Source organism: Nyctereutes procyonoides, unplaced genomic scaffold (assembly GCF_905146905.1).
Source record: "Nyctereutes procyonoides isolate TBG_1078 unplaced genomic scaffold, NYPRO_anot_genome, whole genome shotgun sequence".
Classification (NCBI taxonomy): Eukaryota; Metazoa; Chordata; class Mammalia; order Carnivora; family Canidae; genus Nyctereutes; species Nyctereutes procyonoides.
This window is the reverse complement of record NW_026575128.1, coordinates 4600054-4880063: the sequence shown is the minus strand read 5'-3', so window position 1 is coordinate 4880063 and position 280010 is coordinate 4600054. Positions and strand designations below refer to the sequence as shown.

Genomic DNA, 280010 nt, shown 5'->3' with positions numbered 1-280010 from the left:
GCAGACCACGTCCCTCTGTTCAGTGAACAAGTTCCATATAAAAATAGATCTGTAGAGGGCTCCCAGGGAGCCATCAGCCTGCGTCTGCAGGGCAGAGGTCTGGGACCCCTCAGGATTGTGGGACCTCACTCCTCAGGGGAGGGGAGGTCTACCCTGGACACCGAAGTCCTACCAACACAGCCAGGGGGCCCCTCCGCAGCACAGCCAGGGGAGGATGGGGAGGGGCCCTGGACCTTTAGAGCATGACTGCTACAGCTGGAGATGGGGATGAGGCCCCCTCCACCCAAGGCGGGGCCCCTGGTCCTCTCGCCAGGTCCTTTCCAAGCTTGTGGGGGGAGGGGGCAAGCCCAGAGGGGAGCTGGCAAAGGGACCGGACCCTCCAGCCCCATCAAAGGTGGAAGCATTATCTCAAGCTCCCCCTCCCCACCCCATTCCCTCAACGTCACTGGCTAGGGCAGGTGCTTGGAGGGAGGGTGCAGAGGGAGGGGCCCCAAGGAGAGAAGAGCTGCTGCTGGCAGGGTGAGGCCAAAGGCACTGCTGTGAGGCACTGTCCCCCACCGTGGGTGCTCCCCAAAAATCTGCTGCATCTTCCTGCCCCCAGGCTCCTTCTCATGCTAGTCCCTCTGCCTGGAGGCCTCCTGTCCTAGGCGCTGCGTCTCTCGGCCTGCACAAAACTCCACCCCGCCCTCAGGAGGGACACCCCCACCCCACCTCCAAAGCCTCCTTCAACTTCTGCATCAGCCTCTCAGCCGAGAAGCCTTTCCAGACACAGGTGCATGTATGCGAATCACAAGGGTGTCCATTTGCCCACCGACCCAGAGGTCTCCCGTGGGGCCCGGGGCACTTCTGGAAGGTGCCCTCGCCCCACCCCTGTACTTCTCAGTGCCTGAGCTTCTCCGCCCACCTAGGCTGAGCCCTCCACGGGCCAGCTTGATGATCTGTTCACCCCCTACTTCTCCCCCTGTGGCTTCTCCTTCCCACCCATCCCACCCCCACCCACACGCAGCCAAGTCCAGGGTCGGCATAGGTCAGGGTCGGCATAGGTCCAACCCAGCCCCTGGAATCCCAGCCAGATCCAGCTGCCTTCCTGCCGTCCTATGAGAGCCCTGGCTTCATGATCTCCACCACCTTGGGGAAGCCCTTCTGGGTCAGGAACTCTGGGGTTAGCCCAGGGTGGCCACTCCTGCCAGAGTCCCCCAGAAGCCAGAGGGAGAGGGTGCTGCACAGGAGGCTGAGTGGTGCCCAGGAGACAGCTTGCAAGAGGCGGCCACCTCAGAGTACCCCTGGGCTACCTCAGGGAAGGGAGTTGGCATCACAAGGTAGGACCAAGGACTCTCTCGCTCTCCAGAGCCAGGCCCAGGCCCGGACTGGGAGTCGGGGGGCATGGGTTCTAACCCCAGCCCCAGCCCTGACTCTTTGACCACCCTGCCCCTTTCCTATCTGCACAGTGTGGCTTGGAGCCTGTCAGAGAGAGAAGGTCCACCTCTGAGGGTCTCTTCACCATCCCCTGAGGCTGGAGAGCAAAGCTCACAGGTTCTCCGGGGAGAAAACATCTCCCCTCATGCTCCTCTCAGATGTCCCCCCTCCCCCCACCCCAACCAGTTGAATTTATAAAAGGAATGCACAGGGGAGGCCTAGCTGGGTCTCAGGGGAGCACCAGAACCTCATGATGGCCTAGCCAGGACCCTCACCCTCACCCTGAGCTGTCGGCCCAAGGGCAAGGGAAGCAGAAATCAGCTCCTGAGTCTAGGGCCTTTGGGGTCCAGCCCCTGAGCTCAGCACCACCTTCTTGGCCTGGGCCTTACCACCAGTGTGCAGACAGGGCCAAGCCCAAGCACAGGGAGCAGAGGACCTTGCCCCTCCAGGCCCTTCAGGATGGGCCACCAGGCAGCTCTGGTCCCTGCTGGGTCTCATGGGAGCATGTTAGGGACCCATGCTGCCAATAGGCTGAGAGGTCTGTGCGAAAAAGGGGCACCCCCTGGGGTGGGCCCCAGGCCCCAGTGGGTGTGGAAGACAGAAAAACACGAACCAGGTGATTTAAAGCTACGTCTTCCCTCCCCGTCCTGTCCCCCTTGGTCCCTGAGGCCCGGCATCTCCTCCTGCTAGTAGCTCAGGGGTTCTCCCCAGGGATTTAACCCCTCTGGCCAAGGTGTTCAGACTGGGGCAAATGGGAAGACTAGGCAGTGAAATGAGGGGAACGTGGTCCCGAACAAGCTCTGGGCCGCAGTGCAGGGAGAGCGTGCTCACTTCCACACCGCTGGGGCCCAGCCTGCCGGGGTCCGAGTCAGGGCAGGGGTCCTGGCTGCGAGGACGCACCGCTCACACCTGCACCCCCTGGCCTTGCAGCTGGAGCACCCGTGCCCGCAGGGCGCTGATCCCGCTGAGGAGGGCCTCTCGATGTTCCGCCGACGAGATGCCCAGGTTCAGCAGGTCCCTGAAAGAAGGGCCGCTCAGACCCAGCCGGCTGAAACCCCCCTCTGCTCTCCGCCCCCGACCGCCAGCACAGGGAAGGACTCCCAGGCAGGTAGGGGCAGGGCCCCGGGCTCCTGACTCACTGGGCAGCCATCGCGGCCACGGCCTCCAGGCTCCCGTAGCCACCTGCAGCGAAGCTGTCCTTGTAGCGGCCCAGGTCCAGGGCGTCCAGCCACGCGCCCACGGAGCCGAAGGAGGGAAAGGTGGAGAAGGCACGGTCCGCCAGTGGGGTGGGAGGCCTGGGGAGCAGAGGAGCTGCGCTCAGTCCGCAGCAGGGATGGGTGCCCAGACTTGGTCACTCTGCTGAGGAGAGGCCAGCTGAGAAAGGATGGGTGACCGAGCCCCCGGGCAGACCTGGCTCCACGGGGTGCGAGGCATCACCAGAGCAGGTGAGGGCTGCAAGATACCTGGGCAGGTAGGTAGAGAGAAGGTTGCACCTGAGCCCTGTAAAGGTCCTGGGCATATATGGACCAGCCTGGGTAGGGTAGGACATTCCTAGGATGCTTTGGGAGGTGACCCATGTTATATTTGGGACAACTAATGCTCATTCCACTCATTTTATAGTCGGTGGTCACTGTACGGGACGTGTGAGGCAAAACCCAGGACAAGTAGAGTGACTAAGAAGGATAAAAATTTATATGTGTCTGAGGCAAGCAGAATATCAGATTTATCTAGGGCAACTGGGTATGCAGTCATACCTGGACAGGTGTGGTAGGCTGGGGTGGGGTAGGAGGTGGGGTAGGACTGGTGGGGTAGACGAGGTGAGTTTGGACAGGTGGGGTAGACCAGGTGGGGTAGGCTGGGGTGGGGTAGGCCAGGTGGGGTAAATGAGGTGGGATAGGACATGTGGGGTAGGACAGCTGGGGTACGACAGGTGAGGTAGGCCACGTGGGGTAGGCCAGGGTGGGGTAGAGTAGGTGGGGTAGGCCACGTGGGGTAGATGAGGTGAGATAGGACAGGTGGGGTAGGACAGGTGAGATAAGAGAAGTGGGGTAGACGAGGTAGGATAGGACGTGTAGACGAGGTGGGGTAGGTCAGGTGGAGTTGACCAGGTGGGGTAAGCCAGGTGGGGTTGACTAGGTGGGGTAGGCCAGGTGGGGTAGGGGGTGATTGTACCCTGGCCATGCAGGGAGGCCACCCATGGAGAGGTGAGAGGTCGGCCGTATCTGGTGGTTGGGGATAGACGGGAGTGTACCTGGGACAAATGAGGCTTCAGCTGTACCTGGGAGAGGTGGCCGTGGCACACTTTGGGGGTTCTGGGTCCTGCACCATCTTGCTCAGGATACTGTGGATCTGAGAGAACCTGGGCCGCTCGCCCGGGTCCTTCTGCCAGCAGTCGAGCATCAGTCGGTGTAGCAGGGAGGGGCAGTGCCTGGGGGGTGGCAGCCGGAAGCCGTCCTCCACTGCCTTGATCACCTGCGCCGCGGAGGTGGAGGTGAGGGGCAGACAGGAAGCTTGAAGTCCCTCTAGCACAGGCACACAGCCCATCCGAGGGAGCCCAGGCAGGGACCGGGCAGGACCGGAAGCAAGTGGATGGACAGCGAAGAGGGGCCTGGGGCCAGGGGTCAAAGGGCAAGGGGCAGAGGTTGGGGGGTGGGCCCTGAGGTCACTCACGTCTTGGCCAGACATGTCCCAGTAGGGCCGCTCCCCAAAGGCCATCACCTCCCACATGACGACACCAAAGCTCCACACGTCACTAGCAGAACTAAAGTGTCCAAACTGAAGCGTCTCGGGGGCGGCCCACAGCGCGGGGCTCCGGCCACTCTGCGGACGGGGGGCAGGTCAGGGCCAGCAAGGGATGGGCCCGCACACCCAGGGGCCCACCCCACGGAGCCCCAGATCCAGCCCCACCTGCCACCCTCCCAGCTGCATCTCCAGGGAAGGCCCCCCGTGGTGTCCACACTGGCCCTTATTTGGGGCCAACTGGGTGGAGGGGCAGGGACGCCTCACCATGGTGGTGTAGACAGCCTCTGCGCGGTCCCGGGGGCCCCGTCCAAAGCCAGAGATCTTGCAGATAAGGCCGCTGGTGACTAGCACCCGGCGGGCCGCCAGGCCCCGGTGGACGTAGCCCATTTCCGACAGATACTTCATGGCCGACGCCAGCCCGGGTAGCAGGCCCAACAGCTGCCCAGCCGCCAGCTGGCCTTCGTGCCGCTGCAGGCGGAAGGGCCACACATTCAGTCCCCTGGGGCTGCGTGACCCCGGGAAGCCCGCTGGCCCTACCTGGCTCTGCCCCAGGGCCCACCAGCTCAGCCTGGCCAGCGGGCAGCTTTTTGGGGAATGATGCCGAGTGCCAGTCCCCCCAAGGAGAAAAGTGAGGGACGAAGCACAACAGGGTCAGTGGTCGCCCCTGGGGCCCAGGCCACTCACCCGCAGGAAGCCGTCCAGGGCCCCATGGCTCATGTACTCGGTGACAATCATCAAGGTGCTTCCTGCGCCCAGGGATGGGGAAGGCGCACTCTAAGTTGCCTGCTCCCCTCTGCACGCACACATGCACCCTCCCACCCCCTACCCCTGCCACCTGCCCCCCACTCCCCACCAGCCTCTGGCCAGCCTCCCACATGGCCCAGGATCCCCTAGGCCAAAGAACAGAAGAGGGGACATCTGGAGGAGGACAGGGGCCAAGGTCGAGGAGCTGCAATAAGTCTGCTAGGAAAGGTCACCCGAGGTCCAAGCGACACACTCCCACAGCGTCACTGCAGGGCGGAAAGGTCATTCAAGGTCAGAAGGGCTGAGTCAGTGAAAGAAAGCTGCAACCTTGTCTGCACACTGGGCAGCTTAGGGGCTGGAGAAAGGGCCTAGGGGACTAGGGGCCCCCCTGCCACCCCCAGGCTTGCGGAGCACGCGGCCCTACCTCGGGTGATGACACCCTCCAGCCGCACCACGTGGCTGTGGTCGAACTGGCCCAGGGTGAGGGCCTCGGCCAGGAAGCTGAGCCTCTGAGAGTCAGAGCAGCCGTCCCTCAGCGTGTGCACGGCCACGGGCAGCTCCTGGCGGCCGGGGAGCTGCAGGCAGCCGAAGGACAGCTCCCCGAAGCGCCCTGTGGGGAAAGAGCACCTCAGACAGTCCCCTGGAGCTCACTCACCCCCCGCCCCCCTCTGCCAACCCAGGCAGGGCGAGCAGCTTCTGGATCATGCGGGCAGTTCATGGCCTGGGGCTCAGAGCCCCCAAGTTCAAACCTGGTGAACTGAGTACCAGCCATGTGACGCGGGCTTCGAAGTCGCCACCTTGGCTCTGCACAAGGCAGCTGTCGTGCCCGTTTTACAGACAAGGAACGGGTTCAGAGCATCGAGGCATGCAACTCTGGTCACACAGCTGGGCAGTGTAGACCAGGACTAGCACTCAGGTGTGTCTGGTCCCCAAGTTTGCAAATGCTCCTCCCCAAGCCACGAAGACCTGGGACCACACCTCTGCCAGTGGCAGCCTGCAGAGGCTGGCCGGGACAGGGCTAGAGTGACGGGGGCATGGGGGCACCAGGAGAGGGCAGGAAGGCAGGATCACAGACCCCTCCGCCATCCCCTTCCCCGTAACCTGGTGGCTGCAGGTCCCATTTGGTGCAGAGCTGGCCCTCCTGGGCAGACCAGGACTGGGGTGAAGGCAATGAGGGAGGGCCTGGGGGCAGAGGTGGGGTCGGGGGGCAGGTGGGGGCTCTTGGGATGGACAAGGCTTCCTGGCTGCCCGGCTTGCCTGCTCCTAGGCTTTTCTCCAGTGTGACGGTTTTTGCATCCAGCTCCTTGGCAAACAGATGAACGGCCTGCAGTGGGTCTCCACAGCTCTGGGGGTCTAAGAACGTGCGGCGGGTCGGGACTTTGACTGGAATGCAGGGAGAGACAAGGGTGGGCTGGAGGACGGGGGTCGGCCCGGGGGTGGGAGGGGTTATAAAGGGCGGCAAGGAAGAGGGCCACAGAGGGGCCAGGCGACAACTCACAGTGGAAATACAGTTCCTCCTCGTCATGGGCATCCTGACCTCCTTTGCCATAGCGGCAGGGCCTGGGGAGGTGCAGAGTCATGCTTTGAGCCACGCGGCCCCAGCCCTTCCCCTCTCACCAGCGCCCAGGGTGGCAGCACCTTATCCCTCCAAGAACCTTAAGGTCTGTGCCCTCGCGGAGGGACCTTCTCGTCTTATTTTGAAAGCTCCTCCCCACAGCTGACAGACAATGCCAGCCCCAGACCTAACTCCTCGCCCCGATCAACACTTCTAATTAGTTGCACTCGGAGCCACAATTGCACACTCTTGCAACTCCCGATGCACCTGAATCCATACCCCCTGACCTTGAACCCAAGCCGCCTGCCTGAGAACAGGTGAGCAATTGGGCGGCCCTGGCACTCACGGGCAGCCACGGTCTAGCCAGGGAAACAGGCCCTGAGGGTCAGTGGCAAGACCGCTCACAGGTCCAAGTGGAAAAGAAGGGCGATGTGCTGGGGGGACACATAGCAGATGGGCCTGACTCGTCCCAGAGCATCCAGGATGGCTTCCCGAGGCAGATGTGGCCATGGACCAAAGGACTGCGTCACCATCAACAGAGCCACTGGCTGGCGTCAGGGGCTGCTGAGCAGGGCCTCGCTGGCCCAGAGGAGAGCCCCCGGGGGCGCTGAGCAGGTGAGCGCCGTGACTCAATCTGCACTGTAGGAAGACCACGCTGGCGTAGCTGTTGTCCCTGCAGGACCTGGCAGCGGGTCGGCCTACAGTGTGAGCATGGGCTCAAGTGACGTGTAGGTGCTGGGGCCGCAGGGCTGCAAGCCTGCTAGGAGGCAGAAAGGAGGAGGGAGGGAGAAGGTAGGCATGGCTCTCGTGTTCTGGGTTGCCTGACAGTTGGCGGTGGTGCCATTTATGGGGACGGGGAGAGGAAAAACTCGAGCCCAGCCTATGGGAGTCTGCAGAGCCCACGGGATAAGAAGGGAGGGGTGCAGGGTAGGGAGTTAGACGTGAAGGTCAGCAGGGGGTATTGGAGGAGAGGTCTGCTCTGGAGCTCCAGTGCAGGAGCTGGGGCATCGTCCAGGAAGAGGACAGAGCCTGGGAAGTGGGACTGTGAACAAGTCTGCGGATCCCGACGTTTAGAGGCCGGGTGGAGAGGAGGAAGAGGCCATGGAGGAGGTCACAAAAGACCCGCCAGACAAGTGGAAGGGAAACAGAAGGCAAATCAGGGGTGGCGACGGACGTCACAGGAGCGAAGGAAAGAAAAAGTGGAGCAGGGGAGGGAGACAGCGGGAGGGCCATGTTTCTAGATGGATGGGAAACGGGGCAAAGGCTGTCATTTAGGATCAAGTGGTCACGATGGTGGTCAGCAGCACGGGCTCTGGGGCCTCACGCAGGGACCGGCTTCCCAGCTGCCCCTGCTCAGTAGCTGCAGGATTGGGTGGCTCGGATTTCTCTTTAATAAAATCGGGATAAAAACAAAAAAAACCAAAACATAAAAAATAAAAAAAATTAAAAAAATAAATAAAATCGGGATAAAGACAGCCCTGCCTGACACAGCACAGGTGCGCAGAGCTTACTAAGCACTCCATAAGTGTCCGCTGTTATGTGGGGCAGAGGGGGACATTAGAAATAGTAGGGGATCCCTGGGTGGCTCGGCAGTTTAGTGCCTGCCTTCACCCCAGGGCATGATACTGGAGTCCCGGAATCGAGTCCCACGTCAGGCTCCCCGCATGGAGCCTGCTTCTCCCTCTGCCTCTGTTCTCTGCCTCTCTCTCTCTCGAATAAATAAATAAATCTTAAAAAAAAAAAGGAATATAGGATGCCTGCGATGGAGAGAAGGGGTGGGCTTCAGAACACAGCAGGGAGGGCTAAGAGGAAGGCACTTCCCCTCGAGCAAAGGGAGTGGATGGGCGCAGAGACAGCTGGGTGTGCGGACCTGGGGACCAGGAGCCAGGCGGCCCATGATGCAGCAAAGGAGCAGGTGCAGCAGATATGGCCGAGGAGGCAAGTGGAAAGGACAGGCCACCTGCGGCGCATAAGCGGACGGGCCAGACGCAGTACCCGGGGTGATGGCCGGGTCCGTGGCAGGAAATGGGAGAGGAAGGTGGAGGTGGAACGAAGACAAGGTCCTTGGGAATGAGGAAGCCAAAGAACTGAGAAGCCAGGGGGTGGGACGGGTCGTCTAGGGGCCACTGAAGTCCCCAGAGTGGTGGCGGAACCTCCACGAAGGAGGAGAGCATCCAGGAAAGGCGGGTGGGGAGGAGGGGGCAAGGCTGAGCTGATGGAGGAGTCGCAGAGGACCCGAGAAGCTTCCCCTGGACAGCACCCTCCGGCGAGAAGTGGGATGAGCCAGCGTGGAGCAGGGAGGGGAGGCGGAGAGGAGGACACCCCGCACACAGCCCGTACTGCAGGGACTCAGAGATGTCAGCCCGAGCGGCGCAGGACCACCACCTGTGCCCATCAGCACCTGACCCGCAGATCCTGCCCATTTCTGTGCCATTGGATTTTGAGCAGGTGCGGAGACCGACCCCCGGCTTACGCTACCCGCCTGAGCGCACCTGTCTCCCAGGTGCCCGTGGGCAGCTGTCCTGCACTGTCCCTGCCCGGAGGGGTGTGAGGAGCCTCCTCCTGCCCCCCCTGAGCCCCTGAGCCCCCAGCCAGGACAAGAGGCTCTCAGCTCCTGTCCATTCCTGCTTTTCCAACAGGCCCAATACGGGTGTCTAAGCCCCAGAAAGGAGCTCCCTATTCCTGCCCTGCCCTCCTGACTGTCCTGGCCCCCGGCAGAGGGGCTCCTGCACCGCAGGTCAAGGTGCTCCCCTCCTCGGTCACTTTCAGCGCTTCACAGGAGGCGAAGCTGCCCCTGCAGCCCACCCACAGGCAGTGAGACGCCCAGGGGCGGAGAGGGCTCCCCAGCAGCCATCCTCTCCTCTGCTCCCCGCCCTCGCTCCAGCTCATCACATGCAGACCTTCTGGCCCCCAAGTCTGCTGACCTCAGCCCCAGCCGGGCACCTCTGTGTGGGACCAAGTGTGGCCCCGGGGAGGAGGCGGATATACATGCCATGAGGTTTCCGCTGCGTGCAAAAGGACTGGAATCTTCTCTGAACCAAACTCAAGCTCCCCACCCTTCCCCCTCCTCCCATCCCCCTTCTCTGGCCACTCTCCTGTAGGCTTCCTTCTGCAGGGGGTGGCGGGAGGGGCAGCTGGTGTATGAGTCCCCCTCCTGTCCTCCCCCCTCCCACACACACAATTTTTGCCTTTCTTCCCTCTGCCTGTGTTCAAGGGCCTCAAGATCCCTTGCGGGCAGGGGCTGGGGGCCTCTGAGCGCCTCTGGAGAATCCTAATCGCACCGGAGCAGCCGGAGCTGGATTCCATCCTCAGCGATGCCTTCTGACATTTAATGAGTTAAGGAGCTAAATCCCCTTCATCCCAGAGAGGCTGAGGCTGAGCGAGCTGCAGGCTGCCGCAGGAGCAGGGAGTGGGGGAGGGGCCTGGATCTGCACCGCAGCATGCTGGCGTGTGCAAATCTGCATGTGTGCAAACACAGGTACAGGCCGCGGGGCCGTGAGCACACGTCCATGGGCACGGGGACCCCACCCACCGGGAGTCAGCCGGGCGCACGGGGACCAGCCACCTACCTTCTCCACATGGCCAGCACACTCATCACAGAGCCCAGGACCAGGAGGGCTGAGACGGTCACCACGGTGACGACAACCGCAGGGTTGTGGTCCCTGGGCCCGGAGGCAGCTGGGGATAAAGCAGGAGGCTGAGGCAGGCAGAGGGCCAGGCTCCTGGGGGTGCCCTGGGGCCCAGGGAGCTTCCTCCTCTCCCAGGCTCAGCGCCTCCACTGCGCTCCAGCTGTGCAACAGAGGACCCCGGGGTCTGGACAGGCAGGCCTGGGCCTCCCTTGTCGCCTTTCAGTTGGACACCGTAGCTCTGTAGGGGGAGCGGCCACTCACGGAGCTCCCAGCCGCAGGCAGTTACAGTAAGAGTTAACATTTAAGATCCTGTGCCCCGGGGCCTTAACTAAACCACCCCGTTGCACCTGCACCTGCATCACAACAAGCCAGGCAGGCCGTGTTGTCTCCATTTCACAGCTGGGTTGACCGACATTGATATAAGTCACCTGCTTTGTCCGAGGCCCCACGACTAATAAAGGGTGAACCTAAGACTTGAACCTGATTCCAAAAGCCTCTACTGTGAACTATTTCCCCAAGAGAGGGGCCCCGAAGACCCCAGGCTCTCAAGCCCATCTATCCATCCCTCCATCCCTCTATTCATCCATCCAACATGTGGATGACAGGCTGGCGCCAGCCCTCGAGACACAGTGATGAATGGCCCAGAATCCCTGCCCCAGAGGAGTGCCCAGACCAGGGAGGGAGACAAAGTCCTCGCTGCAGAATGAACTGACACAGAGAGCTGAGCGGAGGCTCACCCGTGTCTTCCTGAAGCCTGAGAGGAAGGCTTCACAGATGAGGTGGGGCATCTGCCTTGGGCCTGGGAGCCCGGAAGGGTTTGGTGCCCACGCTAGGTCTGGGAAACGCAGAGCCTCCCCGTGGCGCTGGGAAAACAGGCTGCGTGGGGGCCCAGAGCGGCCAGATGTGAGGCTGGACGGGGGAAGGAGAAAGGGAACCGGGGGGCAAGACAGCATCTGAAGGGCCTGGGATGCCAGGCCAGGGAGCCGGGACGTCATCCTGAGGGTGATGGGGAGCAAGGGAGCCACAGACAGAGTTCCTGGCCCAGGGGAACAGGACGATGCTATCTGCTAGTGGGTGGGCAGCAAGGATGGGCAGGAGGGGCCCGGGAGGGGTCCCGGTTTGGGAAAACTATTGAGGATGGGGAAGATGTCGCATAGCCCTGAAGACTCCATTGAGACCAGATGAGACATGGGACACAGGACTCGGGCCAGCTCCGGGCTCCAGGCTCAGGGACAAGCAGGGCGGGTGCTGCGCAGCGTCCAGGGATCGAGGGTCAACAGGGGGAGGGGAGGGGTATTTCCTAGCAGAGGATCCGGGGGGGCTGGGCGGCTGGGCCACAGGGGGCGGGGAGGGGGCTCACAGCTGGGAGATGAGGTCAGATCCCCACGGCTGTTAGGAGGATGTCACAGCCACGTGACACGGGACAGAAGAGGAAGGGAGGGTCAGAGACCAACAAGGCCAAGGTCAGTGAGGGGATCGTAGAGCCCACGGTTGCAGAGGTGCGGATGGGACCGGGGTCTGGCCGGGCCCGAGGTGGGTGGAGCTGCCAAGAACTGTTTGAGATGCGGTGTCCACGGTGTCCACGGGGACAGGCCTCTGAGACGCGCCGGGGATTCCCCACCTCTTGGTATTCAGTCCCTCAAGGGTGGGTTTGACATAGTGACTTGTTTCTAATGAATAGAAGGCAGCCAAAGGGATAGGATGTCACCTCCAAGATGAGGCGACAAAAGAGACGGTGGTTTGGCTTAAGAAACCCCCACCCCGGGATCCCTGGGTGGCGCAGCGGTTTGGCGCCTGCCTTTGGCCCAGGGCGCGATCCTGGAGACCTGGGATCGAATCCCACGTCGGGCTCCCGGTGCATGGAGCCTGCTTCTCCCTCTGCCTGTGTCTCTGCCTCTCTCTCTGTGTGTGTGTGTGACTATCATAAGTAAATAAAAAACTAAAAAGAAAAAAGAAACCCCCACCCCCAGTCCCTCACTCGCAGTCTCTGAAAGAATCGAGTTGCTGTGTGATGAGGAGCCCTAGGGAGAAGCCCAAGGGGCGGAGAACTGCGTGCATCCAGCAAAAAACAGCCTGTGAGAACCCAAGCCTTGAGATGACCGCAGCACGAGGGGCCCTGAGCCAGTGGCGCCCCGTTAAGCTGCACCCAGAGAGGCCTGGCCTGCAAAAACCACCAGAGAACAAATGTCTGCGGTTTGCAGCCCCTCGCCTTGGGGTAACTCGTTATGCAGCAGTGGGTAGCTGATACGGTCCTTTATCATGCTCCTGCGTTAGGGTTCCGGCTCACTGGGGGAAGGGCTCTGCAGACCGGGAGACCTATTCCCCCAGAGCCAGGGCCACAGCACAGGAGGTCGGGGGTCCGAGCAGTGTCTACTCACCGAGAAGCACCAGGTGAACGGAAATCATCAGCCCATTCCAGCTAACAGCCCCCAGCTCCTGCCCCGACCTCCCTCGCTCCTGCCAAACCTGGGCGCCTCTGCTCGCATGGGATTCCTCTACCCAAAATGTTTTCCCTGCCCACCTCCACAGGTCGAATGCTCCCCAGCCTTCAAGACGGGGCTCTAATCTCCCCCTGCCAGCACCTGGCCGAGGTCTGGCACAGACAGGCGTTCCAGCAAGAAGTGCTGTCTCTCTTCCCAGAACCCAAACTCCCTCAACATTTTATCTCCACCTCCCTTTGGGCTCAGAGCTCTTCCTATCTTGGATTAGACTCATGTAGCAGGTTGGAAAGAATTATTATCTTGACAGCTGGTGTCAGAATGCCTCTTAGGGGGAACTGCCTTTGTCCAGGAAAATACTTTCATGAACTGCTCGGGGCAGATAGAGGTGAGACCCTGAGGGCAGGGTTAGCAGCAGGCAAAACCACCAAAGCCACAGCTAAGCAGTTCATCTCTCCCCATGAAAGGGGATTTGGGGGTGGCTGGGGGAGAAGAGGAGCCAGGGGACGGAGGTGAAGGGACCAAGCGGGTAGCACAGGGTATCTGATGTTCAGCTTTTGTTCTGTCGTGTGTCCGGGTAACAGCATTATTGGAGAAATTATTCGCGTAGCATACAACTCCCCCCACGGAACGCAGGCAATCCTCACTTTGTGTTGTTTTGTTTATGGCCGTAGCGCAACCCCTTTGTGTCCCCAACCTTCAGTGACGTGTGCTTCTCACTCCAAGGCCCAGTGGGGAAAGGGGTGGCATCCCACGGTTGAGTCTATGTCACGGCTGAGAGGGACAAGCAGAACGGGAAAGAATCTAGCCGTCAGAGCAAGAAGGGACCAGGAGGCTAAACCTCCTCCCAAGAAAATAGCAAGAATCTTGGAGAGAGCACGGGATGTTTCTAGAAGACATGGGAGGTCCTGAGAGGCTGGGAGACCACAGCTGAGACGTGGCTTCTGCAGCCCCTACCCCGTGAGCTCCCCCAGGACAGGCCCCCCATTTAATTCACAGCATGAATAGGCCCTAGTGGGTGGATTCCAAATTCATTAATTATTTAGGTTGTCGTTAAACCGTTCTGCAGGCTCCCTTAATTGCACAGATAACCACCCCCTCCCCAGGCTGTGTCCCCACCCCAGCCCCATCCGGGGAAGAGTTTTCCCTGCCCAGACCCTGCCCACTCACGCACACCACTTACCCTCCCCTGGGGTCTGCACTTCAATGGAGGGATTGAAGCTCTGGGTCTCCCAGGAGGGTCCCGGGGAAGCCGCCCGGATCTGAAAGACGTAGCGGGTAGCCGGCTTCAGGTTGGTGACAGTGACCGCAGGTGCCCCTGTCTTCACCGTGGAGTAAGTCTGTTCACTCTGACCCTGAGGAAGGACCAAGATGTGAGGCCTGGATCCAGGGCCAGACCTGAGCTGCTTGGAGAATGATGGGGGGGGTGGGGTGGAGAAGTGCCTTTAGTCCTTAGTTGAGCTCACAGCAGGACCCTCCACAGTCTGGGGAGGGTCCCCACAGGTTTCTTCCGTAGGCTCCCCAACCCCTCTCTCCATCCAGGCTCCCACCTGCAGTCAACAGTCCCTGAGGCTTAGAGCAGTAAGAGAAACTTTAGAGAAGACACTAGACCCCCTTCTTGGGGACGGACATCAGGCGCTGGCCGTCCAGAGGCTGAGTTGGGCCTGATGCCTCAGAGGAATGAGAAAAGGCCTGACACCTGCCCGGCCCCTGTCGGTTCACAAAAGCTTTTCCTTCTCTTTGTCATCTGGTTTTCACAAGGTCCTGCAAGTCACGAATTCACAGACAAGGAATCCGGCACAGAAAGGTAGAGAGCCCACCTGAGGCCCCCACTGGACAGTGGGGACAGTGACAACTGTCACGGAGTGAGCATCAGCTCACTGCCAGCTGCTATGCTAGGCTCTTTAGAGGCCTGGCTACATACAGCGCTCACAACAGCAATTCTTTCTTCTTTGGTAGGTGACAGTCACATCAAGGAAGGGTCAGAATGACACCGTCTTGATGCCTTCAGGTTGCGTGCTCTATCTCTATATCACACGGCCGCCAGCGCATCTGATGCTGTGTCCTGGAGACGCAGCCATCATTTCGTCTCTGCCCGCCGCCCTCCCACCTTATTAGAGCCCCTGCCACTCCCACGGCCCCCTGTCATCACATGGCCCAGTTCTGTGGCCACCGTATTCAGGCTTGGGGCAGAAACTGGGCCAATCAGCACCTCCCTTCCAGGTATCTGACTGGCCATGGAAAGATAGTGAGACAGTGGCTGCAGGTGGGACCTCTGAGACTGGTGAGGGGGGTGGGGGTGGGCGGAGCAAAGAGGCAAGGCTGCCAACCCGGGCAGCTGTCACGTGCCCTGAGCAAGCCCCCGGGCAGAGGACGCAGGACTGGTGTGCACACAGAAGTGCAGGTGAGGAGCAGCCTCCGACACCTGTGGTCCCTGGGTTCCGGGCGATGCCCCTGCAGCCCTTGAAACAGAGCTCCTGTTGTACAGACTCTGCTTTTCAAGGGTTCTTGTTCCCTCAGATTCACACCCCCTTAGGGCCTGGAGTACCCAGCCAGCTCAGCTTCGGGACTCTGTCTCTATGCCCTGACAACCCCCCCCCCCCCCCCGCCAGTGTCGGCTCAGCTCCCAGCCCTATGCTGAAAGGCCCCACCGCTCCTTCTCCCAGGACAGGCCTCTGCCTCGAGCTGCAGACCCACAAAGCCCACCCAGAGGTGCCAACACTGCAGCGGCCAACCCAAGCTCACCCTCTTAACCCAGACCTGCTCCTCCTCCTCAGCTGGTGGCACCTTTGCCCCCTAGATCATCCAGCAGTGACTCAGGAGTCCCTCCTCCTTCGTGTTTGCGCCCCACCCCCCAACTCACAGCTCTCAGTAGACTTCCAGTATTCAAAAACTATTATCTGATTCAGCCAAGAAGTCCCCAAGAGTCACTAAGGGGTGAGTGAAGTTCTGACACATGAAATGCTGAAGATGAAAGCAAGGTTTCGCTTGGATGAATAAAATTTGCACCAAGGTGAGAAACACTATTAACTCTACGTATCAGGGATCCCTGGGTGACGCAGCGGTTTGGCGCCTGCCTTTGGCCCAGGGTGCGATTCTGGAGACCCTGGATCGAATCCCATATTGGGCTCCCGGTGCATGGAGCCTGCTTCTCCCTCTGCCTGTGTCTCTGCCTCTCTCTCTCTCTCTCTCTCTCTCTCTCTCTGTGTGTGTGACTATCATAAAATAAATAAAAATTTAAAAAAAATTTAAAAAAATAAAAATAAATAAATAAATAAATAAATAAACTCTACGTATCATATTCAGAGACAATAAATGTATGGGGCAAAGAGATAGTGGGTCGGGACACAGCTCCATTTGTCAAGTCGAGGCTGAACTGCAACCACAGATTTGACAACAGAGATACAAGAAGTCAGCAGAAATGGGGAAAAGCATCCTATAAGGACCCGCGGGCTGTATAAGGAGCACCGTGTATCTTTTCTTCTTATTTGTAAAACGATGTATGACACACCCTGTGTATCAGTAACATTGTAATAAGAATTCATCATTCATTCATTGCTCTGGAGGCCAGGGTGTTAGACATTCACCGGCAGCAGCACACCCGCCAAGTTCTAGGGGACGCCTCCCCTCGGTCATACATTTTCGTGAATTTTGAAACAATATGGTATTTCTGCATTCTTTCTCTTAAATAGTTGCAAAAATAAAAAATAAAAAATAAAAAATAAAATAGGGTTGCAAAATTGCACGTATGGCGTCTGGCCACGGGAGACCTGCATCAGCCCCCAGGGAAGGTTCTCAGGGGGCTGCAAACAGCATACAAAGCGGTGACGATGGAGGTTGCAGAGTGGTGAGGAGCGAGGGGGGGACCAGCAGGTGGGCGGCCGCGCCCTGCACCCAGCGGGAGGCCACCTAGAAGGCCGGGGATTTGCTCACGACGGAAGGTAAGGAGGCTTTTGCAGAGAGAAGGTAGGGAAGGAAGCAGAAGCGCCGAGGGGACCGACCTCAGCCCCCGAAGGCAGCCCCAGGTCCCGCCCCAGACCCCGCCTCACCTTCTCGTAGTATCGGATCTCGTACTCGGTGCCGTTAGCCCCCGGGGCTCCGGCGGGGACAGGCTCCCGCCACGACAGGGACACGCTCTGGGGCTCCACTCGGTCCCTGCGGATCTCATCCTCCTCCCAGGGCGCTGAAAGTAAGGAAGGCGGGGGCGTCTCCGCGGGATCCCGCCGCTGGATGCCACCGCGGGGCAGGGGGCTGGAAGGGCGGGCCTGCAGGCAGGGGCAGGGGCCAAGGGCAGGGGCGGGCAAGTGGGCGGGGCTGCGGACAGGGCGGGGCCAGGGGCGGAGCGTGTGGGTGGAGCGGGGGCCAAGGGGCGGGGCATGCACGCAAGGGGCGGGGCGTACGTGTGGGAGGCGGGGCCAGAGGCTCCTGGGGGCGTGGCCTCCGCTGTCCAGTCCTGAAACCGGAGGGGAGGGAGGCTGCTCACCCCCAGCTCTCAGCTCGCCCTGTTTCTGCTTCTGGGGGGAGGGGGGGACGCGGGCAAGCCACCTGCTGCCTGCCCACCCCCTGCCCTCCAGCAGCCCTAGTGGCGGCTGGTTCTAACTCTCCAGGTTCTTTCTACACTTTTTGTGGTTTGGAGACATCAAAGAGCACAGGAGGCAGGTAAACAACCTCCTTAGCTCTTCTAACAGTCTGGTCAAGAGGCAATACACTGGGCGCACTAGGGACCGCAGGAAACTACTTCGTCATAATAGAGACCATATATGAAAAGCCACAATGAATATGCTCAAAGGTGGTAAACTGAAAGCCTTCCCTTGAAGATCAGGACCGAGGCAAGGATGTCCACGCTTGCACTTCTATTTAACATAGTACCGAAGTCCTAGCCAGAGAGCTTCGGCAAGAGAAAGAAACCAAAGGCACTGAGATTGGAAAGAAAGAAGTAAAGTTATTTCAGTCCGCGGGTGACATAATCTTGTACATAGAGAAAATCCATAATCTTGTATGTAGAGAAAATCTTAAGAATTCCACAAAAGCCCTGTTAGAAATAAGTGAATACAGCAAAGTTGCAGTATACAAAGCCAATAGACAAAAATCAGTGGTGTTTCCACACACTAACAATGAACAATCTGAACAGGAAATGAAAAAAAAATCTCGCTTATAATTGCAGCAAAAAGAATAAAATACTTAGGAATAAACTACACAAAAAATGAGCAAACATTGCTGAAAGAAATTAAAGAAGAATAAATGGAAAGACATCGTGTTTATGGAGTGGAACACTTAATATTGTTACAATATCCTTGCTACCCAAAATGACCTACAAATTCAGTTCAGGTCCTATCAAAACCCCAAAGGTGTTTTCTGCAGAAATAGAAAAGAAATCCTAAAATTCATATAGAAAATCAAAGGACCATGAATAGCACTATGATCTTTTTTTAATTAATTAATTTATTTATTTATTTACGATAGTCACACGAGAGAGAGAGAGAGAGAGGCAGAGACACAGGCAGAGGGAGAAGCAGGCTCCATGCACCGGGAGCCCGACGTGGGATTCGATCCCGGGTCTCCAGGATCGCGCCCTGGGCCAAAGGCAGGCGCCAAACCGCTGCGCCACCCAGGGATCCCAGCACTATGATCTTGAGACAGAAAAACAAGGCTAGAGGCCTTGCACTTTTTGACTTCAAAAACATTGCAAGGACACCATAATCAAAACGGTTTGTCACTGTGTATAAAAACAGAAATACAGACCAACTGAACAGAATAGAGAGCCCAGAAATGAGCCTTCACATATACAGTCAAATGATTTTTGATAAGACTGCCAAGCCTACAGTGGGGAAAGGACATTCTTTTTAAGAAACCATGCTGGGAAAACTGATTATCCACATGCAAGAGAATGAAGTGGACCCTTACCTCACACCACATATAAAATCTAGCATGAAATGAATTATAGACCTAAATGTACGACCTGTAACTATAAACGTCCTAGAACAAGAAAATAAGTAAAATTTGCCATATAGAAAATGAGAGGGGTGCCTGGGTGGTTGAGTGTCTGCCTTTGGCTTAGGGCGTGGTCCTGGGGTCCTGGGACCCAGTCCCACCTCGGGTTCCCTGCAGGGAGCCTGATTCTCCTTCTACCTGTGTCTCTGCCTCTCTGTGTGTCTCTCATGAATAAATAAAATCTATAAATAAATAAATAAATAAATAAATAAATAAATAAATCTATCTATCTCTTGGAGAAAATATAGAGGGGTGCCTGGGTGACTCAGTCAGTTAAGAGTCTGACTTTTTTTAAAGATTTATTTATTTATTTTAGAGGGAGAGTGAGAGAGCGAGAGCAAGTGGAGAGGCAAAGGGTGAGGTGGGGAGAGGAGAGAGAGAGAGAGAATCCCCAACCAGACTCCCTGCTAAGCTCAGAGCCCTGATGCAGGACTCAGTCTCACAACCCTGAGATCATGACCTGAAGCAAAATCAAGAGTCGGACACTCAACTGACTGAGCCACTCAGGTGCCCCTGTGTCCAAATTTTGAACTCAGGTCTTGATCTCAGGGTCATGAGTTCAAGTCCTGTGCTGGGCTCCTGCCGGACTTGGAGCCTACTTAAAATAAAATTAAAAAATATTTATGGGGCACCTAAATTGCTCAGTCAGTTACACATCTGACTCCTGATTTCTGCTCAGGTCACGGAACTGCTCAGTGGGCAGTCTGCTTCCCCCCCTCCCTCTGTCCCACTGCTGAGTATATAACCCAAGCAAATGAAATCACTACCTTGAAGAGATATCTTCACTCTCATGTTCATTGTAGTATCATTCACAAGAGCCAAGATATGGAAATTACTTCAGTATCTGCTGATGGATGAATGAATAAAGAAAAGAAAATGATATGTGCAAAAAAAAATGCTATTCAGCCATAAAAAAAAAGAAAGAAATCCTGCCATCATCAAGAACATGGATGAACCTTGAGGGCATTATGCTAAGTGAAATAAGAAAGACAGAGACAAATACTGCATGGTTTCACTTATATGTGGAATCTAAAAATAAAACAAAACTCATAGAAACAGAGAGTAGATTGGTGGCTGCCGAGGGCTAGGGGCTGGGGGAAATGGGAGATATTGGTCAAAGGGCACAAACTTCCAGTTAGAAGATGAATAAGTTCTAAGGATCTAATGTACAGCAGGGTGACTCGAGTCAACAGTACTCTATTGTATAATTGAAAATTGCTAAGAGAGATCTTAAATGCTTTCACCACATACACACACACGCACACACACACACACGGTAACTACAAGAGGTGATGGATGTGTTAACTGTTTCATGGTAGTTATTCTACAATATATACACATACTAAATCATCTCACATGGTACACCATGAACACTAACGAGTTATGTGTCAATTATATCTCTATAAAGCTGGAGAAAAAAAAGAAAATGTGATATAGGCATACAACGGAATATCATTCAGCCAAAAAAAAAAGAAGAAGAAAGAAAGAAAGAAAGAAGAAAGAGAGAAAGAAAGAAAGAAAGAAAGAAAGAAAGAAAGAAAGAAAGAAAGAAAGAAAGAAATCCTGTCACAGGCTAGGACATAAATGAACTTGGAGGACATGAATCCAAATGAAATAAGCCAGTCACAAAAAGACAAATACTGCATGACTCCACTTATATGAGGTATCTAAAGTAATTAAGCTTAGAGGGGATCCCTGGGTGGCTCAGCAGTTTGGCGCCTGCCTTTGGCCCAGGGCACGATCCTGGAGACCCGGGATCGAATCCCACATTGGGCTCCAGGTGCATGGAGCCTGCTTCTCCCTCTGCCTGTGTCTCTGCCTGCCTCTCTCTCTCTATGTCTATCATAAATAAATAAATCTTTTTAAAATTTTTAAAAAATAAAATAATTAAGCTTAGAAACAGAAAATAGAATGGTGGTTTCCAGGGGCCCTGGGGGGAAGAGGGCGAAGAGATGTTTTTGTTCAACAGGTACAGAGTATGAGTTTTGCAAGATGAAAGAGTTCGGAGGTCTGTTGCACAATGATGTGCATATAGGTAACACTACTGCATACTATACACTTAAAAATGGTAAAGTTGGTAAATTGTATATATTTATTTCCCCCACAATAAAAAAAAATATTGGTGCCCGGGTCACACAACCCAAAACAATTAAATCACCTTTGTAGAGGGGGACTCATGCATTAGCATCTTTTTCTTTTTAATCTTCTCAGTGATTCTGATGTGCAGATAGCTTTGAGAATCATTAGTCTAGATAATGTTGGATGGACAGTACTTTAAAAAAAAAAGGTAATAATGCCTGATCTAAGGCAAGGACTGCCAAGTTACTGGGAGGTAAGATCATAGCCTCCCTTTAGGTGTGTTGAGCAGAGGGGTTTCCAAGAGAAGATACTGGATAGGTGGTTTGGGGGCTCACAAAAGCCATCTGGGAGTGAGATGGAGATCCAAGAGCCATCACAGGGTGATGGGATGAAGCTGCCCAGGAGGACGCAGAGAAAGAGAAGCTTTTAGGAAACAAGAATTTAATTTAAGAAGCAAGTAAAGGAGAAGGAGCTCAAAAATGAGCAGCCAGAGAGGTAGCAGGAAAACCAGGAGCAAATGAGATCACAGAAGCCCATGGAGGAGAGCATCTAAGAAGGTTCCCTTCTGACTCTTCCGGTTATTAGCTAGTGGTCCATGAGCAAGAGTCTCTGTTTCCTCACATGTAGAATGGAAAGAATAATGATTTTCCTAGGCTCACTATGAGAATTTTATGAAGTAATGTATATAAAGAGCTTAGGGCAATACCCATCACAGAGCAAGTGCCCCATGCAAGTTTACCAACAAGAGAAGCCCATGGTTGGCAGTGTTATATGCTGAGAAGAGACAGGGTAAGACTCTGATTCAAAGTGTCCTCTGGGTTTAACAATGTGGAGGCTCCTGGTGACTTTAGGAGATTGAGGGAAGCAGATACCAGGTGGCAACAGGGCAAGGAAGTGGAGACAGGACATATACAGCTCACTCTTTGAAAAGCGCATGAATATGGCTTCTAGTTTTAAATGGTAACCATCTAGCAGCCTCCACCTCCAGTCTCTCCCAAATTCTGATTAAAACAAAGGTACAGAAAGAGTTGGAAACCCAGAACATCACCATAAACTAGTCTTGACAGCTGATTGCCAGAATTGGGGGCGGGGGGCGTAGAGTGGCATGTCTCCACCTAGGAGAAAGCCAGTGCAACCAGATTGAAAGTGCAATTGTAGTGAACCCCCAGGCTACGCTGCCCACAGAGTGACACTGCCTCCCATCCTAAAAATAACTTGAAAGACCTTTTATCCCTCCTCCCACTGTCTGACCCTTAAAAAAAGGCAAGGTCTTTGTCAACTGGACAATGCTCAGCCATCACTCTCCTGCATGGTTGCTCTAGAGGAAAAGTGTCCTTCCTCTATCCCCTAGGAGGGCCTCTAAGCCTAAGTCCACCTGGAGATGGTAGCTCTCAGAAAAGACGTGGGTCCAAGGTGGCAGGAGTGAGGAGGCATCCGAGGAGGAGGCACAGCCCCCTGCAGATACAGATGGACAGCCCAGATAGGAAGAGGCTAGGAACGTCATTTTTCTTTGGAACTGCGTCTGTTGAAAGCATCAGATGGCCAGTGTACAGAGGCAGGAGAAGGCTCCATTTCAATCCTACAGAGATACGTTAGATGAAAGCCTGATCAATCCTGAGGATGGAGCTGAAAACCGAGCCCAAGCACCTGCTCTCCTGCTGCAGGTCAATGATGAAACTCGGCCAGCGCCCAAGAGGGACCAAGAGCACAGCAGACACTACCAGAAAACTATCCAACAGCCACATCCCCCTACCCTGCCTGTGGAGCCCAATGTTTGATTTGGGGTCTACTGTCTCCCCCCGATGTAACTCGAGTTCATTCTGATCATCCTAAAATAATCTGTGCGCGCTCATGTCCTGTGCCAATGGTTGGGGTCGGGCTCGTAACCCAGGTCTGGCCAACCACAAGAAGTCAGCAAAGGGGAGGACAGATTCTGGGAAAGATTTCTTGCTCTTTAAATAATACCTACAGAGAAGAAACAGTTCTTTTTCTGCACTGGAGGGTGAGGATGTGATGTCTGCTACATCCAACTTGCCACCTTAAGGGAGCCCGGCTAACGTGATAAGGATGGTGCAGTAGGAAGACAGAAAGAACCTGGATCCCTGAGGACCCTGAGAAGCTGCTGGAGTAGCCGTTGTCTAACTCCACCCTTGGGTAAGCTAAGAAATCATTTTTAGGAGGCGCCTGGGTGGCTCAGTCAACTGTCTAACTCTTGATTTCGGCTCAGGTCATGATCTCAGGGTCGTGAGATTGAGCCCCATGTGGGGCTCTGCACTCAGCATGGAGCCTGCCTGGATTCTCTCCCTCTGCCCCTCCCCTTGCTCTCTCTAGCTCTCTCTCTCTTAATAAATAAATAAAATCTTTCTTAAAGGGCAGCCCGGGTGGCTCAGCAGTTTAGCACCACCTTCAGCCCAGGGTGTTGATCCTGGGGACCCGGGATTGAGTCCCACATCCAGCTCCTACATGGAGCCTGCTTCTCCCTCTGCCTGTGTCTCTGTCTCATGAATAAATTAAATTTTAAAAAATCTTTTTTTAAAAATCACTTTTAGTCAAACATCAGCTGGATTGAGGTTTATTTTACTTGCAGCTGAAAGCCTTACAAACCAACCCAGAGGACAATTCACACATTGGGTTTTTTTGTTTTGTTTGGTTGGTTGTTTTTTGTTTTTTGCTTTTGTTTTTCTTTTTTTGGCAAACACCAGCTATCTCCTTGTTTAAGAATAAGGAAACAGAAAACACCAAGAAATCGGGCTCATGAAAAAAAGCTTTCAGAATAAATGAACAGTAAAGTTATTCTGAAGCTCCAGGACGAGCAGCTTCTTCAGAAGGATTTAGTGTGATGGAGAAACAAGTGAGCCAACTGTCTGGCATCTGCAAGGAGATGAGAGAAACCCCAGTTCCACGAAGTGGGGGCAAAAGGCCATGAAGGGACAACAGGGAGAGAGGAAAAAGAGGATGGGGTCAGGTAAAAATGGAGAGGATGAGAGAGGCCCGTGGGGAAGCTACATGTGCATTAGCAAAACTGAAACATTTAAAAGAAAATGCACCGTAAACAGAAGGAATTTTGACAGACTCACACTCAGGATGAGAACATCAAGTAGACAAGAAGAAGGCAAGAAGTTATATTTAACTTCTACATGCAGAAAGCTGGGGGAAAACTGCAGTACGAAAACAATACATTGCTTTAAAGTAGCCATGAAATAATTAAAATATTTACCCTATCTTGCACAACAAAGAGGAACTCAGTGGTTCTTTTAAAAAAGGAAAAGCTGTACAAACCTCTTTCCCTTGAGCGTGGAGCAGTAAAATCAGAAACAAAATAAAAGTATATCATCCAGAAATTAAAAACACATCCTCTAAAATGAATTCAGGCAAACACTAGAAGAAGAACATAGGTCTAAATCTTCATGCCCTTGAACCAGACAGTGGTTTCTGAGATAGGAAACCAAAGGCACAGGCGACTCAAGATTTTATCAAAATGTAAAACTCAGAGGTTCAAAAGACACTACTCGGGATCCCTGGGTGGCGCAGCGGTTTAGCGCCTGCCTTTGGCCCAGGGCGCGATCCTGGAGACCCGGGATCGAATCCCACGTCGGGCTCCGGGTGCATGGAGCCTGCTTCTCCCTCTGCCTATGTCTCTGCCTCTCTCTCTCTCTCTCTCTCTCTCTCTCTCTCTCTCTCTGTGTGTGTGTGTGTGTGTGACTATCATAAATAAATAAAAAATAAAATAAAAAAAAGACACTACTCAAAGTGAAAGACAGGTGTCTGGCAGAGGTATGACTGGGGGGGTAGGCAAGAATGGGGGAAGGTGGGAAAAAGGTACAGATGTCCAGTTATAAAATAAATAAGTCCTAGGGGTGCAATGTACAGTATGTGACTCTAGTTAACAGCACCATGCTGTGGGGCGCCTGGGTGGCTCAGTCAGCGAAGCATCTGCCTTTGACTCAGGTCATGATCCTGGGGTCCTGGGGTGGAGCCCCACTTCTCAGGCTCCCTGCACAGTGAGGAGCCTGCTTCTCCCTCGCCCTGCTTGTACTCCCCCTTCCCCTCTCAAATAAATAAATCTTTTTTAAAAATACCATGTTGTATATCTGAAAGTTGCTAAGAGAGTAGACCCTAAAAGTTCTCATCAAATAAATGTGTAACTACGTGTGGTGATGGAAGTTAACTAGACGTCCCGTGATGATCATTTTGCAACATATACAAATATCAAATAATTACGTTGCACCCAAAAGGAATATTATATGTCACTTATATCTCGAATGTTTAAAAAAGTGACTGGTAATCCACAGAGTAGGAGAAAGATTTTGTAAAGCATGTATCTGGCAAGAGTGGTTATGTGTTGTTGCATTGTGTCCCCCCCTCCAAAAAAAAAAAAAAAAGAAGATTGAAGTCCCAGCCCCTCTAGAATGTGACTTCCTCTGGAAATCGGGTCTTCTCAATGATAATAAGTTGAAATCAGGTCGCTCAAGTGGGCCCTAATCCAATAGGATGATGTCCTTCTGAAAAGGGGAGATTTGGACACAGAGAGGGGCACTCATAGAGGGGAGACAGTATGAAGACACACAGGGAGGGGAGGCCATGTGACTGGAAGATGGATCTGCATGCCAAGGAAGGGCAAGGACTGCCAGCAAACACCGGAGGCTAGAAGCAAGGACGGATCCTCCCCTAGAGCACCCAGAGAGAGCACGGCCCTGCTGACACCCTGACTTCAGTTCCCAGCTTCCAGAAGTGTGACACAATACATTTCTTTTGCTTTAAGCCATCTAATGTTTGGTACTTTGTTACAGCAGTCCTAGAAAACTAATACAAAGGCCAAATATCCAGAAAATAAATATTTTAAAAAGAACTCATAACTCAATGACAAAAAAGAAAACCCAGTACATGAAAAGAGGTTCAACATCACTTAGTCATTAAAGAAATGCAAATCTAGGGGCACCTGGGTGGCTCAGTAGGTTAAGCATCTGCCTTGGGCCTTCGGCCTTCAGCCTTCAGCTCAGGTCATGATCTCAGGGTCCTGGGATCAAGACCCCCTATTGGGATCCCTGCTCAGTGGAGCCTGCCCCTCCCTCTCCCTCTGCTCCTCCCTCTCCTTGTGCACTCTTTCTCAAATAAATAAAAAAAGAAATGCAAATCCAAGCCACAGTGAGATCCCACTTCACACCCACTAGGATGGCTGTAACCAACAAAAACGAAAACCAGTTTCGGTGATGATGTTGAGAGACTGGAACCCTTGCACGTTGCTGGCGGGAATGTCAGATGGTGCAGCTGCCTTGGAAAATGGTTTGGCAATTCCTCAAAAAGTTCGTCGGTTTCTCAAAAAAAAAAAAAAGATAAAAAGCTTCTCTAAGGGGTAGTGGAAAGAGAGGTGGGTGGGGGGTTTGGGTGACTAGGTGACGGGCGCTGAGGGGGCGCTTGATGGGATGAGCACTGGGTGATATGCTATATGTTGGCAAATTGAACTCCAAAAACATAAAAAAAAAGCTACTCTATGTTTTAGTCAGCTCAGGCGACCATAATGAGACACTACAGACTCCATGGCATAAGCAAAAAAATGAATTTTTTTTGCACAGGTCTAGAAGCTAGAACTTGCAGATCAAGGGGTCTACAGATTCATATCCATAGTCTCCTGGGAAGGGTTTTCCCCCTGACCTGCAGACAACCGTTTCTTGCTGTGTCCTCTCTTGGCTATCCTCCCATGTACACACACACACAGAGCAAGGGAGCTCTGGTGTATCTTTCTCTTCTGTAAGGACACCAGTCCTATGGGATTAGGGCCCCATCCTTACGATCTCATTGACCTTACTTCCCTAACAGTCCCATCTCCAAATACAGTCACATTAGGGTTTCAATCTATGAATTTGGAGGAGACACAACTCACTCTATAACATCACAGGACCTAGCAATTTCACTCCTACATATATACTCAAGAGAACTGAAAACATGTATCTACGGAAACGTGTACATGCAATTCATAGCAGCATTATTCATAATAGCCAAAAGGTAGAAAAACTGCCCATATGCTGATGACCGGATAAACAAACTGTGGTATACAATGGAATATTGCTCAGCCATATAAGGGGAGGATGTACTGATGCACATTACAACATGGATAAACCTTGAAAACATGCTAAACAAACCAGAAAAGGGCAGACACAAAAGTCCACATATTGTCTAAATCTATATTTATGAAATGCCCAGAATAGACAAACCTATAGAGACAGAAAGTAGATTAGCAGTCACTAGAGGTGCCAGAGGGGTGGGAGGGCTGGGGAGTAACTATTAATGGGTTTCTTTTGGGGATGACGAGAATGTTCCGGAATTAGATACTATGGGTTGCATAACCATGTGACTATATGAGAAAGCCCTGAACTGTACACTCTAAAAGGTATGTGAAATTGCAGGGTACATGACTAGCTCCAAAAAAAGTGACAATACTAAGGATGCGATATATTGCGTGTAAAAACACATTGGATGTGACCAAAGTTATACTCAGAGGAAAATTCATAGGCTAAGCACTGAACTCTCCTAGAAAAAGACTTCAGGAAAGCAAGACAAGGGATCCCTGGGTGGCGCAGCGGTTTGGCGCCTGCCTTTGGCCCAGGGCGCGATCCTGGAGACCCAGGATCGAATCCCACGTCGGGCTCCCGGTGCATGGAGCCTGCTTCTCCTTCTGCCTGTGTCTCTGCCTCTCTCTCTCTCTCTCTGTGACTATCATAAATAAATAAAAATTTAAAAAAAAAAAAAAGGAAAGCAAGACAATGATATTAATGAAGGCAAAACCATAAAATAAATGAAAAAAGTACAAAACACTGGAATTGATAGATTCAAGAACTGATTCTTTGTCATAACCAGTAAAACAAACTGCCGGCAAGGATAATTACCTAAAATGAAATCTCAAGCTTATAACACGAAGAAAGGAAAAGCAAAGTTCACTGCAGATACCGAGGACAGTTTTAAAATGTACATTTCTCGGCTACTGAATAAGAAAAAGATCATTGAAATATTTGCTACAAAAACACAAATTAACAATACTGACTCAAGAAGTATGGACAAGATTAAGAATATCATCAAACTTTCCCCCAAAGAAGATGCAGGGCCCCAAAAGCGGTTTTGCATGCCTTCAAAGAATGATCATTATATTATGTAAACTGTTACAGAGCAGAGAAAAAGAAGAGATTTTTCCCCGAGGCCTTTCCCAAAGCCAGCAAAACTTGGCGAATGCTAAAACTTGACAAAGAACACAATGAAAGAAAGAAAGAAAGAAAGAAAGAAAGAAAGAAAGAAAGAACTAATCTCTTTTGTAAATGCACATGGGAAAAATGTTAAAATATAAGCAAATTAATTCAGCAAAATATTAAAAGAATAATACATTCATATCCAGTGGGGTATAATCTAGGAATGCAAAAAGAGCTCACACTGAAAAATCCACAAGTAGGATTCATCATGCCAATATGTCCAAGGAGAAAAAAACATGCACTTATCTTGAAAGATGCTTAAGAGGCATTTTTAAAATTTTTTTTAAATTTTTATTTATTTATGATAGTCACAGAGAGAGAGGCAGAGACACAGGCAGAGGGAGAAGCAGGCTCCATGCACCGGGAGCCTGACGTGGGATTCGATCCCGGGTCTCCAGGATCGCGCCCTGGGCCAAAGGCAGGCGCCAAACTGCTGCGCCACCCAGGGATCCCAAGAGGCATTTTATAAAATTAACATCCATTCCCAATTTTTTTTTAAAGTTGAGTAAAAAGTGAAAGCATTATATGGCCAAGGGCTGAAAGCATAGGGTGCGTACTTACTAGCTGAGTGACTTTCGACAATTCGCTTGTGCTCTCAGGTCTCAAATTCATTATTTGAAAGATGATTATCATTGCATTTAAAATGAATGAATGTAGGCTTCTCCCTCTGCCTGTGTCTCTGCTCTCTCTCTCTCTCTCTCTCTCTCTCTCTCTCTCATGAATAAATAAATAAATCTGAAAAAAAGAATTAAAAAAAATGAATGAATGTAGAAAATCATATTGCACAGTGCCCGTGCCCAACACAGAGCAGCACTCAATCAGTGGAAGCTTAGTTTTTTATTAGTAAAATAGAAAAGCATCTCCTCAACATGATTTTTAAATCCATCTATATCAAAACAGGACTGTTAATATGAAATACCAGATAAAAATCTCATACCATATATATTATACAAAAGGGATTTTTATAGTAGATAGTTCTAGATATGGATACAGAGATAGGAAAAAATGTGGAAGGATATACCCCCAAGATATTAATAGTTGTATAGCTCTGGGAAACGGGATTACGGGTGCTTTTTTTCTTTTTCTATATTGAATTTTTAAAAAATGTAAATGCAATAGCAAATGTTAAGTCACAGTAGAGATAGTAAAAAAAAAAAAAAAAAAAACAGAACAAAACTGTTATTCCAGAAAACCAGACCAATTGGAAATCTCTCCCAAAAGGCAGAGAAAATGGATTAAGAGCTAAAAATGATAAAAGGTGTGACAAGATTCGAGAATCAGAAAATGGATGTACAACCTCAGGCTTAGAGAGATTCTTCGAAAGATATTGGAGCTATCAGAAATTCTAGTCAAAGCAGTAACTGGAAGAAAAAAAAAGTTCTTTTCCAGGAATAAAAGCTGTGTGCAGATCAGAAAGTTTTACTACGAACCAGCCAAACTCAGTGAAAAGAGATCGATGTTGGTTACATTTTATTTCCACTAGTAGGTGAAAGAATCACACAAGCACACACGCCCAAGCACACTATTTGCACAAGAATAAAAATCACTCTGGTCTCTGACCTCTCGGCCACCCAGCTGCAGGGAGACAGGGAAGTAGAGTCACAGAGCCACCCGGTCTCAGAGATGAAAAGACCCAGAAACCACGCGTCTCACTTCTCCTTCGTGCACAGGAAGGTGCCCCCCAGCTGGGGAAAGACCGGGGGAAAGCGAGTGTGGGGACTGGGGAAGGTGGAGCGCTAACCGGGGACTGGGGTCCCTGTTCCAGACTCAGAAATGTGACCAGTGCCTTCTGCGGTCCCTGCACTGTGACCCTGCTGTGCCCTCTCCCCGGGACCAGAGAAGAGGGTGGCCGCTGGGCGGGGATGGAGGCTGCGGGACCCAGCCCTGTGTTCTGGGACAGGGGAGGAGGAGGGATGATTCTGGTCCTCCAGGTGAAATTTTTGGACAGGGCGGGCGACAGGTTGCCGGGCGGGGCAGGGGGCTCCCCGCAGGCTGGGGAGCAGGGGCGCCCGCTGGCCCCCGCAGGGCCCCCCCGACCCCCCGCGACCGCTCCGGCCCAGGCGCCCCAGGCCCCCGCGTGCTCAGTCCCTCCCGGGTGCGTGGGGGGTGGATGGAGGGATGGAGGGATGGAGGGATGGGGGATGGGGGATGGAGGGACGGGGGCCCCGCGCTCCGGGGTGTTTGCGGGGCACCTCGCCTCCCGGAGAGACGCGGGGCGGGCGGCCTTACCCCCGGGCCCGGTGGACACCGTGACCTGCGCGTACGTGGCTCCCGCGGCGGCCGCCGGGCCCGACACACCGTTGAGCGCCGCCACCCGCACGGTGTAGCGCGCCCCGGGCCGCAGGTGGAGCAGCGTGGCGGCGCGCTCCCGCAGCCCGGCCTGGCGCGGCACGAAGGCCACCCGCGGCCCGCACGGCTCGCACGCGCCCCCCGGGCCCTCGCGGCCGCAGCGCAGGCACAGCAGCGAGTACGTGACGTCCGAGCGGCCCCCGGAGTCGGCGGGCGGCAGCCAGCGCAGCCTCAGCGCCAGCGGCGAGCGGCTCAGGCTGTACTGCAGGTCCCGCGGCGCCGACGGCGGCCCTGGGGGGGAGGAGGGGGAGGGGGAGGACGGGGGGGGGGGGAGGAGAGGGAGGAGGGGGAGGGGAGGGGCGAGGATGAGGGGGACGAGGAGGGGGGAGGAGGGAGGGGGACAAGGGGACGAGGGGGAGGAGGGGGAGGAAAGGGGGGAGGAGAGGGAGGAGGGGGAGGGGCGAGGAGGAGGGGGACGAGGAGGGGGGAGGAGGGAGGGGGACAGGGGGAGGAGGGGGAGGAGGGGGAGGAAAGGGGGGGAGGAGAGGGAGGAGGCGGAGGGGCGAGGAGGAGGGGGAGGAGGAGGGGGGAGGAGGGAGGGGGAGAGGGGGAGGAGGGGAGGAGGGGGAGGAAAGGGGGGGAGGAGAGGGGAGGAGGGGAGGGGGAGGGAGAGGGGAGAGGAGGGGGGAGGAGGGAGGGGAGAGGGGGACGAGGGGGGAGGGGGAGGAAGGGGGGAGGAGGAGGGAGGAGGGGGAGGGGGAGGAGGAGGGGGAGAGGAGGGGGGAGGAGGGAGGGGGAGAGGGGGAGAGGGGGAGGAGGGGGAGGAGAAGGGGGGAGGGAGGGGAGGAAGGGGGGGAGGAGAGGGAGGAGGGGGAGGGGGAGGAGGAGGGGGAGAGGAGGGGGGAGGGAGGGAGGGGAGAGGGGGGAGGGGGAGGGGGAGAGGGGGGAAGGGGGAGAGAGGGAGGGAGAGGGGGGAGGGGAGGGGAGGAGGAGGGGGAGGGGGAGAGGGGGAGGAGGGGAGGAGGGGAAGGGAGGAGAGAGGGGAGGGAAAGGAGGGGGGAAGAGAGAGGGGAGGAGGAGGGGAGGAGAGGGGGAGGAGGAGGGGGAGAGGAGGGGGAGGGAGAGGAGGGGAGGGGAGAGGGGAGGGGAGAGGAGGGGGAGGGAAGGGAGGAGGAGGGGGAGAAAGAGGGGAAGGGAGGAGGAGGGGGAGGAGAGGGGAGGGTACCGTCAGTGGGGGGTCGGGCAGGAGGGGGCATTGTGGGGACCACAGGGAGGGCGGGGCCCAGGGCGGTGGGAGGAGGGTAGCAGCTTGGGGAGGCGGCTGGGGATGCAGGGCTGAGCACCAGGAGCCCCCCTCCTGGCGGGGGCACACGGCGGGAGGGGACTACCCACTCCGCCACCTGCCCTCATCCCTCCGTCGTGGGTACTCTGGTCCATCCTGGTTCTTCCACCCCGAGGCCCCGGGGCCCGCACCCCCACCCTAGGCTCCCCTCCCTCCACCCCACCCCGCCATCTCCATGGGGTGGCTGGTCCCCGCCCCCCGCCCTGTCGGGGGCACTCACGGGTGCAGGAGGCCGAGGGCGGGTCGGTGGGCGAGCGCGCGTAGCTGTCCTGGCACACGCAGAACGTGGAGGCGTTTTCCAGGGCGCGGCTGTGCTCGGGGCACGGGGAGCAGAGCGGACGGCGCGAGGACAGCTTGTAGAAGCCTGGGGGACAGGCTGCGGGGCGGAGCCACGTGAGAGGGGCCCTGTCCCCCACTTCCCTACCTGCCCCCTGTCCTGGAACTGTGCAGGCGGGGGTGGGGAGCAGCTGGGAACCCACAGCCTAGGACTACCGACCCTCAGTAAGCACCTACTGTGTGCAGAACACTGTTTTACTCTAGTAATTCACTTAATCCTCACAACAGCCTGTGACGTATGTCCTTTATCCTCATTTCTTAAATGAGGAAATTAAGGCTCGGAGACTTGCCCAAAGTCTCACCGCCGGTAAACGGTGGGGTTCCAGCCCGAGCAGACACCATGCTGCCCCCATGCCCGTTGGGAGACAATCAGCTAAACTGTCCAGTCTTGATGTGAGGCCAGAAGAGAGGTGCCTCCAGGGGGTGTCCCCCGGCCCCCCAGGGACAGACACCAGGCTCTCTAGCTGCGCGGGCACACACTGCTGTTAGAGCCCATCCCCCCCCCCCCCCCATGCATCACACATCCTCAACTGACACACCCGGCTGCAGTTCGGAAGCGGAGCCAGCTGGGTGCAGGGGAGTGGCAAGAAGGAGGTTCCGGTCTCGACACCCTGACACCCTCCAGGGGACTCTGCATCTCCCGCCTCACCCAGGGCACAGGTTGTCAGGAGCACAGGCTCTGACAGCTGGTCAACCTGGGTTGGCCGCGGAGCCCTACCACTTAGTTGCCAAGTTGGCCTCGGCAGAGAGGTTGACCTCTCTGAGCCTGGTGTGGAATTCGCACCTCAAAAGGGTTGTTGGGGGATTAAGTGAGCAAAGTGTAAGCCGCTTAGCCCAGCACTTACGACAGGCACACAACAGTGGCAGTAATTACCGTTCCTCCATCTCACGCCCGAAGTGGAAACTGCTAAACACCCACTTGAAAACCATCCTCGCCAGCTGGGCCAGGCAGGAGGGGGGCAGCGGACTCCCCGCCCTCCTCTGGCAGTTGGGGTGGCCTCACCTTGCTCCCTGCCCCCACCCACCCGACCTCCTTTCTAGGTTAGCAGTTTCTGGAAGGCCGGCTGTGCTCCGGCAGGAGCAGACACGGAGGAGTGGGCCGAGGGGGGCTGCGGGGGTCCATCTGGCGGAGGATGGGCAGCTTTGGGCAGGGCCTCTGAAGCCCGGGGGGCCTCGGGAGTATCTGCCTTCAGAACAGAGCCTGGGACTCACGGCCGTTGTGGTCTGGTGGCGGCAGCAGGGACTCAGGTGGCCTGGGCTCCAGTGTTAGCTCTGCTGCTCCCTATGCCTCTCTGGCCTCAAGAGGCCATCGGTCAAGTGGGGACAATAACCATGGCCCGCCAACCTCCGTTGCCAAGTCAGATCTGTTCGAGGGATCTCACTGCAGAGGGGGAAAAGGTACCAGAGGCTCCCTGTCTGCGGGGCGTTTGTGACACCTGCTGTCCCAGAGCTGTGCTTCCCATCAGAGACAGCAGCGGTTATCTCTACTTTGATGGGCTCTGTTTCGAAGAGGTTTGTGTTAATGGCCAACAGACACATGAAAAGATGCTCCACATCGCCCGGCGCCCGGGAAGTACAAATCAAAGCCACAATGAGATGCCACCTCACACCGGTCAGAGTGGCTAAAATGCACAAGTCAGGAAAGGACAGGTGAGGGCGAGGACGCGGAGAAAGGGGAGCCCTCGTGCACTGCTGGTGGGAATGCAAGCTGGGGCGGCCACCCTGGACAAGAGTTTGGAGGTTCCTCAGAAAGTTGAAAATAGAGCTACCCTACGAGCCAGCAATTGCACTACTGGGGATTTACCCCCAAAAATACCAATGTAGGGATCCAAAGAGGCACCTGCACCCCGGTGTTCACAGCAGCAGTGTCCACAATAGCCAAGGGATGAAAGAGCCCAGATGTCCATCGACAGATGAACGGATAAAGATGTGGTCTCTCTCTATATATACAATGGACTACCAGTCAGCCATAAAAAAATAAAAATAAAAAATAAAAAAAAGTGAAATCTTGCCCTTTGCAATGACGTGGCTGGAACTAGAGGGTGTCATGTACGCTAAGGGAAAGAGGTCAATCAGAGAAAGACAGTTATATGTGGAATTTAAGACACAAAACAGAGGATCGTGGGGTGAGAGAGAGAAAAATAAGACAGAAGCAGAGAGGGAGGACCAACCATTAGAGACTCTTCATCACGGGAAACAAACTGAGGGTCGCTGGAAGGGAGGGGGGTGGGGATGGGGTACCCAGGGGACGGGCATTAAGGAGGGCCCGTGACGGGATGAGCCCTGGGTGCTATACAAGCCTGATGGATCACTGACCTCTACCTCCGAAACCAATAATACATTATATGTCAATTCATTGAATTTAAATAAAATTTAAAACAAAAAAGAAGAGGTTTGTGTCGAGGGGCAGCCTCCTGGAGCCCACCCCTCTCTCTCTTCCTAAAGGTCAACCTAGGTCAACTCCGCTGGCCCTGTCCTCCAGCGGCTTTCCTAGCAGGGGCCACAGTCTTTGCTCAGAAATGGGGAGCCCACCTTCTTCTGAGGCTGTCGCGGGGGGTCCTGTGTGCCCTGTGGAGCTTAGAGAGCACACCTGCTCTGGTCACTGTGCTCCGGGGCAGTGCGACAGCGATGTGAAGACATTTGTCGCTGGACACCCTGATTCCCCAACCCCACCCCCTGGGAAACCCCCAGTCTTGCATGTACCTGGGAGACGGAAACGAAAGAGAGAAACAAGAAACAAGAGGGAGGACCACGGTCGTTCTACCCCCTCTACTCCCCAGTCCCCACCCCCCCGGAGCCACGCTAAGCTCTTCCTCTCTGGCCTCTGGGTCTTGCCCTATAATGCCTGATGCCCCTTCTCTTGTTCTCTTGAAGCCCTCCCTGGCATCCTCCCCGGCTCCCTGCTCCCCACGGCAGAGATGACGCTGCCATTACAAGTGGCTTTTGTCTAGTCTCAGCTTAAATCAGAAGCGGGACTGGGGTCCTGTGTGTGTGTGTGTGTGTGTGTGTGTGTGCTTGTGTGTGTGTGATTGCGTGATCGCCCACAATGTGTATCCCACCTCACCCCACCCCGACCCTGATCCATTCACTGAGTGATTTTTTTAGCATCTACTGTGAGCCAGGTGCTCTGGAGCTGGAGTCCGTAAGACAGATCAGGATCCTACTCACCGCTGGTCCAGATGCCCTCCTCCCACCTCACCGGGAGAAGAAAGGCTGTCAGTTGGTAATTCCCTCAAGGTCAGCCCATCGAACCCACAAACCTCCATCTACACCCACCTTCCCCTCCTGCTCCCTTCTAGGCCTGGAGGAGGGGATGAGCCACCTCGCATTGAAGGCCTCCAGCCCCTCCTCTTCACTCTGGGTCCTGCCCCGTGTCCTCCACCCAGGCTATGTCCCATCAGTCATATGGCTCCTCATTCTCACATCACTCCTTCTCTACCAGCTCTTCCCAGGGACAGAACAAGGGAGTGGGGCAGGAAAAGCGGCCCGGTGAGGGTGTAGACACTAAGGGCATTATCTATAGAGTATCGAAAACCAATAAAACATAGCCTCATCTTTATCAGCAACAAGCATCAGCAAGGCTAAACCATGTCAGTAATAAAATACACCCCCCGGGCCAGGCTGCTCTCACCGCACCCCACTTGGTACCCCACTGGCTCCTTCCCTCAGCAGATAAACAAGGCTCCTACTTGCAGTCAAAACCTCTCTCAACGCAGCGTCCTCTTCTCCCCTTCCAAACCCAGCCTCCAGGACCTGTGGACATTCCCTGACCATAGCTCCACATCTTCCTTCACCCCAACCTACGCAGCTGGTCTTCTGTCTCTGTCTCTCTGTCTCTCTGTCTCTCTGTCTCTCTCTCTTCATTACTCAACAGAAACTGCTTTTGACAGGGCCACCAAACAGGCACAGTCCACACCTTGCCCCACCTGGGTGCTCACCAACACTGGAAGCTGTTCCCTCCTGGACCCTTCCATCTCTGGGCTGCCACCAAATCACCGTCTCCTGGATCTTCTCCAACCTCTGATTCTGCCTCAAAGACCTTTTCTATGGGCTTCCATTCTTCTACAGCCTCTTAAATCCTGCTGTTGTGCAAGACCTCATCATTGGCCCTCTTGCTTCTTACCTCACCTTGGCCTGTCCCAACCATACCCACAGCTTCAAGTAGCACCTGTCTCTCTGCTGCTGCGCTCCAGACTTCCTTTCCAGCTACCTCCACTTGAACGCACCATCAGTTCCGTGTCCATCAGTGTCCCGTGTCCTCTACCCCAGTGAATGATCGTCTGTCCATTCAGTCCTCTAGAAGCATACAAATCAAAAAAGACTCTTCTGTCCTCCCGTGTCACATGGTCACCAAGTGCTGTGTATGTGCCTCATTATCACATCCGTCCTCATGTCTCAATGATCTTTGCTACTGCCTTCCTTCGGACCTTGTGCTCTTTCTCCTGGACTACTGTAGCATCTTGTTCTGGCCTTTAATCCTAGAGTGATCTTTTGAAAATATATATCTGAACATTTCAGATCCCTGGGCACCTGGGTGGCTCAGTCGGTTAAGCGTCTGCCTTCGGCTCAAGTCATGATCTTGGGTCTTGGGATTGAGTCCACATTGGGCTCCCTGCTCAGCGGGGAGTCTGCTTCTCCTTCTCTCTCTCCCTCTGCCCGCCCCCCTGTTTGTGCTCTCTCTCTCATGCTCATTCTTTCTCCCCCAAATAAATAATTTTTAAAAAATGAACATGTCGGATCCCTGCTTCAAATCCTCCACACTGGTCTACAGCATAAAGTCTAAGCTCTTTATCCTAATGTTCAAGGCCTTTCAATGTATATACCTGCCCCTCTCTAGCCCTATCACTCCTCACACCCCCAAATACCCTCTGTTCCTATAGCCCCAATCATGCTACATTCTCTCCTGCCTCCATGTTTCTGTAGACAACCTCTTAGGTAAGGATGCTTTTAGCTGCCTGGAAGAAAGGCCTTCTCATCATCTCTCTCCACCCTTAAAGTTGGCTTCTCCCTTCTCCAGGTTTCCTCAACTCTCTGTTGGTAGGGATCACACTCTATGGTGTGTGATCAGCCAGTACCCTTCCACTGGGCACCTACCGTATCCTGTTTTGGACAGTGAGGTTGCTGAGACCAATACAACCATTGCCTGAGGCCAGTTCCTAGTCCAGTGCTGGAAACACAAACACTCCTAAGTAGATCACTGCACGCCATGGGCTGAGTGCAGGAATAGAGGTTGCAGTCAACTACACCTCAGTTAAAAAAAAAAAAAAGCAAGAAGTAGAGGTTGCAATGGGTGCTGGAGAGCAGAAGTGGATCCTAACCCTACTTGGAGGGTTCAGGAAGGTTCATGCCTCCAAGTCCCTTACTAATCCACAGGTTCCCCTGAGGAAAGAGACGGTGACATCATCTAAATAACAAACCCTCCTAAATTAAATGCATTTGGTAAGTTCTCAATTCATATTGAATGGATGATTGAACAAAGGAAAGAGTAAGTTTAGTCATTTCCCCTGTCTCCCCACCACTCTATTAATCCCTCCGTGAGATTATTTATCACCTTGTTGTGATTTTTAAGTTTTTACATTTTTTCATCTGTAGAGCTTCTGAAGACTGAGACTATGCCTGACTCATTTCTTTTGTCGGCACCTAGAAAAGGATGCAGCTTAGAAGAAGCGTCCCTTGGTCTTTCTACATTCAGGGTCCCATCTGTACCCTCAGTCCTCAGAGCCCCAGATCGGGGGTGGGAGGAAGGAGAGGTCTGGTCCGGTGCCCACACAGAACTTAGACCCCAATAGACCCCCCACGAAGGGGTCTCTCTCAGGCGACACAGTGACTCATGGTGCAGAGAGTCGGATGGGATCTTAGTGGTCATCTAGTGTAACCTCTGGACTCTGCAGCTCAAGGACCCGCCCTGCCAGCCTCTGACCTGCATACTGCCAGTGAAAGGGCGCCCACCGTTTATAAGGGGAGCAATCCCACCTGCCCATAGCCTGTGGAGGCGGGCTGCTCTAGACTTCTTCCTCACGCCTAAGGAGGCGGCACCGTGTAATAGAAAGACCTTGACACTTGGGCAAATCCGGATTCAAACCCTGATTCCCCATTTACTAACTTTGCAAGTGAGGTGTTAATGTCTCTGAGCCTCAGTTTCCTCACCTGTGAAATAGGGATCCAGGTGATTGACTTTATTGCCGAGAATAAATGAGAGATCCTTTGTAAGGTGCTTATGGCAGTGACCGAAATGCAAGCCCCTAAGGCCCCCTTAGGTGGAGACACAGTCACCTCCTCGGAACTTCACCCAGTGGTCCCAGCTGGATTCCCCCTCCCCAGAGCCCCGCGGGAGGTCAGGACTCCCGCTCCACGCCTGCAGCACCTCCATCCGCTCCCCCTCCTGTCTCCTTTGTCCAGGGCATACTCGCCCCCCATTGTCACGTGCACGCTAGGCTCCCACGCCCCCCCACGACTGCCACCTGCACGCTAGGCTCCCACGCCCCCCCGACCCCGCGACTGCCACCTGCACTCTAGGCTCCCACGCCCCCCTCACGATTGCCACCTGCACGCTAGGCTCCCACGCCCCCCTCACGATTGCCACCTGCACGCTAGGCTCCCACGCCCCCCCCCGCGATTGCCACCTGCACGCTAGGCTCCCGCGCCCCCCACCCCCCCGCGCGTCAGCCAGCCCAATACCTTCACAGATGTCACCACGTTCCTGGAATCCCGCACTGCAGCTGCAGCGGCCCACGGGCACCAGCCACTCACCGTCGGCGCCACAGTGCATGCGCGGGGGGCTGCCCGGCTCGCCTTCCGAGTGCGCCACGCACGTTCCCGTCACCTCCACCAGCGTGGAGAAGGCGCTCTCGGCCGCGGTGGCTGGGAACGCCGCCAGGCCCCGCACCGTGGCGCGGCACTGCTTGTAGTAGACGCGCACCGAGACCAGCGCCACGCACGCGCCCACGTCCTGGAAGGCCAGGTGGAAACCCCGCCGGCTGAGCGGACCGACCTCGCGCACCTCCGTGTTCAGCTTCATCTTGCGCTCGCCCAGGTCGCCCTGCGTGAAGCTCTCGTCCGCAGCGATTGTGTCAATCTTGCGGGCCCGGCTGCCCCGGGGCGAGGCCGCCCCCGGCCCAGGTCGGCCTCTGTCTCCAGGTAGTACACGTTGAAAGTCTCCTTGCAGGTGCCGGCGGCGCCCGGGATGCTGCTGCAGTCGCGCAGCGTGAACTGCAGCTCCACGAAGATGCGCTGCCCGCGGCCGCGGCTGATCCAGCCCGTTTGCAACCAGTTGTCCTGGTTGGGCTCCAGCACGTTGCACACCTGATACGTGCGGATGGGACGGTCATGCTCGTCCACGCCGCTGATCTCCTCCCACTGGGGAGGAGAACAAAGATGTGGGAAACTCAGAGCCAAGGCGCCCCCAGGAGGCCGGGCCCTGGAGGTGACTAAAGCCGAAAAGCCCCTTCCCCATCACCTGGCATGCTCCCTCCCCCCAGCCTCCGCCCCTGAAATTATAAGATGCAGAGCTGGGAGGAACGTTGGAGACAACCGAGTCCAATCCTTAATTTTATAGCTGGGGAAACTGAGGCTCCAGAGAGAGAGAGAGAGGTTTGACTGGATATGAACGTTGAGGTAGCAGCAGAGCTGGGAATGGTGCCTGAAGTCTCCTGGCTCTCAACCAGGTGCCCACTCAGGGACCGGGCTGCAGTCACGTAGCCACATCTCCCCACCCCCACTCCTAGTTTTCAAGCCTCTTTTAGGATTTTAAATATTGCTCGTTCTATCAATCCATCAGTCAACACTGCTTGGAGGATCTACTACCTGCAAGGCACTGCCCAGCGTTGGCTCACCTAGATGACATGTTTCTGTTGCTAGACACAGCCAGGTTCCCCTAGCTATCTTTTTCTTTTCTTTTCTTCTGGGACTGACTAAAGACTCAACATTTTCTTATAGGCCACCCTGGCTTGAAGCCAGTGCTGCTGCAGACCACGTGCCCTGGGGAGCATTTTGTTCTGCTGTAACCACAAGAAGCCGAAGGATCTGGATCCCAGACCCCAGAAGATTCCTGGGACAGAGCGGGAAAGGCTACACTTACCCCGTTACTTGGCAGTGCAGTCCAGCCCAGCTCAGCCTGGGAGGCTTTGGAATCCAGGAGGACGACTAGGGAAAGGAGGGACAGAGATGTCAGAAAGCCAGAAGGTTAGGAAGGTGGGAGGGACCCCTGTGTGAGTTTAGTGCAAGTTTGCTGAGGGGACAGAGGCAACTTATTCCCACTCCATACCTTCCCATGAGGGGGTGTGGCACAAAGTAGCTCAAGTCCAGAGGGAAGCAGCCACAAGAATAAGGGAAGGAGCCTGTAGTAGTTTCTTGTAGCTGCTATAACACATTATCATACAGTCAGTGGCTTCAAATAACAGTAGCTTGCAGTTTGGAGGTCAAGAGGTTGGAAATCAGTTTCACTGATCTAAAGTCGGGGTGTCAGAGGGGAGAAGCTATTTCCACTAGAATTTTTCAGCTTCTAGAAACCACCTAGACTCCTTGGCTTGCAGCCCCCTCCTCCACCATCAAGGTGCTTCTCTCCAATCTCCTTCTGTGATCAAGTTGCCTTCTCCTCTGGCTCTGACTCTTCCTGCATCCCTCTTATAGGGACTGTTGTGATTACATCGGGACTATCCAAATAACCCAGGATCATCTCTGTCTCAGGATCCCTACCCACATCTGCAAAGTCTTTTGCCATTTAGAATAACATTCACAGGTTCTGGGGATTAGGATGTGGACATATTTGGGGAGTCATTATTCAGCCTGCCACCGAATTCATGGAAGCACTCTAAGATTGGCCCTAAGATGGGGGGGGTAGTGGTGTCAGTGAGTCCCCCTCCTGCTTTCCCAGGCTCCCTAAATTATAACTGAGCGTCAAAAAGAGGGGAAAACGTGAGCGTATTACAGGATTTCTGCATACATCCTGAATTCGTTCATACCCAGGGGCTCTTCTGAGGTCTGAAGTCACCAGGGAGGGGATCCCTGGGTGGCTTAGCAGTTTAGCCCTGCCTTTGGCTCGGGGCGTGATCCTGGAGACCCAGGATCGAGTCCCGCATCGGGCTCCCTTCATGGAGCCTGCTTCTCCCACTGCCTCTGTCTCTGCCTCTGTGTGTGTGTGTCTCCCATGAATAAATAAATAAAATCTTTAAAAAAAAATGAAGTCACCAGGATTGGAAGAGACTTGAACCTCTTTAGTTCGACTCCCAGGGGCCGGGGCAAATGAGTGGAGAGACTCTGCCAGCACAGCAGCAGGTGAAATAAAAATCTCTTCCCTCCTCTGCTGTCAGTATTGGGTCCCAAAGCAGCCCCTGTCTGGACGGCCCAGCTGCAGATCAGAGACAGCAGCCCAGGCTATCCTGAAGTCTTGGAAGATTACAAAGCTGGAGCCTTCAAGGAGGGGGGTGGGGCTCCAAGGTGAGGGTCTCTAAGAGGCTTGGCTCCAGAGGCATCGGCCGACAGCTTCCCGATTGGGGTATAACTGATAGCACATCGGAATTGCATATTGGAGAGCATCAGAGATCCGCCCCCCGCCCCCCGCCCCCCCCCCAATCAGCGCCTGAGATCCCGGCTCCTCGGGGTTCTGCACTTGGAAGTGACGCCTCTGGATTCGGCTGAGTGTGCAGCTCCCCCAAATCCACGACCGGAGGCCGGACGCGGGCAGCGCTCCGGAGTCAGCACTGCGGACAGCTCCCGGCCCCGCCGCGCCCCCCGCCGCGCCCCCGCCCGCGCCGCGCTCCCTCCGCTCGGCCCTCACTCCGACCTCACCTGCACGGCTCGGGCTCCCCCGCGCTCACCCCCGCCCCCACGCCCCCCACCTGCAGCCGCTCAGCCGGTCCGCCTCTCCGGCCCCTGCACCGCCGCCTCTGGCTCCCCCGGCTCCCGGGCTGCTGCTTCCCCAGCCCCCGGGGCTCCAGCCCCATCTCCCCAATGCCCCCCCCCTTTTCCTTTGCTCCGCTACCTTTTTCTCTCTCTTGAGCTCTTCGCTGCCCGCTTGCTTCAAACCCCAATGCGGACTCCAGTCTCTCTCTCCGACTCCTTCCCTCGAGCCCCAGTTCTCAGCCCCTTATCATCCGGCATCCAAGCTCCAAGAACAGCCACCCGCGTCCTCACCTTCCTCGGCCGTCCCGGGCCTCCCCGGTCCCAAAAGCAACGCCAGACAGAGAGGCATCAGGCAGCCGAGCAGGCGCAGCGGCCGCGCGCCGGCGCCGGTCTCCATGGTCCGCAGCCCGAGCTGTCAGTGCGGCGGCGGCTCGAGCCGCGCCAGCCCCAGCGCCGCGGAGCTGCGCCCCCAGACCCGGGCGCCTGCCGGGGGCGGGATCTCGCTGGTTACGGTCATCCGCGCGGACCAATCGCCGGGCGCCGCCGCGGGAGGTCCACCAATCCCCGCCAGCAGAGGGAAAGGGGTGGAGTTTCGGAGGCCGGGGGCGGGGCAGCGAGGCGGAGGCGCGGGGGGAAGGAAGGGGTCCCGCCGATCCCCCAGCGTGGGGGTGGGGCAGCGCCGAGCGAGGGCCTGGCTCCCGGGAGGAGGATGCGCCCGCGGCGAGGGCCAGGAGCGCCGACGCCTGGCCTCGGGCTCCCGAGAAGTAGACAGTGTGGGCGTGGTTAAGGAGCGCGTGAAGCTCGGGGAGGGCCGGGGAGGCGGTGGCACCTGCAGCCCGGAGCCAGCCTGGAAGCTCCCCGCTCCCAGGACTCGCAAGGGGCGGCGGAGCCTCGCGTCCTGACCCCACGGTCTGGGGAGCTCCTCCAGCTCCCAGCTCTTGGCTTCTCCCTGCGTCCGCGGCTCCCGGGGTCTCCCGGCTGGATCCCGCCCCTGCTCTCCCCGCCCTACCCACCCCCCGCCCACGCTGGAGGAACGGGCTAAGCCGACCCCGGGAGCTACGCGGGAAAGAGGAGCAAAGTGGGAGACGGAATCCCACCCTGCCAGCTGCGCCTGGGCGGTTGGGAAACCATGTGGACGCCAGGATGCGCTTGCTGGTAGACGTGGCGTGAACGATTGGCTCCCTAGGTTCTTGCTCTTGCTGCCAGGATGCAGGCAGCGCTCGGACCGACTACCTCCTCCCCAGTCTGCCCAGAGCCTGGAGTCCCCCCGCCCCCCGCTTTTGATCACCCCTCTCCGCCTATCCCGGGGGACTGGTGAGGAGCTCAGCGGCCCGGACGCCCAGGCGCCCGCGACGGAGGCGGAGAAGCCAGCGCTGGAGAAGCTGCAAGGAAACGAGGAGCACGACCTCTATCTCGTGAAGGTCATTTACGTGCAAGCTGAGGGTTTAAGGCGTTGGTGGTGGGATGGGCTGAAGCCCTCCAGGACCAGGGAGGCGGCTATTGAGCGCCACCATCTGGGCTGAACTCGAGCAGAGAAGGCTCCACCCACCCTGTAGCTTTTCAGATCCTTCCTTGGGGGACCCGACCCCTCTGCTTTTGGCAGCGAAAGTAGCTGGAGAACCTTTGAAAACGAGTGAGTCCTGTGTCTCCATGACCTGCGTGGCTTGACTGTGCGTTTTGTAGCTTTGTGCTCCTTACCCTTCGAACCAACGCTCCCTAGTGCCATGCTCTGTGCTGAAAAATACTGGGCGAGGGCAGCCTGGGTGGCTCGGGGTGTAGCGCCCGCCTTCAGCCCAGGGCGTGATCCTGGAGTCCAAGGATCAAGTCTCACGTCGGGCTCCCTGCATGGAGCCTGCTTCTCCCTCTGCCTGTGTCTCTGCCTCTCTGTGTCTCTCATGAATAAATAAATAAAATCTTTAAAAAAGTATGCATGAAAATATTGGGCGAATCTGTGTCTGCCACAGTCCGGACCTCCTTGGGCACCAAGAATAATGAAAATTCGTGGCATCGTAGAATGCTGGTCACTTACAAGCCGCTTTCATGTGTCATTTGTGTGTGTGTGTGAGTGGCGCGCGCGCGCGCGCGCACGAGCGTCTAGGATGTGTACACGCACACTTGCTCGCTCACAGACATACTTGCTGGACAGCAGCAATAGGAGGAGTGGCTGGGAGGAGTTGGCCTCCTTTGCCGTAGAAAGAAAGGTCACCAGGGGGACGCTGGGGCTCCGACACCGCAGGAGACTGAAGCCCACTGAGGAAGCATAAGGAGCTGTGGCCTCTCGCAGGTTCTTCGATGCAGGCGGGGCCTTTGAAATCAGATCTACCTGAAGAAGGGCTCCTATATCCGCACCTCGTTCCATCTTCATTCTTCTCACGCTTGGTTTTCCCCTCCCCCACCCCCACCCCCAGCGTTGGGAGTTGGTATTTTTAGAAGCTGCTTAGAGATCCAGGACTCCTTTCATTTCAAAATGAGTTCTCACTCCACTACCCTACCCTTCTCTTCAAAACCGGGTCCCACCTCCTATGCAGCCTTCAGGCACCAGTCATGGCTTCTCACCTGAGCTCCAGGGACTTCAATCCAGAGGTTTCGACCTGTGTGGTGACACAAAATGCAGACTCCCTCTGAACCTCGAAAGGATCATTCGGGAGGCAAGCAGATGGGGGAAACTATCTGGGGAAAGCCCGAGAGAGGACGCACCAACAAGCCCCAGGCTGTCAGGAGTCCGATTCCACCCTCTCCCACTACACATTCGTGCAAGCTCCTTGGGCCTTGGGGAAATTGCCAGATAGAGAACCTAGCAATGGGGAAAAGAAGAATTGGAAAGAAGAGGGGGGAAATTGGAACAATCCTTTTCTTTCTTCCTCTGAAGGATTCATATATATATATATATATATATATATATATATATATATATACAGAACAGAGAAGCCTCAGTGTATGAGGATGTATGCAAACCAGCAAGACCTTAAGAGCTACTCCAAGGGGGACTCCACTCCACCAAGTGACTGAGGAATAGACATCTAAGTGAACATATTCAAAAGGGCTTCAGAAGGAAACTCAGCCATGGTTTCCTATGAACTTTAAGTGCTGAGGACCAGTCAACCAATGGCCAGGTTCAATCTTTTCCAGGAAAAACCAGCACCGGAGTGGGGTGAGGGTAGATTTCTGGCTTGGTGCTGAGCTGTGAACCCCACAGGCCTGCTTCGGTCTTTTAAAACTTGTTGTCCATGCTGCTGAACCTGTCAAAGCCTGGACCCTCCATTTTCAACCGGACCTGGGACCTCTCCACTCTCTGGATCCAATTCTCAGCCCAGGACTCGCTGCCTGTTCCTCCAGCCTATAACCTAGATCCAGCGATTTGACCTTCCAGAAGACAAGCAGCTTACTCCATGGAGTAGGAATGGAGCAGCTGGGAACCCATCTGGAAACTCCTGTTTTCTCTTCTGCTCCTCCCAAACCCCATATGAGGTAGTTTAGAAAGGATCCTTCTCTCTATTTCTACCTCACTATCTGCAGAATGATGGGGAGAACATGGAGCTGAGCAGCTTAATTCAATGTCCAAATAATTAGAAGTGGTCTTCCAGGGAGCAGGTCCAACTTCACTGCAACCTCTATCTCCAAGTTACTGAAGATTACAAATTTAGGGGCTGAAATTTTGATCTCTTCCTTTTGCACAGATCCAGAAAGTACATTTGACCTGACTGCACAGAGAAGGTGATCTCCTCCATGTAGAAGACTAGGATTGCTTCAGACAAATCAGGACCAAACCCCATCCTCAGCAAAGAGAACAAGAAGGAAGCAAAGAGCACAGGTGAGCCCGACTGCTCAAAGTGATATTTCCAATTTGTCTCTTTCCTCTTCCATTCTACCTGCTACTCCCCAGCTCAAGAAAAAATAAACACACCCAAGGTCAATTATTTTCCAGGATAATAAACTCACAGGCAAAAATGAAGCTCATATACAAACGCTTGAATTGTATTTTTCTAAGATAAAGGAAATATAAAACATTTAATTTATTGACTTTGAAAAGTAAGCAGCAAAAACGTTTCATTATCAAATGCAATATTTAGATTTTATGATCCTCTGCTTTCTCCTCTGTGAAATAAGAATGAAAACATTTCAGAGTTGTGAGGTCAGAATATAATTTATATGTACGTACAGCCCAGCACATGGCACTTGGCACATAGTTCTGGTATATTTTATTATTCAACTTCATGGCTAATTAAGGTGAAAAACAGAAAGAAAAAAAAGGAAAGGATAAAAGAAGGTTAGGTGGTGAAATAGGAGGAGAGAGAGAGAGAGAGGAGAGAATTAGGGAGACAGTCATAGAGGAAAAGACATAATGAGGGATAAAGAAGGAGACAGTCTGTTGAGATGAATGTGGCTAGAAAGCACAAGAGCCTGAAAGCAATGTGTTTGAAGAGACAGGAGTGTCACCAGGGCAGGCTCTTTGGCCAGCTGCCAAGTGGCCTTGGAGGTGACACTTACCTTAGTGAATTAATCATGGTCTAGGATCATAAACTTGACTTTAACAGCACTAAGAAAGAACCTATGTGTTGGAGGGTTGGAAAGTAGATTGTACAAACTCAGCTCCAATCCTGCTTATCTGAGCCAAAGAACCGATGAATTAATACACAATGAGAAATGGAACTGCCAAGGGAGCCAGAATTCTCACATTGCCATGTCCAGCAAATTCTTCCCTTGTAGGAAAATGTGCACAGGAAGCCAATTTATGATGTAAAGGCTGCTTTGAGAGTGTAAGGGGAGGCAGTTGGATGGTTTAAATATTTGATGACATCAGGCTCTGGTAGCCTTGTGCCTCCAAATTCCCAGTGGGGACAAACCTGCCAGTGGCACCTCAGTAACTGTACTAAGGGCCAGGGCTTGGAATGGGATCTATCAACATATGCTTCTCTGACTTTTTAAAAAATCCTGATTTCATTTCTGAGGAGCTCATTTTAAGATTGAAACAGCCCTTTTAAATTTATTTATTTTTTTTTATTTTTTTTTATTTTATTTATGATAGTCACAGAGAGAGAGAGAGAGAGAGGCAGAGACACAGGCAGAGGGAGAAGCAGGCTCCATGCACCGGGAGCCCAACGTGGGATTCGATCCTGGGTCTCCAGGATCGCGCCCTGGGCCAAAGGCAGGCGCCAAACCGCTGCGCCACCCAGGGATCCCGAGCCCTTTTAAATTTAAATGACCAGAGTAATATAAACGAATAAAAATGTTATAAGTAAAAAGTAAAGATATCCATAAAGATACCTAAAAATAAAGGTATATCACCCTCATATAATCCCATTTCACATTTTAAACCTGTTAACAGGTTGATATGTACCCTTCCTGATATTTTCTATGGGCACACACACACACTTTTACAGAAGATGAGTATATCTTTGTGAGGTAAACACTTTTGATTTCCCAATACCTTTTCCTTTTCATATTTTTCATTCCTGAGAAACCCCCAATTTTGTTTGGATGTACATCCACTGTAGTCCTTTGCTCAGAGAAGATGGCCCTCTCCCCAAGTTCAGGGATGAATAAAGATCGTTATTGGTTAATCATCGTCATCCAATTTCATGTGTCAGGGTTAGCTTAAGCATGAGTATATGATACAACCCTGGCCTTCTGAATTAGGGATTCTAGAAAAGATTTTCTCTCCTAATAAAAAGAACTGCATAAAAGGCAATATTCTGCTTCTTTTCTGTATGTCATGTCCACATCTGAAGGTGCTGCAGCCATCTTGACATAATGAAGAGAGAGATCTCAACACTTTGTTAAGAGTTTTCAGTTGTGGGACCCCTGCATGGCTCAGTGGTTGAGCATCTGCCTTCAGCTCAGGTGGTGACCCTCAGGTCCTGGGATAGAGTCCTGCATCAGGCTCCCTGTGGGGACCTTGATTCTTCCTCTGCCTATGTCTCTGCCCCCTCTCTCTGTGTCTCTCATGAACAAATAAATAAGATTTTAAAAAATTTTTTTCAGTTGTATGTAATTGGAAATCTAACCAAAACTGGCTTAAACAAAAAATGATACTTTATTTAGTTTTATTTACACTATTAACTGAATTGAATTAACTGAATGGGGATGATCTGCATACAACAACAACGTTTAGCTTTGGGATTTTGTGGTAGAGTATAAGCTAATCACCAAACTTAGTATATTCTAAATAGGAATGGAATTGAAATCCTAGAACAAAAAAATACAATAACTGTATGTAACACAATAGGTGGATAATCTAACATAGGATTAGACACAACTAATTCTAGGATTAATAAACTGGGAGATAGGTCAGTATATAATATCCATATTGAAGTGTGTAGAGAGAGAAAAGAATAGAAAATATAGATAAGAGAGTAAGAGACATATGGGACATGGTGAATAAGCCTAAATGTATGGAATTAGAAAGAGAGAAGAGAGAGAATGGGAAAGAAGCAATATTTGATAAGAAGGTAGTTGAAAAATTTCTAAAACCAATGAAAGACATCAAGACATATACTCAAGATGCGTCATCAATCCCAAGCAGAATTAATTCAAAGAAAACAACACCTACACACCTCATAATAAAATTACTGAAAGCCAAAAGCAAAATAAAACCTAAAAGCAATTAGAGTGAGAAAAATAGACATTACCTTCAAAGGAAGAAAATCAAAACTAACAACTAACTCCCCAACATAAATGATAAAGTCAAGAAAATGATGGAATAGCATCTTTAAAGTCTGAAAGAAAATATAGTTAATCTAAAATTGTATACCCAGTGAAAATATCCTTCAAAAACAAAAGAAAAATGCATGTTTTCAAACAATCAAAACCTGAGAAAATTTTTCCTCCATAGAGCCACACTAAAAGAAATACTAAAGGGACTTTTCCAAGCGGAATGAAAATAAACTAAAAGGAAGCATGAATATGCAGGAAGAAATAAAGAGCAACAGAAAGGATAAACATATGGGTAAAAGTAAATGAATGATGACTGTATAAAGCAATAACATCTTGTAGAATTTTAAGCATATGTAAAATTAAACCACACCACAGAAATAGGACACACTGTGGGAGCAGGTGAGTAGAGTTAAAGTATTTTAATATCCTTGTATTGTCCAAGAAAGGGCAAAAGAATTAATTTATATTCAACTTTAACAAATCAAGAATGCATGCTGTAATCACCATGGTAATCATGGAAAGATAGTAATATATATATATATATATATATATATATATATATATATATATATAACTAACAAATTAATGTAGGAAAATAATGAAATAATAAAACCAATCCAAAAAAAAAAGGTTTAAAAGATGAGAGGAAAAAGGGACATAGAACATGTGGCAGAAGTAGAAAACAAATACTATGATATCTTGACACTCAAATGTATGAATAGATATTAAATATAAGTGAAATACCCTTAGTAGAAAACAAAAATTGTCAGCTTGGTTTTTAGAAAACAACTCTTTAATGCTTTAAAAATAAATATATACATAGGGGCGCCTGGGTAGCTCAGTCCATTGGGCATTGGATTCTTGATTTTGTCTTAGGGTCATGAGATTGAGCCTCATTTCGGGCCCCTTGTGGGGGTTAAGATTCTCTCCCTCTCCTGCTCCCTCTGCCTCTACATACCCCCGTCTCTCCCACTCTAAAAAGAAAAGTCTTATACATAAGGATTTGGATAGGGCAACCTGGGTGGCTCAGCAGTTTAGCGCTGCCTTTGGCCCAGGGCGTGATCCTGGGGTCTCGGGATTGAGTCCCACATCAGGTTCCTTGCATGGAGCCTGCTTCTCCTTCTGCCTGTGTCTCTGCCTTTCTCTTTCTCTTTCTCTCTCTCTCTCTCTCTCAATGTGTCTCTCACAAATAAATAAATAAAATCTTTTTAAAATTTTTAAAAAAGGATTTGGACATAGTGAATAAAATGGTTGTAAAAGATGCTATCCAGACAGTAACTAAAAGACAGTGAAGCAAAACTAATATTATACCAGTTAAATTTTAAGGCAAGAAGGATTACGAGATGCTGTGTAATGAATAAAATGTCAATGAAATAGGAAGATATAACAATTCTAAATTTGTATACACCTAGTAGCATAGCCTTAAAGTATATAAAACCACACCTGCACATCTACAGTGTAAAAACTAAGATTCCTGGAAATCCAAGAAAAGAGAATTTGGGCAAAAGAATGAACATGGAGGGGCGCCTGAGTGGCTCATTCAGTTAAGCACCTGCCTTCGACTCAGGTCATGATCTGGAGTCCTGAGATCAAATGCTGTGTCAGGTTCCCCCTCCCTTTGCCCCTCCCCCTGCTCTCTCTCACTGTCTCTCAGATAAATTAATATCTTTAAAAAAAGAATGAATGTGGAAGACAGAGTGTACTCAGTGATATGAACATAGCATAAGGATATCCCTTGGCATTGTCAACAATAGCCCAAACGTCCATCAACTGATGAGTGGGTAAAGATGGGTACACACACACACACAATGGACTACTACTCAGCCATCAAAAAGAATAAAATCTTGCCATTTGCAACAACATGGGTGGAGGTAGAGTGTATTATGCTGAGTAAATATGCCAATCAGAGAAAGACAAATACCATATGATACACACTCATATGTGGAATTTAAGAAAGAAAACAGATGAATATTTGGGAAGGGGAGGGAGAAAAAAAGGAGAGAAAGAAACAAGCCTTAAGAGACTCTTTACTAGGGACGCCTGGATGGCTCAGTGGTTGAGCATCTGCCTTTGGCCCAAGTCATGATCCTGGGGTCTGGAGATCAAGTCCCACGTCGGGCTCCCTGCATGGAGTCTGCTTCTCCCTCTGCCTCTGTCTCTGCCTCTCTCTCTGGGTCTCTCATGAATAATTAAATAAAATCTTTTTAAAAAAGAGAGAGAGACTCTTACTGATAGAGAACAAAACAAGGGTTGATGGAGGGAGACGGGGGGATGGGCTAGATGGGTGATGGGTATTAAGGAGGGCACTTGTTTTTTGTTTTGATTTGTTTGTTTGAGAGAGAAAGAGAGAGAGAACATAAGGAGAAGGAGAGGAAGAAGCAGACTCCCTGCTGGGCGGGGAGCCTGAGAAGGGCTCGATCTTGGTCTCCAGGATCATGACCTGAGCCGAAGGCAGACGCTTAACCAACTGAGTCACCTATGCACCCCCGGAGGGCACTTGTGATGAACGCTGGGTATTGTATATAAGTGAGGAATCACCGAATTCTACTCCAGAAACCAATATTGCACTGTATGCTATCTACCTAAAGTTTAAATTAAAGGTAAATAAATAAAAATAAAGTTAAAAAATTGCTTGATGTAATTAACTGCTGGCTGCTGCAACAGATAAATTCCCCCAAATTTCAATGACCTCTAATTCGACAAGTTTATTTTTAGCTTTCATTACATGTTCAGTGTGACTTAGTAGGGACTGTGCTCCATTCACAGTCCTCAGGGGGAAGAAACAGACAGAGGCTTTAACATATTGACCCTGTGATGGGGGAAGAGGGAGGTGTATGGGACACACAAAATTCTTAAGTATCTCAGCCCAGAAGTAACACAAGTCACTCCAGCTCAAACATCATCAGCTAGGCCCATTCACATGGCTCTATTCTTATTTCAAGGAGAATGGGAAATATAGGGGAACACATGGAATGTTTGTGGACACTCTTTGTTATGGGAATTGCCCAGATCCTTAGAGGACAATACAGCTGACCCTTGAACATGCCAGTGTGAGGGGTGCCAAACTCCCTGTACTGTCGAAATCTGTATATAACTTTTGACCAAAAACTTAACTAATAGCCTACTATTAACCAGAAGACTTACAATAACACAAACTGGGTTTTTTTTTCAAAGATTATTTATTTTAGAGAAGGGTGAAGGGGCAAAGGGAGAAGGAGAAAAACCTGAAGAAGACTCCATGCCCAGGGGATGCCTTGGTGGCTCAGTGGTTAAGCCTTCAGCCCAGAGTGTGATCCCAAGGTCCCAGGATCAAGTCCCACATGGGGCTCCCCGCAGGGAGCCTGCTTCTCCCTCTGCCTGTGTCTCTGCCTCTCTCTCCCTCTCTGTGTCTCTCATGAATAAATAATTAAAATATTTTTTTAAAAAAGAGAAAATCATAAGGAAGAGAAAATACATTTATAGAACTGTACCGTATTTATCAATACTTAAGTTTATGTCTGTTTACAAGATGACTCATCCGTCAGTATCTACACCAATATCCTATCACACGGTACAAAACACTGTACATGTGGTATGTTTTACTAACATTAGGCATCAAAAATGAAAAGATACCTTGAAAAAGACATTCATATTTATTTATAGGTATAGTGATCCATGAATGAGAAGTAGCAAGACGATTGTTTTACGGTAGCCTGGTGTCATCAATATGATTGCTTCATGGTAGCGAGGCCTATACACCAACGAATGAATCGTTATAAAATGTTTATGTTACACAGCATCACAGTCATATTCATAATACAGTATTGGACATATTGTTACATTTTTTTAAAACCCACTTACCTATGGTGATAAGCTGATATGCAGTTTCTCCAATTAAGAGAGAGAGAGAGAGAGAGAGAGAGAGAGAGAGAGAGAGAGACATAGTGTATGGTACTCTACTTGTTTGAAAGCAAAGTTATAAAACAGTGAGGTGGGACGCCTGGGTGGCTCAGCAGTTGAGCATCTGCCTTCGGCCCAGGGCGTGATCCTGGAGTCCTGGGATCGAGTCCCACGTCGGGCTCCCTGCACGGAGCCTGCTTCTCCCTCTGCCTGTGCCTCTGCCTCTCTCTCTATGTCTATCATGAATAAATAAATAAAATCTTAAAAAAACCAAAACAGTGAAGAAAACTAACACATTATTAATTGATATTAAACATCACAGGCCATATGCCTGCATAAGGATGGGCCATCGGCTCCCACACAAGTCTTGCACAAAGGGTTTGACTTGACAAATACGTAGGCGATGATGGCGATAATGACACAAAATCCAACACATGATTTCATCCCAAAAAGTCTATGACAAGAGGGAGAGAAAAGGTTCTCTCCTGTCATACAGTTAGTAGATGTTCACACGGAGGCACACACACACACACACACACACACACACAACAGGTAAGCTTATTAACCATATAGCATGATGATTATTTGTTATTCATTAAGTGGAAGGGGATCAGCATAAAGGTCTTCATCCTCATTGTCTTTATGTCGAGTGGGCTCAGGAGGAAGAGGAAGAGGAGGGGTGGGCCTGGCCATCTCAGAGGTGGCAGAGATGGAGGGGAGACAGGAGAGGCAGGTGCACCCGGTTTAACTTCGCAGGAATACGGAGTAATTTCTGTCTAACCCTTTTGCCTTTTCATTTCTCCAAAAGCGTTTCTATCCTCCAATCCTCCTCCCACCATTTGCTTTAGTGTCAGCGCCTAGGCCATAGAAGGATCCACATCCCGGAAGATCGCTTCTGAGCGATCTCGAGTAATCAAACTTTTCTGCCAGACTGTCTGATGTCCACCTGTTTTCCTGGCACGGCTTCCTCACTGCTTCCTCTGGGTCTTCCTCACTGTCCGGCGCGAGCTCAGGAGCATTCGTGGCACCAAGTCATCGTCCGTCACCTCTTCTGGTGTGGCGTCTATTAGCTCTTGAATTTCTCCGAGGTCCATATCTTTAAACCTTTTACCCCTCACCTTATTATTTTTTTTTGCCATAGTCACAATCTTTTATTTTTATTTTTTTTTATTGGAGTTCAATTTGCCAACATATAGCATATCACCCAGTGCTCATCCCATCAAGTGCTCCCCCCCAAGTGGTCACAATCTTTTTCATGATTTCCTTGACTGGCTCGCTCATAAATCCTGTGAAGTTATTATGCATAACATCTGGACACAGTTTTCTCCAGCAGGAATTTATTGTTTATTGACAGCTTTTATGGCCTTTCAATAACAGTGATGAGATAGTTAGTGGTGCAATCCTTCCAGACTTTTGCGACCTTCTCTTCATTGGGATTCTCTTCCATACGGCATTGACGATCCCTTCTGTAGGGTACCATGGGCTATGAGCCTTAAAGGTCCTTATGACCCCCTGATCCAGAGGCTCAAGTAGAGACGTTGTGTTTGGGGGCAAGCGTACCCCTGGGACACCTTTGGCGTGGAACTCACGAGGTTCTGGGTGGCCGGGGGCATTGTCCAATATCAAAAGAACTTTTAAAAAGGCAGTCCCTGGGATCCCTGGGTGGCGCAGCGGTTTGCCTGCCTTTGGCCCGGGGTGCGATCCTGGAGACCCGGGATCGAATCCCACGTCGGGTTCCTGGTGCGTGGAGCCTGCTTCTCCCTCTGCCTGTGTCTCTGCCCCTCTCTCTCTCTCTGTGTGACTATCATAAATAAATAAAAAAATTAAAAAAAAAAGGCAGTCCCTGCTGGCAAGACATTTCCTGACTTTAGAGACAATGCAGCAATGAAAGCGTTCCAGGAAAAGTGTCCTCATTGTCCAGACTTTCTTATTGTACAACGAAGACTAGCAACTCGCATTTATCTTTTTCCTTCAAGGTTTCGGGTTAGCAGCTTTACACAGGAGGGCAGTCCTGATCACAAACCTGACTGCATTTGCACAAAACAGTAGAGTTGGCCTCTCCCTTTCGGCCTTAAATCCTGGTGCTTGCTTCTCTTTCTTACTAATAAATGTACTTCGTGGAATTTTTATCCCCCCAGAATAGGACACTTTCATCTACATTAAAAACCTGCTCAGACAGGTATCTTTTCTTCTCAATGGTTTTCCTAATGGCATCTGGGATCTTGCCTGCCTGCCTCTTGGTTGGCAGAAGCTGTTCCTCCTTTGATCTTAACATTTTTAAAGCCAAACCTCTTCCTAAAATTATCAAACCATCCTTTACTGGCATTAAATTCTCCAACTTAAGATCCTTCTCCTCCCTTTTGCTTTAAGTTGTCATATAATGACTTCACTTTTTCTCAAATCATATTAGAGTCTGTAGGTATAACTTTGTTATAGCAATCCCGCACCCACACAAAAGCTGCATTTTCAATGTGAGATTTTAAAAAGGGGGGGGAATAATAAAAATAAAAAAGGGGGGGTTGCAGCCCAGGTGGCTCAGTGGTTTAGCACCTGCCTTCAGCCCAGGACGTGATCCTGGAGACCCGGGATCGAGTACCACGTCGGGCTCCCTGCATGGAGCCTGCTTCTCCCTCTGCCTGTGTCTCTGCCTCTCTCTCTCTCTCTCCCCCCCCCGTGTGTGTGTGTGTGTGTGTGTCTCTCATGAATAAATAAATAAAATCTTTTTTTTAAAGGTACTTTGCAAAAAAATCCAAGGCTTTTGTGCTTGCTGGCACAGCTGCAGCAGCTGCTTCACAAATTTCCTTTTCTTTCTCTCTCTCATTTTTTTCCCCAGTAGTACTTACAGTGGATTCATTTATCCTGAAACGGAGGGCAACTGTAGCTGCAGACCTCAATCTATGGTACACATCAAGCAATTCGACTTTTTCTTGTAATGTCATACCTTTGCTTCTGGGAAGCACTTCCAGCATCACTAGTGGCATTTTATATGGGTCCCCTGGTGATATTCAAAGTTGACAGTATTGCACTGAACACAAAAAATACACAAGAACCCCGAGAGATCACTTTTTACTGCGATACCCAATCTACTGGGGAGACCAACTTCTCCCTCAGAGATGATTGGCATCAATCACATGTTGCTTTTTAAAAATCGAAGTATAGTTGGGACACAGTGTTACATTCGTTTCAGGTGTGCAACATAGCAATTCTTTTTTTTTAATTTAATTTATTTATTCATGAGAGACATAGAGAGAGAGAGAAGCAGAGGCACAGGCAGAGGGAGAAGCAGGCTCCACTCAGGGAGCCCGATGCAGGATTCGATCCCGGGTCTCCAGGATCAGGCCCTGGGCTGAAGGCAGGCGCTAAACCACTGAACCCCCCGGGCTGCCCCAACATAGCAATTCGACGGCATATCCTTCATCATACAAGGTGATTACAACACCGCTGACTCTGTTCCCTATGCTGTAACCTTTCACCCCCCTGACTTATTCATTCATTGACTGGAAGCCTCCATCTCCCACTCCCCACACCTCCTGCCCCCCTGGCAACCACCAGTTTATTCTCTGATCACAAGCTGTTTTAACCAAATACTAGCAACAGTCGAACTCACTGCAATGGCAACAGGGGGTAGCTACAAAATCATTGTGGTAGTACAGTGTGCACTATGGTTAATTTTATGCAGTTATATGATTTTTACTGCATCTTTACCTTTGTTTACATTTTTCTGGTGTCACATATGGTCTGGAAGTGTTTGTGTGAGTGAGTTTTGATAAGTTTGAGCTTTTAAAAAAGATTTTTATTTACTTATTTGAGAGAGAGAGACTGAGGGTACGAATGGAGGAAGGAGCCGGGGTGTGTGAGGGTTGTGGAAACCATCTCAAGCAGACGGGGCACCTGGGTGGCTTAGTCCAGTAAGGGGCCGACGCTGCATTTTGGCTCTGGTCCTGATCTCAGGGCCCTGGGATCAAGCCCCATGATGGGCTCCATGCTCAGTGGGGAGTCTGCTTGAGATTCTCTCCCTCGGCCCCTTCCCCCACTTGCGTGCACACACACACATTTTCTCTCTCTTTCTGTAAAGTAAATAAATAAATATTTTTTAAAAAATCTCAAGCAGGGGATCCCTGAGTGGCTCAGTGGTTTGGCGCCTGCCTTTGGCCCAGGGCACGATCCTGGAGTCCCGGGATCGAGTCCTGTGTCAGGCTCCCAGCATGGAGCCTGCTTCTCCCTCCTCCTGTATCTCTGCCTCTCTTTCTCTCTATGTTTATAATAAATAAATAAATAAATAAATAAATAAATAAATAAATAAATAAATCTTAAAAAAAAAAATCTCAAGCGGACTCGACCCTGAGATCATGACCCGAGCTGAAACCAAGAGTCAGTCATCCAACTGAGCCATCCAGGCACCCCAAGTTTAAAGTTTTGTAATAGGTGTGTGGATATCTTATGGTATTAAATGAAAACATACACTAATATCTACATATATTTTTTAACTTTTTTTTATTTATTCAGAGAGAGAGAGAGAGGCAGAGACACAGGCGGAGGGAGAAGCAGGGACCATGCGGAGAGCCCGACGTGGGACTTGATCCCAGGTCTCCAGGATCACGCCCTGGGCTGCAGGCGGCGCTAAACCTCTGAGCCACCTGGGCTGCGCACATCTACATATATTTTATGCACACATGACATACCCAACTTTTAATTTTTCTTGATATATCTAAGCTATACAGTTTGTGAGTTTTTTTCAAACGGGCACAAATCTTCAAAAAGTCTTCCAGTATACTTATTGAAAAAAAAAATCTGTGTATAAATAGGCCCGTGCAGTTCAAACCATGTTGTACAAGAGTCAACTGTATGTCCTTTATTGATATATGACATTACTTGGAAATCACGTAAAAAAAATCTTTTTTTTTACCTTTCCAGTAATCTCTCAGTTGTTTTATCTTCAAAATAGCATTTATCTGGGGCACCTGGCTCGCTTAGTCAGTAGACTGTGTGACCCTTGATCTTGCGGTTGTGAGTTCAAGCCCCATGTTGGGTGTAAAGATTATTTTAAAAAAATGAGGGCAGCCCGGATGGCTCAGCAGTTTAGCACCACCTTTGGCCCAGGGCCTGATCTTGGAGACCTGGGATCGAATCCCATGTTGGGCTCCCTGCATGGAGCCTGCTTCTCCCTCTGCCTCTGTCTCTGCTTCTCTTCGTGTGTGTGTCTCTCATGAATGAATAAATAAAATCTTAAAAAAAATGAAATTGTGGGGCACCTGGGTGGCTCAGTGAGTTAAAGTGGCCATCTCTGGATTTCGGCTCAAGGTCCTGAGATCGAGCTCCACATTGGGCTTCCTGCTCCAGGGGGAGCCTGTTTCTCCCTCTGCCTCTGCCTCTGCCTACCAGTCTCCCTTTTTATGCTGTCCATCTATCTGTCTGTCTCTCTCTGTGTCAAATAAATAAATAAATAAATAAATAAATAAATAAATAAATAATAATTTTAAAACTTAAAAAAATTTTTAAAACAACAAAAAAAACAACAAAATAGCAACCTATCCATATTTCTCTTCCTGTGTCTGTTTCTGTCTCTCTCTCCTTTGCTCTCCTTTCCCTACTGTCCTGCAGAGAAGCTTCCTTAGCTTACTCTACACTCCTTGAAGAGGTCCTATGGCGATCCAGGGTTAAAAGAAACGGCTGTATCTTTTCAGATAGCGTGGTTTCAACTATAGACCATAGACAACGATTCAAATACAGGCCCTTCCTCACTCCTTACCCCCAAACATTTATGCTAATAAGGCCAGTAGTGGGCCGCCGCGTGGTTCCACAAAAGGACTGTGGCAAAACTGGAAGACCAAACAATGAGTTAGGATTTACACCTTCAGATGAGGGCAGTCACTTTGTCTTGGAGCCTTATGAGAAGAGAAGTGGAGTCAACATACATCACTCCACAATAGGACAGCGGTCAGGGGCAACATCCAAAACATCGCAACTGCAAGGACATCAGAACTCCGCCAGCCCACCTGCCCATAATACAGAGGAGGGATCTGGGGCCTAGAGAGAGAAAAACATTGGCTTGGGTCCAAGAAAACCACTGCAAGGCTTAGACTAGAACCTAGGCATCCTGTTAAAATTTTCAAGCCTATTTGTTTAGACAACGTTGGCTGGAAGGACAGTGTGTTGCTTTTCTACGGTCTACTAACAAATTACCACAAGCTTGGCAGCTTAAAAGAATGCACATAATGATAACCTCACATTTTCCATGGGTCAGTTCTGGGCACAACTGGGTCCTTTGCTCGGGGTCTCCCAGCCTGCAATGAAGGTGTTGGCGAGGCGGCATTCTCATCAAAGGCTCGACTAGGGAAGAATTTGCTTCCAAGCTCATTCAGTTTGTGGGCAGAACGTATTTCCTTATGGCTGTAGGACTGACGAGGCTGGCTTTTTGCTGGCTGTTGGCTGAAGGCTGCCCACAGTTCCTTGCCATACGAGCTTCCCGAAGTGGCTGCTTACTTCATCAAGCCTACAAGAACCTGTCACCTCAGGAGTACCCAGTCCTTCTCTGAAGAGTCTTTTTCATGATTAAGTCAGAATAACCTCCCTTTTAATTAACTCAGACTCAACTAATCTGGGACCTTAATTACATCTACAGGATTCCTTACTTTTGCTATTTTCTACTGGTTAGAAGCAACTCACAGGTCCTACCCATACTCTGGGGTTGCGGGAGGAGGATTTCAGAATGAGACACACACCAGGGAACAGGAATCATAGGGACCATGCCAGGGCCTATCTGCCACAGACAGAAATATTTAAACCCCCTCAAGTGAAGGAGAAAGGACTTAGCAGGTGGATGGAAATGTCTATCAAGGCAACTGATTTATCCTAAAGAGAGAGAGAAAGAGAAAGAGAGAGAGAGAGAGAGAGAGAGATAGAGAGAAAGAAGAAAGAAAGAAAGAAAGAAAGAAAGAAAGAAAGAAAGAAAGAAAGAAAGAAAGAAAGAAAAAGTCTTTTGCTTGTTTGCTCTCTCTTCCTCTTTTCTCCTGAAGTCAAATGACCTCTGGTTTCTTCTTCTTCTTCTTCTTCTTCTTCTTCTTCTTCTTCTTCTTCTTTTTTTAAGATTTATTTATTTATTCATGAGAGACACAGAGAGAGAGGCAGAGACACAGGCAGAGGGCAAAGCAGGCTCTCCACAGGAACCCAATGCGGGACTCGATCCCAGATCCTGGGATCACGACCTGAGCCTGAAGGCAGCTGCCCAACCACTGAGCCACCCGGGTGTCCCCGGTTTCTTCTTCTTAAAACATAGTTGCTGCATCTTCCGTTTCGTAGACAGACCGCTCATCTCAGCCCTACTCATGGCATCTGCTCTTAAACTCTGGTCTCCCCATGACGTTGGCTTTTCGAGGTCTACCTGGCTTGTCATGTCTAGTCTGGCTTCTGCTGTGTCCCTGAGCCCGCATGACCTTTCAACTTACCTCCCCACAGCTAATTTTGGTGAATTCTTGGGGAGGAATCTAATTGTCCAGCTTGGGCCAGATGTCTGTTGCTGGTCCAAAAGCCATGATCAGGAGAACAAAATGGCCACTTAAGCAAGTAGGTGTGTGTGCGTGTGTGTGTGTGCGTGTGTGTGTGTGTGCGAGAGAGAGAGAGAGAGAGAGAGAGAGAGAGAGAGAGAGAGAGAGAGGGAAGGCATTCCAATTCATATCTTGTATTTCATCCCATTGCACCAAACTGGCAGCAGCAAATGGAGGTGACTCTTCTTGCCCGAGGCCTCCACCTACCCCGGCAGTGGCTCTGGTCACCATGGCATTATATGTAAACTCCTCGAAGGCATGAAGCTGACCTGCATCGGTCCCTGTGACATCTTCAGTACCGAGAACTACGCCAGGACTTTGAGCTTGCTGCTCTCTCTGCCTGGAACGCTCTTCCTCCAAATGTCTGCATGGTTTCCTTCCTCTGTCTTTTTGGGTCACTCTTGCACTGAGGTCTTCCCTGACCAACCTACAAAAATCACAAACCTTCCCCCCCGGCCCTCCTCCGTCAATCCGGCCTTGCTTTTCTCTACAGTGCTTATCATCATCTGACCCCTCTGTTTTATTCACTGATTGATAGACATCCTCCTATAGGAACTGCATAGAAGATGGTATTTGGAGAATTTCTATTTCTATAGTTGTGTTGGAGAGTTTAGGAAGACGTAGAAAACAAATAATAGGGAAAAGGGGAATTATTAACTCCAGGAGAAACAAACATTTTACAAGAAAGGAAGTATAATCATGGTTCACATTTGGCTCACCAGTGAAAAATATTATAGAATATAATGCATCCTAGTGATTTATTTTTTTAAAGATTTTATTTATTTATTCATGAGAGGCACAGGGGGGTGGGCAGAGACACAGGCAGAGGGAGAAGCAGGTTCCATGCAGGGAGCCCGATGTGGGACTCGATCCCGGGACTCCAGGATCATGCCCTGAGCCAAAGGCAGATATTTAACTGCTGAGCCACCTAGGGATCCCCCATCCTAATGTTTTAACCTAAAATAATATACAGCCACATAAGAGGAAAGTTGGGACCAGGATGTCTCTCAATTTCAGTTGTTCCCTGGACACCACCTGCCCCCGGGTATCTTTCTGCTTCTGTTGGGGCAGACTGCTCTTTGGACTTGCCCAGCTGTTATCCTGGGGCTTCGCAAAGCTTTTCTGCTATTTTAGATTTCTTTCTTTTTTTTTTTTTTTACCATATCCCAAATTTCTCCTTACCTTTTTAAATTTACCTTCTCATTATATCCTTTGGTGGCTTCCTAAGAAAGGGGGCATAGAAAAAAGATACTGAGACCTTGGATACCTAAAACTGTCTTTATTCTCCCTTCATGCTTGTTAAACTGGTTATAGGCTCAAAGTTATTTTCCTTAGAATTTTGGAGGTAATAATCCTGCCTTCTGGCTTCCAGTGCTATTCTAACTCCACATCCTTGGGGCATGTCACTTTTTTTTTTTTTTTTCCTAAAAGAAAAAATAAGAGGGATGCCTGGGTGGCTCAGTGGTTGAGTATCTGCCTTTGACTCAGGTCATGATCTCCGGTCTGGGGATCTAGTCCCCTGCAGGGAACCTGCTTCTCCCTCTGCTTATGTCTCTGCCTCTCTTTCTCTCTCTCTCTCTGGCTCTCACGAATAAATAAATAAAATATGATGTTAAAGTTGGAGAAGCATGGCTTTTAGCCATATTTAACTACCTCCCGGGCAGCCCCAGTGGCGCAGTGGTTTAGCGCCGCCTGCAGCCCAGGGCGTGATCCTGGAGACCCGGGACCCACGTCAGGCTCCCTGCATGGAGCCTGCTTCTCCCTCTGCCTGTGTCTCTGCTCTCTCTCTCTCTCTCTCTCTCTCTCTGTCTCTATGAATAAAAAAATTAAAAAATTTTAAAAAAAACTTTAAAAATAAATAAATAAATAAAATCTTAAAAAAAATAACTACCTCCCTTCTTATTTACAGCCGAACACGTTGTAACTGATGGAGTGGGTGCAGCCGACAACTTGGAAGCCGCAAGTCACAACCCCTTGGCTCACTCTGATTCCAGCAATGGTCTCCAAGGTAAGAATTCTGAAGATGCTTCTGCCTCTGAAATTCTTGGCTATTCCTCCGAATATTAATATAGTTCCTGCTTTGAAGGGACTTGGCATTTGGGATTAAGGTTACTAATCAGTTGGCCTTAAAACAGAGAAATTATCCCGGCACATCCAATGGGGGCCAAATTAGCACATGAGCTTTTAAGAGTAGAAGAGGAAGGCGGAGAGATTCACTGTGTGAGGGCTGGGCCTGACGTCGATGGCTTTGAAAATGGAGGAAGGGAGCCACAAACTAAGAAATGCAGGCAGCCTCTGGAAGGTGAGAAAGACCCCGACCTGACAGCCAGCAAGGAAGTGGGAGCTTCAGTTCTACAATGACATAGAACTGAGGTTCTACGCCAACCATCTGGGACGTGGGTCCGTTCCTAAAGCCTCCACAAAGGAGCAGAGTCCTGCCAACACTTTGATTTTGGTCTTGTGGGACTAGGCAAAAAAAACAGCTGGGTCACACCGTGCCTGGACTTCCGACTTACAGAAATTGTGAGACAGTACACTTCCCTGCCGCCTTAAGCTGCTAAGTCTGTAGTAAGTTTTCAGACTTACCTCTCATTGGCAGCATCCCGCTTCAAACATCCGATGTGTCCTTCTGTCTGTAGGTTGGCCTCGGGATCTTCTCTGATACCAGGGGAGCTTACTTGGCACAAAGGAGACCAGAAGGGTGAGGAAGTGAACAGCCCTAGGAAAACACTCAACCAGTGGATGATGGGGGCCAGGAGAGAATTGCCTTGGCTTTTAGCCTTTTAATTCTGGGAGGCATTTGTACACTTCTTAGAAGGTGGACTCGAAGCCCCATTAGCTATAGCAGCAACCTCCATAATGTTACCTTTCATTAGTTGGGCTCTTCTTCCTTTTTTTTTTTTTTTTTTTTTTGTCCCATACTCCTCGATTCCTTGCTCTAGCTTCCTAGATTACCTTCCAAATGGCCTCCCTGTTCCCAAGTCCCTTTATGAGTCTCTGCTTGACATTGATAGGCAACCAGTAAAGTCTACTCCATGAACTCATCTTGCTTGGAATGAACGGTTCATTTACTGGAAGAGTATTTCAGTGTTTCACACCAAAACCAGGCCTCAAGGAAAACTGAAACCAGAGATCCAATACCACTAAGCTCCCTCCTGTTCCTTGTAACTTCTCTAATTACTTTTAGAGAGAAAGATTGCATCTACTACCCTTAGCACCAGAGAGAAAAATCCCAGGGAAGGATTGTAATCGATGACCTTGGGTTGATGTCCATGAAGGGGACAATGGGAAACAGGGCACTCTCATGGGTTCCTCGTAGGTCCGGGTTCTAGCCCTGGATCAAACCATTATGGGTGTGTGGTAGTGTCAGGGACTCCAGGCATGGCTAGGGAAAGCCACCGTTAGATTGCAGGGCATTCCTAGGAATAGGAGAATGACGGAGGGGTGGCAGGAAGCATCCACTAGTTTTCTAAAACCATTACCGTCCACTCTCACTTCTCCTACTGATGTGGGAAACAAAGGCAGAAGAAAATGTGGATAAAATTAAATCTCCTTCTAACCTGCAGCCCATTGACAAATACTTGAGATAGACAGATTATAGAATTCCTCCAGGATCCTGAGTCCTTAGCATATGAAAGTCCTTCTGGACTTTCCCTTATCTTCACTTCCCCCCAACCCCAAGGTATGTAATCAGCTGCTCCTCACAATCCTGGGGAGGCAGGCAGGAGCTCAGCAGCTCTTTCTGCCCACAGGTCCTGTCCCCATCCTTTAATAAAACCACCATTTGGCTTCAAAGACATCTCAAGCAGTCTTTCTTGGCCACTGGCTCTGGACCCCACCAACACACACACAACATTCCAAAACAAAACAAAACAAACTACATCATTACTTCCTCTTTCATGATTCTTTCTCAGCTTCCCTCACATGCTTTCCTTCCCCTGCCCAATGCATAAATGCTGGTGTTCCTGAAAGGTACATCCTTCCCCCCCCCCTTCCCATTCTTACTCATTTCCAGAGTTATCTAATTCCATGGTAGACATCATGGTCTTCCCCTCAACATTTAATCCTCTCTAAACATTTAATCTAATCTAGTTGTGGTAGTTCCATCCCCCTTGGCAGCAATTTGTTTGGGATGAACAGGCCTTAATCAGATTAGATTTATGAGATTTAAGGAGAAGCTTGCTTAGGACTTCTAGGAAAGAGAAATCAGTCTTACTGTTGCCTGTTGGATGGGAAAAGGGAGTGGGCTGGCTCCGTTACCCCGGTAGTCATTCTGTGATAGGAGGGGAGCCAGCTTTGGGGTGAAGTCAATGGTGGGCCCAGCAGAGCGGTGAGACAGAAACATCTCAGGTTCCTAAGGATGTCGTTGAACCAGGGAATCTACTCACTCAGCCCTACCATTGGATTTCCTGCATTGTGGGATGATACATTTCCATATTGCATAAGCCAGTCTGAATCAGGTGTCTGCTACTTTGAGGCGAAGGCATCCTACTTAATTCACACTTACTATTATGAATTCTCTCAAACTCACTTTCCTGGGCTCCAGACCTACCCACATTTGTCAACTTTGCTCCTCCTCTTCCTGGGTTTCCTACAATTCTTTCACTTAAGAAAGAAGAGTCAGGTGCCGACAATGATGCCAAGCTCTGTCTTAGACACTGCAGTTCAAGCAGTTAGTGACACAAGACTGCTGTCCTCAGGGACCACTGAAGGAGGCAGACGATAAATAAAACTATTTTCTGAATAAATGAAATAATACATATGCAGAGTAGGAACTTGGTCAGTGTTGAGTAAAAAATCTAGCATTGCCTATAGAATATCAGACCAGAGACCAGAGACTGGCATTCATGCGGCAGACAGCCCTGGAACCGGGTGTCGGAGGGGCTGTCGCAGCCCACCTGGGAATCTAGAAGGGTGACCAGGACCCAGGGCCTGCCCTCTGGAGTGGAGTCCAGAAAGAACGTGCACGTGGACTGAGTGCTAACTTTGTTAGGCCCTGTATCAAGTGCTTTTTGTTAACTATCTCATCCAGTCCGCAGTGATTCTGGGAGTCTGTCCGAGGACAAACAGCTCTGGACAACAGGCCCAAGACCCAGCGGTCTGGCCAGTGACAGGGGCCTCTGTGGAGCAGGTCCTGACCCTGTGGTTTGGGCGGGGTCCATGTGACTTTGTGCAAGTCACGGTCTCCCTCGTCCTTCCACGCTCTAGGCCGCGGATTCCCAGGGTTTTCCCAGGCTGCCTGGCATGTGGGGTGGGAGGGGGCCCAGGGACCCGGGTGGGGGGCTCCTGAGATCAGCACAGAGGGTGCAAAGAAGGGCCCCCCCCAGATCAGTATGGAGGGTGCAAAGAAGTGCAAATAAGGGGGGCCCCCTGAGATCAGTACAGAGGGTGCAAAGAAGTGCAAAGGGGGTCCCCGAGATCAGTACGGAGGGTGCAAAGAAGTGCAGAGAAGGGGGGCCCTGGGATCAGTAGGAGGGTGACACTGAACTCAGCGGAGGGGGGGAGGTAAGGGGATCCTTGGACACCTTGGCGCTCGTCCCCACCCTGCCCCCTGCGGCCCCCCCACTCCCCCTGGGCTCCGGAAGGGCATTCCCTCCCCTCCCCCCCGCCCCCCCCAGCCCCTGCGCCCCGGCCCCGGGCCCGGAGGCGGCCAGTGCACGGCGAGCCCTGCGGCCGCCCCAGGCCCCTGCGCCGCGGGCCCGGGAACGCGCGCCCCGCCCCGCCCCCCCCCCCCCCGCCGCCGCGCGGTCTGCGCCGCCCGCACCCCGTGTGCCGAGCCCGCCCGCACTGCGGGGGAGAGGCCGGGAGCCGCCCACGCCGCGCTCTGCGCGCTCGGCGCCGCCGTCTCCCTGGGACGCGGGCGGGCGGGGCGGCGCGCGGGGCCGGGCGGGCGGCCATGGCGCGGCGCGCGGGGCGGTAGGGCGGGCGCGGGGAGCGCAGGGGCCGCCATGGCCCGGCGGCGGCGCCGCGCCTGCATCGCGCTGTTCCTGGTGCTGCTGTTCGCCTTCGGCACCCTCATGGGCCTGCGCACGCTCAAGGCCCCGGACGGGCTCCCGGCGCTGGGCCCCGGCCTGGAGCTGGCGCCCTTCGAGCGGCGCCCGGAGGGGGCCCCCGCCGCGCCGCCGCCGCCGCCGCCGCCGCCCCGCACGGCCGGGCCCGCCAGCGCCCCCGGCCCGGCCCCCGCGGAGGCCGCGCCCGCCCCCGGGCCGGGCCCGCGCGTCTACGCGGACCTGCACGCCTTCTACTACTCGTGGTACGGGAGCCCGCGGCGCGAGGGCCACTACGTGCACTGGGACCACGTCATGGTGCCGCACTGGGACCCCAAGATCTCGGCCAGCTACCCCCGCGGCCGCCACAGCCCTCCCGACGACTTGGGCTCCAGCTTCTACCCGGAGCTGGGGCCCTACAGCTCCCGGGACCCCGACGTGCTGCGGGAGCACATGACCCAGCTCCGGGAAGCCGCCATCGGTGAGTCCCTCCCGCCCCGGGGTCCTGGCCCGGCCCCCCGCGCCACCCCTGCGCCGGGCTCCCGGCTCCCGGCTCCCGGCTCCCTGCTCCCTCCCCTCCTCGGCCTTCCAGCTTCCCCCGCCCCCGCCCCCGCCCCGGGGGCCCGGCCTCCGCGAGGCCCGGGGAAGAAGGCGTTTGTCCCGAGCTGTCCCGAGTGGGGACAGCAGGGGGAGGAGCAAGAGCGAGTCTTCATGTCTCTCGGCCTTGGGGCCGGCCGGTGAGGACTGGGCGTCCTGCTCCTGCAGCCGCGCGGCCAGAGCAGCCCCGCTCCAGGCCCTTGCCCTGCTCCTGCCAGAGCAGCCCCGCTCCAGGCCCTTGCCCTGCTCCTGCCAGAGCAGCCCCGCTCCAGGCCCTTGCTGCCTTTGCTGGCTGCAGAAAGGAAAGTTGGCCCCCGCTGCCCGGCGGACCTGCTCGGCGGCCGGGCTGCTGGCATGGGGGGGGGGGCAGGAGCTTTTCTTCAAGTTCTCTGCTGGAAAAGAAGTCCCTGGGAGCCTCTGTGTGCAGGCAGGCTCCGGGAGGGGAGGGGGAGGCTCACTCCTTTCCGACTGTGCCCCTGGATTCTGCTGGGTGTTAGAACACATTTCCAAGTATCTAGGGTTGGCTACTGACGGCGGGGGGGCGAATGGCAGGGACAATGGTGGGAGGTGTTCACAGATGAGCCCCACAGAGGCTATCTGTCCCTCCCGGCTTTACAGTCCAAAGAGGCAGACGGTTGAGACGAAGGTTATTTCCGAATGGAAGCAAAGGATGACCTGTGCTTGGCGCTCTTCTCCCTGCGGGACCTCAGCGGGGCCCCTCTTCTCTAGAGCTAGGACTGTGGCGGCCACATGGGTGTGGCATCATCCACTCGTTTCCTTTTGTTCTACTTCTTGCGGAGGCACGCGGAAGCCCCATCCTGCCGGCCCCCCTCGGGCTCCCTGCCGGCCCCGGGGCGCTTCAGCACCGCGGGCGTGGACAGCTCCGGGACCCGGGGCTCTGATCCGACCGGCGGGGGGGGGGGGGGGGGGGAGGGGACCTGGCAGGAGCCTCGCCCAAGGTTTCACTCAGAAACCATTTTGCAGGTGCAGACGGTTTGTGAGGAAACAGCTCTGTTGCGGGGGTACTGTGCGTCTCTGAAGTAGCCTCTGTGTTGTGTCTCAGGCGTCCTAGTCCTGTCCTGGTACCCGCCCGGCATGGCTGATGATAACGGGGAGCCCTCAGACGACCTGGTACCCGCCATCCTCGACACCGCCCATCAGTACAACATCCAGGTGAGTCCCCAACAGCATACTTGCTCTTTGGCCCGTTCTGGAGATTTCTCCTCCTCTGCCTACAAGGTTGGCTCTCCACGTTAGCCCAGGTACGGCGAATACGCACCTGGTGTGGTGTTGGGGGTGGGTTTCTAACCAGTCGCACCTGTCACTCTTCTTTTCTTGAATTGGGGGGGGGGGATTGGGGAAACTAAATAGAGGAGAAATGGGAGACTGAATAAATACCACTGTGATAGAGGTTAGGTTGGAGACCCTGAGTCCAGATAGAGGGCAGGCAAGGGCCAAATGGGCCCAGAAACTGAACTCCAGCCTCAGATCCCCAGTGGGAGGCCACGCTGGGCCTCCAGGAGTAGAGTACAGGCCACATTCAAGAGGAATGATGGAGCTAAGCTAAGCATGTCCAGTTAATTTCCCCAAATGAACCAAATAACTCATTCCCCTCTCCTGTGGAGATGAGAAACAGCAGAGAGGAGCCCCACTGGTGTTCCTGAGCCCATCACCGACACGTTTAACAGATCAGGGCACCTTTGCCCATCAACACAGCTTCAGCACACTTCTTCCCATCGTTTCAGACAGCTAGTGCCAATCATGTGGGACCGGCACCTAAGCTTAAACATATTCACCACCCAGGGACATCCCAGAAGGACTCCCAGATGCCCTCCTGTGGGAAGTGGCCAGGCTTCTTGCCCATTTTTTTTTTAAGATTTTATTTATTTATTCATGATAGAGAGAGAGAGAGAGAGAGGCAGAGACACAGACAGAGGGAGGAAGCAGGCTCCATGCAGGGGGCCTGATGTGGGACTCGATCCCGGGTCTCCAGGATCACGCCCTGGGCTGAAGGCAGGCGCTAAACCACTGAGCCACCCAGGGATCCCCTTCTTGCCCATTTTTTTTGGCCCCGAGGCAGTGGCTGCTTTTATCTCTGTTATGCCCACCGTTGCCAGGTCTTCTCCCCAAAACCCTAGTGGAGCATGAGCCTTAATAGGTTGTGGCCCCTGGGCACAGACTCACCTGACCAGTCCCTCCTCTGTTGTGGCAGGTGGCCTTCCATATCCAACCCTACAAGGGCCGGGATGACATCACGCTGCATGACAACATCAAGTACATCATTGACACGTAAGGCTGCTGTGGGACCTGGATTTTGATAGGGATCAAAAAGGGGGCGGGGATAGATTTCGAGGGGTACGTCAAGAGACACCCGGGCAGAATGCCTGTGTCCCCAGCAGCTGCTTCATAGTAACAGAGTGTGAGGCTTGGAGGCGGCAACCTGGGTGTGAATGCCAGGTCTGCTGTCTCCAACCTGTCACGTGATGCTAGCCTGTTAACCTGAGTCTTGTGAGAGTTCCACGGGTTAATATATGTGAAAGGGGCTGGGACAGTGCTCGCAGGTCTCATCCGTTCATTCAAAAAATATCTGAGGGCCCTCAGGTGCCCGGGCACCGTCCTAAGCCTGTCGTTCAGGATTGGGGAGGGCTAGCAAAAATTTGTGTTCTAGGGTGTGGATGCAGTGAAGCAGTCGTTCCACGTGAAAAATCCAATAGTTGGCCCACACTGTGAGAAAGTAATAAGAGTAGAGCAGGGTATTGTTAGAGCACGCCTGAGAATGGGGGCTAGACATCTCTGAGATGACCTGTGAGCTAACACCTGAAGGAAGGCTCAGCTCTGCCTGATCTGGGGCAGGCATTAAATTCTAGACCGAGGGCTGTCGATCCAAAGGCCCATGATGGGGCAGGTTTGGCAGCAGAACAAAAGGCGAGTGTAGCTGGTGTGGGGAGACGGGGAGCTAGGAGGGATGGAGGTGGGCTGGGCCAGACCAAGTAGGAGGGGCCTTGCAGGCCTCGGTAGGGAGCCTTCGGACCCAGTTCAGGACCCGGTTCACGCCTTAGAGTGGATTATAGGGAGCCAGAAACGGGAGCCTGGAGACTGATTAGGTGGCTGCCGCGTCCCAGTGGAAGGGGGAGGTGGCGTGCTGCGGCTCGCTCCAGTGAAGGCAGCTGTGAGAGGAGGGTGGGCGCTAGCTTCTAGCTCAGAGGCAGGAGTCATCCAACGGGGGCACTGGCTGGATCCACAATCACCTTGGGCGTCGGGAAAGATCTGATTGGGGGCTCGTCCTGCGGCTGTGCCCGCTGCGCCCACCCCCACCAGGCCTCGGCTCATGTTCTCCTCCCTCCCGCTCCTCAGGTATGGCTCCCACGGTGCGTTTTACCGCTATAAGAACAGCATGGGTAAGAGCCTCCCACTCTTTTATATCTACGACTCATACCTGACATCCCCGGAGGCCTGGGCCCACCTCCTGACACCCAACGGGCCCCACTCCATCCGCAACACCCCCTACGACGGGGTCTTCATCGCGCTGCTGGTGGAGGAGGGCCACACGCACGACATCCTGGCTGCCGGGTTTGACGGCATGTACACCTACTTCGCCTCCAACGGTTTCTCCTTCGGCTCCTCCCACCAGAACTGGAAAGCCGTGAAGAACTTCTGTGATGCCAACAACCTCCTGTTCATCCCCAGTGTGGGGCCTGGCTACATTGACACCAGCATCCGGCCTTGGAACAACCACAACACTCGGAACAGGGTCAACGGCAAGTACTATGAGACGGCCCTGCAGGCGGCCCTGATGGTGAGGCCCGAGATCGTCTCCATCACCTCGTTCAACGAATGGCACGAGGGCACCCAGATCGAGAAGGCCGTTCCCAAGAAGACGCCGACGCGTCTGTATCTGGACTACCTGCCTCACCAGCCCAGCCTGTACCTGGAGCTGACCCGCCGCTGGGCAGAGCACTTCATCAAAGAGAAAGAGCAATGGCTGATGTGAGGAGCCAACGTCCTGGCCTCGCCGGAAGGGGTCACCGCGTGGGGCTTGGCCGAGGTTGTAGGCACTCGCCCGTCTCCAGGTCAGCGGCAGGGCACCTCTGGGTGGGCCATCAGGCCCGGGCCCGTGTGGAACGGAGCTGGTTTCTCGGCAAGCGGGCGCTGGGATGCTCTGCAGTGATGGGAAATGAGGTGGGGTCCCAGAGGCTGGCAGGTGACTGGCCCCAGCCCAGGGCCACTCCACATCCTGTCCTTAACACTTTAAGATAATCCCTTGGAGCTTGGACCTCAGCAGGTGGGCGTTGGGTAGCAGTCACCAGGTCACTGCTCTCGGGAGGTCAGGGCTCTGGGCTCGCGCGCCCTGCTCCCTCGTCAGCCTTCTTCCCCTGGCGTCCGTCTTCTCCAAGTGACGGAACCGTTATCTGAGACTTCCAAGAGGGAAACTGAGCCCTTCCCAGTAGCCTCCTGAACACAATGATCAGGAAATAATCCTGAGCGTTCATACATTCATTAAACACATACTAACGGAGCACCTTACTATGTGCTAGGCACTAGGGAGAAACTTGACCTGGGAAGGTTCCTTTCTTCCAGAAGCTTACAGGATCCAGCTTTCCTTATTTGGCGTGGCCTTGTAGCTAGTACCTGAGCACAGTCTTTCCTCTTCGCAGTTTTGCCCAGTGTTGGGAGTTCAGTTCTTGTTCCTCTGAGAAAATACCTCTGTGCCCCAGAGCCCACATTTCCCCAGATGACCATTTAGCTCCAGGGAGAGGACTAGGACATCCTCCCTCCCTTTAGCTGCCTAAACTGAATGAGGCCACTCAGTAGAGCCATTTTCAGTGCTACTGTGATTTGTATTAATTAAATATGACGTGGTATTCTCAAGTAAGCATTCCTTTTGCTCTCTTCAAGCCTTCCTCTCCCTCAAATGCTGTGACAAACTGACACGTGAGATGAGGTGGCCAGGGGCAGCACACAAAGAGTGAGTTTGCTTAAGAAATGAGAAGCGTAAGCAAGATTTTTAGAGGGGAGGCTTAACAAACCAGTGCTTATTTACAAATACACTAATATACTCATTGCAGGGGCCCTTGAAACAGGTCCTGGGATACCTTCTTGGCAAGATTTAGGAGCTACTTGGAAAAAAAAAAAAAAGTAGCTACTTGTAATATGTGCATTACTTTAAGGGCTCCAGCCTGAATCCTAGTTGTGGGACCAGGGTGCCAGGAAGGAGGGGAGGAAGTGGGGCCTACGGATTACCACAGGACCCCCAGCTCCAGTTAGGTAATGGGCACTGAATGCCACCGATGACAGGGCAGATCGGGGCAGGAGCACGGCGCTGGACTGTGGCCTGCAGAACCTTCCAGGATGGAGAAACACTGGGGCTTCATTTCACACATACATGGTTTGGAAAATACTAAACTTATGGCAAGTTCAGAGCCAGGAACAGCAATTCTCATTCACTGCAGCTTGATCAGTTCTTTCCAAGGCTAATCTGTAGCAAGAGCCATAGAAACGTTCTTACACTTTGACCCTGTAATCCTGCCCTAGAGAAATAATTCAAAAGAAGAAAAATAAACTATTTACAGAACATTTTCTATCAAGGAGAAATAAGGCTCAAATAGCCAATAATCATTCTGTTTAACACTTGGTACACATGTGAATGGAGATACAGGCTTCTGATTACATACCGGATTCAAATAAAGGTGTTGCAGGCATAACTCATTAATTTATTTTATGAATAAATAAGAAAAAAAGCCACAGGCTGGAAAGAATAGTAGATTTGTTTTCCAGCATTCTTTGATTTGGACTTCCCCACCCCCACACCATTATAACTGAGCTCACTTCCCACCCATAGTCCGAAGTAATGACTCTTTCCACCAGGCCTTACCGCCGCCTCTCCAGTTCAGAGGAAATCGTGTCGGGCCTGCGGCTCAACAGTCTTTATCCTACTCTGGTTCTAGCTTCAGGTACCCAAACATATGCCTTTGTTCACTGGAGACTCTTACACAGCACCAGCTGGTGCTCTGGCGGATTTGGACCTTAAAAGCCACCACCACCCCTGAGCGGGGGGCTCTGACTGGACTTTGAATCTGTGCCTCAAATTATCTTTCAAAAAGTTTCCAAAAAAAAAAGAAACTTATTAAAACAAGGCCATCCTAGGAATGTTCTCAAATACAGTCTCTAGTTAGCTTTTGGCTGATACAGGAAATTACAGATAATAAATATGACCTTCCCCACCAGGCGTGAGAGCCTGGTCTACAGTGTTCAGAAAGATAAGTTGCTTTTAAGAGTCAGACTAGTAACATTGTAGCCCCAGTGGCCTCTGTCAATGAGACCTTGCCAGTCCCCAGTGGACAGACACATAGTGTCCAGTACCAGTCCTCCGGCCCTCCCTCTTCCTGAGGTTCACGAGCAGGATCCGTGTGAGGGGAGCAGCCCGTACTTCTGTCGGAGGATGGCTGTAGTACTTTCTAAGGCACTGAGGAAGAAACGGAGGGCAGTTAAAATCTGACTTCTCAAAGCCCTGAGCCCACCAGAGTCTGGCGATCAGCGACCTCTAAATCCTCTGGTCTTGACTATACTCTCTTCCCCAAACCCTTGATGAATCCTTTGAATCCTCAAAAAGCCAGCAAACACCAGCAAACTTAGTCCTCTCCATCCACCACTTCTCCAAACCTGCCCACCCTGCTCCAGACAAGGCAGGAGTGCCAACCTTTATTTTGTTAAGTTTTCCTCCCCACTCTACCCCCCACGCCCCAACCTTCCTGAAATTCTATCCCCATGCCACAGTAGAGACTTACCAGCCTGGACGAATGATGCCAAACTTGCCAGGTACGGACAAGTCAACCACAGTTGAACCCAGACGATACTCAGGGCTCTGACCATCGCCAATGGGTCCCCCGTCAATGACCAGGGATAACTGAGGCCAGAGGTCCTGGAACTCCTGAGAAGAGGAAGAGGAAGAACATGGACACTACCCCTGGTGTTCGTAGGAAGACGGAAGCCGCACCCTTCTAAATCAGGAGGTATCTCCCTCTAAGCAGGGGAAGGAACCTCATTCAGTTAAGGTCAGCTGTGCCAAGGACACAGCCTGAGCACCGAGGACACGGCATCCTATGAGGTTTGGAGCCCTCCCAGGTTACTACCTCAAGTAACACCTCTCTAGAGTTTAACAAAAATTCTGTTGTGCCAGGAGGAAACTCCACACGGGGCTCCTGTCGGAGACGTAGAAGTACAGTGACCGGAGTCCTGGGCGGGTGTCCAAAGATGTAGGCTCTACCCTGAACTTTCACCCAAATTTCTGTGTCACTGCATGCAAGTTACTTCATCCAGGACACTGTGATCCTAGATCTCACAAGAACCCTGGATAAGGGTAGTGAGAGGAAGACACGGAGGACGGACTCTTCCACGTGCATGGCACCAGCACTCAATCTTTGGGCTACAGGAAGGATACCCTCCCCCAAAACCGTGGACTGAATTGTTAACTGTGTGAGAGCATCGCCCACTCTCCCCAGCACCGCCACTCATGGAAACCCTGCAGCGGTGGCTGGGCTTGGGCATTTGGGATGAAAGATCATAACCACCAGTTCCTGCGTTGGACAGGTGTCAACTGTTTGCTGACAAGCCAAGAACACCCCCACCCCCACCCCACTGCCTGGGGCATAACCATGGGGCCCAGGTAAAGCCTGTGGGCCCAGGACAGGATAGGATGCTGGGCTCTCACTTTCTAAGGCCCCTGAAGCTGCTCTCTAGGTCCGGGCATGGAAAGCCCCATCACTGTGCTATATTTTACATTCAAGTTCTGGAAGAAGAAAAATGTGTGGTGGGTGACATTTCTTTGTGTTCTCGTTTCCCCCCCCCCCCCCAAGCTATGCGTTCAAGACTGAATTAGGATGATCCTTTCTCTGACTAGACTGGTAGCCAGGGAAGAGAACGGGGTCGGGAGTCCCTGGGTCAAGCGATTTAACGTTTCAGAGCCAGAACTTTCTTTACAGCACTGTTGTCAAGACTTCTTGCCTAACTATTTTTTCAAACAGCTATCACCACAAAAAGGGGGGGGGGGGGCGGTGGTGGAAAAAATTACACTTACCATGATGTTGTTTTTTTTTTTAATTATTAAAAAGACAGTAGGGGGCAGCCTGGGTGGTTCAGCGGTTTAGCGCTGCCTTCGGCCCAGGGCGTGATCCTGGAGTCCCGGGATCGAGTCCTGCATGGGGCTCCCTGCATGGAGCCTGCTTCTCACTCTGCCTGTGTCTCTGCCTCTCTCTCTGTGTCTCTCATGAATAAATAAAATCTTTTAAAAAAAAAAGACAGTAGGAAAAAAAAAATTCTCCCTGTCACCTCTCAAACACTTTAATGAAACGTTTCCAAGTTCAATTTGGATTCCCCCACCCCGTGCCAACCGTACAGACTTCCCACCGTCGGACCAAATGGATAGAGCCTCCTGCGAGGCACCCCAGTGAACCATCAACCCAGCTGGTTCAGAGGAAACTGTGTGTGTGTGTGTGTGGCCTGGTGATGCTTTGGCGGAGGCGGGGAGGACCGGGTGACTCACCTCGACGGTCAGAGAACTGGCCTGGGAGCTAAGGTTGGCGCTGGTGAGAGCGAGTGGTTCCCCGAACACCTGGGCCAGATCCTGGATGAAGGCGTGGTCCGGGATGCGGACGCCGACAAGCTGGGACACAAGAGCGGCGCAGGGGGTCAGGAGGGTCAGGAGAGGCGGTAAGGGGTGGGGAAACGGCTCTGGCAGGCGCGTGTGGATGCATGTGGACGCGTGTGGACGATGGCAGGGGTCTCAAGGGAGGGGGGGATGCAAGAGCTCAAGATGCGACTCACAGGAGTGCAGGGGTTCAGGTCCCGATTGAGCTCCTGCGAGCGCTCCAACACCAGGGTCACGGGGCCCGGCAGCAGGTCTCTCAGGAGTCCGTCGGGGACGCTCACGCGGCAGTACCTGGAAACACGGGTCGGGGGATGAAGGGTCAGGGCCGGTCCTCGTCCAGGGCCGTGCGGGACCCGTCTCCGCTCTCCAGCTCCCCGAGGGTTTGACACGCAGGGCTCCAGGGGTCTCCCACGGCGGCCGGGTCGCACGAGGCGAGGGTCCTGCCCGGGGCCGCGGCGTCCCGGGCCGTGCTCTGCATCCTCCGCCGTGCGCGCGCGTGCGCGTGCGCGTGTCTAAGGCCGCGGGAGCCCGCCCCGCCCCGCCCCGCCCCGCCGCGCGCGCGGTCGCAGAGGCGCCCAGGGAGGGGCTGGAGGGCGCGCATCTCCGGTTCCGGGTCCCGCCCCCTCCGCCCCCCCCCCCCCGGGGGAGCCCGGCCGAGCCCCTCCCGCTCCCCGCGCCTCGGTCTCCCGGGCATGTCACCGGAAGCCCCTCCCGCGGGGCCGCCCCCAGCGGGGCCGGGTCGGGGCGGCCTCACCTGTAGACGTCGGCCACGCGGCCCAGGCAGACGGCCAGCGGCTTGGCGTGGCTGCGGCCCTTGAGGCGGTACACGGCGTCCAGCGCCGCCGAGCAGCTCGCCGCGCAGGCCAGGCCGTACAGCGTGTCGGTGGGCACGGCCACCACGGCGCCGGCGCGCAGCTCGGCCACGGCGGCCCGCAGCGCCTCGGTCCAGCCGGCGCGCTCCGGGCTTGCGGCCCGCACGGCCCCGCCCCCCGGGAGCCGCAGCAGCCGGCTCGGCGCGCGCAGGAGGCGGCCCCTCCGCGCGGAGCCCGCCGGCCCCTCGCTCAGCCCCGCGCCGGCAGCCACCGCGGCCCTCAGCGCCCCGCACCGGCGCGCCGGAGACATCCGCCCGGGCCCGCTTCCGGGAGGAAGTGACGCGCCCAGCCAGCTTCCGGCCGCGGCGGCCCGGCCCCACCCCCGCGCCGGGCCGCTTAAAGGGACCGCGACCCCCAGGAGGCTTGAAGGAGACCGGTGGGGACGGGACGGGGCGGGGCGCGGCTGTGCGGAGCCCGAGCGCGGCGCTGGGGAGGGGGGCGGCCGAGAGGGGGGCGGTGGTCGGGCCGCGCAGGCGGAGATGGAATGGGGCGCGGGCTCAGACTGGTCGCGGGGGTGAGAGCGGGCCCGTCGGGGCGGGGGGACGGGGCCCGGGCCCCGCGAGCGCGAGCGCGAGCGCGAGCGCGGCGCTGACCGTGCGTGTGTCGCTCTCTCCCGGGCAGGGAGGCTGCCGGCGTGGACCGCGCGAAGGCGGGGCTGGGGCTCGGCGGGAGGCCGCCCCCGCAGCCGCCCCGGGATGAGCGCGCGCAGCAGCTGCTGGACGCCGTGGAGCAGCGGCAGCGGCAGCTCCTGGACACCATCGCCGCCTGCGAGGAGATGCTGCGGCAGCTGGGCCGCCGGCGCCCGGAGCCGGCTGGCGGCGGGGTCAGTGCCCACCGGGCCGGGCCTGGGAGGCGGGGGCCGCCGCGGGGCTGGGCTGGCTCGGGGCTGGGCTGCCCGGGGGTGGGCGGTGGAAGGGCGCCCCCCGCTGCGCGCCCCCGGCTGCGCCCCCCTGCTGCACCCCCCCACCTCCCTTCGTCTGCGCGACCGCCTTTGAAAAAGTCCAGTCCTGGCGGGGCCTAAGCCAAGGCCTTGCCTCGCGGCCTCACTTTTCCTTTCTGTTCCCACCAGAACGTGTCAGCCAAGCCCGGAGCGCCTCCGCAGCCGGCCGTCTCCGCCCGCGGTGGCTTTCCGAAGGATGCAGGCGACGGAGCTGCGGAGCCCTGACCATCCCTGATGGGCGTCCTGACCTCTCTCTCTCCCTCCCGGGGCTGGCGGCTGGACTCCGGACAACCCCCTCCAATAAAGGGGCCAGTCTTCACTGGCAGCGGCTGGTACCTGGCTCCCGGCCTGGGGTGGCAGCTCTGCTGGCGGCCGGGTTCACTCCCACTTCATCCTGGCTGAAGGCAGTGCTGAGCTTTGGAATGTAGCCAGCGAACACCCAGGCTGGTTACCCGGGTTTGGGCAGACCAGCAGCGCTCTCCAGAGTGGCCTGGCCTGCTTTGGGGGATCCAAGTGGTGTTACATGTCCATTTCATGCTTCGGGGGCTCCCGGCCCCACAAAACACTTTTAGCAGAGCCTTGATTAAAAGGAAACCTGCAGACTCTCCTGGTCATGGGCCTTTCCTTTCTGTCCCCTAAGACTCACCTGGGGGGGGGGGAGGGTGCGGGGGGGGGGGGGGGTTGAAATTGTCAACCATGGGAGGGTTTGGGAAGAAATGCCACAGATACTACCAGATTTAAATAAGCATTTAATTAGGATTTCATTAGTATTTAATATTGCTTTTTCAATTCCAAAAAGTTAAATTTTCACTTCTTAGCAGATATTTTAAAGTACAATATTAAGTTTATACAAAATGAGCAATTAAGCAAACACCATTATTTCACATTCTTCAAAAATACAAATTCATATTTACTCTTTTTTTGGGTTTGGAGGTTTCTTCCTTTGGAAGTACTGAACCTGTAACGTTTTCATATCGCTCAGTGGAAGTCCGTTGTTCCCATGTTTCACACTTAAATAAACTTGATAGGCTTTTACAGAATCCAACTAAAACAATTTGAGATTTTAAAACACTGTCACCAAGACCTCCGGCCAATGACTACTAGTGTGTGTCAAAAAAAAAAAAAAAAAAAAGAAGGCTGTCTGTGGGTCTTGCCTTTCCTGGCCAGAAGATGTGAGCCAGAAATTCAGCAAAAACCTGTTTCCAGCCACCTTCCCCCAAAAGGGTCCAGACAGGGAAAGGTAACAGCCACCTTGAACTCTGACCCCCCCTCCACCCTCACATTCTCCAAAACAACAAAGGCTGTAGACTGTTGAATCAAAGGCGCCCTGGGGAGGCCTAAGGACGTGGGAGAAGGGCAAGAGAGGCCTCTGACTTGGCACCACTGCGAGGATAACAAGGATATTGCAAAAAACACCCCTGGGTTTTGGTGAAAAAAAGTTTTATGAAAAATTTTCCCATACGAAAAAGAGTAGAAACTGCATTGAGCTGAGAAAGTGACACTACATTATCACCCAATTTTTGGCCCAACAGGAACACCACCAAAAGGGCAGTGTGTGGTTTTAAACTTTGCTTCCAGTAAAAAAAGCTTGTACTATGTACACATTGACATGAGATCCAGTTTAATTTGCATTTTTCAGTGCAGACTGAGAAGCCCTCCGGAACAGGGTAACAGTGAGAAACGCCCCAACAGTGATCATCAGCTTCCCCCAAGGGCGTGAGAGGAGACACAGGACCCTCTCCCTGTCCCCCAAAAACATGCAAGAGGAAACAGGCTAAACTGACTACCAACCAGAGCTAGGCAAAATTCAGTTTTGTCGCCTGCTCCCACCCCCAACCCCAATATTCGGGAATGGACAATTTCCCATCCATGTCACAGCAGGACCATTTGCATATTGATCTGTGGAAATCTTTTCTGCTTTGGCTGAAGTGTTATTTCAAAACTTCTCTATTCTACAGTAGCCTGAGAATTGAAGATAGAATGGGGAGGGGGCCCCCCACCCCAGACAAAAGAGGAGTATGGGGGAAGGAAGAAAGTCGATAAAGCAGATTACTAACAGCTTTGTTTACTGGATTTAATGAAGGCTGGAGACCTTTTTGCTTAAAGAGCCAACACGGGTGGTGAGGGGAGCAGTAGGGAAATGGCTCATGCTGCCCACTCCCCTCCTACCACCACCATCTCCCAAACAGATTTCTGACTGGTGGTGGAGGAAAATGTAAACTCTGGCAATACTGTTGCAGTTCCACAAATCAATGGTTTCGGTGACTCTGGGGGAAGTCTCTAACGTTAAGGACAAAGAACGTGATTACAAATACAAAAGTCTAGAAGGTGCCAGGTTTCTACCTAGGAACAACCTGTTCCTTCCTTCCAGGCATCACTTTGTAATGGTGAGGGCGGGGCAAGATGGCAAGGGACCACGAAGTGATGGGAAAGGGCCTCAACAGTCCGCAGAAAACAGGACCCGCAGCAGTTCTTCAGAGAGCCTGAGGGGCGCCCTCGGGCACACAGGGAAGGCTTGCATAGATTGAGCAGTTGCTGAGAATGCATAATAGTGTTTCCCTATAGACAGCCTCACAGCACGGGGCTCTGATTGAGCGGAAAAAACGCGGCCAGGCCAGGGCCACATGGGACAACGACCATCAAGCTACACATATTGCACCAAGGTAAGTGCTTTTCTTTTCACACCTCAATTTAACTTTTTATTCTGAGCAAAAAATAAAACTTTGTGGAAAGTATATATATGTATATATATATATATATACACACACAAAAGAAATTGCAGCAATTGGGTTAAAGATAAAATAACCTAAAGTGCTTTTTTATTTTATTATTTCTTTAATATACCAATATGAGGTTCTGCAAACTCATCCCTCTGGACACATTCAGCGTTATACAAAGTCTCTCAGGAAAACCCACCCACCCTCCACGATCCCCCATCAGTCCACTCACTGCCTTGACCCTGAAGGTAAAACTCCAATCAACTGACTTTCCCAGAGGTGGTGGAGAGAAGTCCCTGGCTTCTACCCAGAAAGGTCTTCACACCTTAAGGCCCCTCCTGGGCTTTGTACCATGATCTCCTTCTAAGGGGAAAGGGGTGGAATTTAATAAAGGACACCAACGCCTGTCACCAAACTGGTGATGCCCCCACAAGGCTGGCCAGACGCCCCCCCAGGAGAGGCAGGGCCATCCTCCCTCCATGTCTCACCCGCCTGCTGGGAAGGGCCCAAATCGCTAAGGCAGTTGGAGGGTGCCAGCCCGTGCCCTACCCCTCCTGAGTCTGTGAACTCCAGTCCCTGGTGATGACTACACCATGTAGAGGGGCGGTGTGGAACTGGAGATGCCAGTGGGAGTTGGAAGTAGACATCTACCGGGTGGAAATGGCTAAGGTTACCGTGGGAAGAAAAAAGGCTTGGTTTCACCTTGCCCGAAGTCTGCAGCCCTTCCCTAACCTCACCACAGGTTCGTTCCTGGGCTTGGGAAAGCGCTCTCCGGGACGGCTCATTCCACTTTAGCCAGTGGCCCGCTCTTCCCCAGCGTCCCTGGCACCAGCAGCCAGGCTTTGCAGGAGCTGATGGGAAGGAAAGAGCACCGGAAGAGGAAGGAAAGACTGCCTGCCCTGTGGAAAAAAACCTGCTCTTCACAACCACTCGCTAGCATTTTAAGCACATTCCTGATTTTTCAAAAGCTAATTGGCCCTGATAGTCCCCCTTATAATTTTGAGTCACCCTCAAGAGGCAGATACTTCAACTAGAAAAACCTGTCAGCCTAAATACTGTTTTAAGAGGCTTCTTCATCACTGCCAATCTTTGGAGAGCACAAAAGCCACTGACCTAGCAAGGCCCAGCAGGAGCACAGCCCTGGCTAACCGGAAAGAAGCGATAATGAAACCACCGCCGCGTCCAATGGCCCTGGGTTTCTGTTCCCACCTCGGCTCCCAGGAAACTGAGTCCCAGGTACCCCTAGGATGGGTATGTGGGGAGGTCATTCATGCCCTCCGCTACGAGCTACCTCTGGGACTCCAGCGCGTTGCTCTGCCCTTTCAAATTAATTTAGAAATTAAGCGAGGTTCCTGCCTCAGAGCTTCCCATGGGTGCAAGACCCAGAGACAGCCAAGGACAGCCCACGCTCAGCAACTGGTTGTGCAGGAAGACTAAGCCACCGTGGTAACAGAAGTTTCTTCCCGCCTTATTGACTTCTGCTGTGGTCAGGTGGGCACCAGAAGCCACCAGCCTTTCGGGGACGGGAGTGCAGGAGGTCTAAAAAGAAAGGGACTCTCCCGACTAGACTCCCAGAAGCAGAAGCTCCCACCAGCTGCCTGCGGGGAAAGCCCTTTTCTCCTCGTGGCAGGCACAACGTTTACTACCTCTGCCCTCTGGTCCAACTCTGTCCCTGAAATTCTGTCCAAGGCAGGGCCTCTGGTTCCCACAAAAATGATCAGCTCTGGATACGGTCTTGGCTGGCCCTGAGTGATAGCTCCGAGAACAGAAGAGTGACACATGCAGATCTCTCTACATTAGGGAATGGAAAAAGAAGGCAAAATTATGGCTGCTTTCTGCCTGACCCTGCTGACTCAGAAGAGCAGTCCTGTCTGTGGACCCCTGTTCCTCGCTCAAGGCAGGGAAGGAAGGGGTTCTTGGAGGCAGAGGCCTAGTCTACACCCTGGGCCAGGACTCAGGCCTCATTTCTGGGCTCTGTGAGCCTGCTGAGCACTCATGACTATGTTAATATAGCCGGTTGAGAGAAACTTTTCATCTTAGTGTGAACTGTATTTTAGGTTTTATTTTAAAGAGGCAATGACTTGGAGCCAAAGGCAGACAGATGGATATCATTCTACACACAAATTAAAAAAAAAAATTTCCTGTAACACAATTTAATGAAACATTCCAAATGAGATAACTTATTGCAACATTTCAGGCTTTTTGGTGGAAGGGGGATTTTTTTTGTTTTGTTTTGTTTTACCCTGAGTAGAAGATCATCGTTTTTGTGGTTTTTGTTTTTTTGTGTTTTTTTTTGTTTTTGTTTTTGTTTTTTGTTTAGAAATCACATGACTAAGCTGAGCAAGTCACATCCTTCTTTGCACTGTACTAGACTGTATGCAAAATCCAGAGGGGTGGGAGGCGGGGATGGGAGGGGCAACCAAAAGCCTGGCTAGAACCTGGAACCTGGACACCTGGCCTGCCAATTACATGCCGCCTTAGAAAGAAAACAACAACAAAAAACCCCAAAAAACAAATAAACAAAAAACTCCCTTAAAGCTGCACCTTCTCCTGATAAGCAAAATGCAGCTCTTCTGCTCTGAAGAAGAAAATACCATTAAAGGCAGGCAGACCACCACCCAGCAACTGGCCATAAGCCACATGTCCACTCTAGAACAACACAGGGACATTCCCCCGAAAAATTCACTGCAATCTGCCGGCCCTGGCCAGACCAAAAGAGACAGGAAGAACTTAGGAAGGCAAAGACTGTGATAATGTTCCTAGAGCCTGCTCTGCACATGCGTGGATCAACAGCAGTCAACGGCTCGCCTAGGGCCCCCCACGGCCCCCCCAGAACCTGATCGTCCACACAGCCTCAGGCCAGGCTTTCAGCTACCCACTGTGCTGCAGCTGGCTGCAGGATGACACCTGCCAGAGTCCCAGAGTCCCCCTGAGCTCCACCGACAGCAAGAGCAAACAACAAAACCACCAAAACCAATCCCTGTCCAGCTCACAGCTGTCTGGCCTGCCTTTGCCACAGCCCCCTCTGGTGGAGTGAGGGTCTGGCCTCCCGTGCCCGCTTCCGCCTCAGCCTTAGACTCAAAAGTCGCACAGGGCAGAGGGACAGCCGACCCACTGAGCTCTGCTGCCCAAACCACGAAGACCCCAGTGCAAGTGATGGGCAGCATCAGACTGATGGAATCCACACCCTTTCGTTTCGAATGTTTATGCATACGAGTAACCTTAATTTCCAAGTTCACATGACAATAAGCAAAAGTGACATACAGTGCAGCCAAACAGTTCATTTATAACTTAGCTTTTTTTGTTTTTTTTTTTTGTTGTTGTTGTTGGTTTTTTTTTTTTTTCTCCAAAGATCAGTTCCTTAAAATGGATGCTCCTGGGATATGACTAAAGAAAATACGTCTGAAAGGTGAGGATTTCAAACAGTAGATTTCTTCATCCTTCGAATTGCTGACCCCCCTTGATGGCAGGCACCACTTTCTGCTTCCCGTTTGGCCGCCTCTGCTGGAGGTGAGCGCAGGCGGCCCCCTTTCACTTAGAGAAGCTGGTCAGGCCCATCTCCTCCTCCCCCTGCAGTAGTGCTTCAATGGGAATCAGATTGGACGGGGTGTCCAGGCTCTGGAGGGACAAAAACTCTGACACATCCATGGCACTTAACGTTTCTGTCTGAGGGTCTGAAGGAGTCTCTGCTCGTCTGCTTTGCTCACAGGAAGAGGGTACAGCAGAGGAGGACGACAGGAGGCCAGGGGGCGAGGAAAAAGTCTGCGGTGGTAGCTTCAGGCTGGACCTGTCAGGAGGCTGGGGGCCCGGCTCTGCAGGGGGTGGGGAAGAACAGCCCTTCCTCCTGCCTGCTGCCCGCTCCTTGGCAGAGTCCCGGCACGCGCACTGACACTGACACGCCTCCTCTTGTTTGATGATGATCACAGGAACACTGAGGCCAATCTGCTGTACAGAGCTCCCTGCGAGAGAGGCAAGAGACACTGCTCCTCAAGTAGCCGCAGGCAGGGGCGTGAGGGACGGGGGTATGGTCTAGGGGAGCGCCGAGTGCCTCAGAAGCAGGAATGGTGGCAAGGAAAGATGCCATGCTCTAGGCTTTGTGTTGCCTGACATTCCCCATCCCCTCCACACCAAAGTCCCTTGTCCTTAGAGAGCCAGGCACACCACCTAGATGACCCTGTATTTCCAGCTTCGTTTCCAGCCTTTCTGCCCTGTCCCCTCCGTGCCAGCCACAGCATATGCCTCCCTTTCCCTGACATCTGTTCTTCATACCTCTGGGCCTATGAGCTCTTGCTTCTGCCTAAACTCCCCAGACAGGGCTGTTTCTCCAGAGAACTTCCTCTTCTTTTCTCTGAAGACCCAGCTCATCCCCTCCTCTCCTGATGCTGCTTCCAGCAGGCTAACACCTAGGGCTGCCCATGGGCCCATGAGCTTCCCAACCATATGCATGGAGCTACTGCCTCCCTTCGCACCTCTCTCCACACAGGGTAGGACTTGGGGCTTGTGTCTCGCCTGCCTGAGACCAAGCTCCTCCAGAGCCTCATGCTCCCATCCCCAGGCTCAGACACATGGTTGGTGGGGGGAATCCCCCTGTACACGGTCAGCCTTGCGCTCATGCACATTCTCCTGCTCTTTTGTGCCTGTGTGTGTGTGCTTTGCAGAGTCCCACTGTGAAATCAGACAGGCTTTGTGTGTCTCAAAAAAAGCTAGAGACCAGAGAACAGGAGAACAGAGTGGGAGTCAGGAGACCTGAGAACTAGTGCTTTGTCTCTGCCACAAACTCACTGACAATTTTGGACCAGTCATTTAAGTCTTCAGGGCCCCATTTCTTAATAATAAAATAGTTTGGAAAAAAAGGCACATTTCACTCTATGAGTCTCTGACCCACATGCTATTTCTTCATTACTGTAATTAGAAAAGAGTCCAATGAATTAACACCTGCCCTCTTTGGCATTAACTGTGGGTCAAACTTTCTTCTGGTTACATTTAAAAGCTATATCTGAGAAGAAAAGAACCATTGCTCCTTAAGGAATGTTAAATATAGCATTTATGCCGTAGATATGCTAACTTCCAATAGTTGTGAATATGTGAAATACTCTAATAAATAAACAATACAATCTGACAAATTAGAGTTTTTTAAATCTGGGGCAAAGCAACCATTAACTGTGCCCTAAGGGGCCCAGAGAGTTCACTTTCTTTGAAGGCTAACACACAATTACATACCTGTGCTACTGGCTACTGGTACTGCAGTGGTAAAGAACACCTTCTCAACTTTAGATGCTTGCTGCTGGGGGAAAAAAAGAGGAATCACAATTTATAGCCACTCAAGTATGGCAGATCTCCAAGGACCTGAAGCCTGCCCGATTGTACTAGTCATCCAAGAGGACAGAAGACCCTCAGTGTTCAAGGATTTTTGCACTGAGTGATGTTTTGTTTGTGCTCTGACATGAGGTCACTGCACTGTTTGACATTCAGTGCTGACGATGCAGCCGGTTTTGTCTCCTACTACTTGGCTGTCTCCCAGCTGCCCATTCCAGTAGGTTCTGACTGCCCAAAGGCTCCGCCAAGGTTGCCTTGCTCAAGCTGTGGTCTTCTCCCAGGGATCCCCAGGGCTAGCTTCCCTAAAAGCCCTCCAGTGCTGCCACACCCCAATACTTCCACGAGGCTGGAAAGTTCTTCGGTCTCTTCAAGGATCCAGTGGCACACTAAGGACTGGCTAAGACTTCCTCTCACTGGCACAAGAGTCCCATGAAGGCCCCAGGCGGTGTGCTTTAAGCCACACAGGGTAGTGGCTGCAGGGTGGGCCCTGGACTCAAGTCCACACCCTGCCACCTCTTAGTTGTTAAGGCCAGGCAAATGATTTGACTTCTTCAGAGTTTCAGTGTCCTCATTGGTAAAACGGGGATGATAACCAAAGGACCTCCTAGAGGGCCCTGTGAGGGTGGATGAGAGGATGCCGGTAGAACCTGCGGCATGCGGTGAGCCTCTTGCCCTATTTATGTTATTATGAGGTGGACCGTAGCGTCAGGCCCAGGGGTCATCCCTTTTCACTGTGGTAACACCTCCTGTTACACTGGCTACAGAATTTCTGCTTTCTTCAAGTATTTTCTTTAAAAGGCTTTGTCTTTTATCCCTTTAAGAGGGAGAAAAGTCATCTCTAGGCTGAGTGTAGAAAGAATATGAAAGCTTCTGGCTAAGTTACAGGAGCTGACACGACAAAATAATGGTGGAGAAATGAGACCCCTATTTAAATACACAAAATGAATTATATGGAAAAGGAAAGACACCTTGCTCTATGCAGCTCCCCAGGGCAGGTCCAAGAAAAAAATTATTAAAATGACACAGAGCAGATTGGATTAGAACACCAAAAAGGCCTTTCCAGTGACTCTGGCTATCTAAACATTGAACCAGGTGGCCTCCAGAGGTGGCTGGCACCTGATCTATGGAACCTAAATGCTCTACTTAGCCCTAAACTACTTTCCAGTTTGACAGCGTCATACACTCACCCAGACATTCTCCTACTTAATATGTTCTTTTCTCCACCTATATCGTCCTCATACCTCAAGGCTCACCTGACCTGTATGACCACCCAACAAGCCTCGACTCTGCACCTCTCATCTGGTAATACGAGGTAGCAGTCAGCAGCCTAGGCTCTGGGACCAATCTGTCTATGCTCAAATCCCAGCTCTGCCACCTATGAGCTGCATTACCTTGATCTAGTCACTTAACTTCTCTGGGCCTCACCTCTCCACTGGTAAAATCACACCCACCTCCTAGGATTCTTGTGATGAAATAAACAATGCACTTAAAAGTGCTTAGTTAGCACAGTGGGTGACATTCACACATAAATGTCATATCACTGGTTGCTAAGGGCAAGGGGGAGGGAGGAAGGGATGAATAAGTGAAGAATAGGGATTTTTAGGGTGGTGAATCTACTCTGAATACTGTAATGGGTTTGTCAAAACCCACAGAATGGTGCAAAGAGTAAGCCCTAATGTAAACTATGGGCTTTAGTTAGTAATAATATATCAATACTGATTCATCAGTTGTAACAAATTTGCCAGACTAATGCAAGATGTTACTAATAGGGCAAACTGACTGGGGGTGGGGTGGGCGGGGCGGTGGCCAGGAAGTGTATAGGAATTCTCTGTACTACCCCTTAAAAAAAAAAAAAAAAAATCTAAAAAAAAAAAAGGTAATCTAAAAATAATGTATGAAAGGTAATGATTTTCAAAAAGTGCTTAATCAGCACAGTGAGCCCTTACACATACTAAGGGTTCAATAAATCACTGCTGTTATTTTTTTTATTACCATTTTTGTTATTTGGTACTTTCCCTACTGGTAATGTTAACTTTCTTTGAGGCATTTTAGTGTCTTTAACTAGAATGTAAGTTTTTATGAAAAAGATATCATTGTTTCCACTTTTTTGTATCCCCAAGAGTATATCATGCATGGCATCTGGTGAACACCAGACCTTCAAAATATATTTAATTAAATGACCAAGTCACTTCCTTCATCATCGAGACCAAACACTTGCATAGAAACTGACTCTAGAGGTGGCCCTGGGGGCAATGATTCTCTCTGTTGTGGCCACTGCTGTGTCGGGTTCTACCATGCCCTCACAACGGTCTAGCCTTGGAGAAGAACCCTCTCTCTTAAACTGTTCTTGGACCTCTGCAGTCTAGTGACTGCTCTGCTGTCCTAGCTGGTGCTGGGCTGCTTTACTGCTTCCTTATATAGGTATGCAGCACACCATTCCCTGGATTTCTAGCACTCAATCACGGGGACAACAAGAGGCCAAATCACAGGTTTCAGGGCAGATACGGTAAACATTTTCCTTTACGAAACAAAGCTCGGGACGTGTCACCTACGTAATTATACTTCACCCCGGTGGATCCATTTAGACAGAATACTTACAATTTGTTCTTGGTTTTGTGGTGAACTGGTGGCACCATTTAATATCCACTGTAGGTTCTGTTCTCCCATGACTAGGCTGGATTGCAGGATGGCCGTGCTGGGCGTCGGGGTGATGGTGATGGTGGGATTATGAGTCAGGACAGAGTTGGCGCCCAGAGGCAGAGTCTGGACCATGGCTGGCAGGGGCTCAGTAGTACTTTGTGATTGGGGTGCTGCTGCTGCGGCTGGGGCCGCCGCTGAAGCCCCAGTGACGACAGAAAGTCCTGGTACGATGGGCTGTGGGGCCTGGGGGTGCGGAAGAAACTCTTGATGATTAGCAGCAAACTGTGTGCTGTGGGGAACAGGCACTTCTGGAGGTTGTAAGAGAGCAGAGGGGTTGCCAAATGCAGCTTGCTGGGAACCAGGTCCTAAGGAAGGAGCAGGCGGAGGAGCAGACGGTGCTGAGGCTGGTAGTAGAGGCTGGGGTGGCTCGGAGATGCCAGGCTGCAGTACAAGTGGAAGAGATAAAGATGCTGAATTTCCTGTGGATGGCGGAACATCACTGACTGACTCTGCATCACCATTAAAACTTTCAATCAAGGCAGCTGGCAAGAAAAAGAAATAGAAATATATATACATATCCCAAGCCTTACATGAGCCACAAAACACAGTCATCATGGCTATAGCAAAGACAGCTGAAGACCGTTAGAGCCAATACCTTTATCCCAGAAGGCTGGCTCTCTGCTTTCCATCTAACAACCACTCTGGTTGAAGCACCAGGCTTCATGAGTGACCCCACTTTACAAACGTGAAGAGCTACCATAGGTTTCACCATTTAAAAAAATGTATTCTAAGGCCTTTCTGGAAAAGAGACTAGACATCCTTTTTTGGCATGACCAGTGAACATACTTTCTGACTGCTGTGAAGCTTCAGGGACAGATTTTCATTCAAACACAGAAGCATCTATGCATCCAACGCCGTTCGCAGATCCTGCCCGTTCACAAGCACGGTATCGTATTAGAAGAAGAGAGAGCTCACAGCTCCTCTCATTTTTGAAAGCCAACAAAAGCTTTTCAAGAAGGAGACCCTCTTCTTTTGACAGGCTAGGGAAAACAAGCCCTCAAGCAGACTCTCGCTGAGGGAAGGAGAGGAAAAAATAGAATCGAACAAGAGACCCGCACTTGCCGGACCCCTCACCACGCATACTTCTTTCAAAGGAACTGAAATGCTACTTCACCGTGTCTGCATCGGTGTGTCAACAAAGGGAGCGACCTTGCCCAGTGCAGAGATGTGAGCAGGAAGAGAGTCTTGTGGCACAAACCTGTCTGTTGAGGATCTTCCGGAATTGCCGTATCATCGGCATTCTGGAACATTGATTCAAAGATGATTGCTGGTGAAATTGTGCTGAGGTCCTGGCCCTGTGATTGACAGACAGAGACAAAGACGTGAGACTTGTCATCCTGAGGCAATGCTTCACTGGGAGAGAACACAAAGCAGCAGAACTAGAATGATCTTCTTTGATCATTTTGAAATGATAGCACAGTGGGTGACATTCACACATAAATGTAAAAATGCTTGTTTCTAATCTCTCCCTTTCCAAGGGGACATCTATTTCCTAAACCTTGGACACTTTAGATTTGGGTCCTCAGATACTCTAAAACAGGAGCCTGCAAACTATGACTTGTAGACGACCTGCCTGCTTTTGGAAGTAAAGTTCTACTGGAACAGATGCATGCTCGTTCATTTACTGTCTATGCTGCTTTTATGCTCTGACGACAGAGCTGAGTTGTGTCAGAGACTCTACGGTCTGCAAAGCCAAAAATATTTACTATCTGGCTCTTTCCAAAAAACAAACAAACAAACAAACAAACAAACAAACAAAAAAACCAGCTTCCTGACCCCTGACCTAAAAGAAGACCAAATCTTTCCTAAAAATGGGATTGTATTATATCCATTACCTGAAACCTGCTTTTCTCCTGTAATAATAATATATTGTGAATACCCTTCAGGGTCATTACATAACATCTACAATAGTCTAACATAGATGCATGGTAGTGAATCAAACAATATAAAGAAACTTTTCATGAGAGGCAACAGTTATTGCCTTATACTCGCTATTGTTTGTCACTGCAAGTTTCTTTGTTATTAAGAATTTAAAGGGCAGCCCGGGTGGCTCAGCGGTTTAGCACTGCCTTGGGCCTAGGGTGTGATCCTGGAGACCGGGGATTGAGTCCCATGTCAGGCTCCCTGCATGGAGCCTGCTCCTCCCTCTGCCTGTGTCTCTGCCTCTCTCTCTCTCTCTCTCTCTCTCTCTCTGTGTCTCATGAGTAAATAAATAAAATCTTTAAAAAAAAAAAAAAACATCAGAGGCATTTTAAATAAGATAAAATGTGGGGGGGACCCTCAAAAATACAATGCCTGAGGATCTGACTTCTGACAGGCACCAAATAAAATGGCCATCTCCAGGCTTGTCTTTGTTTTTTTTGTTTGTTTTTTTGTTTTAAGATTTTACTTATTTATTCGTGAGAGACACACAGAGAGAGGCAGAGACACGGGCAGAGGGAGAAGCAGGCTCCCTGTGGGAAGCCTGATGCAGGATCCGATCGCAGGACCCCAGGATCACGACCCGAGCCAAAGACACATGCTCACCACTGAGCCACTCAGGCACCCCAGGCTTGTCTTTGGTTAAGGGGAAGGGACAGCAATTGTTTTTACCTCCAGTCTGCCTCCCCCCACACATTTCATAGGGCAGTAGTGACAGAGGCGAGCACGCCTCCAGGAGTACAGACAGCTAACAGAAGTAAAGCAAGGGTGCAGGGACCCAGGCTGTGGCAAGCTGGAGGGCCTGAGCTCTAGTCACCTACAGTGCTTCTGAGGAGTGTGGCCCTGTCATATGCACAGTGGGGACTTCAGAGCTCAAGAATGGTCTGAAATTTGGATTTTTATGTGAAATCTACTGATTTGTAATTAAAAGCAAGTAACTGAAAACAAAGCACTGTATAGACCAACCAAAATCCATCTTCAGGCCGTATTCTGCATCAGTGCCAACTTGTGTTTACAGGTCATTTTCCAACAACTCTGCTGCTGGGAGGGGAAAGAATCACTCTGGGCCTGGGCAAGTGTGGTGAGTGCAACTGTGCAGCAACCTAGAGGTCTGAAATGAAACTGCCCCTTTGAATCAAAAGAGGCTAATTATTCTAAGCATGATTCCACTGACTGGAAGATGAGTGAATCTGACTGCCAGCATGACACATGCTGAAGACACAAATCTACACCAGGACTTCTGCTTCCAGTGCAGAGGGAGTTAAGAATCACAGGGCAAGGGGAGCCTGGGTGACTCAGTGGTTGAGAGTCTGCCTTTGGCTCAGGTTGTGATCCCAGGTTCCTGGGATAGAGTCCTGCATCGGGCTCCCTGCAGGGAGTCTGCTTCTCCCTCTGCCTATGTCACTGCCTCTCTTTCTGTCTCTCATGAATAAATAAAATATTAAAAAAAAAACCACAGGGATCCCTGGGTGGCGCAGCGGTTTGGCGCCTGCCTTTGGCCCAGGGCACAATCCTGGAGACCTGGGATCGAGTCCCACGTCGGGCTCCCGGTGCATGGAGCCTGCTTCTCCCTCTGCCTGTGTCTCTGCCTCTCTCTCTCTCTGTGACTATCATAAATAAATAAAAAATTAAAAAAAAAAAATCACAGGCCAAGATAGCAGCCTTCCAACTTTTCATCACGATGCAAAGTAAGAATTACATTTATACCCACAAACAATTTATATGTACACACATACATCCCTCACATTACGTAACTATCCGTACTATAACTATAACAAAAGTCTATGAAACGAGGCTTCTCCTTACTACATGCCAGGTCTTCTGATGCTCTCTATTGTGCTGATGTCCTTAAATGTAGACCTTACCCCCTACTTTATAATTCAGTTTGAAAAGTAGTGAGCTAACGACCCCACTACACTGTCAGCTCAACAACTTCCTCATGGTGGTTATTTTTGTTTTACCGGTTTACAAATTATCAGCAATAACACTGTTAAAAAGGAATAAGCCTGTGTAACTCCAAGAGATCACCATGAGAATGTTCCCATCAGCATTATCCTAAGAGCTCCACACTAGAAACTATCCACATACCCAAGGGAAGTAGAGAGAACAAATTGTGGAACATTCACTTAATGTAGGAGAACCAATGATCTACAGCTATGCAACAATATGGATTCATTTCTTTTTTTTTTTAAGACTTTATTTATTCATGAGAGGCAGAGAGAGATTGAGAGAGAGAGAGAGAGAGAGGCAGAAACACAGGCAGAGGGAGAAGCAGGCTCCATGCAGGGAGCCCGATGTGGGACTCGATCCCAGGACTCCAGGATCACACCCTGGGCTGAAGGTGGCGCTAAACCCCTGAGCCACCCGGGCTGCCCAATGGATTCATTTCTTAAACATGACATTGCAAGAAAGAAGCCAGCACAAACCAGTACAACTGGCACGATTCCAATTGCACAAAGCACAAGAACAGGCAAATCCATCTTACGTTGCTAGAAGTTGGGATAGTGGTTATCCCTAAGAGGGAATAGATGTTAGTGGGCATGAAGGGTGGAGGGCTTCTGGGATACTGGGAATGTTCATTTCTTGATTTGGGTGCTGGTTACATGGATGTGATGGATTGTGATCATTCATTAAGCTGTATATTTGTGATAGGTGTACTTTTCTGTATGTATATTATACTTCAATAGAAAGTATTTTCCACACTAAAAAAAAAATGTACTGAGGGGACTAGGACTCAGTCACTGCCAGGCTTCAGGGCACAAACCTGGAGGCAGAGCAAGTTGCAGCAGCTCCCCACAGTAAAGAAGATGAGAACAGGCTGAGCCTCTAGGGCCTGGAGCAGAGAGACCAAGAACCCTGGGAGTTGTCTAGGACCAGGATGGATCCTGAAGCTCAGGAGCCATGAGGCCCAGAGGCCCATTCCTAGCTGCTCCAACCCTCCGTTAACGAAAAATCTGAACAAACTGAAGCTCACTTCCAGGACACATACATATGCAGCTGCCCAGAAACCTAGAAAAAGATGATGTCCTCAAAAATGTATTTGATATTAACAATTCATCTTTTTTTTTTAAGTAGAACAAAGCAAAATTAATTCTATTACTTCAAGGAATTGTGGCCTTAAGAATGAAAGACTAAAAACGAGAGTATTGCCAATTCTGGAATAACTGTTGGGTGGTGAGGGCACACTATGTAATTTGACCCCAAGGGACAGAGCCTCTCTCTTGCTGATGTAAATTGTGGTTTTGTTTTTTTAAAAAAAGGCTTTCCTTCTTCTTCTTCTTCCTTTTTTTTTTTTTTTTTTTTTTAAGTACTTAATGTCCCTCCAAACCAGGATTCCTCATCTGATGACCCGAGGGCTCCAGAAAGCTCTTTAGTCCTAGGTCATGGCCCTGGCCAGGAGTGGACTCTTGAACCATTTAATACACCTCTGAGATTAAAGAGATATTACACTCAGAAATCTTAGGTTCCATAACTCAGAGGGCATTGAGGCCATCCAGTATAGAAATTTCACTTTAAACTATGAGCTCTAAAACGTGAATAGGCATAAAAATCATACGAGGTGCTTATTTAATGTTTCTTTGTTCATTTGGTACATTTCTATTTCTCCGTCTTCAATTTTTTTTTTAAGATTTTATTTATTTATTAATGAGAGACACAGAAAGAGAGAGAGGCAGGGAGAGGGAGAAGCAGGCTCCATGCAGGGAGCCAGATGCGGGACTCAATCTCCGGTCTCCAGGATCACGCCCTGGGCTGCAGGCGGCACCAAACCGCTGCGCCACCAGGGCTGCCCTCTGATGAGATTTCATATTTATTCAATTACAAGCATATTCCTTTAGGTCCTTGAGCATAAAAGAGCTACTCCTTGTTTACTGCAGTGCCTGGCTGGCTCAGTCAGTGGTTCTTAATCTCAGGATCATGAGCTTAAGCCCCATGTTGGGGGCTTTTTTTTTTTTTTAATTTTATGTATTTATTCATGAGAGACACACAGAGAGAGGCAGAGACATAGGCAGAGGGAGAAGCAGGCTCCCTGCAGGGAGCCCAATGCAGAACTCGATCTCAGGACCCTGGGATCATGACCTGAGCTGAAGGCAGATGCTCAACCACTGAGCCACCCAAGTGCCCCAGGTATAAAGATTCCTTAAAAAAAAAAAATAAACTTAAAAAAAAAAAAAACCTTAAAAACAAAAATCCTTGTCTGCTAATTCTAACATCTCACTCATCTTGGGATTCATCTCCACAGATTACCATTGCTCTTGAGTAGGATTAATGTTTTCCTCTTTCTTATGTTTACTAACTTTGGATCACGCTGAACATTGTAAATGATATGCTGTTGAGACTCTGGATTCTGTTATACTTCTGGAAGAGACAGTGTCCGTTTGTCTGCTTGAATAGTCTGTTGGTCTGGCTGTGCCCCAACTGCAAACTTGGTCTTCCCTGTGGGGGACAACAGCTGCCTCTTTGTCCAGTTCTTCAGCCTCAGCTGGGCTGCTAAGGGCCTGTCTCACACACATACAGTTCTAGGGCCAACTAGAGATGAGAACAGTTATACACAGAGCTTGGGGCTCCCACTATGTTGGCTCTTCACTTTCCAGGTGCTGCTGTGGTAGCTCTGAACTCTGTCCTCTGGTTATTCAAGCCGGTGTGCCTGAAAGTTTACTGAGTTTTACCCATCTTATTTGGTGTCAACTGGGGCTTGCCCCGAGGCTGACAAGCTGTAATACTCGAAAGCCTATCTAGTGCCTTTGACATTGTCCACATGGTTCCTTCTTCCGAGCTTTACCTCTGCCTGTTTGGGGGTTGCTCTTTGGTGCCTTCAAGTAGTTGTTCTTGATCGTTTGCCTAGCATAGGTAGTTGTTTTCTACAGGAGGGTTGGTCTGATACCAGTAACTCTGCCATTACTGAAGAACCCAAGCCTTGGGGTGTTTATGTAAAAAGACAGTGTCAGAAGCCATTCCCAGGGGATACTGATGAAGCAGGCTTGTGATGAGGCCCAAGCAGCTATGTCGCCAGAAGTGCTGCAGATGACTCCACTGATCACACTTTGAGAAACAGCACACATTTCATGGCATTTCCGAGTCTTTCCATCTCTGCTCAAATACTTCCTACCACGTTGATTCCTTTCTACTTATGCACATACTCCTAGAAAATCTAACTCAAGCTATGTTTATTTACCACAGAAAAACTACAAACAATTTACAACAACCAGCGTTGCTGACACAGTAAAGCACGGATCCTCAGGAAGGAGTATAACCTCAGGTTTCATGCAGTGGCCTGCAAGGCACATCATAGAGCCACAGGAGTGGCAGGGAAGTTCCAAAGACAGTGAACTGAAGCCATCCAATCAAGAAACAGTAGGATTGTCCTTTAGAAGAAGGCTTATAGGGATCCCTGGGTGGCGCAGTGGTTTGGCGCCTGCCTTTGGCCCAGGGCACGATCCTGGAGACCCAGGATCGATTCCCACGTCGGGCTCCCGGTGCATGGAGCCTGCTTCTCCCTCTGCCTATGTCTCTGCCTCTCTCTTTCTCTCTGTGTGTGACTATCATAAATAAATAAAAATTTAAAAAAAAAAAAGAAGAAGAAGAAGGCTTATAGAGAAGGTTCCCTTTGGGATGCCAATGCAGTGAGCTCCAAGACAGACTCTAGTCAGATTGGCAGGGCTTGAGAAAGTCTGCAAACTGGAATTCTGGGTGAATTCTGGCTCCCCCTTATAGTTGACTAATTTTAAGCTCAAGGACAGACCACACCTAGTTTTTTACCACTACAAGCTCAGTACCAACACACTGCCCAATGGATTAGGCACTCAATAAATATTTGCTAGATGAACAAAAGAATGAAACTTCTAGGGCCAGAGGTTATCAGGTGAGTAAAGGCATCAGGCATTAGAGAGAACAAGCTCTCCCATGGAGGCTCTATGAGGAAGTAAAACCAAAACCAAAACAGCCCTAACGGGTCAGTAATTGGACACAACCAAGTCTGGAAGACTGCAAAGGTTGGCCTCCCTCAATTTTCCCACCAAAGGGAGTGCTCAATTCTTGAACTTATTTTTCTCACACCCGTATCAGAGGTACACTTACTGTAGAATTTTCTCGAAGTTCAGAATCTGTGGACAGAAGGCTCAAGTCACTCAGACAAAGTGAATGATTTGTATCCTGTGAAGGAGAAAAAATTCGAATTGAGTAACAAAAAAAATCAGGATTTATAGTAGCATAGCATGTAATAAAACAGTTGATCACAATGTCCCTACAGTTCCAAATGTCTAGATTTATTACTTGGAGAGGTAAAAACCATCCAAAGCAAGGGCTCTGTGAATTATTTTAATTTTTAAAATCCTGATATTCTTAAAAGAATGTCTTATGTTTTTTTAAAGAATGTCATATTTCTTAAAGATGAATAATAAAGAGTTTAAGAATTATCTCATGACTCAGGCTCCAGAGTAACAAAAGCTGTAATAATAGCAAATTAATAATATTTGTATAATCAGTCATACCATTTACAAAGCAATTTCACATGATCTCATCTGCTATTCATATAAACCTGAAGTATTATTTTATATTCCCTTTTTAAATATGAGAAAGTTAATGCTAAGACTGGTAGTGAACTGTCCAAAATCACACAGCTAATTAGCAGAACACAAACCCAGTGCTTCTGATGAGAAGTCCATCTTCCATTGCATCACTGTGTCCCCAGCACCTCAGGGATCCTTACTCAGAGCAGAATTGAGGCTTTATACTTTCCCACTATGACTGCCTAGACTAACTCTGAACTTTGGATTCCTAGGATGCCAGCTGCAATTTACTACACACTTTAAGTGGTAACTCTGCTTACCTCATGGATCAGATGTTCCCATTCATACATGCGTTCAACAAATATTCGCTGAGCGTCTACTATGTATTAGGCACCGTTCTAGGCCCAAGGATACAATAATGAACAAAACAAGGTCCCTGCCACCACAGAGCTTACATGGGAGGGGTGAGGGGGGATGAAGAGAGGGTGACAAAATCCCCGAAGAATACAAGATGATGCTAAATGCTATGGAGGGTAAAGGAAATAGAGACGGCTGGGGCAGGAGATGCCCTTTTATTAGACCAGGGAAGGCTTCTGAGATAAGCTGGCATTTGGGCAGATACTGAAGAGAAGAGAGCATGGGTCATGCACACATCTGGGAAAAGTGTTCCAAGCAGGGGGCACAGCAAATACAAAGGCCCGGAGGCAGGGATTGGCTTCCCTTGTTCCAGGCACCACAAGGAGGACAGTACAGCTAAAGTGAGAGGAAGAGAAGTAAATGAGGCGAGAGACCAGAGTCTATAGGGCCTTGTGGGCCACTGTACAGATTCTGACTTTTGCTGTAAGTGACGGAAGAAGCTACTGGAGAGTTATGAACAGAGGACAGAAGTTATTTGCCTTATGGTTTAGAAAGATTGCTCTGGGTGAAATATGTAGACCAGTCTGTGTCAGGGCAGGGTGGGAGTGAGGAGAAGGGGGAGGTTCGAGGAAGACCACCTAGTGGTTACTGCAGTAATCCAGACAAAAGCTGACACCAGCCTGAACAAAGTATCAGAAGTGATCAGATTCCACATCTATTCTCATGGTAGAGCTGAGACTTTGTTGACAGATGTAGAGTATGAGGGGGGAAAGAAGACGTATCAAGAATGACTCCAAGATTTTTGGCCTGTGCCACTGGAGACACTGAGGTGCCATTTACTAAGGTAGGGACCCACAGGCTAAGGAGGTTTGGACATATCAAATTTGAAAAGACTGAGGATTTCTGGGTTGAAAAAGGAGGTTGAATATATATTATCTTCCTCAACTTACAGTGCAGCTATGTCCTGATAAACCCATCCTAAGTCAAAAAATACATCGAACACCTACTTTTCCAAACTTCACAGCTCAGCCCAACCTACCTGAAACGCACTTAGAACACTTACATTAGCCTATAGTTGGGCAAAACGATTTAACACAAAGATGATTTTATAACAAAATGCTGACTAGCTCGTGTAATTGATTGAACACTGTACTGAAAGGGGAAAAAACAGACTGGTTGAATGGGTCTGTTGTGTATCAGTTGTTTACTCTTGTTATTGCAGGGCTGATGGGGGGTTATGACTCGTTCTCACTGCCCAGCATCACAAGAGAGGATCATACATATCACAGCTCAGCCTTTTGGCTAAGATCAAATGAAGAGAGGATCATACCACCTGCCGTTAGACCGGGAAAAGATTCAAATCAAAATTCAAAGTATGGTTTCTAGTGAATGCATATCATTTTCACACCCATAAAATCAAATCATTCTAAGTGGGGACTGTCTGTACAAGTGTAGAGTTCAGGAAGAGATCCAGGCTGGAGATCTTTATTTAGGACTCAGAGGCAATCTAGATGGCACTGAAAGCCTGAGACAGGAGAAGCTTCCCACCACTGGGGACTGAGCTGTGAGCCAGAGAAGACAAGACCTGAGCACCATGCACTGGGCATCCCAGTGCTTAAGGGGCTGTCACCAGTTAAAGTGTCCTTGGCTTGTCACATGAATAAGAAGACTGATCATGACTTAATACATGCAGCTTAGTAAGCAAAGACTCTCAGATCTTAGTATTTTTATCTGGCTTTCCAGAAGAAGAAACCAAGGCGCAAAAAAAGCCATTTGCCTAAAGGCATCCATCTGATCGGCAGCAGAGCTCCAGAGGCCACAGCCTTCACAGCTCATGTTATTTTGCCTCTCACAACATAGGGGTCAAGAACCAGGCTCTGGAATCAGACTGCCTGCCTAAATTACACTAATTACAAACTCTGGATACTCAGGCAGGTAATTTAATTTCTCCCTATCTCAAAAGTTTCTTTATTGGTAATATGAGGCTAATAATAGCACTGACCTTACATAGCTCTTCTGAGTGAGACAGTCCATATTAAAAGCACTTAGCATCAAATTTGGCACAACGTAAACACTCAGTAAGTGTTAGTTATTATTACTAATAAGATACATGGGCAGAAATCTGTTGGAAGGGATCTTCTGCTGTTTAAAAATTGGAAACCACAGAATTTAAATATGCTGTCTCTCCAAAATCGAAATCAGTATTACCTAATGATTCAAAAGGGGGACAGTGAGCTTCAGTTTCTTTATCTTTGAAATAGTAAGATAATAATACTCACTTCCTAGGTTTAAGAGACATACATAAGTGTCCACCACCACAATAGAAGTAAAATCAGTAAATTTCTCCCAGGACCTCTCCAGAACAGAGCTGCAGAGGAGAGGGAGATATGGTGGAGGGACTTGGCAAAGAACAAACTGTCCAAAACTCTGCAGAGGCATGTTCTGTGGTTCAGCACTTCCCACCAGTGCCTCTCAAACCTTCTGGCCTATGGACAATTCAAAAGGGCAAGAAAGCTTCCAGACTCTACCTGGTTCTCCAATGACAGATTAAACAGACATGTGAGGCAAAACATTAATCTGTGTTCCAAACGCAACCACAGATGTACATTTCATAAACACAAATGAGAAAATGAGACCCATTTAGAGCATATGGTTGACCCTCTGGAAACATGTGAGACCTCTGGTTTCAAGGCATACCTGATGGGAAGGAGGCAGAGCTGAATCAAAAGCTGAAGCACAGGGCACGGGCTGAAATTTCTGCTTGCACCACCCCATCACAAAGATACAGATCTTGACCCTGATTTCTTCCCTCTCACTGACAGACACATAGAGAAGACATTTTGCCCTTTTATTTTGATATACAAACAACTGTTGCTGTTCTGTGCTGCCTAGATCAAAACAAGAGACAAAACACTGCGCACCTCTGATCCATTGTGATTTGGAAGTGCATTGTATGAGTTTCCTTTGTTGTCATGACCTTTCATGTGACTTTTGAGACTGTATTGAGTGCTAAATGTTTTCTCACAGCCATTACTGGGGCAGAAGAAGGGTCTTTCACCTGCAAGAATGACAAGTAGTATTAGTGTTTCCATAACATTATTTCACTGGATTCAGACATCTACTCTTCCCTAACAGGGGAAGTAAATATTCCTACGAGGGTTCAGGTAATAGTCGTTAAAAGTTGGAAAAATTACATGTTAACCATCTCCGTCCTAAAACTTAATGTAGAGCAAAATGGCCTGCTCCTGGCAAGTTTAAAGACAAGAGTAGTTTTTTTTTTCCCTCACAGGTTCTTTGAGAATCTCTGTACTGGTTTCACTTCTTTTTTCTTTCATTTCTTTTTTTTTTTTTTTAAGATTTTATTTATTTATTCATGAGAGACACACAGAGAGAGGCAGAGACATAGGCAGAGGGAGAAGCAGGCTCCCTGAGGAGAGTCTGATGTAGGACTTGATCCCGGGACTCCAGGATCACAACCTAAGCCAAAAGCAGACTCTCAACCACTGAGCCACCCAGGTGCCCCACTGGCTTCATTTCTTAAGGCTGGATTCCTGAGTACAACTTTTACATCCTTTTACCTCTGAAAGAAACTCAAATATTATAGGTGAAGGCTACGCTGATTTAGGCTTGCTCTCTCCATGAAGCTCTACAGTTCTCCAAAGAAACATAGCTTGATGAAGGTTAAAAAAAAATCAGCTTAAACTCACCAGTATGTGTACGGACGTGAGTTTTAAGGTGGTGGCTTGCTGCAAATGCTTTCCCACAGCCATCATGATCACACCTAAGTAAGTTGTTTAAGCAAAGAGAAACAGCAGTCATTAGGTAAATAGGCCTTTATCTTCAACATCTCTTATAAATACAAGCTCAAACTAACACAAATGTTCAGAACACTGAGATCTGATTGAGGAAATTGGTTTTAGAGATGGAAAATGAAGACAGGTCATTGAAAAAAGTGACAAATCTGGGAACAGAGGGAACTGATGGTCCAGGATAAATATTTCTTCTCCTACAAGTAAGTCACATGTTGAGAGCTCTGACAATAAGAGCTTTTTGATGAATTACTTAACAGAATTCTATTGACAATCAGAGCTGATACGGAAAATCTACTGCCAGTGGAAAACTAGGAATGTCAATAGTGGGTAGAGAAGCTCTCACAAAGGCAGGAAGCCTAAATATAACACCAAAACAAAATCACTCCCAACTACATTGGCCATATGATATATAATATATAATGGTTGTAATGACTTATTTATAACCTTCAGTGTCAAGACCCACTTCTCTCTCTTTTACTTTCTTGATAACCAGAGCTGGAAGAAATCTTTCCCTCCTGAGAACTCCTGAGCCATTATCTATGTTCTTCTTTTATGGCACCTGTAATTTCCAATATTATTTTATCTCTATGTGTATACATTTGTTATCTGTTCTCCTAGATTATAAACTCTGAAGGGCAGGGTCCAAGTAGTCCTTTATATCTGCCGTAGTTCTTGCACATAGCAGGCTTGTAGTTCTTGCATATAGCAGGCTTTCAATAACTATTTATATGAATGAATGCATTTTCTTGTAAGCCAAAGTATTTTATTTCTTTAAGTAGAAAGCTTCTCTGGAGCATTTTACTTCTTAATAATCATAATCATTGTGTCTAAAGTCCCATCTAATATTCAAGAAAAATTAGCAGTTTTAATCATCACAAAAATGCATGTGACTGAATAGAAATTAGAGTCCCCTCGACAGCCTTATGGGGTAAAAAGTAACCCAAGCTTCACAGAATCTGGAGAGTAACTAACTAGAATCTAAATACTCTCGCTTTTAGGGATGTCTGGTTGGCTCAACCCACAGAGCATGCAACTCTTAATCCGGGGTTGTGAATTCAAACCTCATGTTGGGCATACAGCTTACTCACTCACTTACTAATTAATTAAATAAGTAAATACTCTTGCTGTTAGAGGGATTACAATTCAGGAATGAAACTTTAATTTTAGAACACCATTCCATTTAATTGGTATTTAAGAGTGGACTGTCCCTGAAGACAGGGGCACCATCAAAGGATCCTGATAAGGAGATGAGAGACTTGAGAGGGGAAAGGTAGCCCATGTGATGCCATGTATGTAACAGCAGTCTCTTCTGCCACAATTTGGAGACAAGGTTTATGGGCAATTTTTAGTAATACATCTATTATATTTAGGGGGAATCCTTACAAACTGATAATCTTATTAAGAAAATGTCATATTAAAAAAGAAAAGAAAATGTCATATAATCATCCCAAACTTGTTTTTGAACCCCTACTGAATGCCCAGAACCATGCCACATGCTATAAGCAGAGAAGAAGGTAGATCATACAAGTCCTTCCTTCAAAGTTACACATTTATGTGTGGGTACATTCAATATACATATGTGCACACATATATAGAGACTGAAATATACAAAAATGGATGCTCCTATATGTGTGTGTATACACACACATTACAAGACAACAACAAGCAACAAAATACCTGCATTCTTATCCCCTCATTTCCCCTCTCATCTCCTCCACTCCCCACCTAGATTTTTAGGTTGCTCTCCCTTTTGCTGTGCTCAAAGCTGTGTGGGCACCTCGGTCTCATATACTGTCTGGTTACTTGTGGTTCTTTCTCACTAGATGATGTTCCCTAGAGAAGAGCGTGTCTTAGTATTTCTCTAGCACTGATAAGTGCCTCCCATGTTGAGTTTCAACAAATGCTCATTGAAAAGGGGAAACCCTGCGGCAGAAAGGCCATCATCACAGTCCAAAAGAAGGATGCTCTTAGAATCCGTCATTACTCCTCCTGTGTGGAGTAGTTGGTTGTAGCTATGTTGGGGAGAGCCAACGCTGCCAAAGAACTGACAGGGGCAGTTTTCATTCTGCTCTGAAAAATGTCAGGGCACATGAAGAGACCCAGCCACAACCTGGTCAGTGACAAAGGGAAGGGAAAATTGTGAGACTTACCGAAATGGCTTTTCTCCTGTATGGGTTCGAATGTGCTTCCTCAGATCACTGAGTGTGGTGAAGTACTTGCTGCAGCCTTCAGATTCACAGTTAAACGTTTTCCCTGTGTGAAGCCTCTGATGTGCTTTCAGCCTGCAAGATGTTCCACAGAGAAAGTCCCTTTGTCATTTGCATAATGTACTACAGAGCCTCCCCACTCATGTCAGCTTAACGTGCTTCGGGATCCAGGGCATAAGAATTCCATATCCATTATACAGCAGCATCCAAAATTGTTTACTTGAAGAGAAATTCAGAAAAGTATGTAGCTTACCAGTAGGAGTATGACTCTGCAGCCAGACTGCCTGGGACTCAAATCCCGGACCCATTTCCTACTGGATGGGGGGGGCCCTGAGCCAGTTACAAAACCTCTCTGTGCTTCCACTTACTTGTCAGCTGCTGTGAGGATGAACACCCAGAATAGTGCTTCACACACAGTGAGAGCTTCTTAAGTGTTAGCTATTGCCGTGTTTGTTACTTTGGACCCAAAGCTGAAGAAGACATGGTTTCCTGATACAAATGGTGTAAAAGGGAACTGGCTAACAAGTGGTAGAAAAAAGTTATCTTCAAAGTGAGAAAGGACCAAAAGTTGACAGAAGCCTCAGTACAGGCCCTGAGCCAAGAGGAGGCAACAGGCCAAGTATTAAAATCCCCAGGCCCATAAAAGCGGTGGTCGCCGTCAAAAAAATAATAATAATAAAAATAAAATAAAATAATAAAATAAAATAAAAAAAATAAAATCCCCAGGCCGGTATTTGAACACAAATATATTATCGTTTTTAATTACCCCCTTTTATGTCAATTTTTAAGTAATAAGTTCCTCCAGCAAATGTTAAACAGTTGAGCACCGCTGTGCTCTTCATTTATTTTATTATTTTTTATTATTTTTTATTTTTTTTAATTTATTTATTTATGATAGTCACAGAGAGAGAGAGAGAGAGAGAGAGAGAAGCAGAGACACAGGCAGAGGGAGAAGCAGGCTCCATGCACCGGGAGCCCGATATGGGATTCGATCCCGGGTCTCCAGGATCGCGCCCTGAGCCAAAGGCAGGCGCCAAACCGCTGCGCCACCCAGGGATCCCTTTTTTATTATTTTTTTAGGTAGGCTCCATGCCCAGCATGGAACCCAGCAGGGGGCTTGAACTCATGGCTCTGAGACCAAGAGTCAGTGGCTCAAGCAACTGAACCTCCCAGGCGCCCCCTTGCTGTGCCGTTTAAAACCCTGGCAGTACACATTTGCACAGGGCAAGGGGAGGGCTCTGCAATCACAAGGCCAGGGTCAGAAGCTGGAGAAGAGGCGTGTACACACCTGTACAGCGTGTTGAATGCCTTCTCACAGCCCTGCACGTCGCACTCAAATGGCTTCTCCTTCGTGTGCACTCGCACATGGATCCTGAGGCTGTAGGAGGTGAGGAAGGCCTTGCCGCAGCCCTCCTGATTACAGACAAAGGTGTACTCTCCTCGGTGAGTCTTCTGGTGGGTGCGCAGGTTGCCTGCTGTGCTGTAGGTGCGGGGACAGCCCTCAAAGGTGCACTGGTACCGCTTTACCTGGCAGACAAAGAACACCTCATCAATAGGACAAAAGAGCTGCCGAGGGCCTAACTCCCTGCAGAGCCTGGCTCCCAGGAAATGTGCACAACACACAGAGGTTTGTATCATAAGCACAAAAAACCACCTCGAACACCAAAGCGGGGAAATCTTCCCATGGATCAAATCATGCCACAACAACAAATAATAAGTCATGGGGATGAGATAAGCTTGTACGCAGATGAATATTCTAAATTAATATAAAAAGGGGTTTTTCAGACTCTGGTATACATCTAGCCTCTAAAGCTGGGCCGCTCATAGTTACCTATACTGAAATAACATTTTGGCTTGCTTTGGGTTTCTTTCTTTTTTTAAAGATTTACTTATTTATTTAAGAAAGAGAGAGACAGACAGACAGTGTATGCGGGGTTGGGAGTGCAGAGTCTTAAGCAGACTCTGTGATGAGTAGAGCCCGATGAGAGGCTCCATCTCATGACCCTGAGATCACCACCTGAACTGAAACCAAGAGTCTGACACTTAACCAACTACACCACCCAGGCATCCGTTGGCTTTAAAGCTTGATTAAACACCCTGCCTTGTGGCACCCCACCTTGACTGGAACTGGCCAATGTTGAACTGAGTCTAAAGCATCCTGACATTGATATGCTCGGTCATCATGCAGTATATCCCTACCATAGTTTCAAGTCTATGAAATAAAAACACTGTATCATGAATTTCTTGGAGTATTTACAGTATAACAGTTCCCAAAATGCCAGCCTCTCCGTTTCACTTTCACCGCCAAACTTCTTGAGAGGGTAGCATACATGTGTGCCTCCATCTCCTTTGATGCCCACATACTCCTTAACAACTTGGCAAGTGGGTTTCACTGCAGGAAATGATTCTCTTGCACTTCCTGGTGGCCAACCCTTCCATCCTTCTTCATTTGCCTTCACTTGCAAAACTCTCTCATCAGTGATGTACCTCCCCCCCACCCCCACCCCCAAAAAAAAAAAAAAAACTTGGCCTTCACAACACAGCAATTCCACAGGGCTCTCTTTATCTTCTTCTCCAAGCTACTCCTTTCCCTTCAATTGATATGTAGGTATATCCTGGAACTTATCTCTCATCTCTCAACCCCTCCCCTACCTGCCCCAGTGCAGGGGAAGCAGACTTAGACATAGCAGGAGGAGAATGAATTTCTGGCATTTATGTTCAAGACCTTCCATAAGTCATTTTGCTTCCTTGAACCTCAGTTCTTTACTTCTCAAAGGAGTATTAATAAAGCCTGCCCTGCCTGTCTCAGTGCTGCAGAGTGGAACAAAATGAGATCAAACATTCATGAAAATACGCTGTAAATGATCTGATACTGTACACACCAGGGCGGTAGTACTGTCTACTCTTTAGCTTTCATGGAACATCTTCATCCTTTGACCCCAACCTTGCTCCAAAGCCTCAGTCCACAACTCCAACTACACTATTAGTGTTCATTCCACATTTACTGAACTATCGGGTCCCAGGCAACAAGCTAGATACCATATCAGATAAACAAGTGAACAAGACAAAAATCTCTGCTTTGGGGGCACCTGGGTGGCTCAGTGGTTGAGCATCTGCCTTTGGCTCAGATCGTGATCCCGGGATTCCGGGATCGAGTCCCACATCGGGCTTCCTGCATGGAGCCTGCTTCTTCCTCTGCCTGTGTCTCTGCCTCTCTCTCTGTGCTCTCATGAATAAATTTTAAAAACCTTAAAAAAAAATCTCTGGTTTTAAAAAATGCCAATTTTAAGGAGGTGGATGTGCACAAATTATTATAAACTGTGCTGAGCCTGACAACACACACATGCCCCAGGAGCCTGGGGATATAAAAAAGGGAAATCTAACCCTCCTAGTGAAGGCTGAGTTTCTCTCTCTCTCTCTCTCTCTCTCTCTCTCTCTCTCTCTGTTTTTTCACATGCCTGTTGTTTTAGGGATAAACTGAAAATGTGTTCCTCAGATAAACCAGTGAACCACAAACATACCTGCAGCATGTAAGAGACTGGATGCAGAAGGATCTAGAAAAATAAGGTGAAGCCTCCTTACTCAAGCTATGGAGTAGAGGAATAAGACAATGGAGACTCATCAATGGGTTTTAACCAAGAGAGCAACATATCAGATCAGCAGTTGAGGAGAGATCCTTCAGGTAGCCTACTAGAGAATGGACTGGAAAGGTAAGAGAACAGAAGAAGGGGTAGAGAGACTAAGAGAAGAGGAACAACAGTCCAGCAGGGACACGAGAAGAACCTGAACAGGGAAGTGAGAGTGAACTATGAGAGATGAATTCCAGGGAGTGTGGGGATGGGCTAGGGAAACAGGAAGAGAAGCCAAAGAGAATGATGACATAGAAGCCTACAGAAAAAGGATCTCAAGGAAAATGAATGATCAGAATATGAAATGACCAAGAAAACAAGGAACACAGGACTGAGGAGACTCCTGGATTCCCAGCAGCTGGGAACTATTAATGGCTTAGCAAAGCTGATTTTAATGAACTGCTGGGGCCTGAAGTCTGGACGAAGGTGAATAAACCAAAGGTGAAGTGGAGGCAGAAATGAGAGACGGACAGCAGGAGCAAGAGTGGGCTTCTGAGTTGATGCTTTTTTGAGTAGGGTAGGGCTGAGCATATTTGTAAGGAGAAAGGACCCAGAAAAAAAGATTCCTTCCAAGAGGAATATAAAGAAAAGGGTGGGCAGCCTGGGTGGCTCAGTGGTTTAGCGCCGCCTGCAGTCCAGGGCCTGATCCTGGGGACCCGGGATCGAATCCCACATCGGGCTTCCGGTGCATGGAGCCTGCTTCTCCCTCTGCCTGTGTCTCTGCCTCTCTCTCTTTCTCTGTGTCTTTCATAAATAAGTAAATAAAATCTTTAAAAAAAATAAAGGGTATTTAAAAAGCTGGTGGAGGGAAAAGCCTCAGGTGGGAAGGGGGACAGGCAGCCTGAGAGCAGAGAGGGACTGAGGTAAGAATGGGTCTACAAGGTTTCTATAACGGGCCAAATTGTGCATATTTAAGGCTTTGTGGGCCATGTAGACTGTTACAACCACTTGACCCTGAAAGTAGCCATCAACAAATATATAAACGGATAAGCCAGGATGTGCTCCAGAAAAACTACTTATGGACAGGAGGATTTGAATGTCGTATCATTTTCATCTATCACGAAATACTATTCTTCTGATTTAAAACAAATCATTTAAAAATGGAAAAACCATTCTACAAATACAGGTATTTGCATGGATTTGACCTGTGGGCCCCAATTTGCCAAACCCTAAAACCTGTGGGTGTGGGGAAGGGAGGAGCCCTAACTCCTCCCATCTCCCCTCCCACTCCTTGTCTCATCTGTCCAACCCCCAGCACAATCTTGCAAAGTGCTCTCTCACTGTTCATTCCACAGCCTTCCCACTGCTACACAGGAGGTGCTCTGTAAACATCTGCTGCACTGAATTACTACCCATCACTCCAGGCGTTCTCATGTCTCAGGGCCTAGGTCTGAAGCCAATCATTGCCAGATTTGTTCTAAAACAGTGATCTAGGGGAACCTGGGTGGCTCAGTGGCTGAGTGTCTGCCTTTGGCTCAGGGAGTGATCCCAGGGTCCTGGGACTGAGTCTCGCCTCTGCCTTTGTCTCTGCCTTTCTCATGAATAAACAAATAAAATCTTTAAAAACAAACAAGCAAATAACTAAAACAGTGTTCTCCACATGCTACCTCTATGCTCAGATGCTAACATCCCTTCACCTGATACTCAAGATCCCCCCGTAGGTCCTCTTCCACCTTCTATGCTGTTACTCCATCACCAGCCCAACAGCAGGCTCTGCTAAGCCTACAGGCAACAGGACTCCTTCCCTAATCGCCACACTGAATCCCTACTTGCCTGCCTCTGCTCCTTCCATTCTTTCTGCTGGAAATGCCTGATTCCTTCTCTGCTTTTCTGAGTCTCTCTCTCTCTTCCTTCCACTCAAGCCTCACTACCTCCCCAAGGCACTCCACAATCAACACACATCTAAGTGACAGTGCCCTTCTCTGAATTCCAATATTTAACTCTACCACTCATTTGGCACTTAGCCTATGTTGTTAATTATCCTCTCGTGCATATATCCTGGTTTCCCATCAAGACTAAAAACCTCTTTGGTTCGGGCAGGCAGATTTCAACACAGTCACTGACCAGGAAGGAGAAGCGGGACTGTGGCTGCTGCAATAGAGCAGCAGCATGTCTCAATCAGAGTGCTTCAACAATGGCAGCTGATAAGAGCAGACTCTCATTCTTAAGATGAGACAGCAGTTGATACCTTTATAAGGAACAGTGCAATCAATCATTAACTACCCCTTCCAGTCTCCTTGCCCGACCAACCTCTACCCCACCCCACCTCCCACCTCCCCACCCCCGCCCCATCCAGGTTTTTCACTTGGCCAGCTCAAGCTTCCATTTAAAAGCTCCTTCCTTGAGGAACTGTTTTATATCATTACCTCTTTAGTTGGTAGGCACAGTGGTAGCCAGAAAACACAAAGCACTAAATGAATACTTGTTGAGCTAAATGAATGAATGGCTGCTCTCCTGGTGGACTGTAGGCTCCATGAGAACAGGGCCCATGTCTGTCTTGGTCACAGCTCAGGGGCTAGCCTCGTGGAAGAATGGCACCACATTCATATTTGCTGAAGGAATGATTGTACAAACAAAACCAAGCCAGCAGGACTTAATGCTGAGGAACACAGTGACAAGGGTGACAAGTGACAAAGGAAGGATGGTCAATAGGTCAAATGTAGCAGAGATGACTACTGAAGCATTTCTTGGGTTTGCCTGATTCATCAGATCATAAGCCTCCCAGCAAGATTAGCTTCACTGGAAGGGTAAGAACAGAAGCCAGAATGTAACAGGCTGAGAAGTTGGAGAAAAGCAAGGAACTGAAGACCATGAATATAACTACTCTTTCAAGGAACTTGGCTGAGAAGAGGGAGAGAGGAGAGAAAGTTAGGAGAGGATACAAACTGGGGAAGGTATTTGTGTTTAAAATGGGGGGAGAAAAATAATAACAAAATAAAGGTGGGGGAGACAGTGGGGACGCCTAGATGGCTCAGTTGGTTGAGTGTCTGCCTTCAGCTTAGGTCATAATTCCAGGGTCCTAGGGTCCAGCAGATTCAGGCTCCCTGCTCAGCAGGGAGCTGGCTTCTCCCTCTCCCTCTGCCCATCCTCTCCACTTGTGAGGTCTCTCTCTCAAATAAATAAATAGATTTTTTTTTAATGTTTTGAAAAGGTGGAGGAGACAGGTTGACTGTCAGAGTCAATGCCTGCCCCCCAATAATGTACTGAATAGACAAGTAATCTCTCACCCCATCAAGAGGGAAGCAGTAAATGGAAGTCATCATTCTGAGTCTTTCAGAATCGTTTTTAAATAGCACCAAATTTCACAAAAGGGAAAACTAAACCTCCTCAAACTGGATCCGAACAGGAAGTTGCAAAAAACACATAAGTTTTCATGGTTACAGAGAAGAGGTATTGCAACACGTGGTACATTTAAATACAAGTAAGGTTTATCATGCTTTCAAAAAATTATGTCGCGGGGATTATATTGTCCAAGGTGCTAGGCAGAGGGAAAAAATAGTCCCTGCTCTTAAGAAGCCCAACGTGAAGAGGAGAATCAAACAAAGAGACAGAAAAGACCCAAAATGAGAAGTTGTGCTGATAATGGAGGTGAGAATAGAAGTACAGGGAAAAAGCATCTAATTTAGATGTGGGGACCACTGAGAAAGACTTCTCAAAGGAGGTTATGCTCAAGCTGAATCTAAAGAACCTGTGAAAGAGGTGACACATAATTCACCTCTCAAAATTAACTAACGTTATGTATAATATGAACACAATTCACTGCCGATTCCACTGGATAATAAAGTATGCATTTCTCTATAAGAGCTGAAGAATCGCATTCCTTTAACTTTCCTGTGCAGCAGATAGGTGGCCTCTAACACTTGTCGATTCCCAGGGTAAGGAGCACGGAGGGGGTGCAGGGTAGGCTCACTGAGGATGGAGTGTAATGTTATAATGGTCAAGAAGCATGAGCTTTCAGAGAACTGCTATTGGTTTGCAAGGTGTTCTGGGTAATTCTAGAGTAGAGAAATCGTTAACAAAGATGACTGCCTGGTTAAACCAACAGAGTCAGAGAAGGAAAGGTAAACGAGACAAGCAAAAATGAGAAAACTAAACACTGGCCTGCAGGAGATAAAAGCTCAAAAAAATTTTCAGGGAAGAGAAAAGGCTGGGTTTCTGCTGGAGGAAAAAGACAATGAGAGACCAAGAGAACTAGATTTGACCCTCCTCACTGGCCCTATACTCAGTGAGGAAAGGGAGTCTCTGGTCCTGAGCATCCGGCACAGGAATGAACATTCTCACAAGTCACGCAGTGGCCGGGCCAAGAGAGCTGTGGGAGCTGCCCATTCCTGCCCAACACTGGGGACCTCCTCCCCGATCCCAGCTCTGTTCCCGGGCTTGCACGGATCTCACTTCTACTCTACAATGTGCAACCACAGGACTCAAAGTGGATGTTTAAGAGCTCTGCGTGACTTCATTCCTTCATCGGGCCTCCCACTGCCCACCACCGGAGCTGGAGTCACACAGTGCTACCCACACCTCAGCCTTTTACCCTCGCAGAACTGACGCCGTCCTGCTGCCCCTCTCCACAGCTCACAGGTGTGCCGGCCGAGTCTCCCCTCTGTCTTTACAAAGGTGGCGTGTTAAGTTAGAACAGCATAGGCTTTGGCATCCAGAACATCTTCAGTTCAAACCTCATTTCTACCACGTGCTGATTGTATGTATGTTTCTAAGCCTGTTTTCTTCATCTGTAAAATGAGGGCTAAGAGTACCTATTTCATGGATTGTTACGAAGATTAAACACACAGCTACATTGAAGCCCTTGACACAGTGACCAGTACACAGCAGGCGCTCAGCAGATGCTAGCGGCCTTGCCCTCTCACCACTCAGCATATCTGGAGTCCTCATTCTTTAGCTCTAAGGACCCTCAGCTCTTAAAATAAGTCATGGGGATGCAGCCTCAGCATGGTGACTACAGTTAACTGTGTCATACTACATATCTGAAAAATGCTAAGAGAGTAGGTCTTAAAACATCTCATCATAAGAAAAAAAAAAACTGCAACTATGTGTCTTGACAATGTTAACTAGACTTACTGTGGTGATCATTTCACAATGTACACAAATACTGAATCATTATGTTCTAAGTCTGAAACTAATATAATGCTACATGTTGATTATCTCTCAGTAAGAGAGGTGGTTTTTTTAAACGCATCCTCAGCTTTGCTGGCTGTTCCAGCTGCCCACCCATGGAATGAACTTTCAGTGGCCAGGTGCTAAGGAAGTCAAAGGGAGCAGATAACCCGTGGCAAGGGCTGGTGTCCACAGAACCCCACAGAAGGACTACAAATATGTTGTCCTGATTACAAAGGGTGGTTCACATTCCATAGTGATATGAATACAACAGCTCAGCTACCTAGGGGTTACTGGGGCTTCTGCAGGCTGTCCTGGAATCCAACCACAATTTAGAACCATGTTCTAAGGAGAAAATGTTTCCCAAAGAGTTCCTAACAAAGGCCATTTTAACCTCTTCTTAAACACATTACCCCAAACCTCCTTCAAGAACCATGTGGGCCGAGGAGGGACAGAAATGAAATGAGCATTCACTGAACCACCATGATCAACCAGACACTGTGCTAAATGTTTTATGCACATACTGTTGTATATTTATGTCTGAATAAATCTCATTTAATCTTCACAAAATGCAATGGGATATTTTTATTTCAGTTGCACAAAAGAGGAAACAGAGCAGCTTGCCCAAGGCCACACGGAACAAAGATGGAACCCAGGTCTAAAAATTATCCCTTTGCACATCACAGAAGAAACAATTTCAAGAATAGGCTTGATTTAAATAAGAGAAAAACATTAAAATTTGGGCTTTTTCTCCAATATCCCACAGTACCAAAATGTTAACAATATCCAACAGGTACAGCTTATACAGAATGTGAATCTGAGACCTGTTATTCCTGCAGTACCATGCTGTAAAACCAATATGTTCAGAAAACCACTCCATCCTTTTTCCAGGCCAGGGAGCCTTCATGATGGAAGTGCTGATGGCTACGGAGAGGTACTAACACACATGCAGGCAGGCAGAGAAGTGCATAAATGGCTTCTCCCAGTGGTAAATGAGAAATGCTTCCTGCCCTGGGTTCCTACAGACCCTGCACATACAGCCTCTTGCAGTCTCCCTGCTGGAGTCCCAGCCCATCAGGGAAGAGACTATTTCTTTGTCCTTTCTGAGAGCTACAAAAGTAGATACTCGGTAAGTAAAAGCTTGTGGAAAAAGAGTGAATGGATCCTCAACACTAGAATTTCAAACAGCAACAGTCCTAGTTCTGAATGGCAATTCCGTGGGAGTTCAGAAGGGAGCCTGGGAAGAAATGTAATCACAGTATGCAAAGGCTAAAAGCAAGTAGTTCCCCTCTGGGAGACTCAGCAATATCCAGGTTTGTCGAGAGTAGATCATTCCACTGCCTGAGGGGCTGATAACGAGGAACGAAATTGGAACGAGGTCTCCCAAAGTAAAGGATGTACTGCAAAACACTAGAGTCAAATTTTTCCCTTTATTCTTATACTTCAAATTTGTTACACAAGGGGGAAAAACCCCCACAAAACTCCTCTTGGAGGGATCCCTGGGTGGCGCAGCGGTTTGGCGCCTGCCTTTGGCCCAGGGCGCGATCCTGGAGACCCGGGATCGAATCCCATGTCGGGCTCCCGGTGCATGGAGCCTGCTTCTCCCTCTGCCTGTGTCTCTGCCTCTCTCTCTCTCTCTGTAACTATAATAAATAAATAAATTAAAAAAAAAAAAGATTAAAAAAAAAAACTCCTCTTGGAGTGTCACTGACTAATATAGCAAGCTGCCTAATTCACAAAGCATCTCTATAACTGTGCTTCTTGGGTGAAAAAAAAAAAAAGATTCTTTTCCAATCAACGCACCAGAATACTATGGCACATCATGAAGAACACATCTGGTATGCGGTTCCTGGCTTTCTTCATACTCCCTGGCCAACTACTGAGCAGAGAAGTGGCAGGGTCAGTTAGTCACAGGGGGTACATTACGTTCACCAGTGTGGTTCGTACAGAAGTGGATAGACAGGTAACTAGACAGACCCAGCAGGTTCTCAGGAAGGTATGGATGCAGGAAAGCTTGGGAAACCATGGACTACGTGAACTGACTAAAGGAAACACAGCTGCTCAGAAACCCAGAGTAGGACATTAAAGGAGCAACCCTCTTTAGACTGCTGATCTTGCGAAGAATGGCACATATTTGACGATTTCTCAAAGCTACCAGCAGCTGGATGGTGGTAAGACAACAAGTGTGAGAATCAGATACATGAAATTAGAGTCAGAATCACCAGTCGCTCTGTGGAAGGAGAAGACAGTATCTGTAGCAAGGTTCTGGTTGGTTTATTTTTACGCAAGACAAGCAACAAAGGAAAAAAGTGAAGTAATAAGTAAGCCAACTACACGCTATAGGAAACAATAGAACAATCTAGGGTAAACAGGAAAATCAGGCTAAAATCTGACTCAGAAAATAAGCTGCTTGGGAAGCCAAGAAGACTAACTAGTTATCAAATGATTTAATTTCTCAAGAGTAACACCTGGCCATGGGATGGAGGAAAAGGACTAAGTCTTTTTTTTTTTTTTTTTAAAGGGGAAAAAAGGGGGACACAGGCATCATGAAAGGTATTATCAGTCATAAACATTGGCCTCTTCAGGCCAATTAAAGTGCTTCCCTCCACCCCAATCACTGTCAAAGCAAAAGCTAAGGTAAGATGGTGCCTCAGGAAGGCAAGTCTCCTGAATGCTTGGTCACTAAGCAACATGTTCAAAGACCTGAAGACATGAATAGTAAACCAGGCTTGCAAGTACAGTCCCCAACTTACGATGGTTCAACTGTATGGTGGTGAAGAAAAGAAGTGATACACATCCAGGAGAGACTAGACTTCAAATTTTGAATTTGGATCTCTCTCTGGGCTGGCAACATGAGGTAGGGTACTTTCTCATGATGCTGGGCAGTAGCAGCAAGCCACAGCTCCCAGGCATCCCCGTGTCACCACGAAGGTAGGCAAGTGATACACTTCCAGCCATTCTGTACCAATACAGCCATTCTGTTTGTCACTTTCAGCACAATATTCAATCAATTACATAAGCTGGTCAACATTTTATTATAAAACTGGCTTTGTGTCAGATGATTTTGCCCAACTACTGGCTAATGTAAGAGTTCTGAGTACGTTTAAGGCAGGCTTGGCTAAGCTACGAGATCAGGAGGTTAGGGATCTTTGACGTACTTCCCATGTTTTCAACTTCTAATGGGTTTATCAGGACAAAACCGCATCATGAGTCAAGGAAGATCCAGAGCACAGAGTGGCAAAGTGACAGCTCATATAAGTGATTGCATAATCATTCCCTCCCTACCATCTCCTCCTTTCCTGCCTAGATCAGCATTTCCCAAAATGTGTTCCACAAAATACCAACCCTGGAAATGAGACCTGAAAATGGTTTCCCAAGTTCAAAATATTTGGAGAAGTCTGCATCTCCTTACTTCGAAAGTATCAGCACATCAAAAGCTCTGATTTATTCTGTAATAAGCCTCTATCTCCATTCATCTTAATGTTTCCCCAACATTTGCTTTCAAAACACTTTCACATAGTAATCATTAACTGAAGATGGCCTGAAGTTTAGGCTCTAAGCCATATTCACATTTTCTGTGCTAAAGAAATGATTCAACCCCCTTGAGCTGCTACTACATCATTACTCTTCTTCCTCCAAACCCCATAGTAGAAACACACACACAAACCAACTTGACACTTCCTGCTTCTGGTTTCCTCACCACCCACTCACTTCTCCACCACTGGAAATCTGGCTTTGGCCCTCAGTGCTCTACAGAAAGTCTTCTCACAGTGTGATCAAAGGCACAGATAGTAAAACCAATGGCTTCCTTCAGGGTCCTCAATCCGTCTACAGGGTCACAGAGGAACAGTCACGCTTTTTGACACACTTCCCTTGCCTTCCACAACATCACATTCCACCCATCTCTTTCACTATGTGATCTTTGGTTCTTCTTTCTCTTTTTAGCGTTTATATTCTCAGACCAACTCTGACCCCTTGAGTAAACTGCCCATGGTTTGAACCTTCAGGAATCCTGAACCACATCCTTGACTAAATTCAGATCCACATTTCCAAATGGGTTTCTCAACCTGTTCACTTTACTTTCTCTCAAGGGCTACACATTCACTATTTTCCAAACAAGCTCACCAGTTGCCCCACCAAACTTTCTCATCCTGATTCCTCCTATGGACTCACCGTTCCTAAATGGTGGGGTGGACAGCAGGCCGCCACTTTCTCCTCAGCCTGACAGGCACCCTGAACAGGCCTCTGTTAAAGTACCCATCACAGTGTACTCTAACTACTCAAAATGCTTCCTGGTCTTTTTTTTTTTTTTTTTTTTTTTTAATTTTTTTTTTTTTTTTAAAGATTTTATTTTATTTATTCATGAGAGACACAGAGAGAGAGAGAGGCAGAGACACAGGCAGAGAGAGAAGCAGGCTCCATGCAAGGAGCCCGATGTGGGACTTGATCCTGGGTCTCCAGGATCACACCCCAGGCTGCAGGCGGCGCCAAACCGCTGCGCCACCGGGGCTGCCCTATGCTTCCTGGTCTTGAAGCTCTATCAATCATCTGTGTGGCCCCTGAGCTAAGAGAGAGAAGAAACCCGACATACTCGGAAAAATGGATGAATTCTTTGAATCATACCAAATCCATGGCTCATTCTTCAGACACCAGTAATATACAAAGTTCTCTTATACCTTCACAAAAGCTCTGGATTCTATTTACAAGGCCATTATCCTTCTTCGGACTCAAATGAAACCCCAAATCTAAACTACAACTACCTCCTAACTGGTCAATCAAGCTACCACTGCTACCAAAGCAGTATTTCTAAAATGCTACCCGAACCATCACTCCTTGGCTTAGACACTTTCAACGGTTTCCCACTATTTCCAGAAAATAGTCCAAACCCCTTAGCACATTATCACTGCCTTCCACATCTGGATCTCTGCTGCCTTTCCATCCTTATTTTCAACTACTCCTTAAGCTCCCTCTGTTCTAGTCTAGGGCTAGGCACACTCCGGCCAGTGGGTCAAATCTAGCCCATTGCCTGTTTTGTAAATAAAGTTTTACTGGAAAACGGCCAGTCAACATTTTGGGCTAGATAATTCTTTGTTGCAGGGGGCTGTCCTGTGCCTTGCTGAATGTTTAATAGGATCACTGGCATCTACCCCTTGGATTCCAGTAGCACTTCCCCAGTGACAACCAAAAATGTCTCTATACATTACCGTCTTATGGGGAACAAAACTGGCCCCAGTTAAGAATCACTATTCTAGAGGTTTGCAAGTACAAGCTCAGAGTAAGTATGATGTCATTGATAATAAAATACAAACTATACGGCAATTGTAGTATAGTGTCTAGATTAAGAGATAAGAGTTGCACAGTGTTCAGTGCTGGCTGCCTCACACTTGGGAGACTGTGCTCAACTGTGAATTTTAAGACGACTTTGGATAACTGGAATTCATATAATCCAAGGTGGCCAGACAGATGAGAAACTGGTGAAGAAAAAAAAAAAGGAAACTGGTGAAGAATGTCACAGAGAAACACTTATGTAAATCAAGGTGTTTAGCCTATACAAGAGAAGATAAAGAAAGCTGTGATCTTTAAATATCTGTTGGTCTATCCTGTGAGAAGAAGGTTTAACTTGCTCACGGAGGCAGAACTAGAGCCGATGGGCAGCAGCTACAGGAAGGCAGGTTTCTGGCTCTATACAAGTAAAAGCTTTCTAACAATCAGAGCGGGCCAACAAATGCACGAGGCTGAGCAGTGAAACCCTGTGCTCTCATCATTTTGCAAGCGTTCAAGCAGAGACCACATGAACTGATGTCAGAGATGCTGTAGAGAAATTCCTGCCTGAGGTGAGAGGTAGGATGAGATGGTTTCTCTCAGGTTGCTTCCAGCTCTGAGAGTCTATGGCTAGCAGTGGAAAAGCCATATGGTATGAATAATAAAAGTCTCCAATTCCAAGCCCTCAATTACAGCATAAGAGAAAAATATTTTGCTAAATGATTTACCCTAAGTCTGTTTGGTAAAGTTTTTACGTTCAGTTCCTGACACAGCAACTACCAGCGATCTGTCTTTTCTAATTGACCTATAATTGGTTCCTAGATAATGTCTATCACTACCTTTAAACCATATCTTTCATTCTGCTAACGATCATCACAAGTACAATTTGTACAATGCTTTACAGTGTTCCAACCATCGTGACATACATTACCTTCCTCACAGTAGCTAATATGAGCATGAAAACTTATTTTAGATAACCTGCTCTCATTTACTGTCTCTTGCCTGAGTTTCTTACAAAAGCGAAGCCTTATTATCCATCAAATATTCACCACAAAAACAAAGCATATTCTAGCAGATACTCATCTCCAAAACAAATCATTTATACACACCCCAGAGATAAGCCAAATCTAGTCCTTTCAGCATCTGAAACATGGACTTACCTCAGTGACATTTCTATTTTATTTCTGATTTGGGGAGGAAAATTTGAAACCTTATCATTTATCTTTCCCAAATTTCAATGTGGCCATACAAACTAAAAGCTCCAGGAAGCAGTCACAACAAAACGTGAAGCATACATGTTGTTGACACACAAAGCCACTGCAGGTCCTCATTCCAGGGATCCTTCATCCCCCAGCTACAAGTGCCAACACGAGTTGTGCAAGGATTTTTCTCCAAAGCGAAACTGGGCCCTCACCCCTTGCTTTACTTACTTCTTTACGTTTTGTTTCTGGACATTCCGACTGCAGAGTGAGAGTTGCACCTTCGATATTTCTTGGCATGGGTGTGGAACCAGGGTTTATTGTTAAGTGAATCTGATCTGGTGAGATAATGTGTTGCACATAACCCTGGGACATTGCTTCATGATCTATTAGGTGAAAGGCCTCTTCACCCCCTACTAGAAAAGGCAAGTGTTCTCCACACTGTCCATCATCATCTTCATCCTCCAAAGTGCCAGGGTCCTGCTCAATGAGAACAGTGGTCCTATCATAAACAGTTCCAGATGAGGAAGGCACCAGTCCGTTTTTATCCACAAACCTGAGCATCTTGTCATCGGGGCTCAGCTCATCTTCCTCTGCCTCAAAGTAGATGATGTTGTTGTCTGGACTGTGTTCCCCCATGGTTCGATCGTGCTCAGCCCAATTGTGAGAAATGGAAAGGTAATGACCTGTCTGCAACAGGACAAAGCTAGAGTTAGAGCCAAACTCAGGGACGTCCTCGGCGACCACAGGGCTCATTTTCCCCCTTGCCTGAAGGATATGACAAAATTAATGAAAATCCTCTTCCCTGGGAATAATTTCTTTTTTTAAGTTTAATTTTGAAACCATCAAGTCATTTTAAAAGAAAAGCAATACCTTTTAAAAACAAAAAACAAAACTGACACCGAAGAAATAAGTAGCAGTTCTTAAGACCTTCCAAATATGCCTTATTACCAAACAACACCTAAAGGGGATAAAAGGGCAAACTCCTTCAAGGTCATTTTAAAGTCTTAAAACTTAAATATCAAAGTTGTTTTAAGTCATAAAAGTAAGAAAACCCCACTCAAATATCCCCCAAATCAGACCATGGGACAGAGTAATCTATTGTGCAAGCAGAATTTTGGAGACAGGGTCACCTACCCACAGATCCCGGCTTTGCCACTGAATAGTTGGGTAACTTTTCTGTGCTCCGTTTTTGGTTTTTGTTCTTGTTTTTTTATGGGTAAGGTGAGACTGGTAGTTCCTTCTCTCAAAAGTTGTTACAGAGTAAAAGAGATAATGTACATTAAAGCATAGTGTCTCATTATAATTGGGAAAACAAGAGGGAATTCATTCCCTCCTTCCTAAAACAAATGTTTCAGCTTGAAGGCGGGAGGGAGGGCGCTGATCCCCACTCAGAGGTATTCAATGAAGAGCATTTCATCTATTTCTCTTATAAAGCAACGTGGTGCCCCCTAAGAACCTGCGCTTGGGGCAGCCCTGGCGGCTCAGAGATTGAGTGTCTGCCTTTGGCCCAGGGCGTGATCCTGGAGTCCCAGGATAGAATCCCACATCGGGCTCCCTGCATGGAGCCTGCCTCTCTCTCTCTCTGATGAATAAATAAATAAAATCTTGAAAGAAAAGAAAAGAAAAGAAAAGAAAAGAAAAGAAAATAAAAGAAAAGAAAAGAAAAGAAAAGAAAAGAAAAGAAAAGAAAGAAAGAACCTGTGCTTGTCTGGTGGGCTCTCTGCGGCGAGAGAACGGTGACTCTTGGGTTTGTTTCTCCTGCCCCCCTAGCACAGTACAATGACACCAAGAGTTCAGGAGATGTCAGCTAAATGAATGAAAAGACTGGCAAATACATCCTCTTGGGAAGATACACTCTCTGCCAAAGATACTTTCTCTTGGGGAAGAAGAAAAAATAAAAATAAAAAGCACCAAATTTGAAGCTTTCCTGTTCTGGATTAGTTCTTCTTCCCCTAGCTGCAGAACACAAGGGTTCCAAAAAATCCGGGTCTGGCCGGCAGAACAGCACTTAAAAAAATAATAATAATAATCAACACATCACTTTTTAGCGTTCGGTCTGGCTTTTGCACTTTTCTTTCTCTTCTGCCCCTGGGTTAGGACGTAGTGGGGCGGCCACCCAGAGAGGCAGCCGCGGTGAGAGACCGAGGGATCGGATCCGGGAGGAACCGGCCCGACGCCTGGCTCTGGCTTACGCAACCCGGCAGATGCACATTTCGCTGCATCTGAGGAGCGATAAGAGCGCCGGGGGCCCCGCAGGGCTTCCCCGGCACCACCGGCGGCTAAGCGGAGACCAAGTGTCCGGAACAAACAAGACCAGGAGGCTTGAGGGTGGCACAGGAGGAGCACAAACGGAGCACCCTTGAGAGAAGGCTGGGAGAAGGAACCCGGCTGGGAGAGCGCCCAGCCCGGGGGGACACGGAAACCTCTGCGGACAGGCTGGGGGGGCTCCAAGCCGGGCGAAGAGGGGCAGGGTCCGGGTCTCCATGGAAACAGGGAAGGGGGGCTGGATACCCATCCCCATGGAAACGGAGGAGGGGTGGGGTCCCTATGGTGACCAGACTGGGGTCTCTCCTGGCAAATGCTTCAGGAGGGAGCCTAAGTCCCGCGCCCCGCCCCCCGCGAAAAGCCCCCAGCCCAAGCCGCGTCTAGTTTCGCCTTTTACCTCCGCGGCTCCCGGCAACGGCGGCAGCGGCAGCTTCTCCCCTCCCCAGCGGCACCATGATTGCCCCCACCTTCCTCGAACGTCACTTCCGCTTCCGCTTTCCGGAGGAAGGAGGAGATACAGGCCCCGCCTTTCCCTGGCGCTCCTGGTTGGTCCAGGCGGCGAGGGGGCGGAGCTCGAGCCTCCAGTCGGCGAGCTGGAGGGGCGGGGCGGGGCGGGGCGGGGCCGCGGGGCCGCCCCGCGCGGAGGAGCGGCGGCCGCGGGAGCAGCCCGCGGGGACTCGGGGCGTCGGTTTGGGGCGCCGGACGCGAGCCGCGGGGCCGAGCCCCCTCCCCCATCACCCCCCGTCAACGACTGGCGGGGGGCGGCCGGAGCCGGAGCCGGAGCCGGAGCCGGAGCTGGAGCCCGAGCCGCGGCAGCCCGCTAGCCGTGCGCGGGCTCCGCGCTGCAGGGAGAGCAGAGCCTGCAGGGCTGTGACCTTCCCCGCTCTGCTGCCGCGGCGGGGGGGGCGGAGGCGGAGGCGGAGGCGGAGGCGGAGGGCGGGCTGCTCCCCGCGCCCGGGGCCGCCGCTTCCCGCGCTCGCTCGCCCGCACTTCTGCAGGGCTCCCGCGGGGCTCCCGCCGGCCGGTCGGCGCCACCTACTTGCCTTCCCCTGACCGTTCGCGCCGTCACCCTGCGGCCTCGCATCCGAGTCCCGGTCCAGGCTGCCGGGGGCGCGGGGGGCGCGGGGGGGCTCGGTGCCCCAGCGCCCGAGAAGCGACTTCGCGCGCGCTTTCCTTGCTCTTTTTTTTTTTTAATGATTTGAGAGAATGCGACGGGGGGAGGGGCAGAGGGAAAGAATCTGGAGCCGACAACGCGCCGACCCGACGGGAGCCCCTACAGGTCATGACCTGAGCCGAGACTCGAGACCAAGAGTCGGGCCCAACCAGCCGAGCCACCCGGGCGCCCCCTCCTATCTTTTTAAAATACCTGTTATATCTGTTAGAACCTTCCAGCAGCTACTGCCTGACTTTCCCATAAGCTACTTAAAAAAAAAAAAAAAAGATTGGGGCAGCCGGGGTGGCTCAGGGGTTTATAGCATCTGCCTTCAGCCCAGGGCGGACCCTGGAGACCCGGGATCGAGTCCCCCGTCGGGCTCCCTGCATGGAGCCTGCTTCTCCCTCTGCCTGTGTCTCTGCCTCGCTCTCTGTCTTTCATAAGTGGATGAATAAAATCTTAAAAATAAATAAATTTTTTGAAGATTGCATTTATTTGAGAGAGGCACGAACAGGGGGAGGGGCAGGCTCCCCACTGAGCAGGGAGCCCGGTGTAGGGCTTGATCCCAGGACCCTAGGATCATGACCTGAGTTGCAGGCACAGGCCTAACCGACTGAGCCACCCCTCCCACCCCCCCACCAAGAGCCCACCAGAGCCCCACCATGAGCCCCACCATAAGCTACCTAAGAGTATCTATCCAGTGGGACAACTCCCAGAGACTACATCAGGGTCAGGCCTTTCAGGCCATGCCTATACATCTCTTGCTTGAAAACTCTGAATAGGGACGCCTGGGTGGCTCAGCGGTTAAGCAGCTGCCTTCCTGGCCCAGGAGGTGAAGCTGGAGACGGGGATGGAGTCCCACGTCTGGCTCCCTGCATGGAGCCTACTTCTCCCTCTGCCTGTATCTCTGCCCCTCTCTCTCCCTCTGTCTCTCATGAATAAATAAATAAAATCTTTGAAAAAAAAAAAAAAAAAGAAGGGCAGCCCAGGTGGCTCAGCGGTTTAGCGCCTGCCTTCAGCCGGATCGGGGGGCGTGATCCCGGAGATCCAGGATCGAGTTCCAAGTCGGGCTCCCAGCATGGAGGCTGCTTCTCCCTCTGCCTTGTGTCTCTGACTCTCTCTCTCTCAAGAATAAATAAATAAAACCTTAAAAAAATAGAAAATAAAAAGAAAACTGAATAGTGATTGTTACCCACCAAACTGCCAAGCAACTACCTCTACGGTCCCTGACCAGCTGCCCCAACACCACAAAAGGTCCAGCTGCCACCTCTTAAGACATAAAGACATGCAAACAACCAGTGTTAAAAATACATTTATCATTAAAATATATTACACATATGTGAGAGGGGATGCATCATATACAGTTCGGAGGATTTGCTGATCCAGAAAAACCCACTTGTTTCACCAGAACACCACTTTCCTCAGTACCTTCGTTTTCAAGCCACAGTATTACCCTCTGAGGCTGAGTGGCCAGCTCCAGAGTTGTTGAGCCACCTCTGAGTAGGACAGGGGGGTAGGGTTTGTATATACATATATATATATATATATATATGTCCTTAGAGCACTGGAAGCATCTAGGGTGGCTGTGACCTGTTTATCCAGCAGATTCTGCTTGCATCTTCTTGCTGTCCAGTTCATTCTCCCTTCAAGGCCCCAAAGTTTGTTCAAATATCTGGTCATGGGGAGCTCAGCCCAGGCTACAGGGAAGGCACTGACTATGCCCTGGAGGCAGGCTGAGTAAGCACAGGAAGTATTTATTTAAGCATCTTTAAAATTTTAAAAAATAGATCTGTGTTAAATAACTAAAGTTGAACATTGACTGTCAGTTTTATTATGGTAGATTTCCCCCACGGCTTCTCAACTCAGAGTAGCAGGGATGTGACAGCCACAGTCAGGGGGCGGGGGATGTCTGGGCTCAGGAAACAGGCAGCTGCCACTTTTGCTTCCAAGGGGCCTCACGTCGTCTTATGGTAGTTCTCGATCTTAAACAGGTAGGGCTGGCAATTGGCTGCCTTGAGTAAAACAGGACAGGAGATAGAACGGCTCAGGGTGAGTTGCAGAGGAATAGGTGAATAAATTCTTGAGCCTTCTTCTTCTCTGCCATGTCAAGCTTTTGGTGACCAGCTGGGTTTCGAAGCAGTAAGCTGCCAAATATGCTGGCTGCAAGAAAAACACAGAAGACAAATGATTCAGCAAAAGCAGCACTACTTATTTTTGTGTTGAGTTGGGAGGAGTGCCCCAAAGCATTATTTTCTGCTTGGAAAAAAAAAACAAAAAACAAAAAACATGTGAGGGTAAATTTGGCCCAGGACCGCAGATTTTAGTTCCACTTCAGTGGTCTTGGGACCTTCTTCAAGCACATTTCTCATAATGAGTCTCTCAGTTTGCAGAGATGCTTTCCACGGACGCTTGACTGCTTACCTAGAATATTCTCATCCAAATGATTTTTTGCTGATTTTTTCAGCAGTTCTCGCAAAAACGCCATCAAGTAATTGAAGACATTTTGGTGGAAAGTGGGGAGGGTAGAAATGACCTGAAAGAAGGAGAATCGGGATTTGTCTTTTCATTCATTCAGTCATTTGTCAGACATTTGCTATATTCCAGGAACTGAGTACATGATCCAAGGGCATGAGTAAGACTGTGCACAGGGAACCCTGAACACTCACCCCTTGGCACGAGTGTCAAAAGAGAAGCACAGATCAAGCACTATGTGAATTTAGACGGCAATATTCTAACCATGTGCTCTCAAAAGGTTTATGGGAATAGAAGACACTTTAAGCCAGGTCTTGAATATAAGACAAGACTGGACTTGCCGAAGTAAGGACTAGGGTATTCAGAGCAAAAAGAAAGTATAAAAAAGGCAAGAGAAGGGATCCCTGGGTGGCGCAGCGGTTTGGCGCCTGCCTTTGGCCCAGGGCGCGATCCTGGAGACCCGGGATCGAATCCCATATCGGGCTCCCGGTGCATGGAGCCTGCTTCTCCCTCTGCCTGTGTCTCTGCTTCTCTCTCTCTGTGACTATCATAAAATAAAAATAAAAATAAAATAAAATAAAATAAAAAAAGGCAAGAGAAGGAAAACTGAGATAAGGGGAGAGATTGAGAAGTCAATTTTAGCAGAAGCACCACTGTTTGAACAGGCACTAAGCCTGGAGAGGTCGATCAGGCTAGAATTCAAGTACTCCAGCTCTCTGCATATCATCATTGCCACTTGGGAAGCTTGTACGAGATCTATTCCAAAAGAGATTCCGACTCAGTGGATGGGCGGTGAGGCTCTGGCACCTGTATTATTTGCAAGTTTTCTAGATTATTCTGCTATATATGTGTGAACAACTAGACCAGACGGTTAAAAGTCTTGAATATTTGTTTAAGAAAATCATTAATTGGCAATAGAGAGCCGAGTGTGGCTTTTGACCAACAGTGACCGGACGAGAGCTTTAGAGCACGTGGTATGATGGCAGTATACAAGACAAATGAGCAGAGGGAGAGCCTGAGTGTGGGGCTTGGAACCAGGGTCAGTGGACGAGAGTGGAAGGAAAGTGACAGATCAAGGGAACTGGGCATGCGGGAGGCAAGCAGAGGCCGACTCAGAAATGACTCAGGTTTCTGGGTTCAGTCACTGGAATTAAAGATGAAGCCATTAAAAGAAAAGAGGACATGAGAGGAAGAACAGGTTCGGGAAGGAAGGCTATGGAGTTGCTAGGACACTGTGTTTGAGGGACTGCGCCCACTTTGTTCCCTCAGGCCCCACGAGGCCCGAGGCTGCAACATGTGTAAATTAATGCTCAATGCTTCCCCTCACCTGTTTACTCGCTGTGTAGTTGCCAGAACACTCCAAGCAGTTATGGTAGGTGCTAAAGCAGATGACAGGCTCTGGCAGGCTCTCCAGGAAAAGCAGCAAGGCTTCAGCTACGGAATGATTGCTGGCGGCTTTTGGCCCATCGTTAAGGAACTGGCAATGCCGAGCCATGGTTAGGAAAAGGCCCAGGAGCGAGCACATGCCAGAAGTGCCCTCTGCTCAGAGCCAGGATGCCAGCCTGACATGGTGAAGGGGCCAAGCTGTTTGTCAGCTTAGCTGGGCCCTCCTGAGTTCCTGCTACAGTGGCTGCTTAAAGTTGTAAAGTCTTCTCTATGCAAACTTTAAGTAAGAAAAATATGGTAGCTGAGGACACAAGATCTGATTTTGAGCCTTAAAATATTCTTTCTTTTCTCTCACCTCTTAATCATATTCACATGCATGCACATGCACACATACACACACACACACGTGCACATGCGCACAAACGTCTAAGGATACAGAGGGTTTCAATCATTCCAGTATCCAAACAGTCCCTGATATGCTCAAATTCCGACCTCAGGCCTGGCTGCTGAAACAGATCTTCCTGCAAAAAGAAAGAAAGTCACCAAATAGTTACATTCTCAGAAAATTAGCCATGATTTCCTGACCTAGAAATATGACCACCACCAAGGTGCAAATAGGGAGCAGCGTAGTGAGGCCTTGGAATCAACCTGGTAAACGATGTGATAGATGCAGGGCTGATGCAGCTAACTCACCTGGCAGGCCTTCCCAAGCATGCTCCCACGACAGGTCTTTCAAGTGATAAAACTGATTATAAAGCTACAGGTAGGGCCTACTGCTCATAACAATAAGGTAAACGTATAGCTATGTTTCCTGCAGTGTTATGGAGAGATTAACCAGGAAAAAAGCATGAGAAAAATACATCATTTATAAGACGGAGAAAGTTAAAAAGGCACCACCTTGCTTTGTGAAAACAAGGTTACGGCACTAAAGGTATTTCCTTTGGTCCTAGCCTGCTTTATATTCATTTGTTTTGTTAAATGACTTAACGCCACATAACTGAATAATAATATTCTGTGTATTGCTCGTTACACTCGGGAGGAGCTCCACAGAGAAGGCTGATCATGGCATGGTACCTAAGAACGTGACCTCTGTGCTCACTTTGGTAGCACATACACTAAAGTGAGAACGATACAGAGAAGATTAGCATGGCCCCTGAACAAGAATGTGACTTCTACGGCCAGACTCCCTGGGTTCTAATCCCCATCCTGCCCATTTATCAGCTTTGGGATCGTGACCAAGTTACTTGGCCTTCTGGACCTCGGGTTCTTCTTCATCTGAGGGCTATCGTGAGAACTAACTGAGGCAATGCTGCTAAACACTTAGAATAGTGTTTGATCCACTGTAGTAATACATGTAAGGGGGGGGGGGTTAGTAAAAAGAGACTGTCCTAAGAACGTACGTTGCTCCCAAGTGGTAGAGCTGTGGTGGACTATAGTTTGTATTAGTCTCCCTACATGAATGAGTCAGTGAAACTGACCAATCTGATCTCATGGAGCTTGCCCAAATCACTCTAGAAATCAGGCCTCCTGACTCATGCCCTGGGGGCTCCATCTGGTCTCCGGCCTCAGTCAGGCTTATCAACAAGTTGGCCCCTCCCATTCCCAGAAACTGGCAAGAACTCCTCAAAAGGATAGCCGACTGACATCCTGAGAGAAATCCGGATGTCTTTCTACTTGGGAGGACCCCAGGGGACAGGGGAGGGAACACGCTGTGCCACAAAGGCCATCCTCTGCAAGGCTGCTTCCCTTGCGGGTAATCAAGCGCTGTATGTACCAGCAAGGTCTCATGGGGCTATGAAACTATGAACCTACCCCCCACTCACTCCTTAGGGAAGAGATAGATTTCCATAGATTCCTTGAGGTTAAAGCTTCTTACACCAAAAGTTCTTGAGGCTGATGCTCTTTCCCAAGGCAGCCTGGCTTCAATCAGGTCTGACTGCTTTTAATCACCACCTACCTGCTGGACAGCATTCTGGTACAGGTAATCAACCATCATCCAGAGCTCTTTGGGGATTCCCAAGGGGTTCTCCAACTGGATCCCATCATCTTCAGTCTGTAGTGGCATCAGAGTCTGAAAAGCAATAAAAAGGATAGGAATGCCTGGGTGGCTCAGCCGGTCAAGTGTCTGCCTTCCACTCAGGTCATGGTCTCAGGGTCCTGGGATTGAGCTCTGAGCCTGCTGCTCCCTCTGCTCATGTTCATTCTCTCTCTATGTCAAATAAATAAAATCTTAATTTAAAAAATAAAATTAAAAAATAAAAAGCATAACACGAAGGTCCACTGATGGAACTTCCAACAGGCTAGTTCCAGGAGAATACATGATAATGGGGGCAGCAAACCCATGGAGGAAGAGAAGCATTTCAAACCCCTAAGCAAACATTCCATAGGCAAAAAAATGAAATCAGGTGGCACAATCAAGGCACAAAAGGTGATTTTTGAGAATGAGGAATGGGTTATGGCAAGCAGTTTCAATAAATCAGATGAAATATGCATCATCTTCTTTGAAAAAATATCCTGCCAAGAGCAGAACCAGGGAGGGATGCCAGACTGGCTCAGCGGTTGAGCAACTGCCTTCAGCTCAGGGTATGATCCCAGGGTCCTGGGATCGAGTCCCACATCAGGCTCCCCACAGGGAGCCTGCTTCTCCCTCTGCCTATGTCTCTGATGAATAAATAAATAAAATATTAAAAAAAGAAAAGAACAGAAACAGGGAGACAGTGTGGCCTAGTGGGGTAAGGACAGAGACTTGGGAGTCTTAGGAGTTCAAAAATCTGAATGCAGGCACCAGGTCCACTGTTAACTTACCATGTGACCTGTGACTAATCACATTCCTTACTGGGCCTCTGTTTTCATCTTATGTAATGGAGAGGATAGAAATTGAGTCCCCAAATTAAAAAATGCATTGGAATGGGGAGAAATGCATGTTACGATAAATCTGCTCTAAAGTAGTCCTCTTGTATTCAAATTGTCTCTGTAGGAGTCTTTTACATCTCAGAAAGTTTAGTTCAGGATGACAGATGCCCACGTGATGATTAAAACAAAAAAAAGGAATAAAATCACGGGCCAGGGCAACTTCATATCTTAGTATCCATGGCTGAGTTTCTCTAATATACTATGTATGAAAGACTGAGAATATCTTGTTTCACTGGCTCGGCTGCTACCATTCTAGAAGCTTCCTTGTGGCATGTAACTCACCAGCTCTCTAATTGTTTCCAGGGGCAGGTCCAAGATCGGCTCCCTCATGTAGCACAATGTATGTATGGGAGATCCGAAACAGCTGGGCAGGTAATTCCCAGACACAGACAGAAAGTAATCCTTTCCCCTGTCCAGGTGCAAAACCAGAATGTCTTCAATCTTGTCTTCACCTGAGTTGAGCTTTGTAGCCGTGGTCTTATTTACAAATAGCTCCAATTCAATCTCAATGGCAGAGTCTGAAGAAAAACATTAAAAGTTAACATTGGCTGGTTGGAAGGCCAAGAGGAAAGAGGGAAAGAGGACAGCGGGGATGTGGAGCAGCCACGAAGGGCTGGGGAAGGGCATCAGAGGTGTCAGCCAACCAACACATATGTATGTGCTTAGCACTCAGAGGACACACGAACAAGTTTCTAGTCCATGTGGAGATATGAAAACAACAAACAAAAACATGTGATGAGGCAACTGCAATGAAAATCAGGTACAAAGGAGCACAGCTCAAGTTCCAATTATTAATACAATCAGAAGGCAGGGATCAAAGAGCTTGCCCTGGGCCAGGTCAGATAAAGACGCCTGATCCAGGAGAAAATATAATGCAAGTGTCAGCCTATAAATTGTCCACAAAACAGGCTTCATCCCTCTGCCACACAGCACGACGCAGAGTGCAAAGGAGAAGTTAGGGGAAAGACATGAATGGTACATTCCAGGGCCGGATATAATCTCTGGATTACCACCCCGTTATCTTTCCCTATAAGAGCAGATGCGGGGACCTGATTATAGTGAGGCAGACTGAAAATGGGTCCTTCAAGAGCAGCACCTGCTTCCCAGTGGTCTTCCGTCTTCTCTTTCTGTGAAATTATGGAACATACACATGGCTGAGAAAGCTTTTCAAGCTGAACTCGTACCCTTTCCTGTTATATCTTAGTTGCGGACAGTTCGTCCAGAGGACTTTTAGAAGTTTCAATCAGACAACAAACAGTCAAACAAAAAAGCTTACTTTAGGAAAACAAGCAGTCAGGGTAGAGCATTCCCCAAACCAGCAACCAGGGACCTGGAAACAGAGGCCTCACCTGGCAGGAGGAAGCCTCTGCTGGGGTTGGCATTCAGCCACTTCTTACAGTAAGACGCTTCATCAGGCTTGTTGATGAATTCAAACTGACAGGGTACTTGTCCATTATGGATAGTAAAGGACTGTACTTGCAACTGCATGTACTTCACATTCTGAAAACAGAACTGGGAACAAGCCCAGGACCAGTCAGACCAGTGCCCTCTTCTCGGCAACCCGCTCAGCCACCCCAACTGGGCAATCTTTGCCCTTTCCAGAAAGAAAATCAAGGACCACCTCTTTCAAATCATGATTCTGCTTTACGTTATTTACCAGGGAGGCCACAGCTCCACTAAAGACCAGTGGTCTGTGTTTAACCCAGAAGCCCAAAAACTTACATTGTTACATAAATAAATTTCCTGAAGGATTCAAAGTTCGAACCTTCTGTCTTCTATACACAAAGACCACTTCCAAAATACCCTTTACAAATTCCAGCCCCAAACATGAAGATGGAGCACATTAGGGCATTAAACAATACCCTCACCAGAAATCTCCGTTCTGACTTCTTGGAACTGTCCGTTCTAAGTGCTCCACGCTGTAGCTCTTCCACAAAAAATCTTCAGCCCTAACTAGACTTCCCCCACCTGTGACCCATCCCTTTTCTACACCACCTTCCCTCCCACCAACACCTGTGTACCCACAAAATTCTAACTCAACTTCATCTTGGTCAAAGCAAAACATCCATAGGAAGACAAACCCCTGCGAGAATACATACCAGCTACACTGAAATCAAACAAAGCACTTTTTGGCTCATCTGTGCCATCATTTAAATCATGAATGGCCCACGTGTGGGTAAAACCTATGAGTCATACAGGTTAAAGGCTTCTGATTCAGACGATCAGAAGAACAGAATCCAAACCAGCCTCCTCCTGTCAGCTAACACAGCAGCCTCATTGTAACTAGAGGCGGCTGCCTGTCAAGAAGCCTGGAGTCCAGGGGTCAGACAGGTGGCTCCTGGATTTCTGAGGCCTCGCAGATGAGATCTGAGTTCTACAAATAGAAGAGCCTGTTGCTGATATTCTTAACATGTCCTTCCTACCTCTCGCTTAGAAAGGGACACAGAAGGAATGTTGGCATTTTCCATCTTGTCCAGGGAGCGAACAATCTCTTCCAGAGTCTTCCGGTAACGTTCTTCGTTGACCACCTTCACCTGGGAGGGAAATAGCAGAGCCTGAGTGCCTTCTGCCCATTTCCTCCTTTTCAGGAAAGAGGACATGCACAGCACGGGGCAAGAGCAGCTGATGGCAACACAGAAAGTGAAGACTAGATGGATTTAATTAGTCAACAAAGAACCCAGTTCACAACAGACCCAGAAGGGTCTCCAGAAGCAGAGTTTGTGATGAGGTTAACTGCAGAGAGAAGACGCAGGAGTGGAACCCTGGCTGGCAGGTGTGGCAGGTCGCAGACCTAGGGCAGAATGATGCTCAGTGACGAGGTCTACTTTGCTTGCTGCTGTCAACGGGCCTGCAGCGAGAAACTTCTCTAGGGTTTGATTGAAAGTGGCATTTCTCGAAGTTTTGTAACCTGTGCTCCACTGGCCAAGATTTTTGTCAGGCTTTCCCTTATGTGTTGTGAATTATAAACACAATTTTTGTCACTTTCCAGTAATAAAACTCTAATACACATCAGGCTTTTGTCAAGCTACCCACAGCCTCACAGATTCTGATATGCCTCTACCTGAACCCTCGAGTATAGATAATATAAAGAAGCAGAAGTCACAGGGGAAGAGATAATAAAAAGATGTTCAACTTCGCTAGCAAGCAGAGAAATGTTATCTAAAATAATGCAAGATCTCTTTCTTTTGGCTCACTGGGTTGGCAGAAATTTAAGACTAATAAAATCCAACATCAGCCAGGGTGTGGGAAATAAGCTCATATGGATTTGATAGAAGGAGGAAGAGGAGGGAGCTCTATCTTTACTGATATGGAAAGATCTCCTAAGACATAGTCAGTAGGGGGAAACAAAAGATGTTCTCTCAGAACACTATGCATAACATGATCTTTTACAAAAAGGGAAAACATCCTCTATGTTGTATACAGAATACGGACATGTTTGTAAATGGAAAGAAAAAGTTGTGGAAAAGTTTTGGAAAGTTACAGTCCAAAAAGCAAAGGGGAACTTCCAAGGACACAGAAATATATCATAGAAGTACACCAAAATAATTATGAATTAAATTTAAGTTAAAACGACTTTTTTGTTTTGTTATCATTAAGAAACCTCCATGCCCAATGTGGGGCTCGAACTCACAACCTTAAGATTGAGTCACATGCTCTACGGACTGAGCCAGCTGAATGCCCCTAAAAACAATTTTTTTTTTTAAGATTGATGGACTGATTTGACAGAAAGAGAGAGAGAGCACAGGCAGGCGGAGCAGCAGACAGGAGTGGAAGAGGCAGGCTCCCCACTAAGTGGACAGCCCAATGCAGGGCCCAATCCAGGACCCCGGGATCATGACCTGAGCCAAAGCAGACACTTAACCAACTGAGCCACTCAGGCGCCCCACCTAAAAACAATTTTTTTTAAGATTTTATTTATTTATTCATGACAGACATAGAGAGAGGCAGAGACAGAGGCAGAGGGAGAAGCAGGCTCCCTGCAGGGAGCCTGATGTGGGACTTGACCCTAGGACCCCGGGATCACACCCTGAGCAGAAGGCAGACACTCAACCGCTGAGCCACCCAGGCGTCCCTAAAAACAATTTTTAGGGCAGCCTGGATGGCTCAGTGGTTTAGCGCCGCCTTCGGCCCAGGGCCTGATCCTAGAGACCCAGGATCAAGTCCCACGTCGGGCTCCCTGCATGGAGCCTGCCTCTCCCTCTGCCTGTGTCTCTGCCTCTCTCTCTCTGTGTGTGTGTGTTTCATGAATAAATAATAAAATCTTTTTAAAAAATAAAAAAAAAACAATTTTTAAAAGCTTTCTCATATTCAGGTCAGAAGGAGGAGCTAAGAATGACAAGAGTGGTCTTGGTTATGAGAACCCTTTCTCCATAGAGTGCTCCTGATGGGTATCAGCTGCACACCTACCCCGATGTCAAACACTGAGCTGACAGGCTTGTGGTCACTGGTCTTCAGGGCCATGTGGCTCTGGTAACTCAGCTGAGTGATGTTCTTCCCTTTCCAGAGGACCCGGTCACACCAGGCAGGAGCACGACACTTCTCGCTGAAATGCAAAGTCCACACTGGGGGTCTGCACAGGCATAGCAGAGCCCCCTCCCTGGCCAGCACCCTGGCTCAGCTGGAGAATGACAGGGCAGGGCCTTCAAGTCCATGCAGCCCCAGGGATCTGAGAAAGCACAGCAATTTGGGCCCACCAGGGGATAGCATGTGCTCTGTGGGTATCACCCAAAACAGCTGCATGGGCCCCAAGCCAAACACCGTTCAGAATGACTGTCTGCTCTTTACCCTCCTATGGGGATGAGACGAAAAAGGCAATCTGGGAGTAAGTACTCTGCAGTCCTTAAAAGATGGTGCTTGAAACAGGCTCTGAATTCCTACTGCTTCAGTTATAAGCTTGGTTTTATACTAGCCTGTTTGGGGGCCCTTTATCTTTTTAATTTTATTTTTTAAGATTTTTTTATTTTTAAATAATCTCTACCCTCAAATGTGGTGCTTGGAACTCACAACCCCAAGGTCAAGAGTTGCATGGTCCACCTACTGAGCCAGCCAGGCACCCCTCGGAAGGCTCTTTAATTTTTGTGTGCCTTAGTTCCCCAATCTAAAAACTGAGGATAATAAATCATACCTCCAAAAATAAATTACAAAATAAATAAATAAATCATACCTCCTTCAGCTGGCTGCTGAGAACATTTAGTGAGGTAACAGAAGTAAAGTGTATGAAATAACGTGAGGCCTACCACAAGCATTAATGAAACTGATAAACTCCTATGCGATGACCGAGTACAAGCTCAGCGGGTTGGAATCATCCTATCACCCTAAGCATAGCTGAAAAGTAAATTATTATAGAACAAAGGCAATAAAAAAAGAGACCACCACGTAGGAAGGCAGAGCTGATCAATGAGCAGATACTGACAGGAAACGTTTGACCAGAGTGCAAAACACGGGAAGTCACAGGAATCATATCTCCTTCTTTAGGCCCGTGGGGACGAGTGCTTCCCTAAATTTCAGGGTTTCCATTCGCTTAGCTCCCTGAAGCAATCGCCTACCTACCTGGTATCCCAGTCATCAGAGCCAGTATCATACTTATAGGTTGGCTGGAACGTGAGCTCGCCTTCGGTGAAGCCTTCAAACACTGCCTTGGCAGCCACCTGGGTTTTCAGCTATACAAAAGGATGGAAGAGGGGGAAAAAAAACTCACTTCAGAATAAAAAAGTCAAACCTGGAATTAGCAGAGGAAAGGAAATCAATCTGGAATCTGAACCCTAACCCAAAAAGAAAGGCCCATGAGAAAGCTATCCTGCAAGATCTTGAGAACTGAATCCTAGGAAGGGGAGCAAGTTGACCATCCCTTGGCCTATTGTACAGTTTTTGGGGCTTTTATGAGGGCCTACCTATATCCAGGGGGCCTGAGTACCAACCTACTGAGATGTCCCTCAGAGGATCACGAACCGAAAGGCATAGACTTTTCCCTTCCAAGTATCAGATATTTCATCTGTGTAACACAGTTGTTCTCATTGTACAGAGAGAGAACTATACAGAAAAAGGTCTGGAAAGATACAGTCCAAAAAGCCAAGGGGAATTTCCGTGTATATAAAAATAAATACTAGAAGTATACCCAAATGAGTATGAATTAAACAATTTTTTTACAAGATTTTATTTATTCATTCAAGAGAGGCAGAGACACAGGCAGAAGGAGAAGCAGGCTGCCTGCGAGGAGCCAGATGCGGGACTTGATCCCAGGACCCTGGGATCACGACCTGAGCCGAAGGCAGATAGATGCTCGCCCACTGAGCCACCTGGTCATCCCTAAACAACTTTTTTAAAGGAGTTTGTCAAAGATAGATAGATAGATAGATAGATAGATAGATAGATAGATAGATAAGGAGTTTGTCAAATAAGTTATATGAACTACGGGAAGTTCTGTGCCTTGATTTCCCCCACTGGCAAATATTGTATTTGTAACAGAATCTGTCTCTCAAGACTGCTGGGAAGAACTGTCAACTTAGAACGGTGCCTGGCACATTCTGAGAATAGCCAGGATTCTTCCCACTGCACTCATTTAAGGAGTTCTTTTAAGATCACACTTGGGGCGAGATGAACAACCACAGGTGTTCCTGCCTCCTCCCTGGGGACCAAGCTTTGCCCTGTGTGGACGGATGAAGAACCGTCAGCTAACCCTGGAGATGGAGTAGCCACTCAGGGCACAATATTTGCCAAATTCCCCAAAATATGAATTCCTAAAGAAAAAAAAGACTATTAAGGAAAAAGCCACAGAAATAATAAAAATGTAGATGTTACTGTAGGATGATTCTTAAATCAATATACGTAGACCTTAAAAGCATCTGAGAAGTAGAGAACACACGAAACCTCTACTGTTACTTGAAGACAGAGCAGAAAAGAAGGCCAGAGGAGGTGGGTATGACAGGGAAGGGGAGTTAGGTCGCCTTACTCTGGAATACCGATGCAATAAACAGATGGTTAGAGAGCAGCCTGGCTTAATCCTGAAATGGGGATCAAAGAGAAAAAAAAAGGTAATTTACCAAGGGAAGGAACTAGGGAGAAAAATGAGCCACAAAAAGAGATTATTCCATAAGGAAAGACATAAGAAAGTTGAGATTTGTTTTCCCCCTTTGATTGATGTGCACTGCGGGATAAAAAGGTTAGCAGGATCATTCAGACTGATGACAATAAGAAGGGGGCTACAGGGTAAAAAGAAAAGGGACTTTAGGGATCCCTGGGTGGCGCAGCGGTTTAGCGCCTGGCCTTTGGCCCAGGGCACGATCCTGGAGACCCGGGATTGAATCCCACGTCGGGCTCCCGGTGCATGGAGCCTGCTTCTCCCTCTGCCTATGTCTCTGTCTCTCTCTCTCTGCCTGTGTGACTATCATAAATAAATAAAAGCTTAAAAAAAATTCTCTTAAAAAAGAAAAGGGACTTTAAGGTGAGAGCAGGAGGGGGCGAGGCAGGCTCACTCAGAAAACAAGGAGCAAGGCATCTTAAACACACCAAGTGCCTTTATGAGAAGCTTTGTACCCTTTCAGCTCCGACTTGGATGAAATGAATGAATGAATGAGCACTGGGGATAAGGAGTGAGAGAGAGAGAGAGACAGAGAGACTGAGACAGAGAACACGCACGCTCTTGTCCCCCAGGGGTACGAGGCGCCTTGAGGGAAGAGCCAGTGGCGGGGGGGGACAGCTGTGGACGAGGGAAGGCAGCTGAGAGGAGGAACGGCTGGCCATCCGCTCCTCAGGGAAACCCACCCAGCCGAGGAGGAAGAGGCTGGGACGCCAGGCCTTCCTGTGCCCTCACAGTGCGGGGACAGCTGCCTTCGAACGCACAGGCGGCCATCTGTACCTGGTCGTATGCATACAGGGTCTGAAAGGCCTTCTCCTCGATGAGCTTTTTCACTGTCTCCACATCCAGTTCTTCTATCCTATAGTTGAGGTCCCCCAGCCACAAGATCACACTGTGAGGAGAGAGCACAGAGGTCACAGGTTCAGGAGGCACTCCACCCACCCTCGCCAGCGCTCATCTGACAGAAGCCCCGCGAGGCTCAGCTTCTCGGGAGCTGAGAGGGAAGTGACTCTGCTGTTCGGGACATCTTTTCTCAGGCCGCCCCATTTCACGTCACGGCCAACATGCTGCTTACTCAGTGACCTTCTGCTCCAGGTTCATCAGAAACAGCCTTGAGTTGTCCTGGACTGTTTTACTCTTGTGTGGTTGGAAAGATAGTCTAATAAGATCTAAAAGCAAGACAACCATTTACCTTGTTCAAGGGAAGAGGCAAAAAAGATTAAGTATCGGGAATCATGTCAATCACTTGGGGGCCCCAAACCAGATGATGCCATGATGTCGCCTCCATGCACATGACAGTCCACAGAACACACTCTCAGCCTTTGTTTCCGAGCTGAGTTCCTCCGAAACAAAACTCAACCTGTACAGTGGAGTCTGGGCCTCACCCCCACTGTATTATCAGTTGGCTCTTTTTTTGCAGAGTGTGACGGGTGTTTTATCACACCTGCTGCTTTCAGAGAAGGGCTACTGAGCATTCCCAGATGACAGCGCACAGCCCACAGACTCCAGCACCGCTCTGTCTGAAGCCAGCAGCCAGGTCTTTAGAGAACCCGCACAGCAGTACACACGCACCAAAATAAATGCATCCACAAGCTAAAAGCAGACAAGCTGACATGCAAGCGGCAACCTCCCCAACTAGGATGCTGGAGGTTCAGCAGAACGGAGGACACACTCCCTGCTAAGTTCCCTGGAGAAGGAAAGCCATCCTGTCAGCTTCCAGAGCACCAGCGAGCTCAAGACAGTTCCACCACCACAGCAGGCGGGATGAGGGCTTGCATCTGTGTACTCCCTGGCAGACACCATGGCCTCAGGGGCTTCTTCCTTTTTCTAAAAGAGGTGGCACAAGCTTCAAGTGTTATCGTGAAGTCTGAAATTCTAATATGCCTTGAATTGAGACATACTGAACGTTTTAGAGATAAACGAAACAAAGAAAACAGAGATTAGCACAAGATGCTCCAAGCAGCTGTAATTCCGGCTTTGTGACGCTGAATCAAGAGGCACAAAAGACTAAGTGAGGGGAGACTCCTCTGTCCGGACCTCAGTGATATATGTTTCTGGAAAGAATAGACATGTAATATCCTAAAACATAGTTCTAAAGCCTGGACTTGAGAAGCTCGCTCTTTGGTTGCTTTCCTTGTGATGTTTTATCAAGATGGGCCCACATTAAAAATAAATCTTATACGTTTTCTGGAGGCAAATGATGTGTGAGAGAGACTCTAGAGGGCTGCCTGATGGTTAAGTTAGGAAACGGAACGTTTCCACAGGACGTCCTATCGGCGTGTAAGCAAGGGTGGGCTAGAGTTCCCACTCCGGCAGCGGGAGGCCTCCTCCAGTCACCTCCCTGACAAAGCAGAGAGGCCCCAATCTGCATGGCAAGAACAGCCAACTGCTCGGGCTCCAGGCCCAGACTCACTCGTGCTTGCTGATGGTGAGAGGGGGAAGGCTTGGGTCAACCTGACAAAACTGCATTCGAGAACAAATGTCTTTATAGTCCTGGTTCCTCCTCTCATACTCCTCCGTGTGGGCTGCCAAGTGAGAGTTCACAACGCAGATGCTGGTGTTGTGGAACTGGAACCTGATGGCCACTCCTCCTTTGTTACCCTATGGAAAAGAGCCCAAGAGCATCCAATTCACCACTTCAATGGGTCAGTCATTTAAATCTCCACACTTTCAACATGTTTTCTCTTCAAAGTAATCCTGACTGCTAAGTGAGGCAGTGTTATTGTCTGTATTTTATTTTTTAATTTTTTTTTTTTTTTTTAGAGAGGGAGAGGGAGAGAGACAAGTTCTGGCAGATTCCCCACTGAGCGTGGAGCCCGACGCAGGCCTGGATCTCACCTCCCTGAGATCGTGACCTGAGCCGAAATCAAGAGTGGGACACTCAACTGCTTAATGGACTGAGCCAGCCAGACGCCCCTACTGTCTGTATTTTAACAGGTAAGAAAACAAATCCAAGAAAGCAGAGTGACTAGCCAGTCAGTGGCGAAGCCGAGTCCACTTTTCCCTAAATCACAGGCAAACCACATGCTTGCCCTTTTGCACAGGAAGCTAAGTAAGCTCTTGCAGTCAGACCCAAAAGCAGGACTTCAGGAGCCTCAAGAAGAGGAAATTACAAACCTATTATTGTCAGCGTTCTTTCTTTATCTTGGTTTCCCAACAGTTTCTGCAACTGATTTCACGGGTGAAATGGGCAGATCAACTAGAGGCTCTGGTGTGGAGTGGACACAGGGATATGTGCTATGTCAGCCAACAGCTCACTAAAACACGACTTCTAAGTGGTCCGCTCAATCTGGCCTTGCTTGAGGGCACCATTCACCATGTCACACCAGCACCCTCACTCTGGGACCCGCGCAATCACGGTATCCTGAGAGGCAGGGTCAAAACTGTAGGGATCAAGCATACCAACCAGAAACTCACCATCCTCCCCATGATTCCTGTCCCCACAGTCTCAGCTTCCACCTCAGAGATGTGCGCTGCATGCTCCTGTTTGACATACAACAGCAGCATAATCCCCACCAGTCGGATAAGCTTCACCTAGACAACAGAGCCATAACGTTCCAGTCACGGCATTAAATAGAAATCGAAAACAGGAATAAACACCCCAGAGGAAAAGTGGTCTTGAAGCTGGCTGAGGATGTCAGTGTGTTTCCTTCTCCACAGTAGGACACAGGGTAGTCACCTGTGCAGCTCACCACGCGCACGTGCAACGTGATAACCCCAACAGCCCACCAGGGCCCAGACCTGCATCTTTCTGATCCAGAGGCAACTCTTCTAGAGGACTTGAAATTGAAATAATTAGAACTGGCTTCTGACAAAGGTCACGGGCCTTAGAATTTCCCTGTGTGGCAGCATAAAATTAAGGGTCACTGACCCCGCTCTTACCTTTGCATACTTGGCATCTGGATGAAGACCTTCTGATACAGCTTTAAACCACTCTTCCTCCTTGGGGGTATCATGGAAGAAAAAGGCTTCTTTGCTCAGATCGAGCTCCTGGAACCTGTAATAAGCAGCAAGCAGTCAGAAAGTAGAGAAGAGTAATGTGCAGAACATGTCCTCGGGTTGGGTTGGGTGCATGTACAAGTCTAGCTTCCCAGCGAAACTGCAGGGCACTCAGGAGGGAGAAAAATAAATTCGTGGAGCCGAGCTACTAAATGCTAAGGAACTACCAGTGCTCTCCTGAGCAGCCCCCACTTCCTCTCCATAACCAGCCTGCGAACCAGTTACAAGTGTCTCCGTTTTACACCCAGGACCGCTACTTCACACAAGGACCAAATGGCAAACCGGGCACCAAGCCTAGGTCTATATAAATTCCAGATTCTAGGCCCTTCCCACTTTGCCACACAGGCTTCTTGGCTGCCTCCTCCCCATAGTGCCAGCACAGTGGTAGAAAGATAACATGCACAGAAGAAAAAAACAGGGACGCCTGGGTGTCTCAGTGGTTGAGGAATAAATAACATCTTTTTAAAAAATAAATAAAATAGGGGGATCCCTGGGTGGCTCAGTGGTTTAGCGCCTGTCTTTGGCCCAGGGCGTGATCCTGGAGTCCCGGGATCGAGTCCCACATCGGGCTCCCTGCATGGAGCCTGCTTCACCCTCTGCCTGTGTCTGTGCCTCTCTCTTTCTCTCTGTGTCTCTCATAAATAAATAAATAAAATCTTTAAAAAAAATAAAAAATAAATAAAATAAAAAATAAGAATAAGTAAAATAAAAAATAAATAAAAAATAAAATAAAATAAAAAATAAGTCAGTTTTGTTTTCTTTAAAGATGTTATTTATTTATTCCTAAGAGACAGAGAGAGAGAGAGAAAGGCAGAGACACAGGAAGAGGGAGAAGCCGGCTCCATGCAGGGAGCCTGATGCAGGACTTGATCCTGGGACTCCAGGATCACCCCCCGAGCCAAAGGCAGATGTTCAACCACTGAGTCACCCAGGCGCCACTTATTTTTTATTTATTTTTAATTTTTTAAAAAAATTTTATTTATTTATTCATGAGAGGCACAGAGAGACAGAGAGAGAGGCAGAAACACAGGCAGAGGGAGAAGCAGGCTCCATGCAGGGAGCCCGACGTGGGACTCAATCCCAGGTATCCAGGATCAGGCCCCAGGCTGAAGGCGGCGCTAAACCGCTGAGCCATCCAGGCTGCCCCTACCACTTATTTTTTAAATCTAGCCTTCCTTGGGGACCTAGGTGGCTCAGTCGATTAAGTGTACGACTGGGCTCTTGTTTTCGGCTCAGGTCGCGATCCTGAGATCAAGCCCCGAGTCAGGCTCCGTGTTGGGCACGGAGCCTACTTGTGGCTTCTCTCTCCCTCTCCCTCTGCCCCTCCCTGCTCATGCATGTGCATGTTCTCTCCCTCTCTCTCTAAAAAAATAAAATAAATAGTTTTAAATTAAATAAATAAATAACTTTTAAAATCAATTACGTAAATTTAAAAAAATAAAATAAAGCTAGCCTTCCTTCCCTGGGAAAAGATATTTTTGCTTTGTGACACAACAAATGTTGAATGTCTAAGTGATAAAAGTCAGTTTAAGGTGTAGTGATTTTAACAGAAGGTTGCACTAAAAATGAAATAATAGCATTTAAATGCCAGGCACATCACTTTAATCGTGCCAGAAATTTGTTTACTATGGGGAAGAGCATCAAACAGAGAAGCAGCTGTTATTAAGCACATGCTCAGTTTTCACTTCCTTCACCTGCTGTGAAGACTCAGTGATACATTCATGTCCCTATCCTTCCCACGCCAGCTACACTTTCCTGAGATGCAGAGGCAACCGAGGAGAGAAGCACTCACCCTACGCAGTACACATCTGGGGCCTGGATGCCATGGCTTAGCCAGGGCTGGAGGCCTTCTTTGGGGGACTGGCCGTTCACATTGTATGTTCCCACAAAAAACCTGTCAACAAAGAGAATTGATCAGTCACTTGGGAGGACTACAGGGATGACAGGGGAAAGAAAGCATCCTGTGCTGACTTTGCCCAGTTTCAGTCTCCCTGCAGCAGAATTTTAAGATGTAAGAAATGTCACACCTGGCCTCAACTGAGGACTGTGGCACCAAAGGGTGACTTGCAGTCTGCCATGATATCTGTTGCTTTTGTGATAACTTCAGACACCATATGCCTACTGTGAACATTCCCACTTAGCTTTGACAGCCATTACAGAGCCATCACCCAAAAATGATTCCTTACCCTGTGTGTGCTAGGGAAATGAAAGAAAAATATAGGAAGTACCTTAGTAATTATCTTTGGAAGCAAAGCAAAAGCAGTGCTCACCATAACTGACTATTTATATACCTGAAAGCAATGTCATTTTTTGTCACTGATTTAAAAAGACCTAGCCGGGGGTCCCAGGGTGGCTCAGTTAAGCGTCTGTCTTCGGCTCAGGTCAGGATCCCAGGGAGCAGGGTACCTGCTTCTCTCTCTCTCTCTCCCTCTGCCTGCAGCTCTCCCTGCTTGTTCTCACTCTCTCTGTGTCAAATAAACTCTTAAAAAATTTTTTTTAATTAAAAAATTAATTAAATAATTTAAAAAATAATTTAAAAATTAAAGGATTCTAGAAGAATCCTGTAGCATCTATTCATTTAACTTCCAGTAATCTTGTCTGGAAAGATTACCAAACACTAACTTCATTGCACTAGCTTCAGTTTAAATGACTTTCTTCAGAGGCCCAGAATGACCAAGAGATACACAAATTCCAGGATATCATTCCTTCTCCTGTCCCATATATCTCTTCAGATGTTGCTGTAACTATTTGCAAGTTGTATGACTCCCACTATATCATGCCTACCCCTGTGCCTGGCCTGCAAATGCACAGAATAAATGGCTGCTCATGAAGAAGTGAAATGAAAGGATCATTTAGAGAATGACAGGAGAGATTCTATAGAAGGATTTGCTTCCAAATCCAGGGTATGCAGGGGGAGTGCTTATATTTCAGAGAGCTGAACAATCATTTTGCTTTGAAAACAGTCTGCCCAGTTAGCTACCTGAAGTTCTGGATATACGTATAATCCTCTTCTTCCTGCACTAGACGTGATTTCACGATTGTATCTCGTAGCCCGAACTTCTGCATGGATAAAATATGTGCCTTGTCTGTTACTGTGATAGTGGAGGAGCGAACCATGTCGGTGATTTCAGACTTGGATTTATTCTGTCTAGAAAAACAAACAGATACAAATTTATCATATTCTGATGAGTCCCCCATGACAAAATACATAAGCATGAAGCTGGAAGTTTCCAAACAGAAGTGTCTGAGTCACAGAAGACTCACGGAGGCCAAAGTCAAATGTATTTACTAAAAAAACACTATTTCTTTGTGCAATTAAGTAAACTTCTGTGTTGTTGATTGTATAGCACATTGGTCCAGAGATTTTTCTGATAGAGATCTCAGATCAGAGGGGACCCTCACATTCTGACCTAATCCCTTCCTTTTCCAAATAAGAAAAATGAGATCAAACATCATCAATGATCCACCCAGTTGGATGGTGGCAGAGTATGGATTAGAATAGATTTAACAATACTCTTTTCAGACTCTACTGCCTCATGTATCGAGACTATAAACTACCCAGATCCTTTGAATTGACAACTCTATCTCTATTCCACAGGAGTAATCTGAAATAAAAGAAGAGCAATGAAAATTTGTATTTCATTATTATTTGTGTAGTTTTAATAGTCAAATTAAAAATTATGGGATCCCTGGGTGGTGCAGCGGTTTGGCGCCTGCCTTTGGCCCAGGGCGCGATCCTGGAGACCCGGGATCGAATCCCGCGTTGGGCTCCTGGTGCATGGAGCCTGCTTCTCCTTCTGCCTGTGTCTCTGCCTCTCTCTCTCTCTCTCTCTGTGACTATCATAAATAAATAAAAATTTAAAAAAATTTAAAAAAAATTATTCAAATGCCAACATTTAAATTTAAACAAAATTTAAAATTTCACACAGTTATATAACAGAATCTTAATAATAGTGCAAGAAACTTTTGTTGAAGGTTACTTAATGAATTAAGATATATAAAGCACTTGCAACAACTTCTGGCACTGAATAAAGACCACATAAGTATCTGATAGTATATCATCAAGCACATACTAATTACAACTATGTAAACATGTATCTAAATCTACCAAGAAGGCTGAAGTGAACTGAGAGCCATAGATCTAGTTACATTTAAAGTTCAGGGCTTGGGATCCCTGGGTGGCGCAGTGGTTTAGTGCCTGCCTGTGGCCCAGGGCGCGATCCTGGAGACCCGGGATCGAATCCCACGTCGGGCTCCCGGTGCATGGAGCCTGCTTCTCCCTCTGCCTGTGTCTCTGCCTCTCTCTCTCTATCTATCATAAATAAATAAAAATTTAAAAAAAAATAAAGTTCAGGGCTTGTTCCTTGCTGCTTAAGTGCATAATTAAAATATTGACACAAACAAGCAAGTTTTTGTCTTGACCAGATGATTCTGGCTATGAGCAGTAGGGGGCACTGGTGTACAGACTAAATATAATAGCACGTTGGGGGTGGGAGTAAATAAAAACAGAAAAAAGAAGTATCTTCAGAGTTAGGAAGCTCCTAAAAGAATGGGAGGGAGAAATAAAAATGTTTCTAATCTACATTTCTAAGGTAGAGTTAGACTGCCAGTTTCAAATCCTAAATGGGCTACTTGTTAGTTCTGGATCTTGGGTAAATCATATAAAGTCTCTTCTTTATCTGTTTCTGTAGCTATAAACCAGAGAAGGTAATGGTACCCATCTCTTAGGTTAAAATAAGATAATTCTGGGGGATCCCTGGAGTGCCTGCCTTCAGCCCAAGGTGTGGTCCTGGGGTTCCGGGATCAAGTCCCGCATCGAGCTCAAGTCCCACATCGGGCTCACTGCGTGGAGCCTGTTTCTCTCTCTGCCTGTGTCTCTGCCTCTCTCTGTGTGTGTCTCATGAATAAAAAAATAAAATCTTAAAAAAAAAAAAAGAGATAATCCAGGTAAGAGCATGGTACTTTGAACACACAGCAAATGCTCAGTAAGTGTCCAACATTTCTTGGACCACCTACCCTGGGGCAACTTACATCATGCACAGTAATGGTCTCAGCTCTATACTGAAGAAAACTTCAGCCCTAAGAAGTACAAATGAAGGGAGGGCTGCATTACCTTGTGAGCAAACTGTCTGGTGTATCCTGACCCCAAGAGCTGGCAGGGTCCCCAAGCAGGCCTTTCTTATCTGATCTGGAATCATCAAAGTCAGAAACACCTAAGGGGAGGGGAAAGGAATGAAAACATGCTTACAAAGACTTTAACATACAGACCACAGCTTCTCCAATTGTCTGGGAATCACTGGTTGTGCACATCGTGCTTGAAAGCATAGGAAAGGCTGATGGTGGTGTGTGGGTGAAGCTCCCAGAGCACTGAGAGAGGGCAGAAAAAAACAAGCATTTCATCCAGAGGTCTACACTTGATCTTAGCCAAAAGGCCAAGAAGCGATCATCCAGAGGTCTTTACTTCTGAAAACCCAACCATCCCAGCTGATCTGATTCCCTTTCCTTAGAGACAGAGTGCACTGCAGAAAGAATAAAACTATGCAATCTGCAGACCTAAGTTCCATCACCAGCTCTACTATTTATTGACCTTCTGACACCAGACGAGTCATCCAACCTCTCTCCATCTTGGTGACTTGACCTATCTTGCCCTTCTCACAGGTTTATTGCAGGGATCAAATAGTTGATATGTGAGTAAAGCACTTTGGAAGCCACACAGCATATTATGAAATATAAGATAGGGATCTCATTCCCATTTACTCCAAGTGGCACTTCATGTTCAAGGAGGAAAGAAAGAGGCAGGGGTCAGAGATCTGACGCTGGAAAGGGTATAAGTGCTCTAGAGAATGGGAAGCGCTTGTCATGGTCAACAAATCGCCTCAAAAACCAAACAGCAGACCAAGGACTTTCAAATAAATAAATACTTCGGGACAGTTGTGAAACCAAGATAAACCTGAAAAGGAAAATTAATCTGCCAATAGCGTCTCTGCTGCTTAAAAGCCAAATCTCTTGTCCACGGAAAACAGCATGGAGAGGCCACGGAAAGGGGCTGCTTCAACGCACGCATTACGGGGAGCACTGGAGGCATGAGCCATCACGAAAGAATTCTGCCCTGAAGACTATTACTAAACATGGATTTTTCAACCATGCATTCACAGAAACCAGAAAACACACACACACGCTAATCTGATACATGAAAATAATTTCATTTCGATACCTCCAACCAATCACCCAAGGCCTTTCAATTTTGTTTCCTGAATGCCTCTTACGTCAGTATATCCCATCCAGTGTGACCCTACTAGCCCACGTTACCAATGTCTCCTTGGAATGACTTGGAAAACCTGAACTAATCACCTGGCCTCCTTTCAGAATTAATCTTCTGACCCCACCATCTCTGACCCAATTTCTACACTATGGCTGGAGGATTTTTTGAAAAAGGAAGGCTAATCCCATCACTTAAAACCTTTCGAAAGCTTCCCATTGAATAAACCCAAACCTCCTGGTATGGCTGTCAAGTCTCCCTCCAGTCCACCCCACGTGTCCAACAGCAACTCTCACCACAGGCCTCTGTCTCCCCACTCCCTTAAATGCCGTAGTAAGTATATTAAAGTTACTGAAGCTATACTGTGATCCCATCAGAAACTCACTTCCTCCTTTTTCATTTTGCTTTACAGGGCTAACTCCTCCCCATCCCAGGGCCAGGGGTCAGCAAACCTTTCTGCAAAGGGCCAAAGCAATAATGTCGGAGGCTGTGCAGGCCATACAGTCTCCGTCACAGCGATTTGACTCCACTGTCATAGTGTCAAAGGAGCCATGAGTGTGGCTGTGTTCCAGTAAAACTTTATTTATGGACATTGAAATCTGAAGATTACAACATTTTTACATGTCACAAAATATGAATCTCTTTTAATTCTTTTCAAACATTTAAAACTATAAAAACTATTCTTAGCTCACAGGCTATAAAAAAGCAGGCAGTGAGCTGGATTTGGCCCATGGACTGACTGTACTTAGCCAAGCCCTGCTGTAGACCATCTCAGAGGTCACTTCTTCCAAAATGCCTTCTCTAACTCCCCCCAGATCAGGTTAGACGCCCTACCACTGGTGTTCCCACAGCTCCCTGTACATCTCTCATTATAGTCTCAATTGCTGTGTATTGTAATGCTTGTCCCCCAGTTAGACTCTAAGCTTACTGAGGGCAAGACTATGTCTGATTTATTCATCACTGCACCCCCAACATCCAGCACACCAGCCAGCACATGATAAGCAGTTCAATCACTCAACAATTCAGCAGAAAATACTGAATGAACACCGATTCCTTATGTGTCATATATAAATATGTAACATCTAAGCTCAAGCCTGTTAACATTCTTTTGGAATGTTGCAGGTCATCTTTCCATTGTCTTCAGCATACAACAGAAATAAGAAAGGCAGAACTAGGAATGCCTGGGTGGCTCAATGGTTGAGCGTCTGCCTTCAGTCCAGAGCGTGATCCTGGGGTCTTGGGATTGAGTCCCACGTCGGGCTCCCTGCATGGAGCCTGCTTCTCTCTCTGCCTGTGTCTCCGCCTCTCTCTGTGTGTCTCTCATGAATAAATAAAATCTTGAAAAAGAAAGAAAGAAGAAAGAAAGAAAGAAAGAAAGAAAGAAAGAAAGAAAGAAAGAAAGAAAGAGAAAGAAAGAAAGAAAGAAAGAAAGAAAGAAAGAAAGAAGAAAAGAAAAAAGAAAGAAAGAAAGAAAAGAAAAGAAAAGAAAAGAAAAGAAAAGAAAAGAAAAGAAAAGAAAGAAAAGAAAGGGGGGATCCCTGGGTGGCTCAGCAGTTTAGCGCCTGCCTTTGGGGCAGGGCGTGATCCTGGAGTCCCGGGATCAAGTCCTATGTCGGGCTCCCTGCATGGAGCCTGCTTCTCCCTCTGCCTGTGTCTCTGCCTCTCTCTCTCTCTCTCATGAATAAATAAATAAAATCTTAAAAAAAAAAAAAGAAAGAAAGAAAGGCAGAACTAGAATAGGTTATTTCTAGAATTCTACAACTCCGTGGTTAGCTAAATTCTTTCTAAGAACCAAATCCCCAATTGCTTGTTTACTCTCACTGAACTCTAAGCTTTAGAGAACCAACATACCTGAGTTAGTGAATGGCATACTGGGACACCTGTTAGAATGGCTAAAATCCAAAAAGCCGACAATACCAATTGCTGGCAAGGATGTGGAGCAAAAGTTAACTCTCATTCATTGATTATAAGAATGGAAAATGGTACAGATACCAAACTGCAAACAGTTTGGTAGTTTCTTATGAAGCTAAACCATAAGCTTACATATATGATCCAGCAATCACATTCCTAGATATTTATTGATTTGAAATTTTATATCCATATAAAAACCTGCACATACTCTTTATAAAAAGATTTATTCATTTGCGAGAAAAAGAAAAAGAAAGACAGAGAGAGGACAGCCCAGGTGGCTCAGCGGTTTAGCGCCGCCTTCAGCTCAGGGCGTGATCCTGGAGACCTGGGATCGAGTCCCACGTCGGGCTCCCTGCATGAGCCTGCTTCTCCCTCTGCTTATGTCTCTGCCTCTCTCTCTCTCTCTCCCCTCTCTGTGTTTCTCATGAATAAATAAAATCTTAAAAAAAAAAAAAGAGCACAAGCAGGAGGAGAGGTAGAGGGACAAGCAGGTTCCCAACTGAGCACAGAGCCCGATGTGGGGCTTGATCCCAGGACCTGAGATCATGACCTGAGCTAAAGTCAGATGCTTAACAGACTCAGCTAACCCAGGCGCCCCTACAGCAGCTTTATTAATACTCATTAAAAACTGAAAGCAGGGATCCCTGGGTGGCGCAGCGGTTTGGCGCCTGCCTTTGGCCCAGGGCGCGATCCTGGAGACCCGGGATCGAATCCCACGTCGGGCTCCCGGTGCATGGAGCCTGCTTCTCCCTCTGCCTGTGTCTCTGCCTCTCTCTCTCTCTCTCTCTCTCTCTCTCTCTCTGTGACTATCATAAATAAATTAAAAAAAAAACTGAAAGCAACAATACATATTGCTAAGTAAAAGAAGTCATTGTGAAAAGGCTCCATGCTGTAGGATTTGGAATATATAACATTATGGTTGAAGCAAAACTCTAGAGGTGGTAAACGGACCAGTGGTTGCCAGGTGTCCAGTGGGTGGGTAAGGATTAAGTAAGTGAAGCACAGGGGACTTACTAGGGCAGTGAAACTATTCGGTGAGAAGCTGTAGTGGTGGATACATGACACTATCTATAGGCTTCAAAACCCATAGAACTTTATAGCCCAGAGCAAGGCACGCAAATAAAAAAAAAAAAATCATTTTGAGGGTCAGGGGATCCTGCAGTGAAATCCAGAAAATGACAAAAGAATCTAACTATATTACAAATGTATGAAACAGCCTCACTGAGGGGGAATAGAAGAAAAAGGTGCTGACCTAAGGAAATTTGAAAATGCATGGAATCTGTAAGATTAAAGGCAAAATGAACTGTACGCAAGCACTATACTCTAGCTGATAATACTGCTTAGCACAGGGATGTGGATTAACAATTCTGAAGCTGCTATTCAGCGATCCTGGAATTTAACACTTCAAGAAAATGGATAGTGGATTGTGGGGGCCAGGTTTCTCATTGTTGGAATGGGAGATTCCAGATAAACAAGGGAAGAGGCTAGGATGATCCATGTGGTCATTACCACATGGATTAGAGTTGGAGATATCAGCATGAGTTCATGTTTACTTAATATGGATACATGCGGTTACATAGAGAAATATAGAGATACACACATCTAAGTAGACACACTTATATCTCCTTGCTCCATAGGCTAACAGGGCCTAGAAGCAAGGACATACCAGTAGCAAGGACCACTCATTAATGCCCAATCTTGGTTTCCAATACCATTCTCCAATAAAAAGAACCAGGGCTCCTTGAGATATGGTTATTTTAGGACTGGGGTAGGAAATATAGAAGATAGAGTATTTTCTAGCGCCAGAAAACAAGTACTAAAAAAAAAAAATCTCCCAAAATAAAAATACAATGATGGGGTACATCATATGGACACAGGAGCCAACCAAAAAGGCTCCAAGGTCACAGCGGTAACAATTTCAGCAAAGAAATAAAGCAATAGTGGATTAGAATTCAAAATATAAAAGAAATATCCTTGGGGATCCCTGGGTGGCTCAGTGGTTTAGCACCTGCCTTGGGCTCAGGTCATGATCCCAGGGTCCTGGGATCGAGTCCTGCATTGGGCTCCCTGCATGGAACCTGCTTCTCCCTCTGCCTGTATCTCTGCCTCTTGCTCTCTCTGTGTCTCTCATGAATAAATAAATAAAATCTTTAAAATAAATAAATAAATAAATAAATAAATAAATAAATAAATGAAATATCCATCCATACTGCTATAAATAACTGAATTAAAAAAATGGAATAGACAAATTTCCAATTTCCAAATTTCAAATTTCCAAAGACGAGGAGCCTAACTCCCCATTATTCTACTCCAACTGCTGTGTGTTATGGACACCGACCACCGGGATCCCTGGGTGGCGCAGCGGTTTGGCGCCTGCCTTTGGCCCAGGGTATGATCCGGGAGACCCGGGATCGAATCCCACGTCGGGCTCCCGGCGCATGGAGCCTGCTTCTCCCTCTGCTTATGTCTCTGCCTCTCTCTCTCTCTCTCTCTGTGACTATCATAAATAAATAAAAATTAAAAAAAAAAAAAGGGATACCGACCACCTTCATGTTGCCAAATGCAGCAGTCAGTTCCCAGTTTTCAGCTTAAGTCCACTCCAACCTCTTCGGCAACACTTGATCTATAGACACCACGCTCTTCCCCTGTAAATGCTTCCCTTAGTTCTTGAAGGCTCCTTTTTATCTCCATGCACCCCATGCCCCACCCCCAGGAATGAGTCTGGGTCAAGGCCTGGCACTAGGCCGCTTCTCCACTACACTCTTTCCCAGCTAGGTAAAGAGCTAGGTCACTTGCTCTCACAGTTTTAAAAACCACCTACCCCATGCTGACTAATCCCAATCCCCATGCTCCAACCTTTCACCTGAGCTCCAGATTCCTATATGCTGCTTCCCCCGCTTAGGCTTCTTCAAAATAAATAAATAGCACCGCCACTGGACCAGCTGCTCAGGATAGAAACCTGAGACTCACTTGTGACTCCTCTTTCTCCCGCTTATACCCACACCTAATTTATCAGCAATTCAGCCAAGGCCTACCTTCAGAAATACACCTGGAATTTCTCACCGGATCATAACACCAGCTTTCCAACTGTTCTGGACTTCCACACTTACATGCTCCTGTCAATCCTCTACCTCGGTCTGCTCTGGCCACACTTCCTTTTCTGCTCTTCCTGGAGCATGTCAAGCTCATTCCCAACTCAAGGACTTCACTCTTGCTGGCCCCTCTGCCTGGAACACCCTTCCTTCAGGTCTCCACATTACTCACTCCACATCATTCAGGCCTCGGCTCAGACATCAGAGGCTCTGACACCCTATCTAAACAGCCCCCCATCACCCCACATCAGTCTATCCCCTCACTCCATCAAGAGCTTTCTAAATTCCTCTGTTCACAGCATCCTTACTGTCTCAGTGACTTTTGTCAAAGAGCCTCTAGGCCCATGGAAATACTCACCAGTGCTGTTCACCTAGTTAGGACCAAAATAAATCATGAAGTAAATAAGTCCTACTGACTCAAGTAGCAGTTTGAAAAGGAATATACATAAACAGAAAGGAAAAATACTATTTCTATTTCATTTTAAATAACTATCATTACCGACTAAATGAGATGTGTGTGCCTGTTGGGTACTGCACACCCCCTCAAACCTTGGAATCCTACAGGACACCACATAAAATGTGCCACACTCAGATAACCTAGGTGGCTCAGTCGGTTAAGCATCTGCCTCGGGTTTGGGTCATGATCCGAGGGTCCTGGGATCGAGGCCAGCATCAGGTTCCCTCATCAGCAGGGAGCCTGCTTCTCCCTCTCCCTCTGCCTGCAGCTCTGCCTATTTATGGGCTCTCTCTCTGTCAAATAAATACATAAAACCTTAAAAAAAGGTGCCACATTAGTTTTTGCATGGTACTTGTTTTTTGATCACAACCACCACCCAAAACCCAGAACTTATCTTCGCAAAGATACCATGTCCTCAAAAGGAATGCAGCACCATCTAATGTGGAAACAGTGAACTACCTCGACCGAGAAGTTGGGTTTGGTAGGTGGCAAAGTGTTTCCGTATTTCAAGCTTTGAAATGTCCCAGAGTGCCCCTGTGAATTCCTTGCACGGCCCCAGGGAGCCACAGCACACAATCTGGGAACCATAATCTTGTTATATTTTTCCTCTTAGTACTAATATCATTTGATATCATAGCTTACAAGCATTCTTCAGCTCCCGGGGGCTATGTCCACTGAAACATAAACCCTGGACGGCAGGGCCTCTGTCTTCATGCTCTTTCCCAGGGACCCAGAGCAGCACCTGGCTTACAGCAAGTACTCGACGTGCTAAATGCGTGCAAGTATCAGGACACTTTCTCTGAAGCCTAGTGGCACCATTATCCTATATGACATGCTCCTCTTCCCTTTGGGTCTTAGTTTCTTCATCTTCAAAGTAGAGACTTCAGTATAAATATCTCATGGGCTTTACGACGAGCAAAGGCAAATTAAGGACTAAGGACCAGAGCTCCATCCCTGCATCAGTGCTTTCTAAGGATTTTGCTTGGTGGGGAGCAGGGGGGGTGGGGGGGCAGTTCCTACTAACAGCCAGACCAAAAGGATGTCTCCTGGGAACAGGTGTCTGTCCCTGTGGATTCAGCTTCTGTCCTCGAGTGGATGGGAAAACCGCCCTGCAGACCCACATCGCCACGTCTCTGCCTCAGGACCCAGTCCAGCCGGGACTAGAACATCTTCATTCCTTGCTCTGGGCATGGAAACTTTAAGGTATGACGTAGGGGATTTCCAGCCACAGGGCAGTCTTCTCGGAATCTCTTCTCCCCTGAATGTAGCACGGAAGCTGGCTGCCAACAGCTCTTTACCAAATTTACCATCACCCCATGGTTTCGTCCTGACCACAGCTTCCTGTCCTTCCTCCTCTCCTGCTTCCCTGATCCCGCTCTCCCCTTTGCCAGCCTCAGACCCACATTCCTTCATCACCCAAGCTAACAGGTAACATCTGGGTTTTCCCTTTCTTCCCATGTTCGTCCACTAAGTCCTATAAATCCTCTCTCCTACATGCTTTCACCCTAACCCTCTTCCCTGTCACCACTGCCATGCCTGAGGTTAGGTTCTATTTCTGGAAAGCACATTTCGTGATCTCCCTGCCTCCCTGATCTTCCCCTCCAGACCCTTCTGCCACCATCTAGAAGGAAACACAAATCTGAGCACGTCATTCCTGAGCTTCAAATCCCACGATAGCTTCTATCAACCCATGAAAGAACCTGCCCCAAACCTGAGTATCACACACAAGGACCTGGATAATTAGCCCAGACTCCCTTCCCAGCCCCATCTCTCACCTCCCCTCTGACCCACTCACAGCAAAAACAATTTCTCTCTTTAAATGCGGCCTCCTCACCGCCCCACACACCCTAAGCACCCCTCAATCCCACCTTCATGTGGTGAACTGCCGTCATCCCTGCAGACTCCGCTCAGGATTCACCTCCTTTAAAAGGTCTCCTGGGGCCCTCTTTTCACACACCCAGGGCTTGCCTCCGTCAAGGCATTTATCATACGGGAACCGTAACTGTGTTTAACTCTTTTTTTGTCTTCCTTCTTTAGCTAGACTGCAAGCTTCTTGGGAGCAGGGGCTGATGCTTTTTTTTCTCTGTGGCCCTCCACTTACCGCAATTTACACAACACATCAGACAGCCAGTAGACACACACTGAACAAACAACCACAGGGCAGAGATGAGGTTCAGTGTCATTGCTGGGCGCTTTCTAGATGGCCTTTCACACCTGCAAGTGAAACTACATCCCTGTAAGAGCCTACCTCGTAAGCTGGTCAACCATACAACAGCTTGGTCTGGATGTCTAGAACTGCACAAGTGTTTTGTGCTTCTTGCAAATTCTGTGCACTGCACTGTACAGCTTACAGAAGCAAAACCCCTGTCCCATGCCTGACTAAATAGACAACACTGCCCCGGGAGACTCCTTCCTTAGCCTAAGCAGCAGGAGAGCCTAAGACAGATCCAGCAATTCCTGATCTGAAACCTTGAGGCCAAGTGTACTTTGGAATTCAGAATTGGGGGGCAGGGGGGATTTCAGAAAGCTTACCTATGCTGTCTGTAATACAACACCCCCAGCAGAGTCTGAGGCGACACCAAGGAATCAAATACTTTAATATTTCCACAGGAGTAGTAATATGTGGCAGGATAAATAAAGCCTATAAATAGCCTCATGTCAGTTCAAGCGAGTCTTACTGCCAAACTGAGCTTGGGCCAAATTTACAAAAAAAAAAAATTTTTTTCAGTCTTCAGAGCTTTTAGGACTTCAGAATTGCTGATGAGGAATTGAAGATGACAGCTGGGCAGCCCGGGAGGCTCAGCGGTTTAGCACCGCCTTCAGCCCAGAGCGTGACCCGGGAGACCCAGGATTGAGTCCCACATCGGGCTCCCTGTGAGGAGCCTACTTCTCCCTCTGCCTATGTCTCTGCCTCTCTTTCTCTCTGTGTCTCTCATGAATAAATAAATAAAATCTTAAAAAAAAAAAAAGATGATGACAGTTAAGGGCATGGCCTGACATGGCGACATATCAGAAAGGACTACAGCGCATGTCTGGGTACATATATAGCATATTTATAAATACACCTACGTACGTTTTTTTAAAATTTTTTTATTTATTGATTTATTCATGAGAGACACAGAGAAAGAGGCAGAGACACACAGGCAGAGGGAGAAGCAGTTTCCCCATAGGGAGCCCGACAGGGGGCTCGATCCCAGGACCTCGGGATCACGCCCTGAGCCAAAGGCAGATGCTCAACCACTTAGCCACCCAGGCGCCCCACTTACGTCAATTTTATAGACACACTCATACACTCATTGCAAAGTCTGGAAGGGGAGAACCCAAAAGGTCAACAGTGGTCATTGCTCTGTGGGAGGACTTCTTTTGCTTTTTGTTTATAGGCACTTTCAAAGTTAGCTACGATGTGTATTTTATTTGGATACATCTATCACAGGTTTCGAAATCAAAGACCCAGGTTCCATTTTTGACTTTGCTACTCACTAGTTCTATGACTTTGGGCAAGTTTCCTAACTTCTCTAAGCTTGGGCTCCTCCAGAGATAACAGTGTATCTGCCTTATATGGTTGCTATCTTCTTTTCCTATGGCGAACTGGAGCCTCTCCCTCACTGCAAGGCCAAAAGGTGCTCTAGAAGTCAAACCAGATGTGCTGAAGGCCCAGATCTACAAAACAAAGACAGGAAGCTGGCTCTCATCTTGTAACCAGGCCTATCACTGACTTGGGATTGGGGCTTTTTTCTCAAACATGACCTCGCACAAGGAAAAAAAAAAGTAAATTCAAATCCAAGTCCTCTACTTCTTTGAAGAATTGTCCGAGAGGCAGCAACATTCTTTCTTTCCTTTTTTTCCAGCAACATTATTTCTTAATTCAGTTGCTCCCTCTGTCCTCTCTTGCTCCATTTTCCCCTGCAGGTCCCCTAGTTGTCTGTAGGTACTCCCCAAGATCTAGACCAGTGCTGTCCAACAACTTTCTGTAGCCACTGGCCACGCTGAAATGCTTGAAGTGTTTCTTGAGCAAACCAGAACCTGGATTTTTAAAATTTTATTTACCTGAATTCAATGCAAACAGCCATGTGCAGTTACCACAGTGAGCAGTGCAGATCTAGGCCGTGCTCCCTCTCTCCTATGAGAATCATCGGTCATCACAGTCCGCTCCAAATGGAGCTGGCCATCCCTGCCTGGGCTCAGTCCTGCCACTGCCTACTACCTACATTTCCACCAGATATTCTGTGTTTATCCGTTCCAGGTAAAGCTGTGGTTTGACTTCTGGGCCCTCTCCCTGAGCTCTCCCTTTGTCACCTGCACCCACCGTGTCCCTGCCAGCCTGGTGTGCAAACCTGCCATCTGCTCACCCCTCTCGCTGGGCCCCCAGAGCCGCAGGCCATCGTCTCCTCACTTGTCACCACAAGAATCTCGGGCTATGGGATCCTCCCACTTCTCCGTCCCCAACTCTGTCTCTCAACATGGTCAGACCGGGCTCTGATTTCCTCCTTCCCCTAAACCTCTCAGCATTGCACTGCTGCCTGCAGGTTAAGATGCAAACTGGTCACACTGGCAGATGAGGCCCTTTGCAAACTGGCCCTCCTCACCCAGTTCACGCCTTCACCACCTAAAAACAGCCCGATCAAAACAGACAGCTTCACAGTGACACGTGTGTGTGCCACCCTCACTAGTGCCTCCAGGGGAAGCCCCTCCTACTTGCCGGCCTCCTCCTCCTCGGCAAAGCCCAGGCTCTACTCCTATGCCCTGGTTCATGAAGCCCCGCTACCACCACCCCACTAGTCCTCGGTCGTCATTTCTCTGACTTCTGAAGGCCTTCTTGTCCTTATCACTTGTGCGGCACTTTAAGAGAAATCAGAATGTTTTGGGAAAGAAGCCTTGGGTTTTGGAATAAAATAGGCTTGGCTCTTTTACTGGCTCCATTCTTTACCTAGTATGAAACCTCAAGCAAATTACTTCATTTGTTTCCTCATTTGTAAAATGCGGACACCACCACCAAACTTACAGAGAAGCCAAAAGAATAACCAAATGAAATCTAAATGGGTCAAGAGCCCAGCACAATGCCTGGTACACAGGACATGTGGAAGGACCTGTTAGTTCTTCGGCCTCCACTGCGTCTTCCCTCAGCTCTCACACTCCGAACCCCCACTGCTTGGATTATAAAGATCTGCCATTTATCAAGTACCCTCCAGTCACTAGGGATTCTCCTAACGTGCTGCCTGTGTTATTTCTGAATATTGGCTTCATTTTCTAAATAAGGACACTGAGGCCCACAGCAGAGAGCAGACCTGGAGAGGACACGGAGCCACAGCCAGTACACGGCCCAAGTGACATTAAAACCCAAATCTGCTTGACTCCACAGTCTCTCCCTCTGAAGCTGGAGCACAACATCTTCAATGAAGTTATCAACTCATCGTGGGTAAGTTCTCTATAAGTCTGGGTTTGGGTAACAAAGCAAAAGTACTGCCATGGTGTCTGCAGGGTGTGTGGCTGTGTGGCTGTCATTGCTGGGTGGAGAGCACGTCCTGCCCTGGCTGAGCATCTACTAGACAGGTCTAGGAGGACCTTCCCTACCTTCTTAGCCACTGGCCTTTGCATTCCATTTCCAGCACACTGGAAGAACCAGCAAAACCAAACGAGCAAAATACCTGATGGTTCAAACTGGCAGCAGCAAGTGAGTTGGTTCAATGCTTCTCAGTGACACTGTGCTGTGCACACAGAGGGGGCCACGCCATGGGCTCTTGCAGCCCAAGACAGGGCAACACACATACCAGCAAGGGATATACTCAATTCACGGGGAGATAAACAGACTCAGATCCAACTACCCAGAATCCAAGTCCTAGGCTGTGTAAATGACAGCAGTGATACTACTACTACCACCATGAATCATATGAATAGCAAATACTGAAGGCTTACTACATGCCAGGCATGGTTTTAAACACTCCACATTTACTTAATCTCCACAACTACTCCATCAGGTTAAGTGCTATTATCTGCACTTTACAGACCAGAAGATAAATACAAAGAGGTTAAGTAACTTGCCCCAGAACATGCAGATAATAAATGGCACAGCCAAGATTCAAACCCAAGGAATCTACGTCCAGAGTTTGTGCTCTTAACCAGCAAACTATATTAACTATCAAGAAAATGTGAAGTTCAGAAAGCATTTCTGGCAGAAGAAACAATTTCAGTGCAAAGACATGGCACTACAGTATACTCAGAAAAAAGGAATAGTAAGTAGCATAAACAAGTAGAAAGGAAAACTTTTGTTTGTGAAGCATTAGGGGATGCGAAAGGATCAGGGCTTAAGCATTAGATTCAGACAACTTGGGTTCTATTCTCAACTGTCACTGACCAGTGAGTGATCACAGGCATGTGACCTATTCTGAGCCCCAATCTCTCCGTCTGAGAAATGGACATCCTCTTACAGAACTTTTATGGCACAGTGTGAGCCCCACAACCCATAGTTAATAAATGGTAACTGCTAATAATAGTAATAGCTTACAGTAACACATTTTTATTTTAAAAAATTTATTTTAGGGGCAGCCCTGGTGGCTTAGCGGTTTAGTGCCTCCTTCAGTCCAGGGCATGATCCTGGAGACCCGAGATCGAGTCCCATGTCAGGCTCCCTGCATGGAGTCCGCTCCTTCCTCTGCCTGTGTCTCTGCCTCTCTCTCTCTCTCTATCTCTCATGAATGAATAAATAAAATCTTTAAAAAAATTTTATTTTAAAGGATTTGTTATGGGCCAGCCCAGGTGGCTCAGCAGTTTAGCGCTGCCTTCAGTCCAGGGCGCGATCCTGGAGACCCGGGATCGAATCCCACGTCGGGTTCCCGGTGCATGGAGCCTGCTTCTCCCTCTGCCTGTGTCTCTGCCTCTCTCTCTCTCTCTCTCTCTCTTTCTGTGTCTCTCATGAATAAATGAATAAAATCTTTAAAAAATAAAAATAAAAAAATAAAGGATTTGTTATGGAACACCTGGGTGGCTCAGTGGTTGAGCATCTACCTTCTGCTCAGGTCATGATCCAGGGGTCCTAGGATCAAGTCCCGCATCAGGCTCCCCACAGCCTGTTTCTCCCTTCTGGCTCTCTCTCTCTCTGTGTCTCTCATGAATAAACAAAAATTTTTTAAAAAAGGATTTGTTAGTAATACATAAAGAGTGGTAATAATATGGCCAAAATGTAAGACTTTGAATGCCATAGAGAGTTTGGATTTTACACTATGATAAAGGGGGGCTAGGGGCACCTGGCTGGGTCAGTTGGAAGAGCAGGCAACTCTTGATCTTAGGATCATGAGTTTGAACCCCATGATGGGCGTGGAGTCTATTAAAAAAAAAAAAAAAGGCAGGGGGAGCTAAGTAAATAGAGCACAATGCAGGCAACTCTGGAGAGAAGCCCAAAACACAGGGCACCTAGCATTATGAACAATGGAAAGAATCAATTTTTCCTATTTCAGCCTGGCCACCACCCAAACAGTTCTGTTCCTTTCTTAAAACCACTTCACAGCAACAGGTTGTAGTGGTGACAGGCTCTTGGATTGAGGACTTGGTTTCTTCCCTCCGAGCTCTCACTTCACTAGACCTTCTGTGAACTGTCTGTGGTCTGGTGATAACGCTGAAAGAGAAGTGTGCAAGAGCAAACCAGGAAGGGAGGGGAGAGGAATTCACAGCATACTCAAAGAGGAAGGGGGCAGGAGCTGTTCACATGGCTGAGGTCTTCAGGGGATGAACTGCATGAGCCTCCACAGCTCAAAGCCACAGACATGTTTTCAGTACCTACTGATGTGCAAGGCATTCAGGCTGGCATTTGGGGGTTGGGGGGAGAGAGGATGCAAAAACGCTAACAGCAGCAAGTTCAAGCTTGTAAAAATGTAGCTGAATGAGCAGTCGACAAAGATGAAAAAGCAAAGGGCTTTATCCAAAAATTACAAGCAGTCAAGTGTGAAGTAAGAGGAAATGAAGGTGAGTTGGGGCAGATAAGACTAGAAAAGATAAAAGAGGGCTGAAGCCAGGCTGTGCAGCACTTGAACTGCCATGCAAAAGAATTGGGAACTTAATTCTGTGGACACCGGGGAGTGGTAGACATTCAAGTTCACATACAAAACAGCAGGGTGTGATAAAAGTTAGAGTCTAAGGAGATGCCTAGGGAGAGGGAGCTTTAAGGTTAGGAAGGCTTATAAGGGGGAACCCTGGGTGGCGCAGCGGTTTGGCACCTGCCTTTGGCCCAGGGCGCGATCCTGGAGACCCGGGATCGAATCCCACGTCGGGCTCCCAGTGTATGGAGCCTGCTTCTCCCTCTGCCTATGTCTCTGCCTCTCTCTCTCTCTCTCTCTCTCTCTCTCTCGTGTGACTATCATAAATTAAAAAAAAAAATTTTTTTTTAAAAAAGGAAGGCTTATAAGGAAGCCACTGGGTTCACGCTTAGCTAAGAGGCTACTTATATGAACTTTGGGACTTAAAAAAAATTTTTTTCATTGTCCAAAATTTTTTAAATTGCAGAAAATGGACAGAATGTGGTTATTAGGAGAGGAGAAGGAAGAGTCCGGGATAAGTGAGGTTTTCAGTGACTGTATTAATAGCAACTGGAGGGAGGGTGGAAGGAAGATGATGAACAGTTACCTAGAAGAAACCCGCCAGGGATAGGCCCCGAAGAGGAGGACCAGTTTCTAAGCCCTGGGGAGGGGGCATACACAATTCCGGAATGCATTTCCCACAAGAAAGCACCTCTAGGGATCCCTGAGTGGCTCAGCGGTTTAGCGCCTGCCTTCAGCCCAGGGCATGATCCTAGAGACCCAGGATCGAATCCCACGTCGGGCTCCCTGCATGGAGCCTGCTTCTCCCTCTACCTGTGTCTCTGCCTCTCTCTCTGTGTCTCTCATGAGTAAATAAATAAAATCTTTAAAAAAAGAAAAAAAAAAAAAGAAAGCACCTCTAAATAATTCAGAGGTTCTTTCTCCCCCTCCTCCCCTGCCCCTCCCCTCAAATAAAATGAATCTTTGAAAGCAAATAAATAAAGGGACGCCTGAGCGGCTCAGTTGGTTAAGCATCTGACTTTGGCTCAGTCGTGATCTCGGGGTCCTGGAGATGGAGCTCATGAGAAGTTTGCTTCTCCCTCTCCCTCAAAAATCTTTAAATAGGGCAGCCCGGGTGGCTCAGTGGTTCAGCGCAGCCTTCAGCCCAAGGCTTCAGTCCAGGGCTTCAGCCCAGGGCGTGACCCTGGAGACCGGGATCGAGTCCCACGTCGGGCTCCCTGCATGGAGCCTGCTTCTCCCTGTGCCTGTGTCTCTGCCTCTCTCTGCGTGTGTCTCTCATGAATAAATAAATAATCTTTAAAAAAAAAACTTTAAATAAACACACAAACAAATAAATAATTCAGAGGTGACCTGTTAGGAGGCAAACATTCACTCCTGTTGTATACATGGACAAGAGGAAAAAGGCACATCTCGTATTGTACCAAGCTGCAATAAGGAAATAAAAATAAAAACATTGAGGTCACTTAGCTACACACTATGCAAATCCTCATCATTCATCGGTGTCAGCTTGCCCAGGCATCATCAGTGGTAAAGTCTACAAATCTGTTACAGTATTTTTTTAAATTTTTTTTTACAGTATATTTTAAGCAGCAAAGAAAACATGCAAGTCAGTGAGCTTCTATGTTCCAACACTGTCTTCCCTCTAATAAATATTGATGCCTCTCTTCCTGAACCTTCCGTCCCTAAGGATTTTTGTGTGCAGAGCTCTACTTCTAAATGAATGTTTGTAGGTCACCTCTCCTGCTCTGGACTCCTACTGTAGAATTCCAACACAAACTAGTCTTGGGGGGTGAGGGGGGTGCTCTCCTGTTCTAGAAACAAACACAAGTTAAATGGGACAAAGAGGGAAAATGGAGAAGGGAACAACAAAAGGAGGAAGAAAAGGGAGCACAGTTCTCTTTTGTTTAAAGAAACAAAGTGATTCAAACTCATTTGCTTAGGAGCCTGAGCTTCCCATAAAGGTAGAGAGAGGGAGAGGATGGGCCATATTCCTACCTGCAGGATAACCATCTAGAATTCCTTTTTCTCCATGCTACAAGACTATGTTGGTCACACAGATCTTACTTCTTGAAAGAGAGAGAGAGGTACTGACCATCCCAGGGGCTATTTTTCCTACATTCTCTCTGGCTTCTACCCTGGTGATCTAGGTTACCCTTTAGGCTGCCCTGAGATATAAATAGCATTCATTTCCTTTCTCAGGCCTGACAGACTTTAATGCTTTGTTTCCTGGGTCCAGGGGGAAAAAAAATACTCACAGCACATCTCATTTGAAATTTGAGTTACTACAAAGCTGCCTCACTTTGAATCAAGCGTGGAAATAAGAAAGCCACTTCAAAAGACGAAAAATTTGTTTGTTATCACCACTTTGTTAAATCAGCCCCGAAGAGCCCCAATGGGACTTCTGAGTAGTTCTTTCCCTTTCTAGTGCATACCTCAGAATCTTCCAGAACACAGCTCTGGGCCTTTGCATGCACCCAGGATGAAGTGCAGGTGAGTTATACACAAGCACAGGGGTGAGTAAGGAGACCTATGCAGGATCCCCCGAGGGGCTTTCTGGATAAGATCGCCTTCACTTGCTAGACAGGAATAAGGAGGCATTTGTCCTTATTTCTTTTCAAAGAAAGAAAAATTTCATAGAGAAGTACAAATAAGAAGCAGAAAAGCCGCCCACCTGCAATAGCTACTTGTCTGAGACCAGTGCAATGTCTTAGCAGGAGAACCCAAGAGAATCAGACAAACAGGCTGCCACTCTGCCAGCAGCCTGTCTCTTTCCTTTTCTTTTCTTTTTTTTTTTTTTTTTTATGATAGTCACACAGAGAGAGAGAGAGAGGCAGAGACACAGGCAGAGGGAGAAGCAGGCTCCATGCACCGGGTGCCCGACGTGGGATTCGATCCCGGGTCTCCAGGATTGCGTCCTGGGCCAAAGGCAGGCGCTAAACCTCTGCGCCACCCAGGGATCCCGCCTGTCTCTTTTCAACATCACAACGTAGCTCCAAGACACCAAGCTGGACCCAAACATGTGGACTCCAATCTACAGTCCCTACCAAACTTGGTCTGACAGCCCTGAATTCAGCAGAGGCAAATCAAAGCATTTGGGCATGCTTGTTGGACATCTCAACAAAGTGAGATCTTTCCTCTCTCTACCAAGACAAAGGCAAGGAGTGAAGCCCAGATTCGCCTTGCCCCCAAAATACTAGGCCTTTGAGGTGCTCTTACCCCCGAGACCACCGTCCTGCTGGCCTAACCCTACACTCTCTGGCCTCTACTTGCAGACTGTCAGACCCCCCCTCTGTTAGATTGTCAGCTCCTTAAGGGAGCCTTGTTTCTCCTGAGTGGCATTTTAAAGCAGCCTTCTGACTCTGGGTTGGTTCCTCAGGCTATCAGGAAGTGGGCATTGTGATCATAAACATATAGGAAGAACTAAATCCACTACCTGTTTCCCTTGGGGCCTGGACTATCCAACACACCCAGAGGAGGCCCAAAGAGTGATTCTCCTCGAAGGCCACAGTCACTTTGGAAACAGAGGTGAGAGGCAGCACTGGGGGCTCGGTGCCATCTCTTGGCAATTTTAACAAGAGCAACTTAGCAATTAATGGTGTAACCCCACTTACTGTAGGTACTGTGATGGGGCCAAATGGGTTTAAACTAAAAATAAAACCAAAACCTTGACAACAATTCCTCACTAACATGTGACTAGGTTTTGGTTTTGGAAAGAAAAGGAAAGATTCGGAGATGCCTGCGCACATATCACCCAGGGGCAGATAACTAACTGGCTTCAGAGCTGTCCTGACTTCTCTGGAAGCCCTCGCTCCACTTGGGGAATGAAGCACTCCAGCACGCCGGCTCTGGCCTGCTGGCCCAGGAAACACAACCCATCTCTTTCATTGCCACTGGGCCTGTTCTCAGTCATGGGCTCTCACCTGTCCCAGCACCACAGCCCAGGACGTCATGGGGACTGAAGCAACAGCTGTCTCAAGATCAGTACTTCAAGTTAGCTGAGATAAGCCCAAGAAAGATGCAAACTATCAGCACCGCCAGGCACTTCAATTGCATCTTGTGGCAGCTGCAACGAAGGAAAAGTATAAGCCCCAAGGAAGTCCTTCGCTCACCCAATTTCCTCTCATTTTACAAACTTTGTGCAACACGCTATCCCCCTCCCTTGCCCCAGCCCCTCATAGTTTCCAAGCCTTATAAGAGCAAGTGGAGGGCTGGGCCACACACTTACGCAGCTACTTGAGACTCTTCATCTCTCGCAGATGGCTGAGAAAAGGGGGCGCGCCTGGGTACCAGCGGTCATGCCAAAGCTCGCACGTAACTGGAGCCGCATGGGCACACCCAGGGGGAAAGCATACCAGAGAGTCCTTGCAGAAAATCCAGGAGGTGGACAGAAAATACAGGTCTGCAGGTCCTCTCAGAGCACCAGACTGACGCAAACTTCAGCCCTGGGCCTCTCGCTTTCCAAAAGACAAACCTCCCGGCTCAACAATTGGCCTTTTGTGCTGCACGACATTACCCATTAAGGGCTCGGTGGTGTGTGTGTGGGGGGGGGGGGGGGGGCGGGGAGTAGTCCTTTTCACCTGTAACAAAGTGGACAGGGATGTCCTTTTCACCTGTGACCTCACCCCGGCCTCCAGCCCCAAAGCGGACAGGGATCTTGCAGGCTCCAGCTCTGTGCACAGCCTCTCTAGCACGCGGGCCGAGGACCCACAGGGGGGCGAGGCAGTGCCAACACACGCAGCACTCCTCGCCCAAGGAAGGCTCTGTCGTGGCGAGCACCCCCCCCCCCAACACAAGCCAAGCACGGAGGGGCGGGACGGGGAAACTGAGGCTCAGAGGCGCACTGACCGGCCCCGGGGCACACAGCGGTCGGGCAGGGACGCACGCGGCCCGGGCGCCGGATCCGCTGGGCCCTCGGCCTGCCCCCCACGCCGACCGAGAGCATCCCCACGGAATCAGCCCCAGGTCCCCGCCTCCGGAGGGCCAGGTCCTCGGTCTTTGCCCCGGGCATCGCCGGCCACACCGCAGCCCCCGCCCCCCGCCCGCTCCCCAGCTCCGCGGCCTGGGCCCGCCGCTGCCCCCGCCCCAGAGCCCCGGCCCAGCCGCCCACAACCCGCCGCAGACCTGCACAGTCGCGCTCCCGAGAGCCGGCGGCGGCGGACATTTCCCTGCCTGCTTCTCGGAGCTCTTCATCCCGCCGCCCGCACCGCCCCGCATCGCCCCGCCCCGCCCCAGGGCGCCCCGCCCCCGCGCGCCACCTCCGCCAATCGGAGGCCGCGCCTCTCCGTGGCCCCGCCCCTAAACAGACATGAGCCCGCCCCCGCGGCCGCGCCTCCTCCAATCGCCACCGCCCGTTTCGAGACGGATACCTGCCTCCGCCAATGCCGGAGCGCCGCGGCCCGGTCTCCGGGGCCGCGTCCCAACCGAGTGGCTGCGGCTGCTCGGGCTCCGGCCCGGTGCACCTGTACCGAGAGAGCCACAGGAACTCGGGATCCGGGGTCGCGGGGTCGAAACCTGCGGTGCGAGCAGAGAGGGAATGCTGAGCCGCGCCGTAAGGAGCCGGTTCCACCCCCGCCTGTCTGCAGGCGGGTGAGCACATCGCTCAGCCTCCCGGGAGAGCCTCAAAGCCTGTGGCCCTGCGCCCTGGGCGCGCTTGACATTCAAATGCAAAAATAAATGTGCAAATAATAAAATATTAAAAAATAAATAAAATAAAATAAAATAAAATAAAATAAAATAAAATAAAATAAAATAAAATAAAATAAAATAAAATAAAAATAACATAAATAAAATAAAGTGCAAACAAGAGCCAGACCCGCGCCACTCCTCCGTGGTAACTATGTGCCAAGGTCTGTGCTTCATATTTGCATGACTCCTGAATGCTCACAACGAACTTTTTTTTTTTAAATCTTTTTTTTAATTAATTTATTTATGATATATATAGAGAGAGACAGAGAGAGAAGCAGGCTCCATGCCGGGAGCCCGATGTGGGACTCCATCCCGGGTCTCCAGAATCGCGCCCTGGGCCAAATGCAGGCGCCAAACAGCTGAGCCACCCAGGGATCCCCCACAACGAACTTTAAGAGCTAGGGAACTATCATCCTATGGCAGCAGGGTGAGAAGCAGGGTGCAAGCTCAGCTGTCCGTACTAGGGAGTGCACTGGGTGCTTTCATTGCCCATAGTCTCCTTCAGCAACTTGTAAACCACTCCGAATAAACACACATTCTAAAAGCACTGTGCTTGCTATGAGATATGCCTTCAACCCAAGTCCTCTGGTTACTCCTTAACCAGATTGCCACTCCTTCCTAGAAATTCTTTCTTCTTTTTTAAGATTTATTGACTTATTCAGGAGAGAGACAGAGACACAGGCAGAGGGAGAAGCAGGCTCCCTGCAAGGGGCCTGATGTGGGGACTCAATCCTGGAACTCCAGGATCACTCCCTGAGCTGAACGCAGATGCTCAACCACTAAGCCACCCAGGCATCCCTCCTTCCTAGAAATCCTTGATTGGTTGTGCCTCTCCCTCAAATCCAGGTCTGTCTGAGCCCCAAATGATTTTGGTCTCCTATGCCATCTTGACCGAACTGAATTGGATTCACAAGGGCATCCTAAATGAAGAAATTTGGGTTCTGGGCCCTGGTGTGGCTTCACTGGGCACAGCTTTTAAGTTCTTTCCAGCATTAACGTACTGTTAACCCATCCTGGGCCTCATCTGATCCTCACAAAACTCTTGAAGGAGTAGAGAAGGCAGGTTCATATCCCCATGGTACAAATGATAAAGCCAAGGCCTAAAGAAATAAAATATATTGTTCACATTTACAACTAGGAAGTGGCGGAGCTGGGATCTGAGCTGAAGCCTCTGGGCCCCGTGGGCAGGAGTTAGAACCTGGGGTTCAGGGGGATCCCTAGGTGGCTCAGCGGTTTGGAGCCTGCCTTCAGCCCAGGGCCTGATCCTGGAGACCTGGGATCGAGTCCCGCATCGGGCTCCCAGCATGGGGACTGCTTCTCTCTCTGCCTCTCTCTGTCTCTCTCTCTCTCTCTATGTCTATCATGAATGAATAAATAAATCCTAAAAAAAAAAAAAAAGAACCTGGGGTTCCAAACCTCCATATTACATCAATTGATGAATGACCTTGGGTAAGTTACTCACCTTCTCTATGTCAGTTTGCTCCTCTATAAAACAGGATATCTACTCTTTAGTATTGCTCAAAAGACAGAACAGGAGAACATGGTTGGTGTGCACTGTCTAGATGTCTAGAAAAATGTCTGGGATATAGTATGTGCTCATTTCGGGTTAGCTACTTCTTTTCTCTAACTGGGATCTCTTAACCAAGGTACTTCTACTATTACTTTTGTGCTGCACATTATCCACCAAGGACTGGGTGGAGAAAACCTATTTCCTTTCACCTTTCACCTCATCCTGGACTCCAGACCCTTTATCTGTAAAGTGCAAGGGTTGGGCTGGTAGACAGACACCAAGAGCCTTCAGCAGTGAGAGTCCCCTCTTACCCGGGCCCCTCCCTGAGGAAGTCCATATCATGACAACTGCTCACTGCAGGTCCCTGCAGGTCATCCCAAGTGTGGGCCCCCGAAGGCGGAGCAGGGAAGACGACCAATAGACACATACTTAAGCCTAAAAGAGGGAATTCACCTTGACTCCCCTGTCTCCATCCTCACAGCCAGGCACCAAGCTCTGTTCTTCCGTTCAACACATATCCATAAAGTACCTACTAAGTGCCAGGCACTGTTCTAACCACTGGGGTTAAGTTGCGACACAACCCAGGCTCGCTGCCCCTGTGGCACCTTCATTCTCTTCAGTTGGATCGCTCCAGTATACTCTCTCCTCCCCATCCCCACCACCAGGCCCTAGCCTGAGCCTCAGGTTTTTATTTTATTTTATTTTAGGGATGTCTGGGTGGCTCAGTGGTTGAGAATCTGCCTTCAGTTCAAGGTGTGACCCTGGAGTCCTGGGATCGAGTCCCATGTCGGGCTCCCTGCATGGAGCCTGCTTCTCCCTCTGCCTGTGTCTCTGCCTCTCTCTCTTTCTCTGTGTGTGTCTTTCATGAATAAATAAATAATAGTAAAAAAATATTTAAAAAAAGATTCATTTATTTTACTCTGCCTCTCTCTCTCTGTATCTTTCATGAATAAATAAATAATAGTAAAAAAATCTTTAAAAAAAGATTCACTTATTTTAGAGAGGAGAGGAGGGACAGAGAAAGAGGGGGAATCTTTTCTTTTTAAGATTTTATTTATCAGAGATAGAGAGAGAGCAAGAACAGGGGGAGGGGCAGAGGGAGAAGCAAACCCTCCACCGAGCAGGGGGCCTGACACAGGGCTCGATCAAGGAACCCAAGATCATGATCTGAGCTGAAGGCTGACACTTAACCTCCTGAGCCACCCAGACTCTGAACTGAGCATGGAGCCTGACCTGGGGCTCGATCCTATGACCCTGAGACCATGACCTGAGCCAAAACCTAGGGTCAGACGCTTAACTGACTGAGCCAACAGGCGCCCATCCAAGCCTGTTTTTAGGCCTGAACCCTTGCAATACACTTCCGTTGACTTCCTCCCTCTAGCCTCTCCCCTTTGGCACCAGTTGCCAGAGGAACTTTTCCTACATGCAAATCCTACCTTGTCATTCCTCAGTTTAAAACTCCTATGGCTCCCCACAAGGTGTAGGGCAAAGTCCAAGGTCTTGGTTGGTTGTTTAAAACCCTTCCTGGGGGATCCCTGGGTGGCGCAGCGGTTTGGCGCCTGCCTTTGGCCCAGGGCGCGATCCTGGAGACCCGGGATCGAGTCCCACATCGGGCTCCCGGTGCATGGAGCCTGCTTCTCCCTCTGCCTGTGTCTCTGCCTCTCTCTCTCTCTGTGACTATCATAAAAAAAAAAAAAAAAAAAAACCCTTCCTGAGCTGTCTGCTGGCCTCTCTGGCTCAGCTCTCTCCATACCCTCCTACCCCACGTTCAATCCCACCCGACAACCTGCTCTTCCCTCCAACAGCCTTTTCCCCCTTGTGGCCTACCTGGAAAAAACCTCGTTCATCTTTCAGCTCTCCGCTTACATATCACCTCCTCCATGAAGTCTTAATTTGCTGAGCCGTCTATATGGGATAGGGTGGCATGAGCTTGGGAAGCCCTTGTAGAATATTCTAAAACACAAGAGCTCCGGGGGCCTGGGTGGCTCAGCTGGTTAAGCCTCTGACTTGGGCTCAGGTCCCAACCTCAGGGTCCTGGGCTCGAGCCCCGTCATCAGGCTCCATGCTCATCAGGGAGTCAGCTCGTCCCTCTCTCTCTGGCCCTCCCCTCCCTGCACCCCTGGCTCGTATTCTCTCTGCATCTCTCTCTCTCAAATAAAGAAATAATGTAAAACAGATAAGCAAATAAAACAGATAAGCTCAAGCTCTGGAGGAAACTCTCCAGCCCTGTCTAATCCTGGCTCCATGGTTTACCAGTTGGGACCTCAGGCAAGACCCTTACCCTCTCTGAGCCTCAGGTTCCTCATGTTCTGGGAAATGGAGATGTTACGAATGCCTTAGCTTGTAAGGCTGTGGTAAGGAAAATGAGACAAGGTGTGAAAAGTTCCTAGAACAGGGTCAAACACACCGATGAATGTTAGCTGAGTTATGGACCCTCTTGTACAGAAGGAGGAAACCGTTCCTGAGCTCCTACTGTGTGATGGGTGTTCTCACACATGTTATTCCATTTAATTCTCACAACTCCACTAGGAACATATTCTTTACATACACAAGCCTACAAACAAGAATCAGCGAGGTAAGGGGTTTGGCCCAAGTCACACAGAGCTAGGGATGGGCCAAGATAGGGTTCAAAGGCAAGGAGCTATGTAGCTTCAAGGTCCATGCTCTTTGCTGGTTACTCTTACTACCCTTCCTACATCTACTACTAATAATCATAAAATGAGTTATCCTTATTCATTGAAGCTTTGGAGACAAATATCCCCCTGCATGTAGAGTAAACTTTGCACACCTTAACCAGGCATTCAAGTCTCTGTAATCTTGTTTCTACTTCCTTCCCCAGGTTGCACCCAAAGCCAGTCTCCTTCCTGGCACACTGGGTAAACTCAGTTAGAGCCCCTGGACGTTCAGTCTCTATGGTGAGACCATGATGGAAGGGGAGCACCCTCACATCCCACCCCATTCCCATGGAGACAAGAGATGGCTGGAAAAGATTTAACTAATAGTGTTGGGTAAACACCTAAAAGCCCTGCACCTGGTGGCTCGGATTTGCATGTCCTATCGCTAATCCTCTGTTCTATGCAAACTCTCCTTACCTGCCTGGCTGAAATCCTGATCTAAACAAATTCTGCCCCGGAAGCCCTGAACCTCTCATGGCTAAGCCAAAGCTAGGCTCATTCCTCGGCTGCAGTGGGAGACAGAGCAGGGTTCAAGGGCAGGAGAGCCCATGTGCCAGGCTTCTCCTGGTTCCAGCTGTGGTTGCCAGAGAGAGGGAAGGTGGGCCTCTAGAAGCTGCTGACCCTGCTCACTTGTAAAACATTCTGCGGCAGAAACACAGCGTCCTGCCCTGTGCAGCCCGGCCCAGTAACCAGGAGGACAAAGAGGGCTCTGGGGGGACTTAAAACTCTGGTCTGGAAAAGGAAAACCACAAATGCAAATACATGATTGGCTCGTGGCCTGAGGGCACTGTGGCTTCAAGCCAGCCCCTGAGAGAGGGCACAGAAACCGGGAGCGTGAGGCCAAAGGGTGGAAAGTCAGCAGTAGGTCAGTGCCCAGCCAACACCCCCACCCCACCCCACCCCACAGAGCCTGGGGTCTCACCCACCTGGACAGGCCCTGGCAACTTCGTGGAGGAACATCCTGGTGTGTGAACCGAAGGGAAGCTGCAATACAAGTCTGAACTCCGCTGTGTCCAGTTGGACGGTCACATCCGAGCCTGCACAGAGGAGGTGGGAATTGAGCCCCTGGCCTCCAGAACCCCAGGGCTAAGCCTGGGAGCCCCAGAATGGACAGTCAGCAGCCCAAGATCCCAAAGCTCCCTGGGCCTTTTCGCAGTTTCACCAAAGGCAGCTCCTGGGCCGTAAGGAAATCTCTGCACCGGGAGCTCCAAAATTCCGATCATCCTGGCTCCACGGAGGGGGCGGCCCAGGGCTCTACTAGTCAGGAAGGCTCACCACGGGAGTGCTAGACAGACGGGCTGGAAGAGGGGTTCTCTGACCTGCAGTGTCTCTCCCCGAGTGGAAGGAAATCACATGGAGGCAGACAAGAGGAGCTGTTTGTCCATCCATCTCCCCAATGGGGCCGGGCACGAGCTGGGGCCCCGGAATACCATGGGGCAAAGACAAGGGGCACAGCCTGTCCACGGGGGGCCACACGGTGGATGGTGCTGCTTGCGTAGCACAACCTCAGCATCCTGCAGGCTCACAGTGAGCACCCACAGATGTGCTGAGCTGGTGGGTGAAGTAGGGGCAATCTGGCACAGGGATCAAGAGCCTGAGCTCCAGAGGCCGGATTCTGGGTTCGAAGCCTGGTTCTGCTGCTTCCTAAGTTAACTTAATTTCTCTGGGCCTCAGTTGCCTCGACCATAAAATAGTGATGAGAACAGTGATCACCTCACCGAGCTGGGCCCAAAGCAGCCAATGATGTATGTAAAGCTCTTCGTACAGTGATTAAATATTCATTTCTGTTGTTACTACTACTACTACTACTACTACTACTACTACTACTACTACAGTCTAGCAGAGAAGACAAGCATTAAATAGATCACCACAAATCATTAAATCGACGTGAGTGACAGAGACCTGGCGAGGATGAGAAAAAGGAACGTGGATCAGTGAGAGGCTCAGACAATTGCAGGGAGTTGAACAAAAGCTTCCTGGAAGAAGTAAAGTGTGAACCGAAGCTCTGAAGGATGGGTTGGCTCAGGGAAAAGAGGTGTGGGGGCTTTCAGGAAGAGGGAACAGCACGTGCAGGGGTTTGGTGGTGGGAACATGTCATGTTTGAGGTGAGGGAAGCAATCCAGAGGATTCCAAGCACAGCAAGGAGAATGATGGAACCGGGGCCAGAGAGGTTGGCGGGCCTGGTCCCATAGTATCATCGTTCCTGCCACAGTAAGGACATCAGAGAGCGCTCCTACTTCACACCATTCTTCTGTCTGCGGGTCCCTAACCCCCTGCCCCAACTGGGACTGGCGCTGAAAGGACCACTCACCAAGAATGTACAGTTCACCGTCTGGGGACACTGTGGGGAGGGAAATGAAAAGGCCATTAGCCATTGAGCACCCTAGCCCCTGCAAAGGCAAAATGCCCTGGGGACCCAGAGGAGAGGGACTCATACCACCCAGCCCCATGGCACCTTCTTCCAGCGTAAAATCCCGCGAGACAGGCACTATCTGGTCCAAAGAGACATCGTCCCCCGTAATGGCCATCCTCCGGTGCGTGTACAGGAAGAGACTAAGGGCAGGAAGCAGCAATGAAGACGGGGCCCCCTGGCCCGTCGTGGAGGCCTTGGGTGCTCATGTTCCATCCTTAGTCCCTAGGGTCCTGCTGGTGGTACCTGGCTATGCACAATCGTCATGCCCTCTCTGTCCATGGTGCCCATCAGAGACGGCAAGTCTACAGATGGGTCATGGAAGCTGAACTTGTCCCATTTTGGGGTGCGCCTGCCTTGCTACTGAAACATGTGCATGATCAATCCCTTGTGTGTGACAGCAGCAGCACAACCTCAGCCACTCCCTTCCTTCTCTGACCACAGTTTTACTATCTGTGAAGTGAGGGCGGTACATTAGAAAATGTCTAATGACCCTCCCTCCCAGCTCCGAGATCATGAGGCCCAATTTCTGTCTCTGAGAACTTGGACAAGTAGTTTTCATCCTCACTCTGCTTCGGTGTAATACATAGGCATTACTAGCAACATTTATCGGGTACTTTTTTTTTAAGATTTTATTTATTTATTTGATATATATATAGAGAGAGCACAAGCAGGGGGAGAGGCCGGCAGAGGGAGAGGGGGAAGCAGACTCCCCACTGATGAGGGAGCCCAATGTGGGGCTCAGTCCCAGGACCCCGGGATCAGGGCCTGAGCCAAAGGGAGACACTTAACCAACTGGGCCACCCAGGCACCCCTACTGGGTACTTTCTATGTCCTTCACAGCGTTTGAAACATTTTACAAGTAATAACGCCCTCTAACCTTGAATCTGGACAAATTGAAGTACAGAGGAGTAAAACAGCTCATTCAAGATCATGTGGCTAAGGGGGCGCCTGGGTGGCTCAGTCAGTGAAGCATTGGACTCTTGATTTTGTCTTAGGTCATGATCTCCACGCCGTGGAGCCTGCTTCAGATTCTCTCTCTCCCTCTGCCCCTTCCCCTTGCTTGCTCTCATGCTCTCTCCCAAAAAAAAAAAAAAAAAATCAATCAATCATGTGGCTCAGAAGTAATAAAACCTGGATTTGAACCCAGGCAGACAGGCCACCTGATTCAAGATCTAGACAAAGACACTGGGCAGCCAGAGCGGCTCAGCAGTTTAGCACCACCTTCAGCCCAGGGCCTGATCCTGGAGTCCCGGGATCGAGTCCTGCATCGGGCTCCCTGTGTAGAGCCTGCTTCTCTCTCTGCCTCTCTCTCTCTCTCTCTCTCTCTCTCTCTCTCTCTCTGTCTCTCATGAATAAATAAAATCTTAAAAAAATAAATAAAGACATTAAACCATTGGTGTGTAAGGAGCTTCTTTGTCAGATTTTGAGGATTATATGGGCTAATACATATGAAGGGCTTAGAATATAATGTTCAAAAGATATTAAGTATCTGGGATGCCTGGGTGGCTCAGTGGTTGAGCGTCTGCCTTGGACCCAGGGCGAGATCCCAAGGTCCTGGGATCGAGTCCCACGTCGGGCTCCCTGCATGGGGCCTGCTTCTCCCTCTGCCTGGGTCTCTGCCTCTCTCTGTGTGCGTCTCTCATGAATAAATAAAATCTTTTTCTAAATTTATTTATTCATGAGAGACACAGGCAGAGGGAGAAGCAGGCTCCATGCAGGGAGCCTGATATGGGACCACACCTTAGGCCAAAGGCGGTGCTAAACCGCTGAGCCACCGGGGCTGCCCAATACAATCTTTTATAAAAAATATTAAGTATCATCATTATACTGAATCTAGAAGACTTAGACTCTGCCCTAGAGGGGTGGCTGACGCCTAGCTGGAGGGTGCAGTGAAGAATAACCCCATGGCCCGACAGGCAAGGACCAATGCCCTCACTCACGCGTGTTCCTGGCTACCGTGTCGGGGGCGGTGGCGCACGAGTCCCAGGAGGCGGCTCTGCCTGCTGTCTCCCTCACACAGCACACCTTGTACCGCCTGCTGCGGATGGTCAAGGGAAACCAAAACGAAACCTGGGTCCGGGCCAGCCCAGCCCACCTCCCTGCCCAACGGCTGCTCGCCCGCATTCGCCGTGTGACCTTGGGCTGGTCACTTCTCCCCTCTGACTCCCTCTCGTCTGCGAAGTGGGGATGGTAGTGTCCAGCTTCACAGGGGATCCAGAGGACGGTGGAGTGTTTAGAGCAGTGGGCAGAAGCCAGTACTGAGCCCGTAAACACGGATTTCCTTCTCCACCACGGGCCCTGAGAGAGGGAGGGGAGCAGAGAGACACATAGACGCATCCATTCCCCTTGCCAGGGCCCGGGCAGCTGCCAGGGCTGGGAGCTCAGTGCCGGGAAGGATATGAGGACGCAGTACTCCCCCTCAGCGAGGGTCTCCTGGATCGCCACGGACTGGTCCATGTGGGTGAAGCTGACGCACCTTTGGGAGATGGCAGGGAGGAGCCGCGTCAGTGAACAAGTTAGCCAGGAGCTGCCTGAGAGGGTGGAGGGCAGGGGGCAGGGCCCTAGTACCCCGAGAGGCTGCGGAGGCCTCCCGTCCCTCTTCCTCCTCCCTAGATGGGAGGGAGGGGGCCGTCCCTTTGCCCCTTGAGGGATGTACGATGTACCGATGTACCGTACCACCCTTTGAAGAGCATCGGGCGCTTTCTGAGTGGGGTCCCATCCATGTAGGGGCCCCCCTCCTGGAGAAGCAGACACGGTCCCGCTTTCCCTGGGATAGGGCTCTGCCTCCCTTGGTGGGGAGCAGCAGCAGTGCTGCTGGCTCCTCTCTGGGAGGTGTCAGTGCTCAGTCTGCACAGGTCTGGGGGGAGACGTCCTGTTCTCAGGGAGGGAGGTGTCTCATCCCGCACAAGGACCCCAGTTCTGTTCCTCTTTCCTTGGAGATAGGAGACCACACCCCATTGCTCCTTGGCCCCCGCCGCCCAGCAGGCCTCGTTGCATCAGCCAGGGCCAGGGGGTGCCCGGTCTTGACAGCAGCAGGACAAGGCTCCCAGCCCTCCGCCCGCCCTCTCCCCCCGCCCCAGCCCCACCCTGGCTTCCCGGCTGCGCACCTGCTGCAGCCCCTGCCGCCGCCGCCGCCGACCTCCTGAGCTGTCACCGCTGGGTAGGGTACGGGACACCCTCGCCCTGGCCGGCTGGGGACTACATTTCCCAGCAGCCCCTGCACCACAGGCTGGCCAGCTAGCCTGCAAGTCCCAGCATGCCCGCATCGATCATACCAATCAGGGGGAGCTGGTGGAGGGTGGGGGGGGGCCTTCCCCACCCCCATTAACTCCTTAGGTCCTGGGCGACCCTGGGCTCTCAGTTCCAGGAAGGGTTTCAGGACTGCTCCATCCTCCACCCCGGCCCCCCAGTCCTGGGGCCAGGACGCCCCGCCCAGTGCCCCAAGGTGGACGGCCACATCTGCCTTAAGGGGAAAAAGAATGCATTTTCGTTTTCTCCTCCATCCCATCCTCAACTCCTCCCATCCCCGCTGGCCCACTCTGGCCTCCCCTGGAGCCCTTCCTCCCCCACAGGACTATCTTAAGGAAGAACAGCACCTTGAAGAACCACCGCCTGGGTTTCCCAGGTGGAGAAACTGAGGATCCGAGAGGTTAAACCCGGAGGCCGAGGCCCTGCAGCTAGCGGGTGGCAAAACAGGGCTCAGCTGCTTCAGCTTCCGTGCACTGACCCCTTGCCGCACACCTGCCGCCCTTCCTGCCTTCCCCTGGTGTGTGTGACGTGTGTGTGCACAGGACATGCACCTGATGGGGGCACCTGTCCTGCTCGCTCCTCTGGGGGGGGGGGCCTTGGCTCTCAAGCCCCCTCCTCTGATTTACCCAGGCACGTGCACTTTCTCCTCTGGGGCCTCCATTTCTGCATCTAAGATAAGGAGTTGGGTCCAGATGGACAAGAGGGGCCCGCTGGGATCTGGGAGTCCAGGACCCATCTCTTGCCCTATGGGCTACGTCGCTGTGAGCTGTAAGCTCCCTGAGGACAGCACTGTGTCTCTTCCACAAGGCCCAGCACAGCGTCTGGCACAGGCGACCCTCAGGATGTGTTTACTGAATTAGCGAAATAATGAATTGACTTCATGAGTACACCTTCTCTCAAGGTTTGACTCAAACTAAAGTGTCAGGGCTGGGGAAGGAGTGGCCACTGTGACCTCAAACCCGTGCCACCTTCTGTTACACTAAGCTGGGAGTTGCTGCCCCAAGGGCCAGTCCAGCTCTACATGAGTGAACACCTTCCAGAAACAGGTGGCACCTTCTTCCCCATCTTCCAGAAATCTGCAGCTCAAAGGGAGCTCAAGTTTATTTGAGTTTGGTTTCAGAGTTATGTGGGGAGAGATAAAGGACGGTAGGGTCCCTAGGAAAGCAGGGGAACCCCAATTCCAGCCCCACTTTTAATGACAAAGCCTGGGGAGGAAGGTGTGGGAGAAGTAGACGGGGACAGACTTTGGAGTCCTCCCATTTGATGGGGGTCAGGAGGGAGGTTCTGTTTTTCCAGGCGAACCCCAGCCTCTCCTTGGGATTGGGACTGAGGCCCTGCCCCCTTGGAGCACACCAAGCTCAGGCCCAGGAGGGAGAAGTGAGGGTCCTGGAAGCTGGGCTGTGGACTTGGTAAATGCCTTTCACTAAAGATGCAGCTGCAGGAATCAGAGCTGGGGTGGGGACTGGGGGCTTGCAGGGCCTACAGGGTCTTCTTAGCTGCTGTTCCCCAGCTCTGGGTTGTACTGGGACCAGCTAGGAGAGTGGGAAGGGAGCTGGGCAGAGTGGCTCCAGCCATAGCCCAGCGCAGGGGGCTCCTAATGAAGATTCCCATCCAGCTGGAGGCAGTTGCCTGAGGCTGAGGCTTGGCAGCGCTCCTGATGGTGACACCTGGGGGTCCCTCCCATGCAGGCCTGGCTGCAGCCCGCAGGATAGCCTGAGCTGGGCCAGTTCAGCTGCAGGAAGAGATGGGAACATTCATACTCTGCTTGTCCCTACCCCTTATTCACCGAGGCAGAAAGTGTTAAGTGGGCCATGGGCTAAGCTAAACCTCCCTGGACCCCCAGCTCCCTCCCCATGAGGTCAGCTGGCCAGTCCCCAGAGAACACACAGGGGGACCAGAAACAAGGAAGCATGTCATGGAGACTTGGAAAATCCCAGCTGTTGCCCTGGGTTTGGTCTAGTGCAGAGCTGAGAGGGTCAAGCATGCTGGCCCCGGGCAGCCTGGCTCCCAGCAAGCCTAGCTCCAGCCAGATTTGGCCGCTGACCTGCTTTGTACGGGCAGGCAGGCGGGAGGAGAACGGCGGGCACTTCGAGGAAGGACAGCATCTCAGTCTTCGGAGCACTCCAAGCGCTCACCTCGCCCAAGCCCTCAGGGCGCATGGTCACAGCTTTCTGCCCTTCGAAGCAGTCACCACGTCTGTCAGCAGGAGAAGATGACACAGAGTTTCCCCTGCAAGAGAAAGTGGGGGGAAGGCTGAGGGTGGGGGGGACTGTGTTCAGACTGAACGACTAAACAGAGTGAATGCTGACCAGGAGTGAGCCTGGGGCCTCCTGTGTGGGTCCTGTTGGCCCTACCCTAGCCCCCGCGTGCACTCGGTTCGTGTCTGCCTCCCAGAGCCCGCGCATGTGAAGGAGACGTGTTTCTCCTGAGGGCTGGCAGGGTGGCGCGGTCACCAGGAGGGTAGTGGGAAGCAGCTTGTCCTCTGGGATGGTCGGGGCCTAGGCCTGGGAACACAACAGGGCTGCCCAGGGGAGTGCTGCAGGGGGAGTGGGGTGGGATGGGGGGGTGGGGAACCAAAAAACCAAGAGTAGGGTTCAGAGTTGGTGGTCAGTGGGTGAGCAAGGCTCAGGGCCAGGAGCGGTGGGGTGGGAGTCGGAGCTCCCCGGAGGAGGGGCCCATGCGCGGGCAGGAGGGTGCGGGGCTGGCTGTTGGGCCCAGGCAAGGGCTGGGGGGGGCTTGCCTTTCTGCTGTCCTAACGGTGGGCCAAGCCCAGGCCCCCAGTCCCCCCAACTGGCTCGGCTCCACCTGGCTCAGCCTCTCTCTGCCCCCCCCACACCTGCACCTCACCTGGCGGAGGGGCTCCCGGTGCTCTGCCTCCTGGGAGCACATCTCCCCTTAGCAGGAGAAGCTGGGGCCTATCTGGGGGGGAGGTTTGGACGGGGTGGCTCCATTCCCTTAGGGCGGGAGCGTCAAGAGGCCCCCCCCTTCCCATTCCTGTGCTCTTTGCCTGGACAGGAGCAGGGGCAGTGGACTCCTCACCAGGTTCTGGGTTACCCCAGCAGGAGAGGAGGTAGAGGAGAGAGGGGACCCCTGCTGGGAGCAACCAGGGTCAAGGAAAGGTCAGGTGAAAGAGGTCATGAGGTCAGGGAAAAGACGGGGTGGTCCCAGGGTCCAGCAAGAGTCAGGAGTTAGGGGTGGTGGCAGGGTCCAGGAGGGGCTGGCGTCACTGGGCTGAGCGGACAGGGACCTCGGAGCAAAGCAGCCCCGTGGCTACCACTGGCCAGGCCACGGAGGTCTTCTGTCGAGGTGCTGCAGGGGCTAGGGAGGGAAGGACCCAGCGGAGGGCAGTAGGGGCCACTTCTGTCTCTACCTTCACCCCTCCTAATTTCGTTTTCCTTTTGTAAATAATCTCTACTCCCGACGTGGGGCTTGAACTCGGGACCTTGAGATTGAGAGCCACATGCTCTAGGTAGTGAGCCAGCCAGGTGCCCCTACCTCCACCTCTCCTTACCACCAGGTGTTTCAGCCCTTCTGTGGCGCCCTCCCCTCCAACACCCATCAGCACCTCTCCAAGGGGACCTGTTTCCAAGGGTAAGTAGGTCAAGAGAAGGGCCTAGAGGCTCTGCAGACATCTGTGGCCAAGAGAAAAGAAGGGCCTCCCCACCTAAGCCTCTTTTCCTCCTCCCTGGTTTGGGCAGATGAGGCCGGAGGGGCAGCTCAGGAGTGTGGGGGGGCCAGAGGGTCAGCAGAATCAGAAAACCTGGCTGGTTACCTCCTAATCTGCATTACTTCCGGCTCCTTGCCCATCTCCTTTAGTTTGTGAGCCTCTCCATGGCTGGAGAGAACAATCCCAATAGTCCCGTGCCCCTCCTCTCCCAGCTGTAGACCGCCCTGCACACCTGAAGCCATGGAGGGTGTGCATGTGAGCATGTGTCAGGAGGCAGCCCCCGGAATCAGTCCGTCAGCTTGGGGAATTCCTGATGACATTGCTCCTGCAGGGCCAAAGGATGTCGGGACTGTAGCCAGAGGGAGAGAATAAAGCCAGTGGCAGCGTGGGCAGATTGAAGGACCTCCATCCTAAGGTCCCCCTGGGATGTGCCTGTTTGTGTAGGTCACACACCTGGCAGGTAGAGGGGCCTCTCAGGAGCGACAGGAGGGAGGGGGGCTGGGTCCTTCTAGAACCCACCTGGATTGGGAGAACTCTGGCTGGCTGGCAGGATAAAGGGTGGTGCACGGGGAGAGGCTACAGGTGCATTCCCACCTTGAGAACTCAGAGGTGAGTCTGCTGGCAGGACCTGAACAATGAGGGGTAGCCACTGTCCCAAGGAGAAGATAAATAATGCGGAGGGAGGAGAAAAATCCCCCATCTGCTCCTCACTCCCCCAACACACTGGTTCCATCGAGGGTACCTTCTACGCGAAGCCTTCCAGCTCAAGTTGACCCCAGGGAGGGGAACAGAAGCAAAGAGTTAGAAAGGGTTGGCCAGTTGGGGCTGGACACAAATCAATGGGCTCTCCTCTTACAGGTGGGACTTACTCCCCGTTTCTGGGAGCTTCCTCCCTGGATCAGCCTCTGGGTTCCCCAGGACCAGTCTGGAGGCCAAGCCCAGGAGTGACTCCCTGGCAGCTTCCTGCCGGGCCTGCCTTCTCTGATGAGCAGCCTTCCTCCTCGGAGAGGCAGCCGGGTCACCTGTTCTCAGCAGGAAGTGCCCGGGGCTCCACCAAGAGGTGGAGGTTCAGACTCCACGTCTAAGGGAGAGATTCTTAGAAGACTCATGAGCCAAGAATGGGCTTCTGGGCATTCACGAACCCTTAAAATGGGGTGCAGATACATCTATGCCCAGGTATTTTCCTGAGGACAAAGTCCACAATTTTTATCTTTTTATTTCCAAAGGAATTTAGGATCCTGGGAGGACTGAGGACTACTGCTGTAAGCCGAGATCTCAAGGAGTCACCTCTGGGGGAACCGGTCACCAGTCTGCCCCTACCGCCGCCGATGGCCCCTCACCGGTGGGGTTGGCCATAGGGGTTTCTCCCTATCAGGGTTCTGAGCCTCCGTACCTCTGGTTCTGCTCCCACTAACCATCTCATCTCCACCCAATCTTCAAGGTTTATGAACCTAGCTGGGACATGGAGGGCACCAAAAAATACCTATTTGGATGAATGTAACAGAAGAAAAGAATCCTTCGCTATGACAGGGAAGCCTCAGGGTTCCTCCAAGGCTGCTGTGGTGCACGACTCTTCAGAACCTGAGAACCCGGTCCCACCTCCCCTCCACACAGTAAAATACACATTGTTCAGCTGAGCCTGGAATCTAGGTACCCGCTCCTACTAAAGAGGGGGCGCTGGGGGATGGGACAGGTGGACCGCAGCAGGTACATCCCTTCGGAGCCCCAATGCTGCTACTGCTCCAACAGGAAGGCTGGAGGGACGCGCCCTCCCCACGTTTCCCACTTCCAAGGCTTTGTTCAACTATCCTCCCAAGTGGCAGGGTCTCCTTGCACTCTGGGCCAGTTTTTGGTACTCAATTTTTCTAGTTGCTCAGTTAGATTGAATTATCTGCTCACTGGAGTAGATCTCATGTTAAATGTTCATAAATAAATTCGTAAACAAATGAGGTAATTAAGTAAATGTACAATGTCCACGATACACATACGTATGTGAAAATATAAGTATCAACAGCAATGTGCGTATATCTCTAGAAGGAAATTATATAAACTAAATATATAAACAAATATATTTAGTGGTTTTTAGTGGTTTAAGTGTTTTTTTTGTGTGTGTGGAGTAGGAATAAAAACAATTATTTTTTATTAAAAAAAAAATTATTCGCTCACTGTTCTTCACAAGCTCAGTCCCTGGAGAGGGGACTTTAAGCAGCAGGAGTCGTCAAAGCACATGTGAAGAGCTGGCCCAAGGGATGGTTAAACCAGGAAGGGAAACACCAACCCAGAGTGATGTGCCACAAAGGCAGGGGTGGCAAGACCTGACTGCCATGGACACGACTGGGGCAAGAGAGGAGTGTGAGGGACAGTGCCAGTTCTGGAGTTGGGATTTTGACAAGAGGATGTATTATAGACAAACTGAGGGTCTGAGTGCTGCAGGCCAGAGGAGGCCTCCGGGAAAATCCTGTTCTGGAGCAGATGTTCCTGGTGGCAGATCACTGTCTCCTTGGCTCCCCTAGGTCTACTAGGCTCCCCTAGGCTACTCAACACCACCCAAATCTTGACCACCTGAGTTTGGAGTGCATAAGAATATTGATTAATCACTTCTTAGTCAAGTAGGGATCCTGCAGAAGCAGCAGACAGGTAGGATTACCAAGGACTTGTTCCGAAGGGGAGGCAGGTGAGGTCACAGCTGGTCGCAGAGCCACTGTGTGTCAGGCTGCTGAGGCATGGGGCAGGAGCAGGGCTGCAGGCCCATTCCAGAACAGCCCAACTCCTTCCTTTATGCAAATGAAGAAGGCGAATCTTGGTGCCACAGTCGTGTCCGCAGCAGAGGCCCTGGCTCGCCCTCCCCATCTTTGTCTCCTACGTGTATACCTGGCCGACTCGAGTAAGGTCAGGGCTTATCCTGGGGTGCTGCACACTTGGGGTCACTGCTCCAAACAGGTCTGGGGAAAGGTGTCAGATCAGATCTAACATAATAAATGTAACATAACCAGTGCTCATCAAACCTTAACTGCTATTTAAGTTGATGAGAAAGAGATGGGGGGGGGGGCACCTGGGTGGCTGAGTGGTTGAGCACCTGCCTTCGGCTCAGGGTGTGACCCTGGGGTCCCAGGATCGATGGGGGAGCCTGCTTCTCCCTCTGCCTGTGTCTCCGCCTCTCTCTCTGTGTCTCTCATGAATAAATAAATCTTTAAAAAGAAAGAAAGAAAGAAAGAAAGAAAGAAAGAAAGAAAGAAAGAAAGAAAGAAAGAAAAAGAAAGAAAGAAAGAAAGAAAGAAAGAAAAGAAGGAGGTGGGTAAGTGTTAAGAACTAAAGGACTGAGTCCATAATCCTGGGCTTTCGAACAAGACACATTCAGAAGAAGGACTGGGTTTATTTTCTGACAGAATCTTTTAATATAAAACAAAGATAAAACACATCTCAGCCCTGCAACCTGCCAGCATGCCTTGGTTTTCACAAGACGCACGCTAGACCTTAAGACTAAGTAGGAGAGTCTTTAAGGAGCATTTGGTTGGGAGAAATAGAAAAAGGAGAATTCAGGTAAGCCTGGGCAAGCCCAGAAGCTGAGCTACATCCCTGAACACTAGAGTAGTCCTTGTCTCTTCAGGTCCTCATAGGTCTTCTTATTCACCACGTTCCCGCTGGAGTCTTCATATTCTTCCTGAAAGGAGAGGATTACATTATTAGCTATACCTCCTGGGAGAAATGTTTGGAACCAGCCTCTGGGTACCTGAGCTCACCCTGGCTTGATTTCATGGTATTCATCTCAGACAAGACAGCCTTTCTTTTCTTTCTTTTTTTTTTTTTAAGACAGCCTTTCTTAACTGGGGTTCTGCAAGAGAATCAAACCTGACTGCTCTAAGGCACCCCTGTGTGTCACGAACGAACACATCCCAGGCATCTAGGATAATACTATTTATGACCTCTCCTTGGGATACCTGAGAAAAGAGTCCATTCAAATCACTCTCTGTGTCTAAGATGATGAACGCTGGTTGAGAAAGTGTGACCGAAGACAATAGCTCTCAAATGATTCCCAAGAACCCTAGGTTCCTGCCCAAGAGGCCTCTCAGGGGTTGAAAGGGAGGTCAAAAAGGCTGAGCTTCCTCATTTCCAGTGTAATTCCCCTTTATTTTATTTAATATACTGAAATTTTATATTACAGTTTAATACACTGAAATTTTATATTACAGTTATATTAGTTTTAAACAGCTTTGCTGCTTAAAAAAAAAAAAAAGGAACAGCTACCACCCCTCATATACATGTCATTCCTCATCTCTGAAGTCTGCCCTTTGAGATAGCTATCTCAAGATCAACAAGGATGCCTCCCTGCCTTGAGAGAGACAAGATCACCTCATTAGATGCTTTCCTCAACGGAGACCTAACCTATAACATGGATTCACAACTTCTTAGCCTATGAATCCTCACGGCAGGGTAAGACATTGGATAGTCCTGCTTGCCACTTCAAAATTTCAATACAACCTGTGTTAAGACACATTTAATATCACAAATAATTCTGGCTTACACATCAAGAGCCAATTTATAGATGTTGGCACATAATACTCGCTACTACAGTGAACCGGGGACCACCTCTCACCTCCCTTCTACAGCGTGAGGGAGCAGTCACTTGACACTCTCCCCAACAGTACGGTAGCACCCACCTCGGTGTCAGGCTGCCATCGCTCTGATGCCTTCTGCAGTTTCAGCTTGGCCCACACTGCAGGACGAGAAATGAGCAGCAAACAAGATTGGCTTGCGTATCCATCAGGCAAACAAGTGTTATAACATCCCTGTCCCCATTAAGATCCCCCGGATGACCCTGCCCTTGAGACTTTTGCCTGCCCCAGACTAGGATTTCAGTTCTACAGACTAAACGCTTTCCATGGCAAAACTTACCATAATCTTTGCTTTGCTGTAAAAGAAAAGTTGGACTAAATATAACCAAAGACTTCTTACAGAACTGATATACCCTCAAAGAAAGAAGTTAATTTGGTTCGACTACGGGAATTATGGAAAAAAGTGACCTTAGGATTTTAAAGTTCAATACAGAAGAGAAGGGGAACATTAGGCATGGTCAAGTATGTTTACTTAAAGCCTGGTGTGCAGATTTCAAAAGCTTCAGAGGAAAAAAAAAAAAAAAGGTGAAATATCATGGCCAAAGAATCTGAAAGATAAGATGTTGAGCAAACACTGGAGATATTAAAACAAGAATTCTGAGAGTTCAGTAAAAGTATCCTGGGAAAGATGAAAAGGAGCAGATGCCTCCAGAAATGACCATAGCTTCAGAGGGGGCAAGCACACAAACACAAGGCAGGGCAGGCACTAATCCAGAAAAGAGACCCAACTCTGTAACACTGGCGTTGGAAGGTACACTCTTAGCACAGAGATCCACATAGAACAGCTAGGATAGGTCCACTGAGGGACAGAGGATAAAATACTACATTAGGAATACTGATTCCTATATGCATCTATATTTCCCACTAAATAGAGCAACTCTAAACTTGAGAAGATTATATTATGATGAGCACTAGGTGTTGAACATAAGAGATGAACCACTAAATTCTACTCCTGAAACTACTTTTACACTGTGTTAGTGAACTAAAATTTAAATAAAAACTTGATATATTAAAAAAAAAAAAAAACTTGACAGGAACAGAAGAAATTCCATAGAGAGCAAGTTGAATTCTAACAGGGACGAAACAGGGGAGACAAGAATATGAGAAAATGCTTAGCTCTGTGCCTGGTGTACAGATGCTGGTCTCATCGGCTTTTCCTTCCTTGCTGATTGCTTCAAATTAGCTGATGCCTTCAGGCCCAGACAATATGCACATCACCAACGAACAGAAAATTTATCGTGTGCTACGAGGAGTCAGAGCAGGGTCTTGCCACGTTCTATGTCCAGTCACTCAGGAATCCAATCCAGAGTGGTATTGGAGATTAGAAACACTGTAGTGATTGTTTTTTTCTTTTGGCTGTCTTGACTTTTTTTTTAAGGAAAAGAAAATGGTTATAGGCAACTATGGAGTAGTAAGGGGGATATTATTCTTCAGAAGGATCTGAAAACAATTAGAAAAGAATGGGATCACCTCTGGGCACCAATGTGGATTCCTTAAGAGTAAGTGAAGAATTGAATTTCCTGTTTTTGATGAGCTAGCTGACCCAATAAAAAGCCAGAGACACAGGATATCGTATTTTAGCAAAGCCACTGCTCTCACAGGCAATGTCCATAGAGTTCGTTACAATGTTTAAATTTCTTGGGGATCCCTGGGTGGCTCAGAGGTTTAGCTCCTGCTTTCCGCACAGGGAGTGATCCTGGAGTCCCTGCATCGAGTCCCACATCGGGCTTCCTGCATGGAGCCTGCTTCTCCCTTGGCCTGTGTCTCTGCCGCTCTCTCTTTCTGTGTCTCTCATGAATAAATAAATAATTTTTTTTAAAATTTTATTTATTTATGATAGTCACACAGAGAGAGAGAGCGGCAGAGACACAGGCAGAGGGAGAAGCAGGCTCCATGCACCGGAAGCCCGACGTGGGATTCGATCCCGGGTCTCCAGGATCGCGCCTTGGGCCAAAGGCAGGCACCAAACCGCTGCACCACCCAGGGATCCCAAATAAATAAAATCTTAAAAAAAAAAAAAAAAAGTTTAAATTTCTTATGCTATTATTCTAGACAACATGGTGGTAACTGAACTTGATGCTATTAGCTTATCAGTTAGCTAAATTTATACCTAGTGAACATTGGCTAATGGTGACCACCCACCTAAATCATGGAGTTCTCAGGTGGCAACATCACAGGGCTCTTTCTTAGCTATATTTTCTTCAACTTAAGGAAAATAAAAATAGGGGTGTCCGGCTCTTGATTTCAGCTCAGGTCATGATCTCAGGATTTTGAGATCAAGCCCTGCATCAGGCTCCACATATGGAGCCTCCTTCAGATTCTTTCTCCCTCTTCCTCTGCCCCCACTGCACCCACTTGCACGCACTCTCTCTCTAAAAAATAAATTAATTAATTAAATTTAAAAGTTAGGTTAAAAAAATAACTATAGTTTAAATGACAGCGCTGAATCCCTCCCTCCTGGCTAAAAACCCCAAAAGAAAAACTTCGACAGAATGATCTAAAACAGGGATGCCTGGGTGGTTCAGTGGTTGAGCATCTGCCTTCGGCCCAGGGCATGATCCCGGGGGTCCAGGGATCCAGTCCCACATCAGGCTCCCTGCACGAAGCCTGCTTTTCGCTCTGCCTATGTCTCTGCCTCTCTCTCTGTCTCTCTCAAGAATAAATAAATAAAATCTTAAAAAAAAAAAAAAAAAGATCTAAAACAAAGACCACTAAGTAAATCCAGCATAAAAGCTATGCCAATGGTTACTTCCCTATCCACCCCCTTATTAGGGAACACATCTTCTCCAGGTGTTCTGGAAGGAACAGTTGTATCTAACAAGCAACTCTTTATCCTGACACTACTGGAGAACCAGGTGACTAGACTACAGATGGCAGTGGACCCAGCTGCACCTACCTTCCACCTCTCCTTAGTACTACATGCAGGGACACTAAGACACTGATGGAGCTGGATGACAGTCGGCTCTGAAAACTGAGAACATCACAGCAGAGCTAGGGCTTCCCTCATGAGAACGCAGGTGAAAAGATATAAGAAAGTAGAGAAGGTGTATGTATGGAGAAAAGCACAACCGAATAAGCATATTCTTGGAATGAGGGTGGATGGCATGCACAGTTAATTTTAATAGGCTTTCCTCCTGGTAACCAAAAATTCCTAAGATGTCTACTCCTGAATCTTTTTTTTTTTTTCAGATTTATTTATTCATGAGAGACACACAGAGAGAGGCAGAGACATAGGCAGAGGGAGAAGCAAGCTCCCTGCAGGAACTCGATCCTAGGACCCCAGGATCACAACCTGAGCCAAAGGCAGACACTCAACCACTGAGCCATCCAGGTGCCCCTACCTAGAATCTTAAAAAAAAAAAAAAAAAAAGAGAGAGAGAAGAATCCAGGTTTATTTTATTCAAGATTTTATGTATTTGTTCATGAGAGACACACAGAGAGAGGCAAAGACACAGGTAGAGGGAGAAGCAGGCTCTGTGCAGGGAGCACGATGTGGGACTCGATCCCAGGGCCTCCAGGATTATGCCCTGGGCCAAAGGCAGGCACTAACCGCTGAGCCACCTGGGCTGCCCCGAGAATCCAGGTTTAATAAAAAAAATTATACCACCAACAGGAAATGAAAAATTACAAAAACTTGACACCATAATAGAATTAACCTCCATTCAGTAATTAATTGCTTACTACTAGTGAGACACCTAGGATAAAGTCTGTCAAAATCTAGTGGGAGCCCGTTTGTATACAACCACTGATCTGCTATGAAAGTTTGAAAGGAAACCAGAGAGTTTCTTGGCTGAGGTCATGATCTCAGGGTTGGGAGATCAAACCCTGCATCAGGCTGGCCATAGTCTGATTACGATTCTCTCTCCTTCTGCCCCTCTCCCAGCCTCCAGCTTGTACTCCGAGAAAAAGAAAAGAAAAAAAAGAGGGATCCCTGGGTGGCACAGCGGTTTAGCGCCTGCCTTTGGCCCAGGGCGGGATCCTGGAGACCTGGGATCGAATCCCACGTCGGGCTCCCGGTGCATGGAGCCTGCTTCTCCCTCTGCCTATGTCTCTGCCTCTCTCTCTCTCTCTTCTCTCTCTCTCTCTCTGTGTGACTATCATAAAAAAAGATAAATAAATAAATAAGAAAAAGAAAAGAAAGAAAAGAAAAAAAAGAAAAGAGAGAGAGATTCTGAAAATAATTTGGTAATGAAAGAATGATGAACCTGCCAACAACGTTCTGGAAAAAATAAGTTTTTTTTTTAAAGTCTCAGTATGGCCAAGGAGAGCCTCCACGACATTTCTTCCTGAAATCAACTTAATGATCAACTCTTTATTTCTATTTTTAAAAAAATTTATTTATTTATGTAATCTCTACACCCAACATGGGGCTCAAACTCACAACCTCGAGATCAAGAGTCCACATGCTCTTTCAACGGAGCCAGCCAGGTGCCCCGATGAGAACTCTTTAAAAAAACCTATGTGGTGAGGGTGTTTGAAAGGCAGTAGAGAAAAGATGCTGATCACCTCCTATACATAATTTGACCAAATAATATATATTAATAACTAATAAAAATTAGTAACAGAAATAAACTATTAGTTAAACCCTCAAAGTTAGAAATTTTAGAAAAAACATCAACCAAAAAGGAACAGATACAAGTTTACTCTTTAATCCATGTAAATGAGAAACCTAACAAAAAACAAGGTAACTTTTCCAGCAAAGGAGTTAGATACAAATAAATCAAATACAATGAAGTGTAAAAGGTTTAAGAGGCCTATACAATGGTGAATATTGATGACTAGGGCAAAAAGTGGCCCACAGTTGCTGCCAAAATTTTGATAATGGGGAAATGGTCTAAGTCCATCACAACAGAAAAGCTATCAGATAAAGAGAATTTTAAAAAGAAAATGGGAATAGCCAATAAGACTATAATACAATATTGAGTTTATATGACTGAAACACCACAAAATAAATACAAACCTGGTAGAAATGCAATAGGTGAATTTAATTATAACCAAGAATGTCAACATATCCCTATCACAATGTGAAACAAATAAGTATCAAGGACCTGAACACTATAAAAAGATTGTGTGTGTGTGTATATATATATATATATATATATATATATATATATATATTTTTTTTTTTTTTTCCTTAGGTGTTAGAAAATCTTTAATCAATCAGGCTATATACTTGGACACAAAGATACAATATACCGTAAAGGTAGAAAGTCTGTATTTAATGGGCCAAAAAACAAACCAGGAATAAACAAAATAGAGTTAAAAGGTGCTCAATCGGGGCACCTGGGTGGCTCAGTGGTCAAGTGTCTGCCTTCAGCTCAGGGTGAGATCCCGGGGTTCTGGGATCAAGTCCCGCCATCAGGCTCCTTGCAGGGAGCCCACCTCTCCCTTTGCCTATGTCTCTGCCTCACTCGGTCTTTCATGAATAAATAAAATCTTAAAAAAAAACATGCTCAACCAACTATAATTAAAAGTACTCTTCAATCTCTTAAAAACCAGAAATAACATCTTTAAGCTTTAGATATAACGTATCAATAATGGATATTCCTTTTTCCAAAAAAACATTTATTTGAGAGACAGAGGGGGAGAGAGCATAAGCAGGTGGGAGGAGCAGATGGAGAAGGAGACTGCTGAGCAGGGAGCCTGACATGGGGCTTGATCCCAGGATCATGATCTAAGCCGAAGGCAGCCACTTAACCAACTGAGCCACCCAGGCACCCTGATAATGGATATTCTTTTTTTTTTTTTTTAAAAAGATTTTATTTATTTATTCATGAGACACACAAAGAGAGGCAGAGACACAGACAGAGGGAGGAGAAGCAGGTTCCATGCAAGGAGCCCGATGTGGGACTCGATCCTGGGAATCCGGGATCAGGCCCTGAGCCAAAGGCAGATGCTCAACCACTGGGCCACCCAGGCATCCCAATAATGGATATTCTTAATATACTTGTAAAAGAATGATACCTAGTTCTAAATGCCTGTATTAAAAATAATAAAGAAACAAAGAGAAGAATGTTTTCATCTAAACACTTAAGAAAGGATTAAAAAAAGATTATAGAAAGTATTAGCAGGAAAAAGTTTAATAAAACAGAAGAGAAATGAAGCACTTGGCTTCCACTTTATTATAATAAATCAAGGAACTGTATGGGTTATTAACTGGAGAATCTTTTCAGCTTGGTCCCTTTGTATAAAGAAGTAATCTCTATTTAAATATAAACAGTTTCAAATGACAGAAAAGAATGTAGCATGTAATCCCATCTGTTTTATGTCATAAATACGGTTTTGATCCTTAAACCTGACAAGTGATTCAAAGGTAAACAAGAAGTGCAGCTTTTATTTACAAACATAAACCTAAGACTTCTTTTTTTTATCTTAAAGAGTGCATAGTCTTTTTTTTTTTTTATTTATGACAGTCACATACAGAGAGAGAGAGAGAGAGAGAGAGAGAGAGAGAGAGGCAGAGACACAGGCAGAGGGAGAAGCAGGCTCCATGCACCGGGAGCCCGATGTGGGATTCGATCCCGGGTCTCCAGGATCGCGCCCTGGGCCAAAGGCAGGCGCCAAACCGCTGTGCCACCCAGGGATCCCTAAACCTAAGACTTCTGAATAGAATTCTAATAGGATAAATAACTGCATTAAAAGCATTATCTACCATCCGTATGAAAGAATCCAGGAACGCTGCTTAATCCAATGCTCAATTAAAAAAAAAAAAAGTGGTAAAAACGCAATCTTTCTCTGGTGGGATGTGAGAGTAAAACCATGAGCCAATCTTAAAATCAATGTAGATACACAAGCATCATTTCCTTTGAAAACAGCAACCAGGTAAGGATGACCTATCGCCTACTTCTATTTACTTTAACCATGAAACAAACATCGAACAAAAAATATCACTTTTCTTTTAGCAGTTGCCATGACTGCAAGCTTAAAATGATGTCAACATCAATCTAAGGTATCAGAAGTAATAAATTAACTCAGGCAAATTGCGGGATGTAAAAAAATACACACAAAAAATGGACTATGACCTACTTACTGGTGGGACACATCTGGAAAAAATATTTTAAAATAAGACTACATTCAAAATACACTGTTATGGTTATAGACATTTCATTACCATCTTCTTTTCCCAACAAAGTGAAGGGCAAAAATGAAAAGTAAATTAGAAACTAACTGGATGAATCGATAATGAAACATACTGTAATTCTGACTGGAGATACTAGACGATCCTGACTTGTAAATGAGTAAGGAAAGAAGAAAGTGGGAAGTTCCCAAAGCTGACTACACACAAAAAACTCAATAAAAAAGTCCCCAGAATCCAAAGGCTAAATCAGGATCAGGGAGGCTTTTTTGATACTACTGCAGTGTAACTGTATAATGACATACAGCATTCTATTAGTTTCAGGCATAAAATATACAGACTCGACGATTCTGTGTCACTCAATGCTCACCATGAGTAAACGCAGTCACCACGTTTAGAAGCTCATTTCTAATTTGGCTCTGCAATGGACGTGAAAAGCCCAGGAGAAGTGGCCTAAGGAATGGAGTCAGTTGGCCAAGCAGCTGAGTAGTGTGGTATGAACCCAAGGGGGGCTGCCTGAAATTTCACAAAGCAGAGGGGTAGGACTCCTTTCTTTTCAGTCTAGGCAGCTGGAATTGAAAACACGACAGAGAAAAGAAACTAGAGAGAACAGAAAGCCTTCGAAGGTGATGCGAATGGCCGGAAGAACTACCAGAGCCAGGCTGACAGGAGCGTGACTGAGGTCCCCAAGTGCTTTAATAATAAACACATTTCCCGACATGTGCTCCACACTCCGCTCTTCCTGCAAAAGGTACCTTGCTACCTCCATTTCTGTGTATCTGCCCTGTCACCTCAGAAGTAAGCTTATTGGGATCATTTCTATTTTTCCCTTTAATAGCCGCTGTTCTAAACCATTAACGGCAATTCAGAAAAACATATATATCCATTCACTCAAAATCTTGCACACTAAGGAGTTCAAAGGCCCAGCTCAAAGGCCTGTTTTATACAGCACAGGGCTCTCCTCAATAGGGAAACAATCAGTAGAGTGACCAATCCATGCCCTGAAAAATGTAGTTCTAGTGTGACTAGACGCTTGTATATATCCACAAGCTGCTGCCCCTAGACCTGGGTACAGCAGGGCATTGGGAACAGTGAGTTGTAGGAGTGGCCACTTGATCTGGCGCCTAGGGCACGGTAAATAAAACATACTTACAGGAGACAGCATCTTCGATCTGTGTCACATTAGCAAAGTGGGCAGTGTTTGGGATGCCCAAACACCTCATGCCGTGGGCATGACGCCACTCCTGCGAGAGAGAGAAGCAAAAAAACCAGGTGAAATGGGAGCAACTGAATACAGGGCACAAACTCCATTCCATTCATAAACCATAACCTGACCCTTCACAAAAGACTCCACCTAATGGCAGCATTCCTTCTGTGGCTCACGTTCGTAAACAGCTGGCCACGGCTGATAGATAAGAGGCTGTATTTCAAAGCAGCACTGCACGGTTTTCCTCACTGGGCTAGTTTCTCAAACCAAGATTCTAGGTCCAGATCCAGTAATAGTCCAGACAAAACCTGTGTCCAGACCACAGAAAAACACCACAACTCTAATTAACCAGTGACTTCCCACGCAGCCGCCACCACCAGTGTGAGTAAGCGTTACTGATGGCAGGTTAGCATCACCTCTGGAAGTAAAGGAGACGAATGCGTACCAGGTATGAGCAAGGAGACTGACAGTTTGGGCTCGGGGATGGCAAAGGGCATGGGCTTTAGTGTGGATGCCAATCCCAATGCACTGGAAGGAATACTGAGAAAAATTCAGAGACTACCTAGGGGCTCAACAGAAGAGGCCCAGGATCAGTTAGTGCTACGGATGTCTGAGAAAGGACTTCGTATATGATTTCTATCCTCGGTCCAGCAAATCTTTTCCATTTGTAAAATTCCCAATTTGTAAAAGTACTCAGAACTAAAGGCAGAAACAAAACAAGGGTGAATGCACTTACTGGAGTACTGCCCAGATAATGCCTGGTCTCAAGAACTGCTTGTGAAATGTTACCCTGTGAGTTCCTATTTTTCAAATAGGAAGAGGCAAAGGCCCCTTCAAGACACAAAGGAGGAGGCAGTCAGGGCTTTGTTAGGTCCTGCGTACTAGCAGCGGGCAGAGAGCGACCAAGGAGGCAGAGGACGGTCTAAGGAGCCGGCGGAAAGGTAAAATGGGAGAAGAACAAGCAAGAGCAAATAGAAATATGGTTCAGCTAGCAGAGGGCAGAGTGCCTCCAGAAACTGTCTCAGGCATCGTTCGCTGCTAGCATGGTGCCAAAGGCCACATGCTTGACTTTAGATCTGCTCCTTCCTGCTTCTCTTAAGCTCTGGATGCTAGTGCTCCTCCTGGGTTGTCCCTATCCTCTCTGAAAGTTGCACGTTTCATACTTCAATTTCCAGGAGAAATGGGTCTGAATTCCTTACAGCAAAGTGCCGCTGGAAGGCCTTGGGACCTCGGTATGTGTAATTTCCACAAATCTCACAGTTATAGTTGATGTTTAGACCATGAAGCTTGTACAGCCAGTAGGGAATAGGCTAAAAGAAATCAGAGAGGAAACAGCATTAGATTAGTGTCTGCATCTGCCCTCCGATATGGGTGGTGGGAAGGAAGGCGGTAGTGCTGGAACGTACTTTGCCATCCCAGCCGAGCGGCAGGTTTTTGGGGTTGTAAATGATCTCATTCTCCTCATCTTCACTTTCACTCTCACTGATCTGCTCTTCCTCTTCTTCTTCTCGTTCCTCCCCTGTCCTCGCCTGCTTGCGTTGTACATTTTCATGTGTGAGATGCCGCTGTTCCTAGGTCAGGTCCAGAAATGAAAAGGGAAGTCAGAGAAAAGTAGTGCAGAACAAGAAGGGCAATTTCCTACAAGCCCTGCTGCCCCTTCACTTCCAAGAACACGGTTCTCTTACTTGTACAATAAGGGAAAATCCTGTCTTCATATCAAAATTCCCTGATCAATAGGCTCTCCTTAATCATGAAGGAAAAACTCAAAGGTTTTATGTCACTTGCCTAAGATACTCATCTGAGGCCGTGGACTATCGCAGAACAGTGAACAAAAGGCTTTTCTGTCTAAGTATGTCCTTACCTAGTCCTTTCTTCTCCTTCCTCACCAACATGACAACCTTCTAACTTGCCTTGAGTCCCTCCTCATTCCAGTCCAACTTTTTGTTCCCAGATTTAAGTGCTTAAGAAAAAACTCCAAACCCCAATCAAATGGTACACTACGCTTAAAAAACTTTGTCTTTCTACTGTTTAAAGAACAAAGGGCAGAAACGCCTGGGTGGCTCAGAGGTTGAGTGTCTGCCTTTGGCTCAAGGCATGATCCTGGAGTCCTGGGATCGAGTCTCACATCGGGTTCCTTGGTGGAAGCCTGCTTCTCCCTCTGCCTGTGTCTCTGCCTCTTTGTGTCTATCATGAATAAATAAATAAAATGTTAAAAAAAAAAAGTGCAAGTTTCCAACGTAATTCTCCAAATTATTCTCTAACCACTCCCTCCATTATAAGGCACACTCCACACACACTGACTTTCTTCTCATTATTGCCTAATATCTAATTTCTCTCCGTGATGTTTTACCTCCACACTTCCTGTTTTCTCTCTTCCTAGGACATTCCTTCTCCTTCTTTCTACTTAGAAAACTCAGTCTCAATGTGTTGCAGCATGTATCACATTGTGCTGCGATCATTGATCTCCCCCAACCACAAAGTGGCCTTTTCAAGGTCAAGAGGCAGGTCATATTCACTACTGTATCCAAGGACTTAGCACAATGTCTGGAAACCAACAGATACTGATAAATGATGAGGTAATAGTAAAAATCCTATCAGTACATAATAAGAGCAACTTCTGAAAACCATTCTGGCCAGAAGTCTAGAGTAGTGCCACCTCCTGGCAGGGATAGCAAAGTGCTCTCGAAGGAGGGAGAAAGTAGCGGGCCCATCTTATGTCACGGGTACAAATTAACCTCCCAATCATCCTCAGAGGACTAGCAAATCAGATTGCTGCCATACTAGCAGAGCTGGGGTTCACTGTGGAGAGTATCAGTGCTCCCAAGGTCCAACATCTAGCAAGCCCTTTACTGAAACAGTTGGGAACCAACAGGTGATTAGTTTAATAGCAATTTATAGCTATTATATGCATGGTTCTTAAACAAGGGCAGAATGCAAACATCCATGGCAACTGACAAAGACACTTAAACAAGCTATCTGAGCCAGAGTCATCCGCTCAAAATGCCATCTGAGCATCTGTAAAGGAAAAGGCTCTCAGCAGTTGAAAACTGTACAAAGCAGACACTCTGAAGGCTGGTCTTCTGTAGACCGTCTTCTCTGGGTGGTGCCCTCCCTTCTATCTTCTCTTCCCTGAAAGAGTGATTTCCCTTGTCCTCCTCCTCCTTTCTCTCTGAGATAAGCATCCTGTTCTGGTGGTCTTTTTCCACTCCCAACCCACCCTTCAGCTCTTTCTTGAAAGAATACTCACGCAGCAGCTCATAGCCAGCTCTGTACCACTAACACTCTAGTCCTAGCAAATTCCTCATTATCTTCTAAATATGTAGGTAATGCCTTTTCTTTCTTTTTTTAAAAAAACATTTTTATTTTATTATTTATTCATGAGAGAGAGAGAGAGAGAGAGAGAGGCAGAGACACAGGCAGAGGGAGAAGCAGGCTCCATGTGAGGAGCCCGATGCGGGACTCGATCCCGGGACTCCAGGATCATGCCATGGGCCAAAGGCAGACGCTCAACCACAGAGCCACCTAGGGATCCCCAAGTAGTAATGCCTTTTCATAAGTTATACCTGAAAAGCCTGCTGTGAGTAGACTCTTTCCTACTTGCCTTGAATGTCTGCTTCCTAGGTCATCCCCTAGGTATATTTGGGAACTTCTAGGTATATTCTGGAATGCAGGCACAGAACCTGCACCATTCTGGATACTACATTGAGAGGGGAGTTTATGCTCTATGCTGGGCTTCATGGAAATTGGGCAACCTTGGGACAACAGGCATCTTTGAATAGAACGCAGCCTCAATGAACAGTCAAGTACCCTGAGACAACCTTATTTTCTTCTCACCTAGTTTAACACCTACCCTTCCACTTTTGATCCTGGAAAAAAAAAACAAAAACCCCACAAGTTCACATTCGTCTGATTCCCGTACCTTGCAGCATTGACAGCTCTCAGCAAAGTCCATTACTTACCCCAAGAATCTCTACATATTCATAGATCTGGGCTTCTAGGAAGGCAATGTCTTTGTTCCTCTCAGTGTCTCTGGAAACAAGAAACAAGCTGTATCATTCAAGGATTCTTTTACCCAATACCTTATCTGTGTCTGGGAATGCTTATTCCAAGAGTCCATTAAAAACTATAAGCATAAAAAAAGCATTAAAAAAAAAACTATAAGCATGTGACAAATGTCATGCTGTGAAAGCAAATGCTCTATTCAGCTCAGGACTCACTGACGGAATTATTAAGGCTATTTCTTGGAATGCATGGAAAATTCCTCTTTGACCTCATTCTAGAAAATATAATATATATCAAGATGTTTACATTTCTAGCATTATAACTTACAAAAGAATTGTGGTACAGGAGACAAGCTCTGGGACAGGCAGACTTGGGCCCAAATCCTGACCCTGCTACTTAGTTAATTATGAGATGGTGGGCACATTTCATAACTTCTCTGAGTCTTGAACAACTACTTTTCAGAGTTGTTGCAAGAATTACAAAAGCACTCAGGGATCCCTGGGTGGCTCAGTGGTTTGGTGCCTGCTTTTGGCCCAGGGCATGATCCTGGAGTCCCGGGATTGAGTCCCACATTGGGCTCCTGTGTGGAGCCTGCTTCTCCCTTTGCCTGTGTCTCTGCCTCTCTCTCTCTCTCTCTCATGAATGAATAAATAAAATCTTGAAAAAAAAAAAAAAGGATTACAAAAGCACATAAAAAAATATCTTGTACAAGCATGTGGCTCAACAACAGATTCAACTGCAGGGATGAAAGGTACAGCACAGGCAATATAGTCAATGGTACTGTAATAGGTTTATATGGTGATCTATAGTAGGTCTGCTTGTGGTGAGCACAGTATAATGTACAGAGTTGTCAAATCACTACATTGTACACTTCAAACTAATGTAACATTGTGTGGCAACTATACTTCAATTAAAAAAAAAAAAGATTCGGGATCCTTGGGTGGCACAGCGGTTTGGCGCCGGCCTTTGGCCCAGGGCGTGATCCTGGAGACCCGGGATCGAATCCCATGTCGGGCTCCCGGTGCATGGAGCCTGCTTCTCCCTCTGCCTATGTCTCTGCCTCTCTCTCTCTCTCTCTCTCTGTGTGTGTGACTATCATAAAAAAGATTCAATTGTCATTAGTAAAAATAAACTTAGAAAAATATTTTTTTAATCTATTTAGCCTCCATGATCTACTGAATAAGAACAAGTACCCAGAGCAGTTTCAACATTAGACTTCATCTGCTCTCAATCACTGGAGCACAGACTGTCCTTGGTTTCTAACAATGATGGCACACTCTAAATTTGCAGAGAAAAAGGACAAAGTGAATTGCTCTGAATCCATAACAGCGATAAAACAGGCTGCTGTGGTAAGAATTCTGCATGGGAATAAAATCTTAAAACTGTCCACAAAGGTGGCACCCCAGTTACTCACCGCTTGGTGCCTTTTGACTTGGGATTTTTGGCAAACAGGGAGGTGTCAAGTGACTCCAGGGACTTTCCTTTGGTGCTGAAGAGCCTCTGGGCTCGCTCTTCTAGGGTCCTAAGGAGACAGGAGTGGCAAAGGATTTCAGTTACTCTACCATATAGGCCTGCATATTCCTGCACTGCGAAGCAATGGAAAGAATGGAATCAGGGTCGGTTATTGTGCAAACGCATCACAAAATGGGACAATTCTGATAGAAAAAGCAGTCTCTTACCCACCACACTTCAAGCCTAGAGCTAAGAGTGCAGATTTCAATCTGTCCAGACCCAGGGAGGCCAACTCCTATATAAAAAATAGCCAAGTTACAATTTCATCCATTTAAGATTTTGAGAAACAACAAATGCCTTAAGCTTAGGTCTTTGCAGGCTGGTGTGTGGGTGTTCTTGAAGCTGTGGCAAAACCATACATTCCAAAGCCAAAACCTAGCAATAAGCTTAAGCTCTCCAAGAACTGACTCTGTGGTCAAGCTCATATGTAATCACACTGGTAGTCATCTCCACTATATTTTAAAATAGTTTGAATTACTTTACAGTTTTCAAAGTAGTAAGTTTTTTTTGTTGTTTTTTGTTTGTTTGTTTGTTTGTTTTTTAATCTTTCCACATTCTTTGTAGATGCCTAGTTCCTTTCAGGAATGAACAGGTGAGACCAGTACATGTGCTAAAGAAAACATACCTCCCAAGAAGAGAATGCAGACAGGTCAAGATGGGCTCCAGCATGGGTCAGGGCACTGCTTGTCTCTTTCTGGCAAGAACAGTAAGACCCAGGTTTAGAATGAAGGCAAGAGAGTCATCTATCTACATTACCAGGTGGTGGCTAGCCTTTTTCTTATACACATTATGTGACTATGAATCAAATTCCTGTTATGAGCAGAGCCAAAGACAAGATGGTTCATTCTCTCCCTGAGAGTTCAGGAAAACTCAAATATTATCACCAGGAGTGAAAACACATGGTAGAGATTTCTAGCATATAATCTTTTCAGTTTCTGATCAACAGAAACCACACAGCAGTAATGACACAGCTGGTGAAAATCCGGGGTCAGCCAATGGCAAGGAGGCCCTGAAAAATTTCATTCCAAAATCTCATTCCAAAGTATGCATGGGAAGAAAACCTGACATACTTGGCAGGGGACACCTTGTTGTCACAACTGATCCCAAGGGATCAGCATCTAATAACCCTAAGGTGGAGGCTCAATATCAAGGTAAGATACTTAATTCAATTCCCCTGCGTCTCCTCTCCCCAACTCCACGGATGCTTACCGGCCATCCAGGAAAGGTACCATTCTCCCACTTCTTCTCAAATTCATTCTGAATCTTCCCAAAAAGTTCGTTCTGATCTTGGAGGGGCTTGACTCGATCTGTGTAATCTTGAAGGTACTCAAGCAGCATCTCCAGGTATCTACAGAGGAACAAGCAATATAGAGAAAGCGGAGTTTGTGTTTTTTATATAGTGTTATGCCCTGTAAAACATAATCCCAGTGATATGTTTTTAAAATAATACTAATTTTTAGAATAAGCTTGCAATGGACTTTTTGTCATTTTGCTTCTGAACTTTCTGATCTCATTTTATTCTCATGATACAATTTCAAATACTAAAATCTTAATTATCTCACATACAAGATTTCAGGTAAAAAGAAAATGAGAAAAAGAGAGGAAGTCAGGAGTACATACACATCACTCACTTCAAGCAAAATGAGAAATTCTAATCTTTTTCTTGTTAAACTCCAAAGACACAGATCCCTGAATCACACTTCCTTATACAATGAGACAAGTTTAAGGACAGCATGGGCATAAGATCACAGATGCGCCAACAGATGCACATTCTTCCAGAGCCAGAGTATTACAAATGTTTAAAACTATGGCATTCAAAATCCATATCCTCCAAAAAACGTGGAAGTCATTTGTGTCCTTTTAGGCAATAAAATTCAGAACTCTGACATCAAATCTTTACATTAACCTTCTAAGCAAATGCAGTAGAGGCCCAGAAGCTAGCAATGCCTACCTCTTATATTCAGCATTTTTCCTCTCTTTAGGAATGTCAAATAACTGGTCGAAGATGGACAGATAGGTAATATAATCCAGTTTCTGAAAAGAGAAATGAAAAGAGATTCAGTAGGGGTGTGCACCAAGTTAAACTACAGTATCCAATAAATGAGATAAAAATTGAGTATTGTTTTTAACAAAGTAACAAGATCTGGCTCATCTTAGTCTTTTTCTTGCCTGTCATTTAATTTCTACACTACCTGGAGTGTTAATTCCACTGCACTGAGTAGACTATTAGACTAATAATAAACTCTGCAAAATAAAGATCAATAAACAGTAAGCTACAGAAACACCTGTTAAACACTAACTACATGTGAGGTACTTAGTTGAAGACTCTGACACCCACTATATCCTACACTAAGGTCCTGAAAGTGCCATTTGTTCACTCATGTCCTCACTTACTGAGCATCTTTGGACTAAGTACATGGATACGGATGAGAACAGATACAGGACCTGCCCTCAGAGAGCTTAAAGTACAATCACCGAACTTCTGGGAGATTTCCTCACAACTCCTGAGGGACTTAATCATACACCTCCTGTGACCTTTCTGGGATTGTCACATTTAATTGCAAATCCTTTGATAAAAGATACTAAGTAGCCCATTGCTGGCAGATACTGTTTTCATATTTTTCACATACCTAGTACTATGTGTGCCTAACAAAGGGGTTCAATATGTATTTGTGAGTTTTTTTAAAAAAATATCCTGTTTACAAAAGCAAAATATGCTTGCACTAATAATCAATAAAATTCGCTAAAAACATATGCTTGGGGCACCTGGTTGGCTGAGTTGGTAGATCTCAGGGTTGTGTTTTCTGTTTTCTTTAAGACTATTTATTTATTCATGAGAGACACAGAGAAAGGCAGAGACACAGGCAGAGGGAGAAGCAGGCTGCCTGCAGAGAGCCCGACATGGGACTCAATCCCAGGACCCCGGGATCACACCCAGAGCCCAAGGCAGACGCTCAACCACTGAGCCACCCAGGCATCCCTCAGAGTTGTGAGTTTAAGGCCCATGTTGGGTATAGAGTTTACTTAAAAAAATAAAAATAAATAGGGGCGCCTGGGTAGGTCAGTAGGTTGAACATTCAACTCTTGGTTTTGGCTTAGGTCATATCTCAGGGCCGTAAGACTGAGCCCTGTAACAGGCTCTGCACTCAGCCGGGAGTCTGCTTGAGATTGTCTCCCTCTCCTTCTACCCCATGCATGCACACGTGAGCTCACTGCTCTCTCTCTGAATAAATAAATCTTTAGAAATACTTAAAAATTAAAAATAGGACTGTTGTATTCACTATAAAAAACTTTTTTTTTTTTAAAGATTTTATTTATTCATGAGAAAGAGAGACAAAGAGAGACAAAGACACGGCTCCATGCAGGGAGCCCAATGTGGGAGTCGATCCCAGGTCTCCAGGATCACGCCCTGGGCTGAAGGTAGCACTAAACCGTCAAGCCACCCGGGCTGTCCTTTTTTTTTTTTTTTTTAAACTTTCATTTTGTATACTGTTTCATTCCAAGAAAGCCCATTACGTCTTTTATATTTACATAACAGTTACAAAACACAAGGAAGATAGTCTAATTGCTTTCTGTGCAGAAACCCCAGCCTGATGTCCGGACCTACCCTTAGAATCAGAACCACTCTCCCCAATCCCCCGCCACCTCCCCCAACCAGCCCTACCTCTGAGGCCTTGAGATTAATGTATTTGAGGTAACAGTCATGGAGGTCGAGGTAACGACCATATCCCTCTTCATCTGTGAACTCCACCAAGTCTGAAAGAATCAAAGATATCAGTGATTCAGACATTAAAGACCACTCTCTTGGATGCGCTAATTCTTTGTTTCATGACACAGTCCTTCCCCCAAATGTCCTCCCTATGATGGGAAGTGAACAGACCTCAGTTTTCCAGGTCAGTGAATTTGAGCGAGGGTAGTACAAAACGAGTATTTTGTCCAAGGCCAATTTAGGATGCTAATCCACCCCAGAAATCAGCAACGAGAAAACCAGCAAGAGAACCTGGCTATGAATTTCTCTGGGGCTCTGTGGGAAAATCTGAGCTCTGTCATTAACCTGCACTTTGTTAGTACTAGAGAGAAATACTGAATGCTACTTACTTTGTGCCTCTTCACTTGGATTCTCTCGAGCTTTCAGAAGCTCCTCAAATTCCACTGACATTGGCACACAGATCTGAGAAAAAAAGAAAAATTCAGGTGGATTTTTAACAAGAGTTGCAATGTTGCAAAAATGGACCATATACTAAGTTAGATTTCTGACATTTTAGACTTGATTTTTCATTAGGAGCCTACTACTATTATCCAATTATTACCTTGCTTTTTTTCCCTTTTCCTTTCTTTGTACTGTTTGATTAAAAACTCCTAGAGTAACACATGCTCACAAAAACTCAAAAACACAAAATGAAAAACCAAAGTCCCCCTTTATGAATTCTGCTGCAAATAGGTTAAGTGCTGTTAAAAGACCTGTTTATACCAGCTTCTAAATTTTGTTCAACATTAGGATCCTGGGAGCGTTTTAAAAAATCTCAACAATATCAATTAAATAAGAAGGGGGGGGGAAGATAGCAAATATTTTTTAAAGATCCCCAGAGGAGGGGCGCCAGGTGGCAGGATTGGTTGAACGGCCAGCTCTTGGTTTAGGCTCAGGTGGTGATCTCATGGGATAGAGCCCATCTGCCTCAGAGTCTGCTGAGTTTCTCTTTCCCTCTGTTCCTACCACCTGCACACAGCACCTCTCTCTGAAATAAATCTTTAAGAATTAAAAAAAGGAAAAAAAAAAAAAGATCCCCAGAGGACTCAAACATAATCAGCAAAATTTGCAAACCACTGTTCTATGTAAATACACGCACATACAAGCACATAGAGGCACATGCAAGGTGTTTATTTTGTTTTTCACATAACTAGACATCTTTTTTTTCTTAATTTATCTTGGGCATCCTTCCAATCATTTTTTAAAACCATCTATTCCTCCATCACCTTCCTACCAAGGCCAGAATAAGGTTAACACATCAGAATGGTACTCATGTCTTCTCTCTCGGTTGGTAAAAGACTCCACACTCGATGCTTCAAAGCGGTGGGAAGACTCCTGCTTGCATGAGAAAGCACTCTTATCTCCTTTCCCCTAACTTCAAGGTCTTCTTCCTGGTATTCCTAGTCTCCTTTCTCTACCTGTGTCCTTAAACATATACATATTCCTTAGCTCCCTTATGATCCTCTTGTTTCTCCTTTTTTCCTGCCAGTGTTTTAAATGCCTACTCCCTCTTCTAGGTTTCTGTTTCCTCATGGCCCACTTTTGTCCCTGTGACCACATTTCCATTCCCACTACTGCGGTGAGGCAGGAATCCTGGCACTAATCAGTCAACCACAGCTGATGCCAGTGTTTTGCTTAGCTTCAGTAAGACATTACCTAGAGCTGTCGTTTGACCTCTGTGATAGAAGTATTCCCAGGCTCCTTGGCACTTAAGTACCTTATCGTCATCAATACACCCGTGTGGCATGTGGAGAAGCTCCGAGTCTACCTCTGCATTCTCTTTTCCAGAACTCCACTATTCATAGCTTCAACATCAAATCTATAATTCTTAGATCTAAATCCCAAGCTTTTTTATCTCTTGCCTGACCTGAGTCACCTAACTTCTACTACTCACAGGATACTACCACCTATATATAATAGCACCTGAAAAGCTACATGTATAAAAACTCATTCCCAGGGTGCCTGGGTGGCTCAGTCGGTTATGCATCTGCCTTCAGCTTGGGTCATGGTCTCAGGGTCCTGGGATCATGCCCCATGTTAGGCTCTCTGTTAGCAAGGTGTCTTGTTTCTCCCTCTCACTTTCTCTCCTCTCTCTCTTTCAAATAAAGAAATAAAAAATCTTAAAAAAAATAAAAATAAAAATTCATTCCCACTCCAAATGGATGACCTCTTTATTTCTCCCAAGGGAACAAGTAACCTTCCAGTTACATAGTCATGAAAGTTCAGAATAATGTATGGCCCATCCCTCTCCACATCTGCTACAGCCATAGCCTTGCTCCCTTTTCCCCCTAGAACTCCTCTGGTCAGCTATTCAAGATGTTCAAAGGCTTCTAGATAATTGAGATATAATTTCTGCTTCTTATCCCATTACAATATAGTGAGGCACATATTCATTGTCATAAAAATATAATCAAATCATAAAGATTAATTGGAAGGGTAGACTAGCAAAGATATTTCATGAAAGAGTTGGCCTATTAGCTAAACCCTGACAGTGTAATGATCATTTCAAGTGAGTAAAGTGTCTTTGTGTTAGTTGGATCTCCTAGGTAGATTTCAAGGCAGAGTTAGGAGTGCAAGGGGTTCATAGGGGTAATGCTTGTGAAAGATAAAAACAGGAGAGAGCATGACTGGGCAGGGAGAGCCTACACTGTGATTTAGACAAAGTCTTTATCCTCCCAACAGGGAGCTGTGGAGCAAAGACTACTCATTACAAGAGTTTTGCACCGGATGGAAAAAGTCAGTCTACAGTACACTCACTTGTGCTCAGTCACTGGCTGGGGCTACTCAGGAAGAGTACGGCCTTGGCCTAAAGACGAGGCAGAAACTGAAAGCACTTGAGTTGTAGGATGTCAGCTAAAGGGCAGGTTCTTTTGAAGGGACATCTGAATGTTGCATCTCCATTCTCCTTACACCTTTCCTTTAGTACATTCTCCAGGCAGGTTTGGAAAAAAATACTTTCTGAGTACCATACCTCATTTGGGTGTTTCCGATGGAATTCTTTTATTTGCTTGAGTCTATTATAAAATTCAGCAAATTCATTGGGTCCTGAAATGGCATTGAGTTCCTCTTTTCGTAACCTGCAGTTTCAGGAAAAATCCAAAGAACACAGTGAACAAAATCAGTCCTCTAATCGTGGCTCCTCAGGGGCACTAAGTCCTGGACTAGAAGTGACTATCACTTACCCATCCTTATCATCATACAAATCCCGCAGGTTCCCACTCACTTCCATATACCTCTGAAAGGCAAACACAAAACCCATCAGAACAAAGTAATCTCTACAACTATAGGCTAAGCAACCAACAGGTTTCACTAGTCAAAGCCCAGGGAAACCTTGAGAGATGTGGTGTTAAAAGTCCTGTGCTTTTGGGCAGCCTGGGTGGCTCAGCAGTTTAGCGCTGCCTTCAGCTCGGCCTGATTCTGGAGACCCGGGATTGAGTCCCACATCAGGCTCCCTGCATGGAGCCTGCTTCTCCCTCTGCCTGTGTCTCTGCCTCTCTCTCTCTCATGAATAAATAAACAAAATTTTAAAAAGATTTTATTTATTCACTCACAAGAGACACAGAGAGAGAGGCAGAAACATAGGCAGAGGGAGAAGCAGGCTCCAAGCAGGGAGCCTGACGTGGGATTCCGATTCGATCCTGGGACTCCAGGATCACACCCTGAGCCAAAGACAGAGGCTCAACCGCTGAGCCACCCAGGCGCCCAATAAATAAAAATCTTGAAAAAAAAAAGTCCTGTGCTTTCTAGAGCACCTGGGTGGCTCAGTCAGTTAAGTGTCTGACCTCTTGATTCCAGCACAGGTCATTATTTCAGGGTCTGAGACTGAACCCCATGTTGGGCTTCCTGCTCAGCGAGGAGCCTGCTTCTCACCCCCTACCCCCGGCTCCTTTTCTCTCTCTCTCAAATAAATAAATAAAAATATTTTTTTTAAAAAAGGTCAAGATGAAGACTACCTAAGTGACATGCTTTGATAGGTAGAGTGTTCCTATATTTACTACTGATCCTTACTTTCCCTAGAAGAGTCAGAGAGCCACCCTGCCAAATAGCAGTTCCCACCCGGGACTCTCAAAGAGGAGAGTAGCCCAAGATGACTTTCACTATTTGAAAAAGCTTGACTGAGTGCACAAGCGAAATAAAACCTCACAGCTTACCATGGATTCAAACTCAAGGTAGTACAGGTACTAGTCCCTTTTTGCAAGCTTTCGGGACCCAATTCGCTTCAGAATTCGGGATTTTTAGATTGGGGAAGGTGTTGAATATTATGTATTGAACTCTGGAACGCAGATTAATAATTCTGCAATAAAAACTATGCCTTATTTATTAAGTAGGATGAAAACCATAAACAGCTCATCTGTTAAGATCAGGTTTTGCTGCCAAATGAGATCAAGTCAGATTTTGCCACCAAGTAATTACACCACCACCCTCCTCAACCCACAAAGAAACTCTTTGTTTTCACAGCATTTTGGATTTGGGAATTTAAATAAGGAACTAGGGCCTAATAATAGTAATTATCTCCTGCAAATCAGGAACTTTGGTCTTTCAATCCTTTCTAAACAGATTTCAAACACACCTCCCCCCAGAAGAGGGATGCTCAGCAGTGGCTCAGCAGTTGAGCATCTGCCTTGGGCTCAGGGCGTGACCCCGGGGTCCTGGGATCTAGTCCCGCATCAGGCTCTCCCTGCATGGAGCCTGCTTCTCCCTCTGCCTGTGTCTCTGCCTCCCTCTCTCTCTCTCTGTGTCTCTCATGAAAAAAAAAAATTAAAATCTTAAAAACAAAATATATAAGCAGGAACGGAGATCATCAGTCAGCAGCAAGAACCAACCTGTTGACGGATTCATTTCCTAAAAGTTAGAGGTGGAACCATTACGAAGCAAATGTAGTTTGGTGGGTTAAACATACTTCAAAAAGGGCTTTCTGGGGGAGGAAGAAAACACTCCGGTGGTGCATCAGAGGTGGAGGGGGGCGAAGGGATGGGGGCCTGGGTCCCCGTAACTGCGGTCTGCACGTCGCGGGGCGCAGGATGGAAGGAATGCGAGGTCCCCCGTTTGCAGAGGTGATGTAGGGGGGCTCCGCAGCCGCCAGGTCGTGTCCAATGCGGTGTCCACAGCGGCGGGTCAGCCCCGCCCCCCCGTCCCCTGCCCCCCCCCCGCAGCTCCTCCCCACCCAACCGGACACTCACATCCTGCATGGCCCGTGTGCGGTGGTCGGAATTGATCTGGTCCCGGAGCTGGAGGAAAGCAAACGGGGACACGGGCGCCGTGAGTCGCAGTTCTGAAGGTTGCACGGGCCGCCCGAGGCCGGAGCCGACGGCCGGGGTCTCAGCCGCTGCAGCGGAGGCCTCGGGCGGGGGGGGGAGGGGGGAGGGGGGAGGGGGCCCGGCCCCGGCGCAGCCTTCGCCCAGGCCCCGCTCACCGTGGACTTCTTAGTGAGCATCTCTTTGGCCATGACGTCCATGAGCCGCTCCTTCTCCTCATGGTACCGCCGCTGCTGCTCCAGGATCGTCTCCATGTTTCCTCTGCCGCGGGTTCGGACCCCCGACGCGGCCGGAAGCGACTCCTGCCGCGTTGCGCGCCCGCCCTCCCCCCCCACGCTGAGTGTCCGGCGGCACCAAGGTTCCGCGGGCGCCGGAAGCGCCTCGGGGACCCGAAGCGCGGGGAGCCTCGCTGGGAGCGCGCGGACCGAGCTAGCGAGGTGGCAGCAGCGCGCCCCCTGCCGGCCGGAGGACGGCGGAGCGACGCCACGCGATTTGCAGGTGCTCCTCGGGGGCGCGCAGAAATGCAGGAATCTGAGCTTGGGGGGCGGGGCAGGCCCATCCTAGACCGAGGAGTAGATGAAGAACATGAGTTGCGGGAGTCCTTAGCTTTCAGCGTGACTTTTTTTTTTTTTAATTTTATTTATTTATGAGACAGAGAGAGAGAGAGGGAGAAGCAGGCTCCATGCAGGAAGCCCGATGCAGAACTCGATCCCAGGTCTCCAGGGTCACAAGCTGCGCTAAGCCGCTGAGCCACCAGGGCTGCCCAACTTTCAGTGTGACTTCTGACAACGTTATTTTCCCCCTTCCCTAGACCTCCGTGTCCTTGTCAGCCATCCTTTCTGTTTGTTTAAGAAATTCGCATGCAGAGAAAGCCTAGTTGTCCGTAAGCAGGGGGGACTGGTTGAATTAAAAAATGGCATAGCCAAGCGGCAAAATGCTACACAGTCAATAAAAATAATAATAAAAAAAAGAATGCAAGTTTCTAGGTGCAGAAATGAAATCATGTGCATGTATTCATTTATTCATTTATTCATTAGATTTTATTTATTTGTTCATGAGAGACACAGAGAGAGAGGCAGAGATGTAGGCAGGAGGAGAAACAGGCTCCATGCAGGGGGCCCGATGTGGGACTTGATCCAGCACCCCAGGATCACGACCTGGGCTGAAGGCAGACGCTCAACCACTGAGCCACCCAGGAGCCCCTATGTGCATGTATTTAAACAGTCATAGTGTTATTTGCAGTCAACAAAAACAGGTCCCAGGCCCAACATCTATTAACTGATGAACAGTTAAATAAAATGTGGTGTATCCATACAGTGGGATATTGTTCAGCAATAAAGGAATGCTACAATATGGATGAACCATGAAAACATCCTGCTAAGCAAAAGAAGCCGTACGCAAAAAAACGACATCCGGCATATTGAGATGAAATGTCCAGAAAGGCAAATCTATGGAGGCAGAAAGTAGACGAGTGGTTTTCCGTGGCTGCATGTGAGATTGGAAGTGACAGCAAATTTGGTGGTGATAGAAACGTTCTAAAATTGGATTGTGCCGATACTTGTTCCATGAACTCTATTAAATTTGCTCAAAGTAATTGAGTTGTACACTCTAAGTGGGTGCATTTTGGGGTATGTAACTTATTCCTCAATAAAGCTGTTGAAAAAAATCTATGTGAATTCAGTGAAAAGATGGTCACACAAAGTGAAAAGGATCTCGATGCATAATAATGTGTGTAAAAATAGATGCACAAGGAGATTATTTCTCTGAGGATATCCAAGTAACAGTAAACAGCAGTTGTTGTTTAAGAGGAGAGAACTCCAAAGATCTGGTACAGGAGGGAAATTTTTCTTTGTGTACACCCGGCATGAAAGATTTTTTTCTTAACATACACATAAATTAGCTTTTCATTTAAAAAAATAAACATAAAGGGCAGCCCGGGTGGCTCAGTGGTTTAGCACTCCCTTCAGCCCAGGGCGTGATCCTGGAGACCCGGGATCAAGTCCCGTGTCGGGCTCCCTGCATGGAGCCTGCTTCTCTCTCTGCCTGTGTCTCTGTCTCTGTGTCTGTCATGAATAAGTAAATAAAATCTTTAAAAAATAAATAAATAAACTTAAAACTCAAAAATATGTATATGCACATGCATGCTTAACAAAAAAGAACGAGTCAAGAAATTATTAGTGATTTACCTATGCTTTTTACTTTTTGGTGAGTCTCCATTTTTTTCTACAGTAAGAATGCATTGCCTTTTTTTTTTTTTAAGTTTGAAAAATAACACAGGGATAATGACTCTTGTTGTGCCTGCTCATGGGGGTGTTGTGAGGGTTATATTTACGTCTACAAATTTAAGCAAGATCTCAACCTTTGGAAGAGTACCCCTGGCCAAACTCCTCACCAGAGGCTTTTCCTGCACCACTAGAAACAAGAAGGGAAATCTCCATTCAAGATTGGAGAGACTTGGGGATCCCTGGGTGGCTCAGTGGTTTAGCACCTGCCTTCACCCTGGAGTCCCAGGATCGAGTCCCATATCAGGCTCCCTGCATGGAACCTGCTTCTCCCTCTGCCTGTGTATCTGCCTCTCTCTCTCTCTTTCTCTCTCTGTGTCTCTCATGAATAAATAAAATCTTTAAAAAAAGTTATAGTTAAAAAAAATTTTAAAAAGATCAGAGAGACTGTGTGTGTATGTGTGTGTTTGGTAGAGTTTGGAATCTACCATATTTCATCAAATATGAGATGCCATCAAATGTTAATCCCGCCATTATATTATATTCCACTAAGAAGGAAACAAAAAATTATCAAACTATGTCACATCTTTGATTTTACAGTCGCATCTGAGTTTCTGAGATGTTAAATCTGAAAAATGTTTGCCTTGAAATCAAGGACATGGTACCTGTATGCCTCTTCCTCCTAGGTGGGTAGGCCACTTAAGCAGAACCATTTCCCTTCCTCCCTCTAAAACCTTCTTCTCCTCCTCCAGTCTCCCAAACCAGTCACCAAATCCTGTCTTTTCCACCCCCGATGCCCCTGGCCTCTTTTCTCTCTCTCCTCCACCAGTGCACCAGCTTCCATCAGAGCCTGCTCCTCTTACCCCTGCAATCCATTATTCATGCTGTACCCAGAGTGATCATCTTATGCCCCTGCTTACACATTTCCACTGGCTGCTTTACCCGCAGGGTGAGGTCTGTTTAACTTGGCATTTATTTTTTTCGTGACCTGGCCTCTGCCTGCCATTTCGGTCTCTTGGCATTTTCTCCAAATGAAATTACTCGCTGCTTCCCCAAAGCACCATATATATATATTTTTTCAGGCCTCCAGTTCTTTGCACCAGCTGTTCGCTGTGCTTGGACTACTCTTCCTCAGCAAGTATTTATTGAACAAGTAGTAAATGCCGGGAGCTGAGAATACAGGGGTGAGCAAGGCGGGTGCGAGCCCCATCCTCGTAGAAGCTGGTGGGAGAGAGAGACAAAAGTGTAAACGTGTGATTATGAACGATAAGCACACATGGTGGGTGTCTGTAAAGCTTTGTTGAAAATGTCACCTGTTGGGGCAGCCTGGGTGTCTCAGCAGTTTAGCGCCACCTTCAGCCCAGGGCCTGGTCCTGGGGACCCGGAATCCAATCCCACATCAGGTTCCCTGCGTGGAGCCTGTTTCTCCCTCTGCCTGTGTCTCTGCCTCTCTCTGTGTGTGTCTCTCAGGAATAAATAAATAAAATCTTAAAAAAAGAAGAAAATGTCAACCATTGAACTCCAACATTAAAAAAATAAAAATAAAATAAAAAAAATAAACAAATCCCATTAGTTAATCCTATAAAAGAAAAAAGAAAATGTCAACCAACCACAGCCTCAGAAAGTTTAGGATTGAATGGGGGGGGGGGGGCAGGAATCCACCTGTGGTTACCTAGGGGACTTTGGGGAATGGACAAGTGGAGTCTCCACCTCTGAGAAATGGAAAAATGCCCTGCCCAGAGGATTTCTGGGAGGCTTTAGTAGGAGACACCTCCCGCAGGGGATGGGCGCGGGCCCCACCCCAGGGCGCGCCCCGGAGCGCCCCCGCCAGTGCGCACTGCGCGCCTCCGGCCGTCGGGGCCGAGGGCGGGGCAGGGGCCGGGGGAGCAGCGCTCCGCCCCATCTCCCCACTTTGGGGGACAACCCCCCTCGCTCGTTCCCGCCTCCACCCCCTGAATCAGGGGGGCGGGGCCGTGACCCATTCATGCCGGGAATCGGATCCAGATGTTCCCGCGGCGCGTGCAGCTGCATCCTTGCCTTTTTTGGCAAAAAACGTGCGGCCGCGAGCGGATCCCGGGCCGCCTCCGCTAATCCTGGGGAAGAGGGGGAAGGGGGCCGAGGGTCCGGGCCCAGACTGGGGATCCGCCCCGGGTGCTCTGCGGGATTTTGGACGCGCTATGGGGGGCGCGGTTTGCACGGGCCAGGGGAACCCCTTGCCAGCTCCACTCCCCGATCGGGATCTCCCCTAAACCCCTCCCGCCCCCACCCGGGAGGAAACAACCCTTGGCCTGCAGTGGGGAGGCTGGCGGCGGTGAGGATCCCCGGTCTCCAGAGACTTCCCACCCCGAGGCCCAGGGGCTTCCTCCTTTGCCCTGCACAGAGGAGCTGCGAGGGCCTGAGGCTCCCGGTCACTCCTTCTCCCCCCCCACCCCCCAGACAAACACACGGAGAGGCCTTCACTTCCTCACACTGCTTTTATTGCAGAATCTGGAAGGTGGGTGAGCCAATCCCACCCCTCTGCCCATCTCTGGGCAAAATGGAGCTCAGATGAAATGAGGAAACACTAGGCAGACCCGGACTGGGCGCAACCCTGTGCTCTGGGATCCCCTTAGACAGTGAATTCCCGTTTTGCTGCCGCCCAGAGAGCCCCAGCCTTGGGGACAGGGTGGGATGGGGGTTAGGGAGGGTCAAGCCCGAGTAGAATCCACTTTTGAGGACTTCTCAGGCACCCATTGAAGACCTAGAGTCTCTGGAAAGTCTAGATTGAAGGGGGACTGGGTCCTGGAGTCCAGGTTTGGAGAATTGGGCCTAGAGCCCTGGTTTGGGGAGAGGGCTTGGTCTGGGAAGCAGACTGTGGGGAGAGGGCTGAAGTCTAGAGTCCAGGCTTGCGAAAGGGCTTTGAATCATGGAGGCTCCATAAGGGCCCAGGTGTGGGGGCCCTGGGCAAGGAAGTACCAGTTTGAGGATGTTGGAGCAGGGAGGCTGAATCCTGGAGCCCAGGAGGAACCCCAATTTGGGGAGGGGCTGGGTCCCAAAGGTGGTTTGGAAAAGGAGCCTTAGTCCTGGAGCCCTGGTTTGGGAGGTCCTGGGCCCAGGAGTCCTGGCTCAGGGCCCTGCCTGGCTGCAACCCTGACACACCACTTGATCTCCGTCCGGCACAAAGCCTTGGCCCACCAGGGAGGTGGAGCAGCGGGCGCAGGAGAAGCAGCTGTGGTGCCAGTGGCGGTCTTCAAAGGACACATACTTGCCTCCACCGAGTCCTGGAGGGAGGCTGGAGGTTAGCTCTGTGGATCTGGAGCGCAGTCCTGTCGCCCAGCCTCACCCAATACCAGATCCCATCCCCTTGCTTGCACCCTACCCGCAATGTTCTTTGACCCTTGTCCCACCTGTGATGGGGCGCTTGCAGCTGCTGCACTTGGGTGCAAAGAGTTCTCCAAAACAGGCCACACAGTAGGGATCGTCATCCCGGGAGGTGAACTGCTGCCCTGCCAGGGGCGTCTGGCACCCTGTGCAGACCAGGCATTCTCGATGCCAGGGCTGGTCGCGGTATGTCACGCCACCCTGTGTCAGCGTCTGTGGGGGGCAGCACCTGTCAGCAGGGGGACGTGGCGACTCCCACCCCACAACAGAGCCTCACTCACCCCCACCCCACTGGCCCAGCCCCCACCTTGCTGCAGCGGGCGCAGCGAGGAGCAAACTTGTTCTCATAGCAGGGCACGCAGTAGTGGGCACCCTTGTCGGGCACAAAGGAACGGGAGCCCAGCGGCTGTTCACAGCCGCTGCACAGGAAGCAGTGCTCATGCCACGTCTGGCCTCCGTATTCCAGCTTCCGGGACCCTGTGGGGAACAGGGGTCCCACTCAGAAGCTGTGTCCCAAGCTCCTGAGTTCCACTCTCTGCCATCCTCTGAGGACAGTCCCTGCTGTTCCCATAGCCTAAGCAGGGTGGCATCCATGCACATGCTGCAGGGACCCTTGCCGCGTAATATGGCACATGCTACCCTCCCCCAAACACTGCACACGCTAGCTGGGCACATGCTAGGCCCCCATAACACGAGGGCTTGGCATAGGTGAAGTCCCCACATGTACCAGATATGGCTGTGTCAGCACACACCAGGCCTCCAGGTCACAAGCATGATGACTCAGCACGCACTCAGCCCTTATACGCAAGACCCGCTGGTTTTAGCACACCCACAAAGACCCCACGTATACACTAGGCAAGCAAGTCTTTGCTCACGCAAAGCCCTAATGCCCTGGACGTGATAGATTCAGTACGAGCAAAGCCTTTGTGTATCCTAATCCTGTCTCTCCACGTGTCCTAAGCCCTCACCCATCTAGGAGGCATGCAGGTCATCACACCCCTGAAGCCCTGCTTCTCCATCTCTACACACATCAAGCTCCGATGCACCAAGTGTGCCGGTCTCATTGTACTCCTCACTCCTCCGTGTACCAAACATGCAGGTGTTCACACATGCGGAACCCCCAGGGGGGTCTCAAGCTTGTCAGTCTGCGCATCGCGGGAAGCCCACAGGTGCACACCAGGTCCGGCACACGCTAAACCCTCGGGAACATACCGGGCTTGTCCGTTCCTCTACGTGCTAAGCTTTCACGTGTACACCTGGGTGTGCCAGCCTGTGCGCACCCTAATCTCCCAGGAGCGTACAGGCATGACCGATCCCCACATATGTCAGATTTCCAAAAAGATGCCATGCGTGCAGGCCTTTGTAATACTAAGCCTCCCTGGATGTAGTGGGCACATGCCAGTCCCCCGTTACGTGCACGAGGCCTGCGCGGAGGCCAGGGTGGCAGGCGGATGGTGGGCCCCCGGGGACGTACCGGGCATGACGGTCTCCCCGCAGGCAGAGCACTGCGACGAGAAGGCACTGCAGTAGCAGTCATTGCACAGCAGCTCGCTGTCCTGGCACGTGAAGGGCTCGTCGGCCAGGGAGCGCTGGCAGCGGCAGCAGCGGAAGCAGCCCTCGTGGAAGTGGCGGTCCTCGTAGAACAGCTCCTGCGGGGAGCACGGCAGGGGCGATGGCACCTTTGCCCCTCTGCCAGCCTCCACCCACTCCTTGCCCGGTGTGCTCCAGCCCTTACCCTGGAGTCGTGCCCGATAAGCTGCTGGCACTCGGCACAGGTGTTGGCGAAGGTGCTGTCGTAGCAGGGCACACAGTAGGGGCCGTCGTCCGTCTGGATGTATTTGCGGCCATACAGGGACTCGCTGCATTTTGCACAGTCAAAGGCCTCGCTCATGGTGGCTGTGAGTGAGCCCTGCCAGGGGCAAAAGGTAGGGTGCGGGTCACCCAGAAGGGCTGTGGCTTGGCCCCCTGCAAAAGTCCTTTGTGTTAAAAAAAAAAAAAAAAAAAAAAAAAAAGAAAGAAAGAGCAAGAGACCAGGTCTGAGAAATGCCAGGTCAGGACAGGGGGCGATGAAGACAGGGTGCTTCTGGAAACCCAGGAGTCCTGCATGTTTATTTCTGTATTTAACAGTGGGGTGGGGTGGGGTGGGGGGAGAAGGGGTCAGGAAAAAATCAGGAAGCAGAAGTTGTTTTCTTATCTGGGCCCTCGCAGATCTGGGGGGAGGGGGCTTTTCCTGGGTCAGTGACTCATTTCCTGCCCCAGTCTGAGTTTAGCTTCCAGTGTCCCTACTGTCCCCATGGGGATGAGAGTAGGGGCAGGGAGCCACCCCACTCTGTATCCCGTAGGAACAGTACTCCCACCCTCTCCTGACTCCCAGGAAGGGGCCCTAGGTATATGCAAAGAGGAACCTCGAGGGATGTGAATGGGCTGTGCCTGCCCTCTCCTGGTCCAGCCGACTGCTAGAGGGCTGCTGGGCCATGAATGGTGGAGGTGGACGTCACCTCGGGCCTCCCTCCGGGAGAATCAGCCAGAGCAAGCACTTCAGAGGCTCAGCCTGGGTTTAAGCAGGAAGGAAATCCTGCAAGCTGGACACAGCCAAGCTTCCCCAGCTGGACCCTCTGCCCTCAGCCCCCTCCAGCCCCTGCTGGGTTTCTGGTCACACCAGCCTGGGCAGCCTCGGCCTGCAACATCTGCAGCAGCTGTGGCAGCACAGACGGCCAGATGTCAGGTCTGGCCAGCAACAGGGGAGGAAAAAAAGGGAACCTGAGACGCCTGGGGAGGGAGAGGGGAACTAAAAACATAGATGATGCAGTGTGCCCCCTGCCATCTCCAGGCAGCCATCACTCCTGGCAGAGCTTTGCAACCCCCTAGGTCATTATTTCCCTCCCCCGGCCTCTGGGAGAAACAACCTCTCCCCAGCTTTTCCGGTTTCTGAGGGTTTGGGGTAGGGGGGGAGTAGAGGGTGAGAGAGTGGGAGCCACGGAAGACATCTTCTCCCCAATCTGGCCCCCTCGAGTGGGGAGTCAGGCAGGGGGGAGCCCTGTGAGCTGCTGCTGCAGACACCCAGCCCCCACCAAACCTCAGACACTTTCCATTTTCTCAGGAACAAAGCATGTTTGCAGGATGAGGTCATCCGCACAGCTGCCTCTGGAACAGGAGCATGGGGAGTGGGGGGGGGCAGGGAAGTGGGGTTCCCAGTCCCTTCTGCTGCCCCTGACTCCAGTTTCTGGTCCCAGATTCAGAGCTCCCACCCCCAGCCTCCTTCATCATGAAGCCTGCTCTCTAAGGGCTGGGATCCCAGGGAGGGTGGAGAGGAACCACCAAGACTCCTAGGAAGGGGATGTTCTCACAGCTGCAGAGGAGCCTGGAGAGGACAAAGGAACCCACCAGCCCACTACCTCCCCCCCCACACACCCCAGTAACTGGCAGTCCCCGGAGCCTGCCCAGGCTCGGGTTGATGGAAAAGTGCTCCTTTTCTCAGCCACCCCCAGTGGGAAATTCTGGCCAAGAAGCGTTGCTCTGGCTTGGAGTTCAGACTCCAGGCGCCAGCAAACGCCCCAAGCCTGGAGGGCCTGGCTCTTGAAGGGATGGTTTGTGAACTCCAAGCTGCCCTTCTGTACCATGGAGTGGGGGGAACACAGAGTTCGGATCCCAGGCCAGGCCACGAGGCCTCCAGGGGCTGGGGTCTTCAGAGAGGTGATTCTGGGGCAGGGCTATGCTGTGGGGTAGAGGGCAGCTCTCTTTCTCCATCCGCTCCCTGCCAATCAGGCCTGGGTTTCCTCTGGCCCAATATCTGAGGGTTGCCTGGGCTGTGGGCCACTGGGCAGCAGGGGACCACACAGGTGGAGTGTGTGGCCATGGTCCGTTGGGGAGTGCCCCAAATCTTTTCCTTCCTTTCTGGCTTGGCACACAGCAGCCATCACCTTCCCGGGCCCAGGGTAGCCCTGGGGCCACCCTCTGGGAGGCAGTCATCACTCTGAGACAGGGGCACCCCAAATAGGGTATGGGCATGGCTTCTGTTTCCTTCCCAGAATCCCCCAGTCCCCTAGTTTGTCCAGCTGGGCTCTAATGAGGACAGAGTGAAGGGCACTATTGAGACCCACCTGTCCCTGCCCATCCCCCTTCCTCCCCTCCCTCCCACTTTCCCTGGCACAGCAATAGAACTGAAGAGAACCAGTCTTATATTCCCTCATGGCCTGGGGAGGGGGGGTTACAGAGGAGACTGCTCAGTCTGCCAGATGGCTCTCAACTCTTGTCCTCAACACACACACACACACACACACACACACACACACACACACACCACCCCTACACCTGACACACACATCTGGCACCTTCCAGTGAGCCTCCCAGAGGTCAGAATGGCTAGATAAATGGCTGTGGCATAGTGTATAGTAGGCCCAAATGTGGCTTGGGGTGGGCATCCTGACTTCTTCTCTTACTAGCTGGGTGATCTTGGGCAAGTCACTTAAGGTTCCTGGGCCTGTTTTCCTCTACGCCTACCCCCTTCTCCCGGGGTTGTCGTCAGGCTGAAATGGTGGTGCTTGGAAAGCACCTGGCAGAAAGGGACTCCTCAGTGAATGGTAGCTATGGGCGTTTTTATGATCAGCCCCTCACTCATACGGGGGTCAGACAAATTTCTGAGCCAGGCCTGGGTCAGGGAGCTGGCCTGGGTTTTGACCTGGACATTCTCAGGGTAGATCCAGGGATAGACCAAAGAGGGACCCCCACCCCCACTCCCCAGTTCCACTAGGGGAAGTGAAGAAGCCCAGGCCATCGGGCTGCCTGAGGAGATCAGTGGGGCCGGCCTGGTGCCAATGAGCATAACTCCTGAGACCCCTCACACAGGTACACAGGTGTACACACCTGCATGCTGCTTGGCCTCCCATAAAGAGCAATCCCATCCACCATTTCACCAGATCTCCCAAAAGGCAGGCAGGAGAGGATGTCATTCCCATCTTACAGTCGAGCACAGGGACAAGCCAGGCCCAAGGTCACTCAGGCCTCGGAGAGCCCAGGTTCCCTGCTTCCCAGCCTGGAGCCCTTTCCTGTTTTTCTCTCTAAAAATGGTGCAGCGGTGGTAAAACGGGGTGGTCAACATTTTAAGAGCAGGGGTGTGGGAGGTACTCGGTGACATCACTAGCACAGGAGTCTCAGTCTTCTCCCCCAGCTGCTAACCCTGCCATTGGAAGGCACCCAGAAGCCTTTCCAACTGCCCATGCCAACCGCTCAACTCCTTTGCCCCCATCCACCCTGCACTGTCGGGGAGGACCCTGGCCAGGCCTCACAGCTGTGAGTCAGGATCAGATCAGACCCCTCCCCCCAGCTCCCAGGAACTGACAGGAGATTTAAGGGGAGAAACCTAACCCCCCCCAGCCCCCACCTCCCGGTATCAGGCACCAACCCCAAACTCTCCCTCTCCCCACCCCTCCCCGCCATGGGGCCTGGGAGTCAGAGCAGTTTAGGGGAAGGAGAGCGGGAAGCGGGATCCAGCAGCTGCCTTGGGGACCGGAGAGGAACAGTTCATTCACCCCGGGTCCCCCAGGGCTGAAGCAGCACGTCCATGATTTGAGTTTAAAAATAAGTTGGAGCTGTCTTGGTGTGTGCCTGGGGCTCCTTTCCGACGTGCCTGTCTCGGGTCCTTGCCTCACAGGGGCCTGGCTGGCCCAGAGTCTGTTTCCCCGCACCCCTGCTTCCCAGTCTTTCTCAGGCCTCAGTGTCTCGGGGTCTGCCTGGGAAGCTGTCAGGGCGGCCTCGAGCAAAGCCAGCTGCGCCCCAAGCAGCGCAACTGTGCCTCTGCACACCTCAGCTGTCTTCGTGTTTTGGGGACCCGTGTCCCGGGCTGGTGACCTCTGCTCATTTCTACCTCTGTACACCCAAATCTTCGTAACTGAGTGCCTCCAAGGGGTTCCGACCCCAACCCCTTCGCTTCCTCCTCGGAGCACCTCTGTTCGTGAGCGTCCCTGTCTGCAGTTTCTGGACGGCTCCATAGGCCTCACAGAGGCTGATGTGCCACAGGGCTAAGGAGGCTTAGGCTTCGGGGCCCCTCACGCGCCCGGGACCCTGCAAAGCCCTGGGAAGGGCGCTGCACCGTGTTCACCGGGGTCAGGGGACGCTTCTCCTTCCAGCGCTCCAACCCACAGAACCTAGGTCCGTCCAGACGCCTCCGGGCTCCCTCTCGGGGACTCTACGCCCCCAGAACCTGTCCCTGACTCCCTGACTCCCTGACTCGGGTCCCCCTGCAGCCCCCTGTCCAAGCCTGCCGCGCGGGCCCGCGTCTTGGTCTGGCTCCGCCCGGCTTTCTGGGAGCCTCAGTTTCCCCAACCCTCCAGGTCCCGCGCTCGACTCTGGCTTCTCCGTTTCAAACTTGGCCCCTTCCCCCGCCATCCCCAGGTGTCGAGCAGCAACCCCCTCCCCCGCCGGGCGGCCGGGATCGGGCGGTCCCGGGGGTGGGGGGGCGCCCTCCGGGGCTCGGCGCCCCCCGCTGCAAGCGCGCCCCCGGGGCGTCGCGGGGGCCCCGGGCGAGGAGCCGGCCTGGGCGGGAGCTCACCTCGGAGCGGGCGGCGGGAGCGGGGAGGCCGGGCCGCGGTCCCTCGGCGGCTCGTACCTGCGGGCCGGGCGAGCGGGGCCGGGCGGGGCGAGCGGGGCCGGGCGGGGCGAGCGGGGCGAGCGGGGCGAGCGGGCGGCCGGCGGCGAGGCCGGTGCGCACGGACCCAGCGGGCGAGTGGAGCGCGGCCCCAACCCCTCCCCGAGGAAGTGCGCGCCGGGCCCGCCCCGCCCGGACCCCGCCCCCGCCCGCCCCCGCCCCGCACCCCCAGGCCGGGGGCCAGACCCCGCCCACACCCCCCCTCGGGCCCGCGGGTCTAACCTGGCTCGCCCGACCTTCCCGGGCGCCGGGACCCCGCCCCCCCCGTCCCCTCCTGCCTCCGCCGTCCTCTCCCCTGCTGCACCCCCTGCACCCCCCAGCAGCCCGCTGGAGACCGCCTGCTGCACTCGATCTCCAGCACGGGGGCCGGGACCCAGCCCACCCAAGTCCCCTGGGGTCCTCCCTCATGGCCTCTTCGTGCGCCCCCACTCCCACCTTCCAGCTCATCCCCCCAGGGTCACACCTAGACCCAACTTGTAAAGGGGCCTTCATCCAGCCTGGAGGCCCGGGACTGTGTGTGGGGGGTGGTTTGACTCTGCTGTCACGGCCCTCCCTATCAACGGGAACCAAGGTGTTCTCTGGAAACAGGGAGTGAAGAAGGGACCCCCCCACCTCCGCCTCCGCCTGACCCCAGACTGGGCCTTGACCTTCAATGATTTCACAACTTTTGAGTGGCAAAAACAGAAGTACCCCCCACCTCCTCACCTCCGGAGGCACCCTGGGACAGAGAAGTTCGGCCTTGGGTTTCCACAGTGCCCAGGAATAGTTATGACCTTTGAGGCCCAGGGGAGACCCTAATCCTTGGCCCCATGGTTTTTGGGTTTCTCAGGGAGGGGTGTGAAGAGTGTGCACGGATGGGGCACCGCAGGGTTGGTGGAGGGAAGTGGAGGGAACCCTTCCTCCCCCACCTCTACAGTTTCCAATCCTCTGGCTTTCTCCCTGTGCCCCGGGAGGGTGGACTGCTGCCTGCCAGGGACACAAGGCCCCTCCAGGTCCTTGGGCCAATCCCCCTGGGATCCTCAGGCTTGTCACTAGGCATAAATAGCCTCGATCTAGAAGGGTGGGGGAGGGAGGAGGAGGCTGTGCTGTACTGTTTGCAAAACAGGAGACAACAAACTGACTCTAGAAATAACCTCAGCATCTAGAGTAGAGACTCAGGTGCCACAGGGCTTCTCCCATCCCCCAGGCTGGGTCTAGCCAAGCTCTCAGAACAGAGACTCGTTTGCTCCCAGGCCAGGCCTCCTGAATACCTTCCTCTCCCATCTCTAAATCATATTCCTGTCTTCCCGGATCCCAAGTCACCGTCGAGGCCAGGTTTCCTCCCCAAATTAAAATATTTGCTTGGTTATTGTTCCTAATGCCTAGATTGTAAGTGCCACGAGGGCAGGGACTGGGTTATTCTTGTTCACTACCACATTCCCAGTACCTACTCCTATGTCTGCCACATAATAAATATTGAACGAATGAATGAATGACAGACGCTGCTTCAGTTTCAACTCCCCCCCCCCCCCCCAGTTTGGACCTCAGGTACCTGCTACCTGGAGTCCAGGGAGTGACCAGCCAGTGCATGGGTGAGCCCTTTCTCTGGCCTTTGTCATCTAGGTGTAGGAGGCTCCTTGCCTTGGGAAGGGCTCTGAGGTGAGGGGAGGGCAAAATGAGCAGGTTTCAGAGAGGGAGGGGTAGACTAAGGAAGCTGCTGGATCAAAGCTAGAGTTGGGGTCTCTAGTGTTTCCTCACGGCTTGTATCTCTGCTGAACAGCCTTAATAGGAGCCAGCATTTCCCAAGTTCTTTGCACCAGTCCCTGCCTAAGCACGTTGCATACACTAATGCACTTGACTATCCAACAACTGTATGAAATGTGTATTCTTATCCTTATTTTAAAGATGAAAAAAAGGAAATACAGAGAGAGTAAGTAACCTACCAAGGGCGACACAGCTAATAACAGCAAAGCCTGGATTCAAATCCAGGCAGTCAAATGTCAAAGCTCCTTATGCCAAAAAGAGCTTAACTGGCCAGACCTGCAGCCTCTTTAGTCACTCAACCTCTTTACCCCTCCGGCTGCTCATCGGTTAAGAGTGGTTGACTCCCTGACTCACAGCATTCTCGCGAATATTGGAGGAGAGTATACAGCAGGTATTGAATATGTGGGATTTGCTTTGCCCCTATACATTCCCTTTCACGTTCAAGTGTTAAGGTTCTGCTGCTTGGATTGGAGGTTAGAGAAAATTAGATTTCTGGCTTGGCCTAGCCTGGGGGAGGGACACTGGTATAGGGCAGGGGCTATGTCCTTTCCCCTTCCCATTTGTAGCTCCCCAGTGGGTTCACGTTTCCATTGGCCCAGGATGACTACGTGCCTTAGGGAGGTCTAGGGATCAGCCACATGGACTCCCTGTTCCTGTTTCCCATCAGGCCTCCCCCGCCCTCTGGGGAACAGGTGTGTCCGAGCTGGGGCTGGAAGAAGAGCCTGATCGCTGGATGACTAGCCTTGGGTGAGTGGGCTCTGGGTTCCTCTTCAACCACCCAGGAGGCCCCTATACACCTTTCCTTATTTTGTGGTGGAAGGGAGCTTGCTCAGGGTCTCCTGGTTATTCTTTCAACCTGGAAGCGTTTTTTAAAAGGAGGCCCTGGGTGACAACTGACAGGCCTCTTATGGTTTCCTCTGGGTGCTGAATCACTCCCTGATGCTTGTGATCACAAGCCTTCCTTTCCCCAGTGAGAAGACTTCCTTCCTTCTCTGGGCGTATTGCCTGCTCTTACCCATTGGGCTGCCTGGAGCCCCTGCCAGGACTCATGGCTTAGCAGACACCCTCTTTCAGATTGCCCAGGAACACTATTCTTGTGACCCCAAGCCTGGCAATGCTCCATGGTGTAGAAGGTGAAGTAAGCGACTTCCATAGAGTATGCAGGGTCAGGTGGGGGTGGGGGTGGGAGGGGAGGCGAGCGGAAGAGCTAAATGCTGACTACATGCGGGCCATTATGCCAAGTGCTAGCCTTGGCCTCCTTGGGTTCTCACAAAAGCTATATGGGTTGGTTATATTATTACCACTATATGATAGAGTAGGATGTGGCGCTCAGAGAATTTGACAATGTGGCCCCAAATCCAAGCTGATAGTGGTGCATGTGCGGTTCAAATCCAAGGCTGATTCCTGGGTCCCGTTAACCGGGCTGAGGCTGGAGTGGTGGGCTAAACCAGGAAGGGCCTTGTCTTTCAGTGGTTACGTCACGAATGAAGTAGACGCTTGTTCATGTCTGGGACCCTTTGCACATGACACATCTCAGCTACTTTCAGCTTTGTCATGCCCACCCATCTACTGGAATGGCACCTCCTGGGACTGAGGAGAGGATTTCCTCAGAGCGCTTCAGCTGTAGGGCCGAGACCTGTCATGACAGATAGGTGCACAGAACCCGCTGAGGGTTAGCTTCATGAGATGGAAAAGAAACCAGATGCCCCTGAATGCTCCGCTGTATGGGACCCTCTATCCTTACCGGTAGGTTTAGCAATGACAACCACAACCATTGCTCCCGTTGATTGTGAACTTGTTTAAGGGCTGAGCACGGCATTAAGCACTTTAAACATATTAGTTCCTTTAATCCCTTACAACAATTCTGTGGGTGTAGCATTATTACTACCATTTTATAGATGGGGAGACTGAGGTGCATTGGGGCTAATTTTGTCGTGGTGGGTGGCAGTGTAGGATCAGAACACACCTCTATGGTTTTTGGCCCTAATGATATTGTACTGCCTCTGACACTCGTTCTCCCAGCTAGCCATTTCCCTGAGTGTGTGAAGGGCTCCCATTTTATCACTACTGCTAGGATAGAACTCCTCCATTCTACTGTGCGCCTCTCGACCGTCCCTGTGATGCAAGCAGAGCACACTATCATCATCCTCGTTTTATGGCCGAGAAAAATGATGCTCATTAAAGAGACCTGTCTACAGTCACACGGCCAGTAAGTGGCAGAGCCAAACATGGCTTTTAAGGCCTCCTGTCTCTAGGGTGCTCTTTCCGGTGCAGGGTAACATTCACACGACTCCACCTTTAACCGCACCGCGCAAATAGAGCAAGGGGAGTAGGGCGGCAGGGGCCCGCGCATGCGCACACTCTACGCGCAGCTCAGCCCGAGGGCAGTGCCAGCCACGTGTTCCCAGGTGCCAACGCGGAGCCGAGCGCGAAAACGAGATCTCGGTACACGTGCCCAAGCTCTGGCGAATGAGAACGGACTCTCGCAGAGTCACGGGACTAGACCTAGGAAACTACACTTCCCAGAGGCAACTTTGGGGCTGGACGCCTCTGCCGGAGGACGTAGTTCCGGAAAGGCAGGCGCCGGATAGGCTGCGCGGAGGAAGTGGGCGGTTCTAAGCAGCTGGCGCTCGGCCTACTTCCGAGAGGATCGGCGGACGCGGCGGCCGAGGCGGTGCGGGGCAGGCGTTGTCTCCGGAGCGCGAGCGGACATGGCGGCGGCGTTTCGGAAGGCGGCGAAGTCCCGGCAGCGGGAACACCGAGAGCGAAGCCAGGTGGGGCCGCACGGGCGCCGGCCCGTGGCCGGGGGTGCTCCCTCCTCCTCCCCCTTCCCTCCCTCCTCGTCTTCACCTGCGGCCCCCTCCCCTCCCCCTCCCCCCCTCCCTCTTCCTCTCCCTCTACGGGCCCGGGTCCCTGCCGCGCGTGGGGGAGGGGTGTCGCCGGGTGCCCGGGGCGGAGCCTTGCGGCGGGCGAGCTGGGGGCGTCCAGCACCCCGGGAGGAGCACTGGCTGCTCCCCGTTCCCTGGGCACCCCTGGGCACCACGGGGAGACGTCTTGCGAGGTTTCAGTGAGGGAGTTGGGCGAGACACTGTGTGCAAAGTGCTTGACCTTCGGGGGGGGGGCGGGGACAGGTGAGATCAAAGCGCATACCTGCTGGAGCCATCCCGAGCGCTCGCCCAGCCCGCTGCTGCACAGGGGGGCTGTGACCCAAGAGATGGGCGATGGTAACGTTAGCACCGTCAGGTGTGGGCTTGGCGCAGAATCCGCGGAGACCTGCCGCGTACCCATTTTATGTGTCACGCCGTAACGTTGAGGTTTTCCGTCCCTATCGTACAGGTGAGGAAACGGAGGTCCAGGCAGCTTCTGTGACTCGCCACCATCAGATTCAGGTGGATAGACACTCATAGGACCTCGCGCGCACGGAGCATGTGTCTCTGTTGGGGAGGTGGAGTAGAAATTGGTTGCATGTATGAAGAATCAGTGTATCCGCTCCGCTGTGCGTGGAAAGCCCATCGTAACCGATCCAGGAAGGCCCTTAATGGGGACCTGCGGTCCGATTTCATTATGCGGTTGGGGCGGAGAGGGAGAAGGACGTGGCCAAAGTGTTGGTATTGCCGATGGGTGGGATGGGGTTAGGGCCTCTTATCAGATATTTTATGGTGCACTTACTGTGTGCTCAGTAAGTACTACTGGGAGCAGTAGTGTAATTTGCCGCCTGGTTTGAACCTAATTCATGGGTCTGTGTGAAAGTAATGATGGAAATGTTTCTTGTGTGCCACGAAGTGCAAAACACGCTTTCCCGTCATCTCATTGAACTCGCAACACTGCATGGAAGGACGTAGGACCATTTTCTCAACGCTTGCAGATGGGGACACTAAGGCTCAGAGAGGTTAGATTGCCTGCCAAAGACACACAGCAGTAGTTGGCAAGCAGCAAAGTCAGGAATCAGGCCACAGGTTTTGAACCCAGGGGCCGCTGAAAGATGAAGAGAGAGGCACTTTCATAGGTGGTGCACGAAAAACGCCAAATGAGGAATTTGGATCGGAAGAGCAGAGATGATGAGGGAAAGCATCACGATGGAACTTGCTGGACTTGGAAGGCAATGATAATAGCTTTTCAAGCACTGACTGTAATGTAGGCTAGGGTATAGCCCAACAACTGTGCAAGATTATGTCATTTAAATCTACAGCGTGTCCGTGAGGTAGATGTTGTCATTTTCCAAATGAGTCTGATGCTTAAAGAGATTGAATGATGGGACGCCTGGGTGGCTCAGCGGTTGAGCACCTGCCTTCGGCCCCAGGAGTGACCCGGGAGACCTGGGATCAAGTCCCACATCGGGCTCCCTGAATGGAGCCTGCTTCTCCCTCTGCCCATGTCTCTGCCTCTCTCTGTCTCTCTGTGTCTCCTATGCATAAATAAAATGTTGTGTGTGTGTGTGTGTATATATATATATATATGAGAGATTGAATGATGTGTCCAAAGTCACAGTTGTAAATAGTTGGTTTGGATTAACAGAAGACAGGGGGCTTCTGCGGCTGGCCATAAGCATCCTGTTTGAGTAGGAATAAAGGGTCTTTGCAGGAGAGGTACAGAGGCGGCCGTGCCGGGTAAACATGTTGACAAGAGCACTCCATGTTTGGGTCAAGTTTGGACTTTATCCTTCAAGGTCTTTCACTGAGGGGGTGGGCCAGCTACTGAAGATGTTTTGTATGGAGGGGGTAGGTGTGATTAGGTGAGCTATTTCAGATCTGCAATGCCAGGTTTCCTATAATGCAGATCCCTTTCAGTTAGTGTTTTTGTATTTTTTGAGCAGATACCGAGTAGTGCGATTCCAGGATCGTAGGGTAGCTCTATTTTCGACTTTTTGAGGAACCTCCATACTGTTTTCCGTAGTGACTGCCTCAGTTTGCACTCCCAGCAACAGCTCAAGAGGGTTCCTTTTTCTCCGTATCCTCCCCAACACCTGTTTTTCGTGGTTTGTTGTTTTTTATTTTAGTTATTTTAATTACTGAGTTATTTGTCATATCACTTTGAGGATAAGAGACGAGAAAGGTGCCTTAAAAATCTCATCTTAATTATTGTACAAGTTTAAACGTAGAGAAGTGTCTGTGCTTCTTAAAAAATCGAGATGATTCAGAGCAGAAGAGGATGCGGTCTCATTTGGTGGGGGCAGAGCACAGACGGTGGCCCCACACTGAGGGGTTTCTAGTTTTAGCTTTGCCAGTTATTTTGTGTTCTTGGGCAGGCTATTCTCTAAACTTACTCTCCTTTTGGAAAGTTGGGATAACAGTTGTGTTTTATCTACTTCCCGTGTTTGTTTTGTGGATTAAATGAGATTGTATGTAACAAGCATAGCAGATTGCTTTGCAACAGTAAGTGCTTAATAAACGTGGCCTGTTACGTTGATGTAGGCAGAATCATCTAGCACAGACACTGACATGTATTAATCGCTCAACAAATAGCTTGTGGAGAGATAATACCAAGATAGAATCCTTGTGCCTCCTATGCTATCCAAGTACCGTGTCAGAGAAAGTATTTTGTGTCATACTTGGTTTTCTTTCATACTTCTTACCGAAGGTATAATCATAACAGGAAACATATGCTGGGTACCTGCTGTGTGCCAGGCCATGTGCTGGCACTAGCACGTGCAGAGGCTCATTTAGTTCTCATGATAACCTTGAGAAGCAGGTAGTAGTAGTCTCGTTTTTGTAGTTAGGAAACAGCAGCTCAGAGAAGGTAAGTGACTTGCCCAAGGTCACAGGTTGTTAAGAAGTGAAGCTTGGATTTGAACCCAATTCTCCAGACTAAATTTAGTGCCCTTGCCACAGTTGCCTCCCTGTTATTATGTTTTCTCTTCATAGTATTTTATAAATCCTTGGATTAAGTCTGTAGTAATTTTAGTACAGCTGGCAACTGCTCGCTTAGTGCCGAGTCATTGTTGCCTCTCTCTGTCCTTAATAGGCCAGGAAACCTACTATGGCAGTGCTTGTGACCTCTCTGGCGCCTGTATGGTACCTCTCATCCTTGGGCAGAGCCCAGTTGGGGGAGGGGAGGGGACAGGGTAGCAAGTTGGCTCCAAGGACATGGATTTACTGAGCACTCCAGAGACTCTTGTTCCTGCCAGGTGTCCTGTTGTGTTTGCTGAGGGAACTAAGCACTTTTTTTTCCCTCTTTTGTCTTCTAGCCCGGCTTTCGAAAACATCTGGGCCTGTTGGAGAAAAAGAAAGATTACAAGCTTCGTGCAGAGTAAGTTCAATTTTCTGCTGGGGTGCTGCCAAGAAAGCGGACAGCTTCCCTGCACTGCAGCTGAACATTGCCCAAGTGTCCGAGAGGGGATAGCTTCTTGCCATTGATAAAATGGCCAAAACTCTGGCAACCTGTCACATACTTGTCTGTGACCCTAAACTTTTCTCTTTGGACAGAGTGTAATTTATCTATCTGTAGTTGCGCTGTGGACTTTTTTTTTTTTTTTTTTTTTTTTATGTTGCTCCAGATAGTTTTCTCATAGTGGCTTTGGTTTGCCCCTGCCTTGGTCTTTGAGCCAAAAGCTGATTCTTTTTTTTTTTTTTTTCTTCTCTCTTTTCTTGAAATGCAAGATATAATCTAAAATTCCAGTTGTTGAGTCTCTTACATCACTGCGTGTGTGGTGTGGAATGAAGAGATGTGAAAGATGGATTCATAAGACTGAGCGTGGGTGATAATGAACTCTGAAAACATTTTATAAAACAATTACCCCATTCTTTTTCTTTAGCACTTTATTTGGAGAATATAATTGTTTGTTAACTGTGCATGTCAGCTGGAGTCCTTTGTGCTTGTGGTACAGATGGTGATGGATTAGGTGGATTGCTCTGGGTCCCAGAGTTTTTAAAGCTAATAATTAATAATGATAACTGAGTGCTATTATTGGCCCAGGCAGAGTTCTAGGAGACTTGCAGTTTTTGCACTTATGTATTCCTCCCAACAGTGTTCTGGGACACTGTTATTATCACACCCATTTTACAGATTAAATTGTTTTTTTTTTTTTTTTTCAGATTAAATTGTAATACAGATTGGTTAACTAATTTATTCAGGATTACTTAGCCCAAAGTGGTGGAGTTGGGGTGTTCATGCAGATAGTCTGGCTCCAGAGTCCACCGTTCTAGTCAGTAGGCTATACTGCGCTGTATAGTTTCCGAATCTTACTTGGTCATCTGGTGCCCAAGCTTGCTTCAGAACCTTGCCTAATGAAGTTTAACGTGTGTTTTGTTTGGTGGTTCTCTGTAATGAGGTAAATGGCAGTAACACATGGGATATGGGGACAGTTAATTACAGATGAATTTTGGGATAGGAGAGGAGCCTACCTAGACAGGAGCTCAACATCAGTGATGGTGGAGTCTGAATCACATGTAATCATTGCTTTGGCTTTTTGGGATTTCATTTTGTGTAAACTTTAGATGCTTTTAAGATTTGCTCATTGTGGGTGGTTGGTTTTTGTTTTTTTTGTTTTGCTGTGAACCTCACTTAACCTGCCTTTTAGTGACTACCGGAAAAAGCAAGACTACCTCAGAGCTCTCCGGAAGAAGGCTCTTGAAAAAAATCCAGATGAATTCTACTATAAAATGACTCGAGTTAAACTCCAGGTGGGTGCCTGATGGATCAGTTGGTATTCTGAGCTCCACCTAAATAAAGAAAAGAAGGATGGGGGTGGGGGGGGGAGAGATGGAAAGGAAAGATCTTCGGCTTTTATTTAGCCCTTCTCTAGTTGGTCCAGGTGCTCTTGGTCAGTATCCAAGGCAAACTGCCCCTTCATGAATAGCATGCATTTCTGCTCCGGAATGTGAGTTGTCTTATGCCTGGAGCTGTCCTTAGTGGATGAGAATGGATGACTGGGTGCCAAACTCAACATGCATCTCAGGGGCTTAGGTGCATTGGACTGCTGTATGGCAGTCCGTCGTCTTTGTTTCAGTCATGAGCTATGTGAATGGTTTAGTCATGATTTTAATCTAATAGGAAATATATGTTTTAAATTTGGGTTTTAGGACGGAGTTCACGTTATTAAGGAGACTAAGGAAGAAGTAACTCCAGAACAGCTGAAACTGATGAGAACCCAGGATGTCAAATACATAGAAATGAAAAGGGTTGCGGAAGTTAAGGTAACAACTGAAACCCTTTGTTCTGTTGTGTTTTTGTTGTTTAAAGAATGAAATATAAATTCATTGATCTTGAATTAGAAGTTACGTTTTTCTGGCATTTACAGCCTTAAAGCACTTTGTTGATGATGATGATGATTTAGAAGTATGGACAGTATGGTGGAATGGAAATGAGACAGACTTAGTTTTGAATTCTGGCTCTGCCATTTATTAGCCCCGTGATTATGGACACATTAATCTTCTTGAAAAATTGGTTCCTCATTTCTATTTCATAGGAATGTTAAATGAGTATTTGGAACGTGTAGCCCAGTACCTGACATGTGGTTGGTGCCTGGTAAATTGTAGTTGTCTTTTCCTTTAAAAGAAGGAAGCACAGTTTTTGATGGCTTGTGATTATGATGTGAAATGGTTTAAACTTATGCACATTCATGTCTGATCCCCTGGAAGAACCTAATATAAGATGAGATCATGTTCTGTATTCTAGAAAATTGAAAGACTAAAATCAGAGCTCCATCTGCTGGATTTCCAGGGGAAGCAAAAGAATAAGCATACGTTTTTTTTTGACACCAAAAAGGAAGGTATGAAACGTTTGAGGGTTTCTGAGACAGTTTAGCATGTTGGCCTGTTTTTGGTGTCAGATGGTACCTTAAGAATTGTCTTGACTTTCAGTTGAGCAGTTTGATATTGCCACTCACCTGCGAACAGCCCCGGAACTAGTTGACAGAGTCTTTAACAGACCCACAATAGAGACCTTGCAGAAGGAGAAGGTGAAGGGGGTTACCCAGCAGATTCGACTGAAGGTAATTTTTTCCGTTGTTTTTTTGGGTCTTTGCTTAGGAGAATCTAGGGGTGTGTGTGTGTGTTTTAATATTTTATTTATTTATTCATGAGAGAGACAGAGGCAGAGACCCAGACAGAGGGAGAAGCAGACTCCATGCAGGGAGCCTGATGTGGGACTCGATCCCAGGACCCTGGGATCCCGACCTGAGCCAAAAGCAGGCACCCAACCACTGAGCCACCCAGGTGCCCCCTTCTCTTTTTTCCCCCATTATATTTATTACAATTATTTGAGGAAAACTCATGAAGTTCCATTAGAAGAGTGGAAGGAAGATTTGATGATGGCGATGGGAGCGGAGGAAGGTTCCTTGGTTTTTAACGTTGGGGGACTTGGAGCCAAGTGGCTGGCAACTTAGGTCTGGCTTTTAGTTTGGCACTTGAATCCCACCTCTCTGGGCTTTGAGCTTTTAAGGCTTGTGACTGATGCAGAGAGAGGATGGGACACTGAAGATTTAGGGATTTGATACACTCTGATACTGAACCTTTAGCGGCAAATATACATCTCAGAAAGCCTTTACATATTATGCATTTGTAACCAAAATTTTATATTATTTTTCCTTATTGTGCTTTCCATTGCTGGAACTGGGTTTGTGCAGAAGACATGCTTTTTCTCAAAGCCTTCTGGAGTTGAACTCTCACTTCTGACTGATTCATTTAAAAAAATGCTGTCAATGTGTTTCAAGCAGACAGCTGTTCTGTTTTGATTTGAATCATTTACACCGCATCAGCTTTGCTTCCAATGTTTAATTTCACAGCAGTTTCTCTAGCTCAGAGGCAGCTAAACTTGCTGTAGTAATATAAATACTCCTAATTAGTTTGACTATATTGGGTAATCCCATAAATTTGACAGTCTGTGTAATAAAGTGAAAACAAAAGCTGTCTGAAACCACTGCTGTGAGACTGTGCTAGAATTGGTGAATTGTTTAAATCTGAAGCCCAGTAATAGTCCCCTCTTGTAGATAACACTTCCAGCTAAGGAGCCGGCTGACTAGTGTTCTCGTGATAACCCTGTTTGTCAATTAGTTGTATTTTCAATTAGCTGTGTCACTAACACGTCTCAAGTGTTGTGGTAGTCCCTAAAGAGATTAGTGCTCCAAACAGAATAGTTCACCAGCACGCCTCTTGAGAAGTTGGGAAGGTTCGGAGCTTGCCATTTTTGTCGAGTGGTATTGTTTCTTTTAGTTGTTTTGTTGAGAGCAAAAATATTTTCATTAAAACTGCTGGTGGGTGGATTGCAAGGGAATTTTAAACCTGTAACTTGGAGGGATGGGCAGTCTGGGGATGGGCTTTTATAAAGGAAGTCTGTGGGGATCCCTGGGTGGCGCAGCGGTTTGGCGCCTGTCTTTGGCCCAGGGCGCGATCCTGGAGACCCGGGATCGAGTCCCACGTCGGGCTCCCGGTGCATGGAGCCTGCTTCTCCCTCTGCCTGTGTCTCTGCCTCTCTCTCTCTCTCTCTCTCTCTCTCTCTCTCTCTCTCTCTCTGACTATTGTAATAAATAAAAAATTAAAAAAAAATCTAAAAAAGGAAGTCTGAACACTCTTTCCGCACTCACATTTTGTGTAAATAGATGTATACGTTTGTGCAGATTTGTACAAACACATACATGTTTATGTCATGAAAATCCCCCCCCCCAAAAAAAAATCCAAAGCTTTCATCAGTTTCTCAGGGGTTTATATATGATTCCTCCAAATTTAAAGACCTCTGGCCTATAAGGGGTATTCAGCAGTGAGAATTCTCACGTCAACTTCTGCCAAAAAGTCCTCTCTGGTTCTCAGGCACCAGTACACTGCCCAGTGGCCTTTCTGTCCTCTGTTCACTTTGTTTAGGGTTTCCAGGACTGGCTCATTCTTGCATTGCCTTAGGTAACCGGGATGCTCACACAGAGGTTGAACGGCTTAGTGTAGTAGTGGAAAGATTCCTGGGATCTGTGAGACTCGCAGGACAGTCCTGACTCTGTTCCAGGTGAAACACATGTCCCTGGGCAAGTCTCCAGGGTTCTGTTTAGCCCTAGAATGTGGTGTTCTAAAATGGACAATTTTATAGTCCCTTGTTGTCTTGATTCTGAGTAAAAAGGGAGTTGATGAAACCATTTATGCATCTGGTCTTAAGTGGATTAAAAAGCAGTTTATTGGGGATCCCTGGGTGGCGCAGCGGTTTGGCGCCTGCCTTTGGCCCAGGGCGCGATCCTGGAGACCCAGTATCGAATCCCACGTCGGGTTCCGGTGCATGGAGCCTGCTTCTCCCTCTGCCTGTGTCTCTGCCTCTCTCTCTCTCTCTCTCTCTCTCTGTGACTATCATAAATAAATAAAAATTAAAAAAAAATTAAAAAAAAAGCAGTTTATTCATTTTTATCTTGTTAATTTTATTGAAAATGTGTGTGTGTTTCTTCCGCAGCGAATAGCTAAAGAAAGGCAAAAGCAGTATAACTGCCTGACACAGCGGATTGAACGTGAGAAGAAATTGTTTGTTATTGCACAGAAAATTCAAACGCGCAAAGATCTTCTGGTGAGGAGAGCCTTAGGCCCTTCCCCCCCAACCCCCCACCCCTTGTAAAGGTCTTAGCTGAAACAATTTCAGCTGTGTGTAAATCAACCCCAGTGAAAATGTCTGCTCCTCAGGGGCAGTGGTTTGAGCCAGTGTCTGTTACTCTGACAGTGTTGAAATGTTCCTTGATTAAGAAGGGTAATAAGGGGCTTATTAGTCAGTGCTTTGGAACAGCAGAGGGTAGGATCGGGTTGCATATGAACTTTATAGCTTAGGAGCAGCTATGTGTAACGTCTAAACAGGTTAAAAAAACAGCGCATGTCACTCATGGGTGTTTAAAAATAGATAACATTGTGTAGTTAAATAGCACAGCTAAGGATTATACGATGTCCCGTTCATATTCTTATGGTTCCTCTAAATGTCAGATCTTTCAGTTTTCCAGATCACTCAGCTCTGCCTTTCTCAACTAGGCTTCCGTGTGAGGATGTGCCCTACCAAAAAAAAAAAAAAAAAATGATTTGAGTACCTCTCAGTTTTTCCAAGAACTTCTACACACTGGTGGTAGCCTTATGGATTCCCAGGGGAGAAGATGATTCATTGCATCTGGGGATACTGTAGTGTGTCTCCTGCTCTTTGAGAAGGGCTGAATTAGGGCTAATAAGTAGTTTATGACCACTCTCCTACTATTTACCGGTAACCTTTTTACTCTTTTATAGGATAAAACTCAGAAGGTGAAGGTGAAGAAACAAACAGTGAACTCCCCAGCTATTTACAAATTTCAGAGTCGTCGAAAACGTTGAAGTGGTATAGATAAGCTCTGTCATTCCACACGGAAGAGAATCCCCCCCGCCCCGTCACTGCACATTCCATTACTCTGAACAACATGGTTTTTCCCATTTGTAAACTTAATTTATTATAGATCTGTCTGACTTTTGATACCTTTTTGTGAACAACATTAAAGCCCCTTCCTCTGTTATACTGTTTTTGGGGTGTGAAATCAGTCTTTTTGTATGTTTTTTTTTTTCCACAATGAAAGCTATATAATCTCATTACGGCGAATTTGGGGAAAAAAATGAATTCATCTCTAATCCCAGTACTTACTGAAGTACACCAAGTACTTAAGAGTGCTAGGAGCTAGGGTGTTGGAGGTGAACATTATTGTGAACATTGTCATTTATCTCCTCCATTCTCTAAAGGTACGTGCTGGTTTTTGCTTATGTTTTTGTTTTGTAGTTGTAATTATAGCAAACAATTTTATATCTTTTCTACTTAAATTAGCCCTTGGATTTTGCTATGTCGCTAATTTTTTAAAAAGTAATGTACGTTCATAGTAAAAATTAAAATATATTTTTATTGTTTGCATGTTTTATCTAGACTGATTTTACCATCCTTCCTTCTGTGTTCATTGGATATTCAATTCAGATGGCTTCATAAATTAGCTAAGGAGGAATTTTTTTCTCTTTTTATAGCTCAGATAGAAACTCTTGGAGCTAGGAACCCACAGTGGTGGTACCTCCTTATTGATGAAGCTGAAATCAGACAGATCTGGCTCTCTGTTCCTGCCCTCTGCTCTTCTGGCCAACTCATGATTCCAAGGCTATAAATGGCTTGGTACAGGCCTTTGCCCTGGAGATAGAGTCTCCAGGGCATGTGCAGCACCTTTCTTCCCAGAGTCTCACCCTTCCCTGCCCTTATAAGGGTGGGAGGCTGAGGCAGTCAAGACAGGACTGAGCATGCTTGGAGCAAATATGGGAGGAGCAGGTTCTGGGAGGCTTGCTTACACCTCACCCCCTGGAGGGGGAACAGCTGTGCCTGGATTTTAAAGAGTAAAAAAAAAAAAAAAAAAAAAAAAAAAAATCATCATTAAAACTTAATAAGTTCCTATGACTGCTAGGCTCCTGCACAAAACCTAAAATGAAAGCCTGTTTCCTCGGGGTGTACCCAGTGGGATTTAGATCTGGGAGCCCTAGAAAATAGGAAGAAGGGACAAGTAATAGAAGTTAGCAGCTTTTGTCCTAAGAAGGGATGTGCTTCCCAGTCTGTGTGTGAACTTCCTCTTGGGGAGGTGGTGAGCTAAGTGAATATTAATGGTCTTATGACACGGGGGTCTGGGGACTTGAGTCCTGAGTCAAGGAAGGGATTTATCCCATGGGTATTGGACAGAGGAGTGGGTACACTGAGCAGCAGTCTGTTCCTAGCACAGAGCAACTTGGTACTGCTGCTCTGACTCCGTCTCTTGTCCTTACTGGGTGGGAGGTGAGGAGTATATCTAATGCGTTCTCTTGAAGCATTATTGAGGTCTTATAAACACAGGTGCATGCACACCTGTAGACCTGGTACATGAACACGCCACCAGGGTTTCACGCCCAGAGGTTACACGCAAGGTCCTCGCATGTTCTATAGGTACACAGCCATGCGTGAAGAGGTGTGTGTGTGGGCCAAATGGAGCAGGAAAGTCCATCCTCTTGGAGTGCCGTAAGTGCCAGTTTGGAGGGAGAGAATTATACAGGATAAAGCTAAGTGTCCTGAATTGCTGTTATACCGAGGGCTGTTTCTGAGGCCCAAGGAGAGCTTGGCTGCCCCTTGTGATTAACCCAAGACAGATGCTCCAGCCTCATGAGTCCTGAGAACAGGCCAGGACTTTATGCTTTGGTGCTCAGTGGGATGGCTGACTCCTGGCCCCTTGCTTGGGAAGGGGAGAGACTGTTGTTTCCTTAGGATCCACGCCTCCAGGCCCAACCAGTGGTTTGGGCTCTTGGTGGCAGCCTGCTCTGGCTGTGCCGAGGGGAATGTGGGCAGCCTACGGAGGTGGAAAGCATTTCTGTGAGTCAGACCTTGTGTGGTTCAGGTCTCTTGTGCAAATGAGGTCTCCAAGGCGTCAGCTCCAGTAGCTGATGTGGAACACCCAGGTCTCCCCAGAAGAGAACCCCACTATCCTGCCTTGGTTCCATTCCATTGCCGCTTCTTAGAGCCCTTCTGACTCAAGCAGGAGAGTGTCAAGCCCTAGCTTTATTCTCAGATTAAATCTTTTTTTTGACTCCGGAGGGAACTGCTGCCTGGCAACAGGGTAGGAAAAGGCCCAGTAGGTGGAGCTGCTGCCCCTTCACTGGGGTTGTTTCTCTGGGTGCGGGTGTCTACTCTCAGCACTCTTTGCTTCTCCTGGAAGCAATCTATACTCCATAGGTGCTTAGTGTGTATTTATTTACTGGATTTAATGCCATAGGGGAGAGCTCTTGGGAAAAAGATTTTCTCTACCCCTGCTCCCTTACTTTGAGATTAATGTGTCCCCAAGACAAGGATGGGGCAGGAAAGGGCTTTCCCCTCGTATTTCTAGTGAGGCCTATGGAGGAAGCTTGTCGTTGAGTCCCACATCGAGGGGGGTTCCACCGGGGAAATAGGAGGGGTCTCCCCACGTGTGGTTGTGGGGGTTTGTGTGTAGCTCGCTGTCTCTCCCCTGCTGCTGGCTGTGGGGCGGTGAACAATTAGAGCTGCACGTCCTCCAGCAGGGAAGGCAGCCAGCAGACGCAGACTTGCTCTGCCTGCCTGTGGAGGCCGGTGAGGCCAGGGCCTGTTGGGACTTGAACCAGTGAGGCAAGTGGGTGTGCGGTGCTGGCCTCCTTCCTCAAGCTCTCCCAGCGCGTCCGTTCACAGCCTCGTGCACAGGGTGTTGGGCAAGGGTGGGCCAAAGCTTGGGTGGGAGTCTTGGCCCAAAGCCCCCGTGAGTGGAGGAATTGGGGGTGGACCCAGAATACTGTCAGGGCTGAGCCTGCAGGTTTCTTGGGTTCGGGCGGCTGCCTCCTGGGGTCAGGGGTGCAGGCTGTCTTGTGGGGGGCTGGTCATCGGGCCTCCCTGCTGGAGGGGCCCTCACCCAGCTCGGTGGGTCTGTCTCAGCAGAAAGTGCAGGGAAGGATTGGAGAGAAGCTACGAAACCCGGAAAGGCAGAGCTGGTTTTCCCAAGTCCACCCCTTAGAGTTTGGAAGCTCAAGAGGCTGCCCGGGTCATGCTTCTGCTTGTTCTTTCCTAAACTGCTCTAGTCGGAGAGAGGAAAGGAAAAACTCTCTCCTGCCTCTGCAGACTCCCTGTATGGAATCTCCCGTGTTCCTCATCGCCGGACCCATCATCATTCCATGTGGAAGGTTCTGTATCTCTCATAACCAAAGTTCACCTAGTTGTCTCTGTCCAGTCTCGTCTGCTTCACTTGTTAACCCTGATAATGACAAGAGCTGTGTCCTCTCTCGTGTCAGAGGAACAGGGTGCTTGGTGCTGGGACTGAGGTACAGTCCTGAGCCCCCTTTTTTTGGTGGTGGTAGACCTTGGGCCGGAAGAGAGCCCGGGACCTAGCTATTTCTAGACAAGAGTAGTTTATCTGGGAGCTGCTGTGTTTGGGGTTAAGGGTGGGAAGGAAGCCCTTTCCTTTCCTTTCCCTTTCCTTTCCTTCCCTTTCCCTTTCCTTTCCCTTTCCTTTCCCTTCCCTTCCCTTTCCTTCCCTTCCCTTTCCCTTTCCCTTCCTTTCCTTCCCTTTCCTTCCCTTCCCTTCCCTTCCTTTCCCTTCCCTTTCCTTTCCTTCTGCTGTCTGTCACCTGATGGCCGTGCTCAGATCATAAGTGTTAATGAAATTGTGGTGCCCCAGGAGGCAGCTGGGCAGGCCCCCCCCCCCCCCCCCCGCCCTGAATCAGCCTGACTCATTTACAGCTTTCTCTCAGTTACCCCAAAGGCTTCTCTTTTGAGGTGACAAATGTGGGGGGTTGGTTTCAGGTTTCATGTTTTTACATTACTGAGTGGAAAAAAAAAAAAACCAAAAAAACCTTTCCAAACCAAAAAAAAAAAAAAAAAAAAAAAAAAAAAAAACCCAGCGTTTACAGCAGAAACAACATGTCCCGAGAGCACTGGAAATTTCCCCATCCTCTCTCCTCAGCTGCTCGGCCGCAGAGACCAGTGACGGGTTAAGAGGGGTCGGAGCTAGGGCAAGTGGAGGGTTGGGGACAGCCCCTTTGGAGGTAGCAGCATTTGCCTTCCTGCTCTAAGGCAGGGGAGAGCCTTTGCAAGGCCCTCTGGCTCTGGAGCCTGTGGTCTCCAGCAGCCAACGGTATCGCCAAGGGACTGGGCCTGTCGGCTCCGGATCTGCAGGGGCTGGGGAGGGACGCTGCCTCCCATCTCTAGCTAATTTGATCCCAGGAGGTCGAGGACAAGTCCCTCCCTCAGAGAGGGCTCTTTAGGTGGAGTGGTAGGTGGGAAGCTGCAGGATCCATCTGGCACATGGAGACTAGGGGGCCGCGCCCCCACCCCCGTTACTGGCTGGTAGCATTATGAACTGCTCCCCGCCTGCCCCCGACGGGGGGCAGATGGCCTCCATGGCAGATGGAGACCAGGCCAGCAATGGCTGGGTGAGCTTTCCAGTCCCAGCCTGGCCTCTCTAGCTAATAAGACAATTGAGAGGGGCAGTGACAGGGCTGTGTGTGTGTGTGTTTAGGCGATGGAGTCCTGGCCTTGTCAGGCCATTCTGGGAGAGAAGTAGGGAGGGAACCTCAGATGAAATCAGTGGATCTTGGGGGGCACACCCGGTTTCCCGCGTGCAAGTGGCAGGTGCTCAGGGCCCCGACACTGCCCACCTGCCCGGGCTCCCAAGCTGCCCCGGGTTTAGTTCTCCAGTGAATGGGGTGGTCCCCGGGGTGGGAATCTGTGCTGCAGCTGGAGCCTGGTGGGCTTGATGCGGACCCCCTGCCAGGTCCCCAGAGCCGGGCCTGGGCAGCAGCTCCTCCCAGAGGACGCGCCCGTTTATTATGCGCTCGGGCTCCCTCACTGCGCAGGCAGGCAGCGGCCTTCATTAGCGGAGGAGCTGGGGTCTGTTTTGGCTGCCTCATCAGCATCAGTGAACTGCGTCCCTGCGAGATTTGATACAATTTAATTAACCTAATTAAAAGCTCTGATTGCAGAGATGATTGGGGTAGCGCCAGCAGCGACTGCATATTTATAATGAGCTGCAAGGTGTGGGACCGCAGCCAAACGCCACGCATCCTAATGAGCGGGAGCTGAGAGCCAGGGAGCAGGAGAGGGAACGTTTATTTTTGGCAACAATGCCCAGTTCCTCCCTGCCAGGGAGTCAGAGACCCAGGGAGTGAAGATGGACCTGCCCACTGAGCTCTTCTGAGCAAGGTGGAAGCAGGAGCGTGTGCTCCCCACGCATCCTGGTGCCTTTGGACGCCCACGTGAACGCACTGTGCCGTGTTCGCTGCTTGCAGAGTGGGGGGCTGGGACCCCAGCAGTGCACTTTTCCTGCCTGTCTGCATCCCTGGGAATCAGGGCCGCCTTCCGAACACGAGCCCTGGTTTGAGGAAACGGCTCAGGGGAGCCACCCGGACTTGGAGACTTTGGGATCCCTGGGCTGTTCTCTCAGACTTGCCAAGGCAGATCTGGGCCAGCAGGATTCGGCCAGGAGGCCGGGTGGGCGTCGGAAAAGGGGGTCTGGGTGTCCAAGAGACCTGGGTGAGGATCTTGGGCCTGGAGTGGACAGGAGAAACGGGGGAGATGAGCCCGCCCTCCTCCCTGTCTCCTGAGGACGGTGTCCAGAGGGGGCCGCCTGCCCTGGACTCTCCTCTGCCACTGCTTCTGTCTGGGGAGCCTTGGTTTGTCTGACTCAGCGTTTCCGCTGTAAATCACATCTAATAATAACGAGAGTGAGAGCTGTGGCAGAGATGCTGTGGGTGAAGGGGGCACCGGTGAGAAGGGGCATGCTGCCCAGGTGCGCTGGGGGGGCAGGTGGGGAGGGAGCTCTGGGGTGACAGGAATGGGGGCTGGATTCTGGAAGCCGCCCTCAGAGGCCTTGAGGGGAAGAGGTGGGAGCAGCCCCCCCACCCCCCATCCCTGCCCTGGGAGCTCGTGGAGGTCATGAGCTCATCTGGGCTGGCCCAGCCCCCCCCCCCCCCCCCCCCCGCTCTGAATACTGCCAGGACAAGATGAGATTTGTCCCCAGCCCACCTTGCAGAGCTGCAGCTGTTCAGCTCCCTTATCAATCTTCTCTGTGGGTTTAATCACCTCTCTGTCATCCTGCTGGGACAGCCCTCCCCTTCCTGGCCCCAGCTTTCCTCCAGTCCCCCTCCCCCAGACATACCGTCTTTCCTTTCCCGGACTCCCCTTCTAGGAGACAGAGGGTGGGCCAGGGCAGCTTTGCCCCAGGTTTGGTCTCCATGGTGGGGCCTGGGGTTACCCAGTTTTGCAAGGAATAAGGGGTGGGTACAGGTGCTGGTGAAGAACCTGCCCTAGCCAGGTCCCCAGTATCTTTGGCTCCACTCCAGGGTGGGTAGGACGGGTTCTGGATGTTGGCCATGAGGGCCTTCAGCCCAGATCCAAGAGATTCTTGTGTCAGTCCCTTCCTTCTTCGGAAGGAGGCTGGCCCTTTGGGAGCTGCGTCCACCCACGGCCAGCCAGCCCGCCAGCTCTGGCCTCTTTCCCTGGGTGGGTCCTGTGGGGCCAGGCTCCATGGAGCCTTGTGGGCCCAGGGGCCCGTGGGCAGGAACCACAAGCCCACAGCTTTGCGTGCATCTTGGGAAAAAGGGTGCCCAGGAGTCAATGGGGCCTGTGTTGTGGTCCAGGCCGGGAGCCAGGGCGCAAGGGGCTCTGGGGCCCCTCCTAGTGCTGACGTGCAAGATGACCTTCAGGGCAACTCTTCAGGCCTCTCTGCTTCACTCTCTTTCCCTTCCAGAGCATTTGGGGGAACGGGCAGGGAGGGGTGACATGGGATGGTGTATGTGCCCCTCGGAGGGAACTTGAGACAGCATGTCCTTGCTCCCCACTACTCGTGATTCCCACCCAGGCACTCTCAGTGCAAATGGAAAGCCAGCTTCTTCCCATTTCTCAGAAGGGGATGGAAAATCCCAAAGAGGGATAGGATCCTGGGAAGCATCACCCAGCTTGTCCTCAAGGTGGGGGCTGAAAGACCCTCCTCCGATGGTCCCTTCAGGTAGAGACCTTAGGTTCTGGAAGGGCACTGACTAGTCTTGGGCCAGAGGGGGCTGGTCCGGTTCAGCCCAAGGCTGGGCTCTGTAGGACAATGGCATGTTGATGAAGATTTGGTCCTGGTCTCACATGACTCGATGGGGGTGGATGGACTGCACGTGGCTGAGCTGCCTGGGCTGACCTTTGGTCGCTGGCTAGGGAAGAGAGGAAGCCATGAAGATCTGCCCACTCAGTGCCCTGGGCACCCTGCCACCCCCGCCCCAGGCACTGCCCTCTGGGCACACACACTCTGTCTTCACTTACCTTCTTTGAGTCTCTCTCTTCCCGTTCTCTTTGCTCTACTCGTGTGTGAGTGGGTGTGTGTGTATTGTACGCGAGCATGTCCATCTGTGCGAGTGTGAGCAAGGAGGCACCCAGAGGATGAAGGACAGTGAGAGAAGAAGAAACACCCTTCATGGGATCTTTCCAATCAAGGATGGACCTGGTTTCTTCTGTTGTGGGGACAGCATCAGAGTAGGGCCAGAGTGTGCAAGCATGTGTGCCTATGCACGTGTGTTCATGGGCAAGGTGGACAAGGTGTGCCCATGGAGAGGGCAATGCCTCCTACCCTGGCTTATCCTAATACTTATGTCATCTGCTGGGAGAAGGGGTGAATTCTCAGGTCAGTATCTTCCACCTCCTGCTGGAGCCACATCCTCCTCTCTGGCACAGGGCCAGGGTGTCACTTTCAAAAGGAAAAAGGAAGACTTCTTTTGGGTTGTGTAATTTTTTTTTTAATTTTTACTTATTTATTATTATTTTTTATTCATGAGAGATACACAGAGAGAGGCAGAGACACAGGCAGAGGCTCCCTTCCCTGCAGGGAGCCTGACATGGGACTCGATCCCCTGACCGGGACCACACCCCAAGCCAAAGGCAGGTGCTCAACTGCTGAGCCACCCAGGCGTCCCACACCTCTGATTCTTAACTGGGGTTATCTGTTGCCCTTTTCCCTACCAAGATGCTCAGGTGGATGCAGCAGAGGGGGCTATGTCAGGAGAATCTTTCCCTGAGGTCTCCAAGGGGTTGAGGGCCCGGGCCTCTGAGCTGGGGCAAGCCAGTACAAATGCTTGATAGAACAGTTTGAAAGGGAGCCCATGGCCTGACTTTGGCAAAATAACATCACACACATTGCTCAAAGATTTTTTAAACGTGCTCTCCTTTGTGGGGAGCCCCATAGACTGTATTCTCTAGGGCTAGTCTCCCGCTGCACGCCCTCGGTGGCCCTGGTGCTATGTGGAGGGAAGTGAGATTTCCAGACCTGGGATTAGATGGGGGTGGGTGCCCAGATACTGACACGGGGAGGCTGTGGGTGAGAAGGGGACAGCATGTGTGCCCTCAGACTCATTCTCTAGGCATCCCTTAAATTAACAGCATTTTAAAAATATTTTATTTATTTATTTAATTTTTAAAAAGATTTAATTTATTTATTCATGAGAGACACACAGAGAGAGGCAGAGACACAGGCAGAGGGAGAAGCAGGCTCCATGCAGGGAGCCCGACGTGGGACTTGATCCCTGGTCTCCAGGACTACAGGATCACACCCCAGGCTAAACCGCTGAGCCACCTGGGCTGCCCTATTTATTTATTTGAGAGAGTGAACAAGAGAGAAAGACAGACAGACAGCACAAGCCCGGAGGCCGGGCAGAGGCAGAGGAAGACGCAGACTCCCCACGGAGCAGGGAGCCCGATGTGGGGCTCCATCCCAGGACCCCAGGATCATGACCTGAGCCGAAGGCACTTAACTGGCTGAGCCACCAGGTGGCCCAAATTGGCAATTTTGAGTGGTCAGGCTGGGGAGCATTTCTGGACATCTCCACCTCCTTGTCCTCTGTTCCCTTTGATGCCCCCCTTCTCCACCTCCCCCCTCCCAGTACAGTTCTGTGAACCCCATCGGGTGCTGAGGAGATAGTATGGGAGTAGCCCTTGGCGCTGAAGCAGAAAGGACAGAGCTTGGAGGGGCCGGGGTGGAGGCTGGGGCTACGGTTGGCACGGGGCACAGTGGGGCCGAGATTTGAGGCCCAAGCCAAGTAGAGCATGGATGAAGGTGGGGTTGTTGGAGGTTGGGTTGGCGGAGCATCTCTCTCAGTCTTGACAGGATTCTGAGGAGCCTATTTTTGGAGTCCAAGGCAGATGTTCTCCCCCAGTGAAGCCAATGTTTGGTGTCTGCGCTCCCCTTAGAGGGGCAGGATAGATCCCCTCCCCCTGCTCCCCTCAGCTAAGCAGAGTCATACATCACCAAGGGGCTGGGGCTCCCTAGATGTATTGCCCTAATACGTCGCTATAGCAACCCCACTCGAATCCCGCATTATTCTAATGTGGTCCCCCTCCCCACTGTGATGTATAGCTCGGGACTCAGAGCCGTGAGGCCCCTTCTCTGAGTCTGCTCCAAGTGCCCCCGGGGTTGGGTGGGCTGGAGGCTGGCTTGACTTCTCGGGGTCCTGTCTTGCTTCTCTTCACCCTGTGCACGGGGTCCTTTGTGAAGCTGGGTGTGGAGATGGGGTCTGGCCCCTTGGCCCACCCACCCGCCTGCCCAGAGAGGGGAACCGGCAGGCCATGTGTCCTGACCCTGGCACAGGAGTGCCTGACGCACCGACCCACGCCAGCCTGCCCGGCCTGGGGACCTGAGGCCTTGGGGTTGGGGGCCAGGGCAGGACAATGGCTGCATTCCTGCTGTGAGCCACAGGCCCCCATTGTTCCTGTGGACACTGCCTACTTGAGGGCTGTGATTCTGGCCCTCACCCCATGGGGGGCGTAGGATGCTCCCTGGACCACTCCCCCGCAGGACCATAGAGGGGTGATTCATGGGGTGGCCAGGGCATAGCAAGCCCCAGCTGTGCCCAGATTCTGGGGAGCGGAGGGGGAGGCGACTGATGGTTGTTTGTGCCTGGGGGGGTGGCGGGTGTTGAATAGTCAGAGGACTTCAGGCTGTGGACACCAACCACGTCATCTCCTACCCCTCCTCATGTGTGGGCCGGTCAGAGAGGCCCCATTGTCAGAGGGGCAGGCCCACCCAAGCTAGAAGGGAAGCAAGAATTGAGAGGGGCCACCTCCGAGCTGAGAGGACCCTTGGACCACCACTCACACTACACTGGTGGTGAAATTGAGGTCTGGGGAATGGCAGGGACTGACTTAAGGTCACACAGCTAGATGGTGACAGGCCTGGAACCAGAACATCTCTCCATGTTGCCTTGGTGCTGAGATGCTGCTGCCATTTCTGGTAGAAAAACTGAGTCCCAGTGGCGATCTTTGGCCTTGGCAGAGTTATGTTCCTAAGCGCCATCCTGTCCTCTACTTCTAATTCAGGTCTGCACTTGGCACCCCTGGACTGAGAAATCAGAGCTAAGCGGAATCCCAGGGCCATGCCGAAGCCTTCCTGACTGCATCTTCTGTGGGGCCCTGAAGAAATGAATGGGGCATGGAGGCTCCCAGTGCTCTGACACACAAGATGCATAGATGTAACAATAGATTTCATTGTTTCCTCCCAAACAATGATCTCACTTGGGCCCTCACAAGCCCACCCTACATGACTGAGAGAGGTAGGGAGGGGAAGAAGCTAATCCAGGAGTGCTTTTAGCACGGGGGGACTGGTCTGATTTATCTCTGTGTTTCCAGTGCTCAACATAGGGCCTGATTGTTAAATTGGATGATTGGATGGATAGTGGGTGGTTGAAGAAGTGGTTGAGGGTTGCATGGATGAATGGATGAGTGGATGGGTGGGTTGATGAATGAATGAGCTACTGGATGGATGTAAGATGGATGAATGGATGGATGGAAGGATAAATGAGGGAATGCCCACTTTTTTTTTAAGATTTTATTTATTTATTCATGAGATACACACACACACACACACACACACACACACAGGCAGAGACACAGGCACAGGGAGAAGCAGGCTCCATGCAGGGAGCCCGACACGGGACTTGATCCTGGGACTCCAGGACCATGCCCTGGGCTGAAGGCAGGCACCAAACCACTGAGCCACCCAGGAGTCCCTAAGGGAATGCCCACTTCTTATATTGAACTTCAGGGATGACCCAACTTGGGTCATACCAAAGACAGACAGTGGAGTACCTGGACTCAGGTACCTAGGCCTCACCTTTGATGTTAGAATGCCCTGTAGCATAGTTTGGTGGTTAACCTCTGGGTAGGTTCCAGGCACTGGAGCCGGGAGTTGGGGTCTGAAGGAATCTATAGTCAGACTTAGTCTCATGGTCGGTGCTCCACAGGGTCTAGGGGCCTTAATCCTGAGTTAAGTCTTCTGTGCTGGGATCAGGGGAGGATGTGGAAGCCCATTGGTAGAAGGGTCCTGGGCAGGGCAGCAAGAAGCATGAAGGTTTAGGAAGGGGGCAATGAGTGGGGTCTTGAGGGCACTGGGGCTGAGTGCTTTTGCCTCCTCGGGATCAGGCCCTGAGCAGGGAGGCCCAATATGAACCCCTATTCATTCTTCATGACCTAGCTTGATTAACAGTACCACCATCTATGAGGTTTTCTCTGGCCGTGTGGGTGCTATCCCTCCAGATCCTACACAGAGCCTTAGAAGAGGTTCAGTGCACATCCTTGGGGATGTGGGGTTGCCACAAAGTGGCAGAAGTAGGGGATAAGTTGGGAGACCGCACCTGCTACTATTTTTCTGGGTCTTTTTGGGCAGGTCCCGACATCCTTGGGTCTCTATTTCCTCATCTGTGGAGTGGGCTTGGAGAGCTTGAACCTGTCTTTCCAGAGTGGTTTGAGACCAAAGAGCAATAATTCTGGGGGTGAGGGGAAGGCACTAGGCATGATTTCTCTACACTGATTCAGCCCAGCAATCATAATATATATTGTATATATAAAATTAATTAAAAAATAAAATTAATTTTATAGCTGACATTTAATGTGTACTTACAACATGTCAGGCACTGTTTTAAGTGTTTACGTATATAATTTCTCAGCAGTCCTGCCAGGCACGGGTACTATCATTTTCTTTCGATAGATGAGGAAACTGAGGTATGGAGAGCGTAAGTAACTTGTCTGAAGAGTCCCATGGGTAGCAGGTGGTGCAGGCAGAATGAAAGCCTGGGCAGACACCAGGGCTCACCTTCTTTGCTGCTCTGTGAGGTTGGTCAGTATGCAGCTCCCTGAATGCATGCATGGGGAGGACTTCCTGACCTCTTGGGTGATCCCAGGCGAGGCATCCAACTTCCTTGAGCCTCATGGAATTTACCCGATGACAAGGTGGCAGAGAGGGGAGCAGGTCCTAGTCCACAAGCTCCAACAACCCTTCTTCCCCAAGCTTCTCTCTCTCTGGCCCAGTCTTGAGTTCTGGAACCTCTTCTGCTTTGGGCACATGCTCCAAGCACTGGATGCTGCTATTTGACCGAGCAGGGAGTGTAAATATACAACATGGACCCAGGTGTCAGATGAAATAGGTTTTATTCCAGCCTTTATCATCAGCTAGTCATGCTGCCTTGGACAGGTCACTAAAACTCTCTGGGTACCAGTTCGCTCCTCTGCAAAACAGGAGTGATTAATGTGAGACAGTGAAAGTAAGTACGAAGTGAGCGCCTGGTAAGTATTAGGTCAGAATGCCTTGGACAGGGTGGGGGTCAAAGTTCATTACATTTTGGTCTTCTTTCCCATTCACTTGTTTTCGTACAATGCCCTGCAGAGGCCCCGCAATAAAACAGCTTTCATTCATTCATCACCGACTGATGCCAAGCGCTGTATGTACATCATCCCACTTAATTCTCAGAATAGCTCTATGATGTAGGAATTGCCCTTGTCAACATATCAGGGAACCGAGGCACAGAAAGGGTAAGTAGCTGGCCTGAAGTCACACGGCTGAAGAGGTGAAGGCAGGATCTGTACCCAGGTCTGTCTGGACCCGTAAATCCTGTGCTTCACCATTCTGCTCTCTGCCTCCCTCCCGCAAGACTCGGAGGGCTTCCCTAGCGACTTTGATGACAATGGGAGAAGGCGGGTGACCCACAGCGGCTGGGGGGGGCCTGCCTGGAGAGCTGGGTCTGCCCACGAGCCGCAGGGGTCAACTCCAGCAGCTTCCGCATGGAGGGAGCACTCCCTCGTCTCAGGGCGGCCGGCCCCAGGGGACGGCCAAGGATGGTGACAGCTGCCCACCTAGGCAGGGAGAGCAGTAGCCGACTGGGTCCAGGTCTCCTCCTGTTCAGAGCTGAATAATCTGGAGCCTTTGAAGAAGGATTTCTGAAAAGCCATCAGGAGTGAATCATTGACTTAGGGAGGCGATGAATCAACGGGGAGTTCATAAAACGGCAAATGAATCGGGTGTGAGAACGACGGAGCCACTGCTATTCCCCAGAACCCTCCGGGGACAGAGAGCCGAGAGAGAAGAAATAAAAATAACACGGGGCCTCATGCCTGCTACCAGCCCCAGCCAGCCCCTCCTTCCGTGGGGAAAGACGGAGGGGATGGGGGCCGAGGCCCGCCGGTGGGCAAAGCGGGGCCGGCGGGGCGCTCCCGGGGTGCTCCGGGCTCCCCGGGTCCGGGCTGCAGGTGCAATTAGCCGGCGTCTCTCCCCCTTCTCTTCGGGAGCCCTCCTCACAAGAAAGAACACTGATTTTGACGAACACCCAAAATAATGTGAGACCAGGCACCATGCATTATGCATGAGGTCTGATTTAACATGAACATTACTTCTTGTGTACGAGACCATATGCCTCCGTGCTGTCTCTGCAGCCTAATAATACCCAGGCCCACCCCGGTCAGGCTCCGCTCGAGACACGGCCCCTGGGGGTGTGCGTGGGGGGCGTGGAAGCCGAGCCCTCCTGTACCTCGCTCGGCTGAAGGGAGCCCACTCAGACTCCCTGAAGGTGGGTGGGAGGTGGGTCGTGGCCCTGGAGAAGCACCAGGGAGCTGCGGGGTGGGTGGAAGTGTGAAAGTGCTGGTGTGCATGCGTGCGTGCGTGCGTGCGTGACATCCGGAGCCCGTGGCCAGGCGATGGCTCATCGCGCGGCAACGTGGGGACATGTGCGTAGCGGAGGTTTCGCCGCGCAAGAGGGACGATGGCAGGAACGGATAGATCTAATTGCTGTGTGTGTTTGTATATATACACGCATATGTACGTGTGGGGGTGTGTGTTTAAAAAATAAGATCACACATACATACAAACACACAGCCTAACTTTAATTATCTGAAGGGAGCAGGAGAGATCTGGGAGGAGCCGGGAACAATGATGGGCAGGGATTGGAAAGCAGTTTGTGGGGTAAGTGCTTGCAAATTCTGAGACCCAGGGCCCCGATCCAGTGCTGCAAGGCACGGTTGTGTGTGTTAAGTCAGGTGTTTACAAGCGCCAGGTAGCTCCAGAGAGCTTGGTGCCAGAGACCACAGGGTTGGTCCTGGGCCGCGTTATGGTGGTGCGGGTGTGACCTCGAGTGTGCGAGCACGTGTGTGGGGGGCAAGCTGGCAGGGCGAGCTCGGGGTTTTGGCTGGCCGAGGGCAGGAGGCCCGGGGATGCGTGTGAGTGGGAGAGGGACAGGAGGTAGTGTGACGGCGAATGGGTGGGGTGGTGGGTGCAGGAAGGGTGTGGGCAAGCCTGTGTGTGTGTGAAGCAGGATTGTCTTCTGGGAGGGGACAGTTGCCTCTGCTCGGCCTGGTGTCACCGCCCCCCCCCCCCCAAGAGTAGCCATCTGGAAGCTGGATTTTGGGACAGTGTGTGGGGTGGTGGTGGGACTGCTCAGCTGCGAGGTCAGTCCTGGGGACTGCGGTCCCAGCTCAGGGACCAATAGAGGGCAGTCCTCCCACATGGAGCCCGGAAGGGCCGGCCAAACCGTGCCTTCTAATAGGCCAGGCAGGGCCCAGATCTCTGGCTCCTCTGGCTTCTGTCACTAAGCCGGAGGTCCCAGGTGACTCCTGGTTGCTAAGCTTAGGGGGAGCGGCTGGGCCAGATGACCAACTACTCTCACTCCTACTCCTGCTCAGGTGGGACTCCCTTCTGGAGCTTTCTGGAGGCTAAGCCCTGCTGGGAAAAGCCTGGGGGCCCGGGTCGTTGCTGGGAGCTTGACCCTCCCACACGCAGCTCCAGAGCCTCCCTCTGGAGGAGACTTGATTCCAAACAGCTCTAGGTGGGCAGCTAGGGTTGGGAGTCAGCTCGTCCTGTGCGCACCCAGTCGGGTCCTGGGGTCAAGGTATGATGGCACAGGATCTGAGCCGTACAACGTACAACCTAGCACAACTTCGAGGGGCAGGAGTGGGGGGGACAATATAGATGTCCTCGAGGTTTAGGGCGAAGCACCTGCTGCGCTTGCCTTGGTGACCACAGGTGACCACAATGGCCACCCCCCACCGTGCTACTAGTGTAGCTTGGCCTTCCTTTGCCTACCTCTGGGAGGGGCTCTGGACTTGCAGGCACAGTGGCGTGCACACAACTTCATAACCAGCCCCCAGAGGTTCCCACGGGGAGAATGATGCTCTCCTAACGAGCACAATCTGTGGCCACACGATCACAGACAATGATTTTCTTCAAGTGAGGAGGGGAGAGAGTCGGGGACCCGACAACGACAACTGGGCACTCGGGCTTCCTTGCAGGCTGATGCTAGGGCCATCTGCCTCTCTTGAGCGAGGGGACGTGTGTGAGGCTCTCGGGAGTGAACAGGTAGCTGCACACCCACACGGGACGGAGACACCTGTCCTAAACTGTATTCTATCCAGGGACTCAGACTCCAGGGCACAATCTCCCTCTCCCTGTGGTTTCTCCTCACACAGTAGGATGAGCGGCGGTTCCTACTGTCACCCGGGGCTGGAGACTGGGGAGAGGAGCCCTGGGGACTTCTGTGACCAAGCACTTGGTCACTGAGTACCTGTCCCAGGCTGCTGTCTCATTAAGTAAAATCTTCACAAAGTGGAAGCTTTTCTTCCATCCTCGTTTCCACTTTTTTTTTTCTTAATTTTTTTTTTTTGTTGTTGTTGTTTTGTTTTGTTCTACTCCTCAGCTGCCGCAGGTTCTTGGGAGGCCACATTGTTTTGCTGTTTTTGAGTTGACTTGCTTAAATAATAAATCCACCCTCTTGTACAGGATTAAGCAGACAATTAGGAAATCAATCAATCAATTGGTGTCAGCTGCAGGCAGAGGCCAGGGAAAGGCCCCGTCTTCCCTGGTGCCTCTCCAACCTCCAAACCCGCTGCGGCTCAGGGCGGTGCGGGCGGCAGGGAGCTCTGAGCTTCACTTGCTTCCATTTCAGGGCCCCGAGGCTGGGACAAATCCAGGAATGGAGAAATAAGGAGAGAGTGTGGGGGAGTGTGGGACTGATGTGAAGTTCTGTACTTAGTGGAGCAGGAAATGGAGGCCACGCTGTCACCTGGCCGTTGCATCCCCGGCCCCGTCCTTAAGCCTGGGGCCTGGCCTGGCCCGCCAGGATGTGCAACGGCTGGGACACGGGTGCCAGTCACAGGGCTCACTGCCCACTGGGCTGGACTGAAGGAGGGAGGAAAAAGAAAGCAGCGGTGAGTGAGAGGCTGAGCCTTGGGAAATCTTGGCGGCCTTTGTACTTGCAGAGACAATTCCTCCCGAGATTGAGGGTCAGAGCCCAGAAAGTCACCGGGAACGCTCAGCATGGTACCATCGTCCTAGAGCCTCAGCCTGGCCGGGGACCACCAAACGGACAGCCTGGGAACACCTCTCTGGGTGCCCAAGATGCCATCGGCTGGAGCCTAGGCCTCTCCCAGCCCTGGGCTTGGCCAGCACCCCCCCCATCCCCCCTCACTAGGGACACAGCTTTCTCCACCGTCAAGTGGTTGTGCTGCTTCAGGCTTTGTGTCCATGAAAAGTGACAGAAACCTCAGGTGGTTTCTCCTGAGAAGGGAAAAGAACTGCATCTATGGAGGAAACAGCAAGAGCTATATTTTGTTAATACCTTTAAAAGTTGCTTTAAAGGCAACGGATCTTGACCGGGTCACGGGCAACCTTGGGCCCCTGGAGCCCTGATCTGCCCCCACCATCATGACACTGGGGAGGGGGAGACACCGCTGCTGAAAGCGTGAGAAGGCAGACGTCTGAGACTGTGTCTTCCCCACCCTGGTCATGGTTGCACAACCGCGAGTCTTCCCATGGGCATACGCATCACTCCCTGAGTTGGGGGGGGGGTAGTTCTTGGGCACCCATCCCTGGAGAGAGGGGAGGGCTTTCTGGTGGCTCATTCCTCCGCGAGGGAAGTTGGGCCAGGTGGCTTGTTTGCAGACACTGGCTTTGCCTAAGCCAACAGCCAGGACTCCCTCCCCAGGCCCACTTAATACCTGCAGGGCCGCTGTCAAAGCTGTTGGGACTCCCAGCGGATCCAGGTAGGTTTGGGCACCATTTGTTTGTGAGTGGAGAGCCAGCTGGGCTGGGCTGGTGTGGCCTGACTCTGCTTCCAACGGCCGCATGACCTGGAAGGGTAGAGCTGGCCTGGACCCTCACACGTGGAGTGCAGAGTGAAACTGAAGCTGGGGCTGGCGTCTTGGGTGGGGATACAAAGATGCCAGGCTGGTGGTCCCAGGTGAGGCAGGCTTCTTCCTTGGCTGAGAAGCAGTTGCGTTGTGCCCGAGGAACGGCTGTCCCCATTTCAGTGTGGTTACTGCAGTGTTGGAGGCCCTGGTCTGGTCTCAGGATAGTCTGTGTACGGGAGGGGGCACGAGGCAGCGTCTTCCCTAAGCTCACTCGCTGAGTCAGGGGCCCAAGTGTCACCCAAGTTAACAGGCTCGTTTGAAAGAAGGTCTGCGTGGTCACCTTCTTCCAAGATAGTGTGGCCAGAACTTTAGGGGAGGTTAGCCAGGGTATCCGCACACTTTACCCACAAACCGACCCAACCCTGGTAGTAAAAAGGACAGGACACAGCCCTGGGGTACATGTTTATGTGAGTAATAAAATATTTACTATAACATAAATATAAAGGGAACTTCCCAGTCTACATTATTATTATTATTATTTTTGCAATAAAGATACAAAGAATGCACCAAAACATTGTTCCAAAAAATAATAAAAATAAAATAACAAAATTTAAATTCAAACTGTAACAAACAGAACGGAAGAAACGGAGAAGGGGGAAGCTCCAAACACATCCAGAAAATAAATAGAGATGGGTCAGAAATCTGGAAATCATATTAAAATATTTTTTTTTCCTTCGGATTATTCGGTGTACAAAATCCTTTCGGATGGGGATGGAGGGCAACCCGGAAAAAACAAAAATAAAAACCAAGCACAAAAATGTTTCTTCTCCCCGCCAAGTGTGTACATATCTCACATATTTACATGGTTCCCACCTCACCCCAAACTTGGGTAATTTCTCTCCTGGCCGCCCCCCGCATCCCGCATCTCAGGTGGGGCTGGAGAGGGAGCGGGCGAAGGCTGCAGGGAATCAGGGCAGAGGGTTCTCAGGGACCGGCTTATTTTTACAGCTGGTTAAAAAATACCTCCAACTTTTTCAAGTTTTCATTTGTCGGTGGCCAGGAGGGCAGTGCCCCGCGGGGCGCAGGGGCGGGATGGGGGGGCCCTGCTGGGCCGCGGTCAGTCTGCATTGGGGCAGAAGCCTCTTCCCGGGGGGTGTGCGTGGGGAGCGCAGACCCCTCCCGCGTGGCCGGGAACCGAATCGCAGCTCGGATAAAACGAAACGAAAAATGAACACTCGAATTTTTTTTTTGTTAGTTTTTTTTTTGTTTTTGTTTTGTTTTTGGGGGGGGGTGGTGGAGCGATGGTGGTGGTGGTGATGGTGGTGGTGGGGTGTAAGGGCAGGGGGAGGTAAGGGGGAAAAATAAATTAGGCTAGATTAAAGCTTTGGCTATTTCCTGCTTTTATACACAGACGCGGCTCTCGCGGCCTCCCCTCCGGGGCCCCGATAAATACAGTATACAGCGATTTAAATTAAGGGCGCGGGCGGAGTTAGAAGGACCCCAGGAGCCGGGGAGAGGCTCCGTGAATAAATAAAAACCGTAAAAAAAACAAAAACAAAAACAAAAAACCAACCAAAACCAACCAAAACCAAGCCCGGAGGAAGGGTAAAAAGGGGGATGGGGCGCATCCTTGCGGGAGAGGAGGCGTGGAGCGGATTAAGCGACAGTCCCTCACCCTCGACCCGCAGGCTGGGGCGAGGGGGCCCTCCTGTCTCCATCCTCTCTCCCGGGGGTCCCTAACCCCGTACCGCGTTACCTGTCGCTGCGGGGAGGCCGCTGCCGGGATCCGGCCCCGAACAGCCCGGGGGTGGGAGGGGTGCAGGGGGAGGCGGGGGTCTCCGAGGGGATGGGGGCGGGGAGCAGGCGGCGGGGTGAGTTGGCGCGTCCCGGATCTTCGCTCCTCTCTCCCGGGGGCTCGGGCGACGCAGCCTGTCGGGCCGTCTTCGCCGCTCGCCGGAGAGGGTCGTCCGGGTGTTTGGTTTAGGTTCGAAAGTTTCTGGGCTTTTTTTTTTTTTTTTTTTTTTTTTTGTAAAATCCAAAGCAACCGAACAAAAAGAGAAAAAAAAAAAATAAAAAAGAAAAAAAGGAAAAAAAAAAAAAAGAAAAGAAAAGAAAAGAAAAAAAGAAGAGTTCCGGCCGCGCGGCGCCTCGCCACGCGCCCGCGGGGGCCCGGGCCGCGGGGTCACTGCACCGAGCCGGGCAGTGTGTGGTGGTGGTGGTGGTGCAGCGCGGCCGGCGGGGGCGGCGGGGGCGCCGAGGGTGGCGATGCGCCGCCCCCGCCCGGCCCCAGCTCGCCCGGTGCGTAAACGTCGTCCATGGGCGGGTGGCCCGCGCCGGCCGCCGGGGTCATGCGCTTCTCCTTCTGCCGCCGGTTGCAGAACCAGACGCGCACCACCTCCTTCTCCAGCTGCAGGCTGTCGGCCAGGCCGGTGATCTCGTGCGCCGAGGGCTTGGGGCACTTGAGAAAGTGGCTCTCGAGCGCGCCTTTGACCCCCACCTCGATGGACGTGCGCTTCTTGCGCTTGCGGCCCTGCGCCGCGATCTTGTCCAGGTTGGTGGGGCTGCCGCTGGACGAGTCGGTCTCCTCCAGCCACTTGTTGAGCAGCGGCTTGAGCTTGCACATGTTCTTGAAGCTCAGCTGCAGGGCCTCGAAGCGGCAGATGGTGGTCTGCGAGAACACGTTGCCGTACAGCGTGCCCAGCGCCAGCCCCACGTCGGCCTGCGTGAAGCCCAGCTTGATGCGCCGCTGCTTGAACTGCTTGGCGAACTGCTCCAGGTCGTCCGAGCTGGGCGCGTCCTCGTCCGAGTGCTCGCCCACCGACGAGCCGCCGCCGCCCGCGCCCGGGTGCAGGTGCGCCGCCGCCGCGTGCAGGCCGCCCGCGTGTGCGTGTCCGTGTGCGTGTCCGTGGGCGCCCAGGTGCGGCGGGGGCGACGGCTCCAGCTGCGCCTCGTGGCCGTCCTCGTGCAGCGCGTGGTGCAGGCCGGGCCCCGCGCCGCCGCCCCCCGCGGCCAGCATCCCGGCCAGGCCGCCGCCGCCGCCCCCCGGGTAGGCAGCCTGCGCGTACAGCCCGAGCGGCTGGGGCTGGTGGCCCCCGCCGGCCCCCGGGGACGGCGACATGGCCGGGCCCAGGTGGTGCGCCGTGCCGCCCTGCGCCCAAGCCGCGCCCGCGTGGGCCGCCCCCTGGTGCACCAGGCGCGCGTGGAAGCCGCCGCCGCCGCCGCCGCCGCCGCCGCCGTCGTCGGCCCGGCCGGTGCCGCCGCCGCCCGCCTTGCCGTGCTCCAGGTGCGGGCCCCCGGCCCAGTCGCCGCCGCCGCCGCCGCCGCCGCCCGCGGGCAGCCACTGGGGGTGCGCTAGGCCCACGGGGTGGCCCGCGCCCGCGCCCAGCCACTCGTGGTGCATCAGCTTCTGCACTTCGCGGTACGCGGCCCCCGCGTGCAGCCGCTCGGCCGCCGCCGCCGCCGCCGCCGCCGCCGCCGCCGCGGCGTCCGGGTGCATGAGCGGCCCCGTGCCCCCGGCTCCGCCGCCGGGGCCCCGCGGCAGGTACTGCGCGGTGGTGGCCATGCCGCCCCGCGCCCCGCGCCCTGCGCCGCGCCGCCGCCGCCGCCGCCGCCGCCGCCGCTCCGCTCCGTCTGCGGGCCCCGCCGCCGCGCTCCGCCGGCTTAAAGCCCCGACCCGCTCGGCGCTCCGGAGCCCCACCCCGCCCGCCGCCCATTGGCTGCCCGCGGAGCCGCCTCCCGCCCCCCGGCCGCGGCCCCCGCCCCCCGCGCCCGCCCGCCGCCCGGCCCGGCCGCCCGGAGCTCGCCATTGGGCCTCGCTCCCGGGGTCCCGCGCGCCGCCGCCGCTGATTGGCCGCCGCCGCTTCATTCACGGCCCCCCCTGCCGTCCGCGCGGACTCACGCCCCGGGGGCGCGGCCGCCACGTGGGGAGCGGCGCGGGGGCGGCCCCGGGACCGCGCCCCCTCTCGTCCCGCCTGCGTGGGCCCCGCGTCCCCCGGCGCAGGAGACTCCGCGCGCGCCGGGTCCCACACTCCGCGCGGACTGAATTCCCGCCCGGGCGCCCGGGCGGCGGCGGCGGCGGCGGGGACTGCGGGGACTGCGGGCTCCGGGAGGCGCTCGGGCTCCGGGGAGCGGCTCAGCCCCGCGCGCCTCGCTGCGCAGCGCCGCTGCGGGCGGGCCGGGCTCCCCGCGGGGCCCGGCGGCTGCGAGCGGGAGGCGGCGCGGGGCCGGCGCGGTGCGGGCGCGCCTGCTCCCCGGCCGCCTCGCCTCCGGGCTGCCCGCCGGCGCCGAGCCGTGTTCCCTCCTCCCCTGCCAGACCCGGCGTCGCAGCCCCGCCGACCCACGCGGCCCCGAGAGCGCGCCGGGCGCGGGCTCGCCTCCCCCCGGGCTCCGCGGACCAGGTGAGTGCGGCGCGGGCGGCGCGGGGCGGGGCGGGGCGGGGCGGGCGCGGCGGGGACCCGGGAGCCTCCGGAGCCAGGCCGCGCTCCGGGCTTCCCGCGGCAGAGGACCTCGAGGTGCAGCGCGGGGCTCCCGGGCAGCGCCGCCGGCGGGGGTGGGGGTCTGTCCCACGCTTTGCCGCCTCCTCGCTCCTCCTCCCTGCGTGACCCGCTCATTGTCCGGGGTCACGACGGGGTCACGCCCGGACGCGAAACTTGCTCCTGGTGAGGAGTGGCGGGGACCTGGGGGGACCTGGGGGGACCTGGGGGGGACCTGGGGGGGACCTGGGGGAGGGCGGCCGCGCTCCTGGAATCCTGCGCGCCGGCCCGGAGCTGTCCGGGCTGGAGTTCAGCGGGCTTGCCTTGGGGGGCTGCAGAGCAGGGAGCTGAGACGGAGGACGCCTTGTTAGAAAGGTGCGGCGTGCAATTCGGGGATCTTCCTGTCTCCCCAGCTCTTTGAGGCCTCCTGGAGAGATCCCGAGTGGTCTCGGACCTCAGCGCAGCTAGTCTGTGCCTCTAAGCCCCACGCTGGACGGGAGGAGGCCCAGCGTAGTGACCTGCGGCCTCCACCTCTTTCCTGCACAGAGGGCTTGGGTCCCAGGGAGTCTTCCAGCTGGCAGCTCACCTCCTCCCCCCGCCCCCCACCCGGTCTGGTCTTAACCTTGCCGCCGTGTATCTGTCGATTCCAGGGCCCTGGGGTCTCAGATCACAGAACTGAGCTGGGGGCCCAGCTAGACCCTGCTGGACAAGTTAGGACCGTAGGACAGAGCCTCAGTGAATAGAATAAGGGTGATTGGGGGCTCAGGTGCCAGCTGCAGTGGGAATGGTCCTGAGGCAGAGTCACTGGGTCAGCCTGGGTACAGACTGCTCATCCAGGCCCTTGAGCACCCCAGACCAGCCTCTGGCCAGCCCTCAAAGGATGGAGTGACACAAGGCAGGGTCCTTGTCTGGCCGTTGGCCACTGTCCTGAGCAGCCTTCTTGGGTGCCACCCTTGCTGCAAGAGCCGTGATGGAGCTCTGTGTCCGAACCTAGCTGGGGATGCTTGGCTTTCCTGGACTCTGGCCCAAGAAGTGATCACCTTGAGTCACCGTTCTTTCATGAGATCATAAAGCACTTGTCTCGCTGGCCCGTCCCCAAGACCCAAGAGGTGGGGCCAAGGTGGGGATTCTGTAGTGAAGGTGCCTCTCACGCCAGCCCTCACCAGGCCAGCATGACACTCAAGCATGGGCTTCCTACCTGGACCTGCCACCAGCTTTCTGGGCAAGAATAACTCAGGTCAATCTCTGTAGCTCTTGGTTTTCTTCCCTGTGAATTGGGACTAACAGGACTGTAGGCAGCCCACCTGCCTCACTGATGGCAGGCAGAGGGTGGGCTGAGACAATGAGGGGAGCGGGGAGGGAAGGCTCTCAGGAAGGGCTTTTACTCTGGTGGTTTCTATCGTGAGTGCCCAGCAAACGGGCACCTTAGTTCCCCTGTCTAAGCAAATCTGTTTCCTTATCCGTCGAGTGGGGTTGTGGAGGTTTGGACCAGCTGACCGCTCAGTCTCTTGTAGCTGTGGTGGTCTGATTCAGTGAGTGTCTCAGTTCCTGTTGGAGGAATGGAAGTGTCTGGAAAGCGGTCAGGTGTAACGATGTCCAGCCTTTGAATCGCCACCGAAACTTGAAGGACAGTGCCCCACGGGTGCAGTGCTTTTACGTTCACTCCCATGTCCCCTGCACCTCTCAGCTCTGTAGAAGGGACCTGAGATTATTATCCCCAGGGCAGAGATGAAGAAGCGGAGCTTGTCCGAGGCTGCAGAACCGACGAAGGTCCCACTCTTCCTCATGCTTGTCCCATTGCTGTGGGATGGGGGCGGGTGCCTGCGGGGGCAGTGGCTTTGGCTGTCACAGCAGAGAGAGCCCTCTGCCCCATCTCTGGTAGCTCTCCGGGGACAGGCGGGGGCCAGCTGGGGCTTCTGACGCCGAGTTCCCAGGTATGTGTGGAATTGAGGGGTGTCTGCAGCAAAGCCAGGCTCCTAGGTTACCAGCAAGGCTCCATCCCAATCCCTCCTCCGCCCCCCTCCCCCCCCCCCCAGTAGCAGCCTGGTGACTCTGTGCTAGCTGCTTTGCCTGTCTCAGCCTCAGTTTTGTCATCTTAAGACAGGGAGAGAGCAATGCCTGCTTCTCAGGACTGCTCGGAAGCTCTAGTGTTAGATACAGCCCCCGGGGGCAGGCAGTGTAGACCAGGGAAGGATAATGATAACATTCCTTTCCCTGTTTATGGAAGTTTGAGACCTCTACCATGCGTGGATCTAGTCTGGAGTCAACATTTTCTTGCATTTGAGAGTCAGATTTTCCCCAGAAGTCTTGACATCCTCCTTGCTTTCATTCCTGGAGGGTCTGGGACATGCCTGGGGCTCTGACATGCCTGTTGGCAGAGATGCCTGCAGGTAAACAGCCCCTGTCTCCAGGGGCCCCATCCTCACAGAGTAGGGGGTGGGGAATTGGGACCTGGCAGTGGATGCCCGCCTGCCCCGTGCAGACGCTGAATGGTTCAGGCATGCGAATGGATGTGCGTTCACACACACAACGTGCAGACACACACACATGCAATTTGGCCTAGGGACAAACATAGGGATTCACAGTAGGGACACACGGAGGGATCCCATTAGGCTGGAACTCACAGTCACACAAACCAACGCACAGTTGTACATACAGACGCGTGTCCAAAAGGAAAACGGGCGCAGGACCCGCACACAGGCTGAAATAGGCTCAAGCCGGCATTCCTTCAGTGACACGGATGCAGGAGACCTGCAGGCCCTTGGGGTCACGAGCGTGGAGGCTCTTATCTGGCAGTTCACACAAATAATCACACCCTGCTGTCCATGCACACGGATCCGCACACACAGGCACACTCTCCCCACGAATGCACAAGGAGCCAACCCCGCACATCACAGACTGCGATGAATACACCCACACCCCGTGGCACGATTACACGCCCAGCTCCGAGTTTCGCCCGGGCCGTTCAGCAGCAGTGCTGGTCCCAAGGAAGCAGGGAAGCCCTTTCTTTTCCTATTCTTTCTTCTTCTTCACTTTCCTCGTCTGTGGAGGGCAGCTCCCAGCCAGGCCGCCGCCAGTCTCAGAGGCTCATGGGCCTCCGTCCCCAGCAGGGCCCCTGCTCAGCCCGCCCCCCGGGGCCAGGAGCTGCCCAGGCTTTCCCAGAGTGGTGCGGCCTCCTCCAGGCTCTGGAGTGTGACCGAGCGCTTGCTCATTTGACACAGGTCACCGAGCCTACAGCAGATGGGGCCCTCACCGTGGGGGGTCTCGCAGCCAAGGCGGGGCGGCAGGGGAGGGTCTGCAGGGGTGAACTCCAGCCCCACGTGTTCTCTCTGCAAAGCCCCGAGTCATAGACACCAACTCTGTGATCTGCATTCACACTCCCGCCCGAGAGATTCAGACACGGCCACGCTCACCACCAGCACCTGTGCCGCCGCACATGCCCTGGGACATTCCAGACGCACGTCCCAGACAGGCGAACCAGCACAATGGCACACCGAGCAAGATCGGGGAGGGAGGGGACGGGGCAGCTGGGTCTGGCCGCTTCCCCCTTTAGACTCCGGGTCCCTGCGCTGTGTCTTGCCCTCCAGTCACTGGGTACTTGGAGTCCAGGAAGCGCCGAGAGCAGATGCACCTGCAGACCCGAGGCCTTGCACTGCTGGGGGAAGACAGGCTCCAGGGCCGTCCCCCGGGATTTCTTACTGTAAGTCATGAGTGCCAAGAAAAGCTACGGAGAGGCGGGTCCGGGCCCATGGGGAGGGCTACAGCGGGGAGCAGGTGTCTTAGGATACCGTCTGTGTGTGTGGGCTTTGAGGTTCTGGGGGTAGGGGACAGGCCTGACTGGCAGTGGGGGGACAGGACGCGGCCAGCACTCACAGGTCATCTCCTCACGCCCTGGATCCTGTATTTTCCGAGTGCCAAGGGTCTCAGGTTGGCTCAGGCTCGGGCCTGCCGGATGACATTGGGACCAGTCTCAGCCCCAGTACCAGTACCCTCATCTGTAAACTGGGCAGGGCGGTCCCCGGTGGGTTGCTTGCGAAGGCGAGATGAGATCACTCCCCCCACGGAAATTTGGAAAGCGTGGCTTGGTTTTTCTCCCCGGCTGCCCAGGGTGAGTAAGGCTGTGTGAGCAGAAGTGGAAGGGCCTGCTCCCCAGCCAGTTCTTGCTTAGCAGCGGTGGCAGGAGCGACCGACCACGCCTGTGCTCCCCCCACCCCTCTTTCTGGGCTGGATTGTTTTTGACCAAAAGAGTCTGGCATGGTCCTGCTGTCACGAGGTTCCCACCTGGGGCAGAGCGGGGGTCCCTGTGTCCGTCTGCTGCCTGCAGGCAGGTTGGTGCCAGCTAGGCATATTCACCGTGCTCCCCACCATCCAGGAAGCTCTCCCACGTGGGCTATGTGATCCCTGTCCCGGGCTGTCGAGCCCCCACCTCTTCCCCTCGACACTCGGCCCCTCCAGGTGTCCTAACCCCCTCTGTCCCATCTGTGCCGTCTGTGCCGGCAAGAGCCTGGGGTAGAGGAGTGGAGGGGCGGGAGGGGCGCTGCTGCCTGTGGCAGGGGAGGAAGCAGCAGCCTCTCCAGTTTAATCTAAGGTTCCCCGTTGCTCAGTCTGGGTGAAGGGAAGGAGGGATGGAAGGTGAAATCTGTCTTAGGGATGAACCTTCCCTTGCATGTTTTCCCCCCTGCCTCAGCCCCTAAGCCTGTGGGTGGGGGTGGGGGTCCTCCCAGGGCATCAGTAGAATATTGAAATTAGCGGTGGTCAATTGCTCTTAAAATTTACTTTCATTTTTGGCAGAAAAGCAGCCTCTGAGCTGGTGTTAATGCCCACAATCCGGTTATGCAGAACACGCTCTCTGCAAATCGGTAAATCATTAGCAGGGATTAATCACTCTGAAAGGCTGGGGCTGGGGCTGAGTTTCTTTCTTTCTTTCTTTAAAAAAAAATTTTTTTTTTTTTAAAACACACTTTTCATCTGGATGGCTGCAAAATTCACCACCACCACGGGGTTGGGGTGGGAGCAGCGAATGATAATTGACGTCCTTGTCACCTTCATCATAAGGGTGAGGTGTCCTCCCCGGGCCTGGTGTTGACTTTGTGCCCTGATTGAAGGTGGGGAGTGGGCAGCTTGGGTGGGGGTGCAGCGGCGGGGGGGGGGTGGCGGTACGTGTTAGACTGTGTGCGGTGATGACAATCGTGTGTTGGGGGCGTGGTGTGCTTGTGTGAATTCGTGTGTTAGTACTCTGCAGATCTCCCTAAAGTGTTGTGTGCTTGTGTTAGGGTGCTTGTGCTTGGTCTGTGTGTGCATCAGGGTTCGTAATTGTGTCAGGAGGTGTGTCTGTTGGAGAGTGGTTTTCAAGACCACACCTCACCTTTCTCACCTTCCTGAGGGGCAGAGAACTGCGGGCTTGGCTCGAGGAGGTTAATTTGCATATTCATGAACCCCCGCGTCCCTAGCTCTGCCCTGAGAATGATGCACAGGTTGTGAGGGGAAAGGTCTCTTTCCTTCCTGATCTGGGGCATCCCTGTGAAGGCTCCAGGAGGAGGAGGAGGAGGAGGAGGAGGAGGAGGAGGAGGAGGAGGAGGCGGAGGATCAGGATCGTCATTCCAGCCAAGCTGATGAATGGGCCGGTCTCCCTCTTTACATCCACCTGGGCCGGCCTCCTATTCCCCCTCCCTCGCTCCCTAGCCCAGAGCTGCTCAGCTCTGGAGAAGTAGGCAATTACCCTCAAATGAGCGGGTAATGATGTTTTTAGGATGTTGGACAGAGATATGAGTATGGGGATGAGGTCACGGGACCTTTTCCCGCCACCCAGCTCAAAGTGTGGGTTAGAAGTAAGACTTAGTGGGCCTGGCCTTCCTATCAACCCACTCCTTCCTTGACATTAACCCCCCCCCCCCCCCCCGCTGCCTGTAGTCAGCTCTGGGGAGACTGGGCATTCCTGTCTGCCATGGCCCAGACGCCCTGCGGTCCTATGCATGAGTCCCATTCCTCGCCCTGCTGTATGTGCCTCCCTCCGTCCGTGCAGCCGACCGGCCTGGGGTCCGAGGGAAGGACAGAACGATCGGAACAGACCAACTCCTTGGCTCCGATGGGTAGGGGGCTCTGGAGAGAGTTGGCCAGGCTCAGGGCTGGCCTTCCTCAGCTTTCTTGAGGGAAGCAGGTGGAGGGTGGGAGTGGCGAAGGAGGATTTAGGAATTATATTTTCCCGGGAACCTCTTAGCATCTTTATGTGTGTCTGGTGGCAGACATCTGTGTGAGCTTAGGGTAGCATCTGCCTGGGTTAGAGACAACATCTGTTTGAGGCTGGGACACCTGGCTGAGCCCCGCACATTATCTGGCCCCGGGACAGCTTCCGTCTGGGCCCAGGACATGTGTCTGAACCTGGCACAGCATCTGCCCGGGCCTGGTGCAACATCTTCCTGGCCTGGGGGCAGTGTCTGTTTGAGTCCTGGACATCTGTCTGACTTGGGGATGTCTGCCGAGCCTGGAACAATACCTGTCTGAGCCCCAGGGTGGACTTGTCATCGCAGATAAAATCACCCTCGAGTCTCAACTTTGGTTTGCAGCTGAGAACAGAGTGCATGTCAGACTCACGTCCCTGCTCTCCTTTCTACCAGGCAGAGACCCTTAGGTAGAGTGCCTCAGTTTACCCGTTTGTAGGCGCGTTGAGCCGTTGGCTCTAGGAGCCTCCAGGGAGAGCCATAGCCTACACCTCAGTGGCTCCAGGAGAGTCACGAGTCTCCCTTCCCCCCCAGTGCCCGAGCTGAGCCGAGTCGGAGTGCTCCCCCCAGATGCAACTGGGACATGTCACTCGCCTCCCGAGAAGCCTTCCACCGCTCCTCACTGGGTTCAAGGGCCCAAGTCCCCCGGGGTCCTGCCTCTGCCGACCCTCTGAATCCAGCAGCATGGAATTTCTGCTCTGACGAACACACGGGGCCCTGGCGGCTCCTCTCTTTGCCCACGCAGTTCCCTCTCCTTGGACTGCCTCCCCCCTGCTGTTTGTCGCATCCTGGTTCAAGGCTCACGTGCTCTGGGAGGTCTCCTTGCTCCTGCTCTAGACTGGATTGTGACCTCTCTCCCGCCTCCACCTGCTGTGGTGCAGACCACCTCCCCCTTAGCATTTGCAGGCCGGTACTGTCCCTCCCCTTCACGCGTCTGCCTCTCCTGCCGTGAGCTCCCGGGGGTGGAGGGGTGGGGGGTGCAACTGGCTCTCCAGCACCCAGCCCGGTTCCTGGTCTGGGGTGGATCCGGTGAAGAGTGTCTGCTGAATGAGCACCTGCTCGGGCCACTGTGACCCCGTTTTCTTCTTTTTATTAAATGGGTGGGTGGGTGGGTGTGGGGGCTTGGAGGAGTGAATACTGGCTTTTAGTATCAGAAGGAGGTTGACCCTGGCTTTCAGTCTTAGAAGACGTGGGCTTCAGAGAAGAGGACCTATCTTGTCATTCGTACCTGGTGAGCTGATGAAAGCCCAGTCCTTGAGGGCAGGTGGGAGAAAGAACCAAGGCCTGGCTTGGCTGATGTTCAGAAAAGTTCCAGGGTTCCTAGGTTCGCTGGCCCTGCCAGACGGGGTGGGTGGGGAAGGGGGAATGTCACATAAGGCGTCATGAACATAAATGTGTCCAGAGCAAACTGAACCTACCTGGCACCTGCCAGGTCCAGAGGGACATGGATTCCCAGGAGCATAGAGAGAGGTGCAGAACGGCGGGCAGGTAGCTGAGAAGCGGGTGCTCCCACGGCGGGGTCTTTGCCTTGGCAGCTTTTATTCTACCAAATAGGAATATCTTTATAGGTTTTGCCAATGATAAAAGCAACACAGGCTCATTTGTAAAAATCCTTTAGCTCAGGAATGCACGGAACAGAAAGCAGAAGTCCTCCATTAATCTCTCTGCCTCGCCCCTCGTAACTGCTCCTAGCGACTATGTCTTTCCAGAATGTGTTTGCGTAGATACACACTGTTTAATAAAAATAGCTGAGATTTATTGAGTGCTTACTATGCACAGGAACTGTGCTAAGTACTTCTACCCGGGTTTATACATCGCAGCCTCACCAAAGCGCTCAGAAGAACCGGAGGCTTCAGGATGGTGTTAGTAATCGTAGTCAAATATAGCAGGTGCTTCCTGGGTGCCAGGGGCTGCTCTCAGCCTTTCATGGACTGTCTCGGTCAGTCTCTGCGGGAGCTAGCGTCTGGGAGAATGCATACAGTAGGCACTCAGTAAGTGCTGCTCGATGCTCCCAGCTTGGAAGTTCGAGTATCTCAGCTGGTGAATCTGGGATTGCTCAGTGGACCCCTCCATGAGAGGGCTCTCGTTCCAAAGCTCCCTGGTGCTGGGAGATGCTGACCCAGCAACGAAAGATGTAAATCCCCACCTGGGTTTGCATGTGATTTACACATATTTATTTATGAGTGTCTTTGATTAATGTCAAAGTGCGTCAGTGATTCTTCTGCCGGGCTTCAGGGTCCCGCTGAGGGCAGGGCTCGTGGGGACCAGCTGTAGGCCTGGGGTGTGCGCATGTGGGCTGTGGGGTGGCACGAAGGTGACAGCTGTGGATGGGATGGTGGATGGCAGCCGCAGGGTTGAGTTGTGGGCAGTCCGGGGCCCAGGGCTCCAGAGTGGGTGATTTGGGGTGCTGGTAGGAGTGTGGGTGTCTGTCAGCCTGTGGCAGGGCTTAGCCGAGGGGCTGGGGCAGGGTCAGAGCTCCAGGCACCGGGGTGAGTGACCGATGAGCTCTTGGTGGGACTCCGTCTTGGAGAAGCCAGGGTGCCCCCCAAACTTTCTAGGCAGGAATTCAGACCTGAGGAACCAGGGCGGGATCTGGGGTTGAGGGTAGGACACCTGGTGGGTGGAGGGTTTCCAAACAGGGCAGACGATCAGAGGTAGGAAGGGGCCTCCCTTCCAGAACCTTCCTCTGGTGCTTGGCCAGGGCAGGCAGGAGTCCCCTGCTGGGGTGCTCTGGGAGAGGGAGTGCTCTCTGCAATCAAGGCCTTGGGCGAATCTGCCAACCAGCAAGAATATTCTGTGTGTGCTGGCTGTGCCCAGCCCTGTGCCTGGCACCGGGGGGAAGACCAGTCTCGGCCTGCAAACCTTGGCGGAGGAGCAGACGAGATAAGGAGGGAAGGGCAGGCCCCGACCTTGATTGAACGCTGCATGCCTGGCACCTTGCGGCACTTTCATCTGTTAACCTCCTTTAATCCTCAGCAGGATCAAAGGCAGTGACTGTCTTATCTCCTCGTTACCGAGGAGGAAGCAGAGACTCAGAGAGCTGCAGTGACTTGCCCAAGGCCACACAGCACTTGAGCGGAGGAGCATAGATTCGAACCCAGCTCTGTCTCCGTTCAGAGCCCTAGCACTTCACCAGTGTCTTCTGCCTCAGGCACGAGTAAAATACAGATAAACACCACCTACCTTGCTTCATGGTCGTGGGGCTTAAATGAGCTCAAGTGTGGGGGCACCTGGGTGGCTCAGCGGTGGAGCGTCTCCCTTCGGCTCAGGGTGTGACCCTGGGGTTCCGGGATCGAGTCCTGCATTGGACTCCCCGCAGGGAGCCTGCTTCTCCCTCTGCCTATGTCTCTGCCTCTCTCTGTGTCTCTCATGAATAAATGAATAAAATCTTAAAAAAAAAAAGGAGCTCAAGTGCGTAGGGAGGTTAGCATGGAGGCTGGTGCAATATATATATATATATATATATATATATATATATATATATATAATTTTTTTTTCCTTAAGTGGTAGAGAAAGAATTCTTAAATCCTGGGCCATTGGACTCTCCTGTTTGCATGCTACCGTGGTTTTTTTTTTTTTTTTTTTGCCAGGGCCAATTGGGATGGACGGTGTGGTTGGGGACAGAGCGTGACCTCCTCTGTGGCCTGGGTGAGCCCTTGTCATGCATGGATGCGAATGGTCACCAGTGAAGGGGGAGGGATCATCCGTCAGGTCAGAGACCCTGTGACTCAAGTTCTAGCTCTGGATGGGTGGTGGGGGGCGCTGGAACTGTCTAGTTAGGATTGTCTTCGTGTGTGTGTACGTGTCCTTGGTGAGAGTCCCTGACTGGAGAAGGAGAGACAACTTTGGGAAGACAGGGGAGCTCTCCGAGCAACCAGCGCTAAGAGCCCTTTCTCATTTCCAACAGCAGAGATTAGAATCAAGTGAGGGCGTCAACCGTGTGAAGAGGTGAGGGAAAAGACTCCTGGCGGACGGGACAATGCAAAGGCCCTGGGGTTGGAATGAGCTAACTGTGTACATCTTCCTTGGTAGCTAGAGAGGTAATACTGATTTGTTCTTCCAGCGTTTGAAGTAGAGTAGCTAAGCGGGAGCAAGATTCACTCACTTGTTCATACTTTTTGGGGGGCAATGGAGTCTAGAAAATTCCCTTTACATATGTGTGTGTGTGTGTGTATAGTGTATGCGTGTGTATATATATACAGATATATATAGTGCATATATTGAGACGTAATTGATGTATTAACATATTAGTGTTGGAGAGCATAATGACTCAATATTTGCATATACTGGGCCATGACCACCACGATAAGTCTAGTTACCATTCATCACCCTACAAAGTTACAATTTTTTTTTTCTCGTGGTGAGAACTTGTAGAATTTACCCTCTTGACAACGTTCAAACACGCACCACGATTTTATTGGCTGTGGTCACCGTGCTGTACGTTACATCCCGGCGACATTTATCTCATAGCTGGGAGCTCATACCTCTTGACCCCCTTTACCCATTTCATCAACCCCCCCAACACCCCTACAGCCTGGCAACTGCTGTTCTGTTCTCCGTATTTCTGAGTTTGGTGTGTTCATTTGCTTCATGTTTTTAGGTTCCACATATGAGGGAAACCATATAGTTTTTGTTGTTTTCTGTGTGTCTTGTTTTACTTAGCATAATTCCCTCAAGGTCTGCTTTCTTTTTTTTTTTAAGATTTTATTTATTTATTCATGATAGACATAGAGAGAGAGGCAGAGGCACAGGCAGAGGGAGAAGCAGGCTCCCCTGCGGGGGGCCCGTTGTAGGACTCGATCCCAGGACCCCAGGATCACGACCTGGGCCGAAGGCAGATGCTTAACCGCCGAGCCACCCAGGTGCCCCCCATATATTACTTTTAAAAATCTTTACAATGACATGAGGGTTGGGGAAGCCTGGGGAGACAGTTGGGCTCCCTTTGGTTCCTCTAGTCTCTTTGCATCTCCCAGCCATATTGGGGTACCTAGAGTCTACCACCCCAGAAAGACCAGGATCCCCGCCATGGGTGAGGCAGGGTGGTCCTGAGGACCTCTCTGCTCCAGAGTTTCTCGTGTTCTGGCTGGGCCTAGCTCAGGGTCAGGCCCTGGGCTTCCTGGAGGAGGCCCAGGAGATTGAAGCTAGAGAAGATGAGGTGCCTGGGTTAATCCCATCCAGCCAGGCTTGCCTCAGAACGTCTTCTCCCTAAGGCTCTCAGCCACACCTTCCCTGTCCCCCCCTCCACCGCTTAGCTCCTGGCTCCCTCCAGCTCCCCACACAGCTCAGGCCCTGTCCTCTGGGCTCTGCTCAGGGAACCTAGTCTCAGCTTAGGGCTGAGGTTCCTGGCGAGGAGAAAACAAGCTTCCACTTCTGCTGTCTGATGGCACCGTCCCCAAACATTCCCTGTGCTTTGCTAACTCTGCTGGAGGCAGCATGGGTGGTACTCGCCTGGCCCCAGCTGTCCTTTCTGTGAGACAGTCAGGGTCCAGGCCTCAGCCATAGTGGGCCTCTTAGTTCCCGACCACCCACCCGTGTCTGTGATCTGGGCTCCGCATTGTCATCCACAGGACAAGGGACAGACGGGGAAATAGAAAAGTTTCTTCATATTCAGAGGCCAAGAAGGGAGGCTGGTGCTTCAGTCAGTCTTTGGTGAATAAAGAAATCTGGCAAAGGGGGTTTTATGGGTGGGATGAAGGTAAAGGGAGATCAGATAACTGATGGGCTTGCTAACGTGCAAACCATGACTCCATTCTATCTACCCATCCACTCATCTACCCACCCATCTACCACCCATCCACCTACCCATGTACCTACCCATCCATCCATCCATCCACCCACCCACCCACCTACCCCTCATCCATTCATCTACTCATCTACTCACCCATCCACCCAGCCACCTACTTATGCACCTACCCATCTATCCATCCATCCACCTGTTCCCCCACTTACCCATCTGTCTGTCCATCCATCCATCCACTCACCCATCCATCCACCCACCCATCGACCCACCCACCCATCCACCCATCCACCCATCTACCCGCCTATCCACCCACCCATCTATCAAACACATTGCAGACTGAACAGTGCACAGTCATTGGTTCAGTTATACTTATTGAGTGCATGTTGTTGGAGAGCTTTTCAGTGTTTATACATTTGTGACCCTTCTGTTTATGTTATTTCTTCTCCCCACCTGGTTCTTAGAGCAGCTCCTTGAGAAGTGGGGCTCCCATTTCTACTGAGCCAATAGGAAAAGCCCTGTCTTGGCTGTGGGGTTGTCAGCAGCTGCCAGGCTTGGGCACCCTGGGGCTCCGGGGAATGGGGATGTTGCATGCTGCTCCTACCCCTGCAGGGCCAGGCTTGTGACCCTCACCATGGCCCAGCCTAGAGGATGCTGTGCTGTTCCCCGGGGCAGGCCCTTGCTGCTTGGCGGCCTGCCTGCACTGCTGCAGGAGCTGCTGGCCCCTTGCCAGCTCCGAGCTTTTGGAGCGGTAAAGTGGTGTTGCTGCGGAGCCTCTCCACACCACTGTAGGTAAACAAACAGGCTGGGAACCGGGGTCAGGGGCTGGCTGCCCTGTTGGTGAGAGCAGGAGCCGGGTGGGGGAACAGGGAGTCAGGGAGGTGGCAGGGTGAGCTTGGAGCCGTGGAAGCAAGAGTTCAGGCCAATCCCCCTCCTGCCTGACCCTCCCAGACCTGGCTTGGAGAGGTGGGCAGCGAACATCTGCGGGGTGGCTCGGAGCTGCCCTGGTTGGAGGTGAAACTGGCAGGAGGGGCCATAGTCAAAGACCCAAAGGAGGACAGGATGACACAGAAAGGGCTATAGAGATTGAGGTTCAGAGACACTCTCAGGTGGGAGAAGGGAGATTTGAAGGCTGGGAAGAGAAGGGCCAGGGGAGGGAAGGGCAGGGCAAGGGAAGAAAGCGGGCCCAGGGGGGCAGCTCTTCCAATGGCGGGGCAGGGAGCCTGGAGCTTAATAACAGCCCCCTCCCATGTGGGTAGCCCCCACAGTGACCAAAACTTTCCACTTGCTTAAGCTCATTCAAACCTCACAATAGCTTGCTGAGAAGGACTCGGATGGGGGCAGGGATGTGTTCTGTTGTGGGGCGCCGTGGGGGAGGGGAGCTGCCAAGCTGGGGACGGGGCCTGGGGACCTGAGGACCAGCCAGGAGGGGCCCCATGGGGCAGGGGGTGGTGAGTGACTTAGAGACACAGCCCCCAGCTGGGCCTGGGTCCCTCCAGTGCCTGAGCTTCCCCCTGGCTGTGCTCAGTCCGGGCTCTTTATGGACTTGGCTGCCTAGTGCTTGGTGCTCCTGCCCCCGTGGCATGATTGCTCCTCGTCTGGGGGGGAAGGAAGAAGCTGTCCAGGTCAGGAGGCCTCTCTCTCTCTCTCTCTCTCTCTCCCTCTCCCCTTCTCCTCCCACACTCCTCCTCTTTCTTCTGTCCCTTGGCCACCTGACTATAGTCCTGTGGGCCCTTGGCGGCTGCTGGTTGAATCTGGCTCTGGGACTTGCCTTTGGTGATTTGGTGAAAGTGGGGGGCTCATTGCCCAGAGTCATGCCCCCTCCCCGGATGCAGCCTGCAGCTAGTGGCTGGTCAGTTGGTGAGGGGTGTGCAAAGCTCAGGTCCCCTTGCTTTGACTCGGGACACTGGTGAAGGGCCACCCCAGCTGCAGAGCTCCCCAGGAGCCTGGCTCCTTTGGTGTGAGTGTCTGCCTTTGCCCACTGCTGCCTCCCCATCTTGCTGTTGTTGTTCCGAGTGTAGTGGCAGTGACAGTAAACCTCCTTCATGCAGAGCTCATAATCTCAGAGCATTTCCAGGGAATCTGACCCATGGCGCTAATTCTAACCATGGGCCCCCAGCCTGGGCTCAGCTCAGCACCCCGCCACCCCCCCAACATCCTTTTTTTTTTCTTAATCCTCTTCCTCAACAGACAGGGCTGGATTCCATGAGGTCTGGGAGACGCAGGAGCCTAGGAGCTGGAGGGGACGTCCCCGCAGCCCCCTCCCTCCTGGACAGAAGCTCTCTCCCCCTCCCCAGGAGAAAGATCACAGGCGTCTGGGTTCCCGTGGGTAAGCTCGGAAGGTCCAGGGCCCTACGCGTGCCCCCTGGCACACGGGAGGTGCTGAGCGGTTTTGAAGAGGAGGATTTGGGTGCCCGTGTGCTCTGATCAGAGGCAGGAGAGCGTGGTGGTTAAGGGTCTGGAGCCAGAAGGCAGCCCCCGCGGGGGAAGCTGTGTGACCTTGGGTAATAAGGGTGACACGAGCCAGCAGAGAGATGAAAGTACCTAGGACGCAAGGTGGCCTGTGGATGTTTGCCATGGTCAGTATTATGTTTGTCATTCGGAGACCAACACCCGAGCCTGCAGTTTGGGGAGTGATCAGATGAGAGTTCACTGAGGTTCTTTTAAAAAAATTCTTAAAAGATTTTATTTATTTATTCACGAGAGACACACAGAGAGAGGCAGAGACACAGGCAGAGGGAGAAGCAGGCTCCATGCAGGGAGCCCGATGCGGGACTCGATCCCAGGACCCCGGGATCACGTCCTGGGCTGAAGGGAGATGCTCAAATGCTGAGCCACCCCGGCGTCCCCATCACTGAGGTTCTAAGGACCAGCCCCTGGCACTGAGCCTGCTGACCAGGAATCTAGCTCCTTCCACGGCTAGCGCTCAGTTCTAAGCCCCGCCTTTCCGTACCTGGCAGTTGCCTTTTACCTGGCCGCCCTGCTTTCTCTCCCGTCCCTCTAGAGCTCCGCTGTCCCTCACGGTGTCCCCATGTCTCCGGAGGGCATGTGGAACATGACTTGTCCAAATTGAGATAGGCAGCGAATGTAGAGTATGTACTGGATGTCAGACATGTGGTATGAAAAAAAAATCTCTAATGATTTTTCAATATAGATGCTATGTTAAAATAATATTTTAGATGAAATAAAATATGTTATTGAAATTAATTTCACCTGTTTCTTTACTTTTTTTTTTTTTTGGTAAATGGCAGTTAGAAAACTTTAAATTACGTGTGTGCTTGCGTGATATTTCCATCGGACAGGGCTACCCCAGGGTCTGTTGTTGCTGTAACAGCCAAAATCTTGAATGGGTCATGTCCCTCCTCTGCTTGCAACCTTTATTTTATTTTATTTTATTTTATTTTATTTTATTTTATTTTATTTTATTTATTTTATTTTATTTTATTTTATTTTATTTTATTTTATTTTATTGTATTTCATTATTATTTTAAAAATATTTTTATTTATTTGAGAGGAAGAAAGAGAGAGAGAGAGAACAAGCAGGGGGAGCCGCAGAGGGAGAGGGAGAAGCAGGCTCTTCGCTGAATGGGGAGCCCAATGTGGGGCTCAATCCCAGGATCCTGGGATCATGACCTGAGCTGAAGACAGATGCTTAACTGACTGAACCACCCAGGTGCCCCTGCTCACAACCTTTAAATGCTCCCATCTCACACAGGGTGAAAACTAAGTGCTTAGCATGGCTTTCAGGGCCCTGGATGAACCATCCATCCTCTTGCTTCCTGGCAGGTCTTTTCTCCTGCTGTCCTCTCCCTTGTTCCCTTGCTCCAGTCACTCTGGCTACCCTGGAACTCCTTAAACTTGCTAAGCTCATTTCCCACCGCAGGGCCTTTGCACTTGCGGTTCCCTCTGTCGAGAGTGATTTCCCCACCTCTTCACGTGCTCACTCCCCCCATTTGATTCAGATTTCTCCTCTCCTTCCCTGGTGGCCTTTTCTGTCCACCTGGCTAAAACACACGCCTCCCAGTTCCTCTCTAATCCCTTGGGTAGAGCATTTACCCTCCTGTAACATCATGTCACCTATTCAGTCTGTTACATTTTGATTGTTTTCCCAGTTAGAATGTTAAGCCTTATGTGGTGTCTGGGCGGCTCAGCCAGTTAGGCCACTGCTTCAGCTCGGGTCGTGATTGTGGGGTCTTGGGATCCGGGCCTGCCTCAGGCTCTCTGCTCAGCGGGGGGGATACCTGCTTCTACCTCTCCCTCTGCCCGTTTGTGCTCTGCTCCCTCTTTCTCTCTCTCAAATAAATAAATAAAATCTTTGGAAGAAAGAAAAAAAAGAATACAAGCCTTATGAAGCCAGGACTTGGTGTATCTTATTAACCAATATAGTCCCTGTTCTTAGGATTAGACCCAGAATCAAATAGACGGTCAGTGAATCTTGATCGAGTGATTGAAAGTTACTGAGGACAAAACTGGACCCAGGGAGATGAAAGTGTGCCCAAGGTCACACAGCCAGGCAGGGACAGAGCTGGGACTAGCTGAGGACTGTCTGCAGCCTCTTTCTTCCCCCTGGGTCCTGTCGCTCAGGAAGTACGGTTGTCAGTTGTCGCGCTGGGGAGAGGGGGCCTGGCGGTGCAGAGGCAGCAGACGGGTTTTTCTGGCATCTCTGATTTTCTGAGTGCTGGAGACTTGCGTGCGCAGGGACTCAGCCGTCCCCGCTGGTCGTTCCCCCTCCCTGAGCATCCAGACTTGCAGGCACAGAGAAGACCCTGGGATGGGGGTGGAGGTTAAGGAGACCAGCACTGTGCCTGGCACTGGGTGCGGGGCACGGGGAGCCGGTTGTGGCCGTGAGCCAGGAGACCAAACCTCATGGACCTTGCATTTGGGGAGACAGCATAAGGGAGAGGGGATCCCTGGAGTCCCGAACCCTGGAGGGGGTTGCAGAGCCCTCTGCCCCAAGAGCCGCCCCATGAGGGTCTCTGCTGGCACCTGGGGCAGCTCTGGCTGCAGGGAGTTTGCCTTTGACCCACGTGCCCACCGACCTGCTCCGCTCGGTGGGGGAAGAGGGCTCTCTGGGTCCTCAGTTGGGGGGGGGGCGCCTCGCTCAGAAGGAGCAGGACTTCAGAGCCTGGGATGCTGGTCTGTCTTTTCTCTGCTTGGGGAACTCCTCCCTGTCCCTCTGGTCCCAGCTCAAATGCTCCATCCCTGTCCAGAGCCCCCGACTCTCAGGCACAGCGAGATCTGCCACCACCACCACCCCCGGGCCCCCAAGTGGCTCATTGTTCCTATGAGCATAAAAGCATTCATTGCTTGCTTTATAGTTATTTTATTTTTGTATGACAGCCTCTCCTGCTGGACTGCAAGCTCCTTGAAGACGAGGTCTGCCTTTATTTGTTTCTGTGTTTCTTGGGTGACCGAATCACCAGCACCACCAGCACCACCGTCATCGTCAGACTTGACATGTGTTGATGTGTTCTTGGCACCTGCTACATGCTTCCACCACAGCCTATCCTTTAATCCTCACGACGACCCCGTCCCACCAGGCAGGTGTTTTGTTGTCCCCATTTGAGGAAGTGGAGGCCCTGTGAGGTTCAGTGCAGAGCTGGGGCTTGAACCTTCATCTTCTGACTCCCAGGCCGGGGTTTTCTTTGCTTTATGGGACCAAGGGCTGAAACGACCTTTCCTTCTCTATGGGCCGAGATTTGGGCAAGTCTGCAGGCAGCTGTGGGGGGAGCTGGGAGGCAGAGGAGGGAGCCCAGTGGCTCCTGAGGCTGTGGCACAGGGTGTGTGTCGGGCTCAGAGGAGGGGTGCGGGTGAAATGGTCAGAGACACGGGATTGGGGGCAGATGGCGAGTTGGGCCCAGGCCTTGCTGAGTTTGAGGTGCCCGTGAGGCATGGACTTGGAGATGCCCGGTGGGCATTTGTGTCCACAGGTCTGGGGAAGGAGGTCTGGGGTTGTTGGCATCGGGACAGATGTGTCTGTGGGGCAGGCGAAGGTACCAGGAGAGTGAGTGGGAGAGAGGAAGGGGTCAAGGACAGAACCCTGGGGACCCCTTCATTTAAAGGGCTAGTTGAGGAAAAGGAGCTCCTGAAGGAGCCTCGGAGGGACAAACAAGGGAGAATCAGGACAGAGGGCTGCTGTCAAAACCTCAGGTATTTGTGTAACAGATGAGCCAGTGAGTGCAGGTAGAAAGGACTGGTGGCGCCCCGAGCCCTGAGCTCTCTGTGATTCTCTAATGATGACTCAGGATCAAGGTTGCTTCTGTCTCCCTGGGACACTTGCCCCCCCCCCCGACCTGCCCTCTGCTCACCCCTTCCTTAGATGGCTAAGGCAGGGTGGCTGTCCCAGTGTCATAACCAGGGAGACGGAGGCCACGGTGGACCGGACAGCAGACCTCCTGGGTCTTGGAGCAGGAGCATTCTGGGGCAGGGATGGTATTTGCAGAGAGGGGGCTGCCAGAGGGCTGCGGTGTCGGGGGGGAGGTTGGGGAGCTTCTCAGACCCCATCTGTGGCCTGGGGTCTCTCACCCTGTAGTCACGGAAATCCCGCCAGCATTTGGAGGGCTCTCGGAGAGCACCCGCTTCAGCCTCCTCATTTTATAGGTGTGAAGATCAAGGCTCAGGCAAGAAGGAAACTTGCCCAAGTTCAGAGTCCTAGGAACACTAGTGCCCTGCTGCCATGTATTGAACAACTACCATGTACCCGCGGTTTTGCATCTGTCCTTTTGTTTATTCTCACCATGTCCTTAGCAGTCTCCGATTTTGTAGATGAAGAATCAGAGGTTCAGAGAGGTAAAGCGGTTTGTCTGAAGTCACACAGTGGGCGGGCTTGGGCCAAGATTCAGATCCAGGTCGGTTTGAGGCCAGAGCTCGTGTTATTCCTCTGACCCCCCTGCGACCTCCCAGATCCCAGAACCAGGGTCTTCTGTATCCCCGACTGGATTTCCTCCACTGGCCGCAGCTTCTGCAAGACTCAGACCCAGGCTGTGTTTCCGAGGAGGAGGGAGTTGACAGCCCGATGGAGGGAGCGCCCGCACCTGGCCTTGAGCGCTGGACGCCACAAAGCAAACGGGAGAAGGAAGGGAGGCTCCCCCTACCCCTGCCCCCTGGCCCAGCCCGGCAGGCCCCCAGCAGCCTGGCGCTCTCCCTCCCTGGGGGCTGGAGCTGCCTCTCCGCCTCTGCCAGCCCGCCTGATCGGGGGCAGAGCTGGCTTCATGTATTATTAATAGCACTGCCAGCCTTCCTGTTTTCACGCTGATAACCTGCTGGGGAGGGTGGGTGGGAGGGAGGGAGCAAGGTGGCAAAGCCGGAGCTCCAGGGCCCCTCCCCACTCAGTAGAGCTGCTCTGCGGGGGCTGGCCCAGCCCCAAGCCTCTGAAGTTGGTTTCCAGAGCTTCCCCCACCTGAGCCCACAGGGGGAGACCAGGGCTCTCCGCAGGGAATTTGTGTGGGAGGTGGGCTTCTGGGAAGACCCCCTCCCTTACTCCTCTTAGGATTCCAAGGGTTCCAATCCCCTTGGCCTCCCCAGAGGCTGCTGTGCTGGTATCCAGGTGGCATGGGGCTCAGGGCTGAGGATTCAGAGGTGTGTGTGTGTGTGTGGTGTGTGTGTGTGTGTATGTGTGTGTGTGACACGGAGAGAGGACATGCAGATGCACACACAGTGGTTCTCAAGATTCCCTGGAGCAGGGACCTCTCAGGTCCAGCCACACATGGCCCTCAGGCCACAGCTGAGCAGCCCTCTCCCTGCCCCCCACCCCGGAGTCCAATCCTTTCCCCTTCTAGAGCCTGACTTGAGGGCCAAGGGCAGGACAGCAGGTGGGGCCCTCGTCGGGGTGGGATGGGTTAGGTGGAGGCCGACCTCCAGCCTGCAAGCTGAGGTCACCCCACGGGCCTGCATCGCCTCCCAACTTCGTGTTCAGTGATGTCACTGGGTAGTTTGAAATCGGCCTTGGTGGGAGCTTCACCCCACAGAAAGGGACAAATGTTGCCAATCCGTCCCCCCGCCCGCCCCCCTGCCCCCCGCCAGAGCCCATTGGTGGACTTTTACCAAACCAAGGCAGCCATGGGAGGCTCTTTAACCTTGAACGTGCCCGCAGCTCTGCCTTTAACCTCTGCCCGGCTTCTCCCCAGACTTCTTTTCTCTTGCACGTTGTCAGTTTTCATTAACAAAAATAAAAGCAGTGACAATGATGGCTAGCATTTATTGTGCGCTTATTAATTGTGTTCTGGGTCTGTTCAAGGAGCTTTACTGCTTTGATTCATCTTCGGGGCCATCCAACGGGTAGGCTCGATATCACCCCCGTTTTACAGCCGAGCTATGGAAAGGTGGAGGGCACGTGAGGTCCCACGGCCGTGGGCGGCCCCGGAGCTGGCTAACCCCGTGCACCAGCTCCCCTGGTGCCTCCTGCAGGCATCTTTGCAGCTGTCCTGACCGCCCCCAACCCCCCGCCCCAGCTGACCTCTGTCATCACCCAGGAACCTGGGCTTTGAACACACAGAAATGGCTCTTCCCAAGCCTGGGGTTCTCCTGCCCCCACTCCCCAGACCAGGATCCCCTGGGAGCCCAGAGCCTGGATCTGATTCATCTGGTGCCCTCACAGAGGTGGTCACAGGGACCTCTGGCATCCCGCTTGGCACCCTGGACATACTCATGCGGACGCTCCCTTATGGGGCACTTACGGTTGTTAGGGGCGATGCGCAACCACCCGGCAAAGTTAGTACCGGTGCCTTCCCTGTGCCTCGCTCTGTGTTAGGGGCTGCGGGCTTCAGGGCCAAGCGTCACAGACAAAAACCTTTGTCCTCTTGGAGCTTGTGTTCTCGTGGGGGAAGCATACAATGAACAAGATAAATATAATATAGAGCATTTAGTGATGCATGTTAAGGAGAGAAAAATAAAGCAGGGCAGCGAGATGGGGAGTGTTTAGGAGGAGGTTGAAAATTTTGATGAGTCAGGAACCTGTCAGCCTTCTCGGAGAGGGTGATGTTTAAGGGAGTGAGGGAGCGAGCTGTGCTGTTTCTTGGGGGAAGGGGAAGAGCGTTCTAGGTGGTGCAAAGGTCCTGTGGCAGGAACTGGCTGGGCACCCGTAAGCAACAAGGAGGCCCCTGTGCATGGAGTAAGGTGAATGGACGGGAAAATAGGTCAGAGTTACTGGAGCCAAGAGAGGCAGATGGAGGAAAGAAAGAGGCTGGTGGGAGTTTTCGAGGAGGAGGCACAGAGAGGGTTGGGAGGGGCAGCAACCTTGCCCTCTGCTGAGGGGAGGGACAGCAGGAGAGGACCTCGCTTCTTGTAGCTAAAAACAGTCTTTTTTAAAAAAAATAAAATTATTTTTTATTGTGTTCAATTTGTCAACATATAGAATAACACCCAGTGCTCATCCTGTCAAGTGCCCACCTCAGTGTCCGTCACCCAGTCACCCCCATCCCCCGCCCACCTCCCCTTCCACCACCCCTAGTTCGTTTCCCAGAGTTAGGAGTCTTTCAAGAACAGTCTTTTTTTTTTTTAAATTATTTATTTATTCACGAGAGACCCAGAGAGAGAGAGGGGCAGAGACACAGGCAGAGGGAGAAGCAGGCTCCATGCAGGGAGCCCAACATGGGACTCGATCCCGGGTCTCCAGGATCACGCCCTGGGCTGAAGGCAGATGCTAAACCTCTGAGCCAGCCAGGGATCCACTAGAAACAGTCTTGAGTAGGGGTTTGGCTCCGTGTAGACCCAAATGCAGCACAGGATCTCTGTGCCCCGACCCCCATGGGAAGGCCCCACCGCCGGCCTGCAGGGGCACCATCCTTCTCCCGGGGGTGCTCTGCCCACCGCACCTGGCGCCGCAGGCCTCAGGGGACACTTGGTCCAGCATCAGGCTCACCAGGGGCCTCCCAGCCACTGCCCCCCGGGCCCCTGAGGTCCCGCCTCTGGGCACGGCCTGCCCCAGAGGGCACAGCTGTGCCCCCGCAATAGTGGGAGGCCGGGCGTCTGGAGAGGCTGGCAGGCCTCAGGAGGTGGGGAGCCGGGGGGTCCGGGGGAGGAGGCGAGGTGGCCTTGCCAGGAGTCCAGGGCGGCCGACAGAGGTGATGCCCGTGGGGTGACCCGGGCCCTCCGCTCGCACCGTAGGTAAAACATACCCAACCAACCTCCCCTGTAGATCTGCTGCCTGGAATTTTCACTACTCCGTCTCATTTCCAGTCATTAGGTTTTAGTCCAGCTTGGAGTCCCGACGGCCGTGTAATCATGCCTGAGCTCTGGGGAGCGTGCACCCCAGGGAGGACTCACACCCGGGCCTGTCAGGGTGACAGCTCGAGCCTGACCATCTGGCCCCCGAGTGGTCACCGGTGGGGTGTTCCTACTCACCTCCTTGGCCTCAGAAAGTGGGGGGGGGGTGCGGGGGAAGGAGATCGCACTAACCGAGCACCTGCCGCGTGCGGGGAACTTGACACACGTCATCTTGAATCCTCACACGAGTCCACAGAGTGGGGACTAGTGTCTCCATCTTAGAGAATAGGACGGAGGCTCGGAGAGGGGAAGTTACTTGTCCAAGGCTCCGCAGCTCAACTGGTTTGTACCCGGATAGCCAGGCTCTGAGCCCGGGGTTACGGGCTTCGGGTCTATGGCTTTCGCTGCCTCCCAGCTTCATGGGTGGAGGGCACCACACAGAAACTAGCACAGCGCAGCCTCTTCCGGGAAGCATCCCTTGGTTGCCAGCTGGAGTCAAATCCCTCTATCATCTGTTCCTTTGTATGAACTTTGAAAGACGTTGGGTGCTTTTATCGATATCCAGTGGCCCTTCCATGGCCCTCATGTGCTCCTTGGCCTTTTGGCTCACAGCCCTTGGCTCACCTATAATTATACGTCCAGTTCTGCGCTTGTCAGGTTATTGTCTTTCTTCCCTTTTATTTTTTTTATAAGATTTTATTTATTTATTCATGAGAGACACACAGAGAGAGGCAGAGACACAGGCAGAGGGAGAAGCAGACTCCATGCAGGGAGCCTGATGTGGGACTTGATCCTCAGACTCCAGGATCATGCCCTGGGCCAAAGGCAGGTGCGAAACCCCTGAGCCACCCAGGGATCCCTTCCCTTTTAAAAATATAAGCTCCACGAGGGTAGAGCCGCACTTGCTCGGCTCACCACTGCATTTCCAGCATCGGGCTCAGTCTTCAGCAGGTAACAGGTGATCAGTAATGAATTTTTCATTGAATGGATGAATGAAATAATACAGGAGCAAAGCCCAGGGTGGGGAAGGAGATGTCAGCCTATCAACGTGTCCACTATGCAGGTCCGTTAGAGCCCCAAAGCCCAGCAGAGGTCTGCATGGGCAGGGAAGGTTCTAGAGTCTCATGCCCAGGCCTCGACTCATATCAGTTGCAGCTCCTTGAGCCTCAGACCCAGCTCAACATCCAACCCCAGCCACAGCCCCTCACCCACCTCCGACTCTGATCTCAGCTCCAGTTAGAACACACATCTAACCCCGACCTCAGCCTCACTCACCACATCTCAGCCCCGTCCTAAATCGGATCCCAGCCCAAACTTCAACCACAGCCTCACCCCGGCATTTCACCTTAGTCCAGCTCCAACCTCAACGTCAAGATCAGCAGCCTTTGGGGGAGCAGCGGCTCCTTCTTGCCCACGGGGCGGGGAGCAGCCACGATCACCAGATGGTGGCTGTCCTGGAGGCTGCCGTCCTTTGCCCTCCTCAGAGAGGCTGCAGTCCTGTTGGCTCCTTGTGGGGACTCGGTAATAATTTTCCCATTGCTGTGTCGTGGTTAGAGTTTGCAAACCTCATCCACGTTTGTCAGCCCACCCGCTCTCCTAGCAGCTTGACAAGTGTGCGTTTCTTTATGTTCTATGGGAGGAGGTGGAGGTTATTAAATGCTTTAGCTGGTTTGTGGCAAAGGGGGTGCTATAACCCAGCTCTTCTGACTCTGAGTTCCAAGCTGTCCCTAGTTCTCCTTGACCCGCTGGGAAGATGAGAAGGGGCTCTTGGTTCTGGGGGGCAGGGGGGCATATGTGTGTGTGTGTGTGTGTGTGTTGTGTGTGTGTGTAAGACCAGGAGCACCCTGGGGAGGCCTCCACTCAGGGATATGATGGAAGCAAAGCAATCTTAGTCTTTCTCCCCCTGAGCTCAGGGGGAGACTTGAAAGGCGAGAAGGTGAAGAATGTTGAGGATGCCCAAGAGTGTGGATGGGGTTGAGGGGTGTTGGGTTAGGGTCCTGGCAGGGAGCGGAATTCAGTGCGAAGGGTTTAGGTGTAGCGGCTGTGACGGGCGGGTTACTTCCAAGGTGCGGGCGGAGTTCAGGAAGCAACAGGGAATGGCGAGGCCCCAGAGGCTGGCAGTGGTCGGAAGCCCTCACCACCTTTAGGGCCGATGGCGCAAGGTGGGCGAGATGGCCTGTTGCAGCCCGCCAAGGGCCGGTGCTGGGGAGGACAGATGCCTGGTGCAGACTGTAGTCATGGAGAAACGTAGCTGCTGCTAAAAATGTTGCCCAGGAGAGAGGGAGCGGGGAAGGAATCCCTGCCCTCCTCTCCCGCTCCTTGTGATCTCTGGCAGTGCCTCTCGCCAGCTGAACCCCACCCAGGGGCGCCCAGGCCACGCAGCCTGCCGGGGTCAGCCTCCCAGGGCGCGAAGCGGGGCCAACAAGGGCAGGGATGGAATCTGGAGCAGGGGATCAAATGGAGAATAAACAGCACCAGGAGCGAGAGAGAGCCCAAGGAGCAGGTCGTCAAGGAGAGACAGACAGACAAAGAGAAACTGAGCGAGGTGGAATGTGTGTGAGAGAGGGAGTGAGAAAGGGCTCAGCCTGTTTGTCTGGGCAGGTCTGCTGAACCCAAATCCGGCTCATCTGCGTCTCCTCAAATAAACTTCTGGGAAGTGAATGCCTGAAGCTGGCAGAGTGCAGAGAAGTCAGCAAATATGTGTGCAGAGAATTCTAAGCCTTCTGTTCCCAGCTCCTGGGAAGAGCAGCAGAGCCTCGGGTGGGCGCCCCCCCCCCCCGCACCCCGGTGCCCTGCCCTGGTGCTCTGATCCTGGGAATGGCTTCCACCCCGGACGCATGAAAACAAGGAGAGAAATCTCTTGCCCAGTGGGTCGGGGGTCCAGAGAAATACAAGTAACACCGAGCGGTGAAGCTAATTTGTGAGGTTTACGCGAGCCCTCCTCACACGCAAGATTGGATGGCACGCACCCTCCTCACACCTCCGTGAGGCACGCTTGGCTGGGGTTGTTGTTGCATTTTTATGGGCAAGGGAACTGAGGCCAATAGGAAAGGTGCTTTCGCAAGGCTGTGTTATGAGTCAGCGGTGGGCGACTGATGAGACCCCGAATGAGCCTGGACTCTGACCTCACACTGGCCCTGAACCTGGCCCAGCGCTCACCCCTGAGCATAGCCTCTGACTGAGCCTCACGCTGTCTGGCCCAGGAGGTCCCAGGGGCCCAGAGTCCCCTTGACTGTTTTCATACTAATTTTGCTATGGACGGACTCCTGGGATTTTCCAAGGCTTCGAGTTTTTCCAAGAGAAACTTTTACAAAACAAAACAAAACAAAAAAAACAAACCACTACTATTTATGAAACACAGATTCTGTTACTGGGTACCACGCTAAGCACTTTGCATGAGTTATCTCATTTAATGCCCTCAACAATGGATGATTTCGGTACTATTGTTATCCTCACTCTTTACGTGAAGAATCTGGGGCTCTGAGAGGTTCAGCGGCTTTTCAGCATCCCACAGCTAGTACGCGGTATAGCTAGGATCCAAACACAAGGATAGCTCGGGTTAGAGAGATTGGAGAAGGTCATCCTTGCACCCCTGGGGAAGGACAGGGGGTCCAGAGGGCCTGTGGGTCACAGAAGCCCAGGACAGCCTTGCCCAGGACAAAATATCTGTAGTCATTACACAACTGGGCACAGTCCACAAGGTATGGACGTGTGTACCCGCCAGGGTTCTCCAGAGAAGGAGAACAATATGATATATATACATAGGTGTACGGAAAAAAAAGATTTATTAGGAGGCTGGGCTCACGCAGTTAGGGGAGCTGAGAAGACCTGCAGACTGGAAGCCCAGGAAACCTGTGGAGTCGTTCCAGTCCAGTCCCAGAAGCCTGAGAAGCAGCAGAGCCGATGATGCAAGTCCCAGTCCAAGTCTGAAGGCCCGAGCATCGGAAGCACAGATGTCTGAGGGCAGGAGAAGATGGGTGTCTCAGCTCACCAGAGCAAATTTGCCCTTCCTCTGCCTTTTTGTTCCTTTCAGACCCTCCTTGGGGCTAGGTGGTGCCCCCCAACCCCACTGCCCCCAGTAGTGATCTTCTTTTCTCTGCCAATTCAAATGCTGGTTTCTTCTGGGAATGCCCTCAGAGACACATCTAGAAATACTGTTTCGCCGGCTCTCTGGGCATCCCTTAGCCCGGTCAAGCTGACACAGAAGACCGACCATCCCAACGTGCTACACACGCGTGAGAGATAGATGTCCGCCTTCTAAGAGGAGGTGCTGGATGTGTGTCAGGAGCCTTTCTACCCGCCTTTGCAGTGTGGTGCACAGAGCCAGGCAGGGCAATGGCCCCATTAAAGGCCCGGCTCCAACTGTGGGGAGAAGAGAGAAGCAAAGAGACACTTTCGGGGGGATTCCAGACCAGGCCTGAACCCCCCCAGGGAGAGCCCGGGTCTTCTGCAGCCATCTGTTCCTCCAGGCTACCCTTTCCT

The 280010-nt window shown here is 50.5% G+C and overlaps 10 protein-coding genes, 1 long non-coding RNA gene and 1 other non-coding gene across 17 annotated transcripts in view; 4 read left to right on the top strand and 8 right to left on the bottom strand.

The window, feature by feature from the left end:
- Positions 1 to 1011: 1011 nt before the first annotated feature.
- Positions 1012 to 42066, bottom strand: EPHA10 (EPH receptor A10). The gene is given in 18 exon segments (XM_055341927.1): positions 1012 to 2434; positions 2556 to 2711; positions 3695 to 3888; positions 4087 to 4236; positions 4423 to 4626; positions 4843 to 4904; positions 5327 to 5512; positions 6160 to 6285; positions 6401 to 6462; positions 10027 to 10135; positions 13708 to 13879; positions 16574 to 16707; positions 30062 to 30412; positions 31684 to 31839; positions 38478 to 38897; positions 38900 to 39155; positions 39877 to 39941; positions 41931 to 42066. Coding segments are annotated over 18 exon segments (3024 nt in total). The 5' UTR covers positions 42037 to 42066; the 3' UTR covers positions 1012 to 2319.
- A 23545-nt stretch (positions 42067 to 65611) lies between these two features.
- Positions 65612 to 71169, top strand: MANEAL (mannosidase endo-alpha like). Of its 2 annotated transcripts, XM_055342027.1 has the most exons (4): positions 65612 to 66184; positions 67364 to 67473; positions 68513 to 68589; positions 69655 to 71169. In XM_055342027.1, exons 1-4 carry the CDS (start codon positions 65665 to 65667, stop codon positions 70289 to 70291), a joined length of 1344 nt encoding a protein of 447 aa, XP_055198002.1. In that variant the 5' UTR covers positions 65612 to 65664; the 3' UTR covers positions 70292 to 71169. The 2 variants fall into 2 exon arrangements, with proteins under 2 accessions (XP_055198002.1, XP_055198003.1); XM_055342028.1 differs by lacking the exons at positions 65612 to 66184; positions 68513 to 68589 and having other exon boundaries at positions 67403 to 67473.
- An 821-nt stretch (positions 71170 to 71990) lies between these two features.
- YRDC (yrdC N6-threonylcarbamoyltransferase domain containing) lies at positions 71991 to 76066 on the bottom strand. 2 transcript variants are annotated; one of them, XM_055342029.1, is made up of 5 exons: positions 75699 to 76066; positions 75121 to 75235; positions 74840 to 74959; positions 73086 to 73228; positions 71991 to 72763 (listed from the first exon to the last, which is right to left on the bottom strand). In XM_055342029.1, exons 1-5 carry the CDS (start codon positions 76064 to 76066, stop codon positions 72691 to 72693), a joined length of 819 nt encoding a protein of 272 aa, XP_055198004.1. In that variant the 3' UTR covers positions 71991 to 72690. The 2 variants fall into 2 exon arrangements, with proteins under 2 accessions (XP_055198004.1, XP_055198005.1); XM_055342030.1 differs by lacking the exons at positions 71991 to 72763; positions 73086 to 73228 and adding an exon at positions 73235 to 74578.
- Positions 76067 to 76114: 48 nt separating this feature from the next.
- Positions 76115 to 77358, top strand: CUNH1orf122 (chromosome unknown C1orf122 homolog). Of its 2 annotated transcripts, none has more exons than XM_055342032.1 (3): positions 76115 to 76192; positions 76438 to 76639; positions 76886 to 77358. In XM_055342032.1, exons 2-3 carry the CDS (start codon positions 76592 to 76594, stop codon positions 76979 to 76981), a joined length of 144 nt encoding a protein of 47 aa, XP_055198007.1. In that variant the 5' UTR covers positions 76115 to 76192; positions 76438 to 76591; the 3' UTR covers positions 76982 to 77358. The 2 variants fall into 2 exon arrangements, with proteins under 2 accessions (XP_055198007.1, XP_055198006.1); XM_055342031.1 differs by lacking the exon at positions 76115 to 76192 and adding an exon at positions 76206 to 76330.
- Positions 77359 to 82662: 5304 nt separating this feature from the next.
- On the bottom strand, positions 82663 to 120230 carry MTF1 (metal regulatory transcription factor 1). Of its 2 annotated transcripts, none has more exons than XM_055341890.1 (11): positions 120156 to 120230; positions 117722 to 118180; positions 103580 to 103818; positions 102235 to 102366; positions 99980 to 100053; positions 99194 to 99330; positions 95485 to 95559; positions 88688 to 88784; positions 87388 to 87971; positions 84694 to 84757; positions 82663 to 83432 (listed from the first exon to the last, which is right to left on the bottom strand). In XM_055341890.1, exons 2-11 carry the CDS (start codon positions 118127 to 118129, stop codon positions 83005 to 83007), a joined length of 2238 nt encoding a protein of 745 aa, XP_055197865.1. In that variant the 5' UTR covers positions 118130 to 118180; positions 120156 to 120230; the 3' UTR covers positions 82663 to 83004. The 2 variants fall into 2 exon arrangements, with proteins under 2 accessions (XP_055197865.1, XP_055197866.1); XM_055341891.1 differs by having other exon boundaries at positions 84694 to 84754.
- A 1977-nt stretch (positions 120231 to 122207) lies between these two features.
- Positions 122208 to 173967, bottom strand: INPP5B (inositol polyphosphate-5-phosphatase B). The gene is given in 26 exon segments (XM_055341867.1): positions 122208 to 123071; positions 123333 to 123444; positions 124711 to 124838; positions 125206 to 125290; positions 126727 to 126840; positions 127965 to 128200; positions 129032 to 129194; positions 130106 to 130216; positions 132090 to 132225; positions 133233 to 133342; positions 135538 to 135649; positions 137171 to 137358; positions 138175 to 138291; positions 138640 to 138754; positions 140549 to 140650; positions 141737 to 141904; positions 143870 to 143969; positions 163624 to 163729; positions 163731 to 163822; positions 163825 to 164013; positions 169299 to 169409; positions 170684 to 170713; positions 170828 to 170925; positions 172726 to 172820; positions 173186 to 173261; positions 173893 to 173967. Coding segments are annotated over 25 exon segments (2991 nt in total). The 5' UTR covers positions 173243 to 173261; positions 173893 to 173967; the 3' UTR covers positions 122208 to 122955.
- Positions 125861 to 125968, top strand: LOC129520966 (U6 spliceosomal RNA). Its single transcript, XR_008666729.1, has one exon. It is a non-coding gene; the product is annotated as a U6 spliceosomal RNA (small nuclear RNA).
- Positions 173968 to 181054: 7087 nt separating the features above from the next.
- SF3A3 (splicing factor 3a subunit 3) lies at positions 181055 to 205424 on the bottom strand. Its single transcript, XM_055342015.1, has 17 exons — positions 205272 to 205424; positions 205039 to 205086; positions 203041 to 203093; positions 202830 to 202935; positions 200209 to 200281; positions 199775 to 199866; positions 198062 to 198144; positions 197320 to 197458; positions 196736 to 196804; positions 196278 to 196345; positions 196013 to 196120; positions 194556 to 194625; positions 192003 to 192167; positions 191796 to 191906; positions 190543 to 190633; positions 182360 to 182415; positions 181055 to 181362 (listed from the first exon to the last, which is right to left on the bottom strand). Exons 1-17 carry the CDS (start codon positions 205365 to 205367, stop codon positions 181285 to 181287), a joined length of 1506 nt encoding a protein of 501 aa, XP_055197990.1. The 5' UTR covers positions 205368 to 205424; the 3' UTR covers positions 181055 to 181284.
- Positions 205425 to 209790: 4366 nt separating this feature from the next.
- FHL3 (four and a half LIM domains 3) lies at positions 209791 to 217386 on the bottom strand. 2 transcript variants are annotated; one of them, XM_055342131.1, is made up of 6 exons: positions 217243 to 217386; positions 212431 to 212671; positions 212170 to 212344; positions 211003 to 211172; positions 210722 to 210908; positions 209791 to 210595 (listed from the first exon to the last, which is right to left on the bottom strand). In XM_055342131.1, exons 2-6 carry the CDS (start codon positions 212584 to 212586, stop codon positions 210441 to 210443), a joined length of 843 nt encoding a protein of 280 aa, XP_055198106.1. In that variant the 5' UTR covers positions 212587 to 212671; positions 217243 to 217386; the 3' UTR covers positions 209791 to 210440. The 2 variants fall into 2 exon arrangements, with proteins under 2 accessions (XP_055198106.1, XP_055198105.1); XM_055342130.1 differs by having other exon boundaries at positions 212431 to 212604; positions 217243 to 217385.
- Positions 217387 to 221734: 4348 nt separating this feature from the next.
- Positions 221735 to 231515, top strand: UTP11 (UTP11 small subunit processome component). Its single transcript, XM_055342114.1, has 8 exons — positions 221735 to 221855; positions 225266 to 225327; positions 226598 to 226700; positions 227100 to 227213; positions 227695 to 227788; positions 227880 to 228010; positions 230443 to 230553; positions 231249 to 231515. Exons 1-8 carry the CDS (start codon positions 221793 to 221795, stop codon positions 231330 to 231332), a joined length of 762 nt encoding a protein of 253 aa, XP_055198089.1. The 5' UTR covers positions 221735 to 221792; the 3' UTR covers positions 231333 to 231515.
- A 19478-nt stretch (positions 231516 to 250993) lies between these two features.
- POU3F1 (POU class 3 homeobox 1) lies at positions 250994 to 252493 on the bottom strand. Its single transcript, XM_055341841.1, has one exon. It carries the CDS (start codon positions 252458 to 252460, stop codon positions 251081 to 251083), a length of 1380 nt encoding a protein of 459 aa, XP_055197816.1. The 5' UTR covers positions 252461 to 252493; the 3' UTR covers positions 250994 to 251080.
- Positions 252494 to 278330: 25837 nt separating this feature from the next.
- The window catches only part of LOC129520915 (uncharacterized), a 10113-nt gene continuing 8433 nt past the window's right edge, over positions 278331 to 280010 (bottom strand). The window contains exon 3 of the long non-coding RNA XR_008666708.1: positions 278331 to 279890. This is a non-coding gene — a long non-coding RNA (uncharacterized LOC129520915). The remainder of the gene's footprint in view (positions 279891 to 280010) is intronic.

Coding starts and splice junctions, on each gene's coding strand:
- CUNH1orf122 (XM_055342031.1), top strand. CDS start 76,296: ATGGAATGGGGCGCGGGCTCAGACTGGTCGCGGGG. Junction 76,331..76,437: donor GGCTCAGACTGGTCGCGGGG/GTGAGAGCGGGC, acceptor TCTCCCGGGCAG/GGAGGCTGCCGGCGTGGACC. Junction 76,640..76,885: donor CGGAGCCGGCTGGCGGCGGG/GTCAGTGCCCAC, acceptor TGTTCCCACCAG/AACGTGTCAGCCAAGCCCGG.
- YRDC (XM_055342029.1), bottom strand. CDS start 76,066: ATGTCTCCGGCGCGCCGGTGCGGGGCGCTGAGGGCCGCGGTGGCTGCC. Junction 73,229..74,839: donor CCAGTTCTCTGACCGTCGAG/GTGAGTCACCCG, acceptor TCCTCTTCTCAG/GAGTTCCAGGACCTCTGGCC. Junction 72,764..73,085: donor GGCATCATTCGTCCAGGCTG/GTAAGTCTCTAC, acceptor TTTCTTCCTCAG/TGCCTTAGAAAGTACTACAG.
- MTF1 (XM_055341890.1), bottom strand. CDS start 118,129: ATGGGGGAACACAGTCCAGACAACAACATCATCTACTTTGAGGCAGAG. Junction 95,560..99,193: donor CAAATCACAATGGATCAGAG/GTGCGCAGTGTT, acceptor TCTCCTTCACAG/GATACAAATCATTCACTTTG. Junction 83,433..84,693: donor ACCAGTAGCCAGTAGCACAG/GTATGTAATTGT, acceptor CCTCTCTCGCAG/GGAGCTCTGTACAGCAGATT.
- SF3A3 (XM_055342015.1), bottom strand. CDS start 205,367: ATGGAGACGATCCTGGAGCAGCAGCGGCGGTACCATGAGGAGAAGGAG. Junction 200,282..202,829: donor ATCGGAAACACCCAAATGAG/GTATGGTACTCA, acceptor TTTTTTTCTCAG/ATCTGTGTGCCAATGTCAGT. Junction 190,634..191,795: donor CCTTCCAGCGGCACTTTGCT/GTAAGGAATTCA, acceptor TCTCTCTCGCAG/GAGTGGCGTCATGCCCACGG.
- UTP11 (XM_055342114.1), top strand. CDS start 221,793: ATGGCGGCGGCGTTTCGGAAGGCGGCGAAGTCCCGGCAGCGGGAACAC. Junction 225,328..226,597: donor GATTACAAGCTTCGTGCAGA/GTAAGTTCAATT, acceptor CCTGCCTTTTAG/TGACTACCGGAAAAAGCAAG. Junction 227,214..227,694: donor AAAGGGTTGCGGAAGTTAAG/GTAACAACTGAA, acceptor TCTGTATTCTAG/AAAATTGAAAGACTAAAATC.
- MANEAL (XM_055342027.1), top strand. CDS start 65,665: ATGGCCCGGCGGCGGCGCCGCGCCTGCATCGCGCTGTTCCTGGTGCTG. Junction 66,185..67,363: donor GCTCCGGGAAGCCGCCATCG/GTGAGTCCCTCC, acceptor GTTGTGTCTCAG/GCGTCCTAGTCCTGTCCTGG. Junction 68,590..69,654: donor ATCAAGTACATCATTGACAC/GTAAGGCTGCTG, acceptor CCCGCTCCTCAG/GTATGGCTCCCACGGTGCGT.
- FHL3 (XM_055342131.1), bottom strand. CDS start 212,586: ATGAGCGAGGCCTTTGACTGTGCAAAATGCAGCGAGTCCCTGTATGGC. Junction 211,173..212,169: donor CGGGGAGACCGTCATGCCCG/GTACGTCCCCGG, acceptor TGTTCCCCACAG/GGTCCCGGAAGCTGGAATAC. Junction 210,909..211,002: donor GCTGCGCCCGCTGCAGCAAG/GTGGGGGCTGGG, acceptor TGCCCCCCACAG/ACGCTGACACAGGGTGGCGT.
- POU3F1 (XM_055341841.1), bottom strand. CDS start 252,460: ATGGCCACCACCGCGCAGTACCTGCCGCGGGGCCCCGGCGGCGGAGCC.